This window comes from Marmota flaviventris, chromosome 9, assembly GCF_047511675.1.
Source record: "Marmota flaviventris isolate mMarFla1 chromosome 9, mMarFla1.hap1, whole genome shotgun sequence".
Lineage (NCBI taxonomy): Eukaryota > Metazoa > Chordata > Mammalia > Rodentia > Sciuridae > Marmota > Marmota flaviventris.
In genome coordinates this window covers 64,334,867-64,598,798 of record NC_092506.1, presented here as the reverse complement: position 1 = coordinate 64,598,798, position 263,932 = coordinate 64,334,867, and the positions used below count along the sequence as shown (strand labels likewise).

Genomic DNA, 263,932 nt, shown 5'->3' with positions numbered 1-263,932 from the left:
TCCTTCCGTTTCTCTGTTGTATAAACTGAAAAAGGTAATTGATTTTTTGTATATTTATCTTGTATCCAAGAACCCTATTGATTTTTCTTAAAATCAATATTCTTTTGTTTTGCTAGAGGCCCTGGGTCTTCTAGGCCTATAGTCATTGAATTGCTTTGTTGACAATTCCCCTGACCTTCTCACCACAGTGTCACCTGCCTTTCGCCATTTTTCTCCTTACCCAGCCTGCAGCCAGGTTTCAGGGACTCCCACTGTTCACCACAGAGCTCCTTCTCCCACGACCTTCCTTCCAAGGGTGGCTCCCTGGTTTGCAGAGGCAGGGTAGAGGGCTCCGCATCCTTGCTGCTTGATTCTGTTGAATGAGTTTGTTCCCCCTCGTTGGAATTCTGTTTTCCTCTTTGACCAAAGGTTGAAGACTGGTGGCCTATGAGCCATATTTAGCCTTCAGACATGCTTTATTTGGCCCACACAGTAGTTTATAAAAATTGTTTTTGATTACTTTCCAACATTTAAAAATTGGAATAGTTGTTTTATATGGGAACACATAAAAATCTGGAGTCCTGATTTTTCTTCAAACTCTGGAAAAACTGAGAATCTGGGTCCTCAGCAGGAACTGTGAAACTGCCTCTCCCACCTGGACAGTGAAAGGGAGGGGGTCAACCTGTCCCCTCTCCACCCCCAGCACCCGACACACATCCTGGCTCACATAGGGATCAGGAAAGTTTAATTGCTTTCCTTCAGTATCATGAAGAAGTTTTGAAGAAATGTGAGTTAGCCCACACCATAAGCATTCTGAATTTTCTTGTGCCACCGACCCCTCGGCAGTCTGGTGAAGACAGTGGACCTCTTCTCAGGATAAGAAAATCACACAAGATTACAAAGGAGACCAATTCTATTGAATGCAGTCATCAAAATATTAAAACATAAGTTAGAATCTAGACATACATGTTTTTTATTAGCATATTCCCCAACAGGACCTAGTGGCAGTCCTAACAACTACTGTAATTATGTAGTTCTGATGAAAATGAATGATATTTTGAAAGCTCTGCCCCAATCATAACAAGGCATGAAATCATCTGTGATTTCTGCTGGTGACAGGACTGCTAAAGTCACAGGTACTGCTAATACTCCAGGGGCCTGTGGCCTATATTCAAGATGGAGAGAGTGATTACGTTTCAATGAGAGGCTTATGGTGAAAATAAAGATGAAATTTTTTCTCAACCAAATTCACAGACCACAGGAATTCTACCACTGGGGTCCTATGGATCTCAGATTAAACCTCTATTTCAGGAGAAGGTGCTAATGGCAATGAGAACTGAGTCACAAAGAAACACAATTTGGTAGAAACTGCCCAGTCCTGGGTGTTGTCATTTAGGGCAGGGTTGGGGTGTGAATTAGATCACCTTTTCTGGAGGTCTCTTTGGCAATACGTTCTAAGAATCTTAAATATGCCCATCTGCTTTAATCCAACAATCTGTTTCTAGGAACTTATCCTAAGGAAATAAAAATGTGGCCAATAAAAAAAAAAATTGAGTGTGAGAATTTTTATCATAGCCAAAGAACACATCCAGCTTTTGTGGAGCCTGAAGTTTACACAATTTAGGGCCCCCTTTAACACAGAGGATACAAATTTGTAAATATAAAATTGCTAGATTCTTCCCAAGCATTTGAAAAGGTCTTGTGCAAAGGAAGGGCCTTTCACCGACTTCGCAGAAATGCATTCCAAACGTGGCATTTTTAATAATCATCTAAGGTTAGAAACAACCCAAACAGCTAACACTTGGGGATCGCTATAGTAAGTTATAGAATATCTGTACAAGGAAAAACAAATCAGTTGTTTAAAATGATATGAACACTCAGGAACTGGGAGGCACTAGCAGCTGAGTGAGACCCTGTCTCTCAATAAAATACAAAATAGGACTGGGGATGTGGTTCAGTGGTTGAGTGCCCCTGAGTTCAATCCCTAGTACCAAGATAAATAACTAAATTAATTAATTAATTAATTAAATTATATGAACATAGAATCTGTTTGCTGCCATGGAAAGATGCTTAGAATATAGTATAAATGAAAAAAAGCAGATTATAATATGATATATGCAGTAAGACGCAACTTTTTGCTAAAGTAACATTAGTCAATGAGTAATAGTATATTAAATGGGACTTTCATGCCTCAGAATTGTGACTATTTCCAAGAGCCTCAAAAGCAGCACCAGACACAATCCAGCAGGGAATGGCAGAGTGTGACACCCCCCACCCAAAGCAAGCCCTGACCCAGGAGAGCTGGGGCTTTCCTTGGGGAGAGTGTCTCTGAGCCACGCTTCACCCCACACCGCTGAAGCTGAGCACAGGGCTCCCCTGGAGCATGGAGGACACAGAGCCTGACCCACCTCTGCCCTGGAAAAGTCGACGCAGGAGAGGCTGGGGCAGCTGGCCCTGGTAGCTGCAAAGGGAGTGGCCTGTGCTTCCAGAGCTTGGCAACAAAGGAATGGAGGGCTTCTTAGATCGGCTGGACGCAGGGCCAGGCAGGGAGCATAAGCCAGCCTGAAAGATCCCTGCCCAAGAAGTCTGCTCTGTGGGACAAGGGACTCCTATAGAAAGACCCTCAACCTAGTGGAGAGGCAGGACACAGGTGGTCAGCTAGCAGGTGGGATGCCCAAGCCCAGGAACTAACTGACCCACAAAGGAAGTTCCACACAACCCCAAAGTATTTGACCCTTGAGAGCAGAGCCAGAGTTTGGGTATCTACCATCCAGAGAGGTCTAACTCCAGTTTACAATGATTCCATTCAGAGTCGAATTTGCATGAGCCCCCACCTCCCCTCACCCCACTCATCCTGATCCCTATTCGAAGAAACAGAACAGAAGTCAAGCAAGGCTGGGCCCTTTCCTCACCACAGGGCTCTGGACTGGGTCTGGCTGAGAGTGGAGGAGAGAAGCTCTAAGATAAGTAAGAAATTTCAATTAGTTTGTTTAGCGAGGTATGATTTCCAGAGGGTAAAATTCACCACTACTAATGATCAGTATCACAGTCAAGACAGAAAATACCACCATCACCTTAAAAAGGTTTTGGGTGCCCCTTCATGGTGACCTCCTTTCTCCATCCCCAGACCCTGGCAATCACTGATTGGTTTTCTCCTGTAGTTTTGCCTTTTCCAGAATGTCAGATAAATGCAGTCACAAAATATGCGGCCTTTTGAGTCCGGTCTCTTTCTCTTAATACATGCATTTGAGATTCATCATGTTTCCCAAGCATTAGAGCTTCCTTCCTTTTACTGGGCAAGAACTCCATTGTGTGGGTGGCCACGGTTTGTCCATCCATTCACCTACTAAAAAGCATTTGGATTGCTTCCAGGCTTTGGCAATTATAAATGAAGCCACCATAAATATTCACATGCAGATTTTTGTCTGAACATAAGCTTTTGTTTCTCTTGGGCAAACACCTAGAATAGGAGTTTGGGTCAGATGGCAGGTGCATGTTTATCTTTCAAGGACTTTGCCAAACTGTTCAAAAGTGACTGCTCAGTGTTTAGTTGTAACCAAGAATGCATAAGAGCTGCAGTTGCTTTGCATCCTGGCTAACAATGAGCATTATCAAGCCGGGAGTGTTGGCGTACACCTATAATCCCAGTGGCTTGGGAGGCTGAGGCAGGAGGATCACAAGTTCAAAACCAGCCTCAGCAAAAGTGAGGCCCTAAGCAATTCAGTGAGACCCTGTCTCTCAATAAAATATAAAATAGGGCTGATGTGGCTCAGTGGTCAAGCGCCCCTGAGTTCAATCCCCAGTAACCCTCCCAAAAGAGGGCAGGATTCCACAATTAACTCTATCATTTCTTTAACCTGTTTCATGGAGTGTAGTGGGAGATTAAGTGTTGTTCTGTTTTATTTTTTTTAAATAAAAAATATTTTTGGTTGTTTCCAAGTTTTGACAGTTACGCATAAAGCTTCTAGAAACATCTGTGTATAGGTTTTTATGTAGACATAAGTTTTCAATCTACTTTTATTTTTTAGAGAAGTTTTAGGTTCACAGCAAAATTGAGCAGAATGTATGGAGCTCTGTATGCCCTCTGCTCCCCACCAGCCCAGCGTCCTCTGCTGTCAGTGTCCCCCCCCGCAGGGTGGTACATCTGTTACAATCAGTTAACCTACCCGGACATGCCATTATCACCCTGGGTCCGTCATCCAGCTCAGGGCTCACTCTCAGTGTCTACAGTCAGATTTTTGACAAATGTCTAATGACATGTATCATGTATCCACCATCATATTTTCATACAGAACAGTTTCACTATCCTAAAAACTCCTCTGAGTTCTACCTATTTATTCCTCCTTAACCTTTTGTAATGACCGATCTTGCTATCTCCAGAGTTTTGCCTTTCCCAGAATGTCTTATAGTTGGAATCATACAGCCTTTTCAGATGATTCTCTTTCACTTAGTAACATGCACTTAAGCTTCCTCTGTGTGTGTTTATGTGGCTTGACAACCCATTTCTTTGGAGTGCTGAATAATATTCATTGTTTGTATGGAGCACAATTTATTCACCCAGTCACTTACTGAAGGGTATCTTGGTTGTTTCCAAGTTTTGACAGTTATGCATAAAGCTTCTAGAAACATCTGTGTATAGGTTTTTGTGTAGACATAAGTTTCCAATCTTCTTGGGTAAATACCAAGAAGTGTGATTGCTGGAGCGAATGGTAAGAGTGAGTTCAACTTTGTAAGACCTGCCAGTCTTCCAAGTGGCTGAACTATTTTGCATTCCTACCAGCAGTGATCAAGAGCTCCTGTTGCTCTGTATCCTTGCCAGTATTTGATATTATCATTGTTTTGGTTTTTGTTCTACTTGGTGCATAGTGGTATCTCACTGTTTTAATTTAATTATTTTTTTTCCAATTTTGAGGATTGAACCTAGGGCCTCATGAATGTTAGGCAAGCTCTGGACCACTGAGCCACATTCCCAGCCCTTGGTTGTTTTAATTTGCAACTACCTAATGATATGTGATGTTGAGCATATTTTCATATGCTCATTTGTCATCTGTATGTCTCCTTTGGTGAGATGTCTCTTCAAGTCTTTTGATCATTTGCTCTCTCTCTCTCTCTCTATATATATATATATATAGATAGATAGATAGATAGATAGATAGATATTATATATATATATATAGATAGATAGATAGATAGATATTTTATATATATATATATATATATATATATATATATATATATATATATATATATATATATATATATATTTTTTTTTTTTTGGTCAGTACTAGGGATTGAACCTGGTACCTTTCATACACTAAGCAAGTACTCTACCACAAGTACTACAAGTACTACCATGAGCTATATTCCCAACCCTTTTATTTATTTATTTATTTATTTATTTATATTTTTTTGAGACTAAGTTGCCCAGGGTTGGCCTTGAACTTGTGATCCTCCTGCCTTAGTCTCTGGAGTAGTTGGGATTATGGACATGGTACATGCCTGACAGGTTGTTTTCTTATTATTGAGTTTTAAGAGTTCTTTTTATATTTTAATAGTCCTTTATTAGCTATGTCTTTCACAAACATTTTGTCCTAAAAACTCAAATAAAGATATTTTACTTGGCCTGGAATTATTTTCTTTAACATTTTTTTCTAACTTTTAGTTTTGAAACAATTTCAAGCTTGCAGAAGAATTTGCAAGAACAGTACAAATAACTCCCAAGAGACCTTCAACCACATTCACCAGCTGTTAACATTTTGCTTTGTCATTTGCTGTCTTTACACATACACATTTTTTCCTGAACCATTTGAAAGGAAGTTGCATACATCATTATCCCAAATATTTCAACATGTATTTCCTAAGAAAAATGACATTCTTTTACATAATCACTGTAGTTATCAAATTCAGGAAATTTAATATATAATCCCCAGGCAACTTCCAAATTTCATTCAATTTCCCAATAGCATCCTTTACAGCAATTTCCCCTCTGATCAAGGGCCTTGTCTGGGATCCTGCACTCTATTGGTTCTTTGTGTCTTCAGTCTCCTTTAATCCAGGACAGTTCTCAGTCTTTCACTGTCTCCTGTGACACTGACACTTTTGATGAGTCTGGACCAATTCTTTTATAACTAGGATTTCTCTTTTCTTTCTTTTTATTTTACTTTATTTTGCTCCTGAAGATTAAATCCAGGAGTGCTCTACCACTGAACTACATCCCCAGCCCCCCCTTTTGATTTTGAGGCAGGGCCTCATTAAGTTGCCGAGGCTGCCCTGGAATTTGTGATCCTCTTGCCTCAGCCTCAGGCTGTGCACCACCATGCCAGGCTGTAGAGAGATTTTCAATTTGGGCTTGTCTGATATTTCCTCTGTCAGATCTGCCTTTTTGGTGGTTATACCACTTTCTAAGAGATAAGAAGAAAAAAAAAGGGGGGGGATGCAGTTTTTCCTACTTTCAAACTTAGCACATAATAATTTACCTCTAATCACCAGACGACCACTTCTTCTCCAGCAGACACCAGCTGGGTGTCCCCTGTGTCAGCTGGCTTCTGACACCGTCTATCTGGAGATAGCATCAGATCTCACATGTTGAGGGCTCAGTCCCCAAGACTATCCCCAATTCAGATGCTGCTCACAAGTCCCAGGGTGTGACCTGGGTTTCTGACTCATCCCCTCCTCAGGTTTGATTGATTTATTAGAACTGCTCATAGAACTCAGGGAACCACTTAAGTTTACCAGTTTGTCATGAAGGATATTATGAAGGTTACAGATGGAGAGATGTGGGGCGGGAGGCAAGGCACGTGGGAAGGGGTAAAGAGCTTCCATGCCCACTCTGAGTATACCACCTTCCAGAAGCTTCCATGTGTCCAGCTGTCAGGAAGGTCTCTGAGCCCTGTTTTGGGGGTTTTATGGAGGCCTCATTACACAGGCGAGGTTGACTATACCATCAGCATTGGCCATCAACTCAGCCTCAGCTTGGCTCAGCCCCCCCAACCCCCGGAGGTCATGCCTCTGTTTTTCCAGTGAGCAATCCCCATCCTGGGGACCCCCTGAGAGGTCCCCAGCCAACAGTCAACCCATTCACAAAAATCAGATACTCTTAGCACAGCAGAGATGATGAGGGTTTTAGAAGCTGGGCGCCAAGAACTAGCAGCAGAGACCAAATGTGTATGTCTTATTATATCACAGTATCTCACAGATCTCACCACGGAAGTGATGCTGGGTCTTTCTCGGGAAACCACATTAGGAAGCACTTTATGCCAGCCCTTTATTTGGCCAACTTTTTAAAAATCCTTAAATAACTGAGCATGAGACTCTTCATTGGAATCTGACATACTTCTCTGAAAAGCTATAATATATATTCAAAATATCATCATTCAGAACAGAGGAAGGGAGGTCAGTGAATAGGCTTGAAAGATACTCTTGTCAGAAAAATAAAACTGTTACAGGATTTACTCCACTGAGTATAGCTTTTAATATGCGTCATGTTGGGGGAAGACTAGAATGAAGATATTCACCAAAAAATAAGAGCAAGAGAGAAAGTTTTCAGGTGATTTTTATTTATTTTATTTTTTATTTTTATATTTTTTGGTACCAGGGATTATTTTTTTTAATATTTAATTTTTTATATAGTTGGACACAATACCTTTATTTTATTTACTTATTTTTATGTGGTGCTGAGGATCGAACCCAGGGCCTCGCACGTGCTAGGCGAGCGCTTTACCACTGGGGTTATGAAGGTCTCATTACACAGGAGTTTTATGGAGTCACAACTGAGTCACAACCACTCTCTACCACTGAGTCACAACCCCAGCCCTGGTACCAGGGATTATTAAACCCAGGAGCATTCAACCACTGAGCCACATCCCTAGCCCTATTTTTAAATTTTATTTAGAGACAGAGTCTTACTGAGTTGCTTAGTGCCTCTCCATCGCTGGGGCTGGCTTTGAACTTGTGATCCTCCTGTTTCAGCCTCCCAAGGTTCTGGAATGACAGGCATGCACCACTGGGCCCAGCTTTTATGTTTTATTTTGAGACAGGGTCTTGCTAAGTTGCTTACGGCCTCCCTAGGTTGCTGAGGCGAACCTTGAATTCACAATCCTCCTGCCTCAGCCTCCCAAGCCACCAGGACTACAGGTGTGCACCACTATGCCCGGCAATTTTTATTTTCTTCTTTTGCATATCCTTACAGTGTATTTACACCCAACAATATTTAACTTAGTCACCCATCACCTCCAAACTCAGCCTTCTCATTCTTCTTTAAACTACACTTTGGCTTTGATGTTCCAGGGAAAAGAAGATAACAAACAGGCAAGAAAATTAAAATCATGCAATCTTTTCCTTATCAGTTTTCAATACTCCAGGTCCCTCTTCTTAAAGGACAAGGTCATATTTTACTGTATGTAATTTTCACTTTATACCCACAAGATTCATCACCATTGCATTTCAGTTAACTTGTAGAACTCATATGTGATTATAAAAACTTGATATTTTAAAAGGTGGAAAATGTCTGCTTTCATGAATTGACATTTTGAGTTGTGGACCAGAAACCTTACCAGCTCGAGGTGGGGGTAGCTGGTTCCTTTGCTCTCTCACCAAAAGAGTCACTGCCAGACAGGGGGCGGGATGGTGTGATTTATGTCATCGCCCGCATCATGGAAATTCTCAGCGTGGCATCTTCAGAAGGAGGAGGAGCTTGGGGACTTGCATCTCAAAGGGGAAAATACCTCTAAGTCAGCTGTCGGGCTGGCATTTCTTCCTCTTGTGTCTCATCTTGTCTCCATCCTCACACCCATGAGGGTGTCAGCCTTCATCACCTCTCACCTGGTCTCGGGCCCAGTCACAGACCTCCCTGGGCTCCTATAATGTATAATAGAATAATCTTCCCAGAGCCCTGCTATTGATACCTCTCCTTCCCGTGGCTCCCTGCTGCCCCATTGCCCTCCCAAAGTAGGTGCATTCTCCAAATTCTGGTGCCCTGACATTACATTCCCCATCTTCCATCCCTACCTTATTTCTCATTACTACAGCATCTACAGTCCAGCTGGCCATGGGCTGCTCATGCTGTCCCTGGCCTGCCCTTGCCCACGCCTGCCCTTGCCCACGCCTGCCCTTGATGGTGCTATCTATGCTAATGTGAACAACCCCCAAAGGGCAAGCACCAGATCTACCTGTAGCAAGAGGTCTTCAGCAAACATTGCCTGTACATATCTGTGAGCCAGGCGGTGTGTCAGACCCTGAAAACACCACACTGAGAATGACCCAGGCTCTGCCCCCAGGGACTGTCAGGAAATGTAAACACATGAACATAGCAATAAAGGCTGGAATCAAGGGGGATGATGCAAAAATTATATTTGCAACAGAAAAATAAATTGTCCTTTTAGGGGGTGTGTTAGTTTGCTAGCTGCTGTAACAGAATGCTACAGACTGGGTGACTTCACCAACAGGAACTGATCGTCTCGTGGTTCTGGAAGTTGGAAGTTCAAGATCAAGGTGTCAGATATACCCAATCCCTGGAAGACACTAGGGAAGGATTTGTTCCAAGCCTCTCGGTACTACTGCGGCTCGTAGCAGCATAAATCCAGTCTTCACATGGCATTCTTCCTGTGTGAGTGACTCTGGGCCCAAATTTCCCTCTTTGTGTAAGAATACCAGTCATATCAGATAGGGCCCCCCTACTTCAGTATATACCCAACTGATTCCCTCTGCAATGACCCTGTTTCCATAAGAGATCATATTCTCAGGACCTGAGGGTTAGGACTTCAACGTATGAATTTGGTGGGGGGTCAAATTGTAACCCATAATACGTGAATAGAGCCCAGAACCCAAGGGGCAAGAAAAAGTATGAAGGAATTAAACTGGAGGTGCAGAGCTCAGGTGAGAAAAATGGTGGGGTCGGAAAAGGGATTCAAGGAAAGATAGCAACAGCTAATGGGAATTTCAAAAATAAACAGATCAATAAATGACTGCTGTGTCGTATGCAATGTAAGTCCTTCCTGCTGTTTTACAAAATCTCTTTTGGCCACCTGCAGTGAAATTGGGGAGTGGATTGCTGATGTACCAGTCCCAAACTGGGACCTGGAAAAAATCCACACTGCACACAGGTTGTCAGGGCTGCTGGATAATTGTAGGTGACCCAGGTGCCACCAGGCATGGAGAAAATGGGGGTGATTCTGGCTGAGGCAGTGAAGTGAGAATCTGCAAAGCCACCTTCCTGTGGGAAGAAAGAAACTGACAGACTCAACATCAGAAAGCCAAATCTATTGCTTTCTTGGGTTGCTCTTGGTTCTCGTAAGCATTTCTATATGGTAGAAATTATTATCCCTATGCTGAGAAGGACACTGTGGCTCTTGGGTGATGTGATTTGCTCAGAGTTCCACAGCTGGTATAAACTGAAGCAGGGTTTGAACTCATCTGCCTGCAAAGCCCATGCTCATTCCATGATGCCCTGGGTAAACTCTGAGCACAACCTCTTCTTCAGCAACCTGGGCATCTCATACACAGCTGGCTCCAGCAAGCCACATGGATTTTTCCAATGAAGGAGTGTTTATATGCAGCCACCCTGTCTCGCACTGGATTTCAGCTGCCCGCCCCCCCCCCCCAGGGTGAACAATTCCTTGCTAATCCAAGGTCACCTCCCACAGCCAGCATCTACGCCAAGCTTGAGCTACAAGTTTCCAAAGCTGCTGCAGGCTCTTTGGCACCATGGGAACTTGCTTAGGCAGCCATATGGCCCAAATATCTAGAAGCCCTTACCAGTAGGGGCTGGAGTTAGCAGATCAATTTCTAGCTTCCATTTTGCAGGTGGATGATTCCGAGTCCTTCTGTGGGTTCCACAGGGTCCTGGGAGAATGTGCCCTGTTGTCCACAGTGGAGACTGATAAAACACACGCTGGTATGGGGTTTGCTTCCTTCCCTGTCCTCCTCTCCCCATTCCCTTACTCTTGAAATCGCCTCCCCAGTGACTACTTGCCCTAAATCTTTGTCTCATGCTCTGCTTCGGAGGAATCTAGGCTAAGACAGTGATGAACTGGTGGGAAGGTGCCTCTTTCCAAGGGGGCTATTTTGTAGTTGACTACAGCACGGTGTACGTGAAGAAGACAGCAAAGCTGATGGAACATCCGATAGCGTTTCTCTTTAGAGGTAAAGTTGGAAAGGCATATCACACATTTTGAGTTCCATTTAAGAGCAGAAGGGACATGCTTAGATTTGTATTTCTGGAAAGTCGCTCCGGCTGCTGAATGGAGGATGGATTGGAAGAGTCCAGCCTGAAATCAGGAAGATCAGGCCGCTGTCATCATTAAGTGTAGATGGTGAGACCCAGCCTGGGGAGATGGCCATGGCCTGGGGAGAAGACAGCAGAGTAGGACTTGGCAAGAGTCCGCATAGGCTCAAGCCCTGAATGGAGAGGAAAACCAGTCAGGCCTGGCGCCAGCCTTCTGGTGCCTTCCCTTGATGGAGGGTCAATGGGCCAAGGAGCAGGGGAGGAAGGGAATGTGTTGGTGTCAACTTCTCATGGTTACAGAGGTCTCTGGAGCATGTGGAGGTCTGTGTGTGGCACTCAGGAGGGAGGTAGGGCTTGAGGCAGACTTGAGAAATATTCATCCAGTGACCTCAGCTGCGTCCCTCCCTCCTGGCCTGTTCCCGCTGCTAAACCAGAAAGTGTTGCCCAGGAAAAAGCATTGCCCAGGGGACTCCTATGGCCCTGAAGCCCCGCAGAAGGAGCCTTTGCCTCTTCTCCCTAGTTTCTAGCCCCTCCCTTACCCCCCAACTTGGGTCTGGGGAACAGACAAGCCTAGGACCAGATCACTGCTCCCCCAAGACCTCCTGGCAGGGCCCAATAGGGCCCAAATATCTTCTCAGATTCTCCAGAGAAGAGGGACATAGGAGGACCAAATGCCTGCCCGTGGGAACCTCCCTCTCATTGTCTCCACAGCAGCACCAACAAATTCCAGAGGCTCCAGGAAAGCAGATTTTGTCAGGTCACTGCCCTGTCTCAGGAGAGTGTGGATAAGTGATGCTGGAGAGAGGTAAGGAGACAGAATTTTTTGTATGTGTGGCACTGGGGATGGAACCCAGGGCCTCACATGTGCTAGGCAAACACTCTACTGCTGAGCTACATCCCCAGCCCAAGATGGAAAATTTTGATTCAGAGATCTGGCCATGGTGCCTTATTAGGCAGGACTCCCACAGGACATGGGGGAAATCCCTTGAGGGAATCTGCAGACCAGGCCAAGAGAAGGCAGGGTGACAGGAACGAAGGGGTGAAGGGGCACCTGGAGAGCTGCAGCAGCAGGAAGCCATTACCACAGCAGGTCTGCAGAGCCGAGGGGCAGGCATGTGTGTTGGGCAACCCACCTGGTTCTTGGGGCCACCCAACAGCAGCTGTGGCATCAGAATGCAGCTGCTGCCTGACTGTAGCCATGCAAGGAGGAGCAGGGGGCGAGTGCTCCCACCTCTGTCTCCTGCTCACAGACCCCTTGCTACAGCCTCCTGTGGGCCAAACCTAAGAAAAAGGAGAAGCAACCACAGCAATCAGCACAGAGAGCCCCCCAGCAGGACAGTCCTGGGAGCAAAAGGAGAATGGAACCAAGATGACTGGGCCTAACACACAGCAGGCTCCCTGTACCTCCCTGCCCTCATCCGGGCTCCACCCATATTTTATTCATCATCAAGCACCGCACCCCATGGACCCAAGGACCCTCCCTACCTTCTCCAATCTCGAGGGGCCTCCAGTTAGATGGCTTCTTTTTGAAGCATCCTGAAGTGCAAGGTTTGGAGTCTAAAGATCCAGGTTAGGTCCCAGCTCCATCCTGTACCTTTCGTATCCAAACTTTGATTTCCTCACCTCTCAAAAAAGTCAACATTAAAAATGTCATCTTTATTATTTTTATTCATGCCCTTACAATCTCTTCCCCATGGGCTCTGAGACTTCAGTGTGGAGCTGCTTGCACTAGATGACTGGGGACAGACTGAGCTTTTACAAGGACATGGGAGGATATAGAGCACGTTTAGAGGGTGCGTCTTGTGTACATCTGCGTTTCTTGTACCGGGGACAATGCCCTCCTCTTGGGTGCAGGACGAATGTCTGTAAAATTAGCAAATTCTCCTCAGTTCTCTCTGCATTCTGGGTACCCAAACAAAGCCTGCTGCTTGTGTGTGTGATCAGGACATGAAGGAATGACTGAATTCAGAGGGCCCCAAAGAACACGTCTGGGTGTGGGGTTCCCGGCCTAGTCCCTAAGGACCAGGCCCTCTCCTCTCCTGCACGCAAGGAGTCAGGGCCTTGGCACAGCTGCAACCAGCTGGCACCAGGTCCCGGTGAGAGTCATTGTTTGGCCAAAACAGGAAGCCGCCCGAGGGGAAGTGTGGCCTCGCCTGAGTGAACCCCTGAAGAATGGCCCCCAAGAAACTTGGGGACGTGCTAGCAGGCACGAGTCTTTTTGCAGCTGTCCCTCCCGCACGCAGGCTGGGGAGGGGGACCCTCACTCAATGCTTAGGGTCTGGTGCAGAGGACAGGGGCTGAGAACCAGGGGACTGGGTTCTAGTCCTGTGTGACCTTGAGCAGCTCACCACCCCACTCTGGACACATTTCTTTATCTGTAAGCAAACACAAACTGCATTTGTAGTTAAATGGCTCCAGGTCTGGCCATCTCGGAGAGCCTGGACCCCGACTCCCTCTGACTGCTGGTTTCCCCGTGGTCTTCCAGGGCTTGGTGCAGATGAGGCCCATAGATTGAGCCCTTCCCCAGCAGACGGGAAGCTGGATACTTCCATAGCACTTCACAGATATCAAAGCACCTGTCCTCATCTCACTTGACCCTCCTCTCAACAAATATGCCAATAGGTACTAAAGTGGAGCTCGGGGTTCCATCTGACAAAGAGGACGCAGAAGCTCAAGGCTAGGATCCAAAACCACACCATTGCTCCTGGACCCAGCCAGGCTCTGGCAGCCCTTGGGAAGCTCAACAATGAGTTTGTTCATGCAGCTCCGGCTGGAGGCTGGCGGTTCTGGTGGTCAGGGCCTGGGAGCCCAGAGGAGGCAGCAGCCCTGACTGAAGGAGCCATCCAGGAGCGTGACGGGCAGCTTGGGCCTGGTTTGTTTGCTGAGCACTTAGTTTTCTCAATTCAGGCTCTGCTGTTTACCTCCTGTGTGGCCCAAGCAAGTCAGTCCCCTTCTCTGTGCCCGAGTCCTCCCTGGTGATCTAGAGATGGTCCCTGTCCTGCTGACCCCAGGTTGTGTGGGGAGCTGCTGAGGCCCTCAGGTTCATCGTCATATGGATGTGCTGCTCACTCACCCAGCAATGGATTCCACTCCTCCTTCCTCAGAGAACCCCAATTCTGTTGGGATAGTCTCCCCACCCCCAGGTTTAGCCCAAGATCCCAGTTAACCTAAGCCAATCAGCGCATGACAGGCCTGGAGGGGCCCTGATTGGCTGGAAACATGACCCCATTTTTTCTATTCAGACCAAAGAAAAGGACTTACAAGTAAGGGCTGGGAGAGATGTCCTCTGTGGCTCAGTCCTGCTGAATAAGTACATAGCCCCCCACTGCCACTGGCCACCATCTTTCAAGCCCAAAGAGACTGACAGCCATCTTGGGACCACAGGAGAATCAGCTGAAGGTGGGAGAGAATAGCAGGCCTTGTTGTTGAGGACCCCAGGGCTGCTCTGGACCTGCTCTGGACCTGCTCTGGACCTGCTCTGGACCTGCTCTGGACCTGCAGCAGGCAGAGACGCTTTCCTCATGTAGCCCATTGGAGGCAGGGTTTGCTTTTACTTGCAGCCAAAGTCATCTGTGTGGCCACCATCACCCCACAGTCTCTGATGCGCAGAGCGAGAGTCCGCCCTCCCCCACGTCCTCTCACTGGAGGGCAGTTGCGAAACCCCTGGGCACCCTGCCCGGGCTGAAGAAGACTCGTTCACGGCTTTTTGGAAGCTCTGCATTCTTTCCTCTCTGCTCCTCCAGCCAGAGACAACTCTTCCCTCCCAACAGCTGGCCCCTGGCCTGGACCCAGGCCACCCCACTGACATTAATGCTGCAAGATTGATGGAGTGGGGAGACGGAGAGCCAGGACCCCGAGACCCGCCCTGGCTGCTCCCTCTGCTCAGCCTCTGTTTCTCCCTCTCCTCTTCTATCCAGGATCTCGGTCACTTTACAGCCTCAGGATCACAAAGTTTTCAAAACACAAAGGGCCGCGGAGATGACCTAACGCAACCTCCATGGGGTACAAAAATAGAAACTGAGACCTGTCCCAGGTCACACTGAGCAGGGACTGGAACCCAGGTGTTCTGAGTTCTGGTTCAGGACTTGTCCCCACCCACCACAGAGAGGTTGTAAGTTGCCATGACTTTTTCTGTTTTGTATCCCACACGTCTCTGATCTCTTATCTGCCTTTTGTCTCTATTGCCACTGTGCTGATTCAGGAGTCCTGGTCTCCGGACTGGGTGGTGGCCTTTCTAAATTTGCCCAGTTCTCATCTGCAGCCCTGCCTCCCACCCAGCAGCCAGAGGGATTGTCCTTAATGTGGACCTGTCATTCCCCTACTTAGCAGTCTAAGGACAAGATCTAGGACCCCTAACCCAGCTTAGAGGGCCTCATCTATGAAGTGAAACCTGTGTTCCCACCACTGCACTCAACTGTTGACCCCTCCAGGAAGCCTTCCCAGGTCTCACCGTCTACTATGGGCACTGTGAGTCTATCATGGAGCCCTTCACAAGGTGAGGGGGTCTGGCCCCGCATTGCCCCACAAGGGCTTCCAAAGCCAGATCACATCCCTCAGCATCCCCGCCTGCCCTACCTCCCCCAGGTTTCCCCCTGCCCGTTGTGCAGTTTCCTCTTGTTGGCTACAGGTGATCTGTCCACAGCCTGGGCAGTGACAAACTGAGGGAGAATGAGAGGGGGTTCGGATGCCGCATCCTGAGCGGGCTCTGGCCCACCCAGCTCAGCCCGCCCTCTGATCTCACTCGGGTGTGAGCCTGTCTCCTCTGAAGATCACAGACGCTGAGAACCAGGCTAGGGCAGGGGCTCTGCGCAGTCCTGGGGGCAAAGCTTAACGAACACTCCCCTCCGAGTGTGGCCAAGAAAAACCCTGAACTTGGAGTGCAGTGCTGGGATTCCAGGAGCTCCATTTCCAGGAATCAATCCTAAGGGGGGGAAATCCTGAATGGGAACAAAGATGAACATGGTAGAACTAATTTATAATAGCAAATCTGGAAACAATCTAGAAGTCTAGCAGTAACTCAGAAGTAAAACACACTAGTATATATTAGAACAATGAAGTGGTGTCTAGCCACTAAAGTTATGTTTGCAAAGAGTGGTCATGAGTGTGGCGCTATGGTATAGATGCCGCTTGTCCCCTGAAAGGTTCACGTGTTGGAGTTTATTTCCTGGGGTGGTGATGTGGAACCTTTTAGAGATGGGGCCTAGTGCGAGGTCCTTAGGTCAGTTGGGGGTATGCCTTCAAAAGGGGTGAAGATAGCTGTCCTGGGACCCCTTGGTAGTCTCATGACAGGTTTGTGATGAAAGCCGGATCCTGGTCCCACCCAGCTCGCTGGCTTCCTTTTGAGGTGTGGTCCTTCCTCCTACATGTGCTTCCCCATCCCTCCTCCGCCAGCCACTGCTGTGTAGACTTTCAGCATGTAGACCCACGCTGTGTAGACTTTCAGCCTTCAAAGCTGTGAGCTAGTAACCTTTTCTTCTTCATAAGTAGCATATCTAAGATATTTCATTATAGCAACAAAGAGCTAATACAAGTGGAAGAGTGTAAGAAAGAACACCAATCAAAAACCATATGTGTGGTGTGATCAAAACGGAAAGAAGTGCATGAAGACTAGCAGGAAATACAAAGATGCTAAAAATGGTTGATATTTGGTAGAAAAAAAATTTCCTTATGTTTATACTTTTTTGTGCTTTCTGAACTTTCTGCTATAAAACAACTATTCATTTTATAGTCAGAAAAATTAGACAAGGAGAAAAAGCCAGATAAATTTTAGTCCCAACTCTGATGATAACTGGAACATGACCTTGAGCAAGTCAGCCATCGCCTTTAAGACTTCATTTCCTCATTTGTTTGTCTGTTCTTCCATGCCTTCATTCCAGAAATCTCTCCTGAGAGCTTCTTCTGTGTCAGGCCCTGTGCTGGGCACTGGGGACCCAAAAGTGAATCAAAATCTAAACATATGAAAAGTTGTTTAACCTTGTTCCTAATCAGAGAAATGCTGATTAAAACTAAGCCAAGATTCTTATTTTTCATCTTACAAAAATCCAGAAGTTTAAGAATGTACCCCATTGGAAAAACTGTGGGAAAATAGGCCCTGTTGTATATTGTCTGGTGGGAATGTGAAATGGCGCAAGCCCTACATGGAGAGGAATTTGATGAGTTCTAGCAAATTTACATATGTACCCTTGGACCTGATAATCTTGTCTCTAGAAATCTATTCCAAAGACTTACTGGCAAAAAGAAGACATTCACAAAGCTATTCGTGGCAGCACCATTTGTGAGTAAAAATCTAGAAACCGCTCAAGTGTCCACTAGTAGGGAATTGTTGACCACACAATGGCACTCTGTGGCTAGCCAAGGGAAGGTGGCAGATCTCTGTGGGTTACAATAGCATCGTCTCTAGAGTTCAATGTTAAGTGAAAAAGGAAAGTGTAATAAAATGTATACAGTGCATTATTACTTATCAAAGAAATGGAAGGGATACATAAAGGCATATTTTCTTTAATTAAAAATCCAATAAGATAAAATAAATAAAATTTTAAAATTACTGTCCATGAGAAGAGGGAAGAAATGGGGTCAAGAGAATGGAGATTGAAGTTAGACTTCTCTGAAAATACCTTATTTTGTAGAACAATTTAGAGCCAGGTAAATGCTTTGTGTAACAATAAAACAAAATCAGAATAAAAAACAGAAACATTCCTTCCAAATCAAAAGCAAAATGAAATATGTTAATGTGTATATTGAGTTGGTTGCTTCATCATGCAAAGTTGACTTACTTCAAGTGATTTAGAAATCTGGACTGTAACTTGATTAGTAGGAGATTATATATGCATACACACATAAACACACATAAATACATAGAGTTATATTTATCTATCTGTAGTCACTAGTATGCGTACATGTAGCATATGTACCTATACTAGACTAAAAAAGTCTAGAAGTAAGAAAAAACCAAATAGTTTTGAGCACCCTTAGCATCAGATGTAGAGAGAGATACGTGATCTCTAAATACCATTTCTCACTAAAAAGAACCAGGGCTTCTTGGGCTTCTTGGAAAAATAGCTGGTTACATATCTTGGCAGAGAATGCACAAGACAATTCTGAACATTTTGTCATACCAGAAAGTGAAGAAGTTATAATTCTACTAGGGTCTGATCAAAAGGACTCAGAAGCCAATTAAAATAGAGATCCTCACGGGTCAAAGATGGAACAACGTGAGTAATAACAAATATAATAACTACAAAGGATTGAAACCTTTCAAATGTATTAAAATACAAGATAATGGTTCAAAAACCCCAAACAAAACCTACCAACAAAAAAATCTTAGCTGGTCCTCTTGGAGAATGTTAGAAAATCAACTCATTGTTTGGGCAAATGATAAGCAAGGGGAGAGCAGGAAGTGTTTATCCTGCCTGAACAACCAAAGAGTGGAGGAGAGAAGTTTTTCTCTATAGAAATATTCCAGCTAATAAATGAAGAAGTAATGTAAAATAAAAATACCGTTGCTTACAAATGCCTAATGAAATAATAAATATAGGCAGAGATCATCAAAGATGGAAAGCACAAAATACAACCAGACATTACGAATACCACTTCTGAGGGAGACACATGCACCTCCTGTGGAATATTCTTGCTGAAACTTCAAACCTGAATCTATTCAAGTCATTAGATCTCACTACTGATTTATAGGAAACACAGGGGGCTGAAGGACATGCCAAATAATGGTGACGCAGACAGAAAAGTCCAGAAAACTGCATGAGACAAACAACCTAGTTTATTTAACAAATAATTTCAAAGAAAAGTAGGAAAAGCTTGAAAGAGATCATTGCAACAACCAAATGCACTGTACTGACCCTCTTTGGATCTTAAGTTTAACAACTTTAAAAGACCTTTTTAGCCAGGTGAGGTGGCGCACGCCTGTAATCCTGCGGCTCAGGAGGCTGAGGCAGGAGAATCACGAGTTCAAAGCCAGCCTCAGCAATGGTGAGATGCTAAGCAACTCAGTAAGACTCTGTCTCTAAATAAAGTACAAAATAGGGCTGGGGGTGTTGCTCAGTGGTTAGTGCCCCCCCCCCAGTTCAATTCCTGGTACCGCCCCCACCCCGCAAAAAAATACCTTTTTATCTTGAAGCGCTGTTTTAAAATCTGAGATCGTTATGGTTACATTGCTTTGGAGCTTACTCATTTATGATGATGATCTTGGTTCATTTTAAACATCTAGACTTGGCAAAGTGAAAATTAGCAATCCTATGTTGATCTCAAAAAGTTCTTGAAATTTTAATGGTTTGTTCAATTCAAAAGTTCTGTGAACCATTGTGCCAGACACCAGCCATTTAAAAAAATATATATCAAAAAAGAAAATAATAATAAATAAATAAGAGACCTTTTTATGAGATAGTTGGTAAAATACTACTGGATATTTGATCATAAAAATCTATTATTCGAAACTTTGGCAGGATAATTGTAATCTGATCACAGCTTTATCTTTTAGAAATACAGATTACAATATTTATGGATAAAATGACTTGATTTTGGGGATTTGCCCAAAATAATCCAACCAGGGGAGACTTTGAATGGGTGCAAGTCGGAGCTGGGGACACATGGATTATTGTACTATTCTATTTTTGTTGTATGTTTGAAAATGTTCCACCATAACCTGTCATCACTGCTTTCCTGGCACTAGGGGAAGACAGACATACAGGCCAAAGAGATTCTTTCCCTCCAAGGCAGGAGGCTGGGAAGGGAGATCTGAAGTGCTGAGCCTTCCCTGGGGGAGAGTAAGCAGGGGTGTGCAGGGGAGGGAGGGGCTCCCAGCAGAGGGAAGAGCAAGAGCAGATACACAAAGGCTGTGTGGTCAGGGGACACAGTCATCTCTGCACGAGGGAGCAAAGGGACATTCAGGGGGAGCACCTGAGAGGAAGGTGGGCATGCGAAGGCCCCGAACTCCCAGCCAAGGAGCCTGAAAAGGTTGCAACCAGGGAGGGACATTGTGGAGTCTGCCTTAGCAATGTCACCTAGGCAGCTGGGCAGAAGTTGGATAGAGAAAGAGACCTGAGTGTGTGAGTGAGGAGACCTGAGCCCCAGCTAGGTGTCTCCTGGAGAGGGATGAGGAAGCCCAAGCTGGGCAATGGCCCAGGACAGAGGCAGGAGACAAGTAAGCATGTTGCCACAAGGAGGAGGCCAGAGAAGGAGGAGGCCACATGGAGGCCAGTTTCTGGCTTGGGCAACTTGGTGGGTGCCAAGGGTTTGTTTTTATTTTGCTTTTTTGTTGGTCAGTTGGTTGGTTGGTACCAAGAATTTAAACCAGGGGCACTTAACCACTGAGCCATATCCCCAGCCCTTTTAATCTTTTACTTAAAGACAGGGTCTCTTGAGTTGCTGAGGCTGGCTTTGAACTTGTGATCCTCCTGCGTCAGCCTCCTTAACTTAGTGGATGTTGGTGCTGTTATTAACAAGGGTATAGGGGGCCAGATTAGGCCCCTCTATCTAGTGCCTTGGTAGAAGGCAGGGGCCTGGGTTCTGACCCTAGCTCTGCTGTCTGGCTGTGAAGCCAGGCCATGACTCTGCCCCTCTCTGATCCCATGTGTAAAGCAGAGGTAGAAACCTCAGATTAGGGTTTCTGCAAATTCATCCTGGGACAAATGCGCGTCTAGCCCGCGTATGCATCCTTCTTGCCTGAGCAGGGATCACGAGGTCTCATTCGGCCTCACTGAAAATCCAGTTGTGTGATGTCAATGGCATTTCCCTTCAGAAAAAGGAAATGAGGTTAGAGAGCACATTACCAGGAAAGGAAAGTGAGCTGGGCCCCACCCTCTCTAGCCCCGTGCCCCACCCACAGCACGCCAGGCCTCTCTGCCTGGGGCCAGGGAAAGGACCTAGAAACGTCCTGGTTCAGACAGAGGCAGCTGTCTGACAGCTTTTTGTTCTGAGCAATGCTGAGCTGCTCCCAACAGAGTCAGCACCTTCTCTGGTGCCTGTGGCCCAGATCCAGATCCCCTCAGGGGTCTGAAGTCACAGGAAGCTCCAGGGTCTCATTAAATGTCAGCAAGGCCTAAAGATGAGTTCTTCATTCATGCAGAGATAGAGGCCATGAGAGAAGGGACTTGGCCAAGGTCACAGGGCAAGTCAGAGGAGAATCCAGGTACAGGGCATATGGCACCTGATGTCAGGTGATCCCAGAAAGCCTGTCATGCTATAGGCTTCCCAAATGGCCCTATTGCTGGTGGATGTCCCCAGAAAGTCCCTCTCCAGTTCTAAACATCAACTGCCTTTGTTAACTCAACCACCCTTGGGCCCTTAGCTTGGGGCCAAAGGAACATTCCTTAAAGTGCTGTAGTGCACCAAAACGAAAACGAATAGCAGTCTACCCAACATAATTGCTATATGCATTTGAGTTTTTAAAAAATTAAGTATAAATTTGGTATACTCAGCAAACTGGTCACTTGAAAAATCGATCAGTTGACAAGTTGGTCATCAAGTGAATATACCTCGAAGAACTTAACCTAGCGTTCCTATGGACCCCACCCCTACCCTCCTCCAAACTGTCACTCCCGTGGTGCAGCCCAGGGGCCAGCTCTTCTCCCTACCCCTGCCCTCAGCACAGGGCCTACACACAGCAGGGACCAGGCCTTGGCTTATTCATTGCTGAGTAAACTGTACTTTTGTGTTAGACCTTACTATCCTAGAGTCAGAGGGGCCATTAGCAAAGGCAGCCCTGGTCACCCTGACACAGTGAAGTGACAGGGTGGGAAAAACCCTCATCTTTACTCTTGCAAAAGTCAGCTCGGATCATACTTTCCACTGTGCCCCCTGCAGGGAGGGCGGCTGGTTCACCCTCCCACGCGCAGGGGCTGGGGGTTTTCAGGTGAAGTGGAACTAGGTGTTTGTGTCTCTACACCTTTGCAAGGTGGCTCTGCAACAAGAGAGCCAGAAAAGCAGTGTGTGTCATGGCGTGCAGCAGCGGTGAGCTTGTACAGGTGGAGGTGAGGGTGCGATTGTGCGTGCAGGTATGTGTGTGTGGATTTGCACACACATGAGCAGGTGACTGTGGTGTGTGCTGCTGTTATAAACGCACGGATGCTTATGTTTCTGTGTTGATTCTTGTTGGGTATGAACATATGTAAATCAAGAAAATAGGGATACTCACGTTTATACCTGCACGCCCATGCTTGTATGAGCGTCTGTATACAAGCTTCCACGGTGTGAATATATTGTGTACCTGCTTTTCCATGGGAGTGGATAAGGGTTGGGTGTATGTAAATATGCATGTATTTGTGCATGTTTGTACTTTTTGTAGAAATCATGGTTTTGTATTTATGCTAATCCATTTAAATACATGGGGCATGTGAGTGTTTTGCAAGGTGTGTGTGTACTGGTATATGGACAGGAGTGGTGTGTGTGGGTGGGGGGGGACATGTGTGCTGGAGATCTGTGTGTATATAGAGGCGTATTTGTGTGGGGGAAGTGTGCTGCATCAAACGCAGTACATGTGGTGTGTGAGCACACATGTGTGAGCAGATAGCTGTGTACATACACACGGACACACTCTCACTCACTGACACAAACATATTCTGGTTGCGCTTTTCTTCCTTTTCCCCTGGGGAATTACAGAGCGTCTGAGTCCTAACCATAGCTGGTGGCTCTTCCAGGAACATGGTTTCCTGGGCCCAAAAAGTAAGAATGGCAGAGGGTCCCATGCGAGCCAAGGAGAGGGTAGGCCTGAGGCTTGGGCTCCTCTAAGGACTGGGTGGAGGTCCCCAGGGCCACTGCTGTGGAACGGACTGGTGTCAAGGGCTCGGACACCTAGGGCCTCTGTCCCCACAGTGTGCCCTGGGTGAGTGACTTGATTTTCAGTATGACCCTCGGTGGCTTTCAATGCCTTTTTTTTTTTTTTAAGAAGAAGTCAAAATAAAACCTTACAAGTCTCCCTTAATGGAAAGCAGGTGACAATGGGAAGCACTCTGGCCAAAGCTGGCTTGGAGCGGACTCGGAGGGGTCTCCATGGACTTACTTCTCCCTGGCCTGTGCAGTTTCCATTCTAGTTTCCAGTGTACAAACACCCACACCCACAGTCTTGACTAACCCTGTGACCCTCCTTCTGTCTGGAGAGGATGAGGGCACAGGGATCAAAAGCTCCAGCCCTGGTTCCATTCCTGCCCACTTTTCCAGCCAAGTCACTTCCGCCTCTTCCAACCTGCCTCACAGACTCACCCGAGAAGATGCCCAGGAGGGTTCAACCAGCATTGGGCAGGAAGCGAGCAGCCTACAGGTGTGGGCTACTGTCTTACTGTCATCCCCAGCTTATAAACGGGGAAACTGAGACTCTCAGGCTTTGTCCAATGTCAACCTGGGAACGCTGGAGGGAAGAGAGGTCCATCCTCATTTCAGAGGCCCAAGTTTCGCCATCAGAAGTGCAGAAGTGCTCACTTGCTCTTTGAGGCTTGGCCAGGCCATGGGAAGCCCCACGTGTGGTTCTGTGGTTGCCCACACAAGCCTAAAAATAGCCAACAGGAACCAGGGAGTCCCCCGAGGTAATGGCAGAGGCCCATTCTGCTTCAGCTTGCTCTGCCCCCTATACCTGAGGAGGTCCTGTCTCCTGAGGGCCTGGGTGATCTGGGTCCAGAGCACGGTGCACCAGAGACAGTGCTGAGCTCCTAACTGAGCGTTTTATTTCATTATTTTCATTATTTTATTGTTGTGTTTCTTAAAGTCTGTTATATATAGGTGCATCACCTGGCCCAGCTTCCCTAGGCTCTTTTTTTTTATGATTTTGCTGAACGGATGAGGAAACTGAGGCTCAGAGAGATGCAAAGATCTGCCCAGGGTCAAGGAGCTTCAAGCCCTCACCCCATTGTGCCTTCCTTATCTTACCCCCAGAAAAAGTGGGTGCGTGGGCAACAGAAGGGCCTTCGGAGCTACGCAGACCTGGTTTGAAACCCAAGCATTCCTGATGACTCCTGTGACTTTGGTAAGTCACCTCACCTCTCCCAGCCTCAGTTTCCCACATGGTGGGGATCCAAGGACTTAAGTCCTGTTGTGCTCCATGTAGGATCTGGCACGCACTAAGTGCTCAGTAGACAGCCATCCAGTCCCGCCCTGTCACCATCTACAGCCATGCTTTCAAAGGTGGGTGAAAGGGGAAGTACTGGTCAAGCCCCCAGAAGAATCTTGCCAGGTCAGTGACCGAGGACCACTAACTGCCAGGAGAGGAGGTCCCTGTGGGCAGATGGTAATTTCCCAAAAATAGCCTCATGAATATTTCCAGTTCTACGCTGGAAACTTGTCTTTCCCTGTCAAGAGATAACCCCATCCCCTTCCCCTTGAAACTGGGCACACCTCTGTGACTGCCTCAATGAACAGGATGTGGCAGGTGTGACACTGCACAGTTCCCTAGACTAACTCTTATTTTGTTGGGGGATGGGGGCGGCAGGGGGCTACCAGGGATTGAACTCGGGGGCACTCGACCACGAGCCACATCCCCAGCCCTATTTTGTATTTTATTTAGAGACAGGGTTTCACGGAGTTGCTTAGTACCTCACCATTGATAAGGCTGGCTTTGAACCCAGGATCCTCCTGCGTCAGCCTCCTGAGCCACTGGGATTACTGGCGTGCATCTCCTTGCCCGGCTTCCCTTGGCTCTTTTTTTTTTTTAATATATATTTTTTAAATGTTGATGGACCTTTATTTTATTCATTTATTTATATATGGTGTTGAGAATCGAACCCAGTGTCTCACACATGCAAGGCAAGCACTCCACCCCCCCAGCCCTTAGGCTAACTCTTAAAAGTTGATGTAGCTTCCAACTGTCTATCTGTTGATCTTTCTCCTCTCTCACAGGATGCTGGCCCTTGGGATCCAGGCACCGGGTTGTGAGGAAGCACAAGCCACGTGAGTTAAAGCACAAGCCCTGTAGATGTCCTGACCCACAGCCCAGCTAAGCCGACAGCCAGCCCCAGCTGCTGAACAGCTCTGCAGGCCATTCCAGCTCCATAGTCCCACCATGTCCGGGAAGGTCAACTGGAGCAGAGGCAACCTAGCCCCCAGGAGTCCCGCCCAAATGCAGATTAGAGAACAAAATAAACGTCATGTCATCGCTTCAAGCCACTCAGTTTCAGGTGGCTTGTTATACATTGCCAGGCAACAGGAATATCCTCTTCTTCCTCTGCAGGCCTCTCACTATCACCCCTCTGCCAGGTACAGGTGAGCTCCTCCTCATGCCCCACCCCGGACCACAGGTGGAACCTGGGGTCAGTCCTCGCATCCACTCTGTGCCCTTGGTGCTGACCCTCAGATCCCAGCTCTGCCCTCTATACACATCCTTCTTTGTCAAACAGGCATCATACCAGTCTCTCTCAAGAGTTGGGGTTTTAATCAACTGCCTCTCACATAGTAAGTGCTCATTGAATAAATACAGGGTTGTGAGGCTTGGGGGGAAGGAAGAGGAGGAAAACACTGCCTCTCTCTGATTGGGAGGGAGGGGGAGGGAAGAGAGGAGGAGCTCTGAGTAGGTATGAAGTGTCAGGCGCTCAGCTCTGAGGGATCCGAGGAGGACCTGCCCTCCGGCTGCTCACAGACTGACCAAGATATGAAGGAAATAGTCTAGGCGGTTCCTGGCTGGCTCTGGTCAAGGGTGAGTGGGAGGGGAGAGGAGAGGACAGCAGGCAGGAGCCAGGCCGAGGAGGACTCTAGGGAAACCACACCAGAGCTAGTGGGCTTGCAGCACCTGGGCGTCTGGCTCTGAGACATCTTATAAACCAGAAGATTCCCTTCCCTCCCCCGCCTGGGCCAGCGGGGCCCTATCTAGAGAGATAAAGCCACTGCCAGGCTCCCAGAGCAGAGACGTTCTTATCGCGGCTGTCTGGGGTACTTGGGAATGTAAACTCTCTTGCTGAGCCTCCCTTGATGTGAGGAGGGACCAGTCTTGGGAAGACACAAAGCAGACACCAGGGGATGGACCTTCCCCACCCCCTCAGTGCCCTGCAGCCCTGAGCCAGCACTGAGAGGGGAGGACGGGCTCCGCTCCACTTGGGGTCCTCTTCCTCAACACCCAGGATGTGTGCTTTTCCCCTTCAACACATCCCTTCGAGTCACAAGATTTGGAAGGGCTTCAAGGACCCTTTCTGTCAATGTCCTATGGCCTGAGATGCCCTGTCAGAGCGCAGCACCGAGCTCACCGTGCCAGCTGATATACCTGTGTGACCTAAAAGCAAAGTCCCTTCACACCAGCAAGCACTTCCCACATGCCAGGCACTCTTCTTCACAATTTAATTCTCCCAGCAACCCTACAATCTAACATGGACGTTACTTCCGTTTCGCAGAGAAGGAAACTGAGGTACCAGGATGTTAGAGCACTTGCACGAGTTCCCAAGTGTGTGAGTGGCAGAGCTGAGGAGGCTGAGAGCAGGGGTTGTCAAATCCCAGGGCCACCTCTGCCCAGCTGAGCTACAGCGAGCTTTAAAGATCCAAGGATGGAGCCGGGTGCGGTGGTGCAGGTCTGTGATCCGGGGGACTCCAGCGCTTAGGCAGGAGGATCATGAGTTCAAAGGCAGCCTGGGCAAAAATAGAATGAAATGGGCTCAGGGTGTAGCTCAGTGGTAGAGTACTTGCCTAGCATATTCAAGGGCCTGGGTTTAAGTGCTGGGGAGCAATTTTTACACACACACACACACTAGCAGGGGAAGGGCAGGGTGTGCCACGAAGACTGAGGTCCAACCCATCCAGAGCCCCATGAGGGCTTCAAATCGCCTTTAAATGACCTCCCCTCTGCCCTCACCCACTGTCACCCTTGACACTGTGGCCATTGCACTTAGGCCCTGCTGCTGCTCATGGGCCTGTGGCTTGGGGGTCTCCTTGGTAAGTGAGCTCCTTCTGGCCTGATTGCCCCAAAGGCTGCCCCCATGATGTGCTTCTGGGATCAAGAGGACCAGCAGGAGGACTGGCGAGCAGGCCTTGCCCTGCCCTGCTGATAGATGAAGGCAGCAGACTCAGAGAGTGGACTAGATTCCCCTTCAGAGGAACTTGAGCTTTGGTCTTGAATCTCGGCTATGCTCTGGTCTGCAGTGTGACACTCAGCAGTGCCTGCTCATCGCCAGTCTCCGTTTTCCCATCTGTGAATCCAAGTGGAGCCTCAAGGGCCTTCAGCTCCAACATTCAGCTCCAGGGCCTGCGTGAACATGAGTGATTGACATGAGCCACCTACAGCTGTGCCACAAAGACATGCAAGCCAAGGGCCTAGGTGGCAGTGACGGGGTCTGTCTGGGGGTAACCATAGGGGAGGAGGTGCTTGAGCACACACTTAGAATAAATTTCTTCCTCCTCTTCCCTCTTCCTTCCTTCTACTTTTTTTCCTGAACCCAGTTAGATCTGGTTCTGGGCTGAGGTGCTCGCAGGCTGGGGAGGGGGCTGTGTGTTCAACGTCACAGGCACGTAGTCAAGGTCTGCACGGGGTACCATTGAGGGGTCTGGGGGCACAGGAAGGGCTCGGTGCCACTATCTAGGGGACATCATGGAGGGATGTGGTCTTTGAGGAGTGAGAGCAGAGAGAGGAGGAAAAAGAGCCTTGGGCAGAGGGATCTGGAGGACAAAGGCCTAAGGAGGGACCCAGAGTTGATTGGTGTGGAGAATGGCACCCAATGGAACTGGCGGGATCATGGCAGGAGCCAGCACAACATGAAGAAGGGTCTTCAACCCCAGGTGGAGGAGTCTGGGCTTTCCCCTGAGGACATCAATCAGAACTGTGCGTCCAAAAGAGGTCTCCGGCTACTTCGAGGAGGTTCCCATCGAGATGGGTGGGATGCTGGGAAGCCATGGGGGGTGAACCCTACCAAGGGCAAGAAGCAGGGAAGGTCTATTTCAGAGATGAAGGAATGCCTTGGGATCAAGAAGTTGTCAGGAGAAGGGGGCGGGGACAGGTGTCTAGCTGGCTGGGGCACAGAGCGGGTGATGTCATCCCTCACTGATCGGTACCCCAGGGTGGTGAGTAGACTGGGGTCAGGTGGCAGGCTCTGTCTAGGACACACCAAGCATGGTTATATAGTCGCTGGATCCTGGGCTGAGGGCCAGCAAAAGCCCGGGCTGGACCCTGACTCTGGGAATGCAGGAAGCGGGGCTGGCGTGGAGAGAGGGTAAGGGGGACTTTTACAGGGGAGTGTTGGGGAGGGTGACTAGGACAAGGAGTGGGATGTTGGGGAAATGTCCAAGGTCTCTGAAAAAGAGTCCCTGAGGTTGGGCAATAGAGACCTTATGGCCACTGCCTGTCACCCGTCTGTCCAGCGTCTGCAGGCTGGCCTGTCCCTGTAATTGTGGGAGGTCTGAGCTTTTATGGATTCTGTTCTGTGTGCATGGTGTGGAGGTTGGACCAGAAGACCTCCCCCCTCCTCCCCACTGACTTCTGCTGGCTTCTGTTTGCTCTACCCCCCAGCAACTGCATGATCTTAGGTGGGCTCCTCGCTCCAGGCTTTGGCCCCCTCTCCCAGCCCAGCGCCAGTACTCCCTGGGCTGACTCTGAGCCTGCCAGGAAGTGGGTGTCTGATCAACCAACAGGAACGACTCCAGCTGAGGAGACCCCAGACCCCCCTCCGCTCCCTGCCTCCCTGCCTCCCTGCGGTGAGTCAGCTCCAGGACCATGGAGCCCGCCCTCAGCTCCCAGCGCCTCCTCCCTGACCTCCCTGCAGTGCCCAGGCGCTGGGGAGGAGCGGCCCAGGTCTGGGAGTCTTCCTCTCCAATCTCAGGATCCGGGCCAGCTCTGCCTGCAGAAAACCTCATCAGCCACAGAGAGGGGCTGCAGCAGCCCTGGCCCACACAGGCCCTGGACCCCAGAAAGAAGGCAGCCTGTGGCAGAGAGATCATGACCTTTTAACCTTTCTTCACAAAGCGCTGGACACATGGCGCCTCCTCTCCATGGCCCTCTGAGGAAGGGAGAGCAGGAAGGGCCATCTGAATACACTCTGCAGGAGAGAAAAGCACCTGCCAATCACACAGTGAGCTGGCACCTGAGCCGCCACAGAGACTTCTCACAATTCCTTCTGCAGTTAGTTCCTCCAGATCCCACATCCTGTCCTGGGGTCCTCCAGGAGGATAGGTGAAGCCAGAAAGAAGGAAGTGCAAGACAGCCTGAGTGACAGTAGCAAGCTCTGTGCCACCACCAGCACCGCTGTGAGAGTCCCACGGTGCTTACCTGCAGTCTTGCTGCGGTCCTTCAGGCCAAGGCCCTGGACACCAGCTGCTGACTCACCAGCTCTCCTCTCATATTTTTTTTTTATTTTACCTGATTAGCTGCTGCTGCATCGTCTCCCTTTCTGTTTTAAACATACTGGGCTCCCAGCCACAGAGCCTTTGCGCATGTAGTTCCCTTAGTTTAGAAAGTACTCCCAAACCCCAGCCCCTTCCACAGCTATAGTTAACACGTCTTCATCAATCCATCTGTTTATTATTTATTTAGTTAGTTATTACGGTACTGGGGATTGAACTCAGGGGTGCTCTCCCACTGAGCTACAACCCCAGCCCTTTTTATTTTTTGATTTTGAGACCTGGTCTTGCTATATTGCCCAGGTTGGCCTCAAACTTGCAATCCTCCAGCCTCAGCACCATAAGTAGCTGGGATTACAAAAGCTTGTGCCACACTCCATCTCTTTTTTTTTATTCTAATTTGTTATATATGACAGCAGAATGCATTACAATTCATATTACACATATAGAACACAATTTTTCATATCTCTGGTTGTATACAAAGTATATTCACCCCATTCGTGTCTTCAAACATGTATTTAGGGTAATGATGTCCATCTCATTCCACCATCTTTTCTACCCCTTTGCTCCCCCGCTTCCTCTCCCACCCCTCTGCCCTATCTAGAGTTTGTCTATTTCTCTCATGCTCCCCCTCCCTACCCCACTATGAGTCAGCCTCCTTATATCAGAGAAAACATTCAGCATTTGGTTTTTGGGGATTGGTTAACTTCACTTAGCATGATATTCTCCAACTCCATCCATTTACCTGCAAATACCATGATTTTATTCTCTCTCTTTTTTTTTTTTTTTTTTTGGCTGAGTAAAATTCTATTGTGTATATATGCCACATTTTTTTAATCCATTCATCTACTGAAGCCACTGAAGGGCATCTACAGTTTAGCTATTGTGAATTGTGCTGCTATAAACATCGATGTGGCTGTGTCCCTGTAGTATGCTGTTTTTAAGTCCTGTCCCGAGGAGAGGGATAGCTGGCTCAAATGGTGGTTCCATTCCCAGTTTTCCAAGGAATCTGCATCCCATCCATCTTTTTTAAAATAACAACTTTATTATATAATTACTATCTACTTCAAATATACAATTCGATTATTTTTACCGTATTTGCAAAGTTGGAAAACCATTACCACAATCAATTTTAGAATATTTGCACCCCCCACACACACACACCCAAACTCCATGCTCATTAGCAATAATTCCCCTGACCCCAAGTGGGCAGCCACTAATCTAATCTCAGTCTCTAAGGATTTGTCTATTCTGGACATTTCATATAAATGGAATCATACAACATGTGGCCTTTTGTGACTGAGTTCTTTCATTAGCATAACGTTCTCAGGGTCCATCCACCTTGTACTCTGCCTGGTAGTATTTTACTGCCTGATGAATCATATTTTATTTATCCATTCACCAGTTGATGGACTTTTAGGTTGCTTCCACATTTTAGTTTCTATGAATAATGCTGCTATAATTTTTTTGTGTGGGCATATGTTTTCATTTCTCTTGGGAAAATTCCTAGGAGTGTAATTCTGGATCATATGATACTACTGTGTTTAAGCTTTTGAGGAACTGACACATTACTTACCACAGAGACTGTACATTGTACACCGTCACCACGCTTGTGTTGGGGTTCCAATTTCCACACATTCTCATCAACACTTTTTACTTTCTTTTTAGTCATTGCTGTCTTAGTGGGTATGAGGTGGTACCTCATCATGGTTTGGGTGGTGCCTGCCCCATGATGAGTGATGAGCATCTTGCATGTGCTCATTGGCCACCATTTGTATCATCTTCTTTGGAGAAATGTTTTTCCAGATCCTTTGCTCATTTTTTAAATGAGATTGTCTTTTTTTTTTTATTATTGAGTTGTATGTGGGGTTTTTTTTATATGTTAGATACAAGTCTCTTATCAGATACATAATTTTCAAGATTTTTTTCTCATTCTGTGCATTCTGCCTTTACTCTCCGGGTGACTTTTATATCTAATTTGTGTGTGTGTTACTAGGAATTGAACCCAGGGCCTCACATGTGCTGAGTAAGTGCTCTCCCATTGAGCTACATCCTCAGCCCTTTTTATTTTATTTCATTTTGAGATAAGGTCACGTAATTTGTCCAGGCTGGCCTTGAACTTGCAATTCTCCTGTTTCATCCTTTGGAATTCATCCTCTGGAAAGCTGGAATTGCAGATGTGTGCCACCATGCCCAACACAGAAGTATTTAATTTTGATGAAGTCCAATGTATCTACTTTTCTTTTATTGCTTGTGCTTTGGGTTTGATATCCAAGGAACCATTGTCTAATTCAAGGTCACCAAGATTTACAATTGTATTTTCTCCTATGAGTATTATAGTTTTAGCCCTTACATTGAGATCTTACATTTTTAGTTCATTTTTGCATACGGTATGAGATAGAGGTTTGACTTCATTCTTTTACATGTGTTTATCGGGTTGTCCCAGCAACATTTGTTGAGAAGGCTACTGAATGACGTTGGAAACACTGTTGAAAATCAATTGCCTGTAAACATTGCCCTTCCACTTTAATTGAAGCATTCCTCAGGGTAGCCTTGGCCCACACCCTCACTGCCCTGATCTATCATTCCCAGGTTCCCTGTGTGTAAGTAAAACTCATAGATAGTACCATGAACTGTAAACTATATTTATCTATGTAATGGAGTACAAAATAGCTTGAACTCTGGAGCCTGATAGTCAAGATTCAAGTCTCAGCTCTACCATTCACCAACTGCTGGGCCCTAGGCACATTGTTTCACTTATTTGCACCTCAGTTTCCTCACCTGTAAATTGGGGATCTAGTTACCGCATGGGGTTGTCATAAGAATTGATACATGTAAAATATATGGCACATGGAAATAATGTGCTAATGTGTGGACTGTCATTAATCATGTCATTCCTTAGACTTTAAGCTCTGTGGACAGGGGTTCTTTCTCTTTTAGCTTCCACGGAATCCTCCTGGTTGCCACCATGCCTGGCACAGTGGGGACATTTGGTGTGTGCTTGTTGAACTGATTAGTGAACGAAAGTATGCACTAACGAGCCCAGCAGACAGGGCTCCAATCCCACCCGCCCACTGTCTGGCTTGTGACTTCTCCAGAACTCTGTAAAATGAGAACATGGGATACAGGAGTGGTTTTTCTCCCTTTCTCTATTTGGATGCAGACTCCTCTCTTCTCTTGAAATAAGAGGAATCCAATTTATAATGCAGATACAGAGAGCTGCTATGAGGGAAGCCAGGGTGAGGCCCAGAGCCCTCTCCTTCCAGGCACCCCAAAGTTCCCCAGAGCCCGATGAACACGGTGTGAAAACCACCCTCCAGGATGTGATCCAGGAGTGCTCCCTGGGCTCGGAGCAGCCTGTGATTCAGAGGCAGCTGACGTCTGAAGCTCTTAATTCAGCCCAAATGCTAGAGGTCTGTGTCTTGCGGTACCGAGGAGGCAGGGGCACATTCCAAAGCAGAGCGCTCTCTCTTCCTGCTGCCCACAAGAAGGGAACAAAGCTCACTCAAGTTTCCTGTCCCCACACAGGGGTGGCATCTCTTGCTCTCATGCCCTCCTTCCTTGGCTTTCTGACCTACCTGATGGACCTGGTCTTGTGGGTCAGGCTTACTTCTGCCCAGCCCTTCACCCCACCTCAAATGGGGCTCACTTCCAGTAAGGCCACTAAGTGCCTGCTCATGTCACCTCCACACCCTCTGTGAGACAGTCTCCAGGAGGCCCAGAGAACTGAGTAACTAAGATCACTGAACAGCAAGTAAGTGACAAAGTGAAGACCTGAACCCCAGCTCCTTCCTCAATAAAATCTTCCAAGAATCCATGGAGCTCCACAGTCCCTGTGAGCAGGGGTGGGACCAGACCAGGAGGTGCAAAGGGCCTGCCAAGCTCTACGGCCCCTGGAAGAGAGGAAGCCCTGAGGGAGGCTCCAGGCAGGTCCCTGACCAGAGACCCATGCTTCCCCCACACAGTGTCCCCTGGCCATGGCGGAGGCCCTGCCCTTTGAAAGGAAGTGTGGGGAAGTCCTTGGTGAGCAGGTTAAGAACATGAACTTTGGAGTTAGATGGATCTGTCCAAGTCACAGACAACCTCTCTATGCTATCCCCTTTGATCCCTGGCACAGTGACAGAGGATAATAGTACCCATATTGCTGAGTTGTGATGAAATGAGACAAAGACCTTAGCACTTTGCCTAGCATTGGAGTTACCCGGTGACCACAGATGTCCTCGAGCTGGTAAATTTGTCATCTAGGCCAACAGGCAGTCCCAAGAGGACCTGAGGAGACCAAGGACTTCCACATTCCTCGCAGGCCTTTGGGTGCACTGAAAGTGTTTTGTTTCAGGAAACGTTTCTGTCAGAAGTTCCTAGTGCTGGTAGTTTGGAGAAAAGAACTTTGGAGAGACCCTGGTAACTTCTGGTTGATTTTTTATTTTTTAAACTCACCCTGGAGGACATTAACTTCATTTGACCTCAGGGACACTATGGAAGCGGGGTGTGTGGGCATGCGAGAAGGGCAGGGGCCTTCACATCACCTTGCTTAGAATCCTACGTCTGCAAATGTTCGGGGTCAAGTTATTAAACCTTCCTGAATCCCAGCCTCCTGGTCCATGAAATAGCAGGAAATGAGAGGACAACTGCGAAGGGCCAGCCGCTGTCCCAGCAGCACACCTGAGCTGGATTTTTATTTGGGACTTTTAAAGGGATGCCTGCAAGGTGCTGAGGAAGGTCCCTTCCAGGTAAGTGACCTAGAGGCAGTGACTGGGCCCAGAGGAACAGAGAAGGCAGTCCAGGTAGAGGGAAAGCTTTGAACCAGGATGTGGCGCTGGGAAACCACAGCATCCAGCAAGACGTTGGGATTTGGGACAGTAAGATTCGCAGTGGGAGGCCAGGAGAGGCAGTAAGGATGATGCTGTGGCTCAGGAAGCTCGGGTGACCTGCTCAGGATGACTGAGGCCAGGTTCTCCTGGGGCCTGCTGCCTCTGCCCGCCCAGCTGCTTCGTGGAAGGTTCCTGTTCTATTCTCGGGGCTCCCAAGGGATGGGAGGGCCTGCTGATTCAGGTCTGCCCCGCTGTTGACGCTGGGCTTCCTGACATTCATGTGAAGACTCGGGTTCCTGAAGGGCGTGGCTCCCCCAAGCCCCCAGTCTCCCCAGCCCACAGGAGGGGTGAGGGAAGTGGGCGTGGCCCGTGCCTAGGACTGTTGGTCACAGCGCCCCGAGCTCCAGCCGCCCACGTTGGGAATAAAAATAACAATTCTAAAAATGTGACCAGGAGCGCAGGAGCCAGCTCTGCCGTGGGCCCGTGAGGTCACTGGACACCGTCCCTCTACCCATGAGGAAACTAAGACTCAGGGAGGGGAAGTGGCTCCCTGAGCTGTGCAAGCGGGTCACACTTTGAGACCAGCACCTTCAGCCGGGGGTTCCCTGGGGGCAGCATTTGAGAGTGCCTAAGGGTGGGGTGGGCACAAGGACCTCTGTGCGGGGACATTAACCTCAGAGTGAAGGAGGCTTGTTCATGGGTCCTGGGCCGGGACCTCTCACTGCCTTTAGTCACAGGTCCTGCAGCAACAGGAGCAACAGGAGATCCAGATGAGTAGGATGAGGCCAGCCAGCCTGTGGGAGGAGCGTCCCCCACGGACAGGCCTGGGGGCGGTGGGGGCGGTGGGAGGCCTGGGCAGCAAGGCTCTGTGGGTGGGGTGGGCTCGCAGGGGCAGATGGGGTCAGGCCTCCTGGGCAACCTGCCGGCAGACAGTGAGGAGACTGAGGCCCAGGAAAAGAGGGGATGGCTATTCTAGGTGCCCCATACCAGATCCATCTGAAGGGAGTGGCCTTTCCTCTGTGGCTCTGAGTTGACCTGAGAAGGGGTCTTGTGAGGTGGAACCACAGTGGCCTCCCTGAGGCAAGAGTGGGAACCTCCCCAGGGGACAGTTTTAGGGCTGAGGCATGTCTGCAAGGCTGAGTTCTCCTTGTACCCTGAAGGCCCATCTTACTTGAGAGGCAGAGACCCCCCACATACACATGGAGCGTAGAGTCTGATTTGCCTGCTGCCTCCTCCCCACAGTGTGTGAAGGCCCCACAGAGTGATGGTGGCACAGGTCCCTGAGGGGAGCCTCTGAGGGACCAGGCTCTTCCCATTGACGGCTGCTCTATGCCCCACTGACAGCCACGACCCAGTCAGACAATGATCTGTCCCTGGACCACTCCCAGGCGTGTCCAGATTTGGCCCGCCAGGCTTTCCAGGGCCAGAGGGGACATGATGACCCCTTCCTGCCTAGCTCTGACTAACAGACCCCTGGCTCTGGGAAGTATCATAACAGAGCCTGTTACCAGGGCAACCTGCAGACCCAGTGGCCTGGGACCTGGGACCTTGGCTGCCCCACACAGACTGCTGGCACAAAGCCCTGTGGAGGAGCCCTCCCTGCTCAGCTGGGCTGTGAGGGGACCGTTAGTCAGGAGGAGACCATGTCTGGTCTTTGGGGACATTTTAACCCTGACTGCTTTAGCTGACCTTGGGCCCTGATCTCTGATTGCTCCCAGGGGCCCCACTTGGACAGAGACACTTAAAAATGAACTGCCCCCAAATCTGCTCCTCCCCTTCCACTGCATCCCCCACTTCAGTAAAGACACTACCACCACCCTGAGACACAGGACAGTGTCCCCGGGCAGCAGTAGGGCACCTCCCAGTTCTCCCCAATGCCTCATCCCCTCAGTTGCCATAAGGGGCATTTCTGCCTCCTCTTAAAAACCGGTGCAGCCCACCCCAACCCACCTGCTCTCAGCCCAGCCCTGCTCGGCTCCTCCTGAGCAGGGTCATGATCATTGCCCATTCTCCCCCGACTCCTGCCTGCAGTTTCCAAAGTGGCCTCAAATGTTACTGTTTTCCCAAATTGCTCCCTAGCTTCTCATCACTCTCAACCAAGGAAGAATCCCATCCTCCTAGAAGAAAGGAAGGAAGGAAGGAAGGAAGGAAGGAAGTTTTTATAATCAACCCAATATATACATTTATTTATATAGAAGTTATATACATATGCTGCCATACAAACAAATATGTTGGATAAATTTTTTAAAAACACTGTATATACCAAAATTGCCACTGAAGACCTAAAATTTCAACATTTTAAAAGTTTTGTTTTCACTTTATTGAATGGTATTAATAATCTTTTTGCTGTGTCTAAATATATACTCAAAATAGTGATTAAGCATGCTTTCTTTTTTAAATAAAATCTTGGCTTAAAGATGTGGTACAGTCATTTGAGAATCTGCGACTAGATTCCATTATCTTTCTACTTGGTTAAGTGCCCCATGTAGTGGGGAAGACAACTCCCCAGGGGCCAGAGGGCCACCTGGAAGACCACACACTCCCTGCTGTGCTTACTAAATCACATGGGCCACTGTCAATTCCGGGCACAGGCTTTTTGTTGAAATTTGATTCAACTGATGTCAATCCAGTTCCTGGAAGCTACTCAGAGGTGTTACTTTTTAAATATTTTTGACTCTCTTGTTCACAACACACTGAAACTCTTCACTTGGAAGACTTTTAAGTGTGTTATAAAATTTGATCTCCCTGTTTTTCAACACGCTGATGTGACACGTGGTGATGCACACAGCCACTACAACAGTCTCATCCCAGAGCCGCACTCTGCAGACTGCGCTCTGTAATGTGGGCTTCTCTCCAAAAGCAGCACCTTTCTTCTCCAGTCTTGAAACAACGCCTTTCCCTGGGTGCCATGTATTTATTTGTTTTAAGATCTGCTGGATGGGATCAGCTATCATCACAGAAAGAGCCAGCGCAATTGTATCATTTGCCTTTTCTTTCTTCTTCTTTTTTTTTTTAGAGAGAGAGGGAGAGAGAGAGAGAATTTTAATATTTATTTTTTAGTATTTGGTGGACACAACATCTTTGTCTGTATGTGGTGCTGAGGATCGAACCTGGGCCGCACGCATGCCAGCGCGCTACCGCTTGAGCCACATCCCCAGCCCTCATTTGCCTTTTCAAAAAGGTCTACCTTGGGCTGGGGTCATGGCTCAGTGGGAGAGCACTGGCCTAGCATGTGTGAAGTGCTGGGTTCGATTCTCAGCACCGCATATCAATAAATAAAATAAAGGTCCATCAACAACTATATATATTTATATATTATATATATATATATAATATATATATATATATATATATATATATATATATATATATATATATAAAGGTATAACTCATCTAAGGTGAGTAAGTCTTTGATGGGTTTTGCTGTGAGATAACCAGTAAATCTCTATGTGATACAGAGGATTTTGGTGGCCACTGCTTCTATCAATAATAAATTTCATAGAGATTCTACCATTTGTCTTTATAAAATTAAACACCTCAGTGACATCTTATGGCAGACTCACAGGGCAGAGGTGCCATGGTCAAGCCAAACCCACACTGCTTGTCTCATGAGCCTGTGAGAAGGAGACACGTGACCTATGGTGTGGACAAGGTGAGGCACCGATGTCCATCTATTTGTTGAACATTAGTAGAGCTTGAAACTTTCTTTTTAAGGAAGTAAAAATAAATATGACTAAAAGTTCCAGAATTTTCTCTCTGTAAGAATGGATCACCTTTTATGTCCCATTTTGACCCCTCCGGCCTACACAGCAGGGCCCTTGGCCAGGTCCACAGCCCCACGGGATCTGTTCAGTCTTTCTTCCATCTCAGTTCTCACATCAACTAGAGCCACTGTTCCTGCACGCACCACACGTTGTTGTGTCTTTCAGTTATTTGTGCCTGATACGCATGTCTCCGATGGACTGACTCAGTATTCAGTCCTTTCTTCAAGAGCCCACCCCAGGCCACCCCTTCATAAAGCCTGTTCTATACTCTGGGTAAAGTTACTCATTCAGCTATTCAACAAATATTTACTGAGGACCTACTGGAGGCAGGCGCTGATCTAAGGGCTGCCGGGTTCATATCAGTGCACCAGATAGGACCCCTCCCTCTGGGACCTTGCATTCCCATCAGGGAGACCTCGATGTTCTGGAGTGAGTCATTCCAGTTACCCAGGGGTCAGCCAGTGACAAACTTGTCTCCCAGAGAAAACATTTGCTCCTAAGAGCAGGGACTTCTGAGTCTCAGCTCCAAGCACAAGTTCCCAGAGGAGGGGACGATGGATAACGGTTGGAATTCAAGAATAACACAGGAGATAACATAAGCCTTGACCCAGCCAGAGACCAAGACCTAACGCCAAGTCCAGACTGAGGTCCTCTCAGCACCTGATCCAGCCCCAGGCTGGGCCTGGCCCAGGGAGCTCACTCAGTGTCATACACACTGTCCCAGAGAGCTTCATCCCACTGAGAGAAGGAACTGGAAGGCCCCCTGCGGCTGGCAGGAACCACTTCCACCTCCGAGTGTCCCTATTTTTAGCCGTCTGCTGTGACCCTGCAGCCCTCCGCTCCCCATGGCTGGAGGGACTTGCCCAGGCAGCTTTGATGGACTGTTTTCCCAGGCCCTGCTCCTGCCTCCAGCCCCCAGCCCCCAGCATCCCCGCAGGAGGGGGCCACTCCACTGGTAGCTTCTGCATCCCAAAATAGCATTAGCGCTTGGCAAGGAGATACAGCCACCTGTAAGTAGGGAGAGGAGTGGGGGAGAGGAGCAGCTCCCATCATGGGGGGCGGGGGGGGGGGGGGCGGGACTTGGATAGAAACTTCCAGGTAACGCTGGGACTGCTGGATAAGACCTTGGGCCTCACCTGGCTCTTGTCCAGGACCCTTACCCACCAGATCTGGACATCAGCCATAGCATGACGTCATGTCCCACATGGACTGCCCACTTCTGAAATAGTTTAATCCACCCCACCCCCGCCACCCCACAAAGGCTTTCTTTATCTGTTGAAATCCAACCAGTTGGTGTTAACATAGAGTCTATGGAGTCCCACCTTAGTCACAAAGGCCCTCCTCCTATCCTGGGCTCAAGTGACCACCTGGGATTGGCCAGCCCATCCTGGGATTGCTGCTCGGTTCCATAAGTCGCAGACTGAGGCTGGAGGGGTGGGTCACAGCTTCAGCTCACTGTGTGACCTGGTGCTCATGTGTGTCCTCCGAGTCTCCGCCCAAGGAATGGAGCCACAGTGCACGATCCCCGTGGGCTCTCCCAGCCGTCTGAGCCTGGCCCACTAGGGGGGGAATCAGAACATTTTGGTAGCTGGGACTTTCCCTGACCCTCAAGCCATCGGGGGGGGGGGGTCCTCTCCTCCTCTCCTCTTGCCCTGCCCCACATCCACAGTGTCAGTCATGCTGAGGCTGGCATGGGCCCCCGAGGGGTTCTCTGGCTGTCACCAGTGGGATAGGAGGCTATGGCAGGCCAGCTTCCAAACCAGAGGGGCAGCCTCCCGCGCGAGACTCCTCACTCTCGCCCGTGCCACCCACCATCTGGCTTGGGTTTCCCTCTTCTGCCTCAGCTGGGGCCATCCGTCCAGGAGTCCTGCCGACTGGAACAGACTGTCCCCACCGCAGCAGCCCCATGCTGTCTACTCCAGCAGGGCACAGGCCCAGGAGTCTGTGGGGACCTCGAGGGCCTAGCACACCAGCAACTTCCAGGAAAGTTTTGGAGGACAGAAAAGCCAGTTCACGACGGGGTTCCAGTGAGCAGCAGAGATGCCAGAGGAGATTGCCGCGGCCACGAGCCCCACCAACCCTCAGGGCTGCCCTCTCTCCTTCCTGGGAGTGAAGGCAGCTGCAGGAACAGCCCACTGCGGAGGTCATCTAAGCCACATCCCACTTTCTTTTAGGGCAAGGACAGTCCTGATTCACTAAGTGTCCACTGTGGGCCACCCTCTGTTCTAGGCACTTGAGTACAACAGTGAATAAAACTGGCACTACCCCGGCACACAGAACTGACATTTAGTGGAGGGAAGTGGCCAGATCAAGTGCATGGCATCTCAAGTAACCATAAGTGCCACAAAGAAAAATGATGTAAAACAAGTGAATTACAGGAAAACGGGAGTGGGGGACATTTCAAACATGCCAGTCTGGAAGGCCTGTCTCTGGAGGTTGATGTTTGAGCCAAGAAGTGAAGGAAGTCAAAGAAAGAGACATACAGATATCTGGGGGAGGAATATTCTAGGCAGAATGATGAGCCAGTGCAAAGGCCCTGAGGCAGCAGGTCAGTAAGTCTGAAGTAGAGTGAGGGTAAGAGATGAAGTAAGGAGGTAATAAGGTCTGGGGGCAGCCTGTACTGAGCAGTGACTTAATTTTTATTTATTTCAACCTAATATATGAATTAAGTTTTATATTGCAATCTAATACAAATACACATATATAAAAATAAAACTGAAATAACTATATGTAAGTACTCTTACATGTTTTATTCTGTTCAATTTTTAAATATAATGCTAGTCAAGATCTTAAATTGATTTCCTGACCTACTAAATGATCGTGGCCCAGTGTTTGCAAAGTGCTGACTCAGGGCCTCACAGACCATCACAGAGTGGGACCGGAGCCCTTCGGCCCGTGTGGAAGAGTGTTCTGGTCTGTTTTATTTTTTGTTCCATTTTTTAAATGAACGTACAGTTTATAAGTAGTAAAACACACCTTGCTAGTGTCCCATTCTTTGACAAATGCACGGTCACATACACATCGCATTTTGCTGTTGAAAAGGCTCCCACAGGAGGCTGGAGTGGGACAGTGGCAGCGGGGACCAGCAGGGCTTTTGCAGCAGCCTGTGAAGTGGAGGGCGCAGGGTGCATTTCTGAAGGCTGGGCCAAGACACTCTTCTGACATTTCCAACGTGGCATCTGAGAGAAAGACACAGCTCAGCGATGCCTGTCAGACTCCTGGCCTGAGGGGTGGGCGGCTGGAAATCCCGGGAGGAGAAGGTTGGGGGACAGTCACACACTCCATTAAGGGTCGAGGTCCACGAGAGAACAGGCTAGAAGTGAGGAGGAGTCCAGGGCGAGGCCCAGCTAGAGGTAGGGGTCTTCCCACAACCTGGAGACCCTCGGCCTGCCCTGGGGCACAACCTCGCTAAAGGGTGGAGAGGAGGCTCCGGTGGGAGGGTGAGGGGAGGCTGCAGGTGGAGTGGGCAGAGACACAGGGGCCCCAGGTTTAAGAGGAATCCCTGGCTGGACCAACTTGAATATTGACCCCGAGAGCTTACTTCACTTTAGCAGGCAATGGGGAGCCATGGTGGGTTTCTGAGCCAAGCTGGGCTTTAGAAAGATTAGTGATGATCATTTCCCTATTCGTCTGTGTATCATGGATGGGACCCTCCCTCTGGCCAGGCCCTTGGCCAGTGCCTGTAAGACGGGCCATCCATCAGCCTGGAGGCAGATGCTGCTGTTATTTCTGATTTACAGGCAAAGACACTAAGAAGTCCAGTGACTTGCCCAAGGTCACCCAGCCAGGACATGGCGGAGCTGGGTACGGAAGCCAAACCATTCAGACTCCAGCCTTATGGCCTATTTCCCTGTCACTGATGACCTTGAGAGGGTCACTGGTGAGGTTTGGAGATTTCTGGCCTATAAATCAGAGCAGGAGGACTTGATTTTCAGAGGCCCTGTCCACCATCTTTGGCTGACCCCAATCTGCATCCTGGGAGCCAGCCCCCATTGGGCCTCTCAATCCAGGGAACAGAGCAGTCCCCACTGCCACACAAGATGCTCCTGGCGGGTTTGTCCCCAGGGCAGCCACAGGGCCTCTGTGCTCTCGGACTGGTTGGCCCGTTCCAGAGGCTCCCACTTCTTTGCCCACAGTGTTTAGTTTCTTGAGGAATCAGTTTCCATCTGGGCCCCATGTGCAGCCTGTGGGTCTGAATGGAGGATTCCATTCTAGCCCAGAGTAATTGTTACCAGAGGTGGGCAGGAGGGGGGGGGGCGGGGAGGAGGGCAGGAGGGGGGGACGGGGAGGAGGGCAGGGCAGGGGCTGTCCAGAGCTGCCTGCTGGGGCCCTGGGCCCTTGAAAAGAGGGAGGACTAGGTGGAGGCAGAAAGAATAACAGAAGGTGACAGAGACAGGACAAGAATAAAGACTGGAGATGAGTAAAAGCAAGAAGTGAGGCAGGGTCAGCTGGAGTGACATCCACTGAAAACCAGACAGGTACAAAGAGACACTGAGAGAGGACCCTCGGCAAAAGGGCAGAGACTGCCAGAGAGGCCGATGCCAAGAAGAAACTCAGCAGAGAGGAGGAGAGACGGCAGAGGGGAAAGTTCAGAGAAGAGAGAAAAGTGGGCCCAGGGAGGGATGGCGTCACAGGAAGAGGACAGGGAAACGCTGAGCCAGCCGGAGCTGGGGCAGCTGGAGCCCTCGGGGCCCAAGTGGTCCCCACCGCAGCCAGCAGTCTTGGGCAGCCACAGTCGCATCAGAAAAAGAGGTCAGCTCCTGCCCACTGGCCCGGGCCAGGCCTCAGCAGCCTCATCAGAGCGTGGCCCAAGGACCCCTTTGTCAGCCTCCTGCCTGAGCCTGGGGGCCTCAGAGTCCCTGGTCTCCTCTCAGGGCCTGTCTCCAGTCACCCCTGAACTGGCTCTAGGAGACAGCTCTCTGAGCTAGGTCTTGGGAAGTGGGAGGAGCCCTGGGCCAAGAGCAGGGGATGGGAGCCCACCCTGGGAGCCCCCCCCCCGCCCCCCCCCATCCTCCTGCAACCTTGAGCCTCCTGCTTGCCTCCCGGAGCTCAGTCCCCTCCTCTGTGGAAGGACTGGGCTTGGACAACACTGGGGACCATCCAGCTGCCCGTCCTGAGCCAGTAGCAGAACTGGACTGCTCCTAACACAGCCCTGCCACCCGCCTAGGTCCCCCATCCCTCTGTCACTCACTCACCACCTGCCCCTTCAGGCCCTGTCCTTTCCCCATCTAGTCCTCCTTCCCGTCCAGCCTTCCTGTCTGTCTCCCTCTGTCCTCCCTCCCTTCCTGCCTGCCTTCCTCTCCCTCTGTAAGGGGGTCCTCTAGGATGCCTGGGCCCGTGGGCCCAGCACAAGGCCTGGGGCCAGCAGGGAAAGGTCAGGCTCATGCATGAACACGCTTTCCAGGCAGCTGCCCCACCCCTTGCCCCCCAGCCCCACCCCAGTCTGCACACGCTGCTGTGTCCCCACGTTCCACTCCAGGCCCTGATTGCAAGATACTCAGGCTAACACGGGGGCTGTGGTCTGAATATTTGTGCCTCCCAAATTTTCTGTGTTGAAACCCTAAACTCCCAAGGTGATGGATACTATCAGGAAGTGTGACCTTTGGGGGCGATGAGATTAGACTGAGATTAGTGCCCTTATAAAAGACACTGCAGAGAGCCAGCTACCCCTTCCGCCACAGCCACAAGGCACCCTGTATCAGAACGCAAGTCCTCACCAGACACCAGATCTCAGGCACCTTTATCTTGGACTTCCCGACCTCCAGAACTCTGAGAGAGAAATGTCCGTGGTTTATAAACCACCCGGGTGATGGCATTTTATTATAACAGCCTGAGTGGACTGAGACTATTGACACAACCAAACGCTTCCCATGTCAGAGTCAGTGGAGGTCAGAGAACCCCAAAGGGGGCCGGGACTTGACCAAGGCCACACAGCCAACCAGGCTGACTCACCCCCTGCTGTACCTCAGTCCCTTCTGGGGGCAGGAGGCTGTGTAGATTCAGACCCACGGGGAGGTTTCCCCACCAGGCCAGGGAAAGTCTGGTGAGGGCCAGTCAGAATGAGCTCACTGATAGGATCCATGTGTCGGGCCTTGTCCCTGGACAGTCCTCCCCACCCAGTCCCAGGGGGCCTGGGAGAGGCTCCAGCACATCGTCCTGGCACCGTGCACAGCAGTGACAAACACTGGGGCCGAAACCCCAGGAGAAAGTGCCCTCCTACCTCACATCTGCTGGGGGGTGGTGGGCTGAAGGAACAGGCCTCAGACTGGGGTGGACCAGCGACACCGACGGATGCTTAACCTCTGCTCTGTGGCCTCGGGCAGGCCCGCACCCTGCTCCACAGGTGACTCTGGTCACCAGCACCAAACAGTGTCCTCACATACCTTTCATAGTGCCCAGTTCTGTGTCAGCTCGGTGTGGCCACCGTCCTGCTATCAAATAAGGTGCTGTTGTAGGCTTTCAGGCATAGACTCCAAATCAGTGGGTAGCGTTACTCTGGATGACCCAAGTGGACAGCCTCAGTGTGGAGAAGGATCTAAGAGCGGAGCTGAGGTTTTCCCAAAGAGGAAGACCCTCGGCTTGTGGACAGCAGCTTTAGCTGGTGCCTGAGGGTCCCGGCCCGCCTTCCCAACGGCTGGTGCTTCAGCTTTTGGGCTCCTCTCACGGGCCCCCATCACGGGGCAAGCCAGGTCCTGGCAACACACCTCTTACTAAAGCTTGACCGTTGCTTTCCTGGAGGAGGCCTGACTGCCCACACCTTCCACGGTGGGGTTAGAGTGCACACGCCATGTTTTCCTTGACCCCTCTTCTGGAACATTCTTCCACCTGTTGCAACAGTCTTTGTTCTTGGCTGAAGAATAGTCTGTCTTGTTGATGCACCATAATTTACTAAGCCAATCTCCTCTGGCTGAGACATCTAGAAGGACAGATGGATCGCATGGCAGATACACACTGTACACATACTATATGGGTATACATATTTGTAAAAGCTGCAATGAACATGTTTGGTGGGTTGAATGTGTTTCTCAAGAGGACTCCAAGAGCCGGGCTGAGGCTGATCCCGGGGACACCTGCCCACACCAGCACAGCTTCCAGCCTCAAGTCCCCGTCTGTCCCCAAGGGCTTCCTCTAGCACCAGCAGCACATCACCCTGAGCAGGGATGTGCCAGAGGCTCAACACCCCAGGCGCAGTCCGAGGGTGGCTGTTGGAGGAGCGGCCAACTGCTGGGTTTGGGGGGCTCACTGTTCTCTCCACAGCTCAGCAGCCACCAGGACTGAGCCCGGCTGCCCACGGCAGGAACCTGCTCAAGGAAGTTCAGCGTCGTGGGCCTTCTCCCCCGCTGTCTCTCTTGTCCACTCTTTGCTGAGTTTCCTGGTGTCACCTCCTGAGCGAACAATCTGCCTCCAGTCCTTGGCTCAGGGTCTGTCTGGGGAGACCCAGTTTAGGACGGGAGTCATGGATACTTTCTTTCAAAGGCTGGAAACCATCTCCAGTTTCTCCTCACACCACCCTGAACCCATTTCCTCTGAACACCCCCTCAGTCTTCCTGAGAGTGTGGTGGAGAGAGACAGGCCTGGAGACAAACCCCCCCAAATTAAGTCCTGGGCTAGCCTTGGGCCTCCAAGGGCCCATAAGAGGCTGCACCTCCTCAACTGAACAGGGCTGCTGGGCAGGTACAGCCCAGGCCTGAGAGGGAACCGAGAGCCCCATCCTGCTCCACTGTCATCTGCCTCTTCACGACTGGCCTGAGCAAGGCTGGGACCAAAAGCCTCATCCCTCTCTTTCAGATCCTTCGACAACTGCAAGCTCTAGAGGGTCAATGATGTCATTTAACACCCTAAGCTCTATGGGGCAAATGCAATGATTATACCCATTTCATAAGTGAGCAAACTGAGGTGCAGAGGGCAGGGGCTTCTGTAGCCACAGGGCTGATGCGAGGCAGACCCTGGATCCACTCTGAGGTCTCTGACTCGCTGACCAAGTCATGCTTATAGGCATGGTGGGTCAGCCCCTCTCAAGAGGAGAGGAGATTCCTCGCAGCTGACTCAGGCCCTGGGGCAAGGAAGCCACCTCCCTGGAGTCAGCTGGGAGGGAGAAAGTGACACTGGGGAAATTCCCACACAGCCTTGAGTTCTTACCAGCTGGGAAGCCCGGCTTTGCTGGGTTGTGGGCTTCACTGGCGACACTCATGACAGGCAGGGGGGTGCAGGAACAGGATGTCAGCCAAATACACACGCACATTTCTATATGTCTCCACCATCCACTTTAGGATACACTGAATAAGTTTTATTTAACTTAATACATCAAAAAATATTTCAACAAATAATCAATATTTAAAATCGTGTATGATCTGTTTTACATCCTTCTTTTGGATCAGGTCTTGAGGTCCTGTGTGTGTGTTACACTTAGCCACACGTGGCTACTACATGACACAACACCGTTATAGAGGCTCCAGGGTGATCTGGTCTTCCCAGGAAGGCACGAAGCAGGTGAACCTCAGTGCCAGGTGTCCCCTGGGCTGAGGACCCAGAGGTAACAAGAGGGCTCTCAGTACCAAGTGTCCTATGTCATTTAAACTTTCCAGTAACCCCATGAGATAAGTATTTTCACTCTTACTTGGCAGATGAAGGGGCCAGCTCAGAGCAGTCAAGAGATTCTCAAAGTCATACAGCAGGACCAGAATTTAGTTGTCACCCAGCACCAAGAGAAATTTTCAGCCCAGCCCAGCCCAGGATTGCTGAACCCCTTGAGGTTAGCAAGTGAGGGGTGGCACATGCCGGGGGCCTCAGCCACCTGTCCCTCGGAGGAAGTGGGGCAGGGAGATCAGGGCCGGTGGGTGGCAGCAACAGCCTCCTCCTTCACCTTGCCCTGTCAAGGCTGGGACAGATGGTGCCACGCAGGCCCCCGAGGACAGGCTTTTATCCTTCCTGTCTTTCTACACACAGGACAGAGCAGGGGTGCCACCTGACCTGAGCAGGGGAGAGACTGCGGTAAGAGAACCACATGCAGTTGAGAGTCCCACAGGCCACCTTCTCTGTTTCAGGCCCTGTGTGGCAGTATGGCTGTCTGACCAGACTGTCCTTCTACCCCACCCCAGGACCTGTGCTGCTCTGGCTGGGGCACCGCAGAGGCAAGAGGACAGTGAGGCTTGAGGATGTTCCGGTTTAGAGGGTTGGTCTGGATGCCCCCTGCCGCCCACCAAGCCTCCAGCACCCCAGGACTCCCATGGTGACCAGAGACGTCGACAGAAACGCTGGGCTTTCAGAGGTGGGGGGCACCACCCCAGTGTGATTCGGGTGGGAGAGAGGAGCTGCCCACAGTGTGGTGTGACCTCCCTAAAGGCAGGGGTCACCTGGGCCAAGAGCTCCCTGCAGAAGACAGGAGAAAGGCCCCGGAAGGACCCCGGGTGGGGGAGACCATCTCGGGGGCGGGGGGGAGCCTGCTTGTCTCTCATCTTTGCAGGCCTCAGACGCCGCCTCCAGGGCCACATCAACCCATAGAGCGTCCCGGGCTCTCGCCCTCACTGCGGCCCATCCACCTGCACACTCCACTCAGTCACATCCACGCTTAGCCCAGAAAACCTCAGAGGTTCATCCTGAGGGTTTGTGCCCATTGTTCAGATGGGAAGATGGGGGTCAAGAAAGTGCTGGGGTTCGATTCTCTAGCCTGAGGGCTGCTGGTCCTGGGATCTGTCTGCAGCCTCCTGCTGGCTCTCATAGGACACATCAGGGAGGGTCCCCAGGAAGGCCGGAGCATTTGACGGACACAGAAGAGAAGGCAGACGTGCAGAGCTCAGGGTCCAACCGTGGGCTCTGACGTTGGATCCACCAGTGTCTGAGGTCTGGGTTTGTACTGCTGATTAGAAATGGCCCTGAGTCTACAGTCACCAAGACAGGTGGCTGCTCCAAACTGGGGTCATTCCTGACCCGAGTTAGTGCCTTCTGCACTTGTGGAGGGAGCACTCCCAGCTCCCAGAAGTGGACAGGGTGAGGGGCAGGGCGGGACGGATCCAAGGAGAGAGGCCCAGTAGGGAGCATGGCCTGGGGAGGTCTGGGAGTGGGCTGTGGCCGTAGGGTCATCATCCCAAACCCAGTTTAAAAACACATGGCTCCATACTTCTGGTCTCTCCCTGATTCATTTTATCTGTGGCTCTTACATGTGCCCTGAGCCTCTAGCTCACTTACCGGGCCGGGGCAGGGGGTTGTACCTGCTGCTTGTTTTCCCACGGGGCCCCTGAGCTTAGAGCATCACCTGCACCAAGGATGCGTGACTGGGTAAAATGGGTGAGCTGAGGGCAGGGGCACCAGCCACCGAGGTCCTCCGTGCCCTCCTGGGAAAATCACCCCACAGCCTCGGCTTCACTCCTCTGTAGAAAGGAGGTGGTTGCTCTCCTGAGGCTGCTCTGCCAGAGCCCCTCGGACTGGGTGGCTGAGACACAGGAATGTTTGTCTGGGGTGCCTGCTGGGTGGCTTCCTTCTGAGGGCTGTGACGGAGACTGTGCCCGGCTCTCCCTCAGCTTCTGCTGGTCCTCTGGCTTCGAGGTGCCTCACCCCTGTCTCTGCCTCCTCTTCACACTCTTTCTGGGCATGTCTGTCCCCATGTTCCCTTTTTACAAGGACACTAGCCACAGTGGATCAGGGCCTACCCTCGTGACCTCATTTTAACTTGATTACCTCCGTGAAGACCCCATCACATTCTGAGGCACTGGGGGTTAGAACTTCAACATATGAATTTGGGGGTGTGAGGAGGGTGGCAGATTCAAGCAAATTACCTCCCAGGCTCAGCGCCCCCCCACCCCCGGCTGCTACCATGAGGACCACATTATGGCCCACAGGGATGGACCTGGCGTTATGAACTTTCATAAGATACTGATGCTCCACTCCCAGAGAGTCTGGTTTGCTTGGTCTGGAGTGGGCCCTGATGTGGAGATTGTTTATAAACTCCCAGGGGAACCTGATGTGCAGACAGGGAGGAGAGCCAGGTGTGGGGTCTGCACACACACTGTCGCTGCTGCCTCATCAGCAAACCCACATGTGGTTGGCAAAGCTGCCATGAGTCTGCCCCAAACCCCAGCCACTCAGGGTGGGGCCAGGCAGGGACAGACAGACAATGGAACAAAAAGGCCTCGTCCCCAGTCCCACACCCCAGGGCGGTGCCCAGTACCTGGACGGTACCTGGGCTATATCTGAGGAGGAGGGCCTTCTCCAGGTGGCAGGTCTGGGAGGTGTGGAGATTTCCAAGTCACTGCTTTCCTGTGGATTGCACCAAGGAATCCTACCTGACAGCTTGGGACAGGGAAGGGATGGAGATCTCTGGACCAGTGGTTCTAAGGCAAAAACTGGAGGAAGTCAGAGAACAGGATGGTGGAGTGGGAACTGGGGAGGGCAGGTGCTCAGAAAGGGAGTGAGGCCATGGAGCATGGTGGTGGCCTGGGTCACCAATCGACACAACTTCTCCAAACCTCAGCTTCTTACATCTGCAAAATGTGGAGTGTAGAGCCTGCGTGTGTGGAGCGAGGGTGTGGCGACGTGAGAAGAAGCGCTGGAGCTGGCCCACGTGGCCCTTGGCTTCAATTTCCATCCTTCTTTCCCCGAGATGGAGTCAGTCCCTCTGCGGCACTCCTCTGCAGCCCTGTTGGGGCCACGAGGTCTCCCACACAGGGCAGGCTGCTTGCAACTTCACACCTGTCTTCTGCCCCTGGAGGGAGGGGCCTGGGCATCATGCTCTGTGCCCCAGACCCAGGGTTCATGCTCAGCTGTTGGTCCCTTCTGAGAACCACAGCTGAAGTGAGATAAGCATCTCTAAGGGTTCTCGAGAAGTCCCTTGCGGAGCAGAGCAGCTCGCTTCTGTGTGAAGCAGGCAGTGCTGGGCCTGAGGCTTTGTTCCAACAGGTGCTAGGAAGTGTGTGGCAGAGGGATGGACGGATTTCCCCATGGGGTCCACGGAAAACAGCTCTGTGGGGTGTTTGCGAACGAACATTTCCTGCGCGACAGAGCTCAGTGCTCTACCTGCAGGCCTCGCTGGTTCCTCACAACAAACTCACTCAACAAACAGCTTTTTTTCATCCCTGTTTTGCAAACGCCTGGGAGACAGGCTAGCGGTGGCACATGGCCCACTCCCACCTCACCTTCAGGACAGAGGACACCAGGCATCATCTCACCCTCGCAGGGCCAGTGCTGGACACCACATCTGTGCCTGGTTGTGACCTCCCAGCAGACTGGGAGTCCCTGGGAGACGGCATTGAATGCCATGCTTCCCTGTGGCCCGCACACCTGGCCCAGCACAGAGCCCCCACAGTCAGTGGTTCACTAAGAGTGAGTGAATGAGTGAGCGAGAGAACGAAGGGAGAAGGTGGGCAAGCCCCAAGGCCCTGTGACCCGGGGGACACACTATAGTCATGTTCAGAAAGCAGAAGGCCCTAGAAGCATCTGACTCCCCGTCCACACCCAGGACAACTGAAGCTCTCAGCCTCTGTGCCCAGGTGAGGTAAGGAGGTAGGTTGGGGAAGGAGGAGAAGGGGCTTTGGGCACCGTGGAACAAAAAAAAGTGCCCTTTCAGGAACTTCTGTGACCAGGAAGAAGCGAAGGCACAGGAGGAGCAGCTGGCCCAGGCCACACAGGTACTTAGTGTCGGAGCAGGCTCAGGGCCCGGGTATCCCGACTTCCTGGCCAGCTGGAGTCCTCTCTCCTTGACTTTGATGTCACGATGACACCGTAGTGACTACTGCCACTACACTCAAGATGGCCCTGTAGGAAGTGGCCTTGAGGGACTAAGCTGGCCCAGCTCGGGGACAACAGAGCAGCTCCTGGCTGTGCCTCCCTGACCCAGGCCGTGGCTCCGGCTCACTCCATTAGCCTTCCAGCACGGAAGCTGGGTGACACTCCCTGGCTTGGAAACCAGAGGACGAGGCTCAGAGGAGGGGCTTCACTTACCTGAGGGCACACGGCCACAGAAAGCCGAAGGGTTAGGGATGATGAAAGTGTCCCGGGCTGGGTCGTCTCTGTGGTTGCACCACAGTGTGAATGTCCTCTAGGCCACTCAATGAACAGTACACTCAAAAAGGACCCAAGGGATAAATATTATGTTATGCAAATTTTTCTGCACACACCGCACCCATGGCCAGGTGGGATGCATACCTGGGACTACAGGGCACCACGCCCTATTGTCTTTGCCCTCTTCTGCACAGAGGGATGCGTTGACCTTCTCAGAGCCTTCTGTCACCCCAGCCCCCCTCTCCCTCTGTCCGTTCCTTCTTCGCAAGCCTTTTCCTGGCTCCTAGTCTGAGCCAGGCCAGGCTGGGGCAGGGGGTTGTACTGGAGCCTGGTCCAGGGATGGGCAGGCTGGGCACGCCCTCCAGGGGCTCAGCACAGAGACCACCCAGCTCATTTGGGCTATGGGTGCAGGAAACCAGCCAGCAGTGCCATCCAGCCAGGGCCAGAATAGGGACCCCAGTGTCTGCAAGCCACCAGACTTTGCTGGACACAAAAGATGAACTGGTCGAGGATGAATCAAGTGTTATATAAATCACCGCAGTGCACACCCAGGGCCACCTGGAAGGTGGAACCCAGAGGCCAAGACTCTATGAGAAAGGACACGGAGGCCAGGCCAACGCCACCCAGCCTCACTGGAAGATGAGGGGCGTCCCATGAGTATAGACTGGAACATGGGCGTCCCACTCACCTGCCGCGCGTCTCTTCCTCTCTGAGCCTCTGTTCCACAAGGTAAGACGGAAGGGGTGACGCGCTCAGCTCCAGGCTTCTGGGAACTTCGACTTTGTGCCTAAAAATGACTAGCTCAGAACTTTCTCCCTCCTCTCGAACTCCCTATGTCTCTGCCTTGTCCTCTTTCCTCTGACTGCCCCCTGAAAGAGGACAGTGTTCTCATCTGTGCTGGCCTCAGTCCATGCCCAGGGACTGACCAAGTGAGCCTGTGGCCTGAGCCGGGCTCCTGCTTGGGCCCCGTGTATGTGCCCTTGGCTTTGGGTTTCATCCTCCAGTGAGGTGGATTTATCAATATTCCTCCTACAGAGAACAAACCTGGGCTCCGACAGCCATTTGCTCTAGGCCATCTGCCTCCTGAGCATGGGGTCCTCCCCTCCTATCTTCCTGCTTGGGTGTGTGCAGTGGACCCAGGCCCCAGGGCTGTCACACCCCTCCTTCTGCCACACTCCATCCTGGGTACTGGGCTCCGAGCCCTGTAGCTCGTCCTGCTGTTGGGCAGGGCCTGTGCCCTGGACAGGCTTCCCACAGCCCTGCTTTCCTGCCACCCTGTGGCTGGACCCAGCATACACACACCTGCGGGTGGACACCCAATGCCACTGCCGGCCACTCTGCTCTTGCCCTGGTGAGCACAGCTTGTTGAAGCTGGGCCTTGACCACACGGTGTCCCCAGCTCATGGCAAGTATTCCAGGCTCCATAAGTATTTAAGAGAATACGGAAAGAATGACCCGCTGACATGTCCCTGGCAGCAAGACCCAATGCAGCGGGTGCAGGGCCGCCTGCTCCAGAGGCCAAGTCAGAGTCCTGAGCTGAGAGGAGCCACTAGGAGGGTGTCCAGAGGTTTCCACCTGTGGGGAAGAATATGAAACCTGGAGCAGGCTTGGAGAAGGGACAGGAGGCAGAAGGTTCTGGAAACGACAGCCAGAGAGGATGGCTAAGGGTACCTGGGTTGCAGGGTGTCACCCTGGAGTCAACTCCAGGTTCACTGGATCACTCAACAGCTCTCCTGAGCAGCCTTCCCAGGTCACACCTGGGACACGTCATGAATCTGACCCACCCCCCTGCTGTGGAGAAGCTCCCAGAAGTGGGAGGCAGAGCTGTGGCCAGGCAAGAGCGTCCTCCACCCTGTGTGAGCGAAGTACCTCCCAGGAGTCTGGAGACTGCTGCGGACAGGGAGAAAGCACAGTGACGTCCTTGGTTCAGACGGAGCTGGGGGCAGGCTGGAGCACCAGGGACAGATGGCAACTCCAGGACCTGTGGGACCTGAGGCTGCCAGGCCAAGGACACAGCCCTGGAGAGAAACAGGATGGAGAGGGTGCTGAGGCCCCAGAGCCCCTGTGAGTGCCGGGGAGCCATGGAGGGACACAGAGTTGACAGCCCTGGCCAAGAGGAAGCTCCTCCCCAAGAGAGCCCAGGCCACTTCCGACCTCTGCTTGGAGCTGGGCGGTGGATAACAGCTGGCCTCGGGCCTTGAGGCAGTGGGGCCTTCCTGCTCAGCACACGGAGGAAATAACTTTATTAGCTGGTGGATGAAAAACAGGAAATGTATGCGATGACTCTGGCACCGGCCGTGGTTCACTCACATCTAGTTTCTAGGAAACAGTTATGAGGCCTCAGACTAGGTTGGGGTTTTCTCAGCCAAGTCTTTCTGGAAATGCCATGCTTTTCTCAGGAAAAACCATGTCCCCCCAGACTAGGGGGTAATAGTGACATACAGCCCAGCCCTGCCACAAGAAGAAGCCCCACTTTCCTTCCCAGTCCCCCACCTCCAGTCTCCACAAGGCTCAGAGTTGGCATTAGCTCGTTTCCTGAGCACCTATTATGTGCTTATAGTAGAAGTCAATTATATACATCAGTTATCACAATAACAAGATGAAGATTGTCAAAGTGCGCAAACAATAATAATTCCAAAACAATAATAATTTTCCAAGAACCCAGAAAAGTTGAAAGTTAAAGGATGAAACAAAATACTCCAAATATTAACTAAAAGAGACTTGAAGATAGAAACATTATTATAATGTTTATATAAAGTCATCATTAAAGAATCAGTTAAGAAAAATAAAACTGCTTAATTCATATATACACAATAGCCTGACATTATGATAAACAGTAGAAAGTCTATCAGGATTTGAATAAACAAAAATCTGCAGGTGTGGTGTAATCCTAGCTACTCCAGAGGCTGAAATAGGAGGATTGTGAGGTTGAGGCCAGCTTTAACATCTTAATGAGACCTCATCTCAAAATAAAAATAGCTGTCTGGGGATGTAGTTCAGTGGTACATCACCTCTGGGCTCAATTCCCAAACTTCTAATTAATTAATTTAATTAAAATAATCAGTAGGACTTCAGCAACCCCAATAAGAAGTACTTAATGCATATGTATAGAACCCCACATCCAATGACCAGAAAACACACCCAATTCTAAACACACATGGGCCTCCTTTACACATTAGTAGTGAACCAAGCTATGGATCAAGTCTCAACAAAAATCTCAAAGACCCACCTTTATACAAACCATATTCTCTGACCAGAGAATTCAACATTTGAAAAATTGATAAATTAACTGTTTTATTAACAGAATAAAATTTAAAAACTCATAGAATTATTTCAAAAGGTACATTTGAAATTTTGATAAAATCTGATATGCACTCATGATTAAAAATAAAACTTTTAGCAAATAAGTAACATAAAGAAACCTTCTAACTCTGATCTCTAACCTTGCCTCCCCAAAAGCCTATTGGAAACATCTTACTAAATTCTGACCCTTGAAAGTACCTTTTTAAATCAAGAATAAGACAAATATTGCCATATTTATTCAACATAGTATTTGAAGTTCCAGAAAAAAAAAAGTATTAAGAAAAATGAATGGAAAGTTAAAAGGATTTAAAAGAAGGAAATAAAGCTGTCACATGTCTGAGATGGTGATTTTCTACGTAAGAAAACCAAGTAATCTACAAATTGTTAGACTTCATAAGAGAGTTTAGCAATTTGATATAAAATCAATATACAAAGGTCAATGGCACTTCATTTTAGTATCTCTTTTTCACTTAGAAAATGTACTTTAGAAAGGGCATGATTTTTATTAGGAATAAAAATACACAGTATCTTGGAACAAATCTAACAAAAAGATGTGCAAGATCTTGAGTAAAACTTCACTGAAAGACAGTCAAGGAGTCCAGATAAACAGGGATGTATACCACCTCCATGAACAGGAAGGCTCACCACCTCAAAGGTGTCAGTTCTCTCCAAATTGACCTATGAAGTCAATGCAACCCCAGATGAAATTCCCAGTGATGTTTTTATTGGGGAAAAAGTCAGTGTGGGTTTGTTCCCTTGTGATTGACATGTGTTAGGGTTCAGACCTGGAACGTCCCTCCCACCCCGCCAAAGCTCGTGTATGAGGCGCTGCAGTAATGTTCAGAGGCGGGATGACTGGATCATGAGAGCTGCAACCTCTGTAATCCATTTGGTGGATTAATAACTTGAATGGACGACTGGGTGGTAACTGCAGGCAGGTGAGGCCTGGAGAAAGTAGGCCGTAGAGGTGTGGCCGTGGAGATTATATCTGTCCCTGGCCCCTTCCTGTCTCCCTCTCTCTCTCCCCACTCCCCCTACCCCCTCCTTCTTGGCTGCACTTAAACTGAGCTGCTGTCCTCTGCCACATTCTTCTGCCAGGATGCTCTGCCACACTCAGGCCCAGAGTGATGGAGTCAGGCAGTCACGGACTGACGCCTCTGAAACTGTGAGCCAAAAGCCATGTTCCCTCCTCTAAGCTGTTCTTGTCAGGAATTTCAGTCACAGCAATGAAAAGCTGATTGACCCATAGGGCAGGGTAAAAGTTAAAACAGGTTCCCACTGGTCACTGGGACAATTTGGACATCGATAGAAATAATGGCAAATTGACATACATAAAATTAGTAAGTTTATAATAATATTAAAATTACCTTGCTGAGCACCTTCAGAGAAGGCTAGAAAACCAACTCATTATTATGAAAACTGAGGAGTGAAAGGAAAGACTCATTTGTCCCAACATCTATTTTTACTGCACTTCAAGGAAATGAACTAGTGTAGTTGATGAAAGGAAGTTGTTATTGTTGTTTTAAAGAAAGGAATTCTAGCTAATAAATAGAGAATAGTACAGTTAGAATATCACAATCCTTCCTTTCCTAGAGAATGCCCATATATAGGATGGGGACAGGAGAAATATAAAATCAACATGGAACATCCTACAGTGCCAGAAAGTAAGGACACTACTTTCTCAAAAGGAAGCAGGAGCCAGCTTGAAGGGATTCCCAGTGGCCACACTGCAGACATTTGAAACATCAAAATGAATCATGATAGCAAGAGACTACAACTCACTGAATAAAACAGCAGGTTATTTTTTTTTTCTGAACAAAACAGAAAACTACAAGTCAAACTCTGAAACAAATGAATAAATTAAAGATTTGATGAGGAATGAGATTCTCATTGTTTCAAAGTATTTCTTTAGAGAATCACAAAGGACCTGGGCTTGTAATCCCAGCAACTCAAGAGGCTGAGGCAGGAAGATCCCAAGTTCAAAGCCAGTTTCAGCAATTGAGTGAGGCCCTGTCCCAAAATAAAAAGGACTGGGGAGGTGGCTCAGTGATTAAGCACCTCTGGGTTCAATCCCCAGTACCAAAAAAAAAAAGAAAGAAAAGAAAACAGTAACTTCACAGTGGAGAAAACTGGCAGACATCACCTTTATCATCCTGAGCAGGCAGACCAATCAAAGTCACACAGCACTGGGTAAGATACCATGAGGAAAATGCAGGACAACTGATACAGTGTCCGCACTTGGCCTGAGTCCACGGGCTGTAGGAGGCGCTGTTGGGCAACCGGCAAGACTTGAAGGAGGCCAACAAACCCACACTGGTCTCCTGGAGTGGCTGGTATAGAGGAGACAGTCCTTATTTGTAGGACGCATGAAAGATTTGGGGGGTGATGGGGAAACAGGTCTGTAGCCCAGTCTCAAGTGGTTCAGTGTGTGATTATTTAAATTTGTTTTAAATTTTTTTAGTTTGAAGAGACGGATTATGTCTGGCTTTTATTTTGGATCTTATTCAAGCAAATTATTTTTTATTTTTTTTAATCAACAAATAAAATATATAAATTTATAGTGTATGACATGATGTTCTGACATATATGCCATGAAATGGCCACATCAAGGAATTTAGCATTATCTCTTACACTTACCTTTTTTTTTTTAGGTGAGAACACTGAAACTTCCACTCTCGCGGAACACAATTCCTGCTGTCTAAGTGAAAATTGCAATCTTTGACCAACCTTTCCCTAATCCCATAAACAAATTTTAAGAAAAAGACAACCAGAGAAATTGACCATATTAGAAAATCATTCATTGTTTAAGGTGTGGAAAAGAGTATCTTTTGGAGACACTTGCTGAAGTATTTATGGATGAAATCATATGATGTCTGGCATCTGCCTGGAAGTAATTCAGGCCTGGGGTCTCGATGGAACACAGCTAGGAATGGATAATCACTGCAGTTAAGGGATGATTTGTTATCCCATCCAATCTGCCTTTAAAATTTCCAAAACAATTGTAATAAAAGCTGCTGTAGGAACAGTGAAAATATAGAGGGTGGATATACAATGTGTATTACATTCTTTATCTGTTTAATTATTTCCTCAAAAAAAACCACTCTGTGCAGGTGCCCGTGTGATCCCAAAGGCAGCGTGATTTAAGGCTAGTGAAAGTATAAATGGTGCCATCTTTCTGAATGGCAATTGGTTAATGAAAGCAAAGTTGATTTAAAAATCAAGCCGCTGGAAGCAACACGAAAGTGTCTGATAAGGAATTGGTTGACTGTTATTACAGTCCTTCTCCCAAATGGGATACTCTGCAAGCATTGTTTTAAAAATAAGGCAGTTCTCTTTTTCCACCATGAGAATATATCTAAGACCTATTTATGAAAAAGTTAATGTCAGATCACATACCAAGAATGATTCCATCATAACATACACACAGATGCATTGTGTAGATGTTGGTATATACACTGAAATTTTTCCAGAAGAATGTGTACCAAAAGATTGAGCTTTTGCTGCCTCTTTAAATAAATTTTAACATAAATAATTCAAATTTGTAGTGATACCAATGCTATTTTAAGAGAATTTTTATATAAATGAACCACTAAGAATTCTTCACATGACTGTTAATAGATATAATTATAGTGCAAAGATATTCCAGAGGAACAAGAAGAAGTTGGGAGAATTTGTTCTACCTGCTGTCAAGGCTGACAAAGTAAGCTGGGAACAGTAGCGCCACCTGTAATCCCAGCAGCTCAGGAGGCTGAGGCAGGAGATCGTGAGTTCAAAGCCATCCTCAGCAAATTAATGAGCCCCTAAGATATATATCTATTTTTTTTAAAGAGAGAGAGAGAGAATTTTAATATTTATTTTTTAGTTTTCGGCGGACACAACATCTTTGTTGGTATGTGGTGCTGAGGATCGAACCTGGGCCGCTCGCATGCCAGGCGAGCACGCTACCGCTTGAGCCACATCCCCAGCCCCAAGATATATATCTATTTTTTAAAAAAGGCTGGATTTAAGTGGCTCAGTGGTTAAGCACCCCTGGGTTCAATCCCTGGTACAATAAAAAAAAAAAAAAGACCAACAAAGCCAAATGCAGTCAAATGACTAAAACTCTAGAAGTTAAGACTACAAGGTATTGAGCAAGGACAGATGCAGGACTAAGATGGCACTGAAGATCAATTAATAACCCTAACACTGGAGGATGAGGATATAGCTCAGTTGGTAGAATGTTTGCCTCACATGCACAAGGCCCTGGGTTCAATTCCCATCACCACCAAAATAACAATAATGATGGTACTAATGCTAACACAGATGTTAATCTATTCTTTAAAATCAAAACTAGATCCCTTTCTTATACCTACACCAAAATCAATTCCAAATTAATAAAAAGGTGTTTGGAGGGCTCTGGTTGTGGCTCAGTGGTAGTGCATTTGCCTAGCACGTGTGAGGCACTGGGTTCAATTCTTAGCACCACATATAAGTGAATAAATAAATAAAGGTCTATCAACAACTAAAAATATATTTTAAAAAAATGTTTGGAGAGGCATTTAAATTTTTCAGAAAAATATAGGAGCATCTCTTATGACCTTGGAGGAAAGGGGGGTTTCTTAAAAACAGATAATAAAAGTTCAGAGCATAAAGAATAAGGATGGACAAATTTGATGACATTAAAATGAAGAACTGCTACTCATCAAGAGACACCATAAAGAATGTGAAAAGACAAGTCCCAAACTAGGAAGCATGTTTGAACATACATAACAAGCTAATGACACAATAGCCCAATGCATGTCTTTATATATTTATACTTATGTATGCAGTTATAAATTCTCAAAAATCAGTAAGAAAGAGACAAGCACCCCAACATCTCCACCAGATGGCCAGGCACCCTCTTTGTACATATGCCCCGGAGGCAGTCCCTTCTCTGAGGACAGCTCTGACCCGGAGGAAGTTCTTCCCCTCATAGTGCTGAAAATAGAGCCCTGCTCCCTGTGCCTCTCCTGGATTCCAGTTCTGCTTACTTTCTGAGGGGCAGCTAGGCCAATGCCAGTTGTAAGGGTTTTGCAGAGCTGTGGTAAAGTACCACAAACTGGGTGGCTTTAAAACAACAAAATTTATTCTTCCCTATTATTATAGGAATGCCAGTCATGGTTGGGCATGATGGTGCACACTTTTAATCCCAGCAACTCAGGAGGCTAAGGTAGGAGGATTGCAAGTTTGAGGCCAGTCTCAGCAAATTAAGGAGGCCCTCACAATTTAGTGGGACACTGTCTCAAAAAAAATAAAATAAAAATTAAAAAGAACTGGATGTTAAAGTATTCTTGGGTTAAATCCCCAGTACAAAAAACAAAAAACAAAACAAAAACAGTCAGAACAATGAAACTAGATCCCTTTCTTATACCTACACCAAATCAATTCCAAATTAATAAAAAGGTGTTTGGAGGGCTCCGGTTGTGGCTCAGTGGTAGAGCATTTGCCTTGCACATGTGAGGCACTGAGTTCGATCCCCAGCACCACATAAAAATAAGTAAATAAGTACCAACTACAACTAAAAAAAAGTTTTTAAAAAATACCAGTCATGTTGGATTAGGACTTGCACCAATCAACTTATTTTAACTTGATTACATGTGTGAAGATTTATTTCCAAATAAGAACACACTCATGAGCACCAGGAGTTAGGATTCCAGCATATGTTTTGGGGGAATAAAATTCAGCCCACAATCCAAGCTCACTTCAGCTGCCTGATCACTCTCAGGACCTGAGAGTTTCCCAGCCCAAGGAAAGTGAGAGAATTTTGAGCACAAGTGACTCTTAGGCTCATTGAACCCACTGACCATCCTCCAAGGGGGCCTTCCCAAAGCCCACCCATGACCATGCATGGCCTTAGAGCCAAGTATGTAAAATTAAGTCCTGATTACGAAATCTTCAACAGTCCATGCCCATTCCAAGCCTCAGGTTCTTCATCTGTAAAATGGGAAGTAATTCTAACTACCTCAAAGGTTTTTTGTTAAGGTCAAATGGGTTGATGCCTGAGGAAGTGCCTGCTGTGGGCCAGGCACATAGTTGGCACTCAGTAAGAACCCTCCCTTCAGCCTCCTGGTGGACAGAGGTGTGTCCTGAGCCTCCTAACTCCCCCAGAGTCCCCGTGGCTGTCTCATCAGTGTCACCATGTCTGAGGCCTGTGACCCGAGGGAAAGGGCAGCCTGACACTGAGAGCAAGGCCTCTGGGAAAGCAGTGGGAGTCTCCACACTCATGTCAGGAAGCGAAGCCTTGACCTCGAGAAAAGAACGAAAAGGACAAAACCCGGACTTCTCAGTGGGCGGCCAGCCACGTCTTCGCTCCCCTTTGCTCCTCCGGAGTCTGGCCCCGTTGAGATTTAGGGATGTTTATTTTGTGTGTGGCTGTGGTGGGGGAAACAGTGGGACGCGATCTTTCCGTGTGTCTGGGGCTATTTTGAGCCGGGTGATGCTCATGCTGATGGACGATGGCTGACCCAGGAGGGCGCTGCCTGCTGGTGTCTCTCCCTCCCAGGACCCAGAGTTCTGTCTAGGTTCCAATCCCAGCCCAGGGGCTCAACCCCCGGGGGGTCTGGGGAAAACCTTGTCTCCCAAGGGGGAGCCTGAGACTTGTGCTGCCCCCTGCTGGTGATTTTCACAGGGGAGGTCAGAGAATGGCTACTTTGCTATCCAGATATTTAGGATATAAACAGGATTGTCACACAGCCTGCTCAGGCCACCATCCCAGAGCTGAAGGAACACCAAGGAGGAGTCTCTCTGACCCCCACCAGTCACCTCCCCTCCATTCCCACTCAGTAGCCACACTGGACCACCTGATTCAACCCCAAGCTCCCGCACCCCTTTCCCAGCCTCCCACTGTCCTCTAAAAGAAGTCAAACCCCACTCATGGTCTGCAGGGCTCTCTGAGCTGGACACCCCTCCCTCCCCAGCCTTCTGAATGCTGTGAATCCAGGTTGGCTTCTGTCCACTCCTCAAACTGCTGACAAGTTACCCAGGAGTTTCCCATGCTGCCTCTTATTTCATCACCAGAATGACACTTAAAGACAAGCGTACCTTACGGTCAAGGGTTGGCCAGCAGCAGTGTTTTGGAATGAGCCTGCCTGCCGCACAATAGGATCTTAATAAATGTTGGTTTCTTCCTTCCTCACAAACACACGCCCTCTTTTCTTTACAAAATCGCAATGGCATACACACAGATCTCCCTCCAGCAGCTGCTGATGCTGGGTGGGCATGGAGGGAGGGGCAGGAAAGTGGACTGAGCGAGGCTGCTAGGGTGGGAGACCTCCTGGCATCCGGGTTCTCTCAGTCCTGCGCCTGCGCCCTGGAGCCTGGAAACTGCCCTCCAGAGATACGGCTCCATCTACAAAAAGCAGGAGGAGGGCCCTCTCAAAGGCAGGGAGAGAGGAGCAGCCAGACTGAGGTAGGAAGGAGGGAGAATCCCTGAGAAGGAAAGGCACCCCCCCAGTGAGCAGTTTCAGGAACTTCAGGATAGTCTATTGGTGGGATCAGGAGGGAGGAATCTGGGACCCCAACAGCCCTCAAATATGTGACTTGGGGGGCTGGGGATGTGGCTCAAGCGGTAGCCCGCTGGTCTGGCATGCGTGCGGCCCGGGTTGGATCCTCCTCCGTACCACATACAAACAAAGATGTTGTGTCCGCTGAGAACTAAGAAATAAAAATATTAAAAAAAAAAAAAAATATATATATATATATATATATATATATATATATATATATATATATATATATATATATATATGACTTGGAAGCCCTTAGGGCATCTCCAGGCCCTTGCTCTTAAAATCTGATCCCAGGACCAGACGCATCAGCTGACCCTGGAAGCTTGTTGGAAATGCAGAATCTCAGGCCCAGCCCCAGGCCTGCTAAGCCAGAATCTGCCCATTAACAAGGTCTCCGGGATTTGCAAGCACATTACAGTTCGAGAAGCTCTGCTCTCAGATTCCTCCACTTTACAATAAAGGAACCAAGACCCCGAAAAGGAAATCCTCTGCCCAGTTTCCTGCAGAGAGTCAGTGATGGTCGTAAGCCTGGAGACCAGGGCGCCAGGGCTCCCTCCAGGGGTCCTTGAACTAGTTCCGCCCCAGGAAGGAAGCTGCCCCCCTTCCTGAGTGTGTTGAGCCAGAAAGGGGCTGAAGCTGGGGTAGAAGGTCCTGGTTGCAGAGAGAGGAGGCCTGGAGGCCAACTTGAGGTGTGACTTGTGCTCTCGAAGCCTCAGTTTCCCCCGTGGTTTTGAGATGAGCTGAGGCAGGAGATGTAAACAGGCAGGACAACCAATCACATTTATTTATTCTCAACTGCCTGGTGAGGCAGAGAGCCAAGAGATATCATCCACATTCCATAGACTGGGAAACGGAGGCCTGCCAGGCGGTGGCTCATCTGAGGTTGCCAGACCCAGCTGCCTTTCACTGTCTACACAAACCAAGTCACTCTGCAATTTGTTCCTCAGCCCAGCCTCCCTCTCTCATGGTCTGTCAGCTCCTGTCAGTTATCAGGGGCCCTGGCTCGGCTGACAGCCAGCGAGCCTGTCTGCTGCTGGTGCTTGGATGCCCACATTCTTGGGTTGTGACAGGGTGTACACCCAGGACCCAGGCTGGAGGCACCCAGAGGGGATCCGCTTGGCTGAAAGCCCTGGGGCCTGGTTGTCTGGGGAATGTCAGGAAGCAAAGAACTTTCTCTTCTTCCTGATGCAGCAGGGGAGATGTCTCCAGTTGCTGGTGTGGCGAGGCTGCATAGAGGGTAGATTGAGCCAGGCCTTCCTCTGGTATTGTGAGCCCAGGAGGAAGAGAACGGCAGGGATGAGCTCAGGACCCAGCTGATCCAGGGACACCTGTCCAAAAAGCAAGACTGAAAGAACTCAGGCTAGGAAATCAGGCCTGGCTGGGTTTTTATCTAAGCTTTGTCACTTTTTAGCTGTGTGGCTGGGGGGCAGGTCACCTGCCATCTCTGATCTCAGATTCCTTCCTTCCTTCTTTATTTTTACATGTTGGAGATTTGATCCAGGGCCTTGCACATGAGAAGTACACATTCGACCACTAAGCTACACTCCCAGCCCCCAATTATAACTTCTTTGAATCAGAGATCTGAAATCAGAGGACAACAAAGTACCCTAAATCCCAAAGAAGGGCAGGCACCTTTGAGGAGAGATGAAACTGGGACAGAGCACAGGAGGATGAGGCCCTGGCCACCAGAAAAGCAAATAGGAAGAAAACAGCTTAAAGCTTAACCAGCTGCTAAAATCTGAGTGTTGGCTAGCATGATAGTGTGGAGCCCCACACTCCAAGGGAATTTCAACATACTTTCAGTCTCTTTTTCTTGGAAAAAATGTTGAAGGGTGAATGAGACACACAGCACAGAGCGCCTGGCTTGGAGCATCTGTGTGGGAGGTCTTCAGAAATAAGGAGCACAGCCTGGTGCTCCCACCAAGACCCTTCTCTCACATGAACAAAAACCCTAAGCTACCTGGGCAGAGATAGCAAACCTGTTGCTCCAAGGGCACAGGAAAAAAAATCTCATTGCTGATAGTGGAGGACAGAGGAAAAGAAACTGTCCCAGACCCAGAATCCTAAATGAATACCACCAGGAACCTCTTATTAGGGGAGGAGGGCGGGAAATCCTATCCAGTACAAGAACTATCTTTGATGTTTGCAGCAAAGAAGGGGCAGGAATGCAGAGAAAGCCCCTCCCCACCCCTGAGGCCCAGGACTGAGAATGAAACCTAACAAAGGGAACCCTCCAGGCCCCCACTAGCAGCCTGCAAGAACCGGGCAGGAAGCAACATGAGCCTACCAGTGGAAGAAAAGCAAGGGTGTGGAAACAGCCCCTCCGTGGTGCAGGAGTACAGGGATCACTGAGAAGACTGGCAGGGATCACGACATGGTTCCTCCAGCATCTCAGTTCCAGCCCTAATCACGAAGTCATTCTAGAGGAATCTAAAGCTGTGATGCACTGAAGAAGACCACAGTATCAACAAAACCAAATCCAACTCAAGTCCTGATATTAACTCCTCTCCATTTATTAATAGCCCTGTAGAAGACATACCTATTTCCAGATGTAAGAACCATTTATTTCAGTTTCCATACTGTTTCTGACAGTTTTTGACATCCAATCAAAAATAAAAGACCCACCCAAAAAAGCAAGAAACAATCTACTGTAGAGACAAGGCAATCAATAAATCCAGAGATGGAGATGATCCAGATGTTGGAGTTATCACTAGGGGGCTTTTAAACAACTGTATTTTCATAACTGGAACAAAATACGTGAGAAAAACAACTTAGAGGAGGAAAGACTTATTTGGGCTCATGGTTTGAGAGGATTCAGTCCATGTCTGCTGGCTCCATTGCGTTGGGCCTAAGGTGGGGCAGAATCATGGTGGAAGGGCATGGTGGAGGAAAGCTGCTCTGAAACTCAGGAAGCAGAGACAGGGAGGAAGGGGCTGAGGACAAGATATACCTGTCCAGGGCACACCCTCAGTGACATACTTTCTCCAACCTGGCCCTAATGAGGTCAGAGCCCTCATGATCTAATCATTTTCCAGGAGTTCAACCTCTGAACACTGCTGCACTGAGAACCAAACCTTCAACACACCATGTCTTAGGGGACATTTCATATCAAATCATAACAATAATAAAGAGGAATATGTTGCAGAATTTAGTGGAAAAGGTGGACAATATGCAAGAACAGGTGGAAGAGCTTAAGTTAAGAGATAGAAACTATAATATGGAGTCAAACTGAAATCCCTCAAACAAAATTTGCAATACAAGAGATGAAGAATTTTCTTTTCATAACTTTTCAAAAAACTCAAAATATAGCTGAAGAATAAGTCAGTGGACTTGAAGATAGGTCAGTAGAAATTATCCAACCTAAAACACAAAGAAGAGTGAAAACAAAACAAAATAAAAACCAAGCAGGGAATCCAAGAGCAGTGGGATGATACCAAATAGTCTAAATAAGTGCCCTTGGAGTCCCAGAAGGAGGAGAGACAGACTATGGGGAACGAGAACTATCAAAGAGATAATGGCTGAGAATTTTCCAACATAATGAAAAATACACATACATCAAACCACAGATCTAAGAAGCCAAAAATTCCCCAAATTATTACATATAAACAAACAAACAAACAAACAAAAAACCAAGCCCTGGAGCTGATACTTCATATTAAATACACACACACACACACACAAAGGGAAAATCTTGAAGATCAACAAAGGAAAAAAGAGGATACATAACTGTGAGAGGAACAAAGGTAAAAACTGTGCTGGACACCTTGTTACAAACATTCAAACCAGAAGACAGGTTAGTGATACCTTCAAAGCACTGAAAGACAAAACAGTAGTAACAGTAAGAACTGCTACCCAGTAGCCTATTCCCAGTAAAATAAACACATTTTCAGACAAAAGAAAACCAAAACTGAGAGACACCATTGCTAGAAGACCTAAATGATAAGAAATGCTAGAAGTTCAGACAGAACAGAGGGAATGTCATGCTGCTATAACTTGGATATGGAATGTCCCGCAAAGCCCCGTGTGGTAAGGACTTGGTCCCCAGCATGGCTGTGTGTTCTAAGCTCCATTTATTGCTTGAGAAGAAAGAGGTAAAGATACTGACTACATTGGATTTTGGTAAGTTCAGGAGTATATTTTCTTTTCTAAAGAAACCATTTGGAAGGTAGAGTAGAACAAAAAGGAAAGAGAGGAAGGATTCCTTCCAATTTTCCCAGTAGAATGAAAAATCGAAAATACAAAATAGTCCAGGTGAAGGTAAGAAAGGGAGAGCAAGAAATAAAACAGATGGACTACATAGAGAGCACAAAATAACAATAAATAAATAATAGGTATATATCCAGGATATCCATATTTACATGAAATGTAAATAGAGCAAATGCTCTAGTTCAAAGACAGGTTTTCTGTTCATTGAAGGGCATTCAAGAGTGAAAACCAAGCCATACAGTAAGGAAAAACATTTGCAATATACAACATCAGAAGAAAAAAAAAAGTTAAACCCAGAATACATAAAGAAATAAGAAGAAGCCCAGCATGGTGGCACATGCAGCTCAGGAGGCTGAGGCAGGAGGATCACAAGTTCAAAGCCAACCTCAGCAATTTAGTGAGGCCCTAAGCAACTTAGCAAGACCCCATCTCAAAATAAAAAATAAAAAGGGCTGGGATATGGCTCAGTGGTTAAGCACCCCTGGGTTTAATCTCTAGTATAATAAATAAGTAATTAGGAAAATAATAAGAGTCAAATGGAAAAATGGACAAAATCTTGAACAGCTATATTTTATAAAAAGAAACATCATATGACCTATAAATATATGAGGATCAAATCTACTTTTATAATAATTAGTAAAAATAAAAATATAATTACACTCAAAATCATTTGTCATTAGGGAAAAATGCAAATTCAAACAACAATGAGATTCTACTACACGCATATTAGAATGCATAAAATCCAAAATCCTGACAATAACAAATGCTGGTGAGAATGTGGAGAACAGGACCATTCCCCAGTCCTGGGGGCATGCAAAACAGAATAGCTACAATGCAAGAGAATGTGGTGGTTTCTCAAAAAAAAAAAAAATAGACTTACAATACTGCCCAGCATCACACTCCTAGTAATTTATTAATGTGAACCAAACATGTAAATAAATACAAAATCCTGAGCATGAATGTTTCTAGCTTCTAAGTGATGGGATGAGGCCACCCACATTATGTGATTTAAAATCAGCTGGTTGTGAATGTTAACCACATCTATAAAATACTTTCACAGCACCACCTTCATTACAGTTGGATTAAATAACTGGGCCTATAGCTTAACCAAGTTGACACATAAAATAAACTGTCACATCGTGGTACAATAGAATAATATTCAGTGGTAAAAAGGTGCAAACCATTAATTAATGGGGAGAATTATTAATTTGAAATGTATTTTGCTAAGTGAAATAAGCCAGACCAAAGAGGCTACCTGTTATACGAATATAGGTGTGTGTGTATATATATATATATATTTTTTTTCCTGAAAAAGGAAAATGATAGGGATGGAAAACAGACCAGAGGTTGACAGAGGTTTGGGGACAGGAGCTGATAACAGACAGGAAAGCATAGGGGAGGTTTTAGAGTGATCGAGCTACTCTGTATGGTTCTGGAGAAGTGACATTATGCAGTTGTCAAAACCTATCAAAATTTACAGCAAAGTGAACTTTAATGCATGTAAATTTTGAAAATCAATCAACCAGAAGGTCAAGGGCTCCCAGGATGGAATGCAGACTGCGACAAAAGAAGCTAACTGTATTACAAATGTATGAAACAACATTTGAAGGGGGTAAAGGAAAAAGGAGCTGAGCTAAGTAACTTTTTGAAAAAAGTGTTTTGACTGAAACTGTAGAGGGTAAAGACAAGAGGAATTACTCACAGACACTGTTTTCTAGTTGGTAAAGTTTCTTGCAGGGATATGGGTTCACAATTGTGCATAAGTACTGAGGTTGAACAAATAGATAAACAGATGGTGGATGGGAGATTACTCACTGTTGGGGCAGAGAGTTACATTTAAGCAAGGGGGAAGGCCAGAGGGAACAGGGTAATACTGGATTTGAGTCTGAGGCATCAGCATAGTTAAGATACATGGACATATACAGAAATGATTAGAGGTGTTGTAGCCATGAATCAGTAGGTTTCTCAGCATGGGGACTGAAAGCAGTGACACCCCAGTAATAGTGATCACACTCCTCACTCAGATCTTGGTTTCTAATACCACTCTCCATTAAAAGGAACCAGGGCTACCTGGAGAGATGGCTGCTTCTAGAGCAGGGCTAGAAAATATGCAAGATGAGCCTGAAGAATTTAGTAGTGCCAGAAAAGAAGGAAGTATTACAAAAACGAAAGGCTGGGGGACATGCCAAGGGACAAAGGTTCCAATCTGAAGGAGTCTCCAATGATCAAAGCTAAAACAACTCCAGCAACAAAATAGTGTGGTAGTATATTATAGCCCAAATTATTTTTAAAAAATTATGTCATATTGATATAAATAAATTATTTACTACAGTAAAAAAATGGGGAGAAGAGACAAATATTTCAAACAGAAGAATTCCAAATAGCTTACATAGATATTCCTTGTCTCCAGAAGTGGAGCATAATATTCTCCCACTTTAAGTGCAGGGATGGTGTGTGTGTGTGTGTGTGTGTGTGTGTGTGTGTGTGTGTAATTTTCTTCTGAAGAATATGGAAGGGTCGTCAGCAGTGATGAGTCACACTGATAGCAGGTACACTTGATCAAATGTGATGAGAATTTTGCTTCTCTGGTATTCTTCCCCCAAATTCATAGCCCAAGATTAACCATGAGAAAAACATCAGACAACACAGACTGAGAAACAATCTTCAAAATACCTGACCAATACACCCCAAAATTGTCAAGGCCATGAAAAACCAGAAAGTCTAAGAAACTGCCATAGACAAGAGATGACTAAGGAGACATAAATGGAGTGTAGTATTCTGGATGGAATCCTAGAACAGAAACAAAGGACATTAGTGGAAAAATTAGCAAAACACAAATAAAGTGTATTGTTTAATAGTTGGTTCCTCAGTTATAACAAAACAGCCATGGTAATGTCAGATGCTAGTAATAGAGAGAATTGTTACACAAGACTTCTTTCCTATCTTGGCAACCACTCTATAAATCTACTCTAAAATTTGTGTGTGTGTGTGTGTGTGTGTGTGTATTTTTGCAATATGATCACCTGTTCATCATATTGCAAAATATAATTAGTATAAAATGATTACATTTTGCCCAAGATGGGGAATATACTCTGCTGCTAGAATTATAAATTAATACAATCACCTGAGAAAATTATTTGGCATTATCTAGTAAAGCTGAATCAATTCATATAAATTCCTGAGCCTGATAAAATTGCACATGTACAAAAACATTTCTAGCACAATTTTCATAATAGAAAAACTAGAAACCATTCACCTACAGTAGACTGGAAAATCAATTGTGGTATATCTAATAAAAAGAACACTATAAGGCTGGGGTGGTGGTTTAGTGGTAAAGCACTTGCCTAGCATGTATGAGGCACTGGGTTCAGTGATCAGCACGACAGAAAAATAAACAAATTAAATAAAGGCATTTTGTCCATCTAGAACTAATAAAATATTTTTAAAAATAACACTATAGAGGGGCCGGGGTTGTGGCTAAGTGGCAGAGTGCTTGCCTAGCATGTGTGGGGTATTGGGTTCAATCCCCGGCACCACATAAAAATAAACAAATAAAATAAAGGTATTATGTCCATCTACAACTAAATAATAATAATAATAATAAATTCTTTAAAAAGAACACTATATATACAATAACAATAATGAATAGTCATATCCTTCCATGCACAAGAATCTTATGAACATAATGTCAAATGAAAAAAGCAAATCATGGAAGACTACATCAGCATAACTCTATTTACATAAAAGTTTAAAAAACTGATTAATATATTATTTAAACACGCACAAGTAAGTAGATGCTAAAGTATTTTTTAAAGCAAGGTATTATAACAAAAACCAGGAAAGTGGTTTAGTCTTGAGAAGATAGGAAGAGTGTGACCAAGGAGGAGCACACAGACTTATACAGTAGCTAATAATATCTGTATTAATCAGTTTTGCATCACAGTGACCAAAATACCTGACAAGAACAACTTTGATGAGGCAGGATTTATTTTGGCTAATAGTTTGAGAGATCTCAGTGCATGGTTGGCCAATTTTATTGCTTCAGGTTTGTTACTGTTTAATCTACTGTGTATATAGCAAAAAACAAGATAAGAAATCATTTTCTCAACAAGTTAACACGATGATCATGATCATAACATGCTTATTGGTCTTCTGTATATCAACTCTGGAGAAATGTTTATGCAAATCCTTTGCTTATTTTTCAGTTGGGTTAACTTTTTATTAATGAGTTCTAAGAGTTCTTTATATGTTTTAGGTACTATGTCTTTATCAAATATTTGATTTGCAAATATTTTCTCCCGTTCTGTAGTTGTTTTCCCACCTTTTTTTTTTTTTTTTTTTTTTTTTTTTTTGGTGTGGGAGGGTAGATATTGGGGGTTGAACCCAGGGCCTTGTGCATGCTAGGTAAATGCTGTACCACTGAGTTACATCCCCAGCTTCACTTTCTTGATAGCATCCATTGATGCAAAAAAAGTTCCTTAGTTTTGATGACGTTTAATTTATCAAATTCTTTCCTTTAGATTGTTTTTGGTTTTATCACCTAATGCAACATGACAGAGGTTTAACCTGTTTTTATTTTTAAGAGCAATTGATTTTGTATAGCTCATCTTGGATTCTTCAAACTTAATAAGCTCATATACTAATGTATTTCTAGTTTTCAATGAATTTTCTACAAAGATATTTATGTCATTTGTGAATACAATTTTACTTATTTTTAATTTTTAAATGAAAATGCATTTTCTTTTCTTGCCTTAGTGCATTAGCTGTAACCTCCAGTGCAGTGTTGAGTAAAAGTGACATGAGCATCCTGGATTTGTTTCTGATCCAATGGGAAAAGTATTCAGTCTTTCACCATTAAATATTATGTTAGCTATGGGGGCCTTTGTAGATGCCCTTTATCAGGTATAGGAATTTCCCTTCTGTTTGTAGTCTTCTCAGAGATTTTATTGGGCATGCATCTGGATTTTTATAAAGTTTTTTTCTACACCAATTGAGAAATATATCATTTTTTTTTTTAAATTTGTGATTGTGTTGATTGGTTTTCAAATGTTAAGCAAACCTTCTCTCTTGGAATAAATTCCACTAGGTTATGATGTATTCGTCTTTTTCAATTAGATTCAGTTTGCTAAAATTTTGTTTGGAATTTTTACAACTGTTTGTGAGTGAGATTAGATTATGGTTTCAATTCTTGTAGTATGTGTGTTTGGGGTATTAAGGAAGCACTATTTCATAGAATGAGTTAGGATGTATTTCCTTCTTTTCTATTTTGTGTAAGAGTTTGCATAGAATTTGCCTGATTTCTTTCTCAAATGTGGGGTAGAATTTACTACTGAGCTCATGTAAGCCTGGACTAATCTATGTGGTAAGATTTTAAACTACAAATTCAATTTACCATTTTTCCATGCAGTTCTATCAAATTTCCCCCTGATAGAATTTGAAATTCTATTATTAGGCTTATATGGTTCTAGATTATATAGTCTTGATGAATTGTTCTTTTCTTGCTGTAAAATAATACTCTTTATCCCTGATAACATTCTTTGCCCTAAAATCTACTTTATCTCTCATTTATATAGTCACTTCAAATTTCTTATTGTTAGTATGGAATATATTTTAATACATTTACTTATTTTTTCCTCTTTTTAAAATTTTTTAAAAATTTCTTTTAACTAGTTATACATGACAGTAGAATGCATTTATGGACTTTGATGTATCATACATAGATGGGATATAATTTCTTATTTTTATGAGTGTACATATTGCAGAATCATATTGGTCATGTAGTCACATTATACATACAGTAATAATGCCTGTTTCATTCTACTATCTTTCCTATAGCCACATCCCCTCTCCTCCCATCACTTTCCTCTACGTAATCTAAGGTAATGCTATTCTTCCCTAGTGCCCCACCCCGTACCTTAATGGGAATTAGCATCCACTTATTAGAGAAAACATTCAGCCTTTGTTTTTTTGTGATTGGCTTGTTTCACCTAGCATGATATTCTCCAACTCCAATCATTTACTGGCAAATGCCATAATTTTACTCTTCTTTAAAGCTGAGTAATATTCCATTGAGTATATATAACACATTTTTAAAAATCCATTCCTCTATTGAGGGGCACCTAGGTTGGTTCCATAGCTTAGCTGCTATAAACATTGATGTGGCTGTGTCACTATAGTATGCTGATTTTAAGTCCTTTGGGTATGAATCAAGGAGTGGGATAGCTGGGTCAAATGGTGGTTCCATTCCCAGTTTTCTGAGGAATCTCCATATTGCTTTCCATAATGATTGCACCAATTTGCAGTCCCACCAGCGATATATGAGGGTACCTTTTTCCCCACATCCTTGCCAACATTTATTGTTGCCTGTAATACATTTACTTTTAACTTATTTATGTCTATTTTGAAAATGTGTAATTGGATCTTGCTTTTAAATCAAATTAAGGATCTATGCCTTTTTATTAGGAGGACACCATTTACATTTAATGTGATTGATTATGTGATTAGGTTTAAGTCATTTTGCTCTTGGATCTCTCTCTTCTCTATTCCCATATATACTCATCAGATTTCCCTTAATTACAACAACCTACATAATAGTGTATTATCTATTTATTTTTTTATGCGGTGCTGAGGATTGAACCCAGGCCCTTGCACGTGCTAGGCGAGCCAGCGCTCTACAGCTTACTACAATCCCAGCCCTATAACAGTGTATTATCAAAATCACCTTCAGTTTTGAAAAATATTTTCAGTGGATAGAGAATATTGGTACTGATTTATTTCAGTATTAGATATTGTTCCACTGTCTGCTTGCTTGAATGATTTATGAAAGGAAATCTATTTATTTAATCTTTGTTCCTTTGTATGTAATATGTCTTCTCTCCTTTGACCTTGATGCTTTTAAGATTTTCTCTTCATCATCAATTGTGAGCAGTTCAACTATGAATTATCTTGGCTTAATTTCTTGTGCTTTAGAGTTTATTGAGCTTCTAGACACATGTGTTTATAGCTTTCATCAAACTTGGGGAAATTTCAGCCATTATTTTCAAGTACCTTTTCTCCCATATCTTTTATTTCCCAAGGTATCCACTTAATGCATATATTAAACTTCTTGAAGTTGTCTCCCAGTTAACTGAAGATCTATTCATTTAAAAAATTATTCTTAGTACTCTCTGTCTCTCATTTTTGGGTAGTTTTTGTTGTTTTAAGTTTATTAGTTTTTCTTCTGAAATGCCTAATCTGCTGTAATTCTGTTCAGTGTGTTTATTGGTAGCTGACCTTATAGTTTTAATCTCTGGAAGCTTGATTTGGGTCTGTTTTTTTTTTTTTTTTTTTTTTTTTTTTTGCTCACCTCTTCACTTAACTTGTGAATGTATCTAACTAGGCAGCTGTGAGAATGGTTTCAATGTTCTTGTCTGCCAGATTTCACATTTGTGTCAATCCTGGGTCAGTTTCAATTGAGTTTTCTCATTATGGGTTGTATTTTCTTCCTTCTTTGCAAGCCTGGTGCTTTTTATTCAATCTAACATTATGAATATTACCTTGAGATTTGGACATTTTTATATCTATATAAATATTCTGTGATGCAGTTATGTTGCTTGGCAACTGTTTGGCCCTTTTGGTCTTTCTTTTAAAGGATGAGAGTAGCATTTAGTCTAGGGATTACTATTGCCTGCTACTGAGGCAAGACCCTTCTGAGTCCTCTACCTCATGTCTTGTCAGGCATGAGGCTTTCCAGACTGGACCGGCAGGAAAAGGCACCATTCCTGGCCAGCTACCATTTACACTAATCCTCTCTGGTGCATCTTTCCTTGGCTTTGGGTAGTTTCTTCATATGCACGCTCAGATCTCTTCTGAATGCTTGGCGCATCCCTCTGCAGGTTCCTGCATGTTCTTGCTACCTTGGTCTTTCTGATTCAGCTGTCTGCTCAATGAGTGGAGTCTACCAGGCTTTGCCTGGGTTTTGATCCCTTTGCTGGGACAGTCACAGGCTTCCCCTTACTTGTTTCCCATCTCTCAAGAATTCTAGCCTTTGTTGCTTAATGTCCAGTGCCTTGAAAACCACTGTCATATATTATTGTTTCAGGCAGAACAGAAAGTCACAGAAAATCAAGTCACTGTTATTCCATATTGGCCAGAATTGGAAGACTATGGCCTGAGAGGTCATATTGAGGTATGTTCAAAAGTTAGAAAGATCTAAGAGAGAGAGAGAGAGAAGGAAGAGGAAGAGGAGGAGGAGGAGGAGGAGGAGGAGGATGATTATGTTGTATAGATTGGGAGGGGGGGCAAAGTGAGGAGGAAAATCTTTGAGAAGCCAGGTCCTTGGTGGAGGATGTGACCTTACCAAGGAAATGGAACACTTCTCCAATGTGACTAAAGTCGGGTGTGTGGGTTCAGCTGTAAGTAGGTCAGTAGAAATCGTGGAGTGGTTGGAAGAAGTGGGTTCCCCAGTAGACTTGGAGACAGGTTATTGATCGTTTATCATTGTTTAGGATGAGATCCAGGAATCCGGATTATGGGAAAGAGGAAGAGGAGGAGGAGGAGAAGGCAGCGAATAAGGGAAACACTATCAAGCAAGCTGCCACTGTGAGTGAGCCTCAATAGAGCTGAAAACACTTCAGAGTGGCCCAGCTTAAGAGTTGGCTTAATTTTACTCCAGCTTCCATTAGCCCTTGGTCGAATGAGGGGCATGAATTTCCCCAGCACTTCAGTGCCTTTCACAGGGCAAGGTGGCCACTAATGGCCAGATAAAACCCTTAGGCAGAGAGGCAGATGCTGCAGATCAAGCCTGCCCAGCCTGCCCCAAATTCGATGACTTAAAGGGCTGCGGCACTAACAGCATCTCGGCAGGTGCTACAGGGGGTCAGTCACTGCTGCTTGCAATGACAGTATTTTGGTAATAAAATAAAGCAAGGGCATCATCTGGGGCGGAGATTCAAGCAGAGAGGAAATGCCAGTCCCAGGGTGTCCCAGGGGAGCCTGCAGGGCCCCCCAGTGCTGGTGCTGCTAGTGGAGATCAGTGTTTCGTTCTAACACAGGCACACACACGTGGGACATGCAGCTGGCCTCCATATTCCCACAGTGCCAAGAGTCCACAGGCTGTCTACAGTCAGCACAGACATGCCAAGAGGCAACAACTGCAGTGACACAGCCCTGAGGAGGAGCCCTGATCCAGTCTGGGGAGGTACGTCAGCGGGGACTTGGCTTCCCAGTTGGTACAGTGCTGCTACCTGAACTCCCAGGAGCATTATGAGAATGAAGGGAAACAGGGACTGTGTAAACTTGAGAGCAGGTGCCGTGGAGGAACATGAGTCCCAGGGTTGTGTGTGGATGCCTCAGAGCCAACTCTAAAGATCAGCCTCCCAGTAAGGTCCACCCAAGACCACGAGAAAACCTCAGAGGTCAATTGAAGATTTGAAACCCAAAGTGTAGTCCGTGGCCCCCTGCACTAGTCTGGCCTGAGACCTTGTTAAAAATGCAGAAATCAGATCCCAGTCCAGAGTCCAATCTGGATCTACTGGATCAGAATAAGCTAAAATTTTAGCCAACGTGACTCAAAGGTACGTTGAAGTCAGGGATTCACGGGCTGTGTTTGGGGTCAGGGCCAGCGTCTTTCCCTCACTTGCTCCTTTAATTTCTGTGGCTGCTCAGCTATCACGACCTTGGACTTTGGCCTATAGTTCAGATTCGGGAGAGAGACTGAGCTGCCTCCCAGGTGATAGCACTAAATTACCCCTCCTCCTCCAGCAAGTCTCTGTATACTCAACGCTGGGCTGGAAAATTAGAACTATGTTTATCGTGATTTTGAAGAAATGAGCCAGTGGAATCCTGGTCAGGAAAGTATGATAACACATGTCTGAAATTTACTATCTAAAATGGTTAAAATTAACAACAACAAAAACAACAACAATGTCCTGTTGCTTAATTTATTTGAACTGCAGCAATCCGGAAAAGTCGTCAATGCAAAATGAGTCACTCACTGAAGGTTCTGAATAAGATTCTCAAATCACCACCCATGGTTTTCCTGTACTTTGAAGTAACAGAACAAATGACAGCAGAGATGGGCACTGTCCCCTGAGTCCAGAATGGATGATACACAAACATCTCACAACAATAACATCCTCATCTAAAAACAACCTGAAATAAGGATGTTATTTCTGCGATTTGCTTGTGCCTTTCAGTTAGTAAGAATCTGTGCACCTGTGTGCAGAGACCTAAAACCAGGATGGCTTGTGGGTTTTTTTGTACAGTCAGTCAACAAACTTGTTGAGGCTTCCTCCACACAGACCCTGTGCTAAGGTCAACTCTCAGTGTGAAATGCTCATGGAGGAAGAACTAGGATCTCAGGTGAGAACCATAAAAGAGGAATCAGTGAGGAGGCTAAGGGGGAGGGAGACAGGCAAGGCCCAGGAGGTGAATTTGGAGATGCAGGGTCAACAGGGGGTTTGATCAACAACTAGAGGTAAATCACCACACAAGGACAGAGCAGCCTGTGCCAGGTCCAGAGGGAGAAAAGGCCTGATTGTCAGGGTTCTCCCAGCAAGAAGACAATCCAGCGCTGTGGAGGAAAAACTCAAGCAGCTCTTTGGTTCATGTAACAAACAATGGGTAACTCTACAGATCCTGACAAGGCTTTGCTGTTGTGCACTGGCCTCTGGGTAACTGCTCCCTGGTCACCACACACCCAGCCCGTTTCCCACTCACCTTGGGGTGCCCTGTCTGTGTCTCTTCCACCTCTGAACCCCTGTAGTAAATGCCTAATCATCTTCCAGCCTCAGCTCTGGGTTGCCATTTTCTGACGGCCTCCACCATGCTCGGAACACGGACACTTCCCCTCCTCAGCATGGATGGGAGGCCATGGACAGGAGGTAACAGCAGAGCTGGAAGGAAAGGAGTTGGTCTTGGTTTGGGACAACTTAAAGCTGGAACACTTTTAGGAAATCCAGTCATGGGTATCCCAAGGTTTTGACTCAAGGAAGAGTAGCAATTGCAGATATGGATTAGGGAGTCAACAGAAAATTGAAGAAATGCATCTCTCCACCTGCCTGATTCTGTCTCCTCACATCGTCTTTTTCTGTTATAATAGATGCGTCCAGCACCCCTACTAGACCTCACCCCCTCTCATTATTCAAGGACACTGCTCCAGTAATTCTCTTTCCTGCATCATGAACTTGAGATCACCTCTTCATTAGATCAACCTCATCCCAAATCCTCACATTAAAACAAAACTCTTTAGTCCCAGCAACTTAGGAGGCTGAAAGAAAGGAAGAAAGAAAATTAAACAAATGATCAAACAATAACAACAAAAAACACCTCTTGATCCCACCTGCCCTTCTAGCAACTGTCTCATTTCTCTGTTCCTCTTCACAGTGAATTGTTGAATTATCTGTACTTAGCCTCCACTTCTCCCCTCCCATTCCCCTTAGTTTTTGCTCCCAATTCCACCAAAACTCATCTCCCCAAGATCACCAATGACTTCCATGTGGCCAACAACACAAATCTTCTTACTTGACTTAGCTGCAGACACTATCTAAGACACCACAATCTCCAGCTTCACCTCCCACCCTTCTGGCTACTCCTACTAAGTCTCTTTTCTAGTGCTGATTTATCTTCCTGACCTGTGTGTTATCCTACCCCAGGACTCTGTCCTTGGTTCTCTTTTCTTCTCTGTCTACCTTCATTCTTTATTTGATGCCTCGTAGGCATCTTGAATTGAATATACCCAAAACTGAATCCGTGATATTTGTCTGCCAAATGCAATCTTCCCCCGGTCTTTCCCATTTTGGCTAATGGCCATTCTACTGGCCATTCCAAGGTGTCCAGGACTAAAAGCTTGCTGTTGGGTGATGTCAGCAAAATGGCAGAGTAGGCAGCTCCAAGCTCCTATCACTGCAAACAGAATCAATAAACTAACTGAATGTCAGATTTTAGATGAACAGTCATCCAAACACTGAACCAAGAAGAAAAGGAAAATCAAATAGATAGTGGTTACCAGGAACTGGGGGAGGCAGGAACAGGGAGTTAACATGTAATGAATACAGAGTTTCAGTTTGGGTTGGTGAAAAAGTTCTGGAAATGGATAGTAGTGATGATGGCACAACAATGAACATACTAAATATCACTGAAATATCCACTTATAAATAGTTAAAATAGTTAAATGGGGGCTGGGGATGTGGCTCAGCAGTAGAGCGCTCCCCTAGCACGTGCGAGGCCCTGGGTTCAATCCTCAGCACCACATAAAAATAAATAAAATAAAGGTATTGTGTCCAACTAAAAAATAAATATTAAAAAAATAGTTAAATGGTAGTTTTGCTACATATATATATATATATATATATATATATATATATATATATATATGGTATATTTTACCACAATAATAAATAAGATGAGAAAACACTTTGTGACATTTTTCATAGGACGTGCCCAATTCCCTGACTTGATGACAGTATTGAAGATGTTAGCCCATGTTTGCACTGCAGGACCCTGCTCCCTAGTTCTGGAAGACGAAAGCAGACTTTACTTACAAATTATTCTGCAGGTGTATTCTAACCTATCTCAGGGCTATTTGAAGGATGGATGCAAGATGCCCACCTCAGTTTTGTCTCAACTTCAACTCACCTAGACCAGGATAGCACCAGACAGCACTCTGGAACACCGTCAGGCTGGTGAACAATCTGCAGATGCCTGAGGCAAAGGATTTTGGTTGGGATATGTAAAAGATCACCTAAGGCCAGAAAGGAAAAGCAGGGAGTTTCCTTGGGAAATTAGGACATTTAAAAGCACCCTTGTGTAAGAGGAAATTTAGAAAGTCTCATCCCATAAGACCTCGCACCTTCACTTCCGATTGGTCCTAGGCCCACTGAAGTCTGGGTAAGGTTAAAAGAGGGTCAGAGCACAGAGGCCATCTGCAAAGACTGGGAGAGGTGTTTTTGTTTGTCTGTTTAGCTTCTGACATTCAAGATCTGTCAATCACTAGCTGATCACAAGCCAAGGAACAGAAATTTAAGGAACCACATTTGAAAAGAAATATAATCTATGAAAAAAAACAAGTAGGAAAAGTCACTAAACAAACAAATTAGTATAACCTCCAACAACAACATCAATAAAAAGCCCTGCAGCAGAGTCTAAAAGACAATGATTTACATGGTTTAAAAGACAAATGCATTAAAAAGTAATGATAAATATGTTATTGGGCATATAAAGATGTAATCTGTAACAACATGGGGGGGGGACAAAGTTTTATAATTTTTGTATACTGTTGAAGTCAGTATTGGTTCAAACTGGACTGCAATAAATTTAAGACACTTTATATAAATACCCATAACAACCACAAAGAAGATATCTAAAAAAAAATGCAAAAACAATGAGAAGGGAATCAAAACAACTCTTTCTTTCTACACACAAGTACACACAGGGTGGGGCAGTAATGGAGGAAATAAGGGATTGAAAAGGTGCCAGAGGATTAAAAAGGCATAAGACAAATACAAAATTGTAGAAGGAAGTCTTTCCAATCGGTAATACATAAATGTAAATCAAAATCTCCAATCCAAAAGCAGAAATAGTAGAATGGATTTTAAAATCGTGATCTAATATGCTATCCACAAAATACTTACTTTAGACCCAAAGATACAAATATACTATAAGTGAAAGGATAGAAAAAAGTATTTCATACAAATTTTAACCAAAAATGAGTTGGGGTGGCTATCAGACAAATAGACTTCAAGTCAAAATGGTCTCAAGAGACAAAGGACAATATATACTGTTAAATGGGTTGATCCATCAAGAAGACATAACAATTATAAGTGGATATGTACCAAACAACAGAATCCCAAAATATGAGACAAATATTAATAGAATCAAAGGGAAAAAAAATTCCATGAAAATGAAAACTTTTGGAAATTTCAGTAACTGCTTTCAATAATATATAGAATGCCTAGGTAGAAGATCAATAAGGAAATAAAAGATTTCAACAACACTATAAACCAACTAGATGTAAAAAAAATACATATAGAACACCCCATCCTCCATTACCAGTACACATCCTCACATGTACATGCACATACCTGTATCATTAGCAAATAGGCCATATGTTAGGCCACAAAACAAGTCTCAATAAGTTTGAAAAGACTGAAATCACACAAAGTATCTTCTCTGACCACAATGGAATGAAAACAGAAAGAAAACTGGAAAATTCACAAATGTGGATATTACACAACCTATGGGTCAAAGAAGAAATCATTAAGGAAATTAGAAAACACTTTGAGATAATGAAAAATGCACAACACACCAAAAGTTACAGGATGCAGTAAAAGCTCCTTAAGAGTAAAAAAAAAAAAAAAAAAAAAAAAGGAAGTACGGACATTATCACTGATTTTATAGAAGTAAAAAGAATTATAAGAATACTATGAGCCAGACACAGTGGCACACGCTTATAATCCTAGTGACTCTGGAGGCTGAGGCAGGAGGACTGCAAGTTGAAAGCCAACCTCAGCAACTTTGTGAGGCCCTAAGCAACTTAATGAGAGTCTGTCTCAAAAAAAAAAAAAAAAAAAAAAAAAGATACCATGAACAATTGCACATCAACAAATTTGATTGATATAAAAAGTAAAGAGCCAGGGGCTGGAGTGGTGGCTCAGTGGTAGAGTGCTCGCCTAGCATGCATGAGGCACTGGCAGTGTTCAATCCTCCGCACCACATAAAAACAAACTAATGTATCCACCTAAAACTAAAACTAAAAAGATACATAAATAAATAAATATTTTAAAAAAGTAAAGAGCCAGGTGCAGTGGTATACCTCTGCAATCGGGCAGCCTGGGTAACTTAGCAAGGTGGGGATGCAGCTCAGTGACAAAGCACAATGTTCAATCCCTAACTCTGCCAAATACTTAAAGAATTGACACTAATCCTTCTCAAACTGCTCCCCCAAATAATAGAAGGAACATTTTTCTACTTCATTCTACATGGCTCATATTACCCTAACCCAAACCGGATAAAGACACCACATGGAAAGAAAGTTACAAACGAATATCCCTTATAAATATAGATGTAAAAAATCCTCACAAAATAATAGCAAATTAAATTCAACAACATATTAAAAGGATGATATACCATAACCAAGTGGGACTTTATCCCAGGAGTGCAAGGAGGGTTCCACATAGAACAAAGGGGAAAACCCACATGATCATCTCCACTGATGCAAAAAGGCATCTAATAAAATCTAACACCCTTTCATGATGAAAACACTCAGAAAACGAGGAACCATATGTATGTTGTGTGCACATATGAATATATTACATCAAACCCCATCATTATGTACAACTATAATGTACCCGTTTTAAAAATGGGGGGGGGGGGAACTAGGAACCAGCTCTCCCCCTCCCCTAATGTCCTACTCTTCCCTCTTCCCTCCCTCTCCATTCACTCTAGTCCTCTCTTTATTCTCCTTACCCTTGTGCATGTGCCAGGTGTGTAACTCGGGGCCTTTGCATTTGCTGTTCCTGCACCTGAACACTCCTGCAGACACCTGCAGAGCTAGCTCTGCAGGTGTCTTCCAATTTTTTTCAAACCCCTTTCTCAGTGAGACCTTCCTTGTCCGCCCTATCTAAACTTTCACATAGACCTTAGAATTTTATGTTCTCCTCCCTTACTTATCTTTTTTTCTTGCTATCGCTAAGATTGTATGCATTTTAAATTTATTGTCTGTTTAGAATGTAACATATGGCGCCTTTTTTTTTTTTTTTGCTATTTTGTTTGTTACTATATCCCTAGGAACTGGAACAGTGCCTATGATAAAACTCTTAATAAATACATTCAATGAATTATCAATTCATCTATATGTAGGTGGAAGTTGAAAGCCCCAGGAAGACTGCAGAGCGAGGATGTGGGTTGAGCACAAACCCTGATGAACACCAGCTACGATGCAGGAAAACAGGCGATCCTGTGCAGAACTAAATAGGAATGCAATTAGTTGAATAACAGTGAATCTTATCAAGATTAATGATCTCACTAACAGTAACAAATGAACACTGGCCTAAGAAAAAAACTGAGAAAGCTCAGGGCCTATCACTTAATTAATGCTGAAAGAATGTTTTAGGAAGACTCTCTAGAATATTGTATTTCAAGGACTTCGAGAGGTGTGTTGTGGGGGATTCCAAGGAACCCTCATATTGTATTACAGTGCACACCTAGAATTTCTATCAGGTATCATGAGTTCTGGGTAACTTCAAAACATATTTTTTAATGTGAATCCTTCCCTATATGGAATCCTTGTATACTGCAAGTCATTCACAGAAAGTAACCTGGGTAAGTACTATTAATCATGTGTTCCTCCCCCAAATGCTAGAGAACCCAGCAGTGGGGAGGGACGGTTCCTCACTGAAGAGATCTGGGCAGCCTTGTTGAAGGAAGGGGAATTCATCAAGCTGAACTTTGAGGGATGAGTGAGACTCTCAAGTGCAGGGTATAAGGTGTGTGTGGGTTAGGGAGGTGTGCAGTGGGCAGAGGCAGTGCAATGGATATGAATCTAGAATGCGAGTTCAGGCTTTGGCTCAGAGCCTTAAATGCCAGAATCATACTGTCTTAGGAAACTTTAGAAGATGTTCCAAAAAATGACAAGGAAATGAGACTGACACAAAAAAGACATGCCATTTTTTTCCTCTAACAAAACAACATGAGTTCATCTTGCCAGTTCCAAGGGCTTAAAGTTTTCTAAGAAATTGCCATTGTTCTTAAAATAAAGGCACACTTTCCTGAGCAGAGTTGTGCACCCCTATGACTCCAGTGACTTGGGAGGGTGAGGCAGGAGGATCACAAGTTCAAAGCCAACCTGGGTAACTTCTGAAACCCTGTCTCAAAAAAATAAAATTAAAAGGGATAGAGATATGGCTTAGTGGCAGAGCATCCCTGGATTCAATTCCCAGTACTGCAAAAACAAACAAACAAAACAACAAAAGAAAATAATAACACACCTTTATCATAACCTGCAAAACTGTTTGGCTTCTGCCTTCTGCCATTCTCTTGCTCCTTGTGCTGCAGCCACACACACCTACTTGAGATTTTCTCCCAACAGAATTTTGAGTCTGCTGTCCCTACTACATGGACAACTGTCCCCCCTCCTCTTTGCCTAGTTAAATTGTAATTCTTCTTCTTCCTTCAGGTCACAGTTCATACACTCCTTCGTGAGAGACACTCTCCTCAACCTCCCCATTCAAATGTTACCATGGTACAAAGTATTTCTCCATCATGGCTTACCAGGTAATACATTGTCCTTCTTTGAATAATATGCCTCCTTAGTAGGCTTGAAACCCCTGGTCAACTGCATGCCCAATGTCTGCACACAGAAAGTGTCCAGCGACTGTTTGTTGCAAGGAGGAGAAAGTCAGGACACTGGGCAGAACTATGTGCAGGGAAGACTACTTATCATTTATTTTAAGGAATCAAATAATGTAATGCTGCTCTATCCCTTGCTGTCTTAAGCTTTTTAGAGTTTGTCCTAAAACTTCACAGATTGTCAGCTTGTCTGTTTAAAAAAAAAAAGAAGTACTTTCAGTTAGTGTATTTATGAGCAGGGAAGAGGGAAGAAGGCAGTGAGCCTTCTTACAAGTATAAATCTGACCCTATTCTTGTTTCAATTCTTCTTTTTCAATATATAGGTTGACACAGCTCAAAGGCTTGCAAGCCTTCAAGCTGAGGCAGCAGACTGTTTTTTCACTATCTTTTCTGGGAAAAGTCTTGCTTATATGGTGCTTTTTCACTTTACTTCCTCTTATATGGGATTTGTGACACATAATTGAACTAAGAAACAAACACACCTGAACTGAGCACCTGTGTAAAGACCCTTATGGCCAACAACAGACATGCTCAAGAGTCCCACACCAAGTTCCTCTATCCTTCAACGACCAGTCTCCTTTGGTGGCACAAATGTGGCTTTCTAGAGACAGCACTAATTCAGTGGTTCAGCATGATGCCATCTGCATTTAACCTGTGAATTCTGGTACAGTCTTCAACTTCTCTGAGTCCTTGTTTTCTATTTATAAAATGGGAGTGTTGTAACAAATGGACTCAAAAAAAAAAAAAAAGAAAGAAAGAAAAAAGAAAAGAAAACCACCAACAACAAACTGAGTACCAAACCCAATAATTTTACATGAACAATTCATCTAGTCTTCACTTCTCTCATGAGGTCAGAAATACTTTGGGTTATACAGAAACTAATGTGGAGAGGGAATGTGACTTGCTGAAGTTTACATGACCAATAATTAGAGGAGCCTGGGACTCAAATCCAGATCACCTAACCACTATTTCCTTTGTGCTGTCTCCTACCCAAGGCAGGTGACTGTGAGAACCTTACAGAAAGAAATGCAAAACAAACAAGTTTTCAGCTATAAAACTATACTAATTAAGGTGCTGGGATTGTGGCTCAGCGGTAGAGCGCTCGCCTCATATGTGCAAGGCCCTGGGTTTAATCCTCAGCACTGCATAAAAATAAATAAAGTTACTGTGTCCAACTACAAAAAAATAAATATTAAAAAAAACTATACTAATTAAGAATGTTAAGCAATTTGGTACATTGTAGAGGAAGAACTATAATTAAGGTGAAAACTTACCAGAGACAGATTACTTTTCTCTTTAGAATCATTTCTTATACTTCAAAAGTCCTCAATTTAAGTAAGAAAAAAGAAAATAATTTGACTGAAAAAATGGGCACAGGGCCTGAATAGGTATTTCACCAAAGACATACCAATGGCTAAGATGCACCTGAAAAAATGCTCATCGTGTCATCAAAGAGATGTAAATCAGAACCACAATGAGGTACCCACTCTACCTACTATGACGGCTAAATAAAAGACAGACAGTAGCAAGGGTCAGCAAGGATGTGGAGAAACTGGAGCTCTATATAGTGCTGGTGGGAATGAAAAACTGGCATTCTCTGTGGAAAACAGTCCGGCAGTTCCTCAAAAGGTTAAACAGTTACTGCATGACCCAACAACCCCATTCTTAGGTATAAACCCACGAGAACAGAAAACATCAGTAAAATTTATACACAAGTGTTCACAGCAATATCACTCATAAGCAGCTCCAAAGTGGAAACAATGTCCATCAACTGATGGATTTTTAAAAGTGACATATCCATATGATGGAATAGTCATAAAAAGCCACTGATATGTGCTATATAATATGAATGAGTTTTGACAATATTGTGCTAAGAAGTTAGTTATGAAAGACCATCTATTGTATGATTGTATTTATGATACAATAAGAGGCAAATCCACAGGCAGAAAGTAAAGTAGCTACCACCATGGGCTGGAGTTGGATGTTCAGTGGAATAGTGTTTCTTTGGGTGTTGATGAAAATATTCTAAAACTTGATTATGGCAATAGATAATTAGTACTCTGGAAATGTACTAAAACCCACTTAACTGTACACTTTATATGGCATATGAGTATCCCAATAAAGCTATTTTTTTCTATAAGTTGTCTAAATTCACCAAAAGCTCTATCTGAAGTATTAGGCACTTATTAAAGTTTACTTTAAATTACATGGTTTTATTTTAAACCCCATGATTCTTTCTTATCAATGCTTAACAGTTCTTAGAATTCTAATAACTGGGTAGAATTGCATCATAATTTCTGAATATCCTTCAAAGAGATAATATAAAATTACTTTGAACTTATGAGAATAAACATGAAATACTAATAGATACAATGCTAAGACTTTCAGTAAAAGAATGTCTGAAAATCCATATATGGCGTCACCATTAATCATTCAAGAAACCTCAACCTCATTTTGGTTTTCTCCTTCCTTCATTCCTCACATCTATTTCATCAGCTGGAAGCCCTGCCCATGAACTTCTGTAAGGGTAGGATTTTATGTTTGTTCACTATGGTATCCCTGCTTAGAACAATATCTGGCACACAGAAGAGCCCTAATTAATATTTGTTAATAAGTTAAGTTTATGGTCTACTTGGCATTAGCACCTTTGAAAGAAAAAAATATCTTAAATCTCTTACTTGATTTTGTACATAGACTATACCAGTTTCATTTGCCATTTCAGTTGCTGAAACATATTAAGGCTGAATTCTCAAAGGGATACAGGTATGCTACGCTGTTAGAATATGCAGAACATAACTTTATTCAAGTTCGCTCTTGTTATCTGACCCATGAATATTTAGAAGATTTTATTTTATAAAAACTTACATCTGTAAGTAATGGACTGACCACAAGAGAGGGCTTAACCTGGAATACATGGACACATTTAGGGACCCAAGAGTCCCTAAAATTGTATGTGAAATCTAACATGTATATTGGCATGTGTATCTTTTTGGTGAGAGAGTTCATAGTTTAATCAGATTTTCAAAGAAGTCTATAACCCAGGAGAAGTTAAAAAATTACTCAACTAGAAACAGTCACAAAGTTTTTCAAACATGAATTTTTACAATGAAATGATATCCAACAGCTCCATCTATGGGTAAGTCATTATCACCTAGTAGAAATATTGACAACCACCATAGACCAGTGCATCTGTTTCTGAAAGTTTGTGTTGAAACCTTCAGTGTCATTCTACGGGGAATTTATTAACCATAGTATCACAGCTTTTTTTCTTTCCTGATGTAGACGCAACAATTAGGAGACTGTTGATAAATTCTACTTACAGTACTTCAGCACCAAAAAATTGGGCAGTTATGCTGATCTATGTATGTACAGTTCAACATTTGTCAGTCTTAAAATGCTCATTTATAATGAAATTTATATAAAACCGTTAAAAATTTTTCTATTTACATTTTTTAAAAAATGAAAAGTATAGTTTCCTTTGCCACAACTTGTCCAAATTGATTCTTACCCTCCACCCCCTTACCCCTCACTCTACTTGTGACAGTGATCACAAGACTTTGTTTAAACAAACTGTGTCTTAAAAAGGTAGAATGCTTAAAATCATTACATTGAGAACTACAGATGAACTTTTTATACATTTCAAAGGGGTTTAAACAAAAGTATGTAAAAATTATTTTCAAAGTCAGTCAGTCTAACATGAATGTGCAATTTCAACATTAAGAGAGCATCATATGATTGAATAATTTGTTTTCCTTAACATAAATGAACATTTCCTTTGGGCCAGAAAATGTTTCTTTTCCTCTGTTTCACAATGAAACATTTTCTAATAAGTTTTTTTGAAGCAGGGAGCCAGCTGAGGGATAATGGGAGGTGGAAAGGGTATGCAATTCTGGTTTACAAGAAATGTGTCAGAAGGAATATGGTCTGCATTGAAATGTTTACACTTAAATAAATAGAAGGCAAGTGTGCCACCTAGAGCACAAAGGAACAACACAATAAATTAGCATACAACAGATGAGAATGTACAAGCCATCCAAAAAGCACTTCTCACTGGTTAGGGATCTGGTTTCTACCATCCAACAAGGAATCTTTAATGCCAGTACTTTCCTAGATATTTATAAACTAATTATGAACTGAGCAAATGTAAAACTTCAACCAATTCAACACTTCCAGGGATTTTCAAAAGCATACAAGATTTTTAAAAAAATTGTTCCTGACACATCATTTCAAAATACAAACTATTCATGTTCTCTTTTTTTGATGGTATTTTTTTATGACATTTTGCTCAGTGGAAACCAGTTGAGAAACATTCACAGGAAAGGTCTCTTTCCACTGTAAGACAAAACTTTTCCATTGGCCATGGTCCAACAGAAAAAGAGTATCAAGTCTGAAGTCTCTGTAGATGTGCATCTTTTTCTTTTCTTTCTTTTTTTTTTAAATTTTAATTTTTTTTTTTTTTAAAAAGTACATTCCCCTGTGAGCTTTTTCTTGTTAAAATGCTGCTCCTGCAGCAATATCTTGTTGAAACACTGCTGTTTCAGGGTCCACAGCCTACGTACGGGCAAAGTGCTTTTTTTTAGACATCAAAATACAAGTTTCCCTGGACACTTGGTAACCAAGCAGGTTTTAAAGTGCACTCCTGTGTCCAAAACACTAGGACCGTTCGGCAGAACTCTGAGACGGGCTGGGCTCGGTTCCATCCTCCGTGCTACTGTCTATGTCCTGCTCCATTGCTGTCTCATCATCATCCAGCTGCTGACTGGTGAAGTTGTTTAGCTCCAGAAGCCCACTGGGCTCCACAACCACATTGGAGCTGGAGTGGCAAGGAATAGCATACTGGGGAATGGCCTGGAAGAGAAGAGGCAGGAGAGAATCTTTATGGTAAGAAAAAGTGACAAGGATTTCCCCAACGACATGAAGGAAGGAAGGAAAGAAAGAAAAAAAAAAACAACTGACATCTTGGACATCTACACGCAAGGCACTGTGCTAGGTGCTTTCACATGATTTTTTACTACATCCCATAACAACGTTATAAGGAAATTACTATTCCCAATTTACAAATGAGGAAACTGGAGAGGGCAAGGACTCAATCAGTCACACAGCTGTCAGGTTTAATGCCAGGATTGAAATCCAAGTTTTGTGCAACTCAAAGTAATCTTTCCTCTCTTTTATGGCACTTCTTCTAACAAAGGAAGTTAAAGTATACTGACAAACTCAGGAAACATATTTTAAAGGATATTTTCATTTGATCATTAAGTCAAATCTTAGTCCTTATTATCTGGAAGATAAATAATTTGCTAACTTCACAATATATTTCAAGCCTCTCTGACAGTTCAAGGGAAAGTAATTTGTTTGGGATAATGATCTTTATTGAAAATGAGAGTAGTGAAAGCATTCAGGTGCAAGAAAACCCAAAACTTGCCTTTTAAACAATAAAAACACCAGTAGATGGAACACCCTGGCTATAGGTCTGTGGGTAAGTAAATATAAACACATTGCCTTGTCATATTATTCTTTTTCCTCACCTTTATCAGATAACTTTAAAAGGATTATCAGTTCATAAACTATATCTGCTAAAAACTCTGTAATCATTACCTTTTGTATTTACCATGCAATTAAAACTCCTCACCATGGCTCCAGCCTCTGGCCAAATTTACTTTTGCACTAGCTTTTCCCCAATCTGGAATCCTTTTCATCAAAAACTCCAGGAGGTTAGCTACTCTGTCATCTGCATCTTAGCTCAGAGGCATAGAGAAAGGCCTCCCTTCCATGACCACTAAACCAAAAGTAATGGGCTGACCCACCCCCCTTACTTTCTGTTACATTTTGTTCACTGCATTTATCACTTGCTGAATTGATCCTGATCCTTGAAAGGTAACTCTGAAAGCATGGATGGCACACAGACTTGGCTATCTTAATTAACTGTTAGATACCCTGATCTTTGAACAGAGGCTGGCACATATTAGATGCTCAATAAACATTTGACAAATTAATAACGTTATTAATATTAAAAACCCAGAGCAAAGTTGAATATCACCACTTTACAAATTATCTAATCAAAACAACTTTCTATTTGGGGAGAGGTAAATTTAATTTTAACACTATCAAGAAAATAATCTAAGATGCCTAGGCATTAGTTCCCATTCCATATAGTTAATCACTATTAAAAGGTATTAGATAGGGTCAGGTGTGGATTTTAGTTCAGCTCTGGCTGACTTGCTGTGTGACTCTGAGTAAGTCAGTCCACCTCCCTGGGCCTTAAGTTTGTATAAAGTATAATGGTTGGAAGATATATTCTCTAAAGATCCTTATAATTCTGAGAGTCTGTGAATTCCAATTCCATATATATAGATTCCTTTGCAAAAGACAATATATCCCTCTTGTTTACTGCTTTATTCTCAGCACTTAGCACAGGGCTTAGAAACACAGTGGTTAAAAAATATATGTGGAATGAACCAATGAATGAACTCAAGATTGTCTACAAAGAACAATGCTTTTCCTTCAAACATGTAATATCAAAGATGCTGACTTTTGGGGACTGGAGTTGTAACTCAGTGGTTGAACACTTGCCTAAGTATGTGTGAGGCACTGGGTTCGATTCTCAGTACTACATATAAATAAATAAAATAAAAGGTCCATTGGAAACTAAAAAATATTTTTTAAAAAAAGATGCTGGGGTTTTTTTTTAATATTTTTTAGTTGTTGATGTACCTTTATTTTTTATTTATATGTGGTGCTGAGGATTGAACTCAGTGCCTCACACATGCCAGGCAAGTGCTCTGCCACTGAGCCACAACCCCAGCCCCAAAGATGCTGATTTATAAAAGAGCATTCTTCAAGGAATCAAAGCACTTCAGAATTTCTTCTTTCATTCCCATAGATATTACTGAATCAGTAAAATCAATTCTTCAGGCTGAAGCTAAGCATAACTAATCAGATATGAAATGTGTTAATGATGAAAATAATAAGAGAAGCTAACTTTACTGTGCATTGCTCTGTATCAAATATTTTTTTTAAAGAGAGAGAGAATATTTTTAAAATATATTTATTTTTTAGTTTTTGGTGGACACAATATCTTTATTTTATTTTTTATGTGGTGCTGAGCATCGAACCCAGTGCCCTGTGCATGCCAGGCAAGCGCTTTACCGCTTGAGCCACATCCCCAGCCCTGTATCAAATATTTTATATTTGATATAGTGCTTTATATACTCCCCCCACCCCATTTAGTCCTCAAAACAACCCCTGTGAGGTAGGTCTTAACTGTCTCCATTACATAGGTAAAGAAACTGAGATACAGAGGTTAATTCGGCTGCCCAAAGTCACAGTGCTATTATGTAATGAGTACAGGTGGGAATCAAATCTGGGGAACCTTGGCTTCAAAAGTGTGGTTCTTAATCACTGTGTTGCCTGTCTTCTGACACAGAACACCTGGCACAAGGGACATGCTATAAGTTAAGTTAGAGTTCTTTAGAGAACCTATTCATTAGCTATCATCCTTGATGTGAAAAAAAATTATATTTTCACTCCTTTTCATCAAGTGAGAAAAATAATTTCCAAATAAGCTATCTAAAATGAAATTTCAATATAGTGAGCATATCAATCTAACCCCCCCAGTAGCCACATTAAATTCTCATAAAATTAATAATAGTTACCATTTATTGGATAATAAGTATGAGTCAGGCACTGTGCTAGGTGTTGAATTTTGTGTGAACTTCACATCAATTCTATAAAGTAGGCATTACTTATTCCTATTACTAATAAGGAAAACAAGGTGGAGTGAGGTTAAGTAGCACTGCCCAAAGTAGTGAAAGGCAAAGGCGTAATACCATCCTTTTTCCAGCATATACCCATCCTCTTCAGAAAAACATTTTTTAAAAAAATCACAATAAAACCTTTTGCCAATAATTAATTAATTCACTGAATTTTTTTATATAGAAACAAATGTTTTGAATATTAAATGGCTATTTATACTCACCTTAATTATTATTAAGCCCCCATAGTTAATTATGTCTCAATTGGTTTAACAGTGGTCGATTTGTATTATCTCACAGCTTGGCATCATGGCAAGGGGAACGTTTACTACAACTTCCAAGTTACACAACAGTGAATTTATGGTAAATCCTAAACTAGCAACATGTCAATAAATCTAAATTCTCAATTAACTAAAATGTGCTGCCCTGATACCTTTCATGCTATATAGCAGCTTAGCAAAAAATGACAAGAGTCAAGAAGATAACCTAATTCCTTGCAAAGCGAGAGGGAATAAAAACACAACTTCTAAGGGCTAGCTAGTCTTGACTCAGTAATTCTTCAGACTTGATCTTTTATGCAGGATGACAGATGCATGGCTTTTAGAATGAAGAAAATGTGAAGCACAGGAAGATATACTGTCAACAAATAATTCCATTATGTTAACTTACCAATGTATGACAATAACCTTAACAAGGTTATTAAAATAAAAATGATTGAAATTAAGAAAGTTTACAGTTAATCTCAAATTAAATATAAAAGTAATTAGAAACATCTCTGTATAATATGTTTCTCCAGATATTCCAGTTTATTGGGTTTTGTTTGTCCTAAGAAGCATAAATTAGATCAAGAACAAGAACTGTTTTTTCAAGGAAAAACAATCCCTGAAATTCACTTGAATAGAAGTATCATCTAGTTAAATTCCAAGATTTTTTGAGCAAATACTGGGATCCCAAAGTGTGAACCCAGGAAACTACTGATCTTTTGGGTTGATTTGCTGAGTTAACACATTGGCAAGGATGGCCATAAAATCAAGCTGAAACATGGGCTTGGGGCCCTTTGCTACCTTTACACTATCTTTTGTAACAATATCCACCAATTTTCTATAATTCTCTTCCATAAAATAAATACAAATTTGTAATTTATAATAAGTAGTCAATGAAATTTTTCAAATACCACCTTGAAGATAATCTCTCGGTATTCTTACCATCTGGGCTTGACTCTTTTCTGTGATATCCCCAAAATGCACCAAACCCACAACCTCCCATCTGCCCAAGAGTTCTCATTTTCCTTCCAATTCTTACCTGGATGATAATTTCTGCTGGGCTCTCTTCAGCTTTCTTTTGGCCTACATTCTGAATACGCATGAATTGGCCTGTCGCAGGCACTCCTGGTGCATCGATTTTTCTGGCCGTTAGGGGAGGGCCAACAGCAGATGGACTTGAACAGGACTCTCTACATTTCTGTTGCTGGGGAGTGGAATTCGCCATCCCTGCCACCACCATGTGGGTGGAGGGTAATGATCCTGCTTCACCCGTGAGCATACTAGTGGCAAGAGCCTTCTTTGGGGGATCCACTACCATATGCTCTACATTTGTATCAATCTGAGCTTCCATCAAAGACATTTTCAATATGTCTGACACTGCTGTCTTCTCAGAGGCCTGAATGGGAGATATGCTTGTAACTGGTGATGTCAGCTTAGGCACAGAACTGCCACCAGTTATCTTTGTAACTGTGGGAGGCTGGCGCCCCTCAAAAGTTATCTTTGTAACAGAGGATCCTTGAGTTATAATTGGCTGCTCCACCTGAAAATAAATTGGGGTTGTGTGTGTTACAGCTACATCTCTTTGAGAAAAACTAATCAAACACCCCAGACAATATGGCAAAAGAAACATTCGTGCGGTATACTAGGAAGACATTCTGAAGCTCAGTGTTTTAGTAAGAGGGCCGGATGGGAAGGATCTGGTTACTTTTAAGGAACCTAGGGAAAGAGGAGGGGTTGAAAGAATTTTTGTTCAGCCAGCCAAAGTTTATAGTAGTAAAGGAAAAAAAAAGTAACAGCAGCCTAGTTTTCCTTTGGGATTTACATCCCTAAACAGTACACATTCAACCTGGCTCAAATTAATTCATATAGTCTTCAGCTTTTTAAAATTTAAAAAAAAAAAAGTAAAGTTTTTTTTCCAATCTTTTGCCTCAAAAAACATTTATACAAACATATTCTATTTTATATATATATATATATATATAGATAGATAGATAGATAGATAGATAGATATGTACTTATAATACACACACACACATATCATTCCAGGGTCACTGATTTTTTCCTAATAAAATTTTTGTTTTGATTATCCACAAATAATTCCTTTGCAATCTAGAATATAAATCTAGATGATAAATTTATTAACTAGATGGATGATGTAAACTACAAAGGAAGATATTCTGTTTAAGGTAAAGTTCCTTAAAAGACTTTAATTTACTTAGTGTTATTGCCACAGAAATAGGAGTTTACAGGCATGGAGGTAAATTTTTACACCTAAAAAATAAAAATAATTTGGGGGATACCGCTTCTATGCACTGTTGATCATTGCTGAAGAGATTTCATTAAAAACTGCCTGGAAAATAAAGTTCTGAGTGCTATGCTTTTTTTTTTTCTTCCTATGTTAATGAGTGCATTTCTTCCCTAATGTCAACCTTCTGATGGGGCAAAGTAATACCAGCGTAATGAGGCTTTTGGTTTCCTCTTGCCAGGAGAAAGCACTGCTATCATGATAGGGTCCTGATGTTCTCATTTTTTTCCGTGAACAGAGAAGTAACTTTGCATGCTATCAATATTCCGTTACCTGGCTTGCCGGCTGTTTCTCTGACGAGGCAGGGAGCGACATTTGGCTCTGGGGGGTTTGGGGTTGCACGTAGATTTTTGGTTGGTTCGGAGCTTGCTGCAGTTTAGGGAGCTGCTGCGTGGTTTTCACTGCAAGCACCTGTACTACAGTTTGCGGGGGCTGTGCCATTAAAGTAGGAAGCTGCCTGTCTTTGGCCACCATGGGATGCTGTGTGTGCTGTACATCTGGCTTGGGCTGTGCTTGTTCTTGCTGGAGAGGGGTGAGTTTTTGATGCCTGATGGAAAGCTGGGGCATTTGCGGGAGTTTGTGCTGGAGCTGGTCTGCCTGCAGGTGGATGGTCTGCTTCTGTTTAGTCTGGAAGCACTGCAGAGTTTTCACTTGCAGCTGAGTCTGTTCCAGCTGGGACTGGCTAAGTTTCTGCTGTTTAGCTGACTGTGACTGAGTCAGGGCAGATCGGTAAAACAGACCTGTCTGAGGGTCTAAAGTGTCCATCTCTTCAACCTCGCCCTCCTCAGTTCCAAGTTCCTCGCTGTGTTTGGTAAAAGCAGTGTGACTGCTTAATGCCTAAGTAAAAGAGGCACAAAGTAAGAATAAGAAAAACACCTACATTGCTACATTTTCCTTGAACTGGAGAAGACTTTATGAGATCATTCAAAAATTTTCACAAGAGCTTAAAAAAACCAAGACACCCCAAGGGGCTTTAGATCAAAACTCCTGTCATTTGAATTCTCAGGCATTAAGTACTTCAAAATCTGGTTTGCTTGATAGTACAGGAAAAATCCTTGAGGGCCCAGAACTTATAGATCAGAATTAGAGGAATAAGGTGACCCCTAAGCACAGCCCCCAAATAAGACAGGATCCCAAGCTAAGGAAACAGCTCTGTGGCCTAACCATGAGAAACACTCATCTATCTAAGGACAGAATACAGCAACTAAGGAGTGAGGTGTCCAGAGAAAAGCCAAGGCTCTGAGAAGCCCACTTTGGCCATGTGCATGTCCAGTGCTGTACATACAGGTCAGGGATATTGCCTGAGACATGCCCAACCAAGTCCCCACAGAGGGCCTCCCTGAGGAGGATGGAGATGGCCCATAGTGTCTACATGCACTCAGATTTCAGACCTACTAGGGAACAACTTCCTAGTGACCTGGGTCCCAGGAGGGAGGGAGATGGGAAGCGGACAAGAACACTGCTGTCAGTGGAAAGAAGACTGCCTGGTGTCACTTATAATTGTGTTGGGAGATCCATCTTGAGTCACATGTTTAGGGACAGCCTGACTGACCTTTAAGTGCCTTAAGAAAGGTCAATGCCAGGACCTGCAGGGTGAAGGCCAGGATGAGATGCGCTACCCAGCAAAACCTGTAGCTAACTGGCTTCCCTCTGGGACACAAGATCACACTACTCTCAACCTTCCCTCTGCCTTGTCACATACTACACCTCCACTCTAACTTTAAAACTGAGATTCATTTGAAACTTTCAATTCAACATCTCTTCATTGCCTTCCAGAGAGTGTGTCTACAATTAGGTTCTACTGCTATCAGCTGAGTGACAGTGATTTATGTGACTATAGAAAAGTCATGCTTAAAGCTGATATCCATAATACAACATGTAACAGAGGAAGTTCACTTCAGGTTTAAATCCTGGCTCTGCCACCTGGGGCAAGTTATTTAACTTCTGTGAGCATGAGTTTCCTCACTTGTAAAAGAGGGATAATTCACCTTCCACGATCATGGTTGAGAATCAAACAAATTAATGTACTTAAAGCTCAAAGCACAGTGTCTGACTCAAATCAACTTATCAACATATTTTTTCTTTCCCCCTCATTACCCTTAATATCAGATGTTTCCATTTTATATTAGCTCACTCTCCTTCCTACTGAGTTTCTTCTTTCTTAATTGGTCACATATAGTTAAAGAGGTCAAATATTTATTTTTCTACTTGTTTATAATGTTTCCATGAGGATTCATTATACAAGTATAAAACAGAACAAACAAAACAAACCATAGCAAACAGCTAACAAGCCAAATACTATTTCATTTGAAAATCTTAATTTACCTTGGTGATAAATGCTTCCATGACAGTAAGATACACAGTTAACAGTGACCAATTCTGATATCATAGATTCATCTAGACTGCCCATCCTTCTGATAAGCTAAGAGTTCACAGAAGGTTCAAAAACACTGTTTCCTATTTTCTGGCATTAAAATCCTCCCCAACTCAGTTCTTCTCCACTCCTCACAGATGCAAGAATTATACAACAGTCTACAATTCAGTTATTTCTCCTCCTAAGACAGGAGATGAAACTGAACCTTATTTCAGGATTGAGGCGGATACAGAAGATAGGAAGGAAAAGAAGATATACAACCTGCTGCATAATGTGGGTGATTGCTCCTGGAGAAGAGGCTGGGATGGACTTCACCACCACCGATGTCTGCGTTGCAGTCTGTGACTGAGCCACGTGTTGGAGCAGGGTCCGCTGGGGCTGGGAGGGCTGTTGGGGCTGGGATCGATGGCTGACTGAAAATAGAGGAGGTGATGATATTTCTCCAGAAATCACCACAGCATCTGTAACCAGTAGTCATTTTAAACAAATGTCTGTGAGCTTGCATCACAGAGAAAGAGAGTGGTATTTCGAACTAAGAGGCAGAAGAGCAGAATGTGCCCATCTATGAGCAGTGTAATTCTAAGAAAGTCTCTTATCTTCTCTGAGACTCTCTTTTCTCATCTGTAAAATGGGAATAACAGAGTTATTGTAAGGATGAGAGGAGAAATGTATATAGAAGTGCTGTGAAAACTATTATCACCAAGGAGGAACAAACCCTTTAAAGTTACATCCTCCTGGGAGTTGTCTCACTTTCTCCAATGACTTTTTTCTCATTAAGGGAACAAAGCAATAAGGAGTCTTTGTAATCCCAGACATATCTTTAAGGAAAGTAGGCAATACAAGTTCTTTAATCCCTTCGTCTCAATTCCAAATGCAATGTGAACATCAGAGACACTTCTTTATATGAATTGACAATGTCTCATAGCTTTATGGTTCCTAAAAATGTAAGAGGCCGGGGCTACTGCAGAAAGAAAATTAGACCAAGGGTCACACTAAGATTCTGTACCACTCTGTCACCAACCAGCCATGTGATTTGAAGAAGTCACTTACCATCTAACAACCTCTAAAAACCCTGAGGTTTTGTTTGATTTTTTTCTTTTCATGGTGCTGGGGATTGAACCCAGGGTCTGTCTCTTAAACAAATATATGGTAAACAAAATAGAAAAATCTGTCATCTTAGATTTAGCTCATCTGACATAAATGGGCTGAGAGTGTAGTGTTTCTACTTCTTATTCTCTTGCTGAAAAGGTCCCAGAGAATAACTAAAACTATATAGGCGCCAATGTATCATATTTTACCTGCCTCGATTTCAACTTTTTAAACAGTATAAACATTTGCCACTTCCAAATCTATAGAGCTTTAAAAATGACATATGAGTCAAACTATCTCTTTGAATCAGAAACAGAAAAAGTAAAATAAATCTGTTAATTAGCTAAGGATTTTGAGATTATCAAAACTCAATAATGCATGATCCTACTGTTCATATAACTTTAAGTAGCATTGGTCCCATGTTTAGAAAATAAAAAGGCGTCTAAGAGTAAACTGGTCACTAAAGAAACTAATGTAAAAATACCATTTATGTCCTAAAGGACAAAAGTTTAAAATTATCTAGTGAAATACATATAAGCTTTATTATCAGCGATACTTTCTCCTATATTCACAAATGCAGTATTTTTCCTGTTGCTACACATATGACTACATGTGATGGGAAATTTTATAGGCAGTATTTTTATAACTGTACTGCAGTACCTTACTGTATTTCACAGCATACTTTATATGTACATTTTAAATTATAAAATTTAATAAAATCTTCCATATGTACTTAACTGAATTGAACAAAAGGAAATCAGAGTCTGCATTAAAACAACTACTAAAATAAATTATAATATGACTGAAGAGAAGAAAAAACAAATTTGAGTAATATTTAAAGTGAGCAAGTTATTTTTAATGGAAGCATCATTGAAAATGCATGGCATTTAAAAAATAGAGAATTTCTGATAAAATTATCAGAAAATATGAAACATTTCTGCTACCCATACTAATGTTCATAACTGTTACATTTTTAATAAAAAAATAAATTTAATAGAATATCAAGTAACTATTTAAAAATAATCTTCTTCAAGACATGATAAATTTCTTCATAGCAAATCTCCAGAGATTAGGAAACTGAAGTTTAAGAAAGTCATAAAACTAACATCCACTACAGAATTATACAGCAGGCCAGGGCAGCCAGTCTTTGAAGTCAAAGTAAAATGCTCAATACGACTGCTTGTATGATGGAAGGAGACTTTGTGGGATGATGTCACAGAGTGAACATTTGGAAAACAGATGAAGTGACCTTAATTGGGCTATATAAACACCATAAAACACTTATATCTTTCAAATAGTCCTCTGTTTTCCAGCATTAAATTGTTCAGTTCTGAGAAAGAATCTTGTTACTCTGCAAAGGAAAATTTCTCTTTTACTAAATGGAGCTTACCTTTCCTCTACCAGATCAGAGTAGAGCGCATCCATTTAAGTGTTCCCCCGCCACCAACAATCATCTTTTACCTTCAATTATACTACAAATGGATGCACACCACTTACCTAGAAGGGGAAAAGCAACCTCTGTTCCCTCATCAGTGCGTTCTGAAAAGGATAAGTAAGGGAAGAAATCATAGGTCTTTTCATCTACTTTACAATTTGACAATTTAGTCTACCCCAGAGTTTAATACTCAGTTCCCAACATAACAGTCTCTGCTTTAATTAGCTTTCTGCTAAACAATTCTAAAGATTCTAGATGGCTTTCCATACTATCAACTGTATTTTCCTTTTGTGCAATTTTAACCCATTGGTCCTAATATATACCCTAAATGATGCCAAAGAATTCCTTCTCCTCTACAGTATTTATATCCTTTAAATACTTGTAACTTTATGTTCTCCTTTAATCACTGCTTAAGAAAACTTAAGACAGGAATTCTCTACATCTTGCCTCATTAGTCATCTCTCCTAACCCTTTAATTATTCATAGGACTCTCTAAACTCTTTCAAATCATAAGGTAATGAAGTGTCCAAAACAGAAAGCAGAATTCCACGTGTGGTCTTGCCAAAATATGAGAAAAAGGACCTATTATCCTTCCTATTTTACTTCTCCATATGTGCCATCCCAAAATCTCATTAATGTTTTGCTGCCAGACCACATTTAAACAAATATCTAATCTGCTTTTTACCAGAACTCATAGAGATTTAAGGTTTTCCACATTTTTGTTTTTTATATAAAAACAAAAGTAGGACTGGATTTTCTATTTTCTTTCTCTCCTAACTCAACTCCCCCCCACCAAAACTAAAAAATCCAACTACATACAAATACTTAATCTTTGACAAAAGATATTTTGTGCTCTTCCTACCAGTGTTGCTCTATATTCACAAATATTATTTATGGCCAACTTGTAGTTTTATATTACTTGTAATCTTTCTAACATCCTGTGAATATTTTTTTTCCACTAAAGGCAGAGCAAATTCCAAGGATGGTATGAGTTTGCTCTAAAAACAAACAGGAAAAGAGCTAGAATATATTCTCCCCCAAATGACCATCCCATGAAATCCAGAAAGGTAGCTTTCCTACCTTAGTACTATGTTTTAAGAGGACACCTACCAGTAGTGATGTATTCAGCAACTAGTTCTGACTCTACCACAGCAATTGATGGACTCTCAGGAGAATGTCTCTTTTCCTGGGTCATCTGAATAGGCACTGCCATTTGACTCAAGTCAATAGTGGGTTGTCTTGGTTTAGATTCCAATTTTTCCTTCACTGCATAAAAAAGTCAGGGGAAAAGTTAAATTTTATTACAAACAAGTACAAAACCAGAGTTGTCCACGGGAATAATGAACCAGACCTCTGGGATGCCACACTGGCAGCGACTACGGAGACAATGAATTGAAAACAGCAGACTGCTATGTATGGCTATCTAGAGCATAACTTGCATAACCATATCCAGGCAGCCTAACAAGGGCTCAGATGCCATCACACAAAAATCCCCTCCCCCACCTATCTCTAGGTCAAACAGCTGGTTCTTTCCCTTCTATATACTCCCCTCAGGGTATTTCCATTACCCTTCAAGGTAGTCCCTGGAGTTCTCCAACCTAAAAATAAGGGGTAAGTCAGCAGCACATAGCATGATTTGCTCTAGGGCACATCTACTCAGAAGAGTACAATCCACTGACTAATTTAATTTAATCTATTAAAAATTTAAGATATCTCCAAAGAATGTTACTAGGTCTTTAATGACAAAAGAATAAAAATTTTCATTGTTAGGAAAAAAAGAGCTGTTAAAGCAAAAACATCTCATAGAATGATCTGGAATCAAGAATGATTTCTGAGTATAGATTTACTATCTATCATCACTTTTTCTATAAAATCTATTCATTCAAATTTCTACCTCTATAAACATTAACAGAAATGGCTAAATTTGTCAAAGATAAGCATACAGTCTATAAGGCCAAAAATAACACCAATAGAAGAATTAACCTAAGATTTACATTAACTGCTAGTATTCTTCAGCTAGTAGATAGTCAAAGTTGGAATAAACAGTAACCAATTACTAAGTCCACTGAAAGATTTTTCCCTGCAAAGGACATAATGTGACAAAATAAAAACAATCATTTTAAACAAAGAAAGCAAAACAACTGTAAATGAATACAAAGTCACCCATAAGCAGAGAAGGACTTTTCAACTAGTGATCAACCAATGTGGTGCCTCATTCTGTCACTAACCAATAGGATAAACTCTCTTGAGCGCAACTTTCTTATCCATACAATAAAAAGGTTATATGAGGTCATTGCTCTGTCCCCTTAAATACTGATAATCTTTGACTTATATTATGAAAACTCAGTATCATTATCTAGTTTTGTCCTAGAGTTTATTAAAAATATTTAGTGACTAGAAATAATGATGGGATCTTGTTATAGCTTTGCATGGAAATACAAGTGGATAACCCATACAAAGAAATCTGAAAGTAAAACAAATTAGAATGTTAGTAAGAGCTATTAATAATGTTTTATGAGAGCAAAATTGTACTACCAATATCAAAGAGTATAGCAGGAGTCCTTCCATCTGCCCAAATGTAAGTGGAAACCATACTCATCTATCCTTGTGCTTAGAAGTGACAGACCTACTCCTTTCTGGTGGCAAGAGGACTGTACTATTTAAGCAGGAGATGGAGAAGACAATTCTTCCAACTTCTTCCCCTTTTCATTGACTAAAGTCCATCTGTGCTCCAGTATTCCTATGTACACCTTAAAGAACTAACAAGTAAACAGACTGTACCAATGATTAGACAAGTCCAGAGGGGGAAAATGTGCTCAAATAATAGCAAAAAATATATAACAGTGATAGTATTTTAGCACAACCCGTCTCCAGAAAAAACATGCTTCACTCAATTGAGCATGTGAATTCATACCTGTTGTCTGTTGGAGTTCTAAAAGAGCTTTGATTGTTGAAGTAGCTGATTGTGATTCACTGGATACATCCTGATATATTATGGTGGGGCTAGTCTCCATTGCAATCTCATGTTCTGACCAATCCTGACGCCGGGAAGCAATTACATGAACTACAGGCTGGGAATCTGTTTTATATTAGTTAAAAAAAAACAAACCCTATAAACAAAGTTTTTCTTTAAAATAAAACAATTTGTTGTTTTTTCTTTTTTGCTTTATTTTTGTATTTATTGTAAAGTTCATGCTTTATCTCCCCAAGAAGACTGTAAGCCCTCAAAGAATTCCTCAGAATTTCACTTCTGAATTCACTTATTTATTCATCCATTTATTTCATAAACTGGACACCTATGTGTAAGAATCTATATTTGGCACTGAGGACATAAAGGAGCTTACAGAATTATCAGAGGATGCTCAAGAAGCATACAGTCTGGTTGGGAAGACGAACATGTAAAAGACAAAATACAATTCAATGTGATTATTGCTATATAAACAGGTGTGCATTTGCATAGATGAATGTATGTTTGGGTATTAGTAAAACAAAATGTTGTAGGAGTCTTATTTCCCCCAATGCACCTGGAAATGTATTGTTATTACAGCTAAACATTCAGTCAACACTTATTAAATGGCTGAATTACTGAAAGGAAATCCTGTTCACTGATAACAAGAAAAGTTAGATGATCTAGAAGCAGCATGATGTAAGAGGACAAGCGCAACATTTAGAAGTCAGTCTTGGGGTAGAGCCCCAACTCGATCAATTATAAACAAGTTGATTCTTTGGGTCTTAGTCTCACTATTTTTAAATTAAGAACAATAAAATTACCTACTTCAGGATTTCTGAGGATGTGATAAAATGATATACGGTCACATGTCACTTAATAACAGGGGTATGTTATGAGAAATACGATGTTAGGCAATTCTGTCACTGTGTGAACATCATAGAACATACTTAGACAAACAGATGACAGAGCTTACTATACATGTAGGCTATATGGTATAATCAGTTGTTCCATCATTGTATATGCAAGCCACTAATAACCACAATGTGATGCAGAGCATGGCTATATGTAAACAAGCTTTATAACTATGAGGGACAACTGAAATGTTATTGTTGTCATTGTGGCCTGGAAGCTCTCAATGCTAAGACTTTTTGTTAGTTTCAAAATAATTAACACCCTAATTCAAAGGTTTATCATATTCATGGTATAAAGTTACACTATAAACACTAAATGTGCATCAACTCAAGTAACAAATTACTGAGTTTTCTAGCTATAAAATAAGCATGTTGGACAAGACTATTACTTCCTAAACTCCTCTATTCAAGACACTACACAGGAAGCTGAAGAGGCTATAAAGACATGATCTTACTATCAAATTTAGATTTTATAAAGGAGAGAAACATAAAGATAAATAGCTTTGTATCTTAAGGCAAATATCAAAGTTTTAGGGAAAATAGATAAATATATACAAAGAAACTACTTTGATTTGGAATAGTCAAATGAAAATATCATAGAAAAACAAAAAAGAATTCAAGTAGCCCCCAAACCAAGAATAAACATAACAAAAGTTCCACACTGTAAGAGCTTCATATTTTCGAAAGCCACAAAGTTGTCCAAAAATATTGGGGTAAAGGGAACAACTCCTCAAACAAAACAGTCTTCCTGAAGAAAACAAAATCAATATACAACAATAATTTAGAATTTTCAAATACCATTAACAAACTATTTCCCACCACAAAATACTGAGTGACTATATACCACATCAGGGATGTAAAATTTCCACTAAACTTCCAAGAAACAAACAATAAAAATAGTAACAACAAACCCAGATGATTCAAGGACACTCACTCTCCTGTAAGACCAAATGCTGGGTAAAGGACCTAACAGTTTTTCTTTACTCATTCTAAGTAGATACGCAGAATTAAAACTTAAAGATAACTGATTATATTAGAGTATCATTAGTTTTATATAACTTAAGCTCTCAAACTTAAGAAATTATCATGATGATACAAAGAATGACTTTGCAACCCAACTCTATGAGACACACTGAATATCCAGAAGGAGGCAGGGATTTGTAGAGATAAGGTAGAGACAGACAAAGGACAACAAATTTCCAAACAGGAGCAACAGAGACCATCATCCCAAATAATATCACCCTATAGGGACTTGGAGATTGCACCATCTCTTTCTGTCCATACTCAGAAAGAGTCAACCCTCACCAAGTATCACAGTAGCAACTTCAACAGCTATGACACAAAATTAAAGTGTGACTGTATGTGAAAATCATTGCTTGAATGATTCTCCACCTTAATTTTGGCTTGGAGCCTAATCTAAGAGTATCATCTGCTTATGCAGCATGCATACATCTAGACTTCTCTGCCTCTCTTGAGGACAGTGCATGCTGTCCCCCACCCCCATATATTTATTGCACATCTATATGTTGGGTAGTAGTATTACAACCAAAGGCAGACTGGGGCATCTCTATGGGAGAATATCTCCTGTGTCATTATTACAAAAGGTCTACATACATTTTCATATAATCTTAAGATTTCTTTGTTAGAGGGAATCTTGAAGTTCGCTTAATGCTATCATCAATCCTACACTAAAATATTCACAACAATATCTCCAGTCTGGGAACTCCAACACCAGGGAACTTATTATTTGCTGCACAGCTATGATAATTAGAAAGTTTTCTTATATTGAGTAAAAACAGGTCTTCCAGTGGTTTTTTTTCTCAGTGGTTCTAGTGTATGTCCTTGTATCAACAAAGACCAATTATTTTTTCTCTTCCACAACATAGTCCTCAAAATAACTGACAACAGCTCCCATGTTCCTGCCAGCTCACTTCCATTTTCTCTTCTCCATGACAAATCTCCTGTCTCTAACCATTCCTCATACAAAACGATTCCCACAGCCAGGCGTAGTGGTACATGCCTGTAATCCCAACAACTTGGGAGGCTGAAGCTGAGGAACCCAATTTCAAAGCCACTTAGGCCCTAAGCAAAGCAAGACTCTGTCTCAAAATAAAAAATAAAAAGAGGTTAGGGACTTCACTCAGTAAGTAGTAAAGCACCCCTGGATTCAATCCCCAGTACAAAAGAAAAAAAAAAAAAAAGATTCCCAGGTGCCTCACCTACATAAACCATGTCTTCTAAACTAGACTTAAGATGTCTATATTCCTCCAATGACGTACAAGATATCCTTCCTCTGAAGCACTATCATAAAGCTCAAGGCCTTCACAGTATTTGATTGCCTAGGCAGCATTGCCCAAAATATTTCAGAGTACATTATTTTCTCAAAATGTTCTGCAAAAGGAGGGTTTCATGTTCAAAAAATTTGAGTAACAGTTTATATTTTATATCCCATTCTTCATCCTTCACAACACAAATGAGCACATAAAGGTTCTGAAAGATTCTGCAAAAAGTATATTAGTAGTTAACCTAGATTTATTTCCTACCTTCATTCTGACCTACCAAGATCATGAATCTTTAGAAAAAAAATCATCCTAGAAACTCAGTTTTGATTTACTCAAAGCAATATTTTTACAATATCATTTTTGTATTTGCCTCATGCCCTGCTCCATTTTAATACTCTACCTTTGATTTTGTCTCCTTGTTCTCTTCCATTTGACTTAATATAATCTTCTATTTAACCCACTTTAAAAACCTTTTGGGAATAAGGCTGAATATAGATGAAAAAATATTTAATACTTTGAAAAAAATCTAGAACCCAATAAGGATGGCCCATTCCTAAATGAGAAAGGGAAAAACAGAAGAGCCAGTTGGGGAGAAAATAAAGAACAGGACTTATAGGAAGCATACAGTCCAATCTTCAGTAAGTGACCTAGCCAAGTAAGGCCTTGATCCATTAGACTTGGTCATCAAGCTATTTATCATTATCTCAGCAATAGTCCAAGAATTATACAACTTAAAAAGCCTATCCATTAGGTTAGGGGGAACTACAAAAAGGAAACATTTTGGATTCAGACAACAAAAATGAATTTATAAGGCTAAAGTTTAACCTTATGCCACAGTCAGTTATAGTTGCTCTTCCACTGTTTGTTCATTCTGAGAAACTTTTACTGGTTACCTACTCGGTGGTACCTAATTTCTTTGCCAAATACAAGATACACGGAGATGAAAATTATCCTCGCTTGCCCTTGAAAAGGTGGCAGACTAGTAGAAAAGAAAACAATTATAATAAACCCAACAAAAGGTACAGAGTGGTCACTGTTAAGATAGCTGGTAGAAAAAAGCAATAATGGCAGCATAAAAATGTAGAAAGAGTTACGAATCCTCCCAGGTGATCAAGGGAAGTCTCACAGTGGGGTAATAAAACTTTTATTCTAGCCTGTGAGGAGACAGTGTAGGAATAACACATAAGGCCTAAACGTCTCCTCTTTGGGGAGAAGTATAGGAAGCACAGGTGGAATTGAGGCTATTTCTTTGGCATAAGATATCTTTACACCAGGACTTGCTTATATAGGGAAGCCTCCCCTGCCACCCCCCAAAAATATCTGAAGTCAAGAAAAGGTTGAGTTTTCCTTGGACTAGAATGTCAACCATCAAATGTACCAAAAAAAAAAAAAAAAAAAAAAAAGACTTTAGTAAATCACCTAAGGATGTTAAAACTACTGGAAAGCAGTTGATGAGAAACATGATATTTAAGGTCTCAAAGCACCTTTCCACAAATAACTATTCATCTCAAAGGGAAATATATTACCTTCATAATGGTGAAAACTGTAAGACATCATCTAAATCAAGTGACATCATGTGTCTCCTGATAAAACTGAGGATACGATACCTATCTGTGAAATTTCTGCTCAATCTAATCATAACAAAATATAAGACAAAACTAAATAAAAATATTCTACATGATAACTGAAGTACACTATTCAGAAATGTCAAGGTCAAAAAATACAATGAAAGGCTAAAAGACTATTCCAGGCTAAAGGAGAATAAAGAACAAGGACAGTTAAATGTAGCTATATGCAACGCACAATCCTGAATTGGAATGTGGATGGTGTAAAAGCTATAAAGAACATTACTGGATAATTGGTAATATTTGAATATGGATTATTAAATATTAAAATTATAATATTACGACAACATAATATTTCTTGATTTTGATAACTGTACTTAGTTATAAGGAGAATAATCTGTAAGAAATATAGACCTACAAATATGTTAAGGGGCAAAAAGCTACCTATAATTTACTCCAAAATGGTTATGAAATTTTAAAATTATACACATGGAAGAGAAAAGCAGAGAGAAAATAAACAGGCTGTAGGTATAATTCAGTGTAGAGTGTGCACTTAGCATTCACAAGGTCTTGGGTTTGATACCCACTCCCCACCAAAAAAAAAGCGAATAGGGCAAAATGTAAACAAACAGTGTATCTAGATAAGAATACATACTGTATATAGTTCTTTTTACTATTCTTGCAACCTTTCTATAAGTATGAAATCTTATCAAAAGAAAAGGTGACCAGGCATGATGGAACATGCCTGTAATCGCAGCAGCTTCGAAAGCTGAACGAAGATTACAAGTTCAAGAGACCCAGCAACTTCAAGAGACCCCATTTCAAAAAAAAAAAGGGCAGTTGGGGGCTGGAGTTGTAGCTCAGTAGTAAATCCCTAATATTCAAACAAAACAACATCCAAATGTGGCTAAAAACATTGAAAGCAGCAATGTAGCGGGGAAATGGGTTATTAGATACTCCTCACATTCCCAGTAGGCATGGCCCTCCTTCTTGACTGATTAAAACCTTAATCCCTTTCTCTTTAAATGACAGCATATACATTCCCAGCCCTGGCCTTTGTGAGAATGCACTCAAGGAGTTATATAAGCAATGGGGGAGAGGGGCAAACAGAGTATAAAAACTGGCTTTATAGTCAACTCTAATAGAGACACTTACTCTAAATTGAGAAAACTTTCTGTTACAGAATACTTTTAATATTCAAGTGGGGCATGGTGGTGCATGCCTGTAACCCCAGCAGCTCAGGAGGCTGAGGCAGGAGGATCTAGAGTTCAAAGCTAACCTCAGCAAAAAAGCAAGGCACCAAGCAACTCCGTGAGACGGTCTCTAAATAAAATACAAAAAAGGGCTGGGGGGTGTGGCTCAGTGGTCTAGTGCCCCTGAGTTCAGTCCCTGGTATCTCCCACCAAAAGAAAGAATATGTAATGAAAGATATGGAACAAATAATAAATGAGGCAGAGATCTGACTAAGGGAATGGCATGTTGGGGAAGTACTAATTGTCCTTTAGCTCCCTTAGGAAAAGACTAGCAATTTCAAAGGATAACCTGTATAGTGACATTGACTATTCATGACCCCCTTTTAGCACCAACTCACAAGCTAACCATTTTACCTGCCCTCCATGAAAAATTTCTTATGGGGAAAAAAAAGATTAGTATTACTTAAGGAACTACCTGAAGACTTAAAAATAAAAGAGGAAAAAGCAGTTGACTGGTTAAACTAAGAACAGAATCTATAAATACCAAATTAATAGGCCCAAAAGAAATGACTAGAGAATAAACATCACTCCACAAATAGTATATACACTGATTTTATAATCAATATAGAATGATAAAGTGAATCAGAGCATCTTTGATAATATGCTGAAAGAAACCATACAGTTTCTAAAATGAGTACTATACTGTTTGTTAAAATCAACATTTTCATGACTGTTTCAAATGCTACCTCCTTCATGAAGATTTCTCATCCTGTCCTCATTGGAGTATGCACTTTCAGCCTTTGACATTTTTTTGTTGTTGCTGTTTATTAATAAAACTGTTACACTGGAGTTGTATGTGTATTTCCTTTTTTTTTTTTTTTTTAATTCAACCTCCTCTTCTAGATTTTAAGCTCCTAGAGGGCAAGAACTATATTTTACTCAACCTCTACAGGATCTATCACAATATTTAACACATAGTACACTTAAAAATAGTTATCAAATTGAAAAAAACAGAATGATCCACAATGTAAACCATATAAAACTAATGTGTGAATACTCCAATAAAGAGTTAAAATATTCAAGTGTTGCCAGGCATGGTGGCAAATGCTTATAATTCCAGCTACCCAGAAGGCTAAGAATGCAGGATTACAAGTTTGAGCCCAGCATGGGCAATACAGTGAGACCCCAACTCAAAATAATGATGATGGTGAAGAAAAAGTATTTGCACAATGTGAAGAATATATTTTAGAAAAGTGATGATGCTAAGAAAGCATGCTAGTAAATCTAATGGGGAGGCAGAAAGAAAAAATGGAGCAAGGAAAGAGCAATAAGGAAAATAAACAACTTTGTTTAGATGCATCAGAATGCATAGACACACAGGCTGAGAACTCTAATCCCCAAATCTGAAACTTTTTGAACACTGATAAGGCATCACTGGTGGAAAATTCCACACTTGATCTTAATGGTCCGAGTCAAAATGCAAGTACACTGCAAATGGGAGTTCATAACCCACTTGAATCAAATGTATGAAATATGATATGTCAAGAGCATTGTACTGTTTTGAGCAACCAACAAAAAAAATGCAGGTACATTAAAAATAATGTATAAAATTATCCTTAAACTAAGTACATAGATGCATATGAAACATAAATGAATTCCATACTTAAACATGGGTTCCATTCCCAGGATATCTCATTGTGTATATGCAAAATTCCAAAATCTGATGACTCCAAAACCTGAAACACTTCTGAGTTCCAAGCATTTAGGATAAGGGCTACTCAACCTGTACCACCTGACAAGAAGGGCAGTTAAGATAACTGAGTGATATGAGAACGAGATTTGTGCAAAGTTCAAAGTTATGGCTTGAGTTTATTCCAAGAGACTTCCTAGAAAAGTAAGATACTTAAAAGAGCATTGAGGACAAACAGCCTCTGTCTTATGGAGTCTAGCTTCAAAGTTTCTTCCTTAAAATTAAGACAACCATAGTATTACTATTACTATTACGTTTTGACTGTGAAAGGGAGCATTATTAATTATGCTAAAACAACACACATAAAAACTAGGACTTATCCCATGTAAACTGAAATTTAAAAGAACCCCACTTATAGCTCATCTCTGGATATCTTGATTCTTTCTCAAGGCTTATCAATAATCATTTCAAAAGGTATATTCAGTTTCTCATATACTTATTCCCCTCCTTACCCAAACCAAACAGCAGAATATAAAAATTACCATTTGGGAATCAAGAGTTTAATATTACCTACCTGGTAAAATTATCATCTGAAGTGTATCAATTATTTGATGAATATATGCCATGTAGGAAAGAATGGTAAACTTTACCAAAAGTAAAATTTCAGCCTACTGATTAAACATCAAACTAACAAACAAACAAAAAAAAAACTAAAATCAAAAGAACTGACATACTGAAGCATACAAATTTGGTTTGAAATCCCTGAAGCAATGTCTATTTTGGATCTAGGGTATTATGTCAGGTAGTACTTACATAAATCAGAAGTAAAATGGATCTTACCTTGGGAACTTTGAGAGGACTCTGTGGAAGAGGAACTACTATCCGTATAACTCTGTGGTTCTTCTTTTCCTTCCTGAATAGATGAATTACCAGCCTCTGCTACTCTGGATGCTTGCTGTAATGTTTCTGTTACCAGCTGTCTTGTTTGTTCACTAACAACTGTGGCTTGAAATGTTACTGGTTTGGGTTTAATAAGAACCTACAGGAAAAGCAAAAACAGATGAAATTTTAAGCATTATTTAAAATTCTAAACTTCTAGATTATGCACTAACATTTTTTCTGGTAAGGAAAACATCATTCTGTGTATGCTTCGGGCACAGCATTGACCATCAAAGACAAATTCATTTATGGACAAAATTACAGTTAAACCATGTACATCACTTTAAGTAGTACATGACAGACTGCAACAGTCATAATTTTGACAAGAGCTTTTGTGTCTGTTTTTTCTCATCTATAATTATTTCAGAAGTCATTTTACAACCAGTAGGCTTATAATAGAATAATGGCCACAAGATAAGGGCAGTAGAACAAAAGACACAAGGAGCCTAAATTCCCAATGGAATTTTTGAACCACAACATCAGTCTAGAACATCCTCTTGGTTTTTATTAATGTAATAAAAATGAAACCCTCACATGTTGAAGCCACTATTTTTAAAGTGTCTTTTCATCACGAACCAAATGAAATTCTTAACTAACATACCCTTACAAAGAAAATTTGCTTGAGACCTAAGTAATCTTTGAAGAAACCCCAGAGAAACACTGTTGAAACTACTATCAGAAGCAACATAGAAAGTACGATGGATCAACTCCTGGTAAAAGTTAAAATAAAAAATACTGAAACAAATGAAGTGGGAGAAAATTTTCAAACTGAACCTTTCTACTTCAAAATCTGGGCTCAAGGAGATGACTTCAATTCTGTCCATGGAATGAAAATGCCAACTTAAACACAGCCATTTTTATTTCTACCATCTACAAGATTATAAACCTTTCAGACTCTGTGAAGTCATTCATTTCTAAGAGTTCAAGAATGAAAACATGGTTTATATTATGATGGAGCAAATAAAACTTTTACTATTGAACTCAGTAGGCAATATGAATTTACCATAAAATTAGTTTTTTAGGTATGTAAACAATTTGGCTACAATCTGGGGGAATAGATCCTAAAGGCAAATTATAAGTTTATAAGTAAATTACTGTCTTTTATAAAAATGTTATATAGCATTTCTCAACCAAAGCTGATATTACTTTCTTTGTATTCTCAGAAAAGCAATTAAATTATCTACAAAATAGACACTAGCCTGGCAACATAAGATTAAATCCTGAGCCTCAAATTCGTAGGCAAATTTTCAGAAAAGTTCCTAGATCTTCAACTAGTAACTCTGTTATAAAGGGTTCAAGTAAAGCAAATTATATAATATGCAATGTACCATAAAAAAAGACTTTGAGGGGCTGTGGTTGTGGCTCAGTGGCAGAGCACTCAACTAGCATATGTGAGGCACTGGGTTTGATCCTCAGCACCACATAAAAATAAATAAATAAAATAAAGGCATTGTTTCCACCTACAACTAGAAACATATTTTTAAAAAAGTACTAAAGAAAAAAAAACAAAAAATAGATTTTGAGATCAGATTATTATACACTTCAGTCCAAACTTTTCATAATTTTTCTTTTTTTTAAGTTTATCAATCTTTTCCTTCTAATTTCTACCTGAAAATTTTAGGAATTTAAGAACAAAGATCACCATATCTTGTAGCATACCTGTGTTTTCCCTTGCTGCCCATAAACAATTTTTGTTGGGATAATTTTAGCTGCTGGTTGAACTGTGGAACCTATTCCTTTGGGCTGAGTTACAATCATTTTGGTGATGGGTCTTGTAGCAGTGATGATAGCTGGCTTTGCTCCTGTTGGCACTGTCTGAATTGTCTTTTCTCCCTAAGTTGAAATCAATAGTTATATGAGAGATTTATATGCATTTAAATAATAAAAACAGTCCTCTTAGGAAAAAGCACAGAAAGGTTTTTACCAAGATGATGGGAAAAGGATTATATAACAAAGTACAAAGTTCCTAAATTATCAAAAATCCCAGACCTAAATGAAATGATCTTAGAAGTCATCTGAACAACTTTACCAAAGAAAAAATTAAAATTATTTCCTAATGTGTAAATTTTTTAAAATTATTACATCTAAAAATCCTTAATATACTATGCCATTCATAAAACGCACATATTAAAATAGAGCCAGAAAATTCTGGAAGAATATATGCTAATATGTTAACATCCAAGAGTTAGGATCATAGGTCTCACCCCAACATTCTTCTTTACCTTTCAGTGTATCTGAAATGAATATTTATGAAATTAAAAAATTACTGTGCAATATATTATAACTAAATATACAAATACAAAATAAACTCCCTTAAATTCTATGTATATGAAATCACAAGGGGACACAACAGAATGTCTACATGAAAAAGTATAGGCAACAGATGAGAAGAGCAAGTTATATTTAAAAAAAAAAAAGGAAAAACTTAAGGCATTCCCTGTGTTTTATTATTAGTATGTTACTAATATCACTAGTTACACTAGATAAAGTCCAGTAACTTTTCATCATTTTTTGTATTTTCATCTGCCTTATTCTTAAGTATTATTTTCTGGTCACTTATGATTTCAACATTTTTACTTGAAGTTAGCTAAAATAACTTCAAATATAGTGATTTTACTAAATTATTAAAAAATTTACAATTAAGTTGGGCTTGGTGGCGTACGTAGTAGTCCCAGCTACTTAGGAGGTTAAGGTGGGAGGATTACTTGAACCCATGAGTTCAAGACCAGCCTAGGCAATATAGTAAGACTCTATTAAAAAAAAAAAAAAAGTTTTAAAATTAAGATCCATGAAATAAAAAGGAAATTAAAAAAAGACCTCACAATTTTTACCTTATTAGTTTTTCTTAATTTCTAGATGTGTGGCCTTCCAAACTTAGCAGCCAATAAAAATAAAGTGCTTTTTATCCATGTCAGTTGGATAAAAAGCAATCACTCTGTGGATTTGGAGCTAAATATATTTGCATTACAAAAAATGTTAAATTTAACTATCTGTGGTAATTATCTAAGGGAAACAAAGTGTCTGCCAATTGTGTGATTACTTATTTCAACACACACACATCCTTGACAGTAGCATTTCTGGAAAATGGCCAACATCCACTAGATTGCAAGTGGGCACGCCTATCTATTCAACAGCTTGATGGGTCCTATCCAAGTATAACAACGTGAACAAAAACAACTAGCAGACTTTTTTTAAGAAGCTTTCCTGATGTGTATTGTGGGCATGCATAGGTGAGCAAGTGCATGTTCCTAAGTGGTAAAAAAGCCGTTCTTATATGTTGATCTGCTTATTTTATTAGCATTGCCTATGTCCAACTGTTGCTCAGATATATCTAGTAGAGAGTATTCTCACAGGACTCTTCGATCTCTCCAACCACACAGGACCAATAGTATATGGCATCCCCGCTTATATATCAAGTACTATTGAACTATAAACCACATTTAAAAGGGCTCTGAAAATCTGAATTCTACTCTTGGCTCTATTTTTGGCTTTCTATGAGAATTCAATCTAAAAACAATCCGATTTCCCACATGTTGAAAGTCTACTGCTAGATCCCTTCCAACATTCCAAAAATCATGATGCCTAAGAAGCTTTCATTTGATCTACTTAAAAGGACAGCATTCCATTTTCTAGAGAAGTCAGAAAAGGTAAGGACATTACAAAGCCTAAATAGTTAAATACCAAGAGTAGTAGCAATCAAAAGAAAACTAATGATTATGGACTTCCTATGTGCTAGACACTGTTTCAAGCCCTTTTAAAATTGCTACCATAATCCCCAATGTACAAATAAGAAAATGAAAGATTAGAGAAGCTGAATAAGTCACCCAAGATCAAACAAGTACAATATTAAGACACAAGATCAGATCTACCCATAAACCTCTTAACAACTGCCTTTGAAGTGGCACCCCCTTTCTCCACAGAAAAGCCCTCTTCAGCATGGCTGATTTTAGGACTCTCAGCAAAAGAGTCTCTGCGAAAGAGTCCAATGTAGATAAACTTCCTATTTTTGTGTTGCCCTGTTTACTTGGCCACTGGCCGAGAAGATACCAGCACTCCAGGTGCTGGACACCCCCTTATTAGTTTTTCACAAACATATCCAGAATAGTACTTTGAAGAAATGTGCAAACAAGGCCCTGGCCTTGAGCTGGGCTTCACAGAGATGTCTACATTTTAAAGATAAGTTACAAATGGGCTCCATGGTAACAGCTGGCAGGGAGAGGAAAGAAAGGGAAGAAGAAGCTCTCCCCTTCTCAGGTGTTGTCCTTGAAGAGTTAACTTGCCCAGAACAGTGAAAGAAAAAGTTGCTTTTATGTGAACTTCTGCAGACTGTGAACTTCTGAGCCCCTCCCCTTACCTGCTGGGTATAAAATTCTGAAACTCCCTGAACTCGGGGTTCAGGGGATTAATTGATTACAGCAAAAGCTGTGCCCTCTGAACCTGGCTGCAGCCAAATAAAACTGTTTCCTGTATCTTTGGTGCCTCGCCTCATTTGTCCCGACAACACCTTCAGAACTATAAATCAGTTCTTTGACTTTTTAAAAAACTAGGTCAAAGAGATAAAAATGAAAAAAATTAAAGTAACATATCCCCATAAATTAATTTCATCTTAAACCCAAATATTTCTCTTTGCCTAGTCTATGCCAAATACTACTCCGATATCTACTGGCCATAAGTAGGAATAAAATCATGTTCCAAAAGAAGTCTTTCTGCAGTTAAGCCAATGAAATTCTCCATCTGGACCAAGCTAAGTATCTAAATCATGGTCATAAGCAACCTAACTATGAGCAAATAAGAGCAGATGTTTTAGAAATTATTGTAAAAAATGGCATCAGTTGGTGATGTTTTAATAGTTATTATATCACAGTAGTGGTAAATCAAGCCATTCTGGTCATTGTAGGGTTCAAAAGTCCTTAGGCAAATATTTGTATAGCTAATCTTTAAAATTTTCAGTGTATTGTTGAATCTGCAGTTCAAGCTCTTACTTACTCCAGCATTTAACAATGTCGTGACAACATTTTTGCCAGGGAGGCCTTGAATGGTCGTTCCTTTTCCTGTTGTCTTTTGCACAACAATCACATTAGGCTTGGAAGTCATTGGGATTGTAGTGATTTTGGTAGTTGTTCCTTAGAAAAGGGGGAAGAAAAGGAGGCCTGAGTTAAGAACTAGTGATGATCATTTCTGTTTATGTTGTGCAAAATTAAAACAAAACAAAATCTCTCCTTAAGCAAAGGCAAAAAAAAAAAAAAGGAAACAGACACATAGACCAAGTTGCAGATTCAACACGTACTTTTGTAATCTGCAGAACTCTAGAGATTGTGAGAATGAAATTTTGATTTATACTGTATATTTTATAGGTAGATTTTTATTTTTAACCATTAAGATCTACTATACAAACATAATACCATATTGTCTTCTTCCCTGCATCCTTCCATAAAATGCTTCTCTTCAACCTATCACATCTAACCACCTATTAAATCTATGCTCTATATTCTAATTGTCCAAGTTGAAAATCCTTTTGTAAATCCTTGATTTATGCCTTGTCTTGACTCTGCACCCAGTAACAAAATGAAAGCCCATGAGCTCTGAACTCTTTGTGCCACTGATTCCTTCAGTGCTTAGCACAGTGGACGGCAATTACTTTATAACAGTTGTTCATTAAGTATGTCAATGAGCTCACTTTATCAGCAAAGTCGTCTTTTAAAATGTTATCAACGCTAGTTCAACAGGCAGGCCCTCTTCTTCTCTAGTTTCCATATTGCCTCCCTATTTCAAGTTTCTCTATCACAGAAACAGCTCTGGTGCGCCCTGACATATCCAACATACTTAAAAAAAACAACTAATTTTATCATGTCAAGAATCCGGAACATATTAAATTGGTTAAGAACCTCCCTAATCTCCAATGGATCTAATTCCAACTTTCCCTCTTGTGCTTCAAAATCTTACATGTTCTGGCCCTAATTCTACCAATATGATCTCATTAGTTCCTACTCCATGGTAAATACCATAAATTCTAGGCTAACAAGTAATTTTTTCATTATGGTTTCCCACAAACTACCACACAAAGCCCCAAATTCCTCAGCTAGCTTTCAGGGTTCTGTCAGGTGTGAATTATTAGGTTATCTAACATGTATCTCTCCTTCAGTGTTGGTTTCCATGGTGAGCACACCAACTGCAATGCTACTTTTGCTCCTATAATTTTCTCTGCATAAGAAAGCAGGTAGTCATATTCTTATAAAGGTCTATACATTACTTAACAGTGACTAAGTACAAAATAGGAACTTAATAAAAACATGACTCATTCTTGAAAAGAAAAATTAAACAAAATTTTATTATTTTCCACTGGAAATCAGTAGTAATCATTAATAGAATTTTATAAATAAGATTACACTAAGAATAGAAGTATTCTAGTTGTTTTTATTAAGAATTATTAATTTTGTCAATTTTGATATAAAAATACCTTTATAACATACTTGTCATTATCCAAGATCTCATCAGTTCAAAGTAAAACATTCAGAGATTATATAAAAAAGCACTTTTATCCACCGACTAGCTTCACAACAGTTTTTCCCTTTATCTACAGTCTGAAAAGCAAGTTGTTACAAGCCACAAAAACCAAGCTACCCATTAAAGTTAAACCAACTTAAAGAGTAACTCTTAAGTCCAGTCCCTCGTATGTAATTAACTGTGAAGACCTCTTTGGACACTGCACTTCTCACCAAATATTTGATAACTGAAAAAATGTTTTTAGAAAGGAAGCACAAAAATCTACTTTAAGGAAATGTAAACTATATTTCTAGCTCTACACCAAAATATACGGACCATTTTTTGACAAAACTTGCTCAACCAATGGATTTTATTTGTCTATCCTTTTCATTTCAAAGGCCTGTCAGTTTATAAGAATAGTTGCTAACCATGTCCACCAGTTTAACAAAATGGGGAGGGTGGGGAATAAAGTTAAAAAACTCAAAGAAAAAGGATTAGTATAAGGAAAAGCAAGTTTAACGTTATACTAAAATCGAATATAAAATTTGTCTACAATGATCAATTATAAATATCTGAAATTCCAGGGAGCATGTTTCTATATCTAGAAATATTACTCATTACACACACACACACACACACACACACACACACACACAGTGAGAGACCATCTTCTGTGCTTTCATAGCAATGAGTTTATAGTTCTCATGATACAACAGAATGCATCCCAAGTCATTTGTTTAGCATTCTTTAGGGCAGAGAATGAAACTCAAGTACTTAAACTCAAGTCTAAGTATCATAGCATCTGAATCATAACATATCAGAGAAATCACTATATAGTCCATACTTAAAAGTAAAGGCATAATGGTTGCAAATAACTGTGAATCACATTTGATTCATAATGGGCTATGATTCTGATGCATTCCAATGATTCTTATTTTTTTTAAAAATACACTTGGAAAAGTTTGCATGTTATGGTGGGTTGGCTTAAAGAGAAACAGAAATTTATTGGCTTATATTTTACTATTCACAGATTCTTAAAACCCACACAATCTCAGTCTCTTGGGTAATGTTTTATGTTGTTTTTCTCAAATAATGTGACAATGAATGAATGGAAAAAAAAATGTATAAACAAGAGCTCCTTGTCTGGACATTTTAGTAAAGATTAAGAGAATCATAGTCAAGTCTTGCCATTGTCACAGGTTCTTATAATGCCCTCAGAGTCAAGATAATGGATTCATTTTGAAAGGATTCAAACTTCTACATAAAATAGGTATATTTCTTCAACCAACACTCAATATGGCTCACAAAAGCTTACAAACCTGATAATTATCATGTATATACACATATAACTATTTGATTAGTATATGAATTAAATGGCTGTAAGAACAGTCATCACTTCCATTTAATTGCTTACTCTAGTTAAAAAAAATGAGCTTTCTAGAAAGTATTGAAGAAGCATTAATTTGCCTTCTAGGGTATTATACAAAGGGAGTAAGGAATTCACAAATAATTTATGTATAATAATATTCATTTCAGGATTATTTATAACAATAAAAAGACCTGTAAGCAACCAAAAACATCAACAATAAAAAAAATAGTTAAATTATGGTAAATCACATGAGGGAATATTATGTGGCAACTGGAAGGGATATCAAAATATATTTACTAGGCATGTAAAAATAATCAACACATTTTATGAAACAAGGATAAAAATCATGTCCTAATTTTTAAAAGTATACATATATTCACGTAAACAAATGAGTAAAAAAGGAATGAAAATACATTTCAATTTTAACACATTTCCATGGGTGGCAAAATTATGTGGTTTTATCTTTGTACTTTTCTAAATTACCCCACAATGAAAGGAAAGTTTGTTGTTGTTAAGTCTTCTAGTCTAGATGTCTAAATGTATTTTAGGAAAACTGCTTTTTGGTGGGGGAGGGAATTTTATTTATTTATTTTTTCATTTTTCATTGGTGCATTATAGTTGTAGTACATAATGGCGGGACTTGTTATATATTTGTACATGCACACAATATAACCATATAATTTGGCCAATATCATTCCCCAGTATTTCTCCTTTCTCTTGAGGGAGAGAATTTTAGAAACTAATATCTGCTTATGGATGAAGACAGAAAACTACTAACTTCATTCAACCAGATTACCAGTTTATGATGAATAGACAAAGGGATTTAAAAACTTCTAATAAACTAGCCTAAATCCTAGGATCACAGAATGACAGAACATTACAAAAAAAGAGAACTATCTTTATAAAGAACAGTGATATGTAAACATAGGATCCATTTAGAACAATCAGGAATGAGGAAAAATGCCAAACAGTAAAGGAAATATGAAGACATCATAATCTTCATGCAATGAATAAAGTTGCATGTATACCAAGTAAGTATATGCTACAGTGCCAGAAAAGCTTAATAACTCTTCCCATGTATACCCATTTACTTGAAATAACAACTAAGTGAGTGGTTTTATATTTAATATGAAGGTGGATAATATATACAGGATATAGATCTTAAATCTCTGCCTCTAGGAAAATATGCCTGCTTATGTTCCTCTGACCTACTACAAAACAACTACATCATGAATAAGGTCTATAAATAAGGCTTCATGACATCTAACATTCCCTTCAAGCTATATGGTATTATAAACTCATATATAAGTAAAAAAAGAAAGAATCCTAAAAGTTACCTACCAATGAAAAACATAACTTTTTGAAAAATGTTTAATTGAGTAAATGTTCTATACTATTTGAAGATATTGTCAAGTAATAAATTATAATTTGAGTTATCACTGTGTTATTTAAATATCCTCTTAAAAGTTAAGAGTACAATGACTCTTTCCCTACTTTCATCCTCCTCAGTTTGGCCAACACTGAATTTTCTCACTTGCACTTAAAAGAAGAGCCAAAATTAACAGCTTTAAATATAGTGCTTGATGCCAATACCATGCTCTGCTTTGCTTTTTTTCATTCCTTGAGTTATCAGCAACATCAAATTACTGCCAGAAACTTCAGTCCCTTGATTTTATAATATTAGAACAACTCACCAGGGGCAAACAAAATACGACCAGTCTACAAAAATGGCAGCAGTTAAAATCATAAGGCTTGCTTAATCAGAGATTATTTAGATCATTTTAATTAAAAATAATAATCAGTGAAAACAGATGCCATGTTAACATTCCACGTCAGGGTCCACGACCCAAATATTGTAGGCCAATAAAAACCAGGTAAAATTCCAATATACCAATAAATAGGCAGATGGTTAACAACCTTACTGAGTAAAATATTTTTTAAAAGCAAACAGTTAAGATAAATGGTGAAAAACAACTAAAGATATTCAAATATTTTTATTTTTAACAGGCTAAAGTAACATTAATAATTGAAATTATGAGATATGTTCCTTCAATTGAGTTCAATGTATTAATACTACTTCTTGCACTGCTCTAACTTGTACAGACATGGATAGGTCAGTTGGACCTCTAAATCCAAATCTGTCTTCATTTGTAAAATGGGCACAATAATAACCACCTGAAGAGTTACTATAAAGTCTGACTGGGTTGACAAATGGGAGAATATTTTGTAAATTAAAAATCTCTATGCAAAAATCAACCATAATCTTTGCATTGTGATTAAAAACAAGTAATTGTTCTTTTAATTTTAGAACTATCAAAAGCTTTACGTGTGAATATTTAATACTAAAACTAAGAAATATTTAATCTCTAAACACAAGAACTAAAAACAAAGCTTTAGATTTCTAAGCAGAAAAATGAGATCAAGCAATCCTTCAATAGTGAAAATGTTTTTCCTCTCACTATAGGACACCTATGCTTTTGATATATTTCAGATATACCTACCAGAAACTATATTACTGCTAATTATCTTGCCCCCCAAAGTAGCTAATGATTTGGGTACTACTGTAATGATGCTACCACTGGTAGTTTTCACATAGGTTGCAGCTCCAGGTGTTGCAGCCATCCGACCTATGGATGGGCTCACTGTTGGCCGGGTATAGGTTGCCTGTGTACCTACAGAAGAGAAAAAGCCAAAAGAAAAACTCATCATCACTTACAGAAGAATAACTTGTTTAACCATAATTCAATGTAACCTACATTGCTTTAACTTGAAAATGGAATTTTCAGGTGTCAAGACATTAATTTAGAGTTTTACAGTCAGTCTTCAATGCACATAGCAAGAACAAATGCCAAGTCAATTTGAATTAATTTTACACTTAAAATTTTGTGATGTGTTGCATCAAATTACTAACTCAAGAAAAAGTAGCGCTAAGCCTGTTCCCTTCTTCAACTACCTTCTTCCACTAGTTTTATGCCAAAAGAAACTTAAAATTTAATCATCTTTCCTGCCAGAGCATTTTAGATATTTTTATTATAGATTTTAAGGTATCTGCATCTGTTTTATGCTTAGTGCCAAACCCGACGTCAGCACTCAGCAAATAAGGCAGTATTATTTGTCTAAAATTTTATAAACTTTTACTTTTTTATACTCTACTGACCTCTAAATATATTTCCATCTTTTAAAGGGTTATTCCATCATTTTACTAGAGATTAAAGCTGAAGCTGCCAAGAGTTGCCAGGAATATTTCTCTGTAGCTAAAAATTTTCTCCACTTACATATTTCCTCAACTTTAACTGACCTACTAGAATATTTTTCTTTATATCTCTCAAAGGATTTCATATCCTTTCCCACTATTTTGGGGACTTTTCTCTTTACCAAACAGGAATTAGAAACTAACCAGATGAGCCTTCTTTATTTCTTACACAGCCAGTAAGACTATTACAGTATAGTCTCAGACTATTCCTGAAAAAAAAATTATTAGCCTTGGGGAAATGAAAAAAAAAAAAAAAAAAAGCAACAACAACAACCAAGGTAATACTTTTTTCAACTTAAATTTTTTTTGTCATAATAATAATAATTAGATTCAAAGACTATTCTGATAGCCACTTATATTCCCAACCCCCAAAAAAGTTATTTTAGCAATGTATTAACCTTTAAAAAATACATCCATTACTCAAAAAAGGGAGGAGTGAAGAAACATTTAGTAGAATCAGTTTTAACTGGTTACAAACATACATCCAAATTTAAACAACAACAACAAAAACCCTAGTAGAAAGTAAATATGGCATGGGCACCAAAGGTTTGAATACTATGAATCATACATTCAATTTTGGCTTTTGTTTTAAAATAGGAAACACTTATTCTAATATAGACAAACACGGGCACAGTATGATTTTTCACTGCCCTCCCCTAACATGAGGAATCATATATATATACATAATATTAATATCTTTGAGCCAAATGGAGAAGAGTTTGGGCTAAGTATGATATATTTAATATGAGAATAACAGTGTTTAAAATAGAAACAGAAAGTAAAATGGTGGTTGCCAAGGGCTATAGAAAAGGGGGAAATGGAGAGTTCTTATATAAAGGGTATAGAGGTTCAGTGTGGGAAGAGGAAAAACGTTGTGGAGATAGATGGTACTAATGGTTATACAACAATGGGCAAGTACTTTATGCCAATGAAATGTATATTTGAAAGTGGTAAATTTCATGTTATGTATATTTTAACCAAAATTAAAAAACAAAACAAAACATAGGTTCTGGAGTCAAACAGATATGGATTCAAATCTCAGCTCTCTTCTTATTTGCTATGTGACCTTAGGCAAACTGGTTGATGCAAGCCACTGAAAATGGAAATAATAAAGCCTAAAGGAGATTAAATACAATGCTTGTATAGATCTCAACATACTGATCAATAAAGTCAGCTTATAATACTTGAGATAGGTATCATTTTGTACTGCTAAACAGTACAGTCTAAAACTGTGTCATCTAAATACTGGCCCTCCTCAAAAAGTTTGGTTAAGAGTTAAAGACACTTTGGCCATGGGCATAGCTCAGCAACTGGAGTATCTGCCTAGCATTCATGTGGCCCTGAGTTAAATCACCAGCACCACTGGGGGGGAAAAAAGAGTTACAAGACATTTAAAATATTAGTAATGGCTAATTCTAATATTAATAGTAATAGCTACTGAACACTATACTGGGGACTTTAAATGAAATCAAGTTACATACTTGATTTCATTTAAAACTTACAATAATCTATGAGTTAGATATTAGTCTCCCCTTTAAATTAGACAGGGGAAAAGATTTAGAAAAGTAAGTAACCTGCTAAAGGTCACAAAGGATAGTACTATTTACAAGGTCCTACGATATCACTTTCTCAAACACAGGCTGACTGCTTACTCTTTGCATAATGGCATCCTGTGCTTCCCTCAGCCTCAATAACACTTACTATCCTATGACACAGGTTCTTGATCTCAGCAGAGTAAGATCCTGTGTGTTGGCATTGTTTTCATTTGGTCAACAAATCCTCAACAAGCACCTACTTACAGGCCAACTCTCTATATATGATGAATAAACAAGACATGATCCCTTACCCTCAGGGAGCTTACAATCTAATAGGTGAAAAATAAATTAACCACTAGCAAAGTATGAGAAATTGTGGTAAGTTCTATAAAGGAAAAGAACAGAGGACCATGAGAAAGAATAGTAAGAGACAGCCAGTTTTAGGGAGGTAGGTGGATCAAGAAAGGTCTCTCTGAAGAATTATTTCATTAATCTCTCGATCCCCAATGTAGAGAATATCACTGGTACAGATTTTGCTTGATGAACATATGAATGAATGGACTGATGCTCATGAGACTTACCCGTAGGAGTGGTTACCAGTTTAGTTGTCATAATTGCACCATTACTGCTAACCACCATAATAGGGGAATTGCTACTGGTGGGAAGAGTTGCAGTCACTGGTTTAGGTAAGATTTTACTTGGCTGAACCTGTTGTGTGATGATTTTAACACCTTTGAAAGAAGAAAGATGAATCTCAGTACAAAGTTTTTTAAAAACATGTCCCTTATACCAACCCAAGAGGGCAGTAATACATATATTTACTCAGTCTTATGCAAGGAGATGTTTTTTTTTTTTCATATTGATGAGACTCTTTCAACTTTTAGCCTCAAATTCCTGTCTTTCCTAATTTTTTTCATTTCAGGAATGAAAGTAAGACATTACATTAACAAAGTTCTTGAAAAAAAATAAATCTTGACTTTTTGTATATGTTGGGATCATATAAGAGCTTTTAAATCAAAGTTAGCAATTGTACTTTTATAAGCAAATAATCTGTTCCACACAAATACTTGGGATGAAAGGAATATCATAAGAAGTCAAACCAAGTCACAATACTATTTTCACTGAATAATTCATGAGACAAAATATTTCACTATAGATAACCACCAAGGATTATAACTTTTTTAGATGGTGACTTAGGTTGAGACATTAGGAAGGAAACAGGTCTACGTATTTAACAGCCTTAATAATTAAATAATTCTTAATAACTTAATTCTTAAATAATAAACTTCTTATAGTCAATAAAAATTTAAAATTATGGTATCTAGGCATAATTAAACAAGTTACTTAATCTCTGTGACTTAGTTTTCTCATTATTAAGTAAAAATAATATTAGTTTATACCTCATCGGGCTATTGTGAGGATTAAATAAATTCAAATTACAAACTGACTAATACATGACAAAAATTCAATAATTATTATTGTGAAAATAAATAATTATTGATAATATAATAAGCTATAAACAGTGAAGCTGTAAGATGAAAAATGACTTCTATTTCATTAATGACTTCTAATAAAGCAAATATAAAAAGAAGCCACTAAAGAAATAATCACAGACACAGAAAAAAACAAGAGAATCATAAGAGATAATTCTGCTCAATCCTAAACAAATAAACTGAAAATCTGGATTGGATGATATTCTAGGAAAATATCCTTTACTAGAATTGACCCTGGGGGGGCTGGGGTTGTGGCTCAGTGATAGAGTGCTCACCTAGCACATGAAAGGCACTGGGTTTGATCTTCAGCATCACATAAAAATAAATAAATAAAAATAAAGGTATTGTGTCCGTCTATAAATAAAAACATATATATATTTTTTTTAAAGAAAATTGACCTTGGAAAAGAAAGTAAATTAAAATAGACATGTTTACATAAAAGAAAATTTTAAGAACTCCATCCCCCATCAATAAGTAGAAGACCCAGATACTTGCACTGGACAATTCTACCATCCTTTAAAAAATAATAATTCCAATGTACTTAAAACCATTCCAGAGATACATTTCTGGTAAGACAGCATGAAGGCCTAAGCTAATCTACTAATCCAGTGAAAAGTGATGAAAATTATGAAACAATAATCTTGAAAGGCTCTGGAAATGGTTTCTAGGTCAAACAGCAAATGAAAAAAAGAAATCTACTCAAGAAAATCCACCAAAAGTTCATAAGAAAGGCAAGATCCGTGCTATTTGAACTAAAATAGTTTCTTCCTTTGTCCCTTTCAGTTTCAGACTGTTGTGGGCAAGGACACACGGTTCCTTCTGCCCCTACTCCAGTTGGAGGGCCTTCTTCTTAGAAAGAACAGGACTTAAGCTATCTCATCTTGCTCCTAGCTATTTGTTGTTAAGGCTAAATTCTGAGCAAGTGCAGTTAAGCGGTGGGTGCTTCCTTCTTCTGTTCAGCCCCTAATTCATGGACAAATGCTCTAACTCAGGTGGGGCATTACTAAGAATACTGGAGCACTGATCACCTCAGCCCAGCTTATGAGGCAGTGGATCTACCACCAGGAGCGGCAAGCTTAACGAACTTCAGACTGCTCTCCAGATCCAACCTTCACTGAGCACTTAGTGCCTAAAGCAGGGGTGCTACCTGGAGAGTAGTTTACCATTGACCCCACTCCTCCCAGTTCTAGAGCGCTGGCTCAGGGACTAGTCTGAAAATAGAAATAAGTCATAAAAACAGACAGCTCCTACTATCTTCCCAAAGGAACTGACTTCATTTGTACCAGATTATGGATAAGTTCAAGCTTTGAGCATTTTCAAGAATACTGGAGGATGTGGTGAAAGGTAATTGGAAAGAGATTCAAGAATTTAATGAAGACAACAATCTAGATTACAGGCTAATTTATAGAAGAGAACTGGGGAAGAAGAAAACTGAAAGGAGCTCTCCTTGGGGTCAGAACAAGTATCAAAAATGAACCCCAGAAACTATTCTGTCAAAGGATTCAAAATTTGGATTTGTGTATAGAACAATTTGTGTCCCAGGCATTGTTCAAAACAACAGAGAAATTATTCAGCAGTTGTAGAGTTTAATAGCAGGATGTGGCCAGGGGAAAGAAAAAGCCATACTAATATTATTGTCATGCCAAAGTTCCCTGAGGAATAGTATCAGAGTTAACATGGTAGAGGAATGGGGGAAAGTGGGAAGATTGGAATGGGAAAGAAAGTAGAATGAATCAGACATAACTTTCCTATGTTCATATAAGAATACACGATCGGTGTAATTCCACATCAAGTACAACCCACAAGAATGGGAAGTTATATTCCATGTATTTATAATATGTCGAAATACATTCTACTGTCATGTGTAACTAAAAAGAACAGATAAAAAATAAAAACTTTGGGCTGCGGTTATGGCTCATGGCAGAGTGCTTGCCTTGCACAGGTGAGGCACTGGGTTCAATCCTCAGCACCACATAAAAATAAACAAACAAAATAAAGATATTGTGTCCATCTATAACTAAAATATTAAAAAATATATTTAAAAAAATAAATAAAAACACTATAGGGGAGGGGGTGCAGGAGGGAGAAGGAAATAGACTTCTAAAATAACTATCTAAATAACCAAGCAAATAACAATAACAAATTCTTGGAGGGAGGAGACCAGTACTTGGCTACATTATATTACCTAAATGTCCAATTTCCAATAAAAACATTAGGGGACATACAAAGAAACAGGAAGAAATAATGGCTGAAAACTTTCCAAATTTACCAAAATGCAATAACCTACACATCCAGATAGCTTAAAAAACTTCAAGTAAAATAAACATAAAAAGATCCATAGTAAAAATGCTAAAATTCAATGTTAAGGAGAAAAATCTTGTAAAAGAAAAACAATTCATCACTTATAAAGAACTGACATGAGGTTAACAGTTTACTTCTCAGTAAAAACAACAGAAGTTAGCAGGGTGCAGGATAAAATAGAGCTCAAAGAAAAAACTCACTGGAAAATCCTATAATTCAGCAAAGCTATCTTAACAATGAAGGTGAAACAAAGTCTTTATCATAGAAGTAAAAACTGAAAAAATGTGTTACCAGTACATCTGCCTCACAAGGGACACTAATGGTAGTTCTATGACTAGAAGGAATAAGGAATAAGAGAATAATGTCTGTTTTTCCCACTTCTGTTCAATACTGTACTAGAGGTTCAAGTCAGGGAAATTAGGCAAGAAAAAAGAAATTAAAATATTCAGATTGGAATAGCAGAAACTATCTCTATTGCAGATGACCTGATCTTTTATTTAGAAAAACTTAAGGAATCCACTAAAAAAAAAAAAAAAATTCGTTTTCTTTCCTTTTTTTTTTTATTTTTAAGACATGGGGTCCACTATGTTGCACAGGCTGGCCCTGAAATCCTGACCTCAAGCAACCAACCTGAACCTGCCTCAGTCACCTAACCCCCCACCAAGTAACTCAGACTATAGGGACACACCAATGTGCCAGGCTAGGAAAATCTAAATTATGGGAAAATATATCATGTCCACAAATCAAATGATTTAACATTAAGATGATAATATTCATCAAATTAATCTACAGAGTAAATCCAATTCCTATTCTGATGACTTTTGTAGAAATTGATAGGTGAATTACAAATTTCATATTACAACTGCTGAATAATTTCTCTGTTGTTTTGAACAAGGCCTGGGACACAAATTGTTCTATACATAAATCCAAAACAGAAAAATCCCACTTTAAGATTTCAAAACTTCATATAAACCAATGGAAATCAAACCAGTACATTACTGGCATAACACACAGACACAGACCAATGGAACAGAACTGAGACCAGAAATAAACCAATACACCTATGGTCAACTAATTTTTTTACAGAGTTACCAGGACAATTCGATGGGGAAAAGAAATATTTTTTCAATAAGTTATGCTGGGATAATTAGATAGCATATACAGAATAATGAAATAGGACCTTGTATTTGTCTGTTTTTTTATTACTACACCAAAATCCTTGGGACAGGCTAGTTTTATAAAGTAAAGAGGCTTATCTAGCTCACAGTTTTGGAGTATGAAAGTTCAAGATCATTGGCCCGACTGATTTAGCCTCTGGTGAGAGCACTGTGGTAGAGTGTAAGCAAGAATAAAACATCACCAAAGAATAATTCATGGGTAGAACTCAATTGTGTGTGTGTGTGTCTATGTGTGTGCTAGGGATCAAACTAAGGACCTTGCACATGCTAGTGCTTTAACACTACACTACATCCCCAACCCTAGGCTGTCTTGTAACAACAGACTCTCACAATAACTCAGGGGTACCACAAGAGTTTCTGAGGATAGCTGCTCAATGACCTAAGGATCTGCCATTAGACCCCATCTCTTAAAGGTCCACACCACCTCTCACATTATCACTCCGTGGACCAAACTTCTCACACATAAACCCTTATAAAACACACTCTAACCATATCCAAACAGCATACCTTTACCTCACACAATATACAAAATTAAGTCAAAAATGATCAAAGATACCAAAGAGGTAAAACAAAGTGTTAGAAGATAGGAAAAAAACTTTATGATCTTGGGTCTTGGCAAAGAATCATTAAATATAACACTAAAAACACACGCAAAAATGGGGCTGGGGTTGTAGCTCAGTGGCAGAGCATGTGTGAGGCACTGGGTTCTATCCTCAGCACCACATATAAATAAATAAAAAATAAAGGTACATCAACAACTAAAAAATATTTTTAAAAAAACACATGCAACAAAAGAAAATGATATGAACTAGACATCATCAAAAATTCAAATTTTTTGTACTTTAAAGGATATCAACAAGAAACTGAAGAAACAACTAAAGAGAATGGGAGGAATATATGCATATTGCATGTGATAAGAGTTTAATATAAGCATATAAATTCATACAATTCAATGGCAAAAAGACAAACAACCCAATTTAAAAATAAGCAAAGAATCTGAGTAGGTATTTCTTCAAGGAAGATATGTGAAAGGTCCAACAGGTACATAAAAAGATGCTTAACATCCTTGTCATCAGAGAAATGCAAATTCAGACCATAATGAAATACCACTTGTTAGAAACTAGGATGGCTAGAATCAAAAAGTAGGAGAACTACAAGTATTGGCAAGAATGTAGGGTATTTGGAATTCTCATGCATTCATTGTTGGTGGGAATGTAAAACGATGTAGTTCTTTAGAAAATAGTCTGGCAGTTCTTCAAAGAATTAAATATAGAGTTATCATATAACCCAGCAATTCTAATACACACACAACACACACACACAAACGAAAACTGAATATTCAAAAATTCATAGACAAATGTTTTTAGCAGCATTTTCATAATTGCCAGCAGGTAAAAACCATCCAAATATATATCAATGTCCATCCAAATAAACAAACACATGCATACCCATGTTTTTAGTAGCACAATCCACAACAGTCATAGTATGGATCCAGCCATGGTGTTCATTAACAGATGAATGGGCAAAGAAAATGTGGTATTTGTTCACAATGGATTCAATCATAAAGAAAAATGAAATTGTCATTTGCAGGAAAGTAGATGGAATATAAGAACATTATACCAAGCAAAATAAGCCAAAGATCATGGGTTGAATGTTTTCTCATATGTGGAAGCTAGACAGAAAAAAGGAAAAGAAAGGTGGAGGAGGGATCTCATGAAAAATCTAAGGGAGATCAGTAGAGTAAAGGAACCAGGGGGAGGAAGAAGGGGAGGGAAGGGGAAATACTGGGGAATGATACTGGCCAAATCATATTATGTGCATGTACAAATATATAACAACAAATCCCATGATAACACACTAATAAAAAATACAGAAAAAAAGAATCAAATACTAATATATGCAACAACATACATAAACCTTAAAAACATGTTAAGTGAATAAAACCAGACACAAAAGATCACATATTATATAATTTCTTCCATATCAAAGTACAGGATATGAAAATCTAGAAATCAAAAATAATAGGGAGCCAGGCATGGTAGCTCGTGCCTAAATAATCCCAGCACCTAGGGAGGCTGAGGCAGGAGGATAGCAAGTTCAAAACCAGCCTCAAGCAAATTAGCAAGGCCCTAAGCAACTCAGTGATACTCTGTCTCAAAAAATAAAAAATAAAAAGGGTTGGGGATGTGACTCAATGTTTAAGCATCCCTGGGTTCAATCCCTGGTACTAAAAATAAAAGAAAGAAAAAGAAAAGAAAAACATAACAGGGGATGCTTACGGATGGGTACAGGGAGTAGGAGGTAATAGCTAAAGGTTATAGGGTTTCTTTTTGAGGTGATAGAAATGTTTTAAAATCATAATAGATGATCTGTGAACATATTAAATACCACTGATGGGCTGAGGTTGTAGTTGTAGCTCAGTGGTAGAGTGCTCACCCAGCACGTGTGAGGCCCTGGGTTCCATCCCTAGCACCACATAAAAATAAGTAAATAAAATAAAGGCATTGTGTCCAACTACACCTAAAAATTAAATATTTTTTAAAAATACCATTGAATTGAACACATTTAATGAGTTAAGCAAATGCTTTGTGAAATAATCTCAAGAAAACTTGATTTTATTTTTAATTCACACAAAAAAGGGAAATTTTTAAAATTCTTGCTAGGAAGCACACATAAGATGGAAACAAAAACCTGACGAAGCCATGAGTGGTGGTGCACACCTGTAATCCCAATGGCTGGGGAGGTTGAGGCAGAAGGGTCGCAAGTTCAAAGCCAGCCTCGGCAAAATCAAGACGCTAAGCAACTTAGTGAGACCCTATTTCTAAATAAAATACAAATAGGGCTGAGGATGTGGCTTGTGGTCAAGTGCCCCTGAGTTCAATCCCTGGTACCAAATAAAAAAAAACAAAAACACCTGACATGAACTGTACACACACACACACACACACACACACAAAGACTACAGATGAATGTCAAAATAAATAAATAACTGGATCACAAATAAAAATGTAACCAAAACACCTCAGAAACTAGAACCTTGCAAAACTAGGAAACAGTGTATATACATATAATAAAATCCCCTTTTTACTAGAAAGATAAAACTATTTCAAATACAGAGTAATATGCAGGGGAAAAAAATCAACTGTGATAATTTTTTTCAGTATATTATAATACCACATTACACTAAACAAACACTAAGGAAGTAGAACAAAATGATATATATATACATTATAAATAAATCAAAATTGAATCCTAAAATATTTTCAAACAAGCTAGAGGAAGGCAAGAAAATACAAACAGAAAAACAAGAAACAGAAAACAAATAATAAAATAGCACTTAAGCTCTACCATATCAACAATTACCTTAAATGTAAGTGGTCCAAAGACATAATTTATAAGACAAAGACTGGCAGAGTGAATTTTAAAAAACCCAACCACACTATGTTCTGTCTACAAGAAAATCATTTCAAACACAACACACATAGGTTGAAAATAAGATGGGAAATTATATATTGTTGAGATAATGAATCCAAAGAAAACAGGAGTGGCTATCTTAATTATAGATAAAGTAGACTTTAAAAGGCAATACAATTCACTGTGTCCAATCAACATAATACCTGGCAAATCCAAAATCACTGTGGTTTTCTACTACATGGACTAAATATACTAATGTGGGTTTGATATCATCATTTTGTAGATTATGTGTCAAGCTTTCCAAATTGAAATTGGAATAAAACTTCAAGAGTGGAAATAAAAATAAAACATCATTTTTTTTTTCCCCCTAAGAAAAGTAGACTTCAGAGCAAAAGAAAATTACTGAGGGAAAAAAAATAAATGAAATAATAATGAAAAAGAACCAATCTACCAAGATATATGATGTTTCTAAATATATATGTATGAAACAACAGATGCATTAAAATACATGAAGGAGGGCGGGGTTGTGGCTCAGAGGTAGAGCGCTTGCGTTAGGCATTTGGTTCAATCCTCAGCACCACATAAAGTAAAATAAAGACACTGTATCCAACTATAACTAAAAAAATTTTAAAAATAAATAAATAAAATACATGAAGCAAAACCACATAAATAATTCTGGGATGAAGTCCTACAAATACAGTTGCAAACTTTAACATTTCATTCTGACCAGTGATAGATAACCATATGAGAAATTTAACCATATAGGAAATCTAACAAGACTACAGGATAACTGCCAGGCTTGGTGGCGCATGCCTCTAATCCCAGCAGTTTAGGAGACTGAGGCAGGAGGATTGCAAGTTCTAAGCCAGCCTCAGCAACTTAGTGAGGCTCTAAGTAACTCAGCAAGACCCTGTCTCTAAATAAAAGATAAAAAGGGCTGGGGAGGTGGCTCAGTGGTAAAGAGCCCCTGGTTTCAACCCCAGGTACCAAAAAACAAAGACAAAAACCAGGATAAATTAATAACACAAAGAACAAGATCTGACTTACACATTATACATATGCACCCAATATTAGTATATTTCTTTAAGCACCCGGAACATTTACCACAGTAGAACATATCTTGAGCCAAAAACAAGCCTCAACAAATTTAAAATAACTGAAATGATAGTATGTTCTCAGACCACAGTGAAATCAAACTAAAAAATCAATATTGAAAAGACCATAGAAAAATCTCCAACCGGTTTAGAAATAAAATAAAACACTTATAAATAATCCAGGGATCAAACAGGAGGTCTCAAAGGAAATTTTAAAAACACACAAAATTGGATGAAAATGAAAACACAACATATCAAAACATACAAGATACTACTAAAACATGCCTGAGGGAAATTTATCACAAACATATTTATACAGATGTAGACATAAATGTTAAATGCTTAGAAAAAGTCTTAATAATGTAAGTTCCAATCTCAAGAAAGTAGAAGAGCATATAAATCCACCCAAAATAAAAGTAAGGATATAATTCTGAATTTGAAAACAGAAAAATGATGGGAAGGAACAATCAAAAATCTATTTCTTAAAAAACAAAAATACTTGGGCTGGGGTTGTAGCTCAGTGGTAGAGTGCTCATCTCACATGTGGAAGGCACTGGATTCAATCCTCAGCACCACATAAAAATGAAAATAAGGGTATTGTGTCCATCTACAACCAAAAAAAAAAAAAAATACATTAAAAAAACAAAAAACTTCAGGCTGGGAATACGGTTCAGTGATAAAATGGGCTCAATCCCCATTACCACACACACACACAAAATCTTCAATAAAATAAATAAACCTTTTACAAGTCTGACAAAGAAAAAGACATAAAACCACTAATATAAAATGAAACAAGGAACATTAATATAGATCCTGTTGCCATGAAAAGGATAATAAGGAACTAATACTAATAAATATACATATATACAAATATATATATACTCATAAATTTTGATAACTTAGAAGAAATGGACTAAAAATCATAAATCATCAAAATTCAACCAAGATGAAACAGATAATCAGAATAGTCCTCTATTGAAAGAAACTGAATCATAATTTAAAAGCTCCCAAAACAGAAATCTCCAGGCCCTGATGGTTTCATGTAAAGAATTAATGCTAATGTTATACAATCTCTTTCAGAAAATAGAGAAGGAAGAAACACTTCCAAACTCATTTTATGAGGTCAAGCAAACTGAAGACAGTACAAAATAAGAAAACAACAGGTCAATATTTCTGATGAACAGAAACAAAAATTCAAGCCAGCAATGTGTAAAACAGAATTATACATCAAAACCAAGTAGGGTTTATTTCAGATATGCAAGGCTGATTCAACAGAAAAATCAATCAATGTAATCCAGCATACTAACAGACTAAAAAAAATCATATCCATTGAACAGAGAAAAGGTATTTAACAAAATCCAACATCTATTCATAACAAAGTCCCAGAAAAATAGGAGGGGTACTTCCTTGACTTGATAAAAAGCATGTTCAAAAACCTACAGCTGGCATCATACTTAACGATGAAAGCGAATGCTCTCTCATCAATCATTCAACAACATAGTACTGGGAATTCTAGCCAGTGGGAGAAGGCGGGAAGAAGGCAGGAGAGCAAGGAGGCAGGGAAGGAAAAAGAAAAAGAAAGGAAGGAAAGAAAGGAAAAGGAAGGGGGGAAAGAATGGAAGGAACGAAGGAAGGCAGGCAGACAGGCAAAAAGTTTTCTCTATTTATAGATGACATAATTAAAAAATTATTCTAGGCTGGGCACACATGCCTATAATCTCAGCAATTTAGGAGGCTGAGGCAGGAGGATCATAAGTTCAAGCCCAACCTCAGCAACTTAGTGAGACCCTGTGTCATAATAAAAAATAAAAAAAGGGCTGGGTATGTAGCTGAGTGATAAAGCACTTCTGGGATCCATTCCCAGTAACAAAAAAGAAAAAATGTAAAGGTAAATTATTCTATGTATGTAGAAAAATCTCAAGGAATTTACATAAATATTCCTAGATATAATAAGTGAGTTCAGCAAGGTTTAAGGACATACATTTAATACCATTTTTATACACCAATGAAAACCTAAAAAACTGATACTAAAAATCACAATGCCATTTATAATAATTCCAAGAAAATTAAATACCTGGGTATAAATCTAACAAAACATGTACAGCAATTGTCAAAGACAACCTAAATACATAGACACACCATGTTACGGACTGGAGGACTCAGAGAACGGGTGATTAGGAAAGAGGTAGCATATCTTGTAAACATTTTCCAATTACCTGACTCCTGTTTGATTTGGATGGTAGGTTTGATACCAGGTGGCAAAGGGGACTGCTGAGGCTGTTGCTGATGAGATACTGGAGAAGGCTGGGCCACTTGTTGCTGTGTCTGTTGTTGCACTTGATGTAACTGCTGCTTAGGAGACTGTTGATGCTGTTTAGGAAACTGTGCGAGAATCTGGGTTGGAGCACTCACTAAGCTTTTGGGGGAAGGAAGTCTTGTTGATGCCATTTTGATTGCTGATGTAGATACACCTATAGAGAGGTAAAGAGAATTTGACAGGAAAGCATAATTAAAATTACTTTAGATTACTACAGTAGACAATAAAGTCCAAGAAATTTAACAAAAACTATGGTTTTCTGAGCACCTTGTAAGATATAACGTATGGGGCTTTATATATTTGATGCCTTGTCCTCAAACTGCAAGGTAGTACTGCTCTCAGATGAAAACAACTGATTTTCCCTTGGTGAAGGGTAGAAAGAGTAGCAGACAGAAAATTTGCAGAAAGATCTCTCTATAGGAAGTGAACTAATTATTTAATCCTATATGCAATACATATTTATAATATTACTTTTCAAGTTGTCATCACCCAATTTAAACATAGCATCAGATAAAATAACTCACACTTAACCATTTGTCTTCTCAATTATTTAGCATGGCAAAGTAGCTTTTCTATATCTCATCGCTAATCATCTATAAATTCATTTCTTAAGAACTCTTGGCCATTAAATAATCTTGTGAAAAGTTATAAGTGTGCATATGCAATATATCCACAGTTAAAATTCTGGTGGTTCTTTTCAGTAGTATATTGGTATTAGCAAGCACACTCAGATAAAGAGTACTAGTAACTTCCACTAAATATATATGAGTTTGAAAAGTTCTTCCCTCTCAGAATTTTCAGCTGTAATATTATTGTAATTTATTAACTCTTCAACTGGACATTGTCAATGAGTTAATATTCCTAGCAGGAACAACTAGAATATAACTCACCATATTAATTTTTTAAGTTTTGCTGAAAAGATAAAAAGAAACTAAGTATAAGGCTGGGGTTGCAGCTCAGTGGTGGAGTGCATGTGTGAGGCACTGGGTTTGGTACTCAGCACCACATAAAAATAAATAAATAAAATGAAATGAAGGTATTGTGTCCATCTACAACTGAAAAAAAAATTAAAAATTAAAAAAAAAAACACCTAAGTATAAACAGCCTAATACTCAAGTACTAGGGATGTTATTTAACACCTTCCTCTACCACATTTCTACCATGGCAAATACATGCATTACAAAATAACAACAACAGCACATTCTCTTTTAATGCAGGGGATAGGTGGGCAATCTTTTGGGTGGAGGGATTGAATCCAGAGCATCCAGCAAGGCAAGTACTCTACCCCTGAACTACATCCCCAGTCCTAATACCACATTCTTACGTAAATGTCTCTCAAGAATAGCAAAGATGGAGATGGATAAACCTTAAGAAGTCAGTCTCTATAGGCTCAATGTCCTCATGTGTTGTAATTTTCCTTTCCTTACAATTCTGCAAGAGTTACTGTGCGGATTATGTAAAACCAAAGACGAGGAACACTTTTCATTACTAAGACATTTCCCCATCTCCTTCACTCCCACCCATTTCTTGAAATCAGCTTGTTGGAGCAGAAAAGGAATGCAAGTAGCAGATTCTAGAGGCAGGTTCTCATTTAACTCAAAGAGAGGACATTGGGAATTGTCCCTCATTACAGTACCAGGTTCACATTCTTCATTATGGTCTACTAGGGGCAGTGCTCATTATGTTAGGAGTCATTTTTGTGACACATGTATTCTATATTGCTTAATCATGTTGAATTAGACTATCTCTGGAGCCCCTTTTGGTGCCAACATTTTATGAGTTTATTATCCAATGAGTATAAAGTGTTATACAAGTGAAAGATTATTTTTAAACTATTTAACCTCTATATTACCTCTATATTATAATATTATTGTATTATATCCACATACTTTAAAAAAAATGGGACAATTTCCTTTATAATAAGAAAAATGAATATAACTTACCTGAAAGCTTTAGAGTTCTTCAGTATTGTCAAACAATATAACGAGTAAACCTCTGTGAGGTAAAAAGATTTTCACTCCATACGCTTTTTTTTTTAGTTGTAGTGGTATATATTTTATACATGTATGGTGCTAAGGATCAAATCCAGTGTCTCACACGTGCTAGGCAAGTGTTCTACCACTGAGCTACAACCCCAGCCCTCCATACACTTTTGTATAGGAAAAGTATCAGATGTAAAAGCATTCAGGGTGACTTAAGAATCAAAGAATTCTATTTAAATCATGCCTTCAACACATAAACACATAACAGCCTGTTACCTGAATGATGTACTTAGACTCTGAGTATTTATTCATTCAGTAATAACTCACTGAACACAAACTATATGCTACATCTTGGGGAAACTATTTTGCGAATAGTCCCTACCTTGGGGAGGGTTCAAGTTTAGAGAAGCCTAGCATAAATGAGGAGCCGGGTTTAAGTCCTAGCACTGCAAAAACAAAGCATACAGGAAAAAATAATCATATGTGATCACACAAATCTATCCTTTCAAAGAAAGGGGTTATGTGTGCTTTAACAAGTAAAAGGTCCTCTTCCTTTGCCCTTGGGTTCCCAAGCAAAGGGGTGGCTGGGGAATGGCGTTAGAACTCAACTAATGTGAGGCAGAAGTATGTAGGTTATCAGATCTAATGGAGGGAAGATAGGGAAGGGGGCCATAGCCTGAAGGATGAGAAATAGGTTACATATTAGAGGACTGATAAAACAAGCTAATATATGATGGTGGAGGCTAGGTTTTCCAGTATTAAAGTAGGGAAAGAGAAAAGTAGAATTTAACATGCAGTGTTTGATTGAAACTGGATGTATCAGTATGAACAGTTTTCAACATATGGGAAATACACGTAAACATAAATATGTGTGTGTATTAATGTGAGTGAACATGTGCATGTAGACACACGCACACAAGTTTTTATACGCACATATTCTCCATCAGTAAACATATTTAGCACTCATATCTTAGCTTCTACTTATCACTTTCCACTAAACAAACTATGGCTCCTTGGAGAAATAGCTGATCCCAAGGCTGGATTAGCAAAAGTACAGGATGAGCTTGATAATTACCCCCAGATTTTTTTTCACCCTCTTTTATAATTCCTTTAAAAAACAAACAAGTGCCTATTTAAGCCTATTAACAAGGCAAAGTTCATATAATAGAGGTTTGTACATATACAACAACCATAACACAAAGATGGGACAGAGGAAATACATTCTAACATAAAACCCAAAGTGTCTTATTGTTTGAAGGTAGATTGTCATAAATTTAAAATGCATATTGTAAGCTCTAAAGCTGGGTTCTCAATTGAGGGCAATTAAGATATTTGGCAATCACTGCAGACACTTTTTACTGTTGTGAGTGGGTACACTACCAGCATCTAATAGTTAAGGCCAAGGATAATGCTAAACATCCTACAATGAAAAAGTCAGTCCCTACAACAAAGAATTATCTGGACCAAAATGTCAATAATATGGAGTATAATAATACTGAGAACATATGCTGGAATACCTTACTTTAGGATACCTATTTTTTTTAAGTGTAACTATTAAGCCAATGGAGGAAATAAAATTGAAATCCTTTTTTTAAAAAAAGAAAACACAATAAACTCTAAAAAGGACTGGAAAGGGAACAAACAACAGATAAGATAAAAACAACTGTCAAGATGATGAACTTAAGCTAAATCATATTGATATTTAAATTAAATGTTAAATGGATAAAAACATTCCAATTAAAAGTTAGAAATGGTAAGACTGGATAGAAAAGCAAGACCTAATTATACAATGTTCATAGGAAATATATTTTTAAACAAAGACACAAGTTAAAATGAAAAGGACAATCATAATAACAAAGTTGGAGTAGCTATATTAATGTCAGAAAAGGTGTATATTGAAACACTAATGTTAATTAACATCAAGAGTTACCAGAGTTAAAGATGGGCATTTCATCTTTATGATTCATGAAGTGACCGAAAGGGTCAATTCATCAAGATACAACAATCCTAAATTTGTATACCTAATAAGAGAGTTCAAAATATATGAAACAAAACCCGACAAAATAAAAGGGAGAAATGTACAAAGCTATAAATATAGCTAGAAATTCTTATATTCCCCTCTCAGTAACTGACACAAGTAGACCCCCCCCCCCAAAAAAAAAAGAAAAGTCAATACAAGCAGGATTTAGCCGGGCATGCTGGTGCACGCCAGGCATGCTGGTTCACTCCCAGCAGCTCAAGAGGCTGAGGCAGGAGGATCTTGTTCAAAAGCCTCAGCAACTTAGCACGACCCTAAGCAACTTAGGGAGACCTGTCTTTAAATAAAATATAAAAAAGAGCTGGGGATGACTCAATGGCACCCAGGAGTTCAACTCCAGTACCCCAAAAAACCAAACAAACAAACAAAAAAACCAAGTAGGATTTACATAATTTTTATCAATCACTTTTAGGTTTATCAGTTTTATCAATCAGTTTTTGTTTTTTTTTTTTAGAGAGAGAGAGAATTTTTTAATATTTATTTTTTAGTTGCGGTGGACACAACATCTTTGTTTTTTTTTTATTTTTATGTGGTGCTGAGGATCGAACCCAGTGCCCCGCACATGCCAGGTGAGCACACTACCGCTTGAACCACATTCCCAGCCCATATCAATCAGTTTTATATTTAGATTTATCAATCTCAGACATGTACAGATTCAAATGAAAAATCAACTGTTCTAAGACCATCTATTAAATAATCTAATGCAGCACACACTCTTGGTTGTCAATCTGGTTTCTTTTCTCCTTTGCCCTCCATCCTTTTAAACAGAACCCTTTTTTATTCTTGTAAGGATCTATATTCCTGGATATTGGCATGTACTTTTGGGGAAAATGGCCCTAAGGCCAGCCCTAGAGGGCAATTCCTAACTGATTTAAGCTAGTCATGGTAGCTCAATTATTTTTGCCAACATAACATGAAGGGAATCTTGTCCTCAGAGACTTTTGGGAAAGGTTTTCTCTTTCCCAAGATATATCTAAATAAGGAAATTGTATCTTCAGTCTTTGGGGATGTTTTCAAACCTGAATGTAATACTTGGAATGTACTCATCCTGCTCATGATGGCATTACCTGGAAAAAAAGCTGATAAACCAAGAAAAGCCGAAAAGCAAAAAGTCCTTGATGGTCAATATGCTACTGCCTAACTTAAGTGAAGCCTTCCTCCTCTGGACTTCTGGATTTGTGAAATAATAATTTTTCTTTTTGTTAAAAATCAGTCATTCAACCAATACAGATTTATGTGAAGTCATGTATTCAATCACTTATCACTGTAACCACTGCAAACACTTACTTGGCAAGTAAAATTGGGTACTAGCAATCCAGGAGCTCTGTAACAATCAATTTATTAAACATTTGAATGTCCAAAAGAATATCAGTGAACACCACTAAAATAAACATATTAGTCCATGTTTGGAAGAACTATAGTTCAGGCTACATTTTGGTAATTCAGAATAAATATGTGCTATAGTTTAGATATGGTTTGAGTGTCTCCCCACAGGGCTCACATTCTGAAATTTAATACAAAAAATAATATATTAAAAGGGAGAAATAATCCAACTATGGTATTTAGAGGCAGAACATTTAGGAGGTGGCTCTGAAAAGGAGGGAAAGAAGCTAGGCAAGTGGTATAAACCTGCAATCCCAACAATTCAGGAGGCTGAGGCACAAAGATCTCAAGTTTGAGACCAGCTTCAGTGACTTAGCAACAAATCTTTAAGCAATTTAGAGACCCTCTCTCAAAATAAAAAATAAAAAGGGCTGGGATGTGGTAAAGCACCCTGGGATCAATCCCTAGGACCAAAAAAATTAGAAAAAAAACATGAAAAAAGACCTGAAGAGAGACACATTTGGGCTCCCTGTCTCTTGCCATGTAATGCACTACACTATCCTGGAACTCTGCCAGAAAGAAGGCCATCACCAGATGAGAGTCCTTGACCTTAGATCTTCAAAACCATAAGCCAAATAAACCTCTTTTGTTTATAAAGTTATACACTTTCAGATAGTTCATTGGAATAATAAAAAGGAATATGAAATATTTGAGTTGTAACATGAGCCCCAGAGAAAAAATGTAGGCCCCCCTAAACAAACATTAAAAAGTAAAGCCACGTAAATGAAAAGATGATATATAAATGTAAGAATATAACCTATGTTTTGTATTTTAGGATGTTAAAGAATATTAAACAATATGCTGGTTAAACAGTATCAATCATTTTCATCCTAGGCATTTTCCCTCTACCATTTTTTTTTTAGTTTTGTTTTGCTTTTTTTGTAAATTAAAAAGAATAAGGAATTAATATTGGCCAAATCCTAGAGAAATATTCCAAGATAACACGGTGTAGTCAGATAAAATATGACACACAGCAAACTCTACCAAAAAAATTCCAAACCTGCTGGGCAGTTAAGCCCCTAAGCAACTCAGCAAGACCCTGTCTCTAAATAAAAAATTAACAAAGGACTGGGAATGTAGCTTAGTGGTAAAGGCTCTGTGGTTCAATCCCCAGTATAAAAAGAAAATGGCAAAATACAATATATACATGTTTACTTCTTTGTTTAAAAATGGAGCGATAAATAAAAAACCAATTAAAAGAAAAAAAAAAAAAAAAAGATTAACCAAAAAAAAAAAAAAAAAAGAAGGACAAGACAGAATGTAGGAGTCAGATACAAGACAACTGAGTAACCTACCAATTTGACATTCTCAAACTGAGGTAAGTGGAAGAGTAAGTAATCACTTATCTAAGAGTACAGATCTTCACACATACCCAGTTTTCTTCAAATTTCCATACACCAACAGAGACAGAATTAAATGGTAAATCACTCACCTTGTGCTACTGTTGACATGACTACAGACGGTGTGGAGGATACCACAGCTGTTACTGCAACTGTATTAGGAATAGGTGATGGCGTAGAACTGCTGCTGCCACTGCTGCTACTACTGACCAGAGAGGACTGTGAAGCAGTTATAACAACCGGTGGCTTCTGAGTTGTGGAAGCAATGACTGATGTTGGTACAAGCTTAGTGACTGCTGCGTAATTATGGGATTTGGAGAGAATGTTGGGCACGAAGGTTGAACTTGGTGATGTGGTCACTATAATTACCTAAAGAAGGAAAAATGTGTTATTTCCACATATATCTACTATACTATTAATGCATTTAGACTCATATACCACTTAGAAATAGATTATAAACTACAAAAAAATTCAACAGAGAGGAATATACAACTAAAAATATATGACAACTCTACTAGCAATCATCAAAATTATTTAAAAGTAACAATTTTTGCTAAATATTTTAAAGGTAATATTCAGTAAGATGGAGTGAACATTTCAACCTACTACTTAGGGAGTATAAATTGGCACAATCTTTCTAAAAAGTAATTTGGACATTCATTTATAAATATATATTGAGCATCTACTATGTGCCAGGCATGGTTCTAGATGCAGGGGATAGAAAAAGAACAAAACAAAGTTCACACTTTCATGGAATTTACATTCTAGTATGGTGAGAGAAAATATAAAATAAATAATGTCATGAAGATATAACTGAAGGGACAATAAAGCGAGGTAAAGAAATAAAGCATGATAGGAGTACTGTATGGTATTTTACAAAGTATTCAATGAAAACCTCTCTTTAAGATGACATTTGAGCAGAAAGCAGGAGGTAGGTGTATGAACCGTATTTCTGTCTAGAGGAGTGTCTGATGGTACAGGGAGTAGCAAACACAAAGTCCTTAGGGCAGAAATGAGCTTGGTACAACCTAAAGAATATGACTGAAATTTATATGGCAGAGAGCGGTAGGAGACAACTACAAAGAGGTAATGATAGATTAGGTCATGTAAGACCATGATGACTCTTTATACCTTTAACAGGATGAGATGAAAGTGGTACTTTCTTTCTGTGGTTTTTCTCCCCGAAGCCTATAACCCTAATCTAATAATGAGAAAAACATCACACAAATCTTAATAGTGAGGCATCCTACAAAATATCTAAATGGTACTCTTCAAAATTATTAAAGTCATCTAAAACAAGGAAAGTCTGAAAAACTCCAGTCAAAAGGAGTTTAAGGAGACATGACAATTAAATACAAAGTAGCAATCCTGGAAGGAATCCTGGAACAGAAAAGGACAATAAGTAAAAACCAAATAAATCTAAATAAACTATGGACTTCAGTTAATACTAAAGCATTAATATTATTCATTACAACAATGTTTCATATAATGAAAAATATTAATGGGGGAAATAGTATAAGGTGTATGAAAACTCTCTGTTCCATCTTCTTAACTTTTCTGTAAATCTAAAACTGTTCTAACAAATAAGATTTTGTTGTTCTTTTTTAAGTGTCACTGTATCTGATAGGTAGAAAGTACAGGAGGGCAATGAAGGTAGAAACAGAGACAAATTAGGAACTTTTGTAATAAATGAAGCAGAAATGATGGTGACCAAAGTGTTTGCAGTGGAAGTCATAAAAAGTGAACAGATTCTGAATATGTTTTAAAGGAAAATCCAACAGAATTTGTTCATAGGTTGGTATGGAAAAAGGAAAAAAGAAAGGCAGGAAAAAGACATCAAGGTTTACAGCCTATACGGCTAGAAAATTGTAGATTGCTTTGAGAAAATGCATTTCAAACAAAGAGAACAGTATTGAATAAAAAACCTAAGGTCAGAATTAGCAATGTATTTATAAACAGAAAAAAAAAGGAAGTGTAGTAAAAGCATATAGGGCAAGGAGAGATTAGAGTAAGCAGAGGCCAGATCAAATTTGAAACCTAAAGAATTTAGATTTTATACTAAGAATAATGAGAAATTATGGGAGCACTTTACATAAAGAAACAACAAAATGGGTTTCATATTTAAGATTACTCTAGATGCTATGTAGTGAGAGGTAAGAATAGAAGCAGTGAGAAGCTACTGGAGTAGACTAGGCAAGTTTTTAGTAGTACAAATAAAAAGAAATTATCAAATTCAGATTATTCTGAGAAGTAGAGAAAATAAAACTGGTTGATGAATGGAAATGGCAAGATGAGGAAAAAAATAGAAAAGAGAATACCTCCTAGAGCTAACATATATTGGCTTTTTAAAATAAGCCAACAATCCTATGATACAGATACTATTATTATCCCCATTGTATAATTGAAAACCCTAAAACTATTCATAAATCTGTAGTATCACAGTTTTACTCTGAGGTGAAAAAAACGCTCCTTTAGCAATACCCAAAAGAGAACAGAGTATCTTCTTCCAAAACAGAACAGAGTATCTTCCTCTTCTTTCACTGACATTATCTTTACCTATCCAGCACAGAAAAAAAAAAAAAAGTTTTGAAAAATCCCAAGAATTTAAGGGAGAAATTATTTTTCATTTTTACACTGGTCGTAAAGAAAGCCTGAAGTTATATTAGTCAAAATGCACTAAATAAGTCTGTACTCAGTATCTGCATCTCAAAGAAGCTTCAACTGTTAACAATGTTATTTATTTTCAGTTTTATAAAGAATTGCAAGATATAAGTACTTGTTCATTACAAGTATTTGAAGAGTCAAGAAAGATAGGTCTTGAATAGTAAGCACCTTTATAGAGTTGACCAGCATATTTACATATAGACTTAATCAGCAAATATCTACATAGTATTTAAAAAAACAAAACAACCACCAAGAAACCATCATACAAACTGAGAAGACGACCAATAGGATAACAGGACTACAAACATAAGAGTCAAATGAACCTGTGCTTAGATCCTGCCTCAGCCACTTAGAAATGGCAGGCCCCTAGACGATAAAATCTCTGGTCTCCAGTTTTCATCTATAAAATGGGGATAATAATGCCCACTTTGCAAAAATCATTACAAGGGTTAGAAAAAAATAATCATGCAAAGCATTTACTAGGCACATAGCAGGTGGTCAATATTTGGCAGTTAACAAACAGTACTTATTAGTAGATTATTCCTACATAATAAATGTTAAAGGGTTATCAGTAAAGGCATTATGTATCAAATCAATCTGGAAATGTATTTAAATGTGCTTCATTTTTATTTCATTAAAAACATTTTCTTTATCTTCACTCCAAATTCTACTATCCCTTAAAATCCAAAAAATTCATAGCTACTACTACAACCAAACTTATTAGAGTAGCAACAGCCATTAGGTTTCACTTTTGTCAATTCTAAACCAGTAGTGGTTTCTTCCTGGAGACACAATGTTTATAATGACTGTGGTATAGAAGAGCATTTAACCACAGTGTGGCAGGAAAGTATGCCTCAGTTAATTAGCAATTTCTGTCATGGGCAAGGGAAAAGGAAGAGATCACTTTGTTATATATTGCAATTTCAGAACAAGAGTATGCATGTAGACTTATACATTAAGACAACAAAAATTTCAGCAAAATAAATCTGGAGAAGAGCACATTTTAGGTTATAGATACAAATGATAAAGCATATTTTGAGATTTCACTGTGCAAGATGATTTCTGATCTGTAAAGGGGCTACCCAAAATTAGAGATCCACCATGAGGAAATCTGCTTGCACTTTAAAGTTACTTGTTACAATAGGGAAGTAAAGGGGTTTTGAAACCAAGTGAACCAAACAGTGTTTATTCAGGCCATAATTCAAATTACTGACCTTCTAGCACTCACAAAAACTCCTTAAGAGTGCTGGGACTTGCACCCTAAGGACAAAATGAAAAATATCAATCAAGCACATGAAAGCATAAAGCTATATTCTGCTGCTTTGTTTATATCAGTGCTGTACCAATGTTATATTTAAAATTAAGGCACCACATTAATTAAAGGTGGAGATTTGTCTACTCTGAAAACGAACGACTTATCTGAATTTGAATAAAGTCCACAAATTGATAAATAATTATACTTAATTTAAAAGTCACTTTACCTAAAATAATGCCTAAGTTGACTTAAAACAAATTTGTGAGAAATTCAAGGCAAATGCAGTAATGACAACAGCCTTGGATAGATTCCAAGGAAATCCAATTACCAAGCAAAAGGACAACAAAAGAATAAAACAGCCACAGAATATTTCGTAGTCCAACCCATACTCCACTTGTCCAAGAAATAATAAAACTGATGGCACTGAGTACACATGAAGTAGAAGAGTTTTACCTCTGGAACTTAGTAGATGCTCAATAATTACTTGTAGAATAAATGAGTCTTTTTTTTTTTTTTTTTATCTCCCTTTAATGTTTAGCTTTAAATACAGTAAACAAATCTAAGATTTTAAATCTGAAATTTCATGGTATGGCTCATAAGTGACTTTGGAGATAAATGTGCCCTCTTAAAAGTACCACAAGCCTGATAAACTTAACTACCCACTCTCAACTGAAAATTCGAAAGAATAAAATAAAGACATACTAAAATCAATGAATCAAAAGAAACTTAGTTTACAGACATCACTTACACATGAACCCCAGCTATTATAAGCATTTTTACATGAGTCTACCAAGAAAGAAAGACTGTAAAGTTAATAATGTTAGGCGACATAAAGTACAATGTTAAGTATTTTCCAAGAATCATCCCTTTTAATTCTCCTAATAACTCAAGAAGTACTATTATTATCTTTATTTTACAAAGAAGCTGAGGCTCTAGGGAAGTAGCAGAGCTAGTATTGGAACCAGATCTATTTATCCATTTTAATTAATTCACTCATTCAACAAATATTAATTAGCAACTAGTACATACCAAGCACTATTCTAAACACTAGAGAATAAAGTGATGAATAGGACAAAGTCTCCATCCTCGGTAGCATATATTATATAGAAGAAATAGAAAATAAGCAAGTTTAAACTATAATGTGTCATTTTATTCATAAGTATAATGAATAAAAATAAAACACAGTAAGGGAGCAGAAGGATATGAATCAGAGATGGGTGCTCTTTTAGCTATGGGTTACTATGCTATTTCTCAGATACAACATTTTTAAAAACAGAAGACAGGAAGAGAGAATTACTACTGATTTATAATAAGATCCAGTAATGAAGGCAGTAAAAACATTACAGTAAATAGCCTTAGTAATTCAAAATATAGCAGGCTGATGCCACCTAATCTAGGACCAGCTCAGAAAACAAGAACTACAATACTATATAACAAGTAACATTCAGAAGGATTATCTTAAGCGTCATCAAATAAAATATAAAAATTATGCTCAGTATGACATTTAAGGAGTCATCAAAATAGTCAGTTTTAACACATCAAGGCGTAAGCTTTGGAAAACTGATAAACTTACTTAATTTGGAACAACTCCTTGCCAACAGTGTAGATAAACAAAACACTACTTTCTATAAAACACCTAGACAGAGACAGAAAGGAAGCTAACCTTCTTTTAGTACATACCTTATATTTCACTTTACCCAATCTCATTTAATCCTCACAAAAACCTCTTAAGATGGGCATTACTCTCATCTCAAAGATAAAGAAAAACATTTAGAAAGACTGATTTATCTGAATTCACGCTGGAAAACTGGATTTCCAACCCAAGACTCCTGAAACAAAATTTCTTGCTTGATTTTAATATTATACTATAACCTCTTATCCTCAGACTGAAAATAAAACCAGCTCCATTTATCACTTCCAGTCATTAAGAATAATTTATATATTATGTAATGATATTGTTTCAGAAAACTCAAAGAGATTCTAATAAAGTTATCATGAAATTAAAGATTCGAAAGTGGAAATAACATGCACTGAACAGAATTTATGTCTACTCCTAACCCATAATCTCTCTAAAACAGTAGGGTTTGTATTTATTTATTTGTTTGTTTGTTTATTAAGGGGGAAAAAGCACATAAACCTTATAGAGTTAAAACAAAAAACAGCCAGATGTAGAGGCACATTCCAGTAATCCCAGCTAAGTGGGAGGCTGAGGCAGGGGGATCATTTCTGCCCAAGAGTTCAAGGACAGCCTGGGCAACATGGTGAGATGTCATCTCAAAAGAAAAAAGAGAGAGGGAGACACAGCTACAAAGTTTTGGAAACTGGAAAACAGACAAGTAATGGATCAAGCATACCCAAGAAAGTGGGAACCTATGGCAGCAAACAAAAGAGCAAGAAAAAACAAACAAACAAACAAAAAAACCCTGAATATCCCAGAAAGACTCAGGAATTAAGAACACCAGACACTTCTGAAGTGAGAGTAAAAGTGGGACTAAAGAGAGGAAAATTAGTTAAAAATCTCAAGGAAGACTAGGACTTCACTGTCTTGAGAGAAGGACTAAATCTGAAGGAATCTGATAACACTAGACATAGCTGGGGTGGGTTGGTGTTATACTGAAAACAGATTAAGTCAAGTCAATATAATGAGTTTATCCAGACCTCTTCTTCTAGTTAATCTCAAATACTGGCAGTTAGAGTTATACTGCTCAAGGCAGGAGACTGGAAGATTCTTCTCTGAGGAATCTGACCAATCCAAGAAAAAGCCCTAAAAAACAGTGACAAGTGCTGGAGATAAAAAGATAGTGTTTCTTAACAAAACAGCCACTAGGAAAATTCACAAAAAAGTTACCAGTCGGGGCTCGGATTGTGGCTCAGTGGCAGAGTGCTTGCCTCACATGTATGTGGCACTGGGTTCAATCCTCAGCACCACATAAAAATAAATAAATAAAATAAAGGTATTGTGTCCACCTACAACTAAAAAAAATATTTAAAAAGTTACCAGTCAACATGCCCCACTCATATAGACAGATTTCTGTCTTCTTTAGTTCCCACTTTCATATATAAATAGACAGCCAGACACTTAAGGAAATTCTGAAATGAAAAAGATCAAAACAAATAGATAAAAGGAACTTACAAGTAAGATAAAGAACGTGAAAAAAATTATCATGAATATCATCAAATAAAATAATACAACGATTCTAAGCTTTCATAGAATCTTTAGCAACATGCTATTTCAATTAAAAAAAGGAACTTTCAGAGAAGAAAGAATTACTAGAAATTAAAAGTATGATAAGCAAAAATGAAAAATTCCATACAAATAGTGAAGAAGGTTAAAAGATCAGAATACACTAATAATACTTACAGAACATTTACTATGCACTAGGCTGTATTCAAGTAGCTTTACATAAATTATCTCATTTATTTATATCCCCAAATCCTAAAAAATATATTGTTTTCTCTATTTTATAGATAAGAATTTTTATTATACAGTTTAGTTTTCCCACAGTCTAGTAAGTGGCAAGAGCTGGGATTCGAATCCACAAAGTCTGCTTCCAGAATTCAAATTTTTAACAACTATGCAAAAGTGGGGAGTGGGGGAAGCAAATGGAAAATGGGAATGACAAGAAATAAGAAAACTTCAGGATCAATTCAGGTAGTTCAACATCCTAAATAATAGATGATGCAAAAAGAAGAAATGGGGGGGAAAAAAAAAAAGAAGTAACTCAAGAAATTTCTGAGTCCTGAAGAACATAAATGTTTAAAATGAAAAGGCCCACTGAGGATACAAGCTAATGGATAAAATGAAGATCCAAATCAAAGAACATTACCTTGAAATTTCAGAACTCTGAAAGTTATTGAGAGTGAATTTTCAAAGACAACTGGATTTGAAATTAGAATGGCTCTGGGTTTCCCAAAAGCAACAGTGGAAGCCAGAAGCCAATGGAACAATATCTTAAAAGCCTACAAGAAAAATGATTTCCAGCCTACAACACTTTACCTAACTAAACCATTAGGAAAGTGAAAGGGTAGGAAAAAAAAATTCTGCATTCTACCATGCAAAGTCTCAAGAAATTTACTTGTCATCTACCCATACACCAGAAAACTACTAGAAAATATGCTCTAGAAAAATGAATGCATAAACTAAAAGAGGGGAAGATCAGAATGATGGTAAAGGGAGATTCCAGAAATACAGATGCACAATAAGCCTAGAAAGCCATGAGTCCACATTAGTGTGGGAAGACTGGGGGTTCTAATAACATGAAATTGACAGAATACTGATGTCTTAAACATACCTAGGGAAGAGCTTAGGAACACATTCATGATAGCATTCAATGAATAAAAAAGAAAATAACAATTATTCACTTAATTATATTCCTCCATTTTTCTAAGAAACACCTATTCTGACAGCTTCATTATCTGACAGAGAAAAAAAAAATGAGTTCCTAAAGGTAAGCTTACTGTTAAGTTCAAAAAACTTATTTATTTCAAATTTTTTCCAAAAGACATTACAATTATCAAATAGAGCACAAGTCTAGAAGTATACCTGCTAGCTATGTCACCTTAGGCAAATCATTCCACATCTAAGTCTCATATACAAAAAGTGAAATAATAATACCTATCTCAAGTTTTACATGCAGAATTAAACAAGTAAGACATGTGAACATTCCCAGCATAATGCCAAGCACACAGTAAGCACTCAGTGCAAGTCTGTTAAATCAAAATCATACTTTCCCAAAGCAATGAAAAGAAAAACTGGTAGACAGAGACTCCCTCCACTACATACCTTCTGTGTTGTTGTGTTTGTCGTTTGTGTTGATGGTTTGGTGAAGGTTATTTTCACAGGAGACATGTGGGGTGGTAAGGAGTTGGCAATACTCTGCATGATATTGCTCATCTTGGGACTGCCACTCACAGGCACAGTGATGGTCTTTGAGACTGGAACAACAGCCTTTGGAACTTCCTTTAGGACAACGGGAGAGGAGCTAGAGGAGTTTGTTCGCCTTCGTTTTCTGGGTTTTTCATCTTCATCTGAACAGCTAACACCTGAAAGGCAATGATAATATTGTTATATTTACATCAAACTAATACTGTATTTTATACTTATCTTTAAAACCTGTTTGTGATCAAGTCATCCTTGACCTTTCCTTTTGCCTTTTGTCCAAACAACCAAGGAGCCCTGAAATTTCTCCCTTTTTTTTTCTAGCCACTTCTCCATGTCAAGCCTTCTTACCTCCTGCCTGTATTTTAGCAATCACCTCCTAAAAGATGTTGGTATTTCCAGTCTTTCCACCTCTATTCTACCTTCCATCCTTTTATCGGTTACTAAATTTCACATCTAATCATGACAAATTCACTGCCTAAAAATTTTTTAGTAGTTTTAGCTCCCTGTAAGATGTGGCACAAAATCATTACCATATCATTAAAGGCCCCATATCTTTCCAAAAACATAATGCCTTGTGCATCTGATCCTGGACACCTCTATAATCCTGGCATACTGAACTACTCATCATTTCCCAGAGATACTCAATTTCTGGGTCTCTATGTAGGATTGTCCTTTGGGGAAGAACAATTAAAGACCATTAAAGACCTCTTCATCATCCTGCAAACTATTTCCTTAGTGAAGCTTTCCCTTACTCCTCTAAGCAAAGCTAATCCACATCTCCTCAGAACTTACAAAGCACTTTGTAAATTCTCTTCTGTACCACTTATCACATGGCAATGTGACTACTTATGGGCATATCTCCCATTATTAAAAAGCTCCCAGAAGGAAATAACTAAATCTTACTGGTTGGTTTCCCCAATATAGTGCCTTACACATACAAAGTTAGGTAAATCAACAATTGATTATATCCTAAACTAATGTCATTTAGTCTGATTTCTGAGTATAAAGCAATATACTTCTTATTTAAAACTGCATGCTTTGTGAAATGGTTTCTTCATGTTGGAATTCACTTCCAGTGTTTAAAAACAAATGATCAAAAATTGGGTTTCTAGAGTTATTTTAAAAGACCACCTTGGCTAAATCCACAGAAATCAATTATAAACTTATTAATAGTCCAAGGCTCTCAGTTTATTCTTTATGCACTAAAAACCTCAACTGTATTTGTAGACTTTTAAAAAATCAAATTAGAAATATACATAGCAACAGAGCAACCTACACAGGAGATCTCCATAGGGAAGACATACAAAAAATTATACATTATAACTCATGGGTTGGTAATAAAATGTAACTCTTTATGCCTTTAATGTTTAGACACTAAACAGGGCTGACAATGATCTAGAATTAGCTCTATCTAAAACAGCAAACTCTAAATGTTCTAAATGTTACAAATTCACCTTACAACTACATTGAGTAAAATGAAAAGCAAATGCTAATGATTTCCAGTTGACATCAAAAGCGAAACAAAAAACAAAATCATTTTTAAGTAAAATAACTTTTTACAGTATCACTAAAGCCCCATATCTTTGACACCAAAAAAAAAAAAAAAAAAAAAAACAGAAAGCGAATAGCACATCAGAATGCTGCATAAGGTAGAATCAAGGAGTTAAAAAATCACAAAAATAAAAACTTTTTTAAAAGTTACAACCAAGTAGAAATATAAAAGACTCTGTAGAATGCTTCACTGAATTTAACATTTAGATAATATTTTATATGAAATATAAAACACTACAAAGATTACAATTATAGGAATAGACATTGAATAAATCACGTAAGCTCATTCTTTCCATTTCTATTCACACTTCTATTCCATGACAATCAAAACAAGTGAAAACTTGAAGGATAGCACGTTCAAAGCAGATTCCCCAGAGAGAACAAAAAAGAAGTTATTTCTCAAACCCCAGAACTGATTTGAAAGCAGTATATTCCTGGTCACATGTAAGAAAGGAATTCTTTAGAATCCTTGAAAACTAACCACTACTAATAGTGGCCTGATGATTTATTCCAGGAAGCAGATCTAATTGGAGCCTATGCTGCAGTATTTAGCCAAGATGGCCCTGATAACACTGAGAGTATCACTTACTTTTGACATAAACAGTACTTCCACTTGGCAAGACAACTACATTGGAGGCAGGACTGGCAGGTCTTGGAGACTTAACCGTTGCTATGCTGCCACTTGGAACAGGGGTAGAGGTTGGGGTTGACGTGGTACTTGTGTAGGAATAACAAACCACTACTGAAGGAACGATAAAAAAGTTTGCTGTTAACTTTTACCAAAATTGCCCAGGCACACAGAAAAATTATTTTTATTGCAGGCCAATTTTATTATTTTCATGTGATCAGAGATTAGAGGCCAGTACTAGGTATTAGGTCCATGGATTAAAAGATATTATCCTGAAAATCATCACTTAAAGGAGTTTTCCCCAAATATTTAACAGTTTATCTGCAGGTGACTTTGCCAATGGAAAACACAGCTACAAAGAAATCAAACTCAAAGCTATACTAAAAAAAAAATGAAAATCATTTTTCATTCATGGCAAGAGTTGGACAACGACACATATTTGTATTCCCTTTTAATACTAATGGCATCAAAGACGGGGTGATGGATAATTCTTCCCTAACCATAGCAATTTCTAGAAGAACCAAGATAAGGTTCTTTTATATAAGCCAACTCACTAGTCATTTGCCACCCAAGTGGTACAACAGTAACTCACTAAAATAATGACAACATTAAATTTCAACCTCTTTGTCATTCAGTGAAGGGATACAGCTCAACGACAGCAAGAATAATAGCTCATAGGCACCATTTACTGGATACCATGCACTATATGCCAAATCCTCTCCATACATTATCACTAATTTTCACACCACCGAATCCTCATTTTAGAGAGGATCCAAGGCTCACAGATGCTAAGACTTGCTGACAGTCACAAAACTAGGAAATGGCAAACTCAGATTCAAATATAGATTTGACTACTGGAAATCATATATTCTTTCCACTCTACCACAGTTGGTAGGTGGAAAAGGCAAAAGTGGGAAGAGAAGAAAGATGCCTCTCCAACAACAGAGAAAGCTGGAACCAAGTGGAGGCTAAGTTTTGCACACTAATAACTACTTCCCTGCAAATACAGCTTCCTTGAGAACCTGGCATGCATGAAGTGTCTCATTTTGCTCCATAGCCCATGGGTAAGCAAGAAAAAGCAATTCTTCATAGTCTGACAAAATACATTGTTTTCAGGGTTGTTATCTTACAAAACCAGCCTAAACTACTACAGTCAATTTAAATATGGTCTCAAATTTAATATTACTCTTAGTAGCCTCAGGAGAATTCAAGAATTTTTAAAGCATGTGTCAATTACTAGATTAAACAACAATGAGAAAGTATTTCCATCTGCCAGGTAATGGATTCAGCACACTGACTAGAACAGATTGGAGTCATATACCATTGATTCCAGAAGACAAAAAAAAAAAAAAATAGAGAGAGTTCTATTTTCTAAAGAAATTAGTTTAGTATTTTTTTTTCCAGCACCTAAATGACTTTTGCCATCTTATTTATTTTCTAATGCCTTCCATTAAAGTCTTCTACTCATTTCTAACAAGATACACTGATGTCAAAAATTCATCCCAAGAAGGCTTTGCAATTTTATATTAACATAATTCACATTTTCAATAAAAGGAAGATTTAATTTGGGCTGAGGCTAAAAACTTGGTAGTTTTTAGTTTCAGAATAGTAATCCATTATGTTTCATAACCTTTAAATACTGGGACAAAAATAGATGAAAAATAAGATAACTTTTATTGAAAATTCTGGGAAAAGTAATCACTAATACAGAATTATTTTTCTACTCACCTTCTTTGCTTCCTGTTTCTGCAGGCACTGGAAGGGATGCATTGTGCTGGATGGCTGCATTTGCAACAGCATTAGCTGTTACAGTGAAGGCAGTTTGGGGAACTAGCCGGGGCATCAGTGGTACCAACCGACGACCTTCAATGGACCATTCTGAGGAGCTATTAGGTCCAGACATACTAAACAAAAGAGAAAATGCTGCTACAAGGGTTCTCAATTATTAAAAATGAATCAAATAAACATAACTTTTTAAATTACAAAAAGTACTCTTAATGAATAGGAGAGGCTTTATTTTAAGCAAGCAAGATCAAACTTATGAATACAAGGGATATCATACACTTAGGTTTTATACATTTTATTCTATAATCTCAATCTTATAATAAACATAATTGATAATATGAAATTTTTCTTGCCTTCTAAATATTTTGTTTTCATTAATTTAAATGTTTTCACTAATAAAAACTGTTATTGCTACTAACTCTTAGAACTTTATTTTATACTTAAACCAAGAAAGTAAAAAGTGCTCATAAAAAATCAGATTTTCTTTAATAATTAAGGATAGAATTCACTGAACGTTTGCAGAATTACCTAACTGCCTGAATGGCCAGAGGTTCTAAAGGCTTTCAAACAAGGGAAACTGAGGCAGTAAACGAGGGGAACTAAGTAGTAAAGGAAGAAGACAGCTGTATGACAGTATGTGTCACTGTCCATGTTCATCATATTATTATATTAATCTCCTATTAAAAATAGATCAGATATGAGGATGGTAAAAGAAATCTGCTGCTATTTTATATTTATTTGTTGATACCACCCTTCACTCTAAGACAGATTTGAGGCAATTTGACTGTCTCTAGGCAGACAGCACTGTCAGTTTTCTACCCTAAATTCTTGAGCAAGTTTTGTTCCAGGAATCTGACCAGAGATTGCAATATCAAAAGACATTATCAGTTCTCTTAATTTGGTTCCATGAAAGACCCTAATGATTTATCCAGAAACAATTGATCTCTTCACAAAATCAGAAATATCTGGACTTTTTTTGAAACCACAGATTATACAACCCAACCTAGAGTTTAAGATTCTGTATATTCACTGATTCTTTAGATTTAGATAGACTACACAAAAGCCCTTGTTAGTGGGCGGTGGAATTATAACAATGATGATGATAATGATGATGGCAGCAAAGATAATTAAAATCAATTAAGGACTTAATATATATCAGGCATTATTCTAAACACTTTACGTGTATTAACTCATGTAATTCTCTCAACAACCTATGAAGTTGATAGTCTTATTATCTCTATTTTATAGATGAAGAAACTGAGTTACAGACCAGTGCAATAACTTGCCTAAGATCCCACAACTAACAAATGTCTCCTTCAACAAGCACACAACATGCTGCTGAAATTATCTGCTTACATAAGTAGAAAATATAAAATTTTCCAAATGGCTTTTATGTCTAACTTTTGCCCTTGATTTACACCAATTTGTGCACTGTTGTCTAATGACTACCAACTTTCACTGAATAGAATAAATTATTTCACAGCTTAAGAAGGACATTAGTTCAGAAAGGACTTTCTAGAAATTGACGAGTCAACATGTGTTACTGTGGAAAATCTATAAATTCCCTCATAATGTAACACAGTCCTATCTAAGACAAAGAAAAGAGGAGATCCTGAAACCCTGATAAGCCTCACAAATTACATAAGATCCACGTTGATACTAGTTGGAAAACTAAAGTGGCATGAATAAGACAGAAAAGAGTATAGCTAACTGCTTAAGGAAAAAATTCTAAAAGCTACTTAGTATTTATTGGCTTACTTCTATTTTGCTAACATTTTATTAGAGTATCCCTAATAAACTTGCGTGGTGTGAGTTACCACACAAAGTGATATCTACACTTACCTGGTGCATTGTTTAAATGGTGGCAGAAATTATGGAAGATTAATAATCTGAAGCACATGAATATATGCTATTGAAAAGACAAACTTACGGTGCGAAAGGCACAACTGCAACTTTTTAGATCTATAAATCTTCCAAATTTCCACTCATGCAAGCATGCTCAAACTTTTTTAAGTAAGTGAAATATTAAATACTGTGTTAGAATTAGATCAAAATTCCTATTTGCTTAGTAATGAAGGTGTAAATATGCATTAGTTTACACAAGTCATCTAAACTGAATTTACAAACTGTGAATATCTTACTGAAGGGCTTCATGGGATATCTTGGTGTAGATGTAAGCATGCCTCTCTATTTATACTAAGTAGGACAAAGTAAGGTGGAAACCTTGCTCTAGCCCTTATTCTAAGAAATCTAAAATGATACTAATGAAACTACCTTGACCCTCACATCAACCCTTTGGTGTGTTGGGTACCACCAATAAGAAATTCTCATCCTCACATAGAAACACAAGTATCCTGGGAACATGTGACTGATGGTGAAAGGATTAAAGAGGGCAGAAATTCCAGACAGCCACTTTATTCTTACTGTAGAGACAAAGCAGGCAAGAATGGCCCAACAACAACAACAACAACAAAAAATCTGAAGCTTTAATATTCTGTTATAATTCAAAACTGAATTATAGTATCAACTTAATAAGTGGCCTGGTGCTAAACAATAAACACGCGCTATGCTTTAAGCCACAAGCATGGCTTCACTTTGATCCCAGACACCTCACTTTTGATCCCTTTGTTCTCCTTCCTTTGTGCTCAATCTCTTCTGGGCTTTCTCATCACCTTTCAACCACATTCTTTCTGGCCTAAACTGCTGTAGTCAGTGGGGGAGGGAAAAGAGAGGAGACAGGGAATGCAGGCAGTTCAAATGCATTCCTCTAGTTGTTTTTTCAAACTCAGAGTATGAAGCCCTCCCATAGATAATCTTTGGAACTAGGCTCTGTTGCTACTTCTCAGAAGAAGGCAGTCATCAGTCCCCACTCACCCTTGGGCTCACCAAATAAATACATCTGGTCAAACCAAAACCACAATGTAAAATATTAAAACAGGAATATAGAAAGACCTAAGAAGCTTAAAATTATACACTGAAGTAAACTCTTCAAAAAACGAAATTCATATATTAAAGAAATCAGAAAGGAGAGAAAAAAAGAGGAAACACAGGCAGATAAAAGCCAACTCTCAATTATCCATGCTAATGGAGAGAGGAGGGAAAGGGAGAGGTCATATAGATTAAAGAAACCCATATATTATCCAAAAATATTTTGGCAAATACTAGTAAATTCTTCCATCAAATCTTTTCCAGGACAACTAACAAGTAGTAAAATGACTAATTAAAATTTTCACCTCCTCTCCCTTCCCACCCTCTGACTAGAGGTACTCCCAAGCAGCAAAATGGCTAAAGGATGGGCAATATTAGGAAGGGGAGGAGGGGAAGAGAAGGAAAAGCAAGGGGCATGGTTAATTAATAAATGGAATGATGTGCCCCTGAATAATTGAGAGCTTCAATTTGGAAATAAATACAAGAAAAAGCCTGAAATAATAATAACCTATTTGCATACCTGTAACTTGGTCTTTCACCCAAATATAAGGATAAATTCATTCTTTAAAGGGGAAAAAAGGAAAAGGAGACTAAATAAATGTTATCCTTTAAGTATGACACTGATGCATCAACTTACAACTAGTTGCCCCACAATACTGTTCCAACGCTTCTAAAGTACTAATTTTGTCTCTAAGTGCCTCTGAACACAAGCTACTGTTGTTTTCTGCTTTATTATCTAGCACAAAAATTTCCTATTACCAGTTCTCAAAATGGAATCTAAGGTCAGTTATTATTACTTTTAGAGCATCCCAATTCAAAAGTCTGGAAACAAATTAAAGAAGGAACACATTAACATTTGAATGTTTCAACCATGTTACCCTAACAACTAAATTCTAAATGTCTCTAATGAAAAATTTCCAAATTTCTACAGTGCATACCTCCCACTGAAGAATCTCAAAATTGCAGGATTAACACCTCAACTTTCAAACTATGCTGTTAAAAAGACAGCACCCCATTTTATGTGTTAAGTAAAATGAGGAACAGTGAAGCACAACATAAAATTAAAGGATCTTTAAGGTAAATTCAAATTCTGCCAATTGATTTAAATACAAGTTTAAGTTATCACATTATGGAAATGCACTGAATTTTTTCCTTTATTTTTATTTCATGTTAAAACATAAAAATAAAGAACAAATGAATTATAGTATAACATTTTATGAAATGTTTCTATCATCTTATATTAACAATGAAAGGATCATTTTGTTCCTCTCTATTCTTTAGGAGGCACTGTCTCCATTCATATTCAATTAATGTTTGATTCCTGCTCTCAGTCCTCCACCACCCTCCACCCATCTGTCACTTCTAATGATCTAAAATTTGATATGAATTTGATATGAATCCTTTATCATTTTGTTGGTTTTTTAAGGTAAATTAAAATATATTCATTTTTTTTAAAAGCAGAACATACCTTTTACAGTCTTGTTTTCTGAATATCAAAATATGTGAAATAATTAGAGCCAGATATCAAAGTTATAGTGCCTACTTATGAAATTACATACATATCAAATATCATTACAAAGAACCTCTAAGGGACTTTCAATTTGAGGAGGCATATTATTTTGTTATTGAACTTAGCCTTCATGTAAGTGAATCATCTGCTAACCTGAGTTGATCTTTGGTTAAACAGAGATTACCTTGTAACGGGATTTGACCTGAGTACTTCAAGCTTGCCTTCAGCTATCTACTAACAAAATGCAAAAAATATAACCAATTGAATAAACAGTTACCATTATGGTCAGGATCCCTGAGTATAGAGATATTGTTATTAAGATAAAGGACTCAGGAATCTGCTACACAATAGGAAGACTGTTTCAAAACTATGTTATACTATGTCATAAAAAATCAGGGTGGTATGACTAATGGCTTACTTATGTGCAATTGTTGTTAACCGTTCATCGTTTACTGCTCTCCGAACTTCAGCACGATGGCGTTCTGTTGAGATGCTATGAAAAAAAATAGCCATTATAGAACTCTGCCAAGCAGGCAGTTCTCTTCTATACTTTCATTAATGGTTAAACCAATATTTTGTTGCGGGCAGGAAACAAGATTGTTTTGTGAAAAGATATAGACAAGAGCCTAACATATATCTCTAAATGCTTCAAAGTCTTAGAAAAGGATTCATACTGATTCTGTGTTAACTGAAGAAAAAAAATAGCTGTAAACTAGAAATTACAGGCAGATAAATCAGCCTGCTACCTATCAAGGCATTACTTCCAAATCTTAGAAATCTTTGGTCATGGACAAGATTAGCAGAGTTTCTGTTTATCTAAATATGCAAACAGATATTCAATGACCTCCTAATCATGATGCTGATTGCTGATTGACTGACTGCATGAAAAGAAGATTTGGGACTTAGTACAAAATCTTCTAAGATCTTTCCTAAAGCTTAAGTGTCCATAATTCATGTTTAGTGAATATAATAAAGAAATGAGAGTGGCAATATAATGCTATATGCTATGAAACTTAACACCAGGGCAATAATATTTTATTACTCATTACTTCAGCTATCATCTACATTATTGTATGTTACCAGTGGTAAAAATGTGCTTATATTGATCCTTTGCCTGCAGTGAATACATATAAAGTTAATACTAAACAATTTTTTTAAAAGAAAAACCCATTCTATTCATAAATAATAAAATAAATACCACTCTCCCAGTTGGATTCTTTACTACTTAAAGCTAAAGGTGTACCATAGACCAAAACATTTAAACGGCTAAAAAGCAAAATTCATGAGGAAACATAAACAACAAACAATAAGACTGAGAATTTGGCTCAACAATACCCCTAAATTAATGTGAAATAAGAGGACGAGCCTCTTCCATATTTTCACTTAAAAAAAAAAAAAAAAAAAGACAAAATGGGTTTAAATGCAGAAAGCAAATTTCAGTTTAGAAAACATTTTCTAAAAACCGCTCCAGATGTTAGAATGGATCAAGACAAAAGTACCACGGAATACCTTTCACCATAACTTTTTATTGGATTCAAGTACCACTCTAGTAAAGCAGAAGGGACAGTTTGTGTAAGATTATAGTACCACCCACTTTCATATCAGGTATCTTCCTTGCATCCCTTTCTTCCCTCCAACTCTAGATCTTATATTCATTTGCTGCCACCTTTTCTTTCCTTCACCTACGTCAAAAGTATCTTCCTTTCCCAAGAGGTCCAAAATTAAAATAGCCTGCTTTATACCCTTTCTGAGTGGATTACAAAATAAAGGGTAAGTCACACAATTTTCTGTAATGAAGCACACAAACTGAAATAGGATCTCAAAGCACTAAAAATTTGAATACCTCTGTTCTTCAACTTTAGAGTGAAAAGTAATGAACCCCCTCAAAATGAAATGTCTAGAGTCACATCACCCAAACTTTTATGATAATTTACCTAAGAACTTTTGAGAGTTCTCCAAGAAGATCTTTCTTTTCCTTGGTGAGATCCCCCTGTGCCCGAAGTGCACTGATAACTCCAGCATATGCCTCCAATTCTAGAAGAAGAAAATTATTTTATCAAGATAGGCCTTTAATATTTTAATACTATGGCTATGCATACTTAAACTTCAGAGCTAGAAGCCTAAAATCAGTTAAAAGCAACTATTTTTTAAATTCCTTTCAAAAATTGAATCTAATAAGATTAAAATGTGGCTTTTACAATTTATAGCATTTATTTCCTATTGCCTCAAATCAATCATATGTAAAATGTTTTGGTATAAAAATCTCACACATCATCACTGAAGAAACTTTAATTCATATGCTACCAACACTTGGAATAAGTTCTAGGTTATATAATTAGGCTGATAAGTTCTTAGCATTATTGAAAGGTACCTTCATGATGTACCCTTGAAATAATTCCTTAAGCCTGACTAAGAACTTAAACTATACTCTGCCTGCCACCTGGGTAGTTTAGAATACTCTAAGTGCCTCAGAACTGAAATTCAGGAACAAAAATTCTGGTTCCAGCACTGCTGCTTACTAGGTGTGTGATCTTGGACAAATCCTTTCTCATCTCTGAACCTGTTTCTTTACCTAAAAGGAACTTTGTAGGTAACTTCCAGATCTAACATCCTCTACATCTACAAAAACTACCATCAAAATGTCTAGTTAAGTAACATGAAACATTCTTTAAAAAAAAAAAAAAAAAAAAAGTGGGGGGGCCATAATGTACTGAATTATAATACCCAACAGCTTCATTTCACTCTTCACACAGAAACAACCATTATGAAATGAAACTGTCAGTCTCTAGTACTGGTTAAAATATAAAACCAAAAGTTTTCAAGTGCTCTCAATGAAACATGCCTGCCTCCCTATGTAGCCTTTGTACAGTCCTCCCACACTGACTTTAGGCTTGGCGACTTGCTCTGACCCAAGGAATATGACAAATAGGGTGCAAGCAGATGCTTGCAAAGCACTTGCACTTGAGGCTTTACTCTCTTGAAACCCAAAGATCACCAATCTGTGAAGAAGCCCAGAAAAAAGGACACATGAAGAGATGCAGTCACCTCAGCTGTACCTAGTCCCCAGCTAAGCTCAGCTGAGTAAAGCTGTACAAGAGAGCTCAGATAATGCCAGCAATTTACAGAATGGAAAGAAATAATATTTGTTGTTTTCAGCCATTAACACTATGAAACAGATGTTTGAACAAAACAGAACAAAACTGAATGCCTCATTCAGTTCATATCATTCACAATTCTGTCAAAAAGAAGCTTTATATCGAAGAGTAGCCTAATTACATTAGACAGAAATGTCAGGTCCAACTGAACTACCCTAAGCACGGCCATCCTGAATGTTCACTCTGTACTAGATACTATGGACATTTACGGTTTCTCTTGAAGGACAAGGCTCTGCCACTCTGAAATAGTAAAGGAAATACTTAGTTCAAGGAAACAGACCCAGAATAGAGTACAGAAAGGCACTGAGGGTAACCAAATAAAGAATTCACTATACTCTCAATGTTTATGCCCCCATTTATAGACTATTTTATACAACAAATCAATAATGAGTTCTATTACACACATGCCAGATAAAACCATGCCCCTGAGGAGTTAACTGTAGAATACAGCTACAGTGATACCAGTCATTAGGCAATTATGATACAGTTTACATGCAGCGTAAAGGCACAGAAGAGAAACAATCCTCTAGTTTGGAAACACAAGCTTTAATCAGAAAGAGAATTGTTTCCAAGTGGAGAGGGGAGGGTGCAAATGTGGAAAAAGAATAGAGAGGGTAGAGTAGATAGTATTTTATATTACTTCTGTTAACTTCCAAAAACATTTAGTAACTTACAATTGAGAGTTTTACACTAAGGAAAGTAAAATGATTGACTTGGATAGTCACTAATTCATTTCAAACTACTAACTGAATATCACTACTATAAGATGCCACGAGAAACACTTATAGGACCAAAAGTTCATTCCTCAAAATGATTAAAACAGAAGAAGGGAACTATATAAATATATAACTATTATAAAAGTCTTATTCACACATGTACAGGAATAAAGAAGATAAAAATGGAAAAGTAGGGTTGGGGTTATGGCTCAGTGGCAGAGTGCTTACCCAGCACATATGAGGCACTGGGTTTGATCCTCAGCACCACATAAAAAATAAATAAATAAATAAAAGTCATGATGTCCATCTACAACTAAAAAATATATTTTTAAAAAAATATGGAAAAGTAGTTTGTGGCCAGGCTAAGAAAAGTCTTTGATTCCCGCCTAAAAAGTTTTATTTGCTAGGGCAAAGTAATTGACTAATTGTGGAAGTAATGGCAGAAGAAAAAAAGTCAAGTTTTACCATTTGTAAAGTGTTTAGAATGGCAATGCCATAAAAAGAAATAGATCAGAGGAAGGAGGAAGTTAGAGGAAAAAGAAAAAGAAATTCCCTTTGACCTATGGAATTTATGATGATCAAGATACTATTTCAGGCCTGGGGATGTGGCTCAAGCGGTAGCGCACTCGCCTGGCACGCATGCGGCCCGGTTCGATCCTCAGCACCACATACCAACAAAGATGTTGTGTCTGCCGAGAACTAAAATAAATAAATAAATAAATATTTTAAAAAATTTCTCTCTCTCTCTCTCTCTCTCTCTTTAAAAAAAAAAGAAGATACTATTTCAAAGAAAAAAAATATGGCAAATATTTAAGTCTCTCTCTCTCTTCCCCCCCCCCCACCTATTGAGGATTGAACTCAGGGGCATTTTGCCACAAAGCTACATCTGAGTCCTTTTTTTTTAAGAGAGAGACAGGATCTCACTAAATTGCTGAGGCTGACCCGCAAACCTGGATCCCTCAGTTTGAGCCTCCTGAACTTGCTAGTATTGACCACTGCATCCTGGTCAAGTCTCATTTTAAATCTAAATAAAAAGTCATACACAAAACTAGGAGGTAGTAACCTCCTACTAACAAAACTGGGACTCTGACCAGTTATCACATCTAGGCAATCCATAGCACTTCCTTCAAGAAATTCACTCACTGTGAAGAAGCCTTTCTAGCTTCCCAAATTCCTTCACGTTTCTTGACAACCATTTTCATGGGTTTTCTCAAATCTTCATATATGTTAAACTTGAATTTCTGGAATTGTTTTTAATCTTTAATTTTTTTTTTTTTTTTTTAGTTTTAAATGGACACAATACCTTTGTTTTATGTTTATGTGGTGTTGAGGGTTGAAACCAGTGCCTCACAGGTGCCAACTAAGTGATCTACCACTGAGCTACAATCGCAGCCCCTCTGGTATTATCATTATCATTAGTATTATTATTATTATTATTTGTGGTGCTGGGGATTGAACCCAGGGCCCTGTGCATACAAGGCAAGCACTCTACCAACTGAGCTATATCTCCAGCCCATATGGTATTATTTTTTATGCCATTCTTTTATAGTGTTAAAAGTATAATGAAATAATAAACAAGAACACTTCAGAAAACAAAAGATTAGTCAAACCATTTTTATAAAGCTCTCAAGCCATTCCATTTAGCCAAATCAGCTATTCAATTATACTCTAGTCCATAAAGCCTCATGTTAATGATATAGCTCAGGAGTGTTCTTAAAAATAGGACAAGGGAGAAACAGGACAGAAAGTAAAAAGCATTTACCTATCACTGGTATATTCAGTGTATCATAAAGGAATTCTCTATACTAATTTCCTGATAATTAAGTAAAATCTGTTTAGCACATAACTATTATAATTATTTTAAAAGGACAAAACTAATCTTACAACTGTTTTAATTTTTAAATAAGGACTCTTCCCTAAACTTTGGACCTTTGGCTAGCATTTGAAGGCAATTCAAAGGTTTATTGTTATGATAATGAGCCAATAGGTGGGGAGGAAGTGTTTTGGCAAATCACTAAGAAGACTCACACTCCCAAAGGGTCACAGAAGATGTTATTACCCTGTAGGATGGCTGTTTTCCTCCAGCAGCATTACTCACAGCTCTCACTAATTTTTTTTTAATTTGCATTTATTTTATAATGAATTTACTTCCGTACTGTACATTTTTGTTTCTTCAGTTTCTTCTGTGATACATTCTTTTTTCATGCAACCTTCTTTTCTGGTTTAGGAATAACTTGTTCCTTTTCAGTAAGGATCATCTTGATGTGATAGGGGGAGCTCATGAATGGGTTAATCTGATCCTAAACTAATTTGTTCACCTGGATATACTCAAAGACCACAAAAATCTACACATAAACCCCAAAGTTCAGCATTATTCACTGTATGTTAAAGCATGTGCTTCAAAAATTCAGCATTCTTTTCCGGATACTGACCCTGTATCCAGTTCCTGTTTGCTCTGGGCAAATCTCCTAGCATTGTAATGATAGAATGGTACTCATCACATCTACAAAATGACATCTTTCAGATACTTCCTGGCTTTCAGGTATGCATACCTTAACAGTCTGGGCAGCTTCACTGGTATGCTTAAAGTGAACATGAAGATTTTAACCTCTTGATTTTGTAGGGTTTTCTTGGTCACATGAATAACTAACCATTTTCATAGATCACTTCAGCCATTTATGAGAACAACTAGGGATAAATTTAGACTTAACAGATACTGGGTTACCATTTTTATATTAAAATATGACATCTAGATTCAGGCCCCAAAACCTAGAAAACTCTAATTTAATCTACTGTCTGTTCCTCCGTAACAATTTCAGTTATGAAATAAATATGAGTCTCGCTTATAATCAGCAGATAGGAAATTATGTTAATTGCTAGCGTATAGAAAACGATCTTCAAATTAGTACTAAAAGTTGAGATATAGCATAAAATTTTAAAGAGATGAATGATTGACATCTTCCAGCACACCCCCAGAAAAAATAACTCTCTTCAACTTGCTAAAATACAATACTAGGAAGTGGTTTGAAATCCTCAAAGTAGCCTGAGGGGAATAAAAAGGGCAAGAATTATTAGCAGGCAGGGCTAAAGTAGTGATGATTCTATCTGATTTAAATACAAGAATTCCCAACAAAGATTTCCTTTGAAGCAAAGATTTAGCTGCAAATAAGTGATGTTTGAAAGTAACTGCTTTAAACACGCTCAGATGTCAGGAATCATCACAGGCCCTTATCTAAGTAATTTATACCCACTGCCAACACATTTGCTTTCCTTTTTCAAGTTATTTTTCATTTATTTCATTTATTATACTAGCCTGAGACTTCAGTGATAAGTCTGCCTTAGAGTCTAAGACAGCATTTCTCAACTATGGATCTTCATCTGAATCAAAGAACACAGAAAACAATTTGGGTAACTTTTTCTCAAATTTTACCAATGATGACACATGACTAACACCATTCTAGATGCATGGGAGAAGTCAGTCCATTACATACAATAGCATTAGGACTTAATTCTCTCCCTAAATGTCAGTTGAGAAAGGTTGCTGTAAGGGAAAAGAAGCGCTAAATTGTATATTATTAATGTAAAGTGTGTTTTATTTCTGATACTAATAAAATATAAGTTAGAAAAGAAGGCAAATCTTGCATTAACTGAGAATACAAAAATAGTACATAATTCACATACATGCTAAAGTGTGACTGAAAATCATATTCTCTAGGTCAAATACCGACTCCAAGACTTACTGTCAGCTCTATCTTGGGTTCCAACCTTCAATCTTTAAGATACAGGACCAAAAAAAAGAACCCCTACCTTTTAGGCTTAAGTGAGAATTATGTAAGATACTGAGTGTAATGGACCCAGAATAGTCAAACAGCTCTCAATGAGTCTTAACTACTCATATTATGATGATTCATGCACCTCCTATGTACGAATCGCCATGCTAAGCACTAGAAAAATAACAAAAAAAGTGAGGACTATACCACCAAAGGATCTGCGGTATAGCAAGAGATATTACATCCATACAAACAACCATGATCCAAATAGAAAGGAAAAACATCATAGAATGAAATAATGAAACATCATTTCATTTCATCAAAAATGAAAATCATACCCAATTTTCGAAGAATCCTTTTGCATTCATCCCTGCTGAGATCCAAAAGGGTTGGCCACACAACAGGCATTGCTGCTTCTGTTTGGTAGCCCCAAAGAGCTTGTCCTCCCTACCAGAAGTAAAAACAAAATAGCAAATTACCAAAGTACATTCCAAAGGCCACTCACCTGGAAATCCATCCACGGGTTAAGAAGTTAAAAACAGTAAGATGTCTCACAATAATGTTTTACTATCACACTTTCCAACTTCTGACAAGTGAAAAATTAAATTACCATTGAAGAGTTTACTATCACAGGAAAGACCATAAGCTTTAGAGTCAGTTCCTAGTTCCAATTTACTGGTTGTGTGATCCTGGGTAAACTGACCTCTCTGAACCTACACTTTACAAATCTATTGAAACAGAGTAAATACTACCAGTTTGTTATGAGTATTAAAGAACAGTGCATGTCAAGTTCTTTCATAGTGGCTGACATGTAATTTAAAAATAGACGCGTGTATCTGTGCAACCTTGGACATGATAGTTGACTTCCCTGAGCTTCCTCTTGAGATAAATAAGTAAGGCTCCTAGCGTGTCACTTGGGTTAATGGAACTCAATAAAGAACTCTCCTGTCAAATCTTAGCCATGAAATATTAATTTAGACCCTGTAGTCATTAAACCATTACTTGCCGAAAGTTTAGATGCCAGGAACTTATTTCCTACTGGGAATTCCCTAGTCTAGAAGACAAAAAGACACAGCGCTGGGTGTTTACACAAAACCTGCTTAGCACACTGTAGACCCGCTGTAAATATTTGCAAAACAGATAAAAAGAATGGCTGGCGGGAGAATAAAATGAATGAATGAATGAATGAATGCGCTCACTTTCTAGCCTAGAAGTAAAACACTTAACAGAAATAACTGTGTATCCCTTTCCAGGTGCTGGGGCTGCTAACTCCGACTCTACGCCCGAAGTTGAGCCCCCCTCCCCCTACTTCCCATAGTCCTCTCAGCTCAGAACCAACCCAGAGCAAGCAGAACTGGACTGCGCGCCGCAGATGGCAGGATGACATAAAGAAAAGGGGTGTGGAGGAGGAAGAAGGGGCAGAGCCAAAGGAATCCTCTCCCTCCACAAGCCTGTCCCCGCCTCCCGATAGGATCCTGAAGGCGGCCGGCGGCCGCCGGAATCGAGCACCACGTCACGGCATCCCAACGCGTCCCCGCCAGCAGAACCCACCGCCCGGCCGCAGCGCATCAGAAACCGGGCAGTGGTTGCCAGAGCCCGCTCTCGGAACACGGATCTCGTAGAATCCTCCCCCACTCAAGTGTCAAGGAGGCATGCCCGCCCCGCCCCCTCTGCAAACACGCACTCTCTCGCACCACCACAACAAGAGCAGCCCGCCCAGGCCCTGCGCCCGCGCCTCTCAGAGCCGATCCCAATGTCAAGCCCGCGAGACCCAAGTCCCTTCAGCCAGCAGCTGGTGTCAGGGGCTCCAGCCGGCATCCGCGCCGCGCTCCCTCCTCAGCGGAGAGGACAACGGAGAAAGAGTAGGCGCGCGGACAGCCAGCCAGAGCGGACTCGACGGGAGGCTGCCAGAGCTGGACCCCGGCATCCCAGCACCAGGCCTGCCGGAGCTCCCCTCAGTCCACCTCCAGGAGCCCCACGATCCCGTTAGGAAACAACGGAGGATGGGGCTGGGCGCCCCAAGCCGGGCTCCGAATGCCTGGCTCGGCACTCCTCTGCCCTGGCTGCTTGCCAGTTCTTCCTAGGACCCTGCCTAAGAGTCACCCACCTGCCCGGCCTTTCGGGGCTCATCTAAAATGCTCCTCCGCCAAGACTAGGAGACACCAGGAATTGGGTTTGTTTGCGGTGCCTCAGAAGGGGCAAGATGGCGACAAGTACCAGGGCGCAGGCGCAGCCGCGCGCTGCCGGTCGGGAGGTGTAGTTCGCCTTTCCCGCCTTTCGAAGAACGGGTACCAAAAGGCCCTCCATTCATCCTGTCCCTCTTTTCCTTCGCGTATTGAAAGGGCAGGCATCGCGTGGGCTGCTGGGAGTTGTGGTCCGAATCCAAACTCCATCCTCTTTCGCTCCCGGTTTGCCGTCGCACGCGCAAAGAAGGCTGGGATTGTAGTTCCTTTGGCTTTGGCTTCTCCCACATACCCTCCTGTCTCCGGCTTCGCGCGCCTCTCCTTCGGTTGCTGTCTTCCATCCAATCGACTGCGCTCTCTGCTACGTGTGACGCCACACGTAGCGGCCAAGATGGCGCTGGTATCTGGAGCTGAGGCTTCTTGGCGACCTTTACTCCAGCGAGGTTAGGTACATAGCTTCGTTTCTGAAGGGCGATTGAGGATTAGGATCAGATTCCTCAGCGTCGTGGGGGCAAATATCAGTGTCCTCCAGCCGCCTAGACGACCACTCGAGAAGAGATAGTCCACGCTTTACGAGAACAGTGAACATCGCAGAGATCGTGCCCGATCTCGGGGTAACGGAGTTGCGAGTAGAGAAGGAGAACCGGAGGTTTTTCGACCGGGTTCCTGCATACGTGAAGTGGGAATGATAATGGTATCTGGCGCTATATCTGTCAAAGGAAAGAAGCAGAAGGGGTTTATTTGAGGCACTACAACGTGGTAGGTTCACCCTCAGCCTTTGGTCTTGTTTAATCACTCAACAATTTTGTAAAGGTCTTGTCACCCCATACTTTACAGATAGAAAAGCGCCCAGTATATTGTTATTCAGGGCCGTGAGATCGAAGCCAGTGCCTGGTATTTTTGAAGATTCTAGCAAATTTTGTGGTTGTCCTCCCTCTAAATTTTGCCCTTATGGTAATATAGGATGCGGTAGAAATGCTTAAGTCAAAAGGAGTTTTTATTATGCATTCTGCTATTTCCATTCCTTCTCAAAAAATAGAGTTGCGGCTGAGCAAGCAGCTGAGTGGTAGAGTGCGGGAGGTCCTCGGTTTGATTCCCCAGCTCCGCGGAGGGAAAAAAAGAAGAAAGGAAAGTAGGAAGGGTTAATACTACCCAGTGGAGATGTTGTGATACACAACTTAGATAAAAGGTTTTTTTATATAAATTATGAACCAGTATGAATAAATGTGTGAGATCATTGGTGTTGGAGGATAGGAAGAGAAAATAAGTGACAGCATTTAAATTTCCTACCCTACCTTACCCTTCCTCTTTGATCTTCCAGTACATTTGTTTGAGGCCAGTAGCTTAAGAATTCTTGGTAAGATGGTAAATGAAATCTTAATAGAAGACTTCGTAAAATTTAACATACATTCTTGGATTTGAGCCTTGCAACATCTCAGGCAATTGTAATTAAGGTCCAATTAAGGGCTGGGGATGTGGCTCAAGCGGTAGCGCGCTCGCCTGGCATGCCTGCGGCCGGTTGGATCCTCAGCACCACATACAAACAAAGATGTTGTGTCCGCCGAGAACTAAAAAATAAATATTAAAAAAAAATATCTCTCTCTCTCTCTCTCTCTCTCTCTCTCTCTCTCTCTCTCTCAAAAAAAAAAAAATCCAATTAATTAATTGGGGTTGTGGCTCAGTGGTAGAGCACTTTCCTAGCATGCATGAGTCTCTGGGTTCCATCTCTGGCACCACATAAAAATAAATAAAATGAAGGTACTGTGTCCATCTACAATTTATATATCCCCCATGCTGTGAATGAAACTGGAACTCATCCAGTTTCACACAGCTAGGAATTGATAACTGGGCTGTGTAACCCCAAGTCTTTTGGAACTCCAAGTGTCCTTTCTGTACAAGGAATATCAAAATGGCAGAAATGGAAATATAAGGACTTATAAAAACAGAGCCTTACATGAGAAGCACCATTTAAGTGAATGTGGTTACCTGCATTTTCTAGGTGCCAACCATTGTTCTAAACAATTTAAAGTTAGTATAGTTACCAACCACTTCTTGAGGTAGAAACTGGTATCCCTAATTACAGTTAAGGCAACTGAGGCAGAAGAAGGAGGTTAAATAGCTTGATAAAGGTCAGACGTAGTTTTTAATGAGCTCCTAAGTGATGGTGCTGTCAACCACTACTTTCTACCTCACTCCCCTTTTTTCCTAATAATTTTTATTTATTTATTTTACTTTTTTTTGCAATCAGAAACTACTGTTTACATTTTGTCTCTAGCTGCTTCATAATATTTTCTTCTTAAAGGATCAGACTCAAACTACCCTCAAAAAACTTTCCCTACCCCTACCATTCCCTATAGGATGAAACAGGCAGTCAATCCCATGTCTGTCCCCACATCACTTACTACACACGTCATTACAAAGCGCAGAACACTAATTTATGGTCATTTGAAAATTCCTGACTATAGATAACAATTTTTTTAAGGCAAGGGGCCCACCAGATCTGTGTACTCTTGTGCCTAACACATAACTAAAATGTATCCAGGGCTTTCTCTGTTCCAGGTGCCTCATACTAGCCCCATTTTATGAATGAAGAAATTAAGCCATAGAATGTTTAAATAACTTGCCCAAGGTAACAGGCTAGTAATTAGCAAAACCATGATTTCACGTGAAGGTACTTTGGCTCCAGGAAGTGTGTGGTCAATAAAATGAGAGTCACCCTACACTTACAAAGAAGAAACTTAAGTGTTTTGTTGGTTTGTTTGTTTTTTTTTTTTTTGGGGGGGGGGGGGATGGGTGTGATGCTGGGGATTGAACCCAGGGCCTTGTGCATGCAAGGCAAGCACTCTACCAACTGAGCTATATCTCCAGGCCCCAAAACTAAGATTTAATTATCCTATTAGACACAAATAATTATAACTACCTCTAGCCTGGGAAAATGTACAGAAGCATAATACCTGTATAAGCTTCATTCCCCTACTAACTAAGCAGCTTGGCCTTAAATTTCAAGATGCCTTCTATCTACCACTCTTTTATTGTCATGCTATATTGGTAAAGGTAGATCTCACCATTATGACAAAAGTGTCTGTGAAAGGCAAATTAGAATGGGTAAGTCCTTAGAGATTTGTTTCTACATTTTAAAAAAAGAAAAGAAAAATCAGTTATGGTTGTGGATGCCATTAATTAAGCAGCTTGGGAAGCTGAGGCAGGATGATCACAAGTTTAAGGCCAGTCTGGGCAACTTAGCAAGACTTGTCTAAAAATAAAAAAAGACTGGGAATGTGGCTCAGTGGTATAATGTCCCTGGATTCAATCCTCAGTACTGAAAAAATATAATGAGATCTGAAGAAGTCAAACAATTTAACCAAAGTCAATGGGAATTTCATGGCAGTACTGGAGCTGGACTTTGTTGACTGCTCTTCTCTATACAATATGGCCCTTAAATTCTTACTTTTAGGAAGTTTATTACCACACTGATAATAGCCAAAGTGTGTACTAAGAATGTGAAATAGCAAGACAAAAGAGTAGAATATCAAATATTAGATAACATAAGTAGATCCAGGAGACAGAAAAAAATAAACTGGAGATACCTTAGAATTACATGCCCAGGTTCAAAGGATTATCAAAAACAATTCTGAACAATCTAAAATGGATAGGAAAGTAATTATCAGTCGTCTTCATTCAGCACCCTCGCCTTCCATTGAATTTTTGTAGTTTCTGCTTCCCAAATAGCAAGCTTCATTATTTTAGTGGAGTGACAGGTCCTTATCACCTATGTGGATTGGGCTTTTTACAAACCCTTTTCCTTCACAGGAACTTCAGTGTAGCCTTTGCCCAGTACGTCCACCATATTGCTACGGCTGTCAGAGTGAGCAGTCAAAAACTCATTGTATCAGTTCTCTTAAATTTTTCCATGACTCCTAATTACCAACAAAATAAAAATTATAGTGTTTTTTGCAAGCAAGCCTGTGCTAGCTGTATATCTCACCTTTTCCTAGAGCACTGCTGCCACCTCTTTACCTTGTCTAGAATCTTGCATTTTCCTTAAATTCATTGGTTCTCTTGAAGTTCTTTTGAGACTTCTTCCTGCTCTCCCACCTTCCATGTCTTGAACCAGGAATAAAAATTGACATTCTTGTAACTTCTCACTACGATATCCAAACCAATCTACATTGAGGCTTTCACCATTAAGCCATGTAATCTCCATTCCTTCACTGTTAGGGAGAAGATTTTTGACAAGTGTGCTATCATCAGCTTAAGTTGCTTCATTGTCCACTGTGACCCTAACACCAGTATAAAAGCCTTTCATTACTGCTGCTGTTCATTTCTGGGACCATATCTTGCACTTTGTTCTCCTGAACTGTTCTGAATATCAGCAGCCATGGCAGTTCATGTTCTAAACAAATCCTTCTTTTATTTCAGATTTCTTAGTCCTTTGCACTCACCAAACCTGCTCTTCAACTTCAGTGAAATCTGCTGGCTTACAGTTTTCCTAGTTCTCCAAGTCTGTTCCCCTTCACTGGATTTACTTCTTCCCATTCTATCCTGGACCCTACAGTCATTTATTTCAAACTCAAGTCTTTTCAACACTTTTCAATGTCTCTCTCCTTCCACATTGACCCTAAAACAGACCTTAACTACAGGTCAGTTTCTTCCTTACATCCTTGCCCCTTATGTATAGAACTATTAACCATTAGTGCATCATAAATTATCCCAAATTTTAGGGGCTTAACAACATTTAATATGTGTATTATAAATTTCATACTGTTTTTGCAATTTCTGTTGGAATCAAAAGTGTCTTAGCATAGGGCAGAGGGGTGGGAAGGAAAGGGAAGGGGCAGGGGATTAGCAAGGATAGTGGAATGTGTTGGACATCATTATCCAAAGTACATGTATGAAGACACAAATTGGTGTCAACATACTTTATATACAACCAGAGATACGAAAAATTGTGCTGTATATGTGTAATAAGAATTGTAATGCATTCGCTGTCATTTAATTTTTAGAAAAATCAATAAAAAAAAAATGGAAACAAAAAGTGACTCAGCTAGGTGATTTTTGCTCAGGTCTCTCAAGAGTTTGCAGTCATCTGAGCCTAATAGACTGGTGGGTCAGTTTCCAAAGCAGCTCACTCAGTGTCAGTGTGGTTGGCAAGTTAGAAAGGCAAGAGGTCTCAGTTCCTTAGTAAGTGGATCTCCCTACAAGGTTGAGCATTTTCAGGATGTGGTAGCTGAGTTGCCCCAGAACAGTGATCCAAAAAAGAACAGTATAAAAGCTACAGTATCACAATGTGTACATATGTAGGAATATATGATATAAAATGAAGTTTATATATACATGCATAAATGGATATAACACATCCCCTGAAAGGGAATTTGTACAAAGCAGAAAAGCTAGAAAAACTTGATGGGAACAAGTTGAAAGAGCATTAGATAGCATTTGCCAGGTGCGGTGGTTCACTCCCGTAATACCAGTGGCTTGGGAGGCTGAGACAGGAAGATTTCCAGTTCAAAGGTAGCCTTAGCGAAAAAAAAAAAAAAAAAAGCATGGCACTAAGCAACTTAGTGAGACCCTATCTCTAAATAAAATACAAAATAGGGCTTAGGATGGGCTCAGTGATCAAGTGCTCCTGAGTTCAGTCCCCAGTACCCCCCCCCCAAAAAAAATGTGTGTGTGTGTGTGTGTGTATTAGATAGCATTTATTGAAGACCCATTATAAAAGAATAACTGGTGTGCATCTCATTTAAACCTTATGCTGTCCCTAAGATATAGTAATTATTGTTCATTTTACACCTGAGGAAACCAAGCCCTAGACAAAAAAATTATTCATCCAAAGTCACGTATCTCCGAAGACTCTTCCCAAGAACACACAGATATTAAGGAATTCTAGTTATCCATGTTTGCCTAACAAACCATTGCTCACAAATTTCTAATTTGAGTAGGGCTTTGTAGGGTTAATTAACCTCTACTCACATCATCTGGACCAGTCTGAAGGCTGAGAGATGAGGTATGGAATCATCTAAGAGCTCTTTTATTTCTATAATCAACGTAGGCTGTTGACTGGAATCTGGTGAGGTTATCAGCTGAAACATCTGTTTGTGGCATCTCCATATGAGGTAGGCTTCTTTACAACATATGGGCAGGTTCCAAGGCAAGTGACCAGAGAGAGAAAGATGAGGAAATTATCATTTTTATAATGAAACTCTGGAGGCAATTTAGCCTTATTTCTACCATATTTATTAGAACAGTCAAGCCTACCTAGATTCAAGGAAAAGGAAAATAGATTCCATCTCTTGATGGAAGTGTGGTAGAATTCATAAAGACCATGTGGGACCAGGACTATTACTGTGGCCATTTTTAGAAAATATCAACTGCCACAGTTCGTAACAATTTATATCCTCCCCTACATGCAAAAATAGTCCTTCAATTTCCTTTACCCAGGATCCCTCAGAGTTTCTTCCCATTATGGCAGAAGACTTGGGCTTGAGGACCAGGATTCTGTCATCTAAATCAGGGCCAGGTGTAGGTGAGATTTCTCAGATGTAGTTCCTCTCCCTGTGAAGACCTGAGAACTGAAGAGACTTTTCACTATACATCCAACATACAATGGTGGAACAGCCATAGGATAACCACTTTACACATTTATGTTAAAAAGGGAAGCAAAGGCACACAGAGTCATTGGACCATAATAATTCTGAAACTTTCTCTAATAAGGGCTCAAGTCTTATGGCCTATGCATGATCCTCTGCAGCTCTTGATTCCACCTTTAGTACTTTGTGAGTTCAGCTTTCTGAGTCATTCTTCTTTTTCCATAAAAAAAAAAAAAAAAAAAAAAAGCTGATGTTTGAAGCCAAGTAATTTCTCATTCTTCCAGCTCAGAGAAGTTCAGGAATCCAAAGGCCAATTTTCTTTTTAAGCATTCTGTTGCTTTTGATCTAAATGTGAAGTATTTACTTGGATACAATTCTCTTTAAAAGTTTTTTTAGTTGTTTTGTTTTGTTTGCAGTACTGGGGATCAAACCCACAGCTCACACATGCTGGGCAAGTCCTCTACCAAGGCTACATCTCCAACCCTGAATCTTTCTAACAAACCATATGAAAAACCCACTAACAAACCTCAAGATAAACTCTTCTGAATCTTGCTCTTCCTGTAAGGGTATTGTGGGGCAATAAGCTTAACATTTATTACAATTTTATTCTTTATTAAAGATCTTCAAGGCATACTTCTAAGATCCTCAGCAGGGAGCTGGGCTGTATGTAGCTCAGTGGCAGAGCTGCTTACTTAGCATGTATGAGGCACTATGTTCAATCCTTAGCACCACATAAAAATAAACAAATACAATAAAAGCATTCTGTCCATCTTCAACTACAAAAAAAAAAAATTTAAAAACAAAAAAGATCATCAGCAGGACTTTTGTCTGAAGCGCCACCATAACTGAGGTCATGCCCTTGACTTTACCTTTAGACCATGTTGTCCCAATAGCACCCAAGATTTAATCTCCATCCAGAAGTAATTTCTTAATTTTAATATCATCTGCCTTCTGTAGAAGCTAAGAATGATAAATTTTTATTTTTAAAATTACCAAGTCCTGGCTCCCTTATCATTTTTTTGAATACTTTTAGTTGTAGAAGAACACAATACCTTTATTTAATTTATTTAAATGTGATGCTGAGGATCTACCCAAATGCCTCACATATGCTAGGCAAGCAACCCCAACCCCTCCCTTATCCCTAATAGTTTATTCTTTCTTTCTCTCTACTTTGTTTAGAAAGCTTATCAATAAGGTCATCTAATCCATTAGGCACATTTTCTATTTCCATGTTATCACAAGTGACAATATCACTAGAATTTCTTCTTTTTTTCCCTTTTGCAAAAAACTGAGGATTTTTTTCCTTTGCTGTACTGAGGATTGAACCCAGGCTAGACAAGCTTTCTGCCACTGAGCTACAACTACCACCCCTTTTGTTTTTTGAGACAGTCTCACTAAGTTAATCAGGCTGGCCTCAAATTTATGAACCTCCTACCTTAGTAGCTGAGATTACAGGTGTGCTGTACTATGCCCAGCTGCTGACAGCCCTTTTGAAGACCTTTAGGTTTTCTCCAAGACAATCCACTAACACTGGTCACAAAACTGTATCTTAGATATATATTATAAGAGTATTCCACTCCTGGTATCAAAATTTGACCTGGTGATCAATTGCTGCATAACAAAACAAAATTTTTTGGCCCCAAATAGTAAGATTTATTTTCACCCAAGAATCTGAAATTTGATCAGGGTTTGGCAGGAACATTGGCCATTTTTAGGAAATGCAAACTGCAACAGTCAAACCAAGATTTAAAGTTAGATCTGATTTCAGAAACACATGGTTTTCCCACTGTATCTGCATGATACAATTGTCTTGCTTTTTAGATGGATGAATATTAAATTTTAAAACCAAAATGATCTGTGTGCAAAAGAAGAATTAAAGGGGGAAAGATATAATCTGAAAACAAACTACACAGAACTGCCAACCAGCTCCATACTAATATGGTGAAAGCAGTTAGTCTCTGCTTTTACTTTGCTGTAAAAAAGAATTGCGTTGTATAAGCAAGGGAGTAATTCTTTAAGGTTAGGTGTGTCATTTCTCTCCTAAAAAATGATTTCAGTTAAACATTAAAGAATTTGCATATTAGTAAAGTTCATTTTTTGTTTATTATTGAGTACTCACTGGGTGAAGCAGTGTGCCTGACTCTGGAGAACAGATTAATAAACTGCCTTTTGAGATCTCATGATTTACAGAGGGGAGACAGATGTATAGATAATTGCCATAGAGATGGTGTCTGTGGTTTTATGAAGTTGTGAGTAAAAGAGTTAAGGAGCCACTCACTCTTCTGGGAGCTAGCAAGAAAAAGTTACCAAAAAGACAACACATAAGCAGGGCCTTAACAGATAGGATTAAATAAAGAACAGATACTCAAAGCAGAGAAAGAAATAGCAATGGCAGATTCACAAGCATAAACACTGGAATTTGGGGAAACACAAACATTTCAGTTTAGTCAGGGATTTTTGAGTCGCCTCATCACTAATCAGAGATGAAAGTTCTGACTCTCACTAAGCCTTATCTGATACCTTCCCACCAGAGAAGGGGAGGGGCACTACATTACCACCAGGTGCAGATAGAAATCCATGGTCTACATGTGGCATTTATTGAGAGGGAAAGGGGGAAGTATTGAGAGAAGGCCTTGCTACTGCTCTTTGGGTTTTATATATATATATATGTAGTTGGACACAATACCTTTATTTTATTTGTTTATTTTTATGTGGTGCGGGGGATTTGAACCCAGTGCCTCACGCATGTTAGACAAGCACTCTACCACTGAGCCACAGCCCCATCCCTTGCTACTGCCCTTTGAGAATGATAGTCCAAGCTTCCCTCTGTCTTCTCTGACATGAACACAGGAGTGGGGAGAGGGAATTATTTCATTTCAGTCTGGCTAGGGTTTGGCCTTTGTGGGGGAAGAGGGTGTTCTGTTGTATTCAGCTGGAGTAAAGCACTTATAGTCTTAGCAGTTTTCTGTCTTGTGAGGCTGCTCCTTTCCTAAAGTTTCTTTTACAAGAGAGAGCTAGACTTCTCAAGGCTTTTAAAAAAAAAAAAATCTACCCATTGGGCATTTCTGAGTAGTAACTTCTCCCTTGCCCACTCCAGAATACATGAGATAAAAAGAAAACCCAAAGAACTCAGCACCATGGTATTCTTTGAGTATTAAGTTCTGCGCTGGCCAATCTGCTTCTCCACCTTTCATAGTCGTTGTCATCATCGTCGTCTTCTTCTTTGGTAATTATTCGTTCTTTTTAGTTATGCATGACAGTAGAGTGTATTTTGATATGTTTTATATATATGTCAGTGTTATGTTTATGTGTGTTTTACATATAATATTTTAAATGTAATGTCCAGGATTTTTAATTCTACCTAGAAAAAGAGTAGAAGTAAATAAACTACATCTTCCTGTAAATGAAAGTCTCAGTTGATTTTTCATAAAGGTGTGAAGGCAATGCTCTGTGCAAGAGACCTCAGAGAATGAAAAGGCAGGCTGCATGCAAAACACTTAACTGACAAAAATAAACAGCCCAATTTAAAAATAGGTTAAAAAAAAAAAAAAAAACAACAAAAAACCTTGAAAAGACTCTTAACCAAAGAGAAAAATATGCACACAAAATGTGCTGAACATGATAAGTTATTAGAGAAAAGCAAATAAAAAAATCACTATGTGATGCCACTAATAAAATGGCTAGAATAAAATATCCTGACAATGCCAAATTCTAGTGAGGATGTGGAGCCACTCATTCATTGCTGGTGGAATGCAAAATGGAACAGAAGGTTCAAAAATACACTTATGAAATGCTATGGGAGTAACGCCTATAATTCCTGCAGCATGGGAGGCTGAGGCAGGAGGATTGCAAGACCCTGTCTCTAAATAAAATATTTTTTTAAAGGGCTGGTGATATAGTTCAGTGGTTAACACCCCTGGGTTCAAAATCCCCAGTACAAAAAGAAAAATTATGGGAGCAAGAAAAGGATTTTTCCCATCACAGAGGGCTTCGTAGCATGGTAGCATTTAAACTGTGCCTCATAAAATTATCAGGTGTTTACCAGGCAGAAGTGAGGGGAGAATATTAGGAGTCTCAAGGCAGGGGAGTAAGAGATGCAAAGCACAGAAACACAAGAGGACATATAGCATGGCAACCTCTAAAAGCAAAGTGAGCTGAATGTGATGGCACAAGCCTATTATTGAGAGACATAGCAAAGAGGATTGTGAGTTCAAGGCCAGACTGAGCAAGTTATCTAGACCCTGTCTCAAAAAAAAAACAGCGTAACATGAGGAATGTTAGATTCTTTGTAGTCCTCAGCTGGGAGTTTTTGCCAAATAACTTCAAGCCCTCTATCAAAAACTGTGATGGACACTCTGGGATGAAAATCTTAGATGTCCTCTGAGCTGGTTTCTATGCCCTAACAGTTTCTGGGTCTGTAATTTCCATAGTACCTCATGGGAGAGCACAAGACTTAATAACACAAGTGATTGCTATTTAATCCATGTTGTAACCTGAGTGGCAAGAATTTTGCCTGTGCCTTGGACAGTGATTTGACACTGATTAATGACTTGATTATTAGGAAGCCAAAGAGAATTGCAAATGAAAACAGAAATAAAGACACAGTTTCACACATTGAGTTTTCCCTTAGTTCATTTTGGAAAAAAAAGGCATTTTTTTTAAGGTTCACCCAAGTGCTAAGATTCCTCAGGTGAAGAGCTGATGATAATCAGTAATTATCCAAGGTGAGATCCAAGATATTTCATAAAGATGGAAATAATAACCCTGTCAGAAATGGAAATGGAAATCAGCTATTATGGGGGAGGGACCTATAAATCCAAACATAATATCCAACTTGTCTTCACCTCAGAGAGTTTCCAGCTGTTTATGACGTTCTGCTATGATTTGCCAGAGATGAAATGCATTTTTTAAAACTCTGCTGTAAGCCAGCTGAACGTAAGGCTTGGAACCATATTCTTTTTCAAGAAGTGTTGAGCACTTGTGAAGTCTGCAGAGAAATGGTAGAAGGTGTCCACTTTCTTGTCAGTTCCAATTAAGATCTTTCCCTTGTGACCCCAGCGTTGATCATTATTTTCTAAGTGAGCTAGTAGAAGATCAGGTCAGGTCTCTCTTGGGTTGAAAGGGCACTTGTTGAGAAGCTGTGGGCTTTAAAGGTATCACTTCAAGGCCAGCAGTTCATATCCAACCCTTGTTAAAGGCAGAGGTAATAGAGGAACACACGCTTATGGAGAGCTCAGGGAGTATATTGTTGAGAAATGATTACAGGAAGGAAATGATCCAAATAATGCTTGTATGAGTATGTGCACATGCACACACAAACACACGCACATGCACACAAACATCCTGCATATAAGGCAGTAGTAATAGCAGTTATCTTACCATATTATGTTTAGTTGGAGACTCCTTGAGAGCAATGACTGAAGCTTTTAAAGCTCTGAATCCTCAGCAGTACAGAATTAATAAATGGAGTGTTGAATCTGAGAAGGCAGTGACACAGGCATGTGGCAATGTTTTTCCAATAGTCACACCACCCTACCTGAGTTCCCCACAAACAGGCCTTGCCCTTCATGCCCTACATTGTGGCTGTATCCCTCTCATTCATTCTCTTCCTAGAATATTTTACCACATCCCTTCTTCCACCTCTTTGCCTTTTTAAGTCCTTCAGAATCCTTGTTCTGTGTAGTCATCTCACTGTCTTTTCTTTTTTAGATTTCTTTTTTTTTACCTTTCTTTTATTTGTTTATTTTTATGTGGTGCCGGGGATCAAACCAGTGCCTCACGCATGCTAGGCAAGTGCTCTACCACTGAGCCACAACCCCAGCCCTGTCTTTTGAAAATAATTCTCTAAGCACTAATGGGAGCAGGGAATGTTCCTTAGAAGTCAGAAAGTTCTGAATTTGAATCCCAGTTCCACCATTTTTCAAGTTCTTTACATCAAGTTCAAGTTACATAACCTCTTTATGCTTCAATTTCCTCCAGATGGGTTTTTTGGAATGATTTTATGTGATAAAATATGTAAAGCACCTTGCTCAGTGACTGATACAGGATAGATTATCAATGAATAAATGTTAGCCTTGCTCACCTTCCTGTATGAAACCCAGGTCAGTTTATTAAGTATTAGTTTCCTCTGCCTATACATTATTTGACACCTCTCTGGTTCCTATCTCCAACTTCTCCATTTCTTTATCAGATACATTTACCACTTTCACCATTCCAGAGTTCTTATTTATGCCTTTTTTCTGGAACTTACTTACTATAGGCCAATTTGTGCTGTAACTTATTGTGTTTCCCTCCCCCATAGACTGAAAATGTCTCAAAGGCAATATCTCCAACAACTAGTATGGGGACTAGTTTAGGATAGACATTCCATAAATGGTTGTCTAATTGAAGTAATATTTAATCCTACATTCCACAAGGCAAATGAACATGTAATGTGTCTTTTCCCAACAAGTGCTGCATGGTCTAAGTAGCAAGGAGAAAATTTCCTGGCAATTAAGTGGTTTACAGTTGATTGTAGTCCATTCAGACCAAGTAAGCAGAGCCTCAATTCCCAGATGTCTTTGTCTCTCTCACTTCTAACCTAGCCAGGCCAGGGAAACATTCCCATAAGAGTAACCCAAAATATCTTCTTTTGCTGATCTGATTATAGAAGAAATACTTTCTTTGAAGAAAATGCACAAGAGTAAATTTTTTCTGCACTCCCCACCCCAACGATAGAAAGTGGAGAGAGGAAAATTGAAGCCAGGGGAAAATCTCAACTGAAGAGATGAAGAACAGATATAGCCAAGATAACAGATATTGTTCTGGGTCAAAACTTCAGAGTCTAGCCAGGCATGGTAGCACATGCCTGTAATCCCAGCAGCTTGGGAGGGTAAGACAGGAGGATCACAAGTTCAAAGCCAGCCTCAGCAAAAGTGAGGCACTAAGCAACTCAGTGAGACCCTGTCTCTAAGTAAAATACAAAATAGAGTGGGAGATGCGGCTCAGTGGCCAAGTGCCCCTGAGTTCAATCTTTGGCACCCCCCAACCCCGCCTAAAAAAAACTTTAAATAGAGTCTAAACCATAAAGGATTAGATCTATACCCTTAAATTGATCTTAGGAAAAGAAACAGAAGCAAAACAAAATCTTTCCCAGAAGCTATTTTTTGCAATAATATCTGCATTAACAACTAACTGGAAGTAATCTAAAACTTCAATTCAACAAATATTTTCTGAAATACCAAATACAGAGCACTGGACTTGTGGAAATGTAAACCTAATCTTAGTCTGTTATTTTGTGCACTCGATTATTTTCTTCATTGGGAAAGCACAGCATTTTAGCCAGTGTTCAACTAAAGAAGCAGAACTACTGTGAGTTAAGGAATAAAGGGTTTATTATTATAAGAATTTGAACTTTTATGACTGTGAGAGTAGCTGGGGAAAGCATACTCTAAAGATAGCTGGAAGCAAGGATCACCAACTAGTTAATTCCAGAAGAAGCCAAGCACAACCAGCTGTCATTTAGGGGCTATAAAAGAAGAGTTGATGAAACATCTACAGAATCTTTGGATCCGTAGCCAAATGTCTGGTGGTGGGCTTGAAGCAGGTCAGGAGTCAGGAAAAGCTGGGTGAGTTGAGGAAAGCGAGGACAAGCTGGAAACTTCTGTCACCTCTTCATCTGTTACTATTACAAACTCCCATTATTGTCAGAGCACAATGGCTGTAAATTCACTTCTCCTTCCCAAAACTCATGCAACTATTGCTTTTTAGTCAATTTTAATCAAGAACCATACAGTCGCAGCTTACCCAAGATGACCACACACAAATTTCTTCCATAACCATAAAGTCATTTCTATAGTGGAAAATAATTCACTAAAATGGAAAAAGTCTGGACTTTTAAGTCCATCAGGCCTGGGCTCTAATCCTGGTTCTGTTCCTCTAGCAGTATGACCACAGGTAAATTCTCATTTGGAGGACTTAATGGATCAGGCTTCCTTCCTCTATGCTGCCATAGTCCCTGTGCTTCTCTCTATTGAAACATTTATTGTGGAGAGCCATCCTCACGCGTGACTGGGTGACTTCCGGTTTGGGTCTGAGGCTTCTGGCTGTGTCGGAATTTTCCCGGCCCTCTCCTGATGAGAGAACCCGTCCGTGTGGGGGTGTAACTGACCACTGACCCCGGGGGCCCAATCACTGACCCTGACCTTGGAGTGCGGGCCCCCCCCCAACCTTCATTGGATGGAATTATCCCCTGAATTTCTTGTTCCCCAATAAAAGGCTACTCCCTGGCATGCTCGCTTTCTCTCTCTCCTGCTAGCCCTGAGTAATCCTTGCTGCCCTACGGGTGGTTCGAGGTTGGAGCCAGAGAGGGGAGCTGTCTCGGACCTGGTCATAGAAAAAGGTAACTGAGTCTGTGTGTTTTATTTCGATCTCTGCTAGCTAACTTTTATGCCAAGAACCTCATTAATGAAACCAATGCGCAGGCCGCATGGTGGAATTTATATTGTTTTATTGTCATTATCTGTTAGTTTATATGTTCATTTTATAACAGTTCATAGTTTTCTGTAAATTCAAGCACAGTGGTAATATCTGGCTCCTCTCTGTGTTTATCATGTTTGAGTGCCTAGCACAGTGTAAATGTCCAATAGATGTTTCCTTTGACAATGAGTTTTTTAAACAGAGAATAGAGGGGCTGGGTTTATAGCTTAGTTGGTAGAGTGCTTGCCTAGTATGCACAAGGCCCTGAGTTCAATCCCCAGCACCACCAAAAAAAGAAAGAAAGAAAGATTGAAACAGAAACTCATAAGACTATGAAGCTGGTAGTGGAACCCAGTACTAAGACATTAAGGCAGTGAGACCCATATCTCTGTCACACTATCAGCACCCTTTAAAAACAGGCTCCAGACACCCTCACCCCATCAGTAGCTTATGTCTTAAACCATTCACTGCATCCTACTTCTCAACTCATAATCATCCCTATTTCAGACTCCTGGGCTTGGCTTCTGTTTATGACCCATTATCACCTCTTAGACCTCTTACTTGAAATATTCAGGCCTTGGATCTCTCTCATTTGAGTTTTCATTTTCCTCTTTGATTACGCTATTTTTACTTTGATGGCATATTTTCTACCCCCTACCTGAGGTTCTTAGGTTAAATACTATGAAAGTCCTTGCCTTCGTGGAATTCTCAGGCTGGTAAACGTCAGAAAAGGAGGCCAGTAGTTTCAGGACAGTGTGGTAAGAGGTCTGGCTGAAGCATGTCCAGAGTACTGTGGGCAGATAGAAGAGCACCTAACCTCTCAGAGAGAAGGCTAGCCCTCAGAGGAGGGTAGTTTGATCTGAGTCTTGAGAAATTGCATAGGAGGTTCTCAGGCAGAGAAAGGGAGGATAGCCTTACAGAGAGTAGCAATGCAGAGGTGTGAGGACAGGAGAGATCAGAGTTTGGGGGACCACAGATGGCTTGGTGTGGTGGGAAGAACATGACAACATGGTTGGCAAATGGAGGAAGATGACTAAATTTCAGGTCATGAATGTCTTCGGTTCCAAACTAAGGAGTTCAAGCCTTACCCAGTAGGACAGAAGTTGTAAATTATCAAGATGATTTGGCCCAGATATGTGCTTTATTTGCCCTACATAATTTTTGTTTTTTCTTGTTTTGTTAAAATTTTTAAATTGAGAGCTCTCATAGGAAGTTCTGGATCTCTACCTTCTGTAGAAAAACAAGAAGATCTGGCCATGCCAGACTCTCATACATTCCCACATGAACTGAGTGTTGTTTGTCTTTTTAGATCCCATATGTGTTTTGGAACTGCTACTCTTCACCACACCCTTTGTCATCATATTTGCACTCTTGTTTTTCTTTAAAGGGAGAAATAGTTCTGAGTACCACTGTCTCTTTGAAAAGAAGAGAAATGGAGGTTTAGACCAAAGGAGCCAGGCATTTCACAAAATGGGAAAGATGCATGCCTCTGCATGGAAGCAAAGAAACTCCCCGCTTTGAAAGACTTCACATTTCTCCTAAAACCAGTTCTCTTCATTTGTTTGTTATCTGAAGAGTGATGACTTCACAGGGCCACCTTACTTTCATAAGATCTTGCAATACTCAGACCATCAGGAAGGAATGTGTCAGGTGTGCTAGTCTTAAAGAAGGTGTAGGAGACATGTACATGTCTGGGCAGAACTTGTCGAAGAGAGGCCAGCACTCGCTCTCAGAGCCTCAAATAAGTGATGAATCAAATAGAAAGAAATTGAGAAGACACAAAAGAGCTTGTCCTGGGCCCAAAAGCAGCTAATGGCAGGAGTTCTCTGCAGCCAGCAACAGCCCAGAGGGAGTGCAGTACACTCCCAACCCCTGGAACTAGGGCCAAAAGACTGAGCTGCTCCCATATAATTGGGGGCCTGGGAACTTCCCAGTTTTTCAGTAAGAGGGTTACTGAATCCTTCAGGCCACCGCCCACTCCCCCTAGCCACCCCATCCTGACATCCTAGGACTGCACTTCATTTCTAAGTATCCAGCCCCCTGAGATACTTGAACTCTTGCTTCTGCGCTCCAAACAGCTGGTGAGAGAAGGCTGCCTTGAGCTCCTTGGGGGCCTCCTGTCTTCAGTGATGATTCTCTGTAGCTCAGCTCTGGCAGTCTTACCTCCTCTCCCTGTGTAACTGATCCCAGTCCTCTGGTTCTGTCAGCGCCTCTGCGATGTAAACTATGACATGTGTGAGCCCCCAGCTGGGCGGGAACCCTAGAAGTGAAGTGTGAGTTTCCTCCCAGGTCATCAAAGCTGCCTCTCTGCAGCAAGCCAGATGTTTGGGATCCACTAGTCTTAGAAACAGTACTTTCACCAGGGGGATCAGGGAGAAGGGATCCCCAAGCTTTCAAATTGATCTCCCTGCTCCCCAACTTTTCCCACATCAATTCTGCTTATAACTGCAGAGTTAACATACATTATAGCACATGCTACATATGCCATGCTTCTGGTCAAAAGCCTTCAGCAGGTCCTCATTTTCTATAAAATTAAAACTAAATTATGTATCCTAGCATATTGGGCCTTTCCCAGGATGACTCCAAAATGCTTTATCTAGTCTTATCTCCCACTCTAAATGACACATGTGCCAGCTAGAGTGACATTTGGCATTCTCTGCAGGCATGGAACTTTCTTGCCCTGGTTCTTCTCTTCTTTCTTGCCCTGTCCATCCTATAAATCTCATCACAATGTCACCTTTTAATGCCCCTAATAGCCCAGTCACATGTTACTTCTTTAAGCTTGACGTACCTGCAACACATCCTGGGTATAGTCTACTTATTTTAATTATATGGCCTTATAATTATATAAAAATTATAATTTTAATTATACCTTAGCCTTTTTTTCCAGACTGAGCTTTGACAATGGGTCAGATATCATTTATCTGTATCACCATATCCTGGATAGGGCCTGGTGAATGCAAGATGCTCAGAAATATTTACTTGAATTGGTTTTGTTTCCCATTCCTGCCATATTTTAGGTGGATTTGAAAAAAGCTTTCATGGTACTTCTCATATAACCCTATATTCTTTAGCAAAGGACTAGCTCCTAGGTGTCATTTTGTCCAATCCTTAATATTAGGAATCTCCCTGGCATCCCTGCCAGGGGATGATATCAAGTCATTTTCCATCAGGACAGTCAGAAAAGTGGTTTGATCCATCCAGGTGGAAATAAATACCTGGGACAAGAGAGGAATTTTGTGCAGAAAGGCTCCAGATTTAGTCCCATTGTGTCTCACTGGGGTCTAGGCTAGATGTTCTCAATCCCCAGTGCCAAGAAAAGCCCAGACTGCTAGCAATAGAGGACTAAGGCCACACCAACTCGTGTGTTACTTGCAGCAAAACTGCCCTGTGTCCTGTGACTGACCTGCCTCATCCTTATGGGGGGCATCATGTTTTAAGTACCAAACATCAAAGATTCTATGAAGTTCATCCAGAAATCAGTAGGCAATGAAATGTGGAAGAAAGAGCATGGTTTTTGGAGTCAGCCAGACTGGATTCAGTTTTCATTGTCTTGCTCAGTGTGATTGGTTAAGAACTCTAGGGTTAAGCAGAACTAGGTTAAAATGTTTTTCTGGTATTTCCTATCTCTGACTTTGGACAAATTATGCAACTTCTCTGTGCTTTCATTTTCTAATATGTAAAATAGAGATAGTGACACCATCCTCATTGACTTTTTTTAAATAGAACTTTTTAAAAATATTTTTTTAGTTGTAATTGGATACAATACCTTTATTTTATTTATTATTTTTATGTGGTGCCTCACACATGCTGGGCAAGTGCTCCACTGCTGAGCCACAGCCCCGGCTCCTCATGACTTTTGGTGGCAATTAAATGAGAAAAATGTGTATCAGCCAGGATGCCAAGTAACAAATGAGAACTCAAAATAGCCAAAACAGTAAAGACAATTTATTATTTTACATAACAAGTTCAGAAGTAGAGAATTCTCTGGATTGGCTCATTCTTTTTTTTTTTAATAGCTTCTTTATCTTTATGTATTTATTTATTTATTTTTATGTGGTGCTGAGCATTAAACCCAGTACCTCACACATTCAAGGCAAGGCAAGTGCTCTATCACTGAGCTACAGCCCCAGTGCCTCATTTATTGTTTAAGTCAGTTTTTTCACTGCTATGACTAAAGGACCCGACCAGAACAAATGTAAAGGAAAAAAGGTTTATTTGGAGGCTCATGGTTTCACAGTTCTTAGTCCACAGAAGGCCAGCTCCATTCCTCATGGCTTGAGGTGAAGGAGGAGAGGGTAACAAAGGGAAGCAGAGAGAGTCCACTCCCCAAATACAACTTTACACCCAAAGCCACACCTCATTTCCCACCTTCTCCATCCATACCCTACCACTTCAGTTACCTCTCAGTTAATCCCTATCAGGGGATTAAACCACAGATTGGATTAAGACTCTCACAAACCCACCATTTCTCCTCTGAACCACCTTGCATTGTCTCACTCTGAGCTTTTGGAGGATACCACATCTAAACCATAACATTCATTAAGACCCAGGTTTGGGCTGGGGATGTGGCTCAAGCCGTAACGCACTCACTGGCATGCGCGGGGGCCCTGGGTTCGATCCTCAGCACCACATATAAAAAAAATAAAGATGTTGTGTCCACTGAAAACTAAAAAATAAATATTAAAAAAAAATTCCCTCTCTCTCTCTCTCTCTCTCTCTTTAAAAAAAAAAAAGACCCAGGTTTGTTTCATGGTTATCCTCTACACTAACCTCAGTGTGAAGGCTTTCCTAGGCTAGATTTCCTCATGATCTTAAGGGGCTGTTACAGTTCCAAGCATTACATACAGACCCCAATATGCAACAGCAGAAAAAGGTCATTTTTTTCTTTTGTGTCTAATAGTGAGAAAACCTTTTCTAGAAATTCCTTATTGATGTTTTCTCCCACATCTTTATCCAGAGCTGGGTAATAAACCTGACTGTAATTCAGTGACTGACAAAGGTGTGGCCAGTCATACTGGAGATAGAGTCCGTTTTCCTAAGGAATGTTTATCTGAACAAAATTAGGATCATGTTAGCAGAGGGCTAACAGAAAGACACCTAACAATGCCTGCTAAAACATTAAGTCTGGCACATGGTAATCATTGAATATTTGTTAGTTATTCTTGTTATTTATTCTTATTCACTGTACAAATTTATTCAAGTCACAAATCTCCTAAAGCCCCTATTTCCTCCTCTATAAATTAGGAATAGGATTATCTAATTTGTTGAATGGTTATAAAATTAAATGAAATCACATATGTAGTCTTTGGTGCTTAGTAAATAATAGCTAGTTACTATAATTATCTATAACTATTGCCAGAATACTTGGGCTACAGATCTCCTGTGAAGGATGTTGGGGTTGGTCCCAGCCTGAAAAAAAACTCTGAAGAATGTGCACTAGTAACAATTTATAATTATTGTTCTACAGTTGTGATTCTGTATATTAATGTGCCAGACCCTAATCCGTTCCATTCCCAGTAGTTCCCCTTTGTTTCAGGAGGCCCAATGACACAATGATCTGTGCTAAGTGGTCCATTCCCCTGGCTTCCTTGCCCTTAGATGGTACTAGAGGCAATCCCACCTCCCCTAATAAAGGGTTCGATGGCCAAGACTAAAAAGCCAGATCACTTTGAGTCCTCAACTCAGGATGGGAACTTGATGGGCAGGAAGCATCTCCTGTCTCCTTTGCTTCTCCACAGCACCCAGGACCATGGCTGTGTGTCAGATCCCAGCTCCTATCCCAGCTCTGTCACTTACTGGGAGTGTGACCTTACGCAAAGCATGTTATTCTAATTCCCAATATGTGTAAAATGGATTGGAGGGTCATCTTTTGTCACTTTCCCTCAACCTCAAGCCTCCAATCCTTGCAAAGACTTGGTGTTCCTGAATGACCACACTGCCTCTCCCCATCCTTTACCTATGCTACTTCCTCTGCTGAGATCAATGCCAACCTCATTACTATTCTCACCTGAGTCACCCCTCCTCTCCATTGAGGATGAGGTTCAGGAAAGTACTTCCTCTTTCTCCACTTCCCATCCACAACTTAAGTGATCTTAAAGCACCTTGCACTCAGTTGTATCACTGCATTGATCTCCCAGGATTGTAACTCTCACTTTTCTGTCTTCACCACTAGATTGAGAGCAAGGTCACACATAAATACACCCCTGACTTATTCACTGCTTTACCATCTGATGAGTAAAGGGCATGATCAAGTATTATCACTGCACTGAAGTCTTAATAAGACTTCAGGGAGCTCTGCAGTTCCCAGTAAAATTGCCATGGGTGTTGCATGGAGCCCCAGATAGCACCCTGGAATCATTCCCCCTTCGTCCTTCTTCACTCCTGGAATCCCAACCACAGCAAAAAAGCATGATGACTTACTTCCTGAGGAGACTGTCCCAGCAAGTGGAGCATTTCAATAAACAAATAATAAAAGTGTAGAACAAATGGAAGAGGGAAATATAAGCCCCCAAGAGGAGGATTGGAATCAGACTTGGCAAAGGGCTACGAATACATCCAAAGCTGACAGATTTATGATAGGGAATTTTGTGTTTCCACATGGACCTCGCCTGCCTCTAGTACAATAACAGGCAGGATGGGACATAGCAGCAGAGTGATTTGGAGGAGGTAGGACACCTAGATTCATTTTACTTGGAAAGAACTCTGAATTTTTACAGTACATCTTCAAACATACGAATCTTGAATGGTCTTAAGGGGATACAGATACCTTAATGCCCACATGTGCTCTCACTTTCTCTTTTCTTCCTACTCTCTCCCTACCCCCTTCTTTTCTTACACGCTCACTCTCTTTCCCCCCATCCCTCTCTTCCTTTTGCAGGATTAATTTTTTTAAAAAAAAAATCATGATCATATTCCCATCCTTCCCCCAACAAATTAGAAAAGAGACACTTAGCTTATTTTTTATATTTCTGGAGCTCAGAAGGATTTAGGCATACTAGATTCTTCTATTTGTCTGAGTTGACCCAAATGTCTCCATTCCACATTTTAAGGTCCCATTCCTTCCAATCTGGTGCCTTAACTTCCATGTAAGAAGCCTGAGGAATTTATGATTCCTAATAACATTATATCTTTGTGCCCAGAGGATCAAAATTTTCAATTATATTAGTCCTACATAGCTCAGACTTTTAAAAAATATTTTAGAACTATAACAGAAGCTCTCTGTTTCTTTGAATACACTTAGAACTAAGATTTTAGAACTCTAAACATGTAATCCTTTTTATGAGATATTTGACACAGTCGGAAGCAGCCAGTCCATTTAAAATCCTTTTAATTAGCCAGTGCAGTGATGCATGCCTACAATTCCAGTGACTTGGGACTCTGAGGCAGGAGGATTGCAAGTTCAAGGCCTCAGCAACTTTGTGAGACCCTGTCTCCCAAAAAAAAAGAAAAAAAAATGTCTGGGGATGTAGCTCAGTAGAAAAGTACCCCTGAGTTAAATCCCCAGTACCAAAAAATAAAAATAAAAATCCTTTTAATCACAAAGACTTGCCTTCAATAAGCATTTCATCCTAGGTACTCACATGTGAGTTTAAATAACTTTTCTTTTATTATTGGTTCTCTTTAGTTATACATGACAGTGGACTCCATTTTGATATAATTATACAAGCATGGGTATCTTATTCTAGTCGGGATCCCATTCTTAAGATTCACTGTGATGTTTTTATAAATGTACATAGCAAAATTAGGTCAGATTCATTCCACTGTCTTTCCTTTTCTTATCCTCCCTCCCTTCCCTCCATTCCTTATTGTCTAATCTACTAAACTTCTGTTCTCTTTTGATACTGCATGCCATGTCATGGACCATTAATTGTTGGGAAATGAAATTCACCAGAGGCTTCCAGATATGTCTTTGTATAGCCTCATAAAATGTGCCATACTGCAAGGGCTAACATCCTCTGGCCCTAAGTCATTTCGGTATAGTTACAAAGACAATAAGATAGGTCAAGGGGGCCACAGCATGGCTGCTATACCAACTGTTCATTCCCCAGGGAGGGAGATGTGCTTGTTGACTGCTTGTTAAGCCCTTGGCCTAGGGTTTATCCTTAGGAAGAGCACAACCTTACTACATGTAGTTGCCATGTGGGCCATTGCATGCCCCCTGAGACTTATTACTCTTTGCTATCTTCCAGGAGGTTAGGGCTCTTCCCTGACACAGTGTCCCATTTTCCACTGCAATGAGGTCATCACTGAATTTTAGCCTGCTAAGGTCATATTACAATTCCAGATTCCCATCTTTGAGGGTCAGTTTCCCATGACCACTTTTCTGTCAGTGAGTGTTCCATCAGGAAAACAATCATTCTAGATCAGTGTTAGCCAATATGATAGCCATGAACCCAGGGGCACTTTATCCCTGGATTACATCCTCAGGCTCCTCCCCATACCCTATCTAAAAAAAAAAATTGAGACAGGGTCTCTTAAGTTGCAGAGACTGGTCTTGAACTTGAGTTCCTCCTGCTTCATTCTCCTGTATTGCTGGGATTAAATGCATGTGTCACCATGCTCATCTACCACATGTAGCTATTTTCATTTAAATTATTAAAGAAAATGGAAAATTCAGTTCCTTAATCACATTAGCCACATATTGTTAGGAGGCACTGTGTTGGACTGTAGAATTAGGCTGTTTCTATCATCACAAAACGTTCTATGGGACAGTGCTGCTCTAGATAATTTCAAGCAGAAATAGATTTAATGCAGGAAACTGTTTACAAAGATGTTGAGAACTTGAAGGTGCCCACATTGGAAAGGGCATGGAAGGTTAGAGGAGAGAAGAGGAAGGTGCTGCCACCCTGGGTGAAACGGTCTCCTGTAGGTACTAGTTTACCAGGGACACGCTGCTGAGAAGGAATAGTGGCTCTGGAGGATCCTAGGTGCTGGTGCTGTTACCACTACTGCTAGAGTTGCCACCAAAAAGTAGAACAAAACAGAGCTTCTTATCCCTACACACTTTCACTCCCACCAACACCTTCTATCTAGCAAGGGGGTTCAAAGAATATAATTTGCAAGTTTCTATACTTCCTGTAATACTAAGGAGGGCAGAGAGGGTGGGAATATATCTTACAACAAATAGACAAATAACTGCAAAGTGGGGATTTTATCGATATTATTAGGACAGGAAACAGGGCCCCCTACCTTTGCTTATATTTATTGGCTTAGCTTTAGTAACAGCTCTTCCCCTTCATGCTCCAGCATATAGAACTTCTTTCCATTTTTCCTATCACCTGGAAACTTGTTCCTCCTCAGATCTTACACTTTTCTTCTCTCTCTCTTTACATGGCTGGCTATCCATATCCTTCAGATATCAGTCAGATTTGACTTGCCCAGAGAGACCTTCCATGACCTTGCCAACCTGCCTAAAATAGCTTCATCTCTTGACCTCCTGTCCAACCATCTACCATCATGGCACTCTGTTTATTTTACAATTCTTGTTTTATTTTAAATTATCTTCTGTGTTTATTTTCTGTCTCTCCTTACTAGAATGTAAGTTCCAGGAAGGCAGGAAGCTAACTGCCTTATATTGTGAAGTTCTGTATTCTCAGCACTTATAATAGTTCCTGGTATATAATAGGCACTCAGTAAATATATATTACCTGAATGAATAGTTTTCATTCACTCTTCAGGTGTGAAATCTTTCCTCTCTCCCTAACTGGGTGAGGTATTTCTGCTATATGTTCCCAGAGAACCCACCCTTCTGTCATTATAACAATTATTACAGATGGCCCTCTGCACCCACAAGTTCTGCGTCCACAGATTCAACCAAATAAGATTCAAAAATAGTTGAGGAAAAAATGCATTTATAATAAAAATGTACAGATTTTTTTCTTGTCATTAGTTCCTAAGCAATATGGTATAACTATGTACAGAACACTTATATTGTGTTGTGTTTATAACTAATCTAAAGATGACTCAAAGTATATGGGAGGATGCATGTAGGTTATATGCAAATACTAGTCCATTTTATATAAAGGGCATCTGTGGATTTTGGCACCTGTTAGAGTGGTCCTGGAATCAACCACCCATGAGTTCCAATGGATAACTGTGCTTCATATCTGATCCCTTGCTGGACTATAAACTCATTGAAATCAGAGACCATGTCTGTTTTTCTCCTAGATGAGTCCCTGCTGCCTAGCATAGTATCTGGGTTATAGCTAGAAATGATAAATTCCTGATACTGTTCCACCAAAGAGTTTGGAAGAAGATTTAGTGATGGTTATATAGAAACTAATCAAAAGAAAACATTAAGGCAGTTATTAACTCTAGGAAAAAACTAAAATCTTAACAAGAATGAAAACTTAACTATAGAGCTTTACACAACTTGATTGTGACTAATATTCATAGAGTCATAATCAGAGCCAATAAGACTGTGCTAGTTCTGTTGGACCTTATTAATTGTTAAACAATTGAAATATTTCTATGTTGGTTAGTAGACACTAACTACCCTGAACTCTGTATTCTGCTGCCACTGCCCTGGTTGCCCCTGCCCACACTTCCCTATCTTAGAGCTCTCTAGAACTTCCCAGGATCTAGCACTAAAAATACAATACCAGGTATAGCCAGGGGCTCTAGAACCTTGCCCAAAAGGCCAGCATCTGTTTAGATCAGTTAGTACTTATACCATCAGCCTCCAGTCCCTTCTGGGCACTGCCTTTGGCTCCCTCTGAAGGCCTATGTCAGCCTTACTTGCTACACCTGCCTGCCCAGGTACCCTGCATGGGAAACATCCAGAGTCTGTTCTGGTGCCCCCCGCCTGCCTGCCTCACCTCCCATGCATAATCCCAGGTCCCTAAGTATTCTGCCTGCCCCCAGCAGGCTTAGACCTTACCAGGAGAGACAGCAATCCTGGAGGGGATGTTGGCATCTCAGAGAAAAAAAATATTTTTCATGGTAATTCTGCTTATAATATGTAAGTACTGAACAATTATTTAACCAAAAATTATGATATAATTATAGGTCTAGTATACTGGATTATAGGCAAGAAAATGAGAAATCTATTGTCAAAGTCAGTAGATAATGTTTGAACTTAAGATCAGGAGACAGCAGTATAAGTATCTTTTGGGAAAATGGAAGCATATACCAAAGAAACAACTGAATGAATTAAAAAGTATTTTGTTGTCTCTGAGGAGCAAAGTTAGAAGTGGGGAAGGATAGGGCAGGACTCTACTATTTTTATTATAAACCCTAGAGAAAATTTTGACTTTTGAGCTATGTGCATTTACTCTTTTTTAAAAAAAATTAAATTTAGGAGATGGTTGCAAGAATCCTGATGAGAGGCAATAGCCAATAGCAAACGTAATGAGAAAGAGAAAAGTGGATCCAAGAATATTTAGATAATTCAGTATAACATGGTGATTGTTCAGTGCAAGAGGTTGAGGAAGCAGGGAGAGAAAAGAGACACAGATTGGTTAGCTGGGTTGGAAATGATTCTTTCTCAGTGAACACTTGGATGCCAAAGGTCCCTCTAGGCATCACATATAGCAGAAATGACTAACCCTTTTGGGCAGAATTGGAACTAGTTCACAGAGAATCAGAGATTTGAGCTGAGTCTTCAGGGAGTATAGACATGCCCAGTTCCACAGGGGCTGAGCTCTAGGTGAGAAGGCATTATAATGGAAGTTATTCTTGGACAAGGGTGGTAAAGATCAATAGGAAATACAAAGGCACAAAAGCATGGGAGCATCATTTTGTGGGGGAAATAGTCAGTTGTCCCATGCAGTGTGGGTGTTTGGGAGGCAGTTTGGGAGAAAAAAAAATAGTAGGAAACCAAGCAAGAAGAGAAATTTGCAGCCAGAGTCCAAGGACCTATAATGCAGCCCAAGTGGTCCTCTCCCTTGAACTTATGGCAGTGTAACAGGCACAAACCTTTTGGGAAACAATTTAGAAATTTACTTTAGAGGCCATTAAAAACGTTTCTAACCTCTATATTAGTGAATCTATTCCTGGGAATTGTTCCTAAGGAGATGCAGTTTTTAAAGGATGGGTGAGCACTATCCACTAAAATATTTATTGTATCATTATTGAAAATAGTGAAAGATTGGAAAATAACCAAAATTTCCATCAGTGGAGAATATGTAAGTAAAGGATGGCACATTCACTCAATGAGCAATAAATATGCAGACCAATATGCCTGTCAGAATTTGGGTGAGCTTCCCAGGAGTTCTTTTGGGCCTGGGGAAGGAAAGGTAGTCAAATGTAGGCAAGAGAGAAAAAAGCAAGGTGGATGCTGGGTGAACCTCTATAAGGGGAGCTACCTTTTTTTGAGCATTTCCTTTTGGTATCACTTAATTCTTTCTGCAGTCCAATACAGGTGGTACTAAAACCATATTTATTTTTTCAAATAAGATCCTAAGAACTCAAAGAGATGGAGTAATCCACCCAAGAGCATGTAGATTCAAAGTAGAGGAGCTGAGATTAACTCAAGTCAATGTGGTGGCAGGGCAGTGTTTTTCCTTTGCAACATGATGCTAATCATCAATAAAGATCATGTTATCTAAGGGAAGTCCCTTTTACATGGCTACTGGCATTTTTGTTCAGTTTTGGGTAATAAGGGCAAGACTGCATGGACACTGGTGAATAGCAAAATGGAAAATACTAAAATACAATGCTGAGCAGTAAAAATAGAATGTGTGAGGATCACGAGTTCAAAGCCAGCCTCAGCAACAGTGAGGCACTAAGTGAGACCCTGTCTCTAAATAAAATACAAAATAGGGGATGTGGCTCATAGTTGAATGCCGCTGGGTTCAATCTCTAGTACCAAAATAATAATAATAATAAAAATAGAATGTGTAGTTGTACCAGAGATAAAAGCAACCAAAAGCAATTATGTCCCAGAAAAGAGCAGAAATGAGCAAGGAGAAATGGGAACAGGTAATGTGTGAGTGTTCTTTTTCCTCTTTCTCTTATTTTTAGGGTTTCCATTCTTATCACTGTATCATTTGCACAATAAAAACCAATTTATAATGAAAGAGGGAAAGGACGGAGAAAATGTGAACCTCTGGGGTGGCCCACAGCATGCCTGGAGTCCATCTGTAGCTGTGGGTCTTCCAGAGTCATTCTGATGGCAGCACTGGTAAAGAAGCTGGCTCCTCCTGGACAGTGGAGGGAAGGAGAAAAATGCAGCATGTGACCCAGGCCAAGAGGCTTTGGTTCTCTGCAGTGTTGGTGTCATTGCCACATCTGACATGAATCTCTTGCCTGGCTGGGGAGGTACAGCTGGGATCCAGCACCATCTAGCCTGGGAGTGTTTTCATCTGTTGGTTCCCTGTCATTTTTCATATGTCATTAGCTTTCCTGGCGGGGGCTTTAGTTAACTGCACTGGAGGAAGGGCCTGCTTGAGATTCTGATTGAGAGACAGAGGCCAAGGTGACATCAGCCAGAAAAGCAAAATGCAACAGCAATGCCCATGCCTGGGTTTCTTTTGTTCATACTCATATTCACACCTCACTTGATTTCATTCTGTCCTTTAGGTCACCATTCCTTTCCAGATGCCACACATTTGCCCACATTGTTCTCTCAGTCTGGAGTGCCTTTTCTCCTGCTTCTTGAGAAAGCTAAACCCTGTTCATGCTTTAGTACCATTTCCTTGATGAACCTTTTCCCAGTGTCCTTTTGGGGAATGAATCATTCCCTCCTCTGGCTCACAAAGCACTTGACTTGTATTTTTCCTATGGCAATTGTAATTTTTTTTTTTTGCAGTACATTATAGTTATTTATGTCCATGTCTGTTTCTCCTACTAACTAGTGAGCTTCTCAAGGTGGCCAAGGAACATGTTTTATTCAATTCTGATTCCCCACACAGCATGGCCAAGTCTGGCATATGGTAGGTGCTCAATCAACATGTGGAATGACATTAAATTACAATGGCTGAGTTCTTCCTCTTTATATGTGATGGACTCTCTGGGAAAGCTATTGGGATTATAGGCAGATGACCAATTGGTTTTATATCCATTTCTTTCCTGAGCATTCTGAAAGAGGCAGGAAGAGGAAGAGAGTTAAAGTTATCTGTAGATCCATATTCCAGAGATTTCAGCCAGTGCTCTTTAGAGGGGGTGATAATATGATTAAAAACTAACATATACAAAGACTCTTATTCTGTCATACCCATATTAACTCTGTCAAGTCTCACAAAGACACTATAGGATAGGAAGTAGGCTGGGTGGGCAATATTTACTTGTTCCAGTTTTACAGCTGAGGAAACCAAAGCTCAGAAAAATGAAATGATTTGCCCAAGATTATATCAACTCAAGGTAGGGCTGGGATTCAAATTCATATCTCTGATCCACATCCCATTCTCCTGGCATTGTTGAGGTGACAGTGGCGTAGGCAACCATTCTCCCTGATAAAGGTTTGCAAAGGGAAGGAAGGAACCCTGTGGTTTAACCTTGATAGCATATATTTGCATCCAGCCCCAGTTATTATCCATTTACCTGCTCCACTAGTGGTTTAATTTCTCAAGGTCAAAAGCCATCCCTTTTCCTTTCTCTCTCTCAAACTCAGGTCTTTGGCAAGCCCCACACTTTTGCTGGGTCTTGGTTTTCATGTCGATAAATGAGGCTGAAGTTTAAATTGGGTCACATTTACGCCAGCGCCCAGCACAGATTCTGCCCACAATTTCCATCACCCTCCCAGTGGACGACTCCCAGTTCCAACACTAGAGGCCTCCAGGACTCCAGCTGACATGATGGAGTGTGGACCCTAAATGCTGAACCCTCTTCCCAGGCTGGCTGCGGAAACTGAACCTCCTCCAGACAGCAGGGCTGCTCCACTCACGCGGATCAAGTCCAGAGCCTCATTAGTCATGTCAGATGACATAGTTAACACTTGGGGCCAGCACAGCCAGTTCATCAAAAGCCCCTATGTGCCTGGCTCCATCACTGCAGCTGAGGAACTACTGTATGTAGAGCAGGCAGCACATCAGAGGAACAGCGCCAGAGTGCTTCCAAATTGGTTTTGATTAATTGCATAGACATGTCTTTAATTGGTGCCAGGATAGCGGCCAGAGAACTTATGGGAAAGCAGGATGTTATGCTTTCGTTCCCTGATGTCCCATAAAGCAGTGAAAGATGAGGAACAGAATCACTGCTCGTTGGAAATTTATCGACCGTGCAGATCCAGAAAACACAAATAACTATCTGAATCGAAACCTAACCTCATTTTCCCAACTCATTGGAAACCATGCATGTTCCCCTCTGCCCTGCCTGCCCGCCTGCCTGCTAAGATGTGCAGTTGAGCAAAACGTGTGATTTCTAAGAAATGAGCTAGACCTGAAACAGTGTCCTCAGCTTTCCCCAGGTCCTCCTAGAGAAGACCTGGAGATATCAGCCCCTTGAGAAGCTCCTCTTCCTCCAGCTCAACACCCTCCCATGAACTGATATCTGAAGCATTCATTCACACATTCATTCTTTCTTTTCTACCTCTTGTAGGTTTAAGACATATGTACTGAATATGTACTGTTCTGGTGCCAGAAGGAATATAGAATGGAGACAAGTACAGAGCCTTCCTTTGGGAAGTGGTTCTTTAAGAGAAGACAGATCCATGGATGAACTAATGCATTGCCAGTGGTACCACATAAGAGATGAAGCATTGGAATTTGGCATCAAGAGGACTTGGGCTTGAATCTCAACTCTGATTTATATTACTAAGCTTCCTCAGGTAGTCTCTTTGATGGTCTGAGTTTTAACTACAGAATAGAATAATACTGCACATGGCAGTTGTGAGGCCAGTAAAAGCACAAGGCCTGGCAGTGATCAATAAATGTTGCCACGTCTGAATAAGCACCATCAGGGAGGTTCTGATAGAGTGCTATGAGAGATTTCATATATTCCAGAAACAAATGGTTACTAATCACAGATCCTGTGCCAGGCTCTGTGCTATGCATTGGAAATTTACATAGGAGCTCAGTGCTGTCCTAAAGAGTAGCAATGATTTGGAATGGTAACAATGGCAGAGCATTACACTGTGCACACACAAGTCACTCAGGATTAATGGGGAGGCAGTGGTCACTTCTACCTGGGAAATCAAGATAGATTTGCCTGAAGAGGCAATACTTGAATTGAGTTCAGATGCATGATAAGATTTTCATTTGCAGATAAAGAAGGAAGGGTGTTCCAGGCATACTGCTATTGTTTTCTTCTGCTATGGTCTGGATGTGGTTTGTCTCCCAAAGGTTCATCTGACTGTTAGCTTGGTCCCTAGCATGGTGGTATTGAGAGGTGGTAAAAACTTTGGCTGCTTTGTGCCATGTATAACCTGATATTTTCATATTTTTAATTTGTTTATTATCTGTCTCTCCCACTAGAGTGACAGACAGGTTCATGAGAACCTGAGATCCTGGCTGTCTCTTCCTCCACTCTGTTAAAACATCTGGAGCATTGCCTGTAGGTGTTCCATACATGTCTGTTACATGACAAAATAAACAACTGGAGGCACAGGAGTGCATGCTGCAGTCAAAAAACCTAACATAAGCATAGGGCCTGGCACACTAAAAGCACTGGTTTTTTTTCATGAAATTAATAAGGCAAGAGGAATTGAGGTAGGTGGTAACAGAAGATGTGACCGCTGAGCTGCACCCTGAAAGCAGAGAAGTATAACAATGTAATGGGATTGTTGGTGGGAGGACCAGGAGGAACAGATCAGAAAACTTTGAAACCCTTTCCAATCTCGAGCTTCCAAAAATTTCTCCAGAACAGATCATCTCTTACCACCCTTCCTGGTCCCCTCACTCACACCCCTTCTTTCCACTCCACCCTGTCTGGAGGCTGTAAGACATCTGACACATCATTTCCTGCCAATGTAAATCACAGACTGATGTGTGATACTCTTTCTCAGTTTTTACCATCCCCCAGGTAGAGATGGCCCCATAGTCAGGGTGGAGGCCCCAAGCAAAGCCAGTCTTTCCACAGGGTGACAAACAGAGGGGAACTGTTTACCCACCAGCACCTTCCTGGCTCTGCTCCCAGATAATTTTATGTCCTTTGGTCCTGAATCTGGGCCTTAGTTGGATGCACCTCAGTTCACTTGCTGGAGCACTGACGTGTGACTGTTTTAACTGCTGCTGCTTCCTGTCCCAGCAATCCTGTGCTTCAGGGACCATGGGAAAGAGACAAGAAAGAGAGCTTTATATGAGGTAAGTCTTGGCAGTAATAATAAAGGCCAAAGACTAACTTCCACTTACATAGTGCTTAACAATTTAGATAGCCTTAGAGAACTCCTATTCATCCTTCAAGACCCTGCACAAATGTTTTCTCTTTTTACCAAACTTCAACTCTATCAGGTAGAGCGTTCCCTCTATTCTTGGTAAAAACTCTGTTGTTGCCGTTATTGCCTTGCAACACTCTTTATTTGTGTACCTGTCTGATTTCCTCCATTAAATCTTCAATTCCTTGGGTGTATATGTCTTCTCTCCCAGTAAAATATATTTCTTTATTTAAAAGCAATGTCAATGTTCATTATACATAATTTTCTAATTATAAAAGTAATATTTATAGTCACAATAATAAAATTGTATAAAAGTATAATGAAATTTTAAATCCTCTATAATTTCATCACCCAGATAAAACCACTATTAACATTTTGGGTGTATCTTGAGCCTTTTTTAGCATATAAGAAGTAAAAATGAGACTATACAATGTATATGTTTTTATAGTGTGATTTTATTAGCTATTGTTAACATCTTCAAAAAACATGGATGATTCTTTAAAAATATCATTTTAAATGGCTGCATTATCTTATTCAGTGTGTATACAATAATTAACCTAACAATTTCCCAATTGTGGGGCATTTTCTTTTTACTCTTTTACAAAAAAAATGCTGCAATGAATAAACTGCATATGTATACATGTCTTTGTTGGCATCTCTTTTCCTAAGAAGTATTCCTAGAAATGTTTTTTCTAGGCCAACTGGCTTAAACTCTTTTAAGGTTCATGATGCTCACTGCCAAATTGCTCTGTGAAAGAAAACCAATTTATAATTCCCCCATTGCAAGAGCATGCCCATCTCTTAAAATAAAGTGTTGTCTGGTTTGCAGCCAATTTTCAAATAAAAGGTATAGAAATTCTTAAAGCAATGGAAGCACTATTCAAATAAATATACCCTTTTAGGTTGAAGTCTTGGGAGAAGGCAACTCTAAGTTTGGTATAAATGTTGCTAAGTTTAAGAAAATTATCCTCCTCAAAGGAGCTTGGAGATGTTTCTGGATAGTGGGGGAAATACCTGTTGGCCTCTACGTCTTTCTAGAGGTTCTCAGGTTCATGAGAACATGGCTTCCCCTGTTTGCTTTCTACTCCACCCTCTTCTGCTCCCAAAACAGCCTTACCTAGTAAACAGGAGAAACCTCTTTCAGAGTATCTGCTTCAGCAAAATGCCAGTAAAATTGTCCATAAAGACTAATGATGGAGAGAAACCAAAGGTACCAATCTACCCTTAAGATACCTTGGAAGTCTTGCTTGAAATTTTATGGACAAACAGACTGAACACAAAACCTTTTTACCCACTTGAAGTCTTATGGCTTTGGCAATTCAGATAATCTTTCTGAGTAGTGAACTGGGTCTCCACTGAATACTAAAGCATAGAAGATGGAGCTTCATTTCCTGCCAAGTAAAGTAGCTAGAAATGAGATAAACTAGATTTTCATTTATATGAAATTTCCAGGATAAGCAAATCCACGAAACAAAAGTAGATCCGTGGTTTCCAGGGACTGGAGTAGGAGAAATTGGGAGTGATTAGTAATGGTAAATGGGTATGGGTTTGTTTGTTATTTTGGAGAATGACCACAATGTTCTAAAATTAGTGTTGAAAGTTACACAAAATTTTCTTTTATTGTGGTATTTGTGATTAAACCCAGGGGCTCTCTACCACTGAGCTATACCTTCAGCCCTCATTATTTCTTTTTTGAGAGAGAGTATTACTAAGTTCCTGAGGTTGTCCTTGAACTTGTGATCTTATATTACTATGCCTGGCTAGTTACATAATTTTTAAAATATATTCAAAACTATAGACTTACATTTTAAAAGGGTGAGTTTTACTGTATACTAGCCGTATTTCTATAAAAAGTAAGCAAAGAAACTGATACACAGATTTGCAAATATAAACAAACATTGGTTGTTAAAACATCTAATTGTGGGGTAAGTGGGTAAATGGTTAAAGTAAGTTAGAACTAAAATACTGAAACTCAAATTGCTTAGATGTCAGAAGAGGGTAGAGATTAGAAATAAATAATTCTAGGGGCTGGGGTTATAGTTCAGTGTTGAGCACTTGCCTAGCATGTATGAGGCACTGGGCTCAATTCTCAACCACTGCATATAAATAAATAAAATAAAGGTCCATCAACAACTAAAAAACTATTTAAAATAAATAAATAATTCTAAAGCTCCTGAAATCTTTACATTGAACTAGAGATACTGATTAACTTCATAGTGCTAAGTCAAGTATGCACATTAATCATGTTGGAACACCCATAGAAAAAATAGAACTAGAATAACTTTCAAAACACTAATGAGAATAAAAGGGATTAAATAAAATAACCATATCAATAGAAGGCAGAATAAGAGAATAAGAGAAAAAACATGGAAATTAGACAAAACAAAATGAGGTGGAATATCCCCCAATATATAATAATAATAAGAAATATATAAACTTGCTTAAGAAAAAGCAAATATTCTCAGATTGGATTTTTTTTTAATATCAGTGGTACATTGATTACTAGAATACATTAAAAAATAATGACACATATTAAAAGAATGGGGAAAATATACTAAGCAAAATAATGCAATATTAATCAACTTTATTAACCTAACTCACAAAAACATTGTTAATGATAGATGGTAAAAGAAAATTCATCAAGAAGATATGTCCTAGTAGAATGTGGTGATCATTATTATTCAAGTACAGGTATGAAGACACAAATTGGTGTGAATATACTATGTATACAACCAGAAATGAAAAATCGTGTTCTATGTGTGTAATAAGAAGTGTAATGCATTCCACTGTCATATATATATTAAAAAAAAAGAACAGAAATACCAAAAAAAATGCAGAGGGGGAAAAAAGATCATTCTAATATCATATACTCAGATAATAATAAAAGTGAAGTACATACATTTTCAAAGGTCACATTTACTATTCATGGACCCTTGCTAAATGACCATTAAAGAAATTATATCAATAAAAAATGTGTAATAAAAAAAAGAAGATATGTCCTAGAACCTCTATGTACCCACTGGCAACATTGCCTCCAAATATATAAAGCAAAAACTAACAGAATTACCAGAAAAAATAGGTAAGTCCATATGATGAGAGATTTTTTTTAAATATTAATTTTTTTCTTTAGTTTTAGGTGCACACAATATCTTTATTTTATTTTTATGTGGTGCTGAGGATCGAACCCAGTGCCTTGCTCATGCCAGGTGAGCGCGCTACCACTTGAGCCACATCCCCAGCCCCCAATGAGAGATTTTTAACATACTTCCCTCTATAACTGCTAGGGTAAGCTGACAAAATATTAGTATTGAAAATTTGAACACTATGACTATCAAGCTTCTAAGACTTTCCAAACTTAAGTTCCTAGACCCTGACAGTCCTTCTTCCCTTTGCCAAGGCGTGTGGAGGCTCCCTGTACAGTGCCATTATAAACCTTACCTCTGGATTCAGCCAGGGGAAATGTACTGCGATTTATCAGTTATGGTGAAATCACTTTTACTAGATTGAGCTCTGGTAGGAAGTTATGGGCTTATTTGAAAGGATGGTACAGAAAAAAAATCCTGGGGAATAGATCTCCATACTGGTACATTATTCAGATATCATACAGTATCTACTTAATAGGAATCTTGGGAGAAAAAATTGCAAAATCTGTGTTTCTCATGAATAATAAGTTTTGTGTATAGTTTACAGGCACTAAATTCTTAACTAATATTTCTACTTTGCTAGGATCACTGGGAAACTCGCAGCCAAAATTTGGTGACTTTATTCAACAAGTTATAAAAAATAATAATACTTAATACCTATTGAATGCTCCACGCACTATTCCAAATGCTTTACATGTATTTAACCTTCATCTCCTGCCAATGAAATAGGACTATTATTATTCCCATTTTAAGATAAGAAAATTGAGGTCCAGAAAGATTACATAATTGACTCAGGATATATAACTCATGAAGTACAGAACCATAATTTGAATCCAGGCAGTCATCCTTAAGCACTATTGACGTTACCTCTTTAGATCCTACAATATGCACACCTGTGTTCCAATAGTGGCCTCTGGCTCTAATAATTCCCTATGCTTAACTTTCACTTTTAGCCAAGATGTAGAAGTAGGGACTAGATTTATCTTCCTGCATGAAACAGCTTGAAATCTGGACAGAACATAAAATATAATGGTTTGAGCCAGCAACAGTGGTATATGCCTGTAGTCCCAGCTATTCAGGAGATCGAGAAAGGAGGATCACTTGATCTCAGGAGTTTTGAAATAAGCCTAGACAACACAGTGAGCCCCTATCTCAAATATTAGTAAAAAATTATTATTTTTATTATTATTAGTAAAAAATAATAATGATTTTTTTTTTAGCAGTGCTGGGGATTGAACTCAAGGCCTCACACATGCTAGGAAAGTGGCTTTTTACCAAGGAGCCACATCCCCAGCCCTAATAATAATGATTTTTTTAATATCTTTATTTTACTTTTACATGGTGCTGAGAATCGAACCCAGTGCCTCACGCATGCTAGGTGAGCGTGCTACCACTTGAGCCACATCCCCAGCGCTAATAATGATTTTTAAGACATTGAATATCATGGTCATCCCTGAGAACAAGGTAGAAATAAGGTCAGCTTTAAGATTCTCCCTGTTGACTTCCTGGGGAGGGTTTCTAGAAGCCATGATGTTGGGGGTAAACCCAGAATGAGCCTGCCTGATAGTTTATGTGAGTTGAATCTGGGAAATCAATGTGGCTAGAGTTTATAGGGAAGAACACCATAGAGAAGAGAATTGCACAGAAAGAAAGCTATGTCTATCTGCTGAGGATCCCCCACAAGTCTTCAGCATGCATAGGAGTAAACTACCTAAGGCCAGGGAAAGAACTAGAAGGGCCCATTCTCAGAGATAACAATGATTCAATTCCTGATTCTAACACTCAGCATGACAAGATAAGAGTTCACAAGAAATCCAGTGGGTTTTGCCACAACAGGTTACTCTGGTTCCATCCAACAAAGCTGAAGAGTAGTAGCCAAAAACTATTTCCAAAAAGCAAAAGGGCCCCATTATGAGGAGAAAAATCAATCAACTGAAACTGAGGGAAATAGGTAGAACTGATAAATCAGGACATTGTCACGTTCCTCACAACTAAAACACTCAGGGTCACTCCAAGTGAACTGGGCTGCATGAAATAATCACACAGAGACAGAGATACCTTTTTCTTTGGGATCCTGTGACAGCTCCTCTGATCCTTAGGGTCTGCAGAAGGAGAAAAGAAAGCATGTGCTGAACACTTTTATTGAGGAGAAGCCATTTAAATGAAGCACGGGGTCAGGTTTCAGGGAGTTGAGTATAGCTTTGTGATGTCTGGTGTCAGCAGGTTGACTGACATCTAGGAAGGCCACACCCAAAGGCAGAGCAAGAGAAGGGGACACACAGAGGGAGTTTCCATGGAACATTCTATCCCAAATTTGGCAAAGGGGTAGTATTACAAGGGAATAGGTGAGTGTAATTCAATCCATGGGGCGACACACTTACATCTTAAGACATGCCATCAACTTCCTGGCCTGGGACAATGTCCGGGTCACTACAAAATGTTAAAAAAACCGAACAAACAAACACAAAAACTCGCTTCAGGATGGAAGGCGCAACTCATTCAGAGTGGCTCCCCACAGACATTAAAATAGTTAAAAGTATTACATGTAATCAATAATCTAAAGACTGGACTTGTTAGTAGAGACACAGAACATATCAAAAAGACCCAAATCCCAGTAATAACACATACACTCAGTGTCCATATCTTGGTGTCTAAAAATTTTCAAATAATATATTTAGATATCACCTCTTGCCTTCCAGGACATGAAACTTAATCCTTCCCCCTTCCCCTGAGTGTGGGCTGAATGTGGTGATTTGTTTCCAGAGATGAGAAGGGGAAAAGAATAGCTTCACAGAAAGAAAAAAAAGTGGCAAAAATTTCCTTAAAGTTTTTATTAGCAAACTGGGCGCAGAGTGGCACAGGTCTATAATCCCAGTGACTCGGAGGCTGAGGCGGGAAGTTTTTGAGTTCATAAGCCATCCTCAGCAACTTGGACCTAAGCAACTTAGTGAGACCCTGTCTCAAAAACAAAACATTAAAAGGGCTAGGGATGTGGTTCAGTGGTAAAGTGCCCCTAGGTTAAATCCCCTATACCAAAAAAACAAAAAAGTTTTTATCATCCAGTAACTAAAGTTAATATCATCAATGTTTTGTGACTATTATACTTTCTATTATGATAATAAGAAGGGTATTTCAGCACAAGGCAGTGAGTTCAATGCCCAGCACTAAAAGAGAAAGGAGGAAACCAGTGAAACTCCACACCATGTACAACCACAAGAATGGGACCTGTTTCAGTTGACTTTTTCATGGCTGTGACCAAGGTTCTGACTAGAATAATTGTAAGGAGGAAAAGTTTATTTGAGGGCTCATGGTTTCAGAGATCTTAGTCCATAGAAGGCTGGCTCCATTCCTTGGGGCTTGAGATAAGGCTGAACATCATGGCGGGATAGTGTGGCAGAGGTAAGCAGCTTACATCAGGAAGCAGAGAAAAAGAGAGAGAGACTCCACTCTCTAGATACAAAATACATACCCCACAGTCATGCCCCTCAAAAAACCATTTTCTCCAGCCACACCCCATCTGCCTTGCTTGAGTTAAGACTCTCAAAATCCAATCATTTCTCCTCTGAACCTTCTTGCATTGTCTCACTTGTGAGCTTTTGGGGAACACCTCACATCCAAACCATAACAGATCCTAATTGGAATAAGTTATACTCCATGTATTATGTATAATGTGTCAAAATATACTCTACTGTCATGTCTCTAAAAAGAACACATAAAAAATATATATCCAAAAAAAAAAAAGAAAGGGAGGAGGAAAAAGGTTACTTCACTTCTGTTATTCTTTCCCCAAATCCATGACCTCAGTCTAATCATACCATAGTATCAGATAAACCCAAATTCAGGGATATTCTATAAAATATATGATCAGTATGCCTCAAAACATTCCAGATCATGAAAAACAAAGCCTGAGAAACTGTCAGATCAGAGGAAAATAAAGAGACATGACAATTCAATGGAAGGTGGTATATTCTCAGTTGATTTTGGAACAGAAAAAGGACTTTAGTGGAAAAACTTTTGAAATGTGAATAATGTGTGGAGTTTGTTTTGTAGTAACATAGTCAAAAAAATAGTAATGAACTTTTTTTAAAATATATTTTTTAGTTGTAGGTGGGCACAATACCTTTATTTTATTTTTATGTGGTATTGAGGATCAAACCAGTGCTTCATATATGCTAGGTGAGCACTCTACCACTGAGCCACAACCCCACCCCCTAATTAATATATATATATATATATTTTTTTTTTTAAATACCTAGGATTGAACCCAGGGGCACTTTATCACTGAACCACATCCCCAGCACTTTTTTTTTCTTTTTTTGAGACAGGGTCTAAGTTGCTTAGGGCCTTGCTAAATTGCCGAGGCTGGCCTCGAACTTGAGATCCTCCTGCCTCAGCTTCCTGAGCTGCTGAGGCATGCCCCACCACACCCAGCAGTATCTTACTTTTGATAATTGCACCACAGTACTATAAGATAAAACAGAGAGAACTGAAACTGAATGAGAAATCACTTTGTGATTGTGTGTGTGTGCTGACGATTAAGCTCAGGAGGGCCTCCATGTGCTCTAACACTGAGTTATATATCTCCAGTTATATTACCTTTGCAAATTTTCTGTAAATTTGAAATTATTCCAAAATTTAAAATAATCTAAAAATCCAAATCAAACTTCTTTAGAGATGGAATCTACAATATTTGAGATGAAAAATATACAAGATGGAATAAAAATAGAATAGACATTTCAGAATGAAAAATCAGTAAACTTGGAGACATAGCAAGAGAAACTATACCAAAAAAGTACAAAGAGGAGACAAACAAAATAAGAGCATCAGTTAGCTCTGGGACAACTTCAAGTGGTCCAGTGAGGTAACTGGAGTTCCTGAGAGGAGGGTGACAGAAAAAAATTGTGGAAATAATAGGCACAAATTTTCCTAATCTGATGAAAACTTTAGGCCTACAAATCCAAGAAGCTCAATGAAACCCAATCACAAAAAAACAAGAAAACTATACCAGGACATATCATAATCAAGCTGCATAAATTCTTAAGAGGGTAAGGAGACAGTGTGCACAGAGAAAGATAAGCATTTTACAGACTTTTCATCAGAAACAATGCAAACCAGGGAACAGTGGAACAATCTTTGTGGTACAGAAAAGAAAAAAAAAGGCCTGTCAATTTATAATTTGATCAAAAACAAAGGTGAGAATGGGGAAAGCATAGTGTTTATCAACAAGTGGTGCTTGGACAACTGGCTCTCTACAAGCAGAACAAATGAATATGGACATTTATCTCACATGATATACAAAAGCAAATTCAAAATAGATCAAAGACCAAAACTAAATAACTCTTAGACTTCATTAAAATTAAATTTGGGGGGCCTCAAAGAATACTATCTACTAAGCAAGGAAATCCAGAGTAAAAGAAAACATTTGCAAATAATATATCTGTTAAAGGTCTCGAGAACACAGAACTCATACAACTCAACAACAAAAGACAAAAAAATAAAATAAATAAAGGACAAAGGACTTGCATAGACATTTTCCCAAATCAGATATACACTTGTCAAACAAGCACTGGAAAAGATGTTCAATGCCATCATTAGGGAAATGCAAATGAAAATCACAATGAGATATCACAAGTGTTGAAAGAATATGGAGAAATTGGAACCCTCATGTCCTACATTGCTGTTGGGAATGTAAGATGGTACAGTGGCTATGAAAAATGATCTGTGAGTTCCTCAATAAGATAAACATAGGATTACCCTATAATCCTTCCAATTCCATTCCTCCTAGGTATATCCAAGGGAACTGAAAACAGGTATGCAAACAAAAATGTGTACATGTATGTTCATAGCAGCACTATTCACAATAGTCAATGGGTGAAAGAATAAACAAAATGTGATATATTGATACAATGGAGTATTATTCACCTTCAACGGAGAATGAAGCATTAATATGTACTGCAAAATGGATGAACCGCAAAAACTTGATACCAAGTAAAAGAAGCCAGCTACTAAAGGTCACATGTTGTATAATTCAATTTATATGAAATTTCCAGAATAGCAAAACCATTTAGAAAGAAAGTTGATTGATGACTGTCAGAGGATGGGGGTAAAAGGGAAGGGGAGTTACCATCTAATGGGTATGAGTTTTCCTGATGAAAATGCTCTGGAATTACATAGTAGTGATGGCTGAGCCACACTAGATGCCAATGAAACATACACTTTAACATGGATAAAATGGTGAATTTTGTTATGGGAATTTTACCACAACAAAAAAGCAATTACTATAAAAGTCCCTTCTTTCAAACATCCATCAAACATTTATTCAGCAGTTCCAAGCAAGATTAATCCTGGATGCCAGGAATACAGAGAAGAATCAGATGTGATGGAGAGGTTAAAACTCATCCTGCAAACAATTAAGTTCAGTTAAATGTTACAGTTTTGTTTTTTGGTACTAGGGATTGAACTCAGGGGCACTCAAGCACTGAGCCACATCCCTAGCCCCTTTTTGTATTTTATTTAGAGACAAGGTCTTGTTGAGTTGCTTAGCACCTCACTAAGTTGCTGAGGCTGGCTTTGAACTATGATCTTCCTGCCTCAGCCTCCCCAGCCACTGGAATTACAGGCATGTGCCACTGCACACAGACAAACATTACGGTTTTTTAACATAAGAATATGCATTGTGTACTGGGGATGACTGCTTTACCAATGGGGTGACAGGGAAGATATATGGTAAGGCTGAGACTTGAGTGTTGAGAGGGAGTCTGCCAGGTGGAGGGCAGCAGGAAGGCATTCCAAGGAGAGAATGGGGCTGAGCCAGCTCAAAACACTAGTGTCCAAGTCTCTGGTTTTTAACAAACTCCAAATCAAATAGCACAAGTGAAACATAGGGGGTGGATTTCAGGACAGTATGGCGAAAGGTAGGTGATAATAAGAAATGATAGAAGAGTGACGCAGACCCACCCAGATGTAAGGGTGAAAGAAAATGTAATTCTGAGTGGGTCACTTGGTGGGTGTCACCCACATAACAAGTTGAGTACAAACAATCTTGTGCTCTTGAGACACACCACACTAGAATAGAATATATAACCCCTTTCCCTACTACCTCACTTCATCTTATGTATTCTACTACTTGTAATAATTTTAATTATTTTCTTTCTTTTTCTTCTTCTCTTCCCTCTCTCCTCCTCTTCTTTTCACTGAAACCTTCTCTTTTCTTGGGCTCTTTTTGTTTTCCTGTTTGAAACATGTTACTATGGAAATGTCATGGCACACTATACTGGCATTACAAGTGAAGTGTAAAGAATTTTTAGAACATGTAGAAATACAAGATCAGGATATAGGGATATAAACCTTAATTATGTGATAGCATCATGACTTCAGACATTGTATCATAAATACAAATACACTTGGAAATCTGAGACAGCACAGAGGAGATAGTTGAGAGTTTTATTAAGATTTATGGTCCCAGACTTTAAGAATGTATGTGAGAAATATTAAAAACCCAAAACATAACACATCACTTGGGAAGAACATCTGGAAAAAAAGAATGACAGAATTCCAACATTTACTTAAGAATACACACCTCTGGAAGAAGGACCAGGGGACCTAGACACCCCAGGAAAATGTAGAAAAACCCTCTACCATGTTGCCATAAATATACTCTTTAAAAATTGTGTATAAATCAACTGTTGGTAAATCATTTGTTAAATGCAAGGTTGAACATGATTTTAATGCAAAGTTTAACATGATTTATAAAGGAAATTATTACCAATGGTATAATAGAAAAAACTCACTGGATTGAGAAAGGCTTAAGGTCCTTCATTATTATGCTGGCTCTGCCATCAACTAGATGTGTGATTCAAGAAAAGTCACTCAACTTCCCTGAGCCAATTTCCTCATCCAATCGGGGTTATAATTCTGATTTTTCACTTATTAGCTTCTTCAAGCAAGATAACAGGGGTACTGACCCACGGCCTAGTGTCCATTTTCTTCTGAGAGATATGCTAAGCCAAATCCTTGTGGATAGAGTTCAGGTCCCTTCTAGAAGAGTTAGGGGTGGCACAGCCAGAAAACAGTTATCACCTGTTCATACCACAGATTTCTCATTTCCACAAGTATGGTAAGTATAATGATTCCAATTTTTTTGTTCCAAATTGTTTACAAAAGCTTGTTCCTTAGACAGTCCTCTGGGAAAGATCTGTGGTTGGAGCCACCTCTGTCCCTTCTTCCCCTAGCTCACAAAGGTGGGTACTGTCTCAGGCAGGGGCTGTATCCTCTGTGCCTAATACAGGCCCAGGCCTAATGAAGAAATTCAGTAAATTCTGTTTGCTGGATATTTCTGAAGGAGGAAACTAAGACACTGAGAAAGACTTGAATACCAGAGATAAACTTCTGGCTGATTGTTCATACATTTCTGAACTTTCCAATTTTTCTACAGTGAGCAAAAATACCAACAAACCACAGATGTTAAAGCTTCCTTTTCCTGGCCCCAGTCTCCTACAAATAATGTCGTAGCCAGTCTCGTAACACTGCAAGTTTTCCTCAGTTTTCCAAAGTCTGGCATAGGACACAGGGCACACGCTTCTCTTTAAGAGAAACAGTCATTAATATGTCTTCTGGTTTGTTTTGCTTAAAAAGCAATTATAGTGTGCATTTGTCTTTGTGGACTAACACCTGCCATTCAGCCCTACTCAAAGACTCCTGCCAACTAGTTCCAGAAAAGGCCATTTCTAACAGTATTTAGGCACCACCTTGATTATTCTGCCATACAGGAAGTACAAAAATAACTAAGAATTTGTCTTTTTAGGTAAAAAGCAGGCTTAGGCCTTATTAATTAGCAGGAGACAGAAGGCAATAATTGCTCAGGCCTTTTGCAGATTGCTACAATCAGGTAGAATAATTCAGGTGCTGGCAGGAAGAAAAAGAAGCAAAAGATACTATCTACAGAGCACTTATTACATGCTAGGTCTTGTGTCGTGTACCTCATATACTTTATTGATATATATTATTTAATATAAGCTTCACATTTAATAATCACTAACAAATATATGTATAATGTGTATAGTTTATTTTTTCATTTGTAGTATGGAGGACAACTTGGGGTGCTCTACCACTGACCTACATCTCCAGCCCTTTTTATATTTTATTTTAAGATAGGATCTCACTAAGTTGCTGAGCCTGGCCTCAAACTTATGATCCTCCTGCCTCAACCTTCTGAGTGGCTAAGATTACAAGCCTATGCTACTGCATTTGGTTAATATACTATATTTGACTCATTTATCTTATTGCTTGTCTTGTCTCCCTCTCTTAAATGCATGCTCATGTGGAGGAATATATTTTGTCTTATTTATTGCTGTATTCTATGTCTGGAACAGTGTCAGATACATATAACACTCAATAAATATTTGTTGAATGAAAAAATGAACAATTTCATGAGATAAATGGTATTATTTTACTCTCATAGATGAGTAAGCTGAGATACTTGGAAGCTGCAAATGAACTGCCCAATCACCCAGCTAGCTGAGGAACCAAAACTAAACCCCAAGTCTCACTCTTGTCCTTTATATAAACGAGGGACTTACACTTTAAGATTTTGAAGAATTCATCCAGCTTGACAAATTTATAAACTATATGTCTATAAAACATGTATTTACCTTGTATACATATTTGAAGGCTTGAAACTTCACCAAGGAGATATATTTAACATTTTAATGATAATCATTTTTCTAAGACAACAAGTAAGTACATGTTTCCCCACCATAACAATTTCATCTATGGGTAGGCATTAGCAATATAATATCTCACTTTAAAATCCTACAATGTGATTATTATTCTTCAGACATAAATAAAAAGTACAATAATTTTGGACACCATCAAAATAACATTTGCAAACCTTAAGAGTTTTGTAAGTTACATTAAAGATGATTAATGATTTGCATGTAGCATTCTCAATGTTGAACATAAATATTCCAATATATCCTTGTTGCTTGAGTGTCCCAGTATGGGAGGAGGTAGACTTGGCACATTGAAAGCTATTCCTATTCTAAAGAAATTATATGGAAGGTTCAGAATTCTTCAGAGAATCAGCTATAATAAAATCCATGTTAAGAATTCATTTTGTATGAGAGAATGTGAGAGTAAAATCCAAAAGAGGTTAATTTTACCCAGGAGAGAATTTCATATCCTTTTTCATTTGTCAGAATATACTTGATTCATAAGTGTTCTTTCACCTACCTAGGGCCACATAACAGGAAATTCCACTCATGGTATCTCCTAATAACAACTTTGTTTTTTTTGTAGGCATTTTGGTCACTTCCCCTTCTCCTCTGGGGCAGGTCCTTTTCCCTTCTGTTGCAAACCAACACAATATCATACAGCCTCCATGTTGACCCAGCCAATTAATTTGTTCATGGATCACACTGCGGATGTAGCCTTACTCTCTATCGCCAACTTTTGATGCTATTTTTTATTGATAATAAAAGGAACATTATTTGGAGAAATATTCTTTAGAAGTATAAAAACCAGAAAAAATTAAAAACACCCATAAAATTCAACCACCTGGAATTGGCAGATCCATTCTAGCCATTGGGGGGAAAAACATTTTGGGGTTCCTATGTACAGTTTGTATCACTCTTTTCACTAAACATTATAAACTTTTGCTGTGCTGCTGAATACTCTTAATAAACATTTATTATGTTGACTGCATACTAGGTCTATTGTATAGTCATGCTATAATTTATTTAACCGATTTTCTCCTGTTGGACTTTTAGATAAGTAAGCATAAATTTTGCCCACATTTTAGACTATTTCTTTAGGACAGATTCCCAGAAGTGGAATTAGAGGATCAGGGGATATAAACATTTTTAAAGCTCCTCCTAATAGATACTGCCAAATTGCTTTTCAGAAAGCTGTTGCCAATTTACACTTCCAACATTGCCAGCATATTTTTCTACCAATATAGATCCATGTAAAGGATAATAAAATTTAAGTGGAGCATACAGTCCTCCCATTATTAATGCAGTTGGAGAAGCATCATGACCACGGCACAAAGTCTTAGGGCAAAGGTCATACCTATTTCCAGGTTTGCAGTTAACAAGGAGTTAGTATGAGCACATGGAACAGTGAAGAGTAAAGAGTCATATAATTAGATTTCAGACTGTCAAATGTAAGGCCTGTGTCTCTTTTGTTTATTGCTGTACCTCAGCACACAGGACAGTGCCTGGTACCTCAGCCATTCAACATTCATTGAGTAAATTAATACAGAATATTCTTTCAGATAGTGGAGGGTTCAGCCAGTGGAGGGTTGATTTACTCCTGGTTCAAGGGAAAAATGATTGGCTGATCACTCTTATAAAGTTCTGTTCAACCTTGAGATTCTATTGCAACTTTGGAAAATCAGCTTAAGTGAAGGTGATACAATAAAGATCTCTTTAGAGGAAAAACAAGTATACTCATCTAAAAGTACATACTCTGGCACCAGTTACAACAGTTACAAGGTTAAAAAAAATATACACACACATATACATATATACACACAATATATATATATATATATATATATATATATATATATATATATATATATACACACGAAAATATACATACATATACACACCCATATATAGTATTTATTTTTATAAACTTGCAAAAAAATTTGTGTTTTGCCACCTCCATAGTACACATTTTAATAGGTGATAACATATTCAAATGCCATGGTCAAAGCATTTTCAGAACTACCTTTAGTCCATTCCATTATTGCCAATTGTAACTTGGCACCATTTCTAATATTGCCAAAATAGGTTTTGAGATATTACATGGGAATAACACAGGTGGTAGTTTGCAAAAAATCATTTTTAATCAAAAAGCACAAAATTCATTTTGTGAACTGGAATATGGTCAAGGTGAAATAGCCAATCATTCAGTTCTAGGTCATTCTTTTGGTCTCAAGATTCCACAATTTCTGTATAGTAAATCGTCAGACACTGACAGATCCACTTGGCCTTAACAATGTTATTGATGGAAAACAAGCTATCATCTGTCATACACACACACACACACACACACACACACACACTAGATCAGAGGTAGGCAAACTATGGCCCATGGGCCAAGTCTGGTACACCACCTGTCTTTCCATGGTCTATAAGCTAAACAATTTTTTTTCTTAAATATTTTTTTAGTTGTCAGTGGACCTTTTTTTTTTTTTTTTTAATTTATTGATACGTGGTGCTGAGAATCAAACTCAGTGCCTCACACATGCTAGGCAAGCACTCTGCCACTGAGCCACAACCCCAGCCCAACAATTTTTTTTTTATATGTTTAGATGGTTGGGGAAAAAAATCAAGATTATATTTTGTAAAAACTATGTGAAATTCAAATTCTAGTATCCCTTTATAAAGTTTCATATGGAACATAGCCATGATCCTTTGTTTTCATATTAGCTTTGTCTACTTTAGCACTAACATGTTGAGTAACTGCAACAGAGATGATAGAGCACACAGAGCCTAGGATGCTTTCTTTATAGAAGTCTGCTGACCCTTCAGTAGACCCAAGTGGGTCCTTGGAGGTACTGAAGCTCCCCACTAGATTGTTTCTGGATATTTATACTGGGTGATACAACTTGCACAGTATTTGTAAAGATCTGATAAGGCAGAGACTAGAGAGAACATAAATATAGAAGGACTGCCTCCGATAAGATGTAAAAGCCTGGTAAAATCTAGGAGGGCTGATCCCTGCAGCAGTAGTTGAAGAATGCAGAATAACATAGTTCAGGAGCAAAGGGAGGCTCTCTAACTAAGATCCTGGTGAGACATAATCCCAGGGAGCCTAGCAAGGCTTGCTGGTGATGATATCTGCAAAGAGCAGGCAAAGTGAATCGTGTATGCAACGGAGTGACAGACAGTTCCCCAATAGTGATCCACTCCTTTAGTAGGTGTCCTCAAGTCATTTAGAATCCAGACTTATCTGGGCATCTCCCATATCAAGTGTGGACTTTGACAAAGAAATGGATCTGAAAGGAAGGCTCTGGAAAGTAGGTCCCAGGTATACATTCTTCCCAAAAGATAACATTTCAAAGAGGACTCAGAGCCAGGGGCAGAATTTAGAAGACTATAGAACTGTCCTTGTGTTTTTCTCAAAGATTGGTGAAATTTTTATTTTTTTCTCTTTTTAAAATAATTTTTAATGGGGTAAATGGAGCAGGGTGGAGAGTGAGAGAATTAGATAAAATTAATGATGGGATGATCTGCCCCAAGAACAATCTATTCCTCTTGGACTTTAGCTGTGGCACCGAACATTCCATGTGGACTCTGAATCAAAATGGGAGTGAGAATATGGGTGGGTAGGGGAAGATCTACCTAAATGCCAAAAAGATTCACTGATTGTGTTAAGCCTGAGAATTATGGTCAAGGTTTGCAGATTGCCAACTCTTCTCCTAATGTCCCACAGAGAGCCACGCTTGATCTGCAATTAGGTGAAACTTCTCCTGCCAGGCAGAATACAGTGGCTGGGAGAATGGGATTTGGATGTTATAGCTCTGAATACTCATGATTCTCAGGGCCAGAGGTAAGGAGATTGCTTTCTTGAGAAACTAGTTGCATCTGGGGAGTACAACCAACAGTGGCTAAGAGAGGCAAGGACCTCCTCCCATCCTCCTGGGCACCGATGCCCCTTATTAAAAAAAAAAAAAAAAAATCCAGAACATATATTCCCCTCGTTGCCCTACCCACTTCTTGAGAGGTGGGTAGGGGTAGAGCAGACAATTTCTGCTCCAATGGCACAGTGGCTAAAGCAGAGAGCTTGAAGAGGGACCCAAAATTCAGAGAAATAAGAGTAAACTGAGTGAAAGACCTTAACAAAAGAGCAATTCAAGGATCAACACATCAAAGTGGCCAAAAGGTGCTCTTGGAGGTGTGGTCCAGAACCAGAAAACAAACTGGTGAAGAATAAATTGAGAGGGGTATATGCATGAGCTAAAGACAAGAGCCTCGAGTGTGATGCAGGGCTGGATTTGAGATTACAAGATCAGGAGCTCAAGAGACCTGGCCCACAAGTGCATGCCAGGGTAAATGTGGGTCAGCAATGGAGTACATTTGGCAAGTGGGTACATAAGGAGTTCTAAGAACTCCCTTGGATACTCCAGGCGATCATGTGGAAGTCTTGGGTTTAGCGATTTGAGTACTATGTGAGAATACATTGCTCTGGATGAGTTTTAGGACAGAAATTTTACTTCTCAAAAATCTGAAGCATGACATTATCACTGAATATTTTATGGGAAGCCTTGCAAAGAGACAATGGGTTCAAGTAGTAGTTCAACCAATGACTATTTAGGACATCATCTAAGGATATAAGCTGTCCATTTCATGACAGACACTTGGAAAAATTTGAATTCACACTCCCAATTACCTTACTTCCAGGTGTTCTGTGTTCAAACCCTATCTGGGCCAACTTCACTTCTGGTATCCTACACTCCTGCATGGGTCTTGGTCCAGCATCATCACCAGGGAGCAGCATCATTATCCCAGTCCTGCTTACAGGGAATGCAATAAAACCCAGAAATAAGTTCTTGCAGGACCTCTGTGTTATTATAGGTTGGAGTTAATGTCTTCAGGTGTTGTGGGATTCTAGCCTGCGCCCAGGAACATGTGATTCTGCAATTATTACAACAGGGCCTGAGCAGGATAAATAAATTCAGCAATAAAATTGCAACAATGAGTGGTGGGGATTTGCTCCTGAAGTCCAGTGTGCTTATGGGGAACCCAGGACTTTGTCTGAGGTAAGAAGACTTAATGGTCCTAAAACAAAATGTCTAGAAATTGCAAGTAGTTGGAAATCTGCTGGGTTTAAGAGTTTTCTTATTATCTTTTCTTTGTAGCACAAGGTCTAGCTTTCAAAGTGTCTCCAAACTGACAGGTATTAGAGAGTAGTTTCTAACTTTTTGAAAGCGGTAGACAATGAAAGAACGGAACTAAAAGTTACTTGTGTGGAATGAATAAGTGTGGATCCTCTATTATTCCCCACTTTAGATTAGTTCCTTACTTGTTAAAGAGGAGCTATTGTTTCAAAATCCTTGGGTAACACAGACACCAACCAATGCTGTGAAATGCTATTACCCCCTGGCTTCTCCTGTTCCCTATCAGACATTCTGATAGTTTATGTGGTAATAGTTGGAAGCCCCTGGGGAAAAGTTCCGATCCATAAGTCCTAGCAGAGCAGCAGGAACACAGAAGACAGTTTGGACACAGAGAGACTACTTTTTGAGGTTCAATGGGAAAATCAGATAACCAAAGAAATGCATTATCATAAACCTACTCACAGACTCGGGGAAGTAATTTATAAACTGCCAGCAGGCATAGAGTTGAGGACAGCAAATTATCTCCCATTATTCATCTTCTGCAATACCACCACCTTCCCCTTTAATCTTTGTTATTTTAGCCAAGTATCATCACTTTCTGTGGCCACTTTCAGGTTGCCAGCCTCATGCTGTTTCACCGGCCTGGGAAGTGTTCCCTAATCTCATAGCCCTTTGTCTCACCCTTCCTCATGAATCCAGTTCAAGAACCAGCTCCTTTGTGAAGCCCAACTGCACCTGGTGATCTCATTTAAGAACTTTACATTGTCACTGCCCAGAAGTGTTCTAAAAACAGCAGGTGCTCAAAACACACCAAATAGACTGCGGACTCCCTTAATTTAGGGTCTGGAGAATCATCTGGTCTTTCTCCTCACATATCAGTCTTGGCCTGCGTCCCCTAGTTTATATTTCCTAGGGTCAGATTTTCCTCTTCCAGTGAGGGGAAACCCAAATAAATGGGGGGCCAAAGCTCAAGACTAGAATGAAACAGATCCAGTTGTTCTGTGAAAGGGAGGTCCAAAAGAAGATCAGTATTGGTGGCCACCCCCCCCCCCCCAGTTCTGAGGGGCTCCTACCCAGTCATTTGGGCCTTTGACCCAGATTGTTCAGGGGTCCACTGCCTTCTGTATCATACCTTAGGCTCTGACTGCAAAGTAAATGAAACAGTAGGCCTTTTGGGGTCCTCTCAGAAGAAATTTCTCCCTGTGCCCAAAGATATGGATGACCCCTGAGGCAGAACGTTGAGAACAAAAGAACAGGACAGCCACAACAAATTGACGTATGGGCAATGAAGAGATCCAAACTTGTTAAGCAAGAGAAATATAAAGAAGCAAGCAACAGAAGTCAACAACCAAAGCACTTCAAAGTGGTGAAAAACAAGGGAGATGGCCACAGTCCAGCATAAAATAGGAAGGCCATGCCAGCAAGGAGGAGCGGAAACAGGAGCAGCAAATGAAGTTGCCCAACAGTGATGCAACTTCCTAGCTCAGGTTCAGCTACCCTCAGATTCTTTTCACCAGGGTGTGAACCAATCCTGGGCCACTCTGATGGGAAAGCTGGCAGAAGATGATGGCTGCAGAGGTTGGTTGTCAGGGTAATGGATTCTGGGACCGGACACAGACAGAGGCATTTCCCCAACAGCTTCCCCCTGCAGATGACTCCATGTTTCAGAACTTGTTAACTTCTTCTTCACACATGAGCTGTTTTTCCTAGTGTCCTTTGACAGATGTGATCGCAAATCAAGTTTTCCAGGTTTAGGATCATCTTTCAAAATACCTGATATGACTTTGGCAGAAACCTTCCTCATGTTCAAGTTTTCTTTCAGAATGAGTCTAACGGTTTCTTTATCTAAATTTAACTCTTCAGCCATCATCCTCACGGTTAACTGCCTGTTTGAACAAACCAAGTCCTTGACCTTCTGGATATTTTCATCTGTCCTGTGGGTGACAGGCCGACCACTTCGTGCATCGTCTCGAACATCTTCCCGCCCTTCTTTAAATCGTTTGTGCCAGTCAAAAACTCGGGCCCTTGACATGACTTCATCCCCATAGGCTTCTTTTAAAAGATGGTGGGTCTCACTTGCAGACTTGTTCAATTTCACGCAAAATTTTATACTAATCCTTTGTTCTAAATAGCGGTCACTCATTTTGGCAGTATACACAGGAAAGTTAACAGGCCACAATTATGAGGGGAAGACAGAGGGACCAATCTCTATAGGGCTGTAGGCATAATCATGTCACTATTCTTTCTCCCCTGGAAACCCCGTCAGGGAAGAGTAATTGCTTTTCTGATTTTTCGCCCCTTAACGTCTGATCTGAGAAGCTAACGGGGCCAAAGAGGAGCTGCAAAGTCAAGAAAAATCAAATCCCCTGCAATCCACGTCTGCGTCCAACTCATACGCGCAGCTCTGCCTGGAGTTTACAAATTGGTCACCAAGGTCGTCCCAATTCCGCGGCTCTTAAGAATCTCTACGACTTCTGCCACACACGCCTAAAGTGGTGGCAACTTGAACAAGCAAGGAGAGATGCAATGGTGATGTAACGTGCAAGCTCGCCCCAGATCTGCAGAAACCCGCACACGCGAAACCTACCGGAGGAACCTAGCGCCCGCCAGCTACAGAGTCCCGAGAGGCTGTCCCGCATGCGCAACTCGCTCCCTGAGGGTTAGGCTGTGCGCAGGCGCACTGCGGTAGCCCACGCCAGGCCCCGCCTTCGCCTTGCCGCACCCGGGCAAAGGCGCGCTTCCGTGCGCGTGCCCGGCTGCGGGGAAGTCGACGGAAAGGAGGGCGGGGGAGGAAGACTGAGGGAAGAGAGGGCACCCCCGGGCGCCAGAGTGCATTGTGGGAAGGAGGCGGCAGCGTCCCGGGCGGGCGGGAGGTGCACCAGCGGCGGCGGCGGCGGTAAATCCTCCCGGCCGCTCACAGCACTGTGGAGCCGCGTCCCCAGCCCGGCCTCGGACCGCGCGCCCCTCCTGCCCCTCGCGGCTTCTCGCGCGCCCGCCCCTCCCCGCGCGCCGGCCCTGCCGAGCCGGCCAGCCGGCCTGGCTCCCCTCCCCGGCCCCGACGGGCGGGTGGCTGCCCTGAGGAGGCGGGGAGGGGAGGGCTGGACCGGCCGGCAGGCGGGCGACGATGCCGAACTTCTGCGCTGCCCCCAACTGCACGCGGAAGAGCACGCAGTCCGACCTGGCCTTCTTCAGGTTCCCGCGGGATCCGGCCAGGTAAGGGCGCCCTGGAGCGGGCGGCCGGGCCCACCTGCGCGGTGCGCGCTGCCGGCCGCAGGCTCTGGGCCGAGGGCCCTGGGAGGTACCGCACACTGTTGTCCGCTAGTCTTGGATCACAGAAGGGACCCGCTGCTGGCCGGCGGGTGGAGGGGACCTCGGAGCACGTGCGCTGGCTGGGGTTTGGCGCGGAGGCGGGATGAGGTGGGCTCTCACCCTGATTGACTTGCTGTGTGATCTCGGGCAAGTCACCTTCCTCTCTGGGCTTTCATTTCTTGAGCTGTCAAACTGGGACTTGGACTCTAGTTGTGGTCACTGGGCCTTTCTTTCTCCTTGCCATCCCCCACCCCAAGACAGCGTTTCTGTTCGGAACCGTGCCGCCCGCCGGCTTTGATCTCGAGTCTGGTGGCCACTATTCCTTTCTTCGGACTTGTCATTACACAATGATAAAGTTCAGGCTCTGACCGTTACTCATAATCTCTCTTGGTTATTGTGGGGCTATCAGGGAATCCACGTGAGGGCGTGGGAATTGATATTGAAACCTTTTTGAGGTAACCCACATACCGAACTTACATTTAGGAAGTGATAGAGTAGGGATTGTTGGAAAGATTGAGAATGTTTCATAGGCCTTTCTTGTTGATTCAGTCATTTAAAAGCATTGCCTACTATGTGCCGAACACTAATGTTAAGTGCTGGGAATACAGAGGTGAATAGCCAGTGTCGCTGTCATTGGGGGGAATATAGCAACAGGCGGTTACGATATAGCTATAGCATGCTATTTATTAATTCAACAAATATTTGTTGAAGGTCTATGTGCATGGTATTGTTTTGAGCACTGGTGGGTACAGTTGAAAAAAATCAAAAGTCCCTAGTCAAGGAGATTGCGTTCTGGGGGTGGAGGGTGCAATCATGTAAAATATATACAATAATGTGTCAGATAGTAATAAATACCATGGAGAAAAATGAAGCAAAGATTGGAGGGAAATTAGTGGTAGCAGGGAAGGCATAATTGCTATTTTACGTAGTTATTTTTGTAGTTGCAGATGGACAGCATGCCTTTATTTTATTTGTTTACTTTTATATGGTGCTAAGAATGGAACCCAGTGCCTCACACATGCTAGGCCAGTGCTCTGCCATTGAGCTACAGCCACAGTCCATAATTGTTATTTTAAGTAGAGTGATCAGAGAAGGCCTTGTTAGAATGGGGAATTTGAGCAAAGAGCTAAAGTAGGTGAGGGGGCCACCTATGAAGATATCTTTCAGCAAACAATAAGTGCAAAGACAGGGCATGCTTGTTGATGCAACCAGAAAGGGTATGTATAAGAGGAACAAATTGTACAGGAAGTTGTAGTCCATAGAAAACTTTGGCGTTTATTCTAAGATAGGGTTTAGAGCAGAGAAATTTTAACAGGATCACTAACTGCTTGTTAACTTGTAGAGAGGCAAAGGCAAAGTGGGAAGACTAGTTAAAGGCAGTTGCAGTAATCCAGATTAGTAAAAGAGGAGGTGGCAAATTGTTTCATTTGAGATAAGATTTGAAGATGATGTCAATAGGATACAGGTTTAAAAAAAAAAAAAGGAATCAAGAATGACTTCTGAAATTTTTAACCTGAGCATTTACTGAGACAGGAAACACTGGGAACTGTAGAGTTGGTGGTGGGATATTAAAAGTTTGATTTGGGTCATGTGAAGTTTGAAAGGCTTGATATTAAAAAATAGATGTCTGTCTTCATATATGCAAAAATGAACTCAAAATGGCTAATATTTAAATGGCCTAAACATGAAACTAATACCATTGAACTCTTAGAAGAAATCATGGAATTTGCAGCAGATTCTTAGATATGAAACCAAAACACATGAAATAAAAGCAAAAATACATGAATTGGGCATCATCAAAATAAACTTTTTTTTTGGGGGGGGGGGTACTGGGGATTGAACCCCAGAGGTGCTTAACCACTAAGCCACATTCCCAGCCCTTTTATTTTTAGGGGACAGTGTCTTGATAAGTTGCTTAGGGCCTCATTAAATTGCTGAGCCTGGCCTCAAACTTGTGATCTTCCTGCCTCAATCTCCCAAGTCACTGGATCATAGGCCTGCATGACCACATCTGACTCAAACTTTTGTTTATCAAGAGACATTACCAAGAAGGTGGAAAGAATGAAAGAAGATGTTTGTAAAGAATAGAACGGATGAGTCTAGAATACAAATATATTTTTTTAAAAAACTCTTAAATTCAGCAATCAAAAGACAAATACCCCAGTGAGGAAATGGGCAAAGGACCAGAATAGATATTTCTCCAAAGAGGAGATCCAGATGACTAACATGCACTTGAAAAGATGGTCCTACCATTAGTTATTAGGGAAGTTTAAATCGAAACCATAGTGAGGTGACAGTTAAACATAGAATTACCATACCACCCAGCAGTTCCATTCCAAGGTATATTGCCAAAAGAATTGCAAACTGGTGTTTAAATTTTTTTTTAAAAAAAGCACATACCAAACATTCACAGTAGCACTGCTTATAATTCTCAAAAAAGATGGAAATAACCCCAAGTCTGTCAGTGCTTGAATGAACAGACAGAATATGTACTAATACAGTGGAATATTGATCTACCATAAAAAGTAATGAAGTACTGCTACTGTTGATATGTAGGTGAACTTCAAACATTATGCTAAGTGAAAGAAGCCAGATATAAAAGATCATATATTTTATGATTCCATTTATATAAAATATAAATATATAGATTAAACCATAGACAGCAGATTTGTGGGTGCCAAGGAGTGGAGGACAGGAGGAATGGGAAACAACAGATTAAGGGATACTAGTGATTTCTGTCCATATGTAATTGAGTGCTCTTTTCATTACATTCAGGGAAATATGGTCTATTAGGGATTATATTCTCAGATTTGGAAGGAATTTTAGGTCTAGTGGAGTCTTCTTGGAATGCTGAAATTCCCTCTAGTCATGGCTTTTAACCTTCTTTGGAGTTATTGTCCCTTTTGAGAATCTAAAATAAGGACTCTTTCCTGAAAACAAAACAAATCCAGTTTTGCATTTCACCATAAAGGCAGTCATGGACTCTGGAGAGCCATATGCATTCCTGACAGGTGATATCTGCCTTTGCTAAAATACTCCAGGTTTCTTTGTGAGAGACATCTAAAGGTCCTGGACAGCGGCGGCTATTGTTTCTTCCTTGTTTTGAGTGCAAATCTGCCTCCTGTCATTTATGCTTTGGAGATTTAGTTTTGTCCCCAGATTGACACTGAGCAAGTCTGTTCCCTGTTTCTTGTAAGAGCCCTTTGAATAGTTCAAGACCAAATAATAAAACTTTTCTGAACTCTTTTTTAAAATATCTTTATTGAGATATAATTCACATATAATTCACTCATTTAATGTGTATAATTCAATGGCTTTTGGTATATTACATTATTTTAAAGTTTTTGGTGAAGTATATATAACAAAATTGATCATTTTGACCATTTTTATTTTTGTGGTATTAAGGATCAAACCTAAGACCTTACACAGGCTAGGCAAGGGCTCTACCACTGAACTATACCCCAGCCCCATTTTAACCATTTTTAAGTGTACAGTTAAGTGGTATTGATTATATTTACAATGTTGTGCAACGATCACCACCGTTTCCAAAACATTTTCATTATGCCAAAAAAATACCTCTGTAATCTTGAAGTGTCACTTCTCATTATTCTGTCCCTAGTCTCTGGTAACCTCTAATACACTTTCGGTCTCTGTAAACTTGCCTGTTCTGGGTACCTCAGATAGATGGAATAATAAGATTTGTTTTTTATGTCTGGTTTATTTTATTTAACATAATGTCTTCAAAGTAACTTTTCAGTTTCCTTTTCACTGTGCCCACAGTTAATCTGTACAAAGAAGTAGTTCTTTTTTTTTTTTTTCCTATAAACGGGTAGTAAGGAAGGTTGATAAAGGGTGTGTTACCAACCTACCTGTTGAAGTTAATTGACATTGTTAACTGACAACTAAGATAATATATTTAATGCTATTAAACAGTGCATTTCCCATCTATCATATTTATAAATTCCATGTTCACTTTTAGGAACAGATATTTAGAAATAATTAAAAATTCAAGAGCATAATCAGTAATGTACAATTTTACATACATAATAGTTCTTATTGGTTTAGAAAAAATGCCATTGATATGCTTTTCTTTTTTTTAAGTGAAATTATATGATCAGCTTAGCTTAGGGCAGGAGCATGGAGGTCACTGATTACTGAAAATTAAAGTTAAAAAATTATTGCCTGAAATTTTGGTTGTCTCAGGGTAGCTTGCCTAAGCAGAGTCTTGGCAGGAGGTACCTAGGGGCAGCTCTCAGCCAGGCTCAGGCCCAAATCAATGAATTGCACCCATTAGAGTGAGTTGGGCAATTGAAGCACTCTTCTTCCATCTCAGGCAGTTAGTGCCTACTCGCCTATGAGGCAGTGATGGTGATGGTTGTCTTCCAGGTTCCTTTGGCAGTTTAATCAAAGTTAATTGAGAGTTCTCTGTCTTGTAAAATTGTAAAAAACAGTGGTTTTCTGGGAACTCACAAAGGTTTGTATTTTAGACCAAGTAATCTGTTAATCAACAAATTTTATAACAAAATACCTTAGACTGGATAATTTATAAACAACAAATTTATTTCTCACAGTTTTGAAGCCTGGGAATTCCAAGGTCAAAGTGACAGCAGATTTATCTGGTGAGGGGCTTGCTTTCAACATCATTGGTGGGTACCTTGTTGCTGTATCCTAATATGACAGAATGGGCAAACAAGTTCTTTTGGGTCCCTTTTATAAGGGTTCTAAACCCATTCTTGAGGGTTCTGCCCTCGCGACCTAATCACTCCCAGATTACCCACCTTCCAAAAGCACTGCACTGGAGATTAAGTTTCATTAAACATGTGAATTTGGGGAGAATACAGACATTCAGACCTTAGCAGTTCCCAAGACTCTCAGGGAGTCTGCAGTGTCAACGCTATTTTCATAACACTGATGTTATTGTTCTTTTTCATGCTAATGCTCTCAGGAATATGCAGTGGAATTTTGGGGGCTATATAACACAAAATGGCATTATTGCTTAGATGTTATGTATTGATTGCGCTTTCTAGATTTAAAAAAAAAATTTAGGGTAGTGGGGGGTTGGATGCTGGGGCACTTTGTCACTGAGCTACATGCCCCAGTTCTTTTATTTTGAGACAGGGTCTCACTAAATTGCTGAGGGTTTTGCTAAATTGCTGAGGCTGTCCTCAAACTTGGGATTACTGCTTCCTCAGCCTCTGGATCGTTGAGATTATAGGCTTGTACCACCACATCCGCCAGGGAGGAGGTTTTAATAGCCTTTTAAAACTGCATATTAAGGGGCTGGGATTGTGGCTCAGTGGTAGAGGGCTTGCTTAGCATGGGCAGGACCCGGGTTCCATCCTCAGCACCACATAAAAATAAAGGCATTGTGTTGTGTCCATCTACACCAAAAAAATAAATATATTTTAAAAAACTGCATATTAATATAAGGCTGGATTTGTGGACATATTAAACACAGAAGCAGAGCTGAGAATCTATCTTTAAGTTATATATTAAAGAGAATTGCAGAGATGGAAAATATCATTCTCACTAAATGTGGGGTTTTTTTGTTATTCTAAATTAGTTATACATTTTGATACTTCATAAATAAATGGAGTATAAGTTCTCGTTCTTCCATTGTATGTGATATAGAGTCACACCAGTCATGTACTTGTATATGCACATAAGATCATAAATATCCTTCCTACCCCCACATCCTCTCCCCTCCCTTCCCTCCCCTCTGTCTAATCCAAAGTATGTGGTTTATTTTGAAAGTATATTTCCATTAAAATATTCATATGTTAACATGAAAGGAGGTTATTAATGAATTAATAAACATTTTTAAATTGTTCTCAGTTTTAATATCTATAATGATGTATATTGATAGATAAAAAGGTATTAGTGATGGAAAGAAATATGTGAATTCAGGGAGTCACCCCACTTTGTTAAAGGAAAAGCCCACAGTTTCTGGAATACAGGAAAAGGAAGCAAAACAATGACAAAGCTGGGAAAGGGGAGATGTTGGTAAAAATGTGAGAGATACGTATATAACTGTGTGAATGTATGTGTGTGTACTACATGTACACACAAATATATAAATAATATATTAAGAATATATACATGTATGTAGGAAAGACTGATCATAAATAATTTTTATAACTTTATTGATGTGAAAACATGCACAGATCACAAATCATAAGCCTACATCATGTTTGGACTTTCAGAGTGACATGTCCATGAAATTTTTTTTAAAAATAGGGTATTGCTAGTGCTCCAAACTCCTTTTCCTCTGTGGCCCTCCTAGTCATTATCTCATTTGCTCTAGCAATAACTACTTTAGATTAGTATACTTTCACATAATTTAGGTAAGTTAGGTTTTGGAGGCAGGGAGAAGAACGAGGAAAAGTTTTTTTATTTGAGATACAGAGCATTACTTGGATCCTAGAGGCCTCTTTTATGCCTACTACCAGTTGTTACCTCTCTCCAGTGGTATCTACAATTCTGACTTTCACTGTGTTGGGGAACCCTAAACCACCCCCTCTTTGGAGATTCATAGGAAGGACTCATGGGACTCTCCACGTGGTGGTACTCATAGCTAAGATATATTACAGCATTATAGTAAGGGTATACATCTGAATCATGAGGGGGAAAGACACCAGCAGAATTAAGAGGAGTTCATTGAGGCTTCCTTATACTTTATCCTTCCCATAGAGTTCAGAGACCATTTTCCCCCAGGAAATGCAGCAATCTATGGGCTATGTTTCTCCCTAGAGTAGTCTGTTAGCAACTCAGTGCCCAGGGTTTTTATTAGGGCCTGGTCAATAAGCAACTTCTGCCTAGTATATTCAAAAGTTCCAGACTCCCAGAAGGAGGGCAGTTATTCATTATAAATCATATTGTTTGCACAGTGTAGGCACAGTGCCACTTTACCAGTTAGGAAGTATTTTATGTCACTGTAGAGAACTATTTACCAGCTAATTTCCCAGACACTCTTTAACAAGCCTTTCTGGGGAAGGCAATTTTAGGCATATGATCTGTGTTAACTTTTTCTGAACAAAACCATAGATGAGTTTTGCCTGTTCATATAATATGTATTTTTGGCTTCTTCCACTTAACATGATTTGTGTGATCACAGGCAGTTTGTTCACTCCATCGGCAAGTCCCATTCCATGGAATGAACATACCAGTTTATCCTTTCTTTTGTCCATGGGTAAAGTTTTTTTATCTCCCCAACATTTGGTATTATGCCTTTTATACTATAGTCATTCTTTTGGGTATAGAGTAATATTTGGTTGTGGTTTTAGTTAGTGTTTTCTTTTTCTAAAAAAAAAAATTTTTTAGTTGCCAATGGACCATTTATTTATTTGCACTGCTAAGAATTAAACTCAGCGCCTCACACATACTAGGCGAACGTTCTATCACTGAGCTACAATTCTGCAAATAACCTCTTAGTTAAGCACTTAAGAGGACATGGACTTTATCTTGTTCAGGATCTTAATATTTTCTGTGTGTTGGATGGTGTAGATACAGTGCTGCATTCATGGAACTTGTAATCTAGTTTGTGTATCATTTTAGATAAATATAGTCTTCATACTTCCCTAAGAAACTCTAGTTATATATTGAACTTCTACCTGCTAATTTTCTGCAGTAATGGTGTTGTTTCATTTGCTTAATTTCTGAAAGGAATATTAGACTTTTGGCCTTGTACATCTTTTTCACTTTTACTGCTGATGGTTGAGTCCTGTCCAACGATGTTGCAACTGAATTTGGACATAACTAAGCACATTACTTCTTAATCTTGTCTGTAATCAAAGGGTTCATACTATATGATGTCTGAGGTCCCTTCCAACTCTCACTTTGCTATTAATCAACTTCTCCAAATTATATTCTAGGGGAGGGGAGCGGGAACTCATTGTTATTAATATGTATTTGCTTTAAAACCAAATGCTGAAATGTAAACGTTTAGCTCATGTTTTGTGATTGTATTTTGGTTTTATTTATAGATGCCAGAAGTGGGTAGAGAATTGTAGGAGAGCTGACTTGGAAGATAAAACACCTGATCAACTAAATAAACATTATCGTTTATGTGCCAAACACTTCGAGACCTCTATGATCTGTAGAACTGTAAGTAATAGGAGAACTTGCTTTCTTTCTCTCTCTTTCTGTCTGATTGGAAATGTAAGTTTTAATAATTGAAAGGTATCCTTCTACCCCACAATTATAAAAAAAAAATGAAGATAAATTTGGAGTGGAATAGCTTCTATTTTGTTCTAAAAATTCTGAGGTTTTCTTAATTCCCCTATTCCTGATGCCCCTTTCCCACTCACCAGAGGTGACCACTTTTAATCCTCTAGACAGTTCTAGATGATCATAATACTGTGTTTAACATGATGTTTTAACTTGGAGCAATTCCTCTAGAACTTTTTCATAAGTGATATCTTCATCTATGAGTAGTGCTCTTTGTTTTCATGTTTTTGAATGTACTTTTAGAACCAACACTTAATTTTTACATGCTAGATACTGTAGGAAATAAATCATAGGTAATTTGAAAAAAACATTTCCATCAGCAATTTGAAGCTTTGCATTCAGACCTTCCCCTTTCTGGGCCCCAGTTTCTAATGAGATTAGACCAGACCTAGATTTTTAACCCTCTAGGATTCTGTTACTGCTGTGATGCATAAAAGGCACAAATAGGTCAGATTTGATTAAAATGAAGCAAAAGTGAAACACTTTGTAATTAGTAAGGAACAAAGTTTTGGTAAATAATATATACAGTGTTCTTGTTTAGGTATAAGTAATGTATCATCTCAGATATCGAGATAAACTTTATTTGAAGGTACACTATATATTGTTATGCAGCAATTTATTTTGATATTTTTTTCAGATACATTTTGCAGAGGCATCAGAAAACTAAAGAATGATTGGGTTATTTTATTTCTCAAAATTAATTGAAGCAGATACTTGTGAAGTCATTGGGAGGTGAGCCAATTCCGGTTCAACAGTTTAATCACGAATATTTGAGGGATATTTTTTTGCCTTGCTTTGTTAAGAGCCTAATAATGATCAACCAAAATAAGAGGTTTTATACGTTTAAAAGGCAAACTGCTTTTATGTTCTTGACACTAAGTGAAAATATCCCAAATTATTTAAATGCCCTATGCATTTTTATTAAAATTTAGTCATAAATATGGTTTTTTAATTGGATAATTCCAACCATATATCAATGTGAGAAATTTAAAATGTAGTGTACTCTTGTATTCTTGTTTAGTCAGAGCATAGAACAAAAAGGTGAGATTTTGTTTTTATAATTTCTGAATGATTTGTCAGTCTCAAATAAATTAACCCAAATGTGAAAAATGTTCTTTATCTGTATGTAGAAGATGATGCTGGTATTAAAAGCTGGATTATTTGATATCTGTATTAAAATGTTTAAGAGTTTTTGCCTCATTAGTTTGGCATTTATGTACTCATTAGTAAATATTCATGACTAATTCAGCCAAAGCCAAATGTTTTATTATCTTTGATGCTAGAGTAAAATTAATATTCAGGCATGGTGGTGCACACCTGTAATCCCAGTGGCTGGGGAGGCTGAGGCAGGAGGATCATAAATTCAAAGCTAGCCCCAGCAACTTTGCAAGGCCCTATCTCAAAATAAAAGGGGGACAGGCTGGGGATGTGGCTCAGCGATTAAGCACCTCTGGGTTCAATCCCTGCCACTCCCCAAAGTAAAGTAAGATTAATACTGTTTGCACAAACCTTAAATCAGCTGTTAAAAAGATTAAATCTTGATACTGAATTAAAATGAATTGCATATAACTTTTTTGTCATGTATAATTATAAATAAGTATTTATAAAAGTCACGTTTTTGACTCATTGTTTTCTGGTCTTTGCTTTATTTGCTAAAAAAAATAGCAAATTAATTCAAATTTTTAAAATTCATTGACTGTTTTATCCCTTCCTTTACTTAATATCAAGAGTTGACTGTATGTGTGTATATGTTTGTTTATTTTTAAGGCTTTTGCTCAATGGGAAAGATGGGAAGCTTAGGATATCCGAGGTTTTGCTCCTTTCAGTGGTTGTGTCTCTGATTCCTGATCAAACTCCCTAGTAGACTCAGGATCACTAGCCAGTTGCTAGAAGCTGTATCATTAAGAAATCATATTTCCTTCTTTGTGTTTTTTATGATGCATGGGATTGAAGTGGAAAATATTGTCTCTGAATAGAAATCCTTCCGAAGTATAGTATCTTTTGGATAAAACCCAAGATCATTTGTTCCATTTAGATACATATTTTCCCTTCAGTCCTTTCTAACCTCTGTTCTCTGGATGAAAAAACTTATTTAGAAGGGTTATTATTTTTGCTTGATGTATTTGAATATACTTCAATAGTCAGCTTTGAAACAATTACTGCGCGCGCCCGTGTGTGTGTGTGTGTGTGTGTGTGTGTGTGTGTGTGTGTGGTGTTTTTCATAGCAACTTAAGGGAGAAAGTAAAGTTACTGTTTATTTTGACTAGCTAAGGATATAATAGAAGTTATTCATCTGTTACCCTCTTAATAAACTTCCTGTCCCACCTAGCTTGTTCTGGGCCAACTGTGGAAAACTGTCACCATCTAGGTATGGATCCAGCTTCTAGCTAAGTTGTATTAATTAACAGGAAGTAAAATAGAAAATAATCATCCTTCAATAATAAGATCATTAGAGCTAGAAGGGAATTTAAAATACCCAGTGTAGGGTTTGCAAAAATGATTATGTATGTGAGTTGTTGCTCTTGAGTCTATTTTTATCTTAGGATTTTATAATATGTATTTAAAATATAAATAGCCTGTTAAAGGTTATTCTTACGGTTTTGGTTGCTTAATACAGGGTTAACTAAATAGATTGTATGGAAGTGATAGTGGTACAACTGAAATGGCAAGCATTCTGATCACTAATGTGTGCATAGTTTCATTTTGAGAAATGTTGATCTAGTCAGTACCTGAATCAAAAGAGGAGGTCCACAAAAGGAAACTAATTTAGCTAAGGGGCTGTTAGTGAGTCACTAGTTGATTTTGGATTAGTTCCTAGATCTCCTGGGTCCCAGTGCAATATTATTTTCACTGTGCCTTGGTGCTTCTCAGTAATATTAGCAAAAGTGATGTGAATAGCAGGTAAGGAGGGAAGCATTGTTGTAGGACATATAGGAGGGTAGGTTATTTGGGAGATTTGTGCATCCTATAGCCTGGTGGGCTCATGGAAAGATAGAACAGATGAAGTGGCTGGGAAACTGAATTAGAAATATATGTACAAAATTTAAGTACCTTTTTTTTTTTTTACCTACTATCAATTCAGTTTCTGAATTTATAATAGTAAGATTACCAAAAGGGCAAATACAAAAACAGAAGTATAGACCGACTTAAATTGACATCAGATACTGCAAGTCTGTATATTAGAGCTAAAGAAATACTGGAGAAATCTTTAATATAGAATTTTATTTTTTCTGAAGGACCATCTCTGAATTAACACATTTTTCTTTTTCAGAGTCCTTATAGGACAGTACTTCGAGATAATGCAATACCAACAATATTTGATCTTACCAGTCATTTGAACAATCCACATAGTAGACACAGAAAACGAATAAAAGAATTGGTATGTCTTTGTACTTTCAGATTTCCCACCTCCCCGTAATACTGTGAAGTCAAATAAAGGTGCATTTATATTAAAAATTGACCCAAGTTGTTCTCTATTTCAAAGGTAACATAATGGGAAACAAATTCTATGATTACTAAGTAAACTTGGATGTAAGATAATTAATCTGTTTTGGTACAGTTGAAATTGGAAAACCTCCCTTGAATTTAGCCAACCAGTTGATACTAGTTGACTTGGGCTTAAGTGTGCTGCCACTTTCAGGCCACTAGTTCATTTTATTCTTGGGACTGGGGATAATCAGAAGAGCTACTTTTTCTTTGGTATTAAGGAAAATGGAGCTGAGGTAGGTTTCCAGAATCAAGCACAAAGGGATAAAGAGAAGGAAGAGATAAAAGTTGAGGCATGGATTGTTTTAGAGATGAGGATTCTGTCACTATTAAAATATTGACAAGGGTTAGAAAAGCTTTAAATCTTTGAATACAGCATAATTTACATGTGTTTCTATATTCCTTTGATCTTTTTCAGTTCTGATCATTTTCTGTTTTTGTTGACCTTAAGTGAACAAAATTAAGCTATTCAGACTCCTTAAGTCCATGGCTTCTGTTTCTCATTGCCACTGGCAAGGCCTTTATTTTGTTTTACTGTGTTTCCTTCTTCCACTATTATTTCCATTTCTCTTAGATAGTTAGGTAGTATATTTAATATGTCATTATCAATTCATTTATTATATGTTTTTTAAGATAATATCTAATTTTTCTCATTTTCTTCTGTTTACATTTCATATTTAGATCTTTGGTCCATTTGGACTTTTTATGGTGTCCAAGTGAAATTTAACTTTATATTTCTCCTTATGGAAAATTAGGTTTTTTGATGTGGCTGTGTTAATTTCCCATTCCTATGACAAATATATGGGACAACTGAAAGGTTTATTTGGGGCTCATGGTTTCAAAGGTATTAGTCCATTGTTAGCTGGATCTGTTGCTTTTGAGCCTATGGCGAAACAGTACTTTGTGGGAGGGAGCTCATGGTGGAACAAAACGGCTTACCTCATGGCAGTTTGGAAGCAAAAAGAGGAAAGGGCCAGGGTCCTACTGTATTTTTCTAGAGCACGCCCCCAGGGATCTAGATTCCTATTACTAGGCCCTACCTCCTAAAGGTTCCACTACCTCCCAGCAATGCCACAGACTGGCATGTGGGCCTTTTGGGGACATTTAAGATCCAAACCCTAACAATAATCTTGTTAATGAATTCATCCTTTCCTCCAGTGGTATAAAAATACCACCTTCGTTATATACCAGTTTAACACAAGGCTGCTTCTGGATCTGTTCCACTGGATTGTTTGTTTATATCTGTGCCACATTGTTTTTACTACTATGGTTTTGTAATATATCTTACTTTCAAATAGAGTGACTTTTAAGCTCTTCTTTTTCAAAACTTTCTTAGCTATTTGTGAACCTTTATTCCTCCATATGAATTTGAGAATTCTTGTGTCAAGTTCTCCTAGAAATCCTCTTGGATTTTCATTATATAATTGCTTTGAATTGACATTTTTATTATATTAATTAGTTCCATCCATGAATTTAAGAAACCCAATAAAATAGCTGCCAAATAACAGCAATCATTGATAAGTCTAAATGCTGGTTCTTTGAAGAAACTATTAAAATACTTTTAGGAACACACAAAGTCAAATTTTTGAAAATGTCGGATTTTTTTGGTGCTGAGGATTGAACCCAAAGCCTTGTGTATGCTAAGCAGGTGCTCTGTGATTGAGCTATACCCCAATCTCAGTTTGTGGAGGTGGGGTGGTTATATTTTTTTATTTGACATGTTACTAAGTGATGCATTGAGGGTGCACATAGTCAGTGGGAGAGGATTCTTCTTAGTTTTTTGTTTTTGTTTTGTTTTAGTTGTAGATGGACACAATAGCTTTATTTAATTAATTTATTTATATGTGGTGCTGAGGATCCAATTCAGTGCCTCTCACATGCTAGGCAAGTGGTCTACCACTAAACCACAACCCCAGCCCTCTTCCTAGTTTTTTGCCTTCATTCTTGCTGTTGAAATCTGACACCAGCTTTATTTCTATTCTTTTTGGGTGATCTACCTTTTCTCTCTCAAAACTTTTATAATTTTTTTTATATTTGACATTTAAAATTTCATTGAACTATATATATATATGTGTGTGTGTGTGTGTGTGTGTGTGTGAATTTTTTTCTTATCTAGCATATTGACCATTATCTGAAGACTTATGTCTTTATTTACAATTTCTTTACGTATTTATTTTTTTGTGGAACTATGGATTAAACTGGGGCCTCATGCATACTAGATAAACACTCTGCCACTAAGCTGCTTCCCCACCCTGGGACTTATATCTTTTAAATTCTGAGAAATTCTCAGTTTTAATTTCTTCATGCACTTCTTTCCTCTGTTATTTCTATTTTTCTGAAACTTCTTATACATAAATGCTGACATATTATTTTAATGAGTATTTTCAAAGGGCCTTTTCTTCTTAGTAATTTGTACCAGGGGTGAGGAGCTCAACCACTTCCAGTAGCTGTCATGCCCCTGTAACTCTCCCTCTTAAGAAACATCAAATACTTCATAGCAGGCACACTTCCAGGTCTTCCAGCCTTGTAACTGGGCAGCCCACCAGTTAAGGAGGGAGTGTTGCAGGTTGACCTGCCTGGAGACATTCTTATCAGCAGAATGTCCAGAGCTGTTCAGTGGGTACTGTGTGGTCCCAGCTATAACTGGCACTGGTACTTTCCTTCCACAAAAGTAATGGGTGGGTTGTGATCTGATTATCACTGAGGTTTGGAGGGAGAGTAAAGGACTCAGCTGGAAAGTTCCTCCTCCATCTATCCCTGTGTAGGGGTCATAGTGCATAAACTATGCTATATGCATTCATTTCTTCTCTATGCTGGCACTCTGTTAATTCTACTTCCCAGGGAATCCTCATCATTTTTATTAGGTTCTACAATTCAGCAGTCTCCCTCTTAGGAGGCATCTCCAAGGTTAGATTGGGAAGGGAGATAATTTGCTTCCTCTTGAATTTGATTTCAAGTGCCTTGGTATACTTTTCATTCCCTTTATTATTTAGTAAACACTTATAACCTAAAGTTAGGGTTTTTAGGGAGAAAATAAGTGATATATTTTTCCCCTCTAGGACTTTATTATAAGCTTGGAGTAATTAGCAAATAATTATTATTCTGGTTTTCTTATCATCTGTTTGAAGAACATATTTAATATAAATTATGCTCTTGAAAGAGTAAAACAATTCAAAATAGGTTTTTATTTGAGTTTAAGATGATACACTAGAGGTCAGTTTTCTAAAACATGCTTTTTTTTCTTTGTTCGTTTTTTCTTTCTTTTTTTGTTATTTAGAGTGAAGATGAAATCAGGACACTGAAACAGAAAAAAAGTAAGTGATAGTGTTAATGACTCAGCTTCTGAATGCCTTTTTAAAAGGCCTTGACCTGGTAAGAACAAATAAATATGTTTTATGTCCACAACCTACCTTGAGAATGGATGTAAGAGTGTGTCAGCTTTGTCCTGTGGTCTGAAATTATCAGAGACTAAAGTCTTACTTTAGTTTGTCTTTGTTGAGTTCTGCCAAGCCACACACTTTGCCCTGTGCTGGCCTTGAAAATGTGTTGCTTTCTATGTGGTTCGGGTGTCAGGAACACAGACAGTATCCCAGGACAGGGAAGGAAGGGCAGACATTTATGTCTACCCAACTTGTGCATAATAAGTTTTTGGTAAACATTTAAGAAATAAATGCTATGGGGGGCACTTGGTGTGTTGGATGTAGTGGCAGGTGCTGATGCCTGAGCTTTTGCCAAAGAATGGCAGCTAGAAGTTGTTTTTGTTCCTGTTATTACTATTATCCTCTTCGTCTCTCTCCTGTTGCTACAATTAACATAAACTTTTATTGAGGTCAAATCATCATTTTAAGTACTTAATATTAATTCATTTAATTATCACAGAGCTCTGTGTTAAGTAATATTTTAATTCTCCCTTTATAGATAAGGAGACATAGACTCAAGCAAAGAAAGGAGGGAAAGATTCTATACAAAAGTAGAGTGGCATGAAATAGGGTGCTAGATTTGGGAAAGTGCCCTCACTTTGGTGGTATTGGAATTTCTGATAAACCATGATACTTAGAAAATGAACCCAGAGGGGACCATAGAGGCCAGAATTTGCAGGGTGTGGCAGTGGGAACCATTGAGGAATTTGTAAGTAGGTGATGGCATGAACCTCATTTCATGTTATGTGGAACACTGTTGGAAGTAGGAAGAGTAACACTGTTGACAGGGAAGCCAGGACTCGGGGAACTTGTAAACAGATGACTTACATATGGAAAGACGTCCAAAGGAGAGTGACTAGCTTTTCACCTTATGTTTTTGCTCCTTAATGAACATCCCTTTAAAAAAATAAAACAATAGAATTAATACTTGTTGATTGAGAGTGGAGAAGTAATGGAGGTCAGAAGGAATATAGGAAGGAGGAAAGGAGACAGGCTGTCAGGCGGGCATCCAGGATAACCTCTTGCTTTCTGGATGGCAAAAACCTGCATAGTGTAGAAAACACTGTTTGCTTTGTAGTGTATGATGAATAGATGGCCTCTGAGCTGAGGAGGGGTGAGGAAAGAGTAATCCCTGCCCTTGCTCAACCCTGGTGTTGCTCTGGCAGGCCTGGAAGCACAGCTTACCCAGCCTCTAATCACACCAGATTTCGCTTTGTATTTGGGTAGCCCACTTCTCTGTTTTATCTTGGTGCTGTTGCTGGAATACTTTCTACCAACTGAAGTGCCCTCATGTCTTCTTATCTGGGTCAAAATCAAATGCAACTTCTCTCTTCTGAACATTTTTCCCTTCCCCCAGTGAAAATGTACAATTTTTGGTGGCCCTCTCATAGTCTTATATAAGAGCTAGGTCCGGTGATTCTTCAGATTGGATTATTTTCCTAGGGCTGCCAGTATGACTGTCGGCAGGACTCTTAACCTATAGGGCCTCACTTTTTTCATCCAAATATGAGATTAGGTGAAGATTTCTAATATTAGCCCTAACAGTTACATGAATCTATATTGGATTGGTTTGTATAACTGTCTCATCTCTCATATAAAAGTGTGGCTTAATGGTTTGGTAGAAACAGCATCTGTATGACCTTGGAGCCAGACAAGCTTGAATTTGAATTTCACTTTTATCCTTATAAATGCATTTGTGGCCTTGGGCAAATTATTTATTGTCAAGTGGGGTTGATACCATCTGCCTGAATAAAGATTAAAGTGATGCACACAAAATACTAAACACAGTGTCCTCCATAAATATTTACTTTTACTTCAGAAGGCATGGACTGTCACTGTTCTGTATAATATATATGTTGTCAGTTAAAATCATTCCAACTTTATTTACACGTATAATTAAAATCTGTTCCCAGTGTTTCTCCTTCTATTGTCTTTGTTTTATTCTGTCTTCCTCTGTGGTCTAGTAGATAGATGCTGTGAATGTTGGATGAATGAGTTTATGGTTTTAAAATATTAGCCAATCCAAAAATGTACTTTGTATTGTGTGATTTCTTATGGGATTGTAAAATTAACTCTCTGTTTTCCAGTTGATGAAACTTCTGAACAGGAACAAAAACATAAAGAAACAAACAATAGCAATGCTCAGAACCCCAGTGCAGAAGAAGGGGGTGATGAACAGGATGAAGATATTTTGCCTTTAACCCTTGAAGAGAAGGAAAACAAAGAATACTTAAAATCTTTATTTGAAATTTTGATTCTTATGGGAAAACAAAATATACCTCTGGACGGGCATGAGGCTGATGAAATCCCAGAAGGTCTCTTCACTCCTGATAACTTTCAGGCCCTGTTGGAGTGCCGGATAAATTCTGGTGAAGAGGTCCTGAGAAAACGCTTTGAGACCACAGCAGTTAACACATTGTTCTGTTCAAAAACACAACAGAAACAGATGCTGGAGATCTGTGAGAGTTGCATCCGGGAAGAAACCCTCAGGGAAGTGAGAGACTCGCACTTCTTTTCCATTATCACTGATGATGTGGTGGACATAGCAGGGGAAGAGCACCTTCCCGTGTTGGTGAGGTTTGTAGATGAGTCTCATAACTTGAGAGAGGAATTTGTGGGCTTCCTGCCTTATGAAGCTGATGCAGAAATTTTGGCTGTGAAATTTCACACTACCATAACTGAGAAGTGGGGACTAAATATGGAGTATTGTCGTGGCCAGGCTTACATTGTGTCTAGCGGATTCTCTTCCAAAATGAAAGTTGTTGCTTCTAGACTTTTAGAGAAATACCCTCAAGCTATCTACACACTCTGCTCTTCCTGTGCCTTAAACATGTGGTTGGCAAAATCAGTGCCTGTGATGGGGGTGTCTGTTGCATTAGGAACAATTGAAGAAGTTTGTTCTTTTTTCCATCGATCACCACAACTGCTATTAGAACTTGACAATGTAATTTCTGTTCTTTTTCAAAACAGTGAAGAAAGGGGTAAAGAACTGAAGGAAATTTGCCATTCTCAGTGGACAGGTAGGCATGATGCTTTTGAAATTTTGGTGGATCTCCTGCAAGCACTTGTTTTATGTTTAGATGGTATAAATAGTGACACAAATATTAGATGGAATAATTGTATAACTGGTCGAGCATTTGTACTCTGTAGTGCAGTAACAGATTTTGATTTCATTGTTACCATTGTTGTTCTTAAAAATGTCTTATCTTTTACAAGAGCCTTTGGGAAAAATCTCCAGGGACAAACTTCTGATGTCTTCTTTGCTGCCAGTAGCTTAACTGCAGTACTACATTCACTCAATGAAGTAATGGAAAATATTGAAGTTTATCATGAGTTTTGGTTTGAGGAAGCAACAAATTTGGCAACCAAACTTGATATTCAGATGAAACTCCCTGGGAAATTTCGTAGGGCTCAGCAGGGTAACCTGGAATCTCAGCTAACCTCTGAAAGTTACTATAAAGAAACCCTAAGTGTTCCAACAGTGGAGCACATCATTCAGGAACTTAAAGATATATTTTCAGAACAGCACCTCAAAGCTCTTAAATGCTTATCTCTGGTACCGTCAGTCATGGGACAGCTCAAATTTAATACATCAGAGGAGCACCATGCTGACATGTACAGAAGTGACTTGCCTAATCCCGACACGCTTTCAGCTGAGCTACACTGTTGGAGAATCAAATGGAAACATCGAGGGAAAGATATAGAGCTTCCATCCACCATTTATGAAGCCCTTCATTTGCCTGATATCAAGTTTTTTCCTAATGTATATGCTTTGCTGAAGGTCCTGTGTATTCTTCCTGTAATGAAGGTTGAGAATGAACGCTATGAAAATGGACGAAAGCGTCTTAAAGCATACTTGAGGAACACTTTGACAGACCAAAGGTCAAGTAACTTGGCTTTGCTTAACATAAATTTTGATATAAAACATGATCTGGATTTAATGGTAGACACATATATCAAACTATATACAACTAAGTCAGAGCTTCCTACAGATAATTCAGAAACTGTTGAAAATACCTAAAAGACTTTTTAAATGGGCTTTCTCTTATATTTGATTTTTGGAAGAAAAGCCGTAAGGTATATGTAGGTCACTTATCACTGAATATCTTTGCCTACAGGCCTCATGAATACATTAGCCATTGGTAATCTGCCTATATACATGGCACCTGTTTGAGCTCTCGTGCTTTGAAAAATTGTCTGTTCTTCCAGAAGACTGCATTGGAAGTACCACATTTCACCTCTGCGTGACCTCTGCTAGTAGCACTCTGAAATTGTTTTAGTTAAGTCTTTTAGGTTATAAAATGTATTATTACCATGGATCCAGTTGTCAGGTATTATTATCAATTTTGAAGAAATAAATTTTGAGGAGGTATAAGAAAAGAATGCATCTTATGAAATGTTACAATGAAGCCTACTGTTGACCTTTGACTATTAGGAGTTTTAAGTGTGTTAAAATCTGTAATGGACAATTAAGGGAATTAACCAGAGTTGTGAGCTTACCAAACAGATTTCAGTATAGATTTTGCCTTTATCAAATGAACTTAAAGAACAAGTTACAGTTAAAATTTGAGTGGAAGAGCTTGCCGTGGTTGTTCCACAACTGGTTGTTGCTGTTTACATTCCTTTGTTGAGCCTACGTCTTCATAAGCCTACACTTTCATTTTAGCAAGTAAATGGTGAACACTTCTGCTTCACGGTCAAGACAGAATCAGAGGCTGTTGATATGGGCAACTTATCTGTTTTCTTTTTCCATGACTATATCTACTGCCTCGTCTTGATTTATAAGCAAAACCTGGAAAACCTACAAAATAAATGTTTCACAGTTTATCTAGAAATAATACAGAATATATTGCTGTTATTTTTGGTGAAGAAAATCAATTTTGTATAGTTTATTTCAATCTAAATAAAATGTGAATTTTGTTTAAAGTTCAGGTACATTATTTTTTTTTGGGTCCAAAACATTCTTATGGTAAATTATTTTAAACTATATTTGATAACCAACTTCATGATTTTCATAATTTCAAAATGAAGGGGCTGGGGTTGTGGCTCAGTGGCAGAGTGCTTTCCTCACACATTTGAAGCACTGGGTTCAATCCTCAGCACCACATAAAAATAAATAAATAAACAAAGATGTTCATGTATAATTTTTTTTAAAATGAAGTGTTTTGTGGGGTTGTTGTCTTGGTATGTGTGTTTTCTACTTAGGGTATAGAAAAAGATGTTGATTTAAATTGAGAAACTACTAACCGTATGATTTGCCTGACTTGGTTTTTTTTTGGGGGGGGGGGGGGGCGGGTTTGGTTGCTGTTGTTTTTTGTTGTTCTTTTGCAGTGTTGGGGATTGAATTTAGGGCTTCATGTTTGCTAGTCAAGCACTCTACTGCTGAGCCTCATCCTCATCCCTATTTTAGCAGGGTTTGTGTTATTGCTGGATAAAATGTAAATGGATGAATTTAATTGCAGAGCTGCCACTGGACTGTTTTATGTTGGGATAAGTTGTTATTTGAGCTTCAGAAAGCAGAATGGGTGCATTTGCTGGAGTGCTGAGTCTGAATTATAACCCAAAATGCATTTCCTGTCATGGGCAAGCCCAGTGAATTTATCCAGTCAGGACACATTGCCCATGTAGCTTATAAAAAGATAAGACTTATTATAGCCAGAGTGCTAAGAGATGAGATGCTGCTGTCCTTGGCAGAAAGAACTGATCAAGTTCATGACGGCAGGATGACAGTGAAGGAGACACAGAACTCACCTGTCAGTGCCTGCATCTAGTTCTTAGGGCCTCCTGAGAGTGATGTGACCTCTAAATAATTTTAACCCTGCTTTGTTTTAGCTAGAAAACCTACCTTAAGGTCGTGCTGTGAGGATTAGGTAGTTTGTCATCAGTGACCTTTTGCTGCTTACCAGTGTACCCAAACTTAATGGCTTAAAGAAACAGTTCATCATTTCTCTCAATTTTGTGGGTTGCTTGGTTCTTTTGCTTGTCTCATCAGGGCTTTCTGCGTTCTACCAGCAGGTTGGCTGAGTCTGGGGTGGGATGACTTCATGTGACCTTTTTTCTTGGGCTTATGGATTGATGATCCTAGAGTACCATGAAAGAAATTAAGAAATCATGGCACATCACTTCACTACACTCTTTTTTTTTTTTAATATATTTTTAGTTGTAGGTGGACATAATACCTTTATTTTATTTATTTATTTTTTATGTGGTGCTGAGGATCAAACCCAGTGCCTCACACATGCCAGGCAAGTGCTCTACCGCTGAGCCACAATTTCAGCCCCTTTACCACACTCTTAAAGCAAATCACTTGGTCAGCCTATATTCAAGGGACAAGGAGTAGATTCCCCTTGTTAGGAGGAGCTGCAAAATATGGCCCGTGTTTCATCCATTACAATCATATATCCCAAAGCATTCAAATAACAAGGATTGATTAAGCTTTTAAGGTACCCATTATTTGTGTCTGTGCTATAACCCATATATATATATTCTCTAGTTTGGACATTTAATGAAGGCTTAAAAGTCCTAATTTTCAAAAACTGATCCTTGATGGCAATTTGAGTGAGTGTTAGGGTCACAGGTGAAAAAGATTGTTCTTGCAAGGTATTTGGAAAGAGATACCTGGGAGTGTTTATTCCACAAATATTAGTTGAATGCTTACTGTATGCCTGACTTCTCAGCTAGGTGCTGTCAATACCAGTTACATCTGACTCAGAATTTATAGCCTAGAGTTGGGAGTTGGCCCCTGGGACTATAATCTGCACTATTTATTTATTTATTTTGGCAGTACTGGGAATTGAACCCAGAACCTCACACATGCTAGGTTACTAGGCACAATCCCTGAGCTGCAATCTCAACCCTTTTTTTTTTTTTTTTTCATGTTGAGCCAAGGTCACATTAAGTTGCCCACACTGACCTCAAACTTGCAATCCTCCTGTCAATAGCTTCCTGAGTTACTGGGATTGCAGGTATACATCATCATGTCCAGCCGGTTGTACTTTTTATAATTACATACACAAATTAGATAGACCTTAGTAAATCAGATTTACCAAAATTAAAGGAAAGAAAAATAAACAGTATGCAGGAAAGCCTTGTGCATTTTTTTTTTTTTTAAGTAAGTTCTGCTGGGCATGGCAACACACCTATAATCACAGCAACTTGGGATGCTGAGGTAGAAGGATCATGAGTTCAAAGCCAGCCTCAGCAGTTTAGCAAGGTCCTAGTAACTTAGCAAGACCCTATCTCAAATTTTTAAAAAAGTGGGGCTGGGGATGTGTCTCAGTGGTTAAGCACTCCTGGATTCCATCCCCAGTACCAAAATAAATAAGTTCTGTATCATATCTAAACAGTTGTAAAATCTAAGAAAATACATTCAAGATTTAATGTGTCTAATTAGAGGAATCTTGGCTTTTTACACATGTACTCTCATCTTTTTGAAATTATCCAGTTGAAGCCCAATATGGGATATGGTACTATAAAATGAGAACAAATCCTTTATAATGTGTGTAATTTTCACTTAGTTCTTAGGATATCTGATGAGGTTAGTAGTTTGAGATGAAAGTTCTCTGGAGGCCCACTCCTCTGCAGTAATTTAGCTGAATCTGGTTTAATTTTGTTTTACTTTAGGGGCAGCCACTTTTTAAGAACTATTCAAAGTGAGTAATTCATAAAAGAGGGAAAGTGTACTTTGCAGTATTAGAGTTTACAAAGCGCCTTGATTATCTCATTTGAGTCCTCAGAAGAACTCAGGTTTTATTCCCATTTTTCAGTTGAGAAGTCAAGCTCACAGTAGTAAATTAATTGCCTCAAATTATGTAGCTAATAAGTGCCAGAGCTTGGCACTTCAGTTCACTCCTTCGATCTTAAAATTGATTGTGAAAGCCACTTCATTCTTAAGGTTTGCAAAAGCAATACTTGCTTTGGGAATAGACTTCTTTTATGTTCTTGCTTTATCCATTGCCAGCTTTCAGCACAACATCTAAAATACACTCATTATAGTCGACATGGGCTCCTTGCAAAAAAAAAGAAAAAGAACAACAACAGCAAAAAAACTTGGAGCCTGAGACTTTACAAACTGGGTGTAGAAATGCTGCCACCTTTGTTTGGCTGCCAAGACACTACCACAAAGGATCGTAGATCCAGGTTCATTTATTTCACAAGAGTGGGTGCAGCTGTCTTCTGGCCATAATCAAATGTTCTTCTGCAGCCAGCTTTTTGTGGCCAGAAAAAGCAAAGTAATTTTTAGTACAGATTAGCATAAAAATATCTACTAGATCAGTTTCAGGAAACAATTACTAACTTAGAAACAACAATAAGTGTGATCTATAGGTTGGTGAAAATGGCAGTAAATTTCCAGACCTTTTTAAATGCCCCTTATTTCTCGCCATGAATACTATATAAATAGAATACACTACCTGCCACTGTATTTGGTCCCATAAATTATTTGGACAGTGGACAATAGACTTCAAAACTAAGTAGAGGTAGTAAATCTGCCTCCTTTTAATGAGTTTAAATTTACAGTAGTAGTTTAAACATCTGGAAGTTTAATGTCTTAATTCATTCCAAATGTTCGACAAGGATATACTGCAAAAGAGGATATTGTAATTGGGGATCAAGAAAACTACTGTAGACTCAATCTAAGACCTTTCTACTTTTCTCTGTATACATTAATCACATAAAACTTGAGAGGCTGACAGTTCAGAGAGGAGATGAACCAAAATATCCAAGTTGGCATGCTCATATGAATAACTTTTTAGAGTATCATTACAAGAAAGATGAAGTTTAAATTGTTAATTAGCACAAGTAGAATGTAACTAGATGGTGCTGCCTTTTTTTTTTTTTTTTGTAATCTATGCTTATAAGGAGGAGGTTTTAGAAATTTATTATTAAAACTGGACTTAAAGGAGTAAAAACTTTTGACTTGTAGTTTGTAATTTTGACTAATGTATCTTGTAACCCAAGAATCTGGCCAGCACCCAGCTCCTAGCACTAGACTAAGCATTCATCTAGTGCACACTTACCAAGTCCCCACTAGGTGCTTCTTAGATGCTGATTTGATTTTCTTAAGGCAGAACATGTTGTGGCGGGGGGTGGGGGGGGCATTTGTCTACAGTAGCTGCAGCTGCTGACAGTGCTCCATATGCAAGTATGTGCTGAAGCACTTCATCCTACCTCGTTTAAACTCCTCTGTCCTGTGAGGAAGGTACTCATCCTGCTTTTTCCGATAAAATCCTAAGAATCAGAAGGGCACATAGAAAGATGGAATCAGGATTCCAACATGATGTAAAGATTCACAGGTTTGATGTGTTATCTCTTGAATTTGCTGTTCATTCTGATTTCACACATTGTTTTGGACAACTGTGTTGCTCAGTGTATTTACATCAGACACCAGGGTAAGTGGTGTGATACAAAAGTGACTGGAACAGCTTGCGAAGGAATTCAAAGGTGAATATGGAGTCTAGGCCCTTGGTGAGCTCAGTCACATGCAAGCCAGAGACTAAAAGGTAGGGTAACAGTGTAATCTATGATCCTAACCAGGGTACATCTGATTGTAAAGGGGGCACCATTAATGCTCAAGCAGGCGAAGTAGGACTTAAGGTCACTATAGCTAGAGGAAATCCCAGGGTATGTGGGGAGTACAGATGGGAGGGCCTTAACCAACTAGAAGAGGTGCCCTCTAGTTGGGTGCAGATAATGTGGCATGTCGTTACCCTCATACTCACTGCTCACTCTTTACCCCTTGGCTTAGATGTTACTTCCTCTGCAGGCCTCCCCATCCCTGGAATCTGGATCATAACCCTTACACATGCTTTCAGGTTTGCCAAGTCTTCCCCTGGTTGTATGAGTCCTGTGAGAAGCTTTATGGTTCTGATGAGGCCCCCAGTTTGAAGCTCAGTAGTATACCACATTGCATGCAGGAGGTTAAAGGGGTGGGCTACAGGTTTTTCAGAAACGTATAAAAGCAATAGCTGTTCCCCAAGCATTATTAAGTTAATGAATAATTTTGGTATATAAAACTAAGCCGGATTCACTACCATCATTGTCAATATAAACCCAGCTGGAATAGGTTTAAAGCCACTGAGAAACTGATATTTGCTACGAATAGATGGACCTTTGAAAATGGTACCAACTATAGGACTCATGACCCCAGATGTTTTCACGTTATTCTCTCATTTCCTTTTCAGTGAAAATGTGGCTGTTGTTTTCCTGGCATTAGAAGTACACCACATAATGTGTGATTTATTTTCCCCCAATAAACAGTGATGATAATTAAGATATTAAGTATGCTATTTCAAGTTTTCACAGCACCTGGTGAACATGTAATACTTCTTCCTCATACCTGTATTATACCTGTTAAACTAAATTTTGCATAATAGTAGAGTTTGAGAACTTATTGAATGAGTCTTGAAGAAAACCCCTCTCATTTTATGGAAGACTAGAGAGGACACTTGCTCAGAATCATATTGCTTGGTGATGGCAGAAGCCAGGGGTGACCAGAAGTGTCCCGAATTGGTGCTGTGCCCTGTCATACCACACAGGCGTAACTGAAGATGAAAAATCTGAAAGAATAATTTCTTGGCAGGTGAGAAATATCTGCCCTTTATACTGTTATTAATGTAAACTGTAATCCCATACATATGTCAGCTTTATAGGGGAGAGATTTATTAAACAGGCTAGGATCTGGGGTTAGTACTTGGCACAGTTCTGTTGTTTGCTACTATAAAATTTTGGTTTTAAAAATATTTGATATTGCTTACATCTTATTTGGCAAATTCCTACTCTTGGTATGATTATTTTTCCTTAGAGTACATATGATTAGATTGTAGATATGCAGATCCTTTTTCCTATGAAATGAGATGTTGAAAGCTTTCCTTATAATTGTATCTGTGATATTTGGACTTCTTTGTATTCATAACAGCTATCATATGTTGAGCACGTATTAAGTGCTTTGTATGAATCATTTAGGTTCACAATACGTGACACAGTAGGTGCTGCTATCTCCATTTTAAGGCTTAGAGAGTAAGTGACTTGTCCAAGGCCACTAGTGTTAAAGTGAAATTCAAACCCAAACCAACTGATTCCGGTAGACCAGGCCTCTTGTCAAAGTGGAAATACCCAGCTTTTTTTAAAATGAGCATGAAAAGACCAAGGGAAAAGTATTACACCAAATTACCAATGTTTGTCTCCAGGTGGTAGAAGTTTAAGGAATTATAAATTTTCCTTTCTTCACATTTCTATTTTCCACATTTTATATATATGTTTCCCCTCTCTTGGAATGGATTAAATAGCATTCTGAATTAGAAAATTCAGTGTTACATATATAACACTTTTCTTCCAGAATATTTGATACTTTTTCCAAGTCCACTTATATCATTCCAGTTATTGTGCTACATGTTTTGATTACAAAGATAAGACATTGATTCCCTGATGGCAAACTGTTAGATGCTAATTCTTCAAAGTCCCCTCAAGTGTCTTCCCAGGGCATCCCTATGTCTTTCCCCCAGGTATTTACCACCCTGCTGCTATTACCCTAGTCCAAGCCACTATCATCTCACATTTATCTTTCCCTTGAGTTTATTTCCTATCCTGCAGACAGAGTGATGATCATCTCCAGTGGTGTTCCCCTACACTTACACCAGAATCCACACTCCTGATCATGTCCTAAGGCCTTTGAACTGATCCATATCATCCTCTGTTCTTGTCCCCTAGACTCTGATTCTTCCTCACTCTGCCCATCTGTTAATGATCTTTGGTTTCTCCTGGTCCCAAACTCATTTAGAGAAGCTTGTTCAACATGTGCCTTAAAACGTGTGGCCTCATTTGCTCTTAGCTCACTTTTTGCATCATTCAAGTCTTTGCTTTCCTAAGTTATCTCTACAGAGAAGCTTTTTCTGCCTATTCTTTCAGAACTAGCCGCCTACCTTTCCTAGAAATGATTTGTCCTCTCACACTAGTATTTAAGTTCTACCAGGGCAGGGTCTTTGTCTTGTTCACTGTGGAGGTATCCCCACTGTGTGAAACTTCTAGGCAGGTAGTAGTCCCTCCACACTGTTAAATGAATGACCAAATGATGTGTTCTAGGACCAATGAGGAATTCAGAGTGGCTGGGGCATTTGGGGAGAGGAAAGCAACCAGAGGTGGAGAAGAAGAAGGGATTTAGAGATCAATCCATGAAAACCCTTGGAAGTCCTGCCCAGGTGTTGGCCAACATGTTCTGGTCAAGGGGTGTCCAAGAGATGCTGAATCTAGACTCCTATGTGAGCTGGCCATATAAGCAGTGTGCTTCATGTGCAGGATATATATGGCAGAGTGCACCCTACAGTTTCTGGGCACATTTACAAAGTGAGAGAGACAAACTAAAAAGCAAACCCTACCTTGGACATTGCTAATCATAATTAATAATATCTATGATTTGTATATTTTTCCCAAAATGTTCCAAGTCTTGAGACATGATCCCTTTGGTCCCCCCAGATCCCTGCCACAGTAATGACCTTAGCATGTGACTAACCACCCTCCTCTGCAATATAATACTCTCCTATTTATCACCAGTCTTACCCTTTCCTTTCCAAGTCAAGTAATTCCTGCAATGTTTTTTTCTTCCTTCCCTTCTCAAACTACAACCCATATAATTTTCATGACCCTTTTTAGAACCTGCTTGTGTCTTGGCTCCTGCCTTTTTGCAGAGAAGGGGGACAGACCTGAAACTGGATAAAGAGATGTGCCCCCCTAAATTGCCCCTGCTACACAGAGGCATTTTCCTCTGGACTACAATTCCTTTTCCAGTTTTGTAGCCTCCCTGTAAGACAGACGACTAAATGTAAAAGCAGTTGCTGGTGCTTTAAAATCATTGGCAATCTCAGTATTCATTTGAGGTTAAAACCCTGCCCATAACTTGAGATTTATCCACGTGCTTAAATAATAGAATTAAGGGTTTGACTTCTGAAATGTTTCATATGATGATGCTTTCTTAGGAGGGAATATATTAATTGAGTGCCTCCCATATGCCAGGGACTCATAATTTGATGAGCTCCATATACTATGCCCACAAGAGAACGGAATTTCAAAGAGATAATTTTCCTGAGATCACATGGTCCATGACTGTGCGAAGTCAGAGGCTCCAATCTACACGCGTGTGTAGCCAACTTCAAGCCCACCACGGTACTTGAAAGTGCACCACAAACTTGCATCATCTCAGTCCTTGTTACATTTTGGATATGAGATGTCACGCAAAAGCTCCTGTGGCAACGCAGGAATGCTCAGAGGTAAAATGATTAGATTATGAGAGCTATGACCAAATTGGGATTAATCCACTTGATGGATTAATAATTTGAATGGATTACTGGGTGATAAATGTAGACAGGTGGGCCTTGGCTGGAGGGAGTACATCACTGGAGGCATGCCGTGAAGGATTATATTCTGTTCCTGACTTCTCATTCTGCTTCCCAGCTGCCGTGAGCTAACAGCTTTCCTCTGCCACACCCTTCCACCATGCTGTTCTGATTCACCTTGGGCCCAGAGTGGAGTCAGTTGACCACAGACTGAGACCTGTGAAATCATTAGTCTGAATTAAGTTTTTATGTTGTTCTTGTGTATTTTGGCCCCAGCTACAAAAAGCTAATAGTCCTCATAATAACCTGTAAGAGGTAGAATCATCCCCAAGGAACTTACTTGCCCAGATGTTGCACCACCTGGGACTAGACTTCCTGTCTTCCTCCAGCCCTGTAGGCTTTCGGTCAGTTTTAGTCAGGTCACTGGTTAGGTTCGGGACTTGAGCCCAGCTCTTAAAATGTTAGAATATTGTTGGGGCATACTGGAGGGACAGACCACAACCCCTGTGACATCAGTGAGAGTCCTCGTTTTCTTGGGGAGGACTGGAAGAGGCTGCTGTCCCTTTCCTGCTGGTGAGAGTGGAGGCAGGCCTGGCCGGCTTTGGAAGCTCGAGTGAGAGAGGGTCAGGGCTGGACAGCCCAGCAGTGAAGAGCCCCTGTCTGAATTCTGCTGAGGTGCTATGGGGCCTTAGTTGAGTCTCTGTACCTCTCTGAGCTTAGATGTCACAGTTTTTACCATGGATTCATCCTGTAATGCCACTTTCTCCAAGAAAAACCTTGGCAGAACTGACGGCTCGCCAGCTGGTTGTGGTAAGCAGAGCAAGCATGAGGTGTCGATGTGAAGAATGTGGAGACTCTTCCCTTGCTGGCCTACCACTGACCTTGAGAGAAATGTTGGGCAAGTTGCTGTCCGTCTGTGGACCTCAGCCTCCTTTTCTACGAGGCAAAGATGCTAACATTGCCCATGATGAAGGAGAAGGTGTTTAGTCAGTCAAACACTCTATTACAGCTGAAATGATTGGGTAGAAAAAGAAACTTTAAGATGGAATTAGAAAAACTGGGATTCACATCAACGACCTGGCAAAACTTACTACAGGGGTGTGGTATGAACTGGGTCACCAGAGCTGGATGGGGGTTGACAGGTCAGGATTCTGGGTGGTGTGGTCAGTGGTGCAGAGGACAGGGTCTCACTCTTGAGGAGGAAGGACTGCCCTCTGTCTCTCTCCTTACCACCTCCGTCAGCATCTTCTACACTCACAGGCTGTAACTCAGCATCAGGAACAGCAGAGAGGAGGGGCTCACCAACACATTGCTCAAGTTCTCGATTCTCTTCTCACAGTTCTTTTCCTGAGGTACTAGAGATTGAACCCAGAGCCTTGCACGTGCTAGGTAAGCACTCTACCAGTGAGCTATATCCCAGCCCAAGCCCTTGATGCCCAATTCTAAGAGACTTGTTTTGTTGAGATGTACTTTTAATTAAATAATAGCTTTGGGAGGAATTAAAAATCTATAGAAGCATACACTAGTTTTAAGTTGCATCCCAATTCTAAAACCATTAAATTGTGAGGAGAATGTATATCTTAGAATTGAGAAAATATAATTCTGTCACTTCAGAATGAATACTACTAAAAAAGCCATGTGGATTTTGAGACCAAGTTTCAAATTCCTATTCTGCCACATACTGGCTTTTGTTATTCTGGGCAGGTCACTTGATTTCTCTAAGCATCAATTCATTCTTAAAATGGCCTATAAATTGCATGGGTGTAGGTGAGGAGTGAGCAGTTAGGGTTCACTGAATCTGAATGTTAATTCATTTTGGAAAGAGTTCTATAGAAACATTTTGTCTAAAATTAGGTATTGCCATATTTTTTAAAAAAAAAATAACCATATGCTATCATTTAGGATAGTATAACAGAGTGGAGTTCATAACGAGAAGTGATTTTGCCCCTCATGGGGTATTTGACATCTTTGGTTATTACAACCATGGGGAGGCAAGTGCTCCCATGCACCTAGGGAATAGAGACCAGGAATGCAACTTAGTATCCTACAGGGACTGGGGGTGTAGCTCAATGACAGAATACTTGACTAGTGTGTGCCAGGCCCTGGGTCTGATTCCCAGTACCTAAAATAAGCAAATAAATAAAAATGCTGTAATTCAGGACAGCCCCCATAACTCAGGATAATCTGGACCAAGTTGTTCATTTGGGTTAAGAAGCCCTGATACAGCTGGGCACAGTGGCACATGCCAATAATCCCAGCAGTATGGAAGGCTGAGGTGGGAGGATTGTAAAGCCAGCCTCAGCAACTTAGAGAGGCATTAAGCAACTCAGTGAGACTCTGTCTCAAAATAAAATACAAAATAGGGCTGGGGATATGACTCAGTGGTCGAGTGCCCCTGAGTTCAATTCCTGGTGCCAAAAAAAAGAGAAGAAGAAGCTGCCGCCCCTGATACAGAGGGGAATAAGATAGGCAGTGGAACTTGGCTGGCTGGGTTTGAACCCTGGCTCTGCTGCCTACCATCTGTGTATTCTTGGGTCAGTTCCTTCTGTCTGTCTTCATCTTTGCGAGGACTGGGGAGGTTGTGAGCAGTGTTAGGACATCATGCAGATGGAGCATTTCAAACAGACAGGCCTCAAGGAGGCACTCAGTGTCAGCTCTCATTTAAAGTACTGAATGAACACTAGATTTAGAGAAAATACCTAGTTACTGTACCAAGACCTCAGATAAGTTAATTAACTCCTTGAGCCAAAGTTTCTCCAGCTGTTTAAAATAAATGCTATGGAGGTCAAATGAAGTCAAGGATATTATAGAACTGTGGACACTGGAAAAATCTCACAGTACACTGTATCACTATTGCCTCACACTCCATCCAGTAAGAGTGTTCTGGAGTGAAGCAATGAACTCTCCTGGGTCAGGCTGTAACTCAGCAGAGAGGAGGGGATCACAACACATTGCAGGCCCTGCAGCAGATTGCGCCTAAGTTCATCCTCAGCTATGTGTCCAGGAAGCCGCCTGGTTTGTACTGTCATGGGCAGACTGCCCCAGCTTTACAGACCACTTTCCCTGAAGGCGCACTGGGTGAACCAGCATCTTGCCCACTCATCTGGCTCTAAACCTAGGGAAACAACACGTAGATAGAAAGCAAGTGCCCCGAGAGTTCTTGGCTGGGTTCTGTTCCTACTGCACCTCTGTCTTCCCTGTCCCCATTTTCTCAACTGTCAGGTGACAGCTGGATTTCTGGTCTCAATTCCAAGGTCTGCTGGAGACTTTGCTCTAACCACATAGGACTGAATGAATATTATTATCTCTAGCAGTTGTGTTAACAAAGAGTTATGTAGCAGAGACTATGTGGCAATTTATATAAACTCATGCAATCCTCAGAACAACTGTATGAAACATTGGGTGTTACGACCATGTTGCTGATGATGTCACTGGGGCTCAGAGATGTCAAGTAACTTGTCCGAGAATGCATAGTGCTAGATCCACATTCCTCTTATATAATATACTGAGTACCCCAAGCCAGAATGTGCAAAGATCCAGGCAAATGTAGATAGCTAGAACTTGTTAATCAAATTAATGAATGAATGCCCCAGAACAGGTCACAAAGTAGCTTGTTCGTCTCTGAGCTCCATCTGTCCTGCTTCTCACCTCCACCTCCCCTCTGTGCCTGAGCCCCCAGTGCCTGCTTACTTTTGCCAAGGGCTCCTTGAGCACCCTCTCTGCAACAAATTGTTCTTTTAGCTCCCTTCATTGACAACTGCAGATAACTGCCTTTCCAAACTTCTGTCTGGTAAGTGTGCTCTGTGCCAAGTCATTGAGGGCCTTGGGGACACAGATGAGCCATTCCTGGCACTTCACACGAAGGGAATTCACACCTATGGGAGGTAGATGGAGGTGAGGGAGAGTCTGATAGGAAAACCAGCTAGTCATAAGACAGCAAGGTAAGAGCAGTCTGCAGAGGGAGCAGCGTGGGAAAGCTGCCTTGAAATGGGTAGATCTGTATTTGGCATGAATTGGCCCACAGCTACCCTCTCATATCCATCCCAACTGATTCTTCAATGCCACACAGTGGAAAACTAAGAAGCAGTTTTTCTCCAGCAGCTCAGAATCGGCATTAGGGAAAACAGGAAGTAACTGCCGCTAAATACCTCCATGTGCCAGGCACTTTCTACTTTATTTATATTCATAGGTAGCCAGTGAGGTAGGCAGGCCTATTTTAGAGTTGGGGAAAATGAGGTTCAAAGAGGTTAGGCAATTTGCTGAAAGTTTCAGAGGAAATTGCTCTTAAGAAAACATTTTTAAGGTTACGCAGGTCAGTTGACCTCTTGCCATTTTGCATCCCTGGGGAGGTCCCCCTTCAGTGAGGGGGGCAGTTTTGGTGTATTCAGTGAACTACAGAGTCTGGGTGGAAAGCAAGGACAGCCCAGAGTCCCACAAGGTTTTTTGGTCCAACCAACTAAGACACCTGCTCCATGCAGTGCCATGGTCTAAAGGGCAGAGTGAGCCATGTGGCAAGTGACCCCCAGATCCATATCCAGAGGTGAGAAGTGTTCTTGGGACTTTAGACTGGGATGGGAGCCCTGTGGGGAGGTTTAAGAGCAAGGGACCTTTCTACTGTCCCTGGAGGTTTCCCAAGAGCTGTCCAACAAGTGCTTTAGCTGGAGTTTGAGTTCCTGCACCACCCACAATAAGTAGAATGGACACAGGAGCATACGTTTCTCCATGCCCCACTTAGCCCAATCACGGTCACCTCGTTAATCCTGCACCAAGCCTTCCTTTGTCTCTTCTTTCCCCCCTTCAGTCACCCCTCAATTGCTCCCAGTAACTTCTTTCTTTTAGTGACTATCTAGGACACCTATAAGGCATCTTTAGTATCTTGCCAGGATCCAAAAGCCTTCCTCAGGAATGCAGAAAGCGTGGGAACCAAGCCTTGATTCATGAGACAGAAATGGGTTGAAACAAAGAGCAGTCCAGATGGAAGGAATGGTGTGAGCAATCATTTGTCATCTATTTTGACAGAAAATTTCCCAAGAACATTTGACTGTGGAACCTATCATAGGCTCAGGGAAGTGCCGAGGTATCGTGTATGTGTGTTTAAAGTAGGGAGCAGAAAGTGTGAAAGCAGTTGTGCTTGCACCCAGAGGTAGCAACCCCAATCTCTCCACATGATGCTAGACCCCAGAGATGCGCCATGGAAAGAGTCCCAGCAATAAGCTTGGGAAGCACCGACGTTTGGGTGGATTCACAAGGCACAGAAGCATATTCAAGGCCACCCAGTCCCAAATCCTGCAGCAAAGACACTTACTTTGCTTAACCCTGAGTGTACCAAAGTCTTTATTTCGTTTCAGGAAACAACTTACTTGTAGGATGGAGGGGGTTTTTTTCTTTTGTTTTGTTTTTTGTTTTTAACAAAATTAACATATGCACCTGGTTTGGGGCAAGAACGGGAGTTCAAGAAACCTTGAATCCCTGAGGTGAACAGAAACTGCCCTACTAGGGTCCTGCAAAAGGCCAAATGTCTTCTCTAACAAAGGAGGAAAGTGGCTTTCAGGGATGAAGCCTCCCTGTCAGCAGAGACTTGAAGCAGGGCCCAAAGGATTAGACTAGCCACGTCACAGATGAGATATTGCCCTAGGAGCAGCCTAAGGTACAGGGACAATGCTGACCTCTCCTGGAGCAAGGGCCTCTCCCTGGCCCTCCACAGTCCTCCACTTCAGAGGATCCAAGGGAGAGAGAACCACATGTGCAAAGACAGTGGCAGCGTGGGAGGGGAGGAGGCTCAGCAGAGTCTGGAGAGTGGCTAAGACCAGACCTTCTGGCCTTGAATGCCAGGCTAAGGCAGGCAGAGGTTGCTAGAGGCTTTGGGGAGCAGAAAAGCCTAAGAACTGCTCCCTGCCTGGAGCTCCACCCCCAGGGTTCTCTGGGGGCGATGACAGGGATGAGGAGGGAGAGCCAAGAGCTCACAGAGGTTCCACTGTGCTTGGCCAGGGCCTCCATAGAGCCTGCTTCCTTGCTTGAAGGGAGGGAAGGATCTAAAGCCCTAGGGCTCAGGGCTGGGCCTGCTTGGCTGCTGGCCCCACTCAGCACCCCCACTCCAAGTTCCCCATCCTAGGGCCTCCTCATTCCACTCGGGTGCTCCCAGTTAGACCTGAGTAGGATTCCACAACCTTGGAGTGAGGACTCCAGCTCCAGGGATGTGTGTTCCTGATTGGGTTTGGCACAGGAACCCTTTGCAAGCAGAGAACTGCATGGGGGCTGCCTGCACTGAGTGTCTGCCTATGCCAAGCTCTGGGCAGAGCTCTTCATTTATAGGCTTTGAATTTCATCCTGCCAGCAACCCTCACAGTAGGTATTTTTTTCTTTTGGTACCAGGGATTGAACTTAGGGATGCTTAACCACTGAGGCACATCCCCAGCCTTTTAAAATATTTTGAGATGGGGGTCTCACTGTTATTTAGGGTCTCACTAAATTGCTGAGGCTGGCTTTGAACTCATGATCTTCCTGCCTTAGCCTCCTGAGCCACTGGGATTATAGGCATGTGCTACCATGCCTGGCTACAGTAGGTATTTTTGTCTCTATTTTTCAGATAAGAAAGGAGAATCCTAGTAAGGTTAAGTGACTTGTTAAGGGTCACAGTGAGTCAATTGATGGTTGGGCTAGAATCCTAACTCAAGCTTCTCACACCTGTCCCAACCTCTACACTGCTCTGTGCAGAAAATAATCCTCTGTCTTGCATGTGTCTGGCCCAGGGCAGGGGTCCCATAAATGTTGACTTTATCATGCACTTTCTTGGCTGGAGCTGTGAGCCACACAGCAGTCCTTCAGGGTCAGAATTTTCTCACTTTTTGATGAGCAGGCTTAAGCTTCGAGAAGCTGAGCAGCTGGCCTAGTCACACTACTGTCTCGGTTCTCAGCCTCACTCCCATGGAGGGGCAGAGAAGTTGGAGGAAGTTCAGTGAAAGACGGGTTACAGTGGGTTCAGCCACAGAATGGCAGGTTTTCAAGAAGCTGAAGGCTGGGAGTGTCATTGGAAGCTGCAGATTTGCCATGGAGTGGCCATCCCTGGCCTTCTGATGGACTGTCACAGTCAGGTGGCTGGGCTCAGGACTCCTGGCTGGTCCCCATGTGCTCCCACGATCTTCAGCAAAACAGCCCTTCACTGGGCCAGCTTCCTCTTCTGTCATATGAGGACAGCTGAATTGTTTAGTGGCACTCTTCTTTTAAAAAATCTTAAACTGAATTTTATTACTCTTTCATTCATCAACACTCAGAACTCCAAGTCCTTTCAACACGTAGTCGAAGGGATGTTTTTCCTGTTTTGAGTCTTTCTGACATGTGTTGAGGAAATTAAGGATTCCTACCCATTCCCTCAGAGTAGCATATACCACCTGGACTGCAGGGCCCGTGTCCCCCACCACAGTGGTTGGCATCGGCTTTCATAGGAACCTGAGAAATGTTCACATACTCACAACTGGCCATTTCACAGATTGGGTGGCAAAGGCCCAAAGAGTGGACCAGGTCCCTTGGGTTCCTTGAAGTAGCCTCTGTGGCATCATTAAGTAAAGAAGCATTGTGTAAACGGTGGAGACTGGGCATGTTTATGAAGAGAGAAGCAAGGAGGAGACGTGGCTGAGCAAAGCCTTTGAAGCATACAGAGGCCCATTTTGCAGAGGCCAAGCACCCCCTCCCCCAACTTGTCTGGCAGAGCATGCCTAACAACCTTCCTCTCCTCCATCACCCTCACTACCCTCTGCCCAGAGCCAGGGTGTCAGCTTGGGTTTGGTGACAGCAGCCCTGGAGGAGGTATTGGATGGCTGAAGCCCTCCATTGTAGCAGCTCTGGCATCCTACGTGGGCCCAGCCTCTCCAAGTTGTCCTCCTGCCAAGCTAGAGAGCTGCTGGCTTTGAGGGGGCCTCTCTGAGCAGGTAACTTGATTCCTGTAGCCCAGAACCAGCCCAGCTCTGGCCACCAGAGCCAGGGTTCTGAAGAGTTTATAGCAACATGGCAGGACCTGTGATCAGTTTTCAGGATCTGGAGAGGGTGACTTCCAGGGCCACAGAGCTGGTGGGTGGGGAGAGTACAGGGCTGACAGGCCAGAGACTGAGGTCCTAGCACCAGCTCTCCACTGAATTGCTGTGACTTTGAGTATATCAACTCCTCTCTCTGGCCCCAGTTTTCACATAAAGGAGCCTGACAGATGGTCCCTAAGTTTGCAAATGGGTTGCCTGGCCACCAGGTCCTTGGTCTCCAGCATCCCCTTCCCATAAAAGTGTAACTACTCTGTGCTGCACAATCAGGGTGCCTGATGGCTGAGTCCCCTGTGCCTGGCCTGACCCTGCAAGGGAGAGTGTGGATAGCAGTGGGGTCGGCAGCTGCTGTCTCAGTTCTCAGCCTCTCTCAGTGGTCAGAGAGTATTGCAAATGCAGTGCAACTATGCTGGGTGTGGCCTCCACTTCCCTCAAGATAACTAAGGGCAACTGGATTTTCTCAACAACAGTGATAGAGTTTAAGAACTGGCTGGATGGGCTGGGGATGTGGCTCAAGCAATAGCGCGCTCGCCTGGCATGCGTGCGGCCCGGGTTCGATCCTCAGCACCACATACAAACAAAGATGTTGTGTCTGCCGAAAACTGGAGGATAAATATTAAAGGAAGGGAATTCTCTCTCTCTCTTAAAAAAAAAAAGAACCGGCTGGATGTGGGACTCCTGGAGGATAAATATTAAAGGAAGGGAATTCTCTCTCTCTCTTAAAAAAAAAAAAAAAAAAAAAAAAGACTGACTGGATGTGGGACTCCACTCTGCATCCGAATCTAAATTGATGAAAGCAATGTATGAGTAATGTTGTGAAATAAAGCTTTTGATTGCTTTTTCCTGAAATTTGTTTTGCTATTATATGTAAAATAAATTTACTAATGTCTTTTTTAGGCTGATCTTTCATTGAAATTATGCATTTTTCATATTTTGGCATGAAAATGAGTTTTTCTTAGATGAAACAATGGTGCAATAGTATGTGATGATTTTTCAAGTAAACTTTTTACAAAGCTGTAACACATACTTGGAATATTCGTGCTTGTTAATGGACAGCTTGATTCACTTCCACAATGCAAACACTGTGTAACCCCCATGCAGGTCAAGACACAACATTGTGATGGTTGGTTGGTTCGTTTTTGTGCAGTGCTGGGAACAGGAGCTTACACATACTAGGTAAGTGTTCACTGAGCTGCATCCCCAGACAATGCCTTTGGTGTTTGTCTGTTTGGCACTGGGGGTTAAACTCAGGGGTGCTCTACCATTGAACCACATCCCCAGCATTTTCTTTTTTCTTTTTCTTTTTTTGAGATTGGGTCTCACTAAGCTTAGGGTGGCCTTGAACTTGGGATCCTCCTGCCTCAGCCTCCCAAGATGCTGGGATCACAGGTGCCACTGCATTCGGCTGGTGGTTCTTTTTAACATTTTTCCTTAGCAAAATAAGTTAGTAACTTTATTTTGGTCATCATCTCTTTATTTAAATTTTATCAGCCCATAAAATCTAAAATTTGGGGATCTTCCAGGCTAGATGATCTAATAATGTTTTGGGCAGGATGAGCATTCGGCAGTTCTACTGGAGCCCTTGAAGCAGTGAGGCACCAGCCAGAGAGAAGCAGGCCTGGGCCTGGGCCCCTGCCCACCCCATCCCAGGAAGTGGGAAGAATCTGGCAGAGACATCCCTCCAGATGAAGGGCTCAGCTTGACTGGACACTGGAAGCCAGGGTTAGTGAGGAAGAGTGGCTCTGGGTGGGACATTTCCAGGGATGAATCATTCCTCCATCTAGGCCACTCTGCAGCCGCTTTTCATTAGCTTTTGCTCTTCCCTCCCATCTCCCCAGGGGCAGATCCCCAGGACCCCTGTGGGTTCCCAGGCATACTTTGTGCCCCATCATCACATCCCATCTCCCCCAACTCAATTCCCAAGTCATGCCTTCCAGACCTGGAGATTATTTTCTACTCTCTTTTCTCTATTGAAATATAGGGAAGTCCTGGAACCCTTCTGAAAGGTTAAGAGATCTGTTCAAATCACACAGCAGGCTGGGTCAGGAGCACACACCCCTCAAGCAGGGAAATGCATTCATTGAGACTTGTTTCGTACCAAGAACTAAATTGATGAAAGCAATGTGTGAGTAATGTTGTGAAATAAAGCTTTTGATTGCTTTTTTCCTGAAAGGGTGATTCTAAGGAAGAAGATCCTTTCTGTTCAATAGTATTTTCCTATTCAGTAAGTATGTGCTCTCAGAAGGTGCTCATCATTTACACATTCAGCCAATGAAAAGCTTCTCTGTGTCACCAGGCTGAAGTCACTGTCCTTGGGGAGTTCATAGATAGGAGGGAAAGATGAGAGCAAACCAAATTGCCATGGTTGAATTCATATAGTCATCACATTAATGAAAGAGGGGAAGGGGTGAGGGAAGGAAGCATTACATGAGATTGCAGGGACCACAGGTGTCTCAAAGGCATGGCACTTGAATTTGCCTTGATGGGTGAATTGTGTTCCACCTACTCAGCCACCAGGGTCCCCCACTCTGTTCATCTCCTTTATGATTGTGGAAGTGTCAGGCTAGGCCTTCTATTGAAAATGACTGCCTTTTTGCCACTAGTGCCCCAGTTTAGAAGCTTGTTGTCACTCAATTTAAAAATTAAATTATAGACATATGGCAGCACATGTCTATAATCCCAGTGATTCTAGAGGCTGAGACAGGAGGATCATAAGTTTGAGGTCAGTCTGAACAATTTAAAGACTCTGTCTTGACATTAAATATATATATATATAAAAGGGCTGGAGATACAGCTCAGTGGTCAAGTGCTCTTGGATTCAATCCCAATACCACACCAAAATTTAAAAAACACAAAAATTGGTTATACATGCACATTGTTTAGAAAGTCTACAATGTTTGTCTTGGCAAAGAGCATTCCCCCAACCTCAACACACACCGTTTTCCACTCTGCAGAAGCAACTAATTTTGATTCTAAATTATTTGCTTATATTGGTACATCTTGATTTTTCAGTTTCTCTCTCCACCCCCGCACCACTCTTTCCATACCCACATGTCCATTTTGTGTTTCCCCACCTCCTCCCTGTATCATCACATCACAAGTTTGGTTGGAAGAGCGTTCACTGTTCTCATTATTAGCTCATGTCAGCGCTGCTGACAACTGAGCTGCGCAGTATTGTGATTACTTTTCCTTCCCTGAGTAACAATAACAGTTACAGTCATGCAAATCTCTCAACATGTTGACATGCTCTGGCTCTTCCACCAGTCTCATCTTCCTGAAGGGAGCGCTCCCAGTTTTTCAACCTGTTCCAGGTGGCGTTAGTTGCCTTCAGGTGCATGACCATGCCTGAGGATTGCTCAGCGCCTCTCCTGGTTGAATCTTCCCTTAGATGCCCTGCCTTCCTCTTTCTTGATTTACTCTCTCATTTGTGCTGAAGCACATCCTCCAGTAGCTTCCCAAGAAAGTGCACAGAGACCTTACATGACTGAAAATATTCTGTCTTCACCCTTGCTAATCATTTGGCCAGGTACAAAATTCTGGGATGGAAATTATTTCCCTCAGAATTTTGGAGGCATTTTCCTATCAACTCCTAGTTCCCATCTTGCTACTGAGAAATCTAATGACATTCTGATTCTGAATCCTTTCTATGAAGGCCACTTATTTTTATTTTCTACCTGGGAACTTTTGTGATCTTCTCTTGGTTCTCAGAGTTCTGAAGTTTTGATGGTTTGGTATGAATCTGTTTTCACACAATGTGCTGAGTTCTCAATGAGTCATTTAAATCTTAAACTCATGCGTTTCAGTTCTCAATATGCTCTCCAATTCTTTATTCTAGAATTCCTGTCATTCAAATGTTGAATCCCCTTGACTACCCTCTAATTTTCTTTATTTTCTCTTTGCCTTTTTGCTCTATTTTCTCAAGTTATCTACCAACCATGTTTTTTATTTTGTTTGTGGTAAAAAATTTAATTTTCTACCTCAGTTGCTTAAAGAAGGTGCTGTCATTAGGAAGCAGAACAGATGAGCTATTTACAGAGTTGAAGAAAATTCACAATGGCTGGAGTGTTTCTGAGGCATGAGGTCAAGTTCAACTAAGCAAAGAAATTCATAGCAAACCAACATAAGAAGTTGGGAAAAACCATACAAAATTTTAAAATTCGTGGAAAAGCTTATGAGAAAATCAAAGGAAACTAATCAATTTTTTGTTGTTTGTTTTTAATTTTTTATTATATATACATTTAAAATTTGTTCTATTCAGTTATACATGACAGTAAAATGCATTTCAATTCATCATACACAAATGGAGCGAAACAACGCATTGTAGAGATGCACCATTCGTGCAATCATACATATACCTAGGGTACTGATGTCCATCTCAATTCCACCATCTTTCCTACCCTCATAACCCTTCCTCACCATACCCTTTGGTAAATCCAAAGTTCCTTCTTTCTTCCCATGCTCCTGACATCCCCATTATAGATCAGCATCCACTAATCAGAGAAAACATTCAGCCTTTAGTTTTTGGGGATTGGCTTACTTTGCTTAGCATAATATTCTCCAACTCCATCCATTTACCTGCAAATGCCACAATTTTATTTTCCTTTAATGCTGAATAATATTCCATTGTGTATACATACCATAGTTTCTTTATCTACTCATCTATTGCTGGGCATCTAGATTGGTTCCACAGTTTAACTATTGTGAATTCAGCTGCTATAAACATAGATGTGGCTGTATCACTATAGTATGCTGATTTTAAGTCCTTTGGGTATAAACTGAGGAGTGGGATAGCTGGGTCAAATGGTGTTTCCATTCCAAATTTTCTGAGGAATCTCCATACTGCTTTCCAAAGTGGTTGCACCAAATCACACTCCCACCAGCAATGTATGAATGTACCTTTTCCCCCATATCCTCTACAACACTTATTGCTTGTATTCTTGATAACTGCCATTCTGACTGGAGTAAGATGAAATCTTAGAATAGTTTTGATTTGCATTTCTCTAATTACTATAGATGTTGAACACTTTTTCATATATTTGTTGACTGACTATATATCTTCTGAAAAGTGTCTGTTCAGCTCCTTAGCCCATTCATTGATTGGGTTTTTTTTTTTTTTTTGGTATTAAGTTTTTTGAGTTCTTTATATATCCTGGAGATTAGTGCTCTATCTGATGTGTGTGTGGTAAAAACTTGCTCCCATACTGTGGGCTCTCTCTTCACCTCAATGATTTATTTCTTTTCCTGAGAAGCAGGTTTTTAGTTTGAATCCATCTCATTTATTGATTCTTAATTTTATTTCTTGTGCTTTAGGAGTCTTTTTAAGAAAGTCAGGGCCTAATCCGACATGATGAAGATTTGGGCCTACTTCTTATTCTATTAGGTGCAGGATCTATGGTCTAATTCCTAGGTCTAACAAATTTTTATATCAAGCATCTTTAATAAGATAAGCCAAGCTATACATATTGGCTGTCAAGGACACTGACCTTCAAAAATATGGATTTTCTCACATTGGATGCATCAAATGGA

The 263,932-nt window shown here is 40.5% G+C and overlaps 3 protein-coding genes and 2 long non-coding RNA genes across 13 annotated transcripts; 3 read left to right on the top strand and 2 right to left on the bottom strand.

Moving 5' to 3' along the window:
• Window positions 1–51,551: 51,551 nt before the first annotated feature.
• LOC114098529 (uncharacterized) lies at window positions 51,552–57,366 on the top strand. The gene is made up of 2 exons (XR_003583750.3): window positions 51,552–51,740; window positions 56,966–57,366. It is a non-coding gene; the product is annotated as an uncharacterized lncRNA (long non-coding RNA).
• Window positions 57,367–86,147: 28,781 nt separating this feature from the next.
• On the bottom strand, window positions 86,148–168,340 carry Emsy (EMSY transcriptional repressor, BRCA2 interacting). Of its 8 annotated transcripts, none has more exons than XM_071616507.1 (22): window positions 168,250–168,340; window positions 166,481–166,589; window positions 160,436–160,535; window positions 158,920–158,994; window positions 157,512–157,553; window positions 154,007–154,182; window positions 152,240–152,392; window positions 150,001–150,260; window positions 141,391–141,667; window positions 134,455–134,709; window positions 123,340–123,489; window positions 120,472–120,642; window positions 115,105–115,241; window positions 111,778–111,951; window positions 110,020–110,218; window positions 101,503–101,667; window positions 99,699–99,854; window positions 98,651–98,692; window positions 96,326–96,525; window positions 93,964–94,527; window positions 92,425–92,925; window positions 86,148–88,219 (listed from the first exon to the last, which is right to left on the bottom strand). In XM_071616507.1, the coding sequence occupies exons 2-22, from the start codon at window positions 166,548–166,550 to the stop codon at window positions 88,025–88,027; spliced, it is 4,062 nt and encodes a 1,353-aa protein (XP_071472608.1). In that variant the 5' UTR covers window positions 166,551–166,589; window positions 168,250–168,340; the 3' UTR covers window positions 86,148–88,024. The 8 variants fall into 8 exon arrangements, with proteins under 8 accessions (XP_071472608.1, XP_071472609.1, XP_071472610.1 ...); XM_071616508.1 differs by having other exon boundaries at window positions 96,326–96,477; XM_071616509.1 differs by lacking the exon at window positions 98,651–98,692 and having other exon boundaries at window positions 96,326–96,477.
• A 286-nt stretch (window positions 168,341–168,626) lies between these two features.
• Window positions 168,627–200,858, top strand: LOC139706893 (uncharacterized). The gene is made up of 2 exons (XR_011708580.1): window positions 168,627–169,084; window positions 198,850–200,858. It is a non-coding gene; the product is annotated as an uncharacterized lncRNA (long non-coding RNA).
• Window positions 200,859–215,380: 14,522 nt separating this feature from the next.
• On the bottom strand, window positions 215,381–221,215 carry Gvqw3 (GVQW motif containing 3). Its single transcript, XM_071616506.1, has one exon. The coding sequence runs from the start codon at window positions 220,755–220,757 to the stop codon at window positions 220,125–220,127; it is 633 nt and encodes a 210-aa protein (XP_071472607.1). The 5' UTR covers window positions 220,758–221,215; the 3' UTR covers window positions 215,381–220,124.
• A 280-nt stretch (window positions 221,216–221,495) lies between these two features.
• Thap12 (THAP domain containing 12) lies at window positions 221,496–242,223 on the top strand. Of its 2 annotated transcripts, XM_027942706.2 has the most exons (5): window positions 221,496–221,827; window positions 229,906–230,026; window positions 233,421–233,528; window positions 236,913–236,949; window positions 239,142–242,223. In XM_027942706.2, exons 1-5 carry the CDS (start codon window positions 221,739–221,741, stop codon window positions 241,073–241,075), a joined length of 2,289 nt encoding a protein of 762 aa, XP_027798507.1. In that variant the 5' UTR covers window positions 221,496–221,738; the 3' UTR covers window positions 241,076–242,223. The 2 variants fall into 2 exon arrangements, with proteins under 2 accessions (XP_027798507.1, XP_071472606.1); XM_071616505.1 differs by lacking the exon at window positions 233,421–233,528 and having other exon boundaries at window positions 221,497–221,827.
• The last annotated feature ends 21,709 nt before the right edge of the window (window positions 242,224–263,932 follow it).

Excerpts from the sequence above, each read along its gene's own strand:
- Gvqw3 (XM_071616506.1), bottom strand. The coding sequence starts at position 220,757 with ATGAGTGACCGCTATTTAGAACAAAGGATTAGTATAAAATTTTGCGTG.
- Thap12 (XM_027942706.2), top strand. The coding sequence starts at position 221,739 with ATGCCGAACTTCTGCGCTGCCCCCAACTGCACGCGGAAGAGCACGCAG. Across the intron at positions 233,529-236,912 it reads GAAAACGAATAAAAGAATTG|AGTGAAGATGAAATCAGGAC; the intron begins GTATGTCTTTGT and ends TTTGTTATTTAG. Across the intron at positions 236,950-239,141 it reads GACACTGAAACAGAAAAAAA|TTGATGAAACTTCTGAACAG; the intron begins GTAAGTGATAGT and ends TCTGTTTTCCAG.
- Emsy (XM_071616507.1), bottom strand. The coding sequence starts at position 166,550 with ATGCCTGTTGTGTGGCCAACCCTTTTGGATCTCAGCAGGGATGAATGC. Across the intron at positions 141,668-150,000 it reads CAAACACAACAACACAGAAG|GTAATTATAGTGACCACATC; the intron begins GTATGTAGTGGA and ends TTCCTTCTTTAG. Across the intron at positions 120,643-123,339 it reads ACTGGTAACCACTCCTACGG|GTACACAGGCAACCTATACC; the intron begins GTAAGTCTCATG and ends TCTCTTCTGTAG.